This window comes from Corvus hawaiiensis, chromosome 26 (assembly GCF_020740725.1).
Source record: "Corvus hawaiiensis isolate bCorHaw1 chromosome 26, bCorHaw1.pri.cur, whole genome shotgun sequence".
NCBI lineage: Eukaryota > Metazoa > Chordata > Aves > Passeriformes > Corvidae > Corvus > Corvus hawaiiensis.
Genome location: NC_063238.1, coordinates 5,463,332 through 5,738,919, shown reverse-complemented (window position 1 = coordinate 5,738,919; position 275,588 = coordinate 5,463,332). Strand labels below are relative to the sequence as shown.

The 275,588-nt window shown below is 40.9% G+C and overlaps 9 protein-coding genes, 3 long non-coding RNA genes and 1 other non-coding gene across 21 annotated transcripts; 7 read left to right on the top strand and 6 right to left on the bottom strand.

The window, feature by feature from the left end:
* Positions 1–14,347: 14,347 nt before the first annotated feature.
* Positions 14,348–23,955, bottom strand: LOC125317136 (translation initiation factor IF-2-like). The gene is made up of 5 exons (XM_048286812.1): positions 23,940–23,955; positions 21,645–22,259; positions 20,900–20,964; positions 16,296–18,674; positions 14,348–15,684 (listed from the first exon to the last, which is right to left on the bottom strand). Exons 1-4 carry the CDS (start codon positions 23,953–23,955, stop codon positions 18,618–18,620), a joined length of 753 nt encoding a protein of 250 aa, XP_048142769.1. The 3' UTR covers positions 14,348–15,684; positions 16,296–18,617.
* SDR16C5 (short chain dehydrogenase/reductase family 16C member 5) lies at positions 21,919–32,501 on the top strand. Its single transcript, XM_048287136.1, has 7 exons — positions 21,919–22,002; positions 24,933–25,276; positions 27,777–27,908; positions 28,904–29,003; positions 29,804–29,948; positions 30,517–30,642; positions 31,246–32,501. Exons 2-7 carry the CDS (start codon positions 24,956–24,958, stop codon positions 31,337–31,339), a joined length of 918 nt encoding a protein of 305 aa, XP_048143093.1. The 5' UTR covers positions 21,919–22,002; positions 24,933–24,955; the 3' UTR covers positions 31,340–32,501.
* A 2,549-nt stretch (positions 32,502–35,050) lies between these two features.
* Positions 35,051–40,324, top strand: LOC125317362. The gene is made up of 3 exons (XR_007200033.1): positions 35,051–36,811; positions 38,296–38,485; positions 39,300–40,324. It is a non-coding gene; the product is annotated as an uncharacterized LOC125317362 (long non-coding RNA).
* Positions 40,325–53,911: 13,587 nt separating this feature from the next.
* CHCHD7 (coiled-coil-helix-coiled-coil-helix domain containing 7) lies at positions 53,912–58,959 on the bottom strand. The gene is made up of 4 exons (XM_048287137.1): positions 58,792–58,959; positions 55,980–56,057; positions 55,314–55,412; positions 53,912–54,507 (listed from the first exon to the last, which is right to left on the bottom strand). Exons 2-4 carry the CDS (start codon positions 56,031–56,033, stop codon positions 54,406–54,408), a joined length of 255 nt encoding a protein of 84 aa, XP_048143094.1. The 5' UTR covers positions 56,034–56,057; positions 58,792–58,959; the 3' UTR covers positions 53,912–54,405.
* Positions 58,960–59,134: 175 nt separating this feature from the next.
* On the top strand, positions 59,135–111,082 carry PLAG1 (PLAG1 zinc finger). Of its 2 annotated transcripts, XM_048286690.1 has the most exons (4): positions 59,135–59,341; positions 100,030–100,129; positions 103,942–104,300; positions 104,889–111,082. In XM_048286690.1, exons 3-4 carry the CDS (start codon positions 104,059–104,061, stop codon positions 106,150–106,152), a joined length of 1,506 nt encoding a protein of 501 aa, XP_048142647.1. In that variant the 5' UTR covers positions 59,135–59,341; positions 100,030–100,129; positions 103,942–104,058; the 3' UTR covers positions 106,153–111,082. The 2 variants fall into 2 exon arrangements, with proteins under 2 accessions (XP_048142647.1, XP_048142648.1); XM_048286691.1 differs by lacking the exon at positions 103,942–104,300.
* A 7,376-nt stretch (positions 111,083–118,458) lies between these two features.
* On the top strand, positions 118,459–122,409 carry MOS (MOS proto-oncogene, serine/threonine kinase). Its single transcript, XM_048286692.1, has one exon. It carries the CDS (start codon positions 119,636–119,638, stop codon positions 120,683–120,685), a length of 1,050 nt encoding a protein of 349 aa, XP_048142649.1. The 5' UTR covers positions 118,459–119,635; the 3' UTR covers positions 120,686–122,409.
* A 2,582-nt stretch (positions 122,410–124,991) lies between these two features.
* On the bottom strand, positions 124,992–130,350 carry LOC125317068. The gene is made up of 2 exons (XR_007199930.1): positions 127,649–130,350; positions 124,992–125,493 (listed from the first exon to the last, which is right to left on the bottom strand). It is a non-coding gene; the product is annotated as an uncharacterized LOC125317068 (long non-coding RNA).
* Positions 130,351–138,044: 7,694 nt separating this feature from the next.
* On the top strand, positions 138,045–141,005 carry RPS20 (ribosomal protein S20). The gene is made up of 4 exons (XM_048287035.1): positions 138,045–138,163; positions 139,468–139,567; positions 140,295–140,368; positions 140,782–141,005. Exons 1-4 carry the CDS (start codon positions 138,161–138,163, stop codon positions 140,962–140,964), a joined length of 360 nt encoding a protein of 119 aa, XP_048142992.1. The 5' UTR covers positions 138,045–138,160; the 3' UTR covers positions 140,965–141,005.
* Positions 140,153–140,216, top strand: LOC125317456. The gene has a single exon (XR_007200099.1). It is a non-coding gene; the product is annotated as a small nucleolar RNA U54 (small nucleolar RNA).
* Positions 141,006–143,765: 2,760 nt separating the features above from the next.
* Positions 143,766–167,831, top strand: LOC125317135 (kinesin-like protein KIF20A). The gene is made up of 18 exons (XM_048286811.1): positions 143,766–143,897; positions 145,096–145,170; positions 148,219–148,338; positions 149,238–149,376; positions 149,467–149,651; positions 152,903–152,999; positions 153,479–153,676; positions 153,761–153,872; positions 155,317–155,388; positions 157,374–157,520; positions 158,114–158,279; positions 159,632–159,802; positions 160,455–160,594; positions 162,063–162,228; positions 163,834–163,951; positions 164,034–164,101; positions 165,673–165,792; positions 166,987–167,831. The coding sequence occupies exons 1-18, from the start codon at positions 143,766–143,768 to the stop codon at positions 167,260–167,262; spliced, it is 2,502 nt and encodes an 833-aa protein (XP_048142768.1). The 3' UTR covers positions 167,263–167,831.
* A 1,441-nt stretch (positions 167,832–169,272) lies between these two features.
* On the bottom strand, positions 169,273–219,761 carry LYN (LYN proto-oncogene, Src family tyrosine kinase). Of its 6 annotated transcripts, XM_048286800.1 has the most exons (14): positions 219,649–219,761; positions 198,460–198,596; positions 197,164–197,212; positions 196,966–197,071; positions 196,412–196,510; positions 196,203–196,306; positions 194,559–194,708; positions 193,136–193,288; positions 186,554–186,736; positions 185,002–185,078; positions 177,489–177,642; positions 175,978–176,109; positions 171,020–171,145; positions 170,847–170,924 (listed from the first exon to the last, which is right to left on the bottom strand). In XM_048286800.1, the coding sequence occupies exons 2-13, from the start codon at positions 198,589–198,591 to the stop codon at positions 171,060–171,062; spliced, it is 1,425 nt and encodes a 474-aa protein (XP_048142757.1). In that variant the 5' UTR covers positions 198,592–198,596; positions 219,649–219,761; the 3' UTR covers positions 170,847–170,924; positions 171,020–171,059. The 6 variants fall into 6 exon arrangements, with proteins under 6 accessions (XP_048142756.1, XP_048142752.1, XP_048142755.1 ...); XM_048286799.1 differs by lacking the exon at positions 171,020–171,145 and having other exon boundaries at positions 169,273–170,924; positions 198,523–198,596; positions 219,649–219,759; XM_048286795.1 differs by lacking the exon at positions 171,020–171,145 and having other exon boundaries at positions 169,273–170,924; positions 219,649–219,758.
* A 22,363-nt stretch (positions 219,762–242,124) lies between these two features.
* Positions 242,125–246,170, bottom strand: LOC125317284. The gene is made up of 2 exons (XR_007200000.1): positions 245,889–246,170; positions 242,125–242,318 (listed from the first exon to the last, which is right to left on the bottom strand). It is a non-coding gene; the product is annotated as an uncharacterized LOC125317284 (long non-coding RNA).
* Positions 246,171–252,055: 5,885 nt separating this feature from the next.
* On the bottom strand, positions 252,056–273,959 carry TGS1 (trimethylguanosine synthase 1). Of its 3 annotated transcripts, XM_048286850.1 has the most exons (13): positions 273,802–273,959; positions 273,038–273,102; positions 271,480–271,652; positions 268,735–269,587; positions 267,868–267,985; positions 266,823–266,909; positions 265,852–266,023; positions 264,052–264,406; positions 263,018–263,191; positions 261,915–262,058; positions 260,716–260,932; positions 259,583–259,661; positions 252,056–252,354 (listed from the first exon to the last, which is right to left on the bottom strand). In XM_048286850.1, exons 1-13 carry the CDS (start codon positions 273,897–273,899, stop codon positions 252,238–252,240), a joined length of 2,652 nt encoding a protein of 883 aa, XP_048142807.1. In that variant the 5' UTR covers positions 273,900–273,959; the 3' UTR covers positions 252,056–252,237. The 3 variants fall into 3 exon arrangements, with proteins under 3 accessions (XP_048142807.1, XP_048142808.1, XP_048142809.1); XM_048286851.1 differs by lacking the exons at positions 259,583–259,661; positions 260,716–260,932; XM_048286852.1 differs by lacking the exons at positions 252,056–252,354; positions 259,583–259,661; positions 260,716–260,932 and adding an exon at positions 261,474–261,813.
* Between the last annotated feature and the right edge of the window lie 1,629 nt (positions 273,960–275,588).

The following is a 275,588-nucleotide window of genomic DNA, read 5'->3' as shown; positions in this document are numbered from 1 at the left end:
TCATTACAGTTTCTTTTCATCAGAAGAACAGCTGCAAGCTCTTAAATAATTTTAGACACTAGAAGAGCAGTTTTTATGGTACTTGAATCTACTAGCAACACTTCGATGTTTGCCACTGATTGAATCTTCTTTATGTCTAGTGAGACACCTGAGAAACCTCAGTCTCTTATTCGACTCCTTACAGACAGAAAAAATCTTCAACATGTTTGTGTTGCAACAAATAATAAGTAGGATGTCTAGTCACTGAAGTCTACAAACCTGAATTCTCCTCTTAAAAATGGGTTGGCCTCAGTGAATGATCCCTGGCCTGTACTGTCCTCAAAACCAAGACCATGGACTGCTTAGGAGAGGGCTGACTGATAAGGACAAAACCCACTAATAATGCCACAGTATAGATAAACATGGGACAGTGGTCAGGCTCTGATGCTGTTTTCTTAACTAATACAGATGACAGACACTGATGGATGAAGATGAAAACCAAGGATATGATGAATCTTCTTACAGTCCCAAGGGAGACAGGGAAGCCTGCGGTGTCTGATCACTTCCTTCTTGTGACTCATGGGCCACTTGCTGCAGAACTTTTTAAAAAACTCACAGTACAAAGGTGCTTTCTATTCTTATGGAGCACACATCCACAAATAACCTGGGATGAGGACTGTGGGGGTATCATAGATACTTCTGTTATAAATTTGTGCCATATAGACATATATCGACAGCCAAAGAATGATAGCAGAGATTCTGTGTAACCACTGTACAATCCAGAGCCATGTGAATGATGTCATTGTGTTTGGAATAATTCCTAAATCACATGAAAAATACTCATGGGCTGTACTAAGCACAGCTGAACTTTGCCAGCTTTCATTACAGGCAGGCAGAATTTTCTTTTTCACAAGACTTATCACAGAATCATAGGCACATCAACTGGAAGGAGTCTCTGGGGGTTTCTAACCCAACTTTCCACACAGCACTACAGGGTCAACCAGGGCTTTGTCTGTTTGAAAACTGGAAAGAGATTTCTCCATCTCCCTGGACTCACTCTCTAGTGCTGCACTATCAGTGTAATAAAGAAGTTTTCTCTAGTGTCCATCCGGAACATCCCAGGCCACAGTCTTGTGGTTATTGCACCTTATTATTAGATGAGCAAAATAACTTCCCACAATTTGCTGGCAATGCTCCTCCCAGTGTAGATCACTATGCAATTGGCTTTATTGTGCACCAGAACACAGTCTTGGTCCAAATTTGACTCCTGTTTGTCCTATGTAACACCCAGGTCATTTGCAACAGGACTGCTACTCAACCTTTAAGTATCCCCTTGCTGATAGAGGATCATGTCTTTGTGTCCATAAAAATGGACAGGTTGCTTTTTCCACCACATATTCAAACAATGAATGGGATCCGGCAGTGATCTTCAACAGTGTCATTAAAACCAGAACCTATTAATTTTATTTTCTTGGGAAGGTATGATCATTCATGTGCTATTTTAGGCCACATATGTATGCACACCAGAGTGCATGGCAAGGTAGAATAACATCAGACATGTTTAACAGTATTATTTCTATTCTAGTATTCCTGTAAGAATTTTAAGATGGTTAATACAAAAATACACATTATTATAATGTGTGTTATAAATCAATGAGAATTTGCTTTTGCATGGGATTCTTCTTTAAATTAAGAAAACAATACTTCAACCTCAACATTCGCCTTTTAAATGCATAACCTGTTTTGGAATGAGTTTCTGTGGTTTATGCATGAAAGTTGGCCTAATAAATACTAGTTTTATGAAAAAATATTTATGCCAATGGCATGAGGGAAAAGGATAATTCTAAGTAAGTAAAAGTTTATTTTTGCTAAGTACATTTTGAGAAGTTCATATCAGGAAAAAGCTTTTGATTCCATCAACACTTTATTTTTTTTGCAAAACTGACTGCATATCAGAGCCAACACATTACAGGTGAGATCAAAGCCTATTAGACAAAACAAAATATTATTTCATGAAAAGGCTTCATATTTGACATGCAAATGCTATATTTCAGTGCTGAAAATTATCTCTCAACTAAAACATGAATAATTTTGAGATACAATGAATCAAATACAAACACTAAAAGTAGAAGAAAATTGCCATGATTGGAGTTTTTACCTACAAATTTAAGATATTTTAGATGGTAAACCTTCCTGCATAAGTGTCTGCACTACTTTCATCCAATACTACTTGCAGTTTCAAGGTGTAGTTCCCAAGGTTCTGAAGATTTTCCATGGAATATATTAATCCAGTTCTACTTCTGTATTTTTAAACAAAGAATGAATTTACCACATAAGCTGTGTGAAGTGGGATATTCTCAAACTGTACAAATGTCTAGTCTCCTTATGAGATATCAGATAGCTGTTCCCTGACATGACAATGTATGCTTCACCTAATTCAGAAAGACAAAAGCCACTCATTGATACTATGAGTATTTTTGATTATACTGTATGAGGCTGTGACAATATTACCACACCGATAACTGGTTCCAGAAAATACCAAGTAACACATATGATGAAAGCTAGACTTGCTCTTTGCAGACCAAAGACATATTGTTTTCAGCAGGGAAGAAAACAGAAGAACTTAAATCCACAATCCATTCACTTGGAACTGGAAACTTTTCTGAAGAAAAAATAGTGCACAAAAGATCAGCAATATACTGAAGCCAGGAAAAAAATTGAATACATCCCTGCAATTCAGAAGCCAAGTTTACTGACCATAAATCTGCAGTGAAATGCCTGGAAAACCACACAGCAGACTTTCAGCCTTGACATAGCTTTTCCCTGATTCTGGTGTTTCAGCATCAGGAAGCACAGGACACTGCTCTGATACTCTGGGTGGAAAATGGAGTGTCTCCCTTATCATTTGTCCAGACAGTATGTGTTTTATTCAGGCTTCTCCCCATCAATATAGCCATGTCTGTAACATACCTGTGTTGTTCTATTTTAGTTGTGAAATAAGCTCTTGAGCTCTGTATTCTTCATTTCTATTCAGTTACAAAACAACCAGAAGCAGAAATCATAACAAGTGGGACCAATACTGTCCAGGTTTTTACTGGAAAACCAGATAGTCTCTTGCCCTGTCCTACTGGATGGAAAGCCCTGCTGCTGAATTAAGTTTTTCCTGTCTGACTGAGCTCTGCATAAAGGCTGAAAGAAGGGGATGCACTGTGCTCCCTCCAGTGCCATGACCTGCAGCAATCTCACCAGGTGGGCCTCGGCCAACCCTGTCAGGAAGGCTGGAATTTCTTATCTTCCACAAAGTTCAGTTCTATTTCTTTTCTGAATTCTATCACCCACATTGTCTTGATGTATTCAGCAATGGGCCAGCCTGAAAGTTAACCTCCTTTTCATTGCACTCAAAACCATTTTTCTCAAAACCTACATAGCATTGCCTGCTTCTGCTTCACCCTCTGACACACCAAAGCCCATCTCTGACACTCCCAGTTCCTTTAAAATCTGGCTTTATCATAAGACATTTATGACAATTAATTGCTACAGATTGTATTGATACAGGTGGTGGAAAAAGTTTTCTGCTTAGATTATGTTGCACTGTGAATTTTGCACTGAAATCAGTGGCCAAATTTCTATACATTCTTTAGTCATTCACACTTTTCCATACCAACAGAGGGAAGGGCTGTGGAAAGGAAAATGAATGAAGAAGTGCCTAAAAGATAGGTATCTTCTGCTGGCAGCATTCCATCTTCCAAAACCAGTTCACTTCTTAGACAGATTTTTACAAGTGAAGAGGCAGAAAAGATCAAACATCAAGAACCTTCAGCTTGCACAAATCTTTCAGTCTTACTGCCAGGCCACACCTATACAAAGTCCTGCTGAAGGCAGTGCTGAAAGTGTTACAGTTGTTCATACTCCCTTGACTGCACAGATATTTTTAAGGTGCAAAGACTTTCCTGGACTGATGAATTTGCTCACAAACAGTGGTATCTTAAAGCCAAAGAAAAAATACTAAATTGGAGAAACAAACTTCCTTTTAACAGAATTAGATAAGAGCAATGTCTTTTTACAAAGCCTAAGAAGCACTAGCAATGCCAATTTTACTGCCACCTTCTTCTCAAAGCAACTTTGCCTTGCATTGCTATTAACAAATCCAGATACTAAGTTCGTTGTAATGAATAGGTTAAAAGGAATAATATGAGTATTTAACGGTTAGTCATAATTTCTAATATCATACTTCAAGAGATAAAACTGCACTTTTTCTACCATATCATCATAGATATCCTCTACTATTTGGTTTGAATGGGACTAGTTTAAAGCACCAGAATTAATAGCTTTACAAGTGGTCTTCCAGTTCCTTTATGACAGCCTGCTTTGATTTTACAAAAGAGAAAGATGAAGACAGATGACAGCTAGGAGGGAAGGGAAGGGAAGGGAAGGGAAGGGAAGGGAAGGGAAGGGAAGGGAAGGGAAGGGAAGGGAAGGGAAGGGAAGGGAAGGGAAGGGAAGGGAAGGGAAGGGAAGGGAAGGGAAGGGAAGGGAAGGGAAGGGAAGGGAAGGGAAGGGAAGGGAAGGGAAGGGAAGGGAAGGGAAGGGAAGGGAAGGGAAGGGAAGGGAAGGGGAGGGAAGGGAAGGGAAGGGAAGTTTCTTTTTCTTAAACTTCTTCGAGAGACAAAGATTCAGAGCTTCCAAAATACTGATGTTATGTATTTTTTTTCTTGGGTTTTGGCTTGGTTTTGGTTTGGGTTTTTTTGTTTGTTTTTGGGGGGGGCGGGGGGGGTGTTTGTTTGGGGGTTTTTTAGGGGTGGTGTTGTTGGGGTTTTTTTCATTGGTCTTCCCCTCCTTTCCCACTCCCCCCCCTTTTTTCTGTGTTGGTTTGTTTGTTTATTTTTGTTTTTAAGAGCAAGATGGTTTTCCTGTTTTGTTTTGGACTCTTGCCAACCGACTCGCCAGTTTTTTTACCATTTGTTCTGCTAATTCAACAATACCCAGTAGGTGGCCTCAGTGTATAATCTATTTCTTTATTCTTCTTTCAGTGATTCTGCCTTGCTTCTTTCATTGCAACAATTTTATCTTAGTTGGAATCTCCTGGGTTTATCCCTTATTTTCCTCGGGGCTTAGCGAAACATTTTCTTTAGAGAATATGAATATTCTCCAGGTCCAGACAGACATACGGGCTGAAAAATACAGAAGATCCTTGGAATCTTCAGCACTGGATCTTTCAAAGAACTGTCGCTGATTCTTGTGGTTCTCCCACATCTCCACCTTCAGAACATAATTGACTTCCGGGAATCAGTCAGTACCCGACTATGAGCACGGGTGTCACCTAAATCTGTCATCCTGTGGGAATGCCCTTACAAGCCAAGGGAAGTTTTTCTGATATGAAAAGTGTGAAATGAATTCGTAACTTGATTGAAGATCTTAATGATCTTATTTATTGTATTTAAGACATATTGAAATTCATGTATCTACCCATCATCACAAAATAAGAAATACTGAGCTCCGCCAGTTAGTGGGGTCACTTCTATAATTTTACAAGATTCTGTATTCAGTGTGCCTTGTTAAACATCATGTAATACAGCCTGCAGACAAGACCAGTTGACATTTTCACTGTGACTTCCTACACTGAAAGAAGTGCCCATACATTTGTGAAAAATATTTGTCAATTAAGTATATTTGTCTACCATGGATGTCCCCAAATTTTTGGACCTGATTTTTGTAGATAATTGATGTGTAAACTCAGTCTTTGACTATTGCCAGTAAGCTAATCAGACAGACAGTCTTATAGTTTCCCTACCATAATGAGGCCTGAAACCAATTTGGCGGGGATCAAGGAAATATGAAGCCTCCAAATATTTCCGGAATTGCCTCACTATAAACTTTTTCAAAAAGGCAGATTGAAATGTCCTATAATAGATGTGCCTGTCTGCATCAAGAAGAAGAAGAAGATATTTTTATATTTGTGTTAACAAGGGCTTCCTAAGGAGAAGTTGATATCTGGTCCTATCATACCCTAACACCACCCTCAGCTAAGCCTGTGACCTTTGTTGCCCAACAATGTGCAACAATGTACTGTCTTCACTTAAGGCTTCGCCCACATGGGGAAATAAGGAAAATGTCCGGTCAAGACAAATTACCCAGATGATGTATGTAAGCAAGGCTTTATTACATTTTAAGTTAGAAGAAGGGTAGTTTTCGTTTTTTAGTAGGCTAAGATATGGTTACCTAAGTTACAATGACTGAGAGCATCCACATAGAAGTTTAGTGCAACTTAGCATATGTGCAGTAACTTATTTCATTTTAACATTCCAAAGTGTCCTAGTGTTGACAAACCTTGAGAAAACAACATTAGCCAAAATGAAAACTTGGCTTCGCATTTGTCCCCTCCATAGCCTGCTTTGCTACCATGGAGACAGACAGCTCTGTCACATCTAGTAATCTCATCTTCAAAGAAACAAAAACATTCTTGGTGAAAGAGCCTGCAAAGCTATATTATTGCTCCTAAATGTGATCTTGCACCCTTCACTGAAATCCCACTTCATCACAAAAGAAAATAGAACTGTTCTCTGCCACCCTCGTTTTCTTCTCACCTCTTTCTCTGAATGGAAATCAGAGGTCCCAATGTGTTCCATGGGCTGCACTACTAATGGGCCCTGCACAACACCCTACATGTCCCCAGCAACACCATCATAGCACCCCTGTCCACTCCCTCATATCCCTTCCCAACTCTTCCAATTCTTCTCCATCAAGGCAGGACCCTGCCACACCTTCAGTCCACCCCTGCATACATAGCTGAGGCTATTTGGTGCACAACCTTAATGTCTCCTCTCCATAGCTCAGTCTCCTCTCTATAGCTCAGTCTCCTCTCCATACATAGCTCCTGCCGGTTTGGCAGGGGACTGAGAGCACCCTGTTCAGACAGCACTGGAGGACTGGCCAAGCGTTGGCTGCCTCTGAACAGGCAATGACTCAATTCTTCCTACACTTCTCTCAGTTCAACTCTCCTCTCTCCTACAACTCTTCACAAAAAGTATGGAAATGTAACTTCTATGTCATTCTGCCAAATATTCCTGATGATATCACTGGCAGAAACACCTTGGTTAGTAGCGTGTCATTGTAGTCAGAAACCAGGCTCATGAGACGAGGGTCCTGGGGTCTCAACACATACTAAAAACCAAGTTTCACTGTGCTTCCCATACTAAAAACCAAGTTTCACTGTGCTTCCCACAAAGGAACTTGACCTCACTCCTCATTTCTTTGTCTATTAACAGAAACATGAAAGAGCCTATTAAAACTAAAGTTCAGAAAGGTGTTGGGAGTTTAAGACAATGGCTGTACATTGGCATACTGCTGTTTTTAGCACAAGAAGAATAAACAGAGTATGTCTTGCAGCTCTCAAGAATACACTGAAATAAAGAAATTAAAACTACATTCAAGTGCTGGGGGATAATTGTAGTTTGGGGGTATATTCTGAATACCAAACATAATTTAGAAGGAACTCCAACTATTTTTGAGGAGAGAAGTGACACATGGAAGTTATTTTCATGTTAGCTGGAGAGACACTGAAGGAAATGCAAATTTAACCCTCAGACTGGGAAGGGCAAAACTGCAGCACATTCCACTTTCATGAGATTTAATTAAGTCTCTTCACTACAGACAAATAAAGCTCTTACAAGCAAATCACAGATCTCAGCTCTGCTCCTTCCAGAAGCTGCTGCCAGAAAGTCTTGACCTCTTATTTCTTTTAACCATGTGGTTATACATGACTTGGGTGACTATAGCAGTCACAAGCTCTTTGTTAACATACCAGTGCTGTGCATAAACTACTGAGGAGTCAATGACCTGGGCTCATCTTCCACCCAAGGCACTGATCTATCCTGATCAACACAGGGATTTAACTGCTGCAATGCGTTCACTGGTTCAATCAGATCTTGGTATAAACTCACTAGGCTGAATATAAGAAGAGTCTCACCCTTTCCTTCTCAAAGAAAAATAATGAAGCTAATCACACCATTACAAAGAGGCGCTTCCAGGCACATGGGATACCTCAGGTAACCCAGAACTACTGAACCCCAAACTAAACTGATGTCTATGGTGTGTCCAGCAACAGAAAATGTGAGATGGAAAGCACCAGCTTTTTACATACTTGCATTGCCACCTTCAAGTCTTCAACAAGAATTAAAGAGGGTGAGCTGGGAAGGCTGCCTGGCATGAAGATGGTCTATTTGGGGGAAAGGTGAGCAGATAAGCGAAAAGGAGAAGGATGTCCCCAATATGCTGTAGGGATCTGGCAGTTAAAACAAATGTTTTTGTTTCTCTTCCTGAGCCAAACATATTTTAGCTATTTTGAAGTATGATCAGTAGCCCTCTTCTCCTATAGAGTGGCGTACAGGAAGAGGAAGGATAAGAATAGGATCACACACCAAGCATGCACCATGTTCATTGTCACTCAGACTTCTGAAGATAAGCAAAAACGAGTTAAGATACACACCAAAATCACTTAAATTCTGCTCTCTTTGAGCATCTAATTAACAATAATATATTTTGCATGTGAACATTATACTGTTCTAGAATTGAGGCTCTGATAATGATTCCACCTCATTCCTAAATCTAAGCACATGTTTATATGCAACATATTAAACCAAAGCATCCCATACAGCTGTGCACTCAAACTTTTAGTCTTGTGCCCAGAATTAACCCTGTTAAATTGTATAAACTGTTATTTTGTTCTCAGCCACACAACTCTTACACAAAATTATCCTTTCATAGGCCTACCATGGACCCCTACAACACACTCTGCCCTGTACATCAGCAGCCCTGACAAGAACACGGGAATCCACCTGGTACGTGGTATAAAACTTGACTCTGGCCGTTCTGGATTGCTTAGGGAATCTTGGGAATCTCTCTTGTCTTCTTTTGATCATATAAATGAGATGGATTGTAGAATCATAAAACAATTTGGGTTGGAAGGGGCATTTAAAAATCACCTAGTCCAACTCCCCTGCAATGAGCAGGGACATCTTCACCTAGATCAGGTTCTCAGAGCCCAGTCCTACCTGAATGTTTCCAGAGACTGGGCATCCGCCAGCTCTCTGGGCAACATGTTTCAGTGTTATACCATCCTCATTGTAAAAAATTTCTTCCTTATATCTACTCTGAATGTACCCTCCTTCAGTTTAAAATTTTTGCACTCTGTTCTATCATAACAGGCCCTGCTAAGAAGTTTGTCCCCATCTATTTTACAAGCGCTACTTAAATATTCAAAGACTGCAGTAAGTCTCCCTGGAACCTTCTCTTCTCCAGGCTGAACAACCCCAACTCTCTCAGCCTTACCTCACAGGACAGGTGTTCCCTCCTTCTAATCAACTTTGTGATCATCTCTTGGAGAAGGTCCAGAAGAGAGCTTTCATCCTCCATCCTGTACTGAAGGGTGAATGTCTAATTCATGTCTAATTAACAGCTTTCTCAAGCTGTTCCAGCTAATCCCCTAACCCCCCAACTCAGCATCATCTAAAAATGGGGACACCATCAGGCAGCTCCAAGTGATTATCACCTGTTCAATGAGGAAGAGCTAAGGTTGCATTAGCATGTACCTTGATTCCTCACTCTGATTTTCAGGGATCAGAATGTTATTGAATTGCACATTCTAAAAGAGCATGAGACGTTACAAAACAATTTTGACAATTTCACCACATTTTTCTGTGGTGAAACCCGCAGGATTATTGAGCTAATGGCCAAGCTTTTTAAATCACAAGATCATCCACTTCTTCTTCATCCTTCTGTATGCATTCCTCTCTTCTGTCATGTGACCATCATGTTCAGAAAAATTAATACAGTTTATCTCTCATGAGTCTTTGATGCAGTGTTGGCCCTGTTTTTCTCATTTAAGAGCTCATGGATGGTGTTATTGTGAGCTGTAAACTTAATCATAAGCCTAATGAGTTTGCATTTTACCTATGCAAACTACTCCGTAGAGCACGAACAATGTATATTTTCTTTTCATAAAAAAATATGATTACGATTATTTATGATTAAAAGAAATATTTGAAACTAACATGGAATACTGGAAAATAACATCCCACAAAGATGGTGTCCATTTTAGTTTTGACCTGCAACTGTGCTTTTAAGTGTTGCAAAATAGACAAAGCAAAACCTGAACAGACATAGACAAAATTGGGAAATTCATGAGGTAAAAAAATCTATATCTACTGATGATACAAAATTATCTTATCTGTATGAGGCAACACACTGACTGTTTAAAATCTAAGGCGGCCTTTTGACTTCTTCCTATAGTGCGCTCCGGTTCATATTCTATTTTTGAGCCTTCCCATCTCTGATGTCTATTCAACTCTAAATCTGACACGCCTTGAGAGATGGTCATCAACAACTGGAACTGTAGTGAGGTTAGGTAAGACTGAACACAGCGGGATGACAATCGTTCCTGCTCCATTTCACATATGTGTAATTGCCCAAATATGAAAGCCCAGGACTTCCTTATTATAGTTGTCCTATTTTTCTTGGTAATAAATCAAATTAAGGTGTCATTTTATTATGCATCAAATATCTTGGTGTGTACCTTTTACTGTGGTTGCTACACGTCCTAAACAAATAAAGGATTGCATCATTACATCTTTGCAGGAGCTGGCAGGACACACAAGAAGAAGTTCACAGGATACAGTGAGGAAGAAGTTCACAGGAGACACAAAATGAAAGTGGAAATTTTCTTCAAGGAGTTTCTACAAAGGGACACCAGAGAAAGGAAGATTAGAACATACAGAAAAAGAATGGCTCCACTGGAAGGACTGATTAATGTGGGCATTAGATCTGAAAACCAGGCACCACTGGTTTGAAGTCAGCTGTTCAGGACAGTCAACAGTTGGCTCAACTGTACAAGGAGTCACATGCCCTGCACTGCATAGGTTTTTCACTTAAGATTTCATGGTTATAGAGATTTAGCAGTAATATTAAAATTACACACAGAGGAAATTTCTCTACACTAGCATAAATATCTACTTTAAAATGAGACTCTTTCATGAATCATATTAACCTATTAAACCTGAAACCTGCGATGACCTTGGTACATTCAATAGTCCAGTAATTTCCAGAAACATCTAAGGGCCATCACCTCTTCAAACTTCCACTATGTCTGAATTATAACACTCAGGAAGTAATTTATTTTTTTTTAATTATAGGGCGATCAGGAAATAATGTTGAGTATTACAAACTTTTCTATGGAGCATATTCAATAATTCAGAGGAAAAATTAGAAAGGTGATCTAGTTTCAAAGAGGTTACAGTTCAGCTTTCCACATGCAAAGCAAGTTTGCCAAACATGAAGGAAGTTTACAGGGAAGTGCATGAAATAAACCCCAGCAGGTTTCATTTTCTATCACACCATAACACAATGATGGCACAATAAATATCTGGCAGACAAAGAAACACAGGTCTCTTTCTGTAAAAGAAACAAAACCAAACAAAGCCAGCAAACCACTGAGCGAATTGTTCTTGAGCACTTTGCCTCCTACCCAAATTTCATTCACAATTCATTACAGGCAGAAACAGTTCTATGGTAGTTAGATACAGCAAAAACAGAACTGATAAAGAGATTTTTAAGATTCAAAGAGATGAAATAAAAACAAAACTGAAGAGAATAGTTAAGGGTGGAAAGAATAAAACAGTGGTCAGCTGGCTGAGTAAGTACTGTAGCGTTTCAGGAGTGTTGAAATTAGTAATACACAAAAAGGAAGTGGTGAAAAGAGCTGAGAATCTGGCCATAAAAAGGTGTGTGTATGAGATACATCCAAATGTTAAAGGGGTGATACTTGGGAGACTGATAGGATTACACCATGTAGTAGATATGGGTTGGCTAAGGTCTTCCTCAGTGGAACTACATAGGATTCTCCCAAAGGAGGAGAGATTGTGATGTTTCTGATACCAAAAGAGTTCAGAAAAGCACACCACCACCAAAGGAAAGGCTGCGTGGAAGACAAGGCAAGCCAGTAATTGTGGACACTTGAACTTTTAGCATCATAGACGAGCAAAAAGGAGATTCCAGACCTGGTGATATGGTGAAGCAGGTGGCTGAAATACGGCCTGTAACACTGAAACCTGGCACAGCTAAAACACGAGCACAGGGTGGAAACCCGCTCGCATGCAAGCGTCCAGGTGTGCTTCCCACCCATGGAAACGTGACCACAGGGGCACACCTAAGCTCGAGGCCCAGAGAAGACGTTTCGGGACCCACGTTTTTGTATCAGGTGCCTATTGCTCTATCAGCCCTCGTTGCTCAAGTGCCACCATTGCGGAAACGGGGCCCATCGCCCTGAGGGCCGCGGCAGAGCCGTGCGCAGCGCCCGCCCGTACGATCCGGCAGGTGCCATTTTGTGGCACCACAGGCCCGAAGCGCTCCCGCCGCCCCCGCGGGGCTCCCCCGGCGCCGCCCCCCGCCCCAGGGGCCTGCGAGCGGCGGCACGGCGGGGACCCACACTCCGCCCCGGCCCCCACCGCCGCCGGGCCCCGCGGGCCGCCCCCGCCTGCACTACATTTCCCGGCAGCGCGGGGCGGGGACCGGCTGGGCCGGGCCGGTGCCTCGCCTGCTGGCTTTCCGGAGCGTCAGGAAGGGAAGGTTTGTTAGGGTTTTTTTATTGTAGGTGCGAGCCGAAAAGGGAAAGCCCCGCAGCCTAAAAAAAGCATCGCCGTTTCCTCCGTTGTCAGTGGGACCGGTAACAGCAGCGGCAGTCAGCGGTGGTGGCGGGGTGTCCAGCCGGTTCCCAGGTGGCTCTGCGGGGGAAGCGGTTCCTTCCTCTGGAGGGCTGTGTCACTTCAGAGGTCGGGTTTAAAAATCATTTATTTAATTTATGGTTTCATAATCGCTTCGCAGGCATCCTGGACACTAACAGCTGTTGGAGGATCGTGGTGCCTACGGGCTGGGACTGTTTGTGGGTGTTTGTTCCAAATGCAAAGTCAGGCTGTGTGAGGCTGTGGCTGTACACCACTGTACACCTTTCTAGGAAACACCAGGAATGTGACGTTGGCATCTGGGCCGTCTCTTTGGCCATACCTTCCTGACCAATGTTTTGTTTCCCAATGCTACGCCAGACATAAACAGGCAGTCTATGAAGCTATGTAAACACACAAAACTGTACCCACCAGTATTAGGGAGTGCAAACAAACAAATACAGACAACACGAAAATAAGAACAGAGGCTTCAAAGCTCAGGTTTGCTCTCGGTTGCTTCTAACTGAAAACTGGTGCACGAGCTGGCCTGTGCATTTTCTTTGCTCAGAAAGTTAGTAGATCATTGTTTTTCTTTGAGAACTATGGGTGACCTGTCAATTAAAAAAAAAAAAAAAAAATCTCTGTTAAACATGATGAAAAGCTTTTTCCCACCTTCCTTACTGACCTTCCCTTCCTAATACATTTTTCAATCTTGGTTTTCAGATGTCTAAAAATTTTCCAATGGAACTACATGTCCCCATATGGCAAATTTAAGCCCAGTGAAAAGATGTTTACTTCTTAAATTACTGTTGTCAGATGTTGGGCGTGATGCACAGATAAAACAATCCATGGATCACAGTTTAACATGCAACCAATATGCAGATGTACATTTTTTTCCAATTCAGTGGTACCTTCAGTAATTAATAGTTCCCCTAATTGCACACTATAAATACTATGTGCCTATTCTCTAGTGCCTACAAAGGCAGGTGAGATAAAACCCCAGGACTTTAATTATACGTGTGTGACATACTAACACGGACAAACCAAAAACGTGCACCTTACATACAAAAGGTCTTTTTCCTAAGGGAAAATTCACAGAGATTATCCAGAGATCAAAAGGCAGAAAAGCAACATTTCCATAATTACTCAGAAGCTGCTGTAATACACGAGCACATCAATTATATTTTCTCCATTTATCCATCAGGAACATTGAACACAAAACTGTTTTCTGTGGCTTAGGACATCCCTGACTGAATGTGTCCATATGCACTGGGGAAAAAGCACTTGTTTGCTTTCCCTCTTCTTACAGTGTTTGCCTAAGTACATGCTGCTGGCTACATGAGGAGTAAAATACAAGGTTAAATAGATGTTTTGACTAACACAGTATGGCTGTTCTTCTGCAATGAACAATGTCGCTGCCAGTGCTGTATAGGTGTCAGTCGTGTCAGATCAGCTGTGTACTTTAGCCTTCTGAAATTAAACACTTCTTTCTTTAAACTGCTGCTCTGAGCAATAAGTCCATTCTCCACAATCACTTTGCAAAGTGTCCAATACTTATTACATACATGCATAAAAGACTGTTGAAATGGGACTTCTAGTAGGCAATCACTTAAAACACTGGGTTTTAATACATTTTTCTTGTGTATGCATTTGTTTTATTAACAACTTGCATAAAATAATTACAATTTTCACCATGAAAATCAGTCTGATTTCCAGGACTAAGGGTGCAGAGGGAAAGGACAATTTCTTTTCTTTCATTTACATCTTGAGAATGACAGTCACTTGTTATCACCCACTTGTTTATTGTGAGAAACTGAATAATCATTCACTTCATCCACAACACTGAAGATGTTACATTCCTCTATCACACCTCTCCCCTCTCAGTTTTTCCAAGCTGTTGAAATGCCTCTTAGGCAAAAGCTATTGCACAGTGTGACAGCTTGTCACTCTTCCGCATACCTCCAAGTTGTTCTAGATCTTTTCTGAGATGGGAGTAGAAAGCAGGGGAATTAGTTCTCACTCAGCATGGAAGATGTGAATGCATGATGGATTCATTGTGGTGTGATTATTGCTTTATATTTGCTTATCCTTTCTTCCCTGAAAAACTAGTATGTCACTTTGCATGTTATTCTAATATACTTCCCAATGCTTTCCAAACTCTTTCCCTACTTCAAAGACCATTGATGTGGGTTTAAAAAGCAACCAGTTGTCAGCCTGACTGATTTTGAAACAAAATCCATTCTAAAACTAGGTAGTCTTGTGGTCTTGTTTTCTCCAAGTGTAATTTTCAGGGAGCAGGAAGGGGCTGAGGAAGATAAGGTTGGTGGAACTCTCCTTCAACCACAGGAAGTTAAATGGGCAACAGTGAAGTATTTTATAAATGGCTTTCTTTGGCTTTCAGCTATGGAATTAACATGTTACAGATTTCAAGTCTAGTGCAGAAAAATATTTCAAAAATTAGGTGAGCAATAGTGAGAAATACAGACCTTTCAGAAAATATAAGGGACTTACTTTATATTCAGATAGATGACAAGAAACACAGTGAGTACTAAGATAATATCCTGCATTCAAATGGAACAAAAATGGGGGAAAAGTTCTGTCTCTGTAATACTGAGATGATTTCATAGGATTTCTGTGGGTGAGGTTCCACACTTAGCAAGTGATGTCTTTGGGAAAAAAAAAATCACAAAATCAAAACCTCCAAAATCTATTCAAAGTCAACTGTGGAGAAAAAATTTTAATTTAGTTTCTCGGTTTCTAGTATAAAATACAGTGAAAGATAAAGGACTACAAAAGCAGTGATAGATTTTTTCCTTAGGGTTAGCTGAGAGTGAAGATCTCCTGGACAGGTTCCTTTCTTCACAAACTTCCTCGAGACTTTTTCATCATACCACTTTGTGCTGCTGTGGTATCACATGCATCGGCCCTTTGCCACCAACCAACATGATGCTCCATTTTGTCTATCAATAGCCAGCTAGAGGCATTACAATCAGAGCTGAAATGGGACAACAGTGAATTTTAAAATAAGAACCTTATATATAATACTGAAAGATACAACAGTTTATTGTAGGGAAAATGTATTAACAAATGCATTGGATGCATTTCAAACAAATGTAGGGAAACGGATGTAATAAAATCATCAAAGTGTAAATATAATAATAAATATACAACAAAATGTAGTACAACTTTTCTAAGGGTTGAGAAGTGTGAGTAAAAGAGCTGGACAGGATTTTTGCACCTGCTTTTAGATTTGAAATGTGTTTTTCCTTATACTCTAACTTTCTAACCTACAGAGTACTGCATAGGTCAATAGACTCATTAGTACTCAAGACCTCAAAGTCCTGAACACAAATCATCTCCCTAGTTTAGATCAGAATCTTACATGATGAAAACAGCAGTTTGCACTGCATGTTGTGTTATGTGTACCATGCAGCATAAGTGTGTAGCACTGAGGCACAGCCAGAACCACTGTGTGGAAATCAGGCCTGTACACTCTTAGCTTCTTTTGGGGAGTTGTTCAACTTAAATGTTACGTGGACTATTAAGTGGACCATAGAAATCCAGATTTGCAGATGAGGGAGAGTGATGTTCAAGTTTGTATCAAACCTGGCAAAGCAGAGGTGATTTAATCTCTGGTCCCTCAGAAATCAGCTGGATCACTCAGAAAGTACGTTTGAGTCTCTTTTGAAGTAACCGGAGGAACACAGCAAAGCCTTGTCCAGGCCAGTACACTCCTGTAAACCCTTCATGCTCAATGCTGATGAATTTTTATGTTCTCTGAGAAAATAGTTTCACCAAAATGTTTATGTGTGAATTTCCTCTGCAGCTGAAGACCCTAGTAACTTAGAAATTGTAGAGAAAAAAGCAAGTTAAAATCCAAAAGCAAAACCATGCTGTGATTTTGCATATAGCAGAGACTCAAGGGTTAATTTCATTGCAGCTGGCAGCTGAGTATGATATCATGGACATAAAAGTTTGCATAAAAATATCATCAATTTTTCCCTTCATAGCACTTTTCTCCAATTTGCAGGCCAGCAATGCAGAGGAATGTATCAGCTTTTATTTTCCTCACAGACATTAGCAACCTTATCTCAACTTTTGAGAAATACACAGCAAGCCAAAATCAACCATCACAAGAAATGCAAGTATATTCTGGCATTCACAAAGTTTCACTGAGGGACAGAGGGTATTTTCTGTCTTATTGAGAAGCACTTACATGAGGATAGGCAAAAGTCCTGATACTTAATAATCACATCAGCTGATACCCTAGAAAGTATGGTGCAGAGCTGGAAACTCCCATCTCCTTTAGGCCTATAAAAAACAAAGTAACAGACAGAGGAGCAAAGGACGTTTCCTTTTTTTTTTTTCTAATGGTAACTCAAGTATGGAATAAAGATGAACACTCAGACAATTAGTGGCCACACATTACAGAGTGCATTAGAATACACTAGAAATTCTGCACCTCACTCTCCTCAGGCTGTTTAACATCTAAAACAAAACAAAAAGCAACAGAATTTGAAAAGAAGGAAAAGCAGAGAAATTACTATTAGGTCTGGCACAGAATCATTATTGGTTTCCTTCTCCCTCTATCATTTCTCTTCACTTGTAGCCCCTACCTGCATGTAATGCTTCCCTGGCTTTCCATCAGGGCACAGATCTGCAAGTCCAGATGAGATATTCATGACTGCCACACTTGGGAGTCTTCCCTCCAGCACATGGAGCTTTAAATTAGTTCTTTGGTTATACCCTGCTTTTTCCATTCCATGTTCTCCTCCAATCCCTGCTTACACCTACTAGAACACACTCTCCAACCCATTGCTTTCCTATAAATTCAATTAATTAATTAAAGCCTTGCAAACAGCTACATAGCAGCAGTCTCTTTGCAGCTGATTGTAGCAGCCAACTGACTATCTGTTTTCATTGTGCATCAAAGTTACAGCTTATGCATTGGCAAATAAAATCCTAGTGCAGGATCAGAAAACACACACTGCTAAACAAAGCTGATTTATAACAGCTCTTGGACACATACTCAATATTTGAGCATATGCTGTAACATTTCTGCATCACACTAGAATGCACCCTTTTTTTTTCATTCATCTCACTATTCTGAATTAAGTGGGTTAACTCTGGAGGCAGATAGAAGCTCAGCTAACACTGCCTGATTACTGGACTGATATAACAGGCATTCCTGTATGGGTAAGGAACATAATTTCACACACACCCATGTGTATAATACTACCTGTTGCCAAGGTTAGAGGCAAGAGCAGCCAACCACAATTTCTCATCGCATGGGAGCCCCAATTAAGTTAGTCTTGTTTTGTAAGCTTTCACTCCTCTTGCCACACAATCCTCTTCACTGTGTGAACATATGACAAATTTCATCACAGAGCTGGCCCATATCAAAATATTTTCTTGCAGGTCTTTACTTATCCATTCAGATGAGGTTCACTCCACTGCCGAAAATGCTCGAGGAATGAAAAACAATCTATCAGGTCCTGGCATCGTAAACACATCTTAACAGGCAGTGAACTATGGGACCTGAGCATCCAGTGGCTAAGTCATGATGATACTTAGTGCTGGTGTATTCCTCTTCCAATGAGAATTTGTCCCTCTCTTGATTTGGTTTGCAGATGTTAATCAGTGCACCGAGCTGCTGGTTATATTTGCTGTGTAGTTCGTAAATACTTTGAACAGATGTTAATGCAGCACAAAGCACCCCCTCACCCTCACTGAACAGGGCTTGGCACTTTTCCCAGATGAAGTGAATGGGGCACCAGTGGGTAATAGTTTGCCGCTTCTACAATTCCTGTATTTTCAAATCTGCTAATAGAGGGAACTAGAATTCAGTAAACCTCTAGATGGCAAATATCACTCAAAGGAAATGCACATAGTAAATGAAAATTCAGAATGTCACTTAGTCTTCTGTGTTCAGGATGATGATCCTTCCTCTTGACTGGAATCTCCTTTGCCCCAGCTGTTTTTCTTCTGCAGGAATAAAAAAGAAGAGTCAATTTTGAAGAACTCTGGCTAAGTGGCGCTTGCCCAGTTTCCTTCAGAGTCAATGCAGGATACATCTGAGTTCTATTAACAAGGCACTAGGGTTTCTGTGAAGATCTACTCCTCTCTTAGCAGTTGCAATGTGTGACTAAGGACAAGTTTGGGTAGGCTGCAATTGCAGTGACATGCCTACAATTGTTAAAGCAGCTGACACTGCCAGTGAAAACTTACCATAGAATTATAGGATAGACTGATTTGGAAGGGACCCATCAGGATCACCAAGTCCTACTCTTGGCCCTGCTCAGGACACATCAAGAGTCACGCCATGGGCCTGAGAGCATTGTCCAAACACTTCTTGAACTTTGTCAGGCTTGGGGCTGTGACCACTTCCCTGGGGAGCCTGTTCTAGTGTTCAACCACCCTGTGGGTGAAAACCTTTTCCTGAGATCCAACCTAAAACTCTCCTGACTCAGATTCATGCTGTTTCCTTGAATCCTGATGAGAGCAAAGAGGTCAGTACCTGCCCCTCCACTTCCCCTTGTGAGGATGTTGAAGAGCACAGTGAGGTCATTTTAGGATTCTACAGTAAGCATTCAAAGAAAGTAGAAAAGATCAGGCTGTTTACAAGCATATTACACTATTCTTCTTCAACAGCTGGGGTATATGGGGGATAACTGATGCTTTAATATAAAAATATTTATTGCATTTTGAGTGTTCTGATAGAAAAAGAAATAATATGAGAGCCTTTAAGAGAATATGGCTGCAACAGCATGACAGGATATTCTTGTTTGGTTTTTTTAATCTAAAGTAAGGATGACTATCCTAATCAACATGCAATTGCATTTATCCAGCTTAGACCAACCTTTACTCTCTATTTGCTTTATTCATGCTTCTTATGACACATCTATAATCAAGATTAAATGGTGATGAAATCAGGTGAATGTAATAAAACATCTACCACAGATTCACATGAAGTATAAATAGCACTCTAGTGTGCTACTGGGTACACTGTTGCAGAAGAGGCGCCAGTATCTACCCAAGAACAGATGCCAAGTGTTTTCTTGAAGTTAAGGTACACCAAAATACAATATAGCCCTCAGTAAAAAAGGCTACAGACTAGCAGTACACTTACACAGCACAAGTACTACAGACAAGCAGAAGTGACAGCACTTACAACATTCTTCAAACATGTTCTTATGACTTGAATGACCTTGGGTTCCTTTGAAGACATCCAGCAGGATGTTACACGAAACAAACAAACAACACCAGTTCCAGTCCTACACTCCTGGAATTCTGACAGCACTCACAAATCAGTCCAAAAGTAATATGTGGCAAGAGGGAGGCATCCTCATCTGATACAAATTAGAGTAGTTCCATTTCTAGACTAGAATCAAGAGTAATGATTCCACTTGTGTCTTCTCTGACACAAGACTGTAAAAGATGCTAATCTGACAGTCTTAAAAATGGTTTCTCTACAAACTAATTTTAGTCTTTCATAATGTAGACTAGTAAAGTGAAGTTACGTGGTGAGTTTTGTTTCAACAAGTTTTATTCAGCAAGTTTCTTACATGCAGGTAATCTTCATACAAGGTGGGGAAAGGGGATGTGTCTCCCACCTTCTAGCCTCCAACTCCAATCATAAGGTCACTTTCAATGTTAAATGCTATTAATTTCCAAGTATTAGTGCAACACACATATTTAAACCTTTTTAAAATTAAATAAATGGCGTGGGTTTTTTACACTTTCTTGTTTTAAGCGAGCCACTTTAAACAATACAATCCACAAAAAGAAAGCAGCAGCCAGTGTCACTGTTTGGCTATCATTAGCCTCCTGAATGTACTACTTTAATACAATAATACTGGAAAGCTAGCATATTAACAATCATTATAATGATTTGCAAAGCAAATGCCTTCAGTCATACTTTTTCTGGTGGTACTAAGCATTCTCTCCTCATACAAACTGTCCAAAGTTGTGAATATTCAGCACCTTACAGTTTCAGAGTTCTGCTGCCTAAGGATGAGCATGTGGTTAAAAAAAACTCTAAAGCAATGCTGCCCTAAGGGGGATTTATGTATAGATAGCAGTGAATGCAGAGCATTTCACTGAATTAGCAAACCCAAGACTCTAGTCTGACTACAGCCAGAACATATTTTTTAGGCTGAAGTGTCATTCATTCCCTCAAAAGGATGCCACCCTGAAAGGGTCATGCTCACCCCAGTGAAACCCCTTCCATGCAGCATTGCTTCACACAGGCCAGATTGATGCCTGAAGTGGCCACCTAAAAAACAGAGACTAGACAAGAATACGGGAATAAAAGTAGGTATTTATTTGAAGTGCCTTCAAAGGTACACCCTGGGGAGTCCAGAGGCTACTTCCAAAATGGACCCCAAGATGGATGGCAGGTCACGAGTTCTTCACGCTTTTATAAGTTTGGTTCATTTGCATATCAGGGTTAATTCTCTAATTAAAGCTTCAGTGAATTATGTGATTTCCCAAAGCTTGTCCCCCTTTGGAGGCTTTTGGTTTATACTTTTTGGGCCTAGGACGGTCTAGGTGTCCTTGAAGAGCAGGCCTGGAGAGGCTTTGTTATGTCTGCCTAGCACAAGAGAGCAGAAATTAACAGGCTACAAGAAACTTCAGTTACACAGTAAGCAGTACAGGATTCGAAAAAATATAAAAGTTAAAACCCAAGGCATCAAGGTGACGTCTTTACATCAACCACGCCTTTAGGTACAGGTCTCAGCATGGAGTGATTACTACCCCATGCGTACAAATACTTTAAAACAAAAAAACCAAACCAAAACAAAACAAAGAAAAGCCCAAACCAAAACAAACACCAAACAGGGAAAATGCGGGGGAGTTGTCCCGAGGGCCTCCGCCCAACAAACTGCTCCGTCCTTTGAGCTTTTTACCCTACTCCGGCCTCAGCAAAGAGCCGCGGAGGCTAAGCGTCCTCACCACCACTCGGGGCCGCATCTCTCCTTCCCGGGGGCGGCCCCGCAGCTCCGTGCTGGCAGCTCTGTGCCGGGCCCGCTCCCCCCGCCCGGCTGAACCCCATCCCGGCGGCCGGCAGCCCCGGGCGGAGCGCCTGGCGTTCTGGCCCCGCGGAGCCCGTGCCGTGCCGTGCCGTGCCGTGCCGAGCCGAGCCGTGCCGAGCGGTGCCGCCCCTGGGCATCCGGTCAGCCCCGCGCGGGGGCGGGTTGACCGATAAAAGCAGGGCTGTTCCGTTCCGCTCCGCCCCGCTGTGCTTCTTGTTTTCTTCGCACCGCTCTCGCTTGCTCGTCCCAGAGCTGCTGCGCCGCGCCGGGAGGCGGAGGTAGCCCCGGTGCTGGGGCGCTGTGGGACGGGACAGGGTGTGCGGGCGCTCGGCGGGTGGATCGAGGGCCGTGGGCAGCCGGGCGCTGCGGCGCAGCGGCGCGGGTCGGGGAGGCGGCCTGAGGCGAGTGGTGAGGCGGTCACTGCAGCGGAACGCTGCTCTTGGGGGTTCTGATGATGCTGGCTGGGTTGGTAGGTGCGCTGTGCCAAGTGAGAATAAGGTTATCCAGCATCCTCCGGGGACTGAGGAAAATAGTGCTACGCCTCAGCCCTTGAACAGCCTTGGCTACAGGACTGCTGTGTTTTTGTGGGATCACAACTCTCCCGATATAGTGAGAAAAAGTAATCCTTGCCACACCCTGCTCGGGTGATTGCATGATCAGCCTTTAGTTCTTCGACTAGCAGAGGTGGTGTGCCGCTCAGCTGCCAGCCTCCGTCCTGCCCTTGTGATTCGTGAGCAGTGATATTCTTTAGGAGCCTGTCAGGCCTGCAAGAGCCTGTCGGCGGTGAGTGTTGGCACCGGTACCAACAAGCCTTTGCTGGCAAAGTTATCTGCACTTGAAATTTGTCTGATAAGAGAATGTAGAACGTCCATACTTCTCTTCTGCATAAAAGCCCTCCACACTTATGTCTGTGTGGATGTAGGCATACTAAAAAACAATACAAGGCATCAGAAGTGATCTGAGATCTTAGACGTACCAAAGATCCCCTCAGTTAATTCACTTGTAAATACATCCCTGCTCACTTTAGTTGAGAAGCCAAAATCAGCCAAGTGAGTGGCAAATTTGATTGTATGGATATGCTTGACTACAGTAGCTGGTGTAATTAGCAATGCTAATGCATTGGGTGAGAACGGAGGCCCAGTCAGATTTGGGTTAGGGGGGAGATGTGTCCGTGGAAATTAAGCATCTTATTGAAGGATGCAGAGTTGGTCTTAAAACAGGAAGTCTCCTGTGGTCTGTATGCATAAACAACTCTACTTCATGACGTGAAAGTCCTACTTTTCTGCAAGATCTAATGTGCCTGTGACCTATACAAACCTAATATATGAATGTTTTACTTAAAGAATTACTGGCACAAATTTTTAACTGGGTTTAGGTCAAGTTGTGTGTTGCCTCTGAAGGCAATTGCCTCACTTGGTTTTCCATAGGGATTAACTTTAACATCCTTATCTATGCCAGAGATACCAGTCCTCTTTCATGCAAATGGAGGATTTTATGTTAAGTGCGTTAAATTAGTGCAATCAAGTTAAATTCAGTAACTGCATTTATTTTAAAGACTTTTTGCTTCTGTTTTAGACTCAACAAAGATTGTACATGAAATTTAATAACATTTTTCCTTTATAACTCTATTTTTGCTTAAAACTGTAATAGCTCTATAGATATGAGAGCCTATTGCAGGAAGTGCCAATATTGACTCTGGGAAAATGTTCCAATGCTATTTTGATATTTGTTTCATTACTTATTGATGTTACTGCCTCTGTGCACTTTTTGTCACATTTTAATGAGAATGAAGAATAGAAAGTACTCAATAGAAAGCATTCACCCCATGACTTTGCCAGAAGGAATTTGTTTTCCTACCCACTATGTCTTTGACAAATGTTTTTCTGTTATCAGAACAGTTTTAAGATGTCCCAATGTTTCTGCCAGAAAACTTTCTGAAATAACTAGCTCTGCTCTAGCAGGGGCCTATTTCATTTCAAGACCGGCCTAGTTTCCCATGTAGAAAACCTGAGACTCATGGTAACACATGTATGTTCACATGCTAAATTTCATGAACTTTGCTCAGAGTAGCAGAGACCTAAGTGACTTATCTCCTGGCACTTGTCAAACATGATTACCTATACACATAGATAGCAAAATTAGCTAAGAGATGTAATCAGACTGGGCACGTAGTGCTAAAGGTTGAAGTGTAAGTGCCAAAGTGCTCTACCTTTACCTGAGAAAGAAGACATTATTGCTTCATAATATTGTTAGTCAAAGATTAAAACCTGTTTTGACCAAGGATTAATTTCTTGCACAACTTTTTGTAATGGAAAATAAAATAACATTCCTCCAAGGACTTCAAGGCCTGCTTGGTGTCAGCATTACTGGGATGTGTACAGACTGTGAGGTTAAACACATACCTGAGATGGTATGATTCAAGCCTATGACATTAATGCAGGGAGGTGAAGAGAAGAAACTCAACAGCTTTGCAGTGTGTTCTTAAAGTGTGTTCAGCTGCAAAAGCAGGCTCTCCTCAATAAAATAGTAGGACAGGTAGCTGAAAAGTCAGTAGTGACAGTTATTTACCTAGTATGCTTTGGAGATTTATAAGCATATTGTCTTCTGAAGCTCCTTATGCTAATGTTTTCTCAGCACAATTGGGACTGTGACTTGTTCTGCATATGATTTCATGGTGACAAGGAGTGCCTACAAAGCAAAAAAAATTGTAGTCCTAAAAGCAGAATTTTTCCTGACATATAGTACTAGTTTGTGAGCACTAAAGTTCTTTGATCAAGCCATAAGTTTTGATTTGTAGTTGTCATGCATTTCTGTTTAAGATGCTCAATGGGCACACTTTTAGTATGAGTATGTATTTATTTATTTTAGATTTGTGTCCACATTCTGTCAGAGCAGAGAATGAAACTCATGACATGAGGGATGGGGAATTTCTAAAGCAGGTAAGGGCAGGTGTTTCCTACTGCTGCTGAATGGTAAATGAATTGTGTACTGCATCCTGGAGGAAAGTAGAAGCAACCTGAAGATGAGACAGAAACAGGACAAATCTATTAGATATGCAGGTGTAAGCCTATTTTTTTTTTTTAAACAACACTCAAAAGCAAGGTAGAGAAAATAATTAGAATGAATCTGAAAATGTTTTTGCAACGTTGATGTTTGCATTTTCTCTATGGTTTACCCTATCTGGCAAATGTTTTGGGTTTTTTATCAGGTAGCTGAAGAAATAGCCTGAAGATGAACTTCTTCCTGGAAACATTAAAAGTCATTGTACTTCTTGTTTATTACTTACTGGAGTCACTGGTGTTCTTGGTTGTGCCTAAACGGAAGAAGAATGTTAGTGGTGAAATAGTATTAATAACAGGAGCAGGAAGTGGCATTGGAAGACTCTTAGCAGTAAAGTTTGCCAGCCTTGGAGCCACGCTGGTCCTCTGGGATATTAATCAAGAGGGGCTCAACTACACACTTAGACTGGCCAAAGAAAATGGAGCAGGAAGAGTACACTCTTACATCTGTGATTGTAGCAAAAGACAGGATGTCTACAGAGTAGCTGACCAGGTAAAGTATCTTATTTGTGGCTTTCACACTATTCTAAGATGAGCGCATGTGTGGGTGTAAGATGCATGATTGAGTTTTCTAGTGGATTCAAAGCAAGAGATTAAAGTTAATTCATTCTGAATGTATTGTGCTTCCTATCTATTTCAAGAATTCTGATTTTTAGAGTTGACTTGTGTATCTCTATTCCTTAAAAAATAAAAAGAGCTGGCTTTCTTTTCCAGTAGCTCATTTTAACTGGGTAGCTTCTCATTCATTTATTCAATTAAGCAGGCACTTAATCATGAAGTGCGGAAAATTGATTCATTGAAGCTAAAGCAGTATTTCAAGTTCTGGCAGCCTTGTACCAAAAGTAAGCCCTAAAGACCATACATTGTAAAAAGGATTATCTGCTTAGGCAATTTTCAAATAATTCCATTACTGTGAAGAGATTTTTGCAGACTTACTTTATCTGGATTAATAAATGTATCTTGAGGTCTTAAATATTTCTTTCTTTCATTTCTGAAGAGCTTTGTAAACATAGCATGTGGTTAGATAATTTGGGCAGACTAGCAGCATTGCCGAAAGCTGAAATCGTTAAACAGTTTCCAGTGTAACAACCTGTTATCATTCACTTAAAATTTGCTATACTTAACTGTTGAACTAAAGGGTTTCCACAGTGAGTGTTTGCCTGGGCATGATTTTTTTTTTTTTAAAGTTCAGCTGTCTTCAGGAACATCTGCTGGCTGAAATAATGTTTTGGTGCTCTTTAAGAAGCCTTCTGCCTTTTTCTACTTGTGCAAAAATGACTATCACAAGCTTTCTGATATGTGAAGCTTGTGCATGAATTGCAGCTTGTTAGAGGCTATTGGTTTTGTATTCCAGTAATGCTGATCAGCCTTGGCCCCCCTTGCGGCTCTGTTACACCAGCTGAACTGGGCATCTGCTGTCCTTGCAGAGAAGTTTCACTTCTCTCCACAGGCTTGTAGCTGTGCTTCCTGCTGAACTGGGGAGGAGTATTGTAGTGTGAAGGACACTGGAATGAAGAAGATGAAAATTAACTTTTAGTTTTGAGGGCTAGCACTCTGGGCCCATGGAGAAAAGCAGTGGCTGAGCCATCTGGCCAAATTTGAAAAAGAGAACAGGGCATAGATCTGTGTGACATGGATTCAGGATGATGCAAGCAGAACTAGGCAGGAACAAAGAAGTTGTAGTAGGGTCCAGTGCATGGTTTCTCACAACCTTCTGTCAGCAGTTCAGCAACTGTCAGATTCACTAAAAATCCTCATGCTGATCCATATAGAAGAAAATACCCTACTACCATTACTTCAGAAATGTCATGTCCTGCTGATGATGTAGAATCATCCAATCTTATCAGTTACAAAAAGACTTTAATATTAGTATGACTGCTTGGTGCCACTGTTTACTTAGTGCATCGTAGCAGACTTCGGTTCCTAGTGTTCAGCATCAGCCTTTGCAAGATAAGACAGCATGGCTCCAGGTCCTGTTTTTTCCCCTTCCAGTGATTCAGCTTTATGCAGACTTGGAGTTTTGCAAGACTATGGTGAACTAAATTTATGCTGGCAGGGCAGAATGTGTTTGAAAACTTTGCTCCCTGTAAAACAGTCTTAAAGCCAAAATGACATCACTTTGGTAGGATGAAAACCCAAAGGCTCTGCATTATTAGATTCTTTTTTCTTTCTGTACCAACAGAATGAAGAACAACCTTTTGGCTATCAAGAGCTATAGCTTAAAATGTGTTTCTAATGTCCCTGTTCCAAAAGTACCCAACTCCTAAAGCTTAGTTAACAAAAATGGACATGAAAAATGAAGTTTGAGGAAGATGAGGAAGTTAAGCTAGAATAAAGTACAGGTGATAAATTACCCTTTAATTCTTTACTGTTATACCCACTTCATTTTTCCCAGACAGCTCAGATCAGTGAACTGTACTTCAAATTATATATTAGATATTTTCATTCTCCTTTGGCGAGCTGTCACAATATCTTGCTATCAGCTGGTCCATAGTCATTCTCTCAAATGAGTTTGTTCATGAATGTTCTCAGTCTGGAGCTAAAAGGAGAACTATACTTCCTCTTACTGAATTAAGTATATAGGCATTATTTTTTAGCCAACTTAATTTCTGGGGTAGAGTGTACCAGATTCTAGTCCAGAATTGCTCTTTAGTTTTAAGATGGGTTTACTGTAGCAGAATACTTGTTGCATTAGTTAATCTTTCTGCATTAGAGACTTATCTGGAATAGTTGTCCCCAGAAACAGAGGTGCTGACAGCAGAAGCTTGTGTGGAGCTGTTGGGCTCCACATATCTGAAGAAAATCCATTTGAGAGCTCACCTTTAAAAAGGCATCAGGTGAGACTGCAAGAACCTGAGGTGTTTGGATCCATAAAAAGCACAAGTTCAACTTACTTAAATGTGTAGTATTTCTGTTTGCTAAGTTTTCATATATAATACTTGGAAAGAATGTTTTGTATTTATTGCACACTATCTTGATATTGTTTGGTTTAGGTTAAAAAAGAAGTTGGAGATGTTAGCATCCTGATCAACAACGCTGGTATTGTAATTGGGAAGAGATTTCTTGATTCTCCAGATTCACTTGTAGAAAAAACTATGGAAGTGAACACAATGGCACACTTCTGGGTAATACCTGTATTTTGCATATACATACTAAGACATCCTTTTAACATGTTTTCAGTGTTAATTTTGCCTTTTGGAGCTCAGGAAAGGATGCAAGGATATAGAGCTCTTTGGAGGTTCAGTCAAAAATGATACAAGAAATTACTTACTTTGCTCTGGAGTCTGTAAAATTTTTTAAAAAGTGTGGCAGAATGGATCCTTTGGGAAGCTCTAGTGTAGGCAGGTGGATGCACTTCACATTTAGAAATGCTCTTAAGGACTGAAGTCTACCATCTGCTAAATTCTGAGGCTAGTCATTTGTTATGATCTCATTATTAATTGACATGAAGCAGGCCCACCCTAGTAATTGCTGCCCCTAGTAACAGAGAAGTGTTCAATTCTACTTCAGTTCTTCTGTTCTGTTAGTGTTCTAGTTGTTCTGTGGTTGTGATAATTTCAGTAAAAATACCACGTGTTCTGATAATGCTCGTAATAATAAGTGGAGCTTTTGTCCAGAGTGAGTAACCTGGTGTGCTTTTTCTTCCTTCCAGCAAAGGCAGGTCACCTATATGGTGTTTCTGTCATAAAGAATTGTAAAGAAAATATTCAATCATGTTTCAGTTTATTTAGAAATAAATTTAATCACAAAGATTTAATGAATTTAATAGAAGGAAAATGTGAAATTAAAATCTTTGCCGTTTTACAAAATTTGCAGTGAACACTTAATTCTCATTTGAAAGAAACTTCATGACTAGCTGCAGTTCTGTATTTAGCTCTCATCAAGCTACCCTCTGTGTTTGGTAATACTGCTGGGGTTGGGAAATTTAAATACTTGAAGGTTAGAATTCAAACAACAAGCTCCACATACACACACACACACATCCTTTCCATAATGGAAGGGGGAAAGCTTATTTAAATTGTAGGGAGAATTTCTCTAGAACCAACAAACACCTTCAAAATATTTTGGCATGTATCTTACTTGGTAAAATTTTACATTGCAACACTGATTTACTTTGCAGACTTACAAAGCCTTCCTCCCAGCAATGATTGCTGCTAACCATGGACACTTGGTTAGCATAGCAAGCTCTGCAGGACTGTGTGGAGTCAGTCAGCTTTCAGGTAGTGTATTAAAGTTAATATTAATTAAGATAATTAGTTTGATTTTAAATTCTGCAATCAATATCCATGGGGGGAAAAAACCAAACTGATTTTGAGTTTCTGGATCTTTCCATATAGGTAAAGCAAATAGCCAGACTTTTAAAACAGCTGACCTTAAATAGAGCATTTCTTTACAAAGAGTTTTCCAGAAGCTCAGCAGTGCTATGAAACAGGTTTTTCTGCCAAGGCAGTTAGAGGATCTAGAAGCCATATGGAACTTTGGAAGCTGAGAACCTCAATGTTGTTAAAGTTTACTTGCAGGTTTCTGATAGGGAAGAGGCCACTTTAGATTTAGAGGAAGCTCAGAAGGCATTGCTGGAACATGTATACAAAGGGGGAGGAATATGAAATAAGGTGACATAGCAGTAACAGAAATCTAGCTCCAAGGGAGCGATAATAACGACAAACTGAGTTTCAAGTTGAAACCATGCTAGAGAGTCTTTAAAATGTGAGTTTGATGCATAAGAAGTGAGTGCATGGATTTAAAGATAAGGTCTGGTATGAAAAAATAATTTCATTTATGTTGTTCTGTAGAGAGTGGAAAAGTGTTAGCAGGGATGTCGTGAGAAACCCTCTGTCTGCCAGTCTAGAACAATAGTTGATTTAGGAGAGGAAAGAAAAGGAATGAATCACATCAAAAGCAAAGTTTAACCTAATCCTGAAAACCATTCCTATTCTGATGTGAAGTGGTTTAGTATTGGACAGTAAAGTTTAATTTTTAAATTTAAATATTTAACTGCAATTAATGTTCTGTTTTACAGATTACTGTGCAAGTAAATTTGCAGCAGTTGGTTTTGCAGAGTCAATTGATATGGAGATGAGAACTCTGAGAAAGACTGGTGTTAAAACCACAATTGTGTGTCCTTATGTCATAAACACAGGAATGTTTGATGGTGTTAAAGCCAAGTGAGTAAATTCTTGTGAGGTTTTTATGAAAGTTGCATTTTTAGCATGTTATAAACCCCTATTTCCTTAATGAAAATCATGAGCCAGGCTTTTTTCTGCCTGTACTATTTTTAGGGCTGCAGATGGGTGTTAACATTGCTATCCAGTGACTGGGCAACTCAAAAGGCCTAGGTACTTTACTATTCATTTAAGCTGAAATGTGAAACGTAATTGGTGTCCTTTCCTCTGGAGAAGCCAAATGCTCTATTTGTCCTCTCTGGTTTCTAAACCTCCATTCACCTCCTGAAACTGGTGGCATAGCTTTGCTCAGTATGCATGTATAATGACAAAGTTTAGGAGTCAAATAAAAGCCTGGTGTGTCTTAAGATGAGCACTCTGGTTTTGTCTTATGAGAGGTCATACAGGGAGAAAATAACAATGTCCACTCACTCTAACATAATGAAGATTCTGTTGTTCATAGGACTTGTATTTTTTTTTGTTGTTGTTGAATAACTATAAAATTGAGACTTTCTTGAATGAAATACGAATCCAAAGCAATTTGTATAGCAGTAAATATTTTCTTTTTCAGGTGGCCACGTGTACTTCCCCTTCTGGATGCAGACTATGTGGCTGAGAAGATAATCACTGCTGTTCGGCAGAACCAAGAAATGTTGTTGATCCCACGCATCCTTTATGTTTTATGCTTTTTGAAAAGGTAAGTTATGCTTCTATTCGTCTTTTCCCCTCTCTCTTTGCTGTCCAGGGATGCTTCAGCTATGTGTTTGACTAAAAGTACAAATGAGGCTTCTACTTACTGGTGTGAATTTTCATTAAGTTCTGTACATTTTTTGAAGGGTTTTTTAAAATTTTTTGTTTCTGTGGGTTCAGTCTACCCTTGAGCAACAGAACAATGACAGAAAAGTCCAACTGTGCCTTGCTGACTCCACTGGGGTGCAGTTGTACTGTGGGCTGTAGAGACTGGGCCTGCTTCTCCATAACTGCATTTCAGAGAATTACTGGTTGGAAAAGACCTCTACGATCACTGAGTCCAACTGTAAACCCATCTGGTGTCTTGCTCCAGCATTAGGGCATTTTGACTCTGTTGCAAGCCAGGTTGGAATACTGATCTAGCTAATAACTCAGGCTGCCAAATGAGTGTAAAGGATATTTTGAGAGGACCAGTGGGTCTATATTCTAAAGAGTATACTGCCTTTGCCAGTTTTAGCCAGGTAAAACTAATTTTGTGATAAAACTGCACAACTCTTCTGATGTCTGTTTGTTCCTTTTTACCTTCTTCCTCAATGTCCCTACCTTACAGTTTCTTATCAGTGAAAGCAACTGTTCTCCTTTTGGACTACTTTGGAAGCCTTGAAATCATGAATCCCTTCAAAGGTCGACCAAAGAAGGAGTGAAAAAGCACAAAATTCAGAGACCAGCAGCTCTAAAGTGAATGTTAAAGGTGGTGGTGGGAAAAGTTTGCTTCCCTAGCAGCTGTGAACTTTGGGTGTCTCATTTCTCAATAGTAACAAGATTTTTAAAATTTGCTTTTCAGCTGGCTCTTAATCAACAGCTTTCATCTGAACTATTTTTTTTAATCCAGTGACTTGTTTTCTTTTCACTTCATTATGAAAATACATTAATTGAATTTAGTTGCTTTGCTTATGACTGTTTATAATGCCTTGAATGTGATCCTGCATCACAAACTAGTAATTGGCAACTTTGGGGGGAAGAAAGGACCAAGAAACCACATGTATTTAGCAGGTAGCCAGAAAAGCCTCTAGTCGACCTGACTTCTTGCTGCCATTCAGTGAACCATGAGGATGGGCTGTACTGCTGGTGCCATTACCATTCCCTGGTAAGCTGAGGAGTTCAAGAATTTCCTCAAACGACAGATTCTAACTCTTACAAATGAAAGTTTTGTGAGATAAAAATATGTGCTGTGTTGGTGAAAAAAAAAAGTTACATTTTCTAATTTTTGGAGGTGTGATCTCTCAACTCACAGATGACAATGGATGTTGGGGCAAGAACAGGGAAGGATGTGTGAATTATGCATTTGCTGCTAATCTACTTTGTGCCTAATTTATTTTAAAAGCTAATGCCACCACTGCAACTTTGTAACAGAAGTCTCTGTATCTTTTAACTACAGTATTTTAAGAATTATTTTAAATTGTCATCTCCTAAGAAGAGTAAACTTGTATTTATAAAGCATGAAACTGCCAAACCAGGGGGGCTATTGAATGTCAACTGAGACAACAAACTACTAAAAGCAAGTTATTCTGTTGTATAATAGGGGTTTCTCTTGGGATTATTTCAGAAAGGAATGATGCTGGTAGAACTGGAGTGAATGCTATCATTACAGCCATTGTTTGAGTAACAGCATAATGTTTTGATTCTCTGAGTTGGGTGACAGGTTGCCTTGTGTCTACAGAGACTTGTTTTACTTTCCTTAGGACTGTCCATTTATTTTGAGCATATGCTGAGGAGGCATTGCCCTTATTGATAATGGATGCTTGGAAAGCTACCTTGACATTTTGTAATCCAAAACAAGAAAAAGGAAGCTCCATGTGTATGTCACTTCTGTACATGCTAAGTCCACTTCATATCACAGTACTCTGTTAGCAATTGGTACAGCAATTGAAACAGTATGGAGAAAAGGGGGACTTTTTTAATGGGGAGTCTTTTTTTCATCAAATAATGGCCTAGAAGCTACCATCATTTCTCTTGTCTGTTCAAATAGTGAGGTTTATTAGCAGAGAAAGATTCATATAGAACTACTTTACTACTGGTGAGCAAGAAACACTGAGTAAAATAAGTGTGTTAAAAATCACCGTACCTTTTGTGATGGGTTGATGAGAGCTAGAATTCAGACTGATGAAGAAGAGACTTGTTTCACTCTCAGATCTGCAGCTTTTCTTCCTCAAAATTTGTACTCATTTTACAGTGCACCTCAGGAAACAGAAGTTAACCAGTCAAAAAAAGAGACTGTCTCAATGTGCAGTCCATACATACATTGCACTGTTCACAAATTCTACCACTAATAACTATGTGGTGTATCTGTGTCTTCAGACTCCTCACCTCTTTATACTAACAGAACATACTTTTCCCTCCTGGCTGTGTGTTGGGGTTTTAGGAGTTCTCCTTTTTTTTTTTTCCTCTTCAAAGAATTTTCCCTATATATGTTGCCAGGGGGACAAATTACTGGATGCTTAAGAAAAACAAAAGACCTGGCCACAGTGGCAGGGGTCCAACTGGCTACTCTCTTTCACCTGGGGTTTTCTCAAGTAGGGTGGGGGATGCCACGAGATTTGAACTGTGAAAAAGGGGTTGGGTACAGTCCATGGGTGGCTGGTGGTGTTCTTGGCGTTCGGAGGGAGAGGAGCTGCCACTGTTGTGGAGGGAGTTGGTTGCTGCTGCAGGCTTCTGCTTTTGGCTGCCTTCCCTCTACTGTGAGTGGAGCTTGCTAGCTGGAGCGGCCGTTGCACCGGGACCCTAACACCCCACCTTACTGAAGAAGGACTTTTTCACCATCTGCTGGGGTGCCTCAGGGCAAACCCTGGGATCCCAAGCCTGCCTTCCCTGCCCTGCTGGGAGCCGGGCTGCGGCCGCCCTGCCCCCGCCGGCGCTTCGAGCCTTTGCCACTCTGTAGCCCCACACACCCTGCCTGCTGAGATCTCCGGGGGTTCTGCTGCAGCTCCAGAGTTCAATACATCTCATCTGCCACCCGGGATTTGTGCTCCTCCCTGCCGTTCCAGCCTGTTGTTCCTGAGGGTCCGGCCAGACACTGGGATCGGCTGCCCAGCGGTTTGTGAAGCCTTTGTTCCATCCCTTCCCGGGATCCCAGGCCCCCAGTGCCGCGTGTTTCCCGAGCTCGCTCCGGAGCGCCCCCTGCAGCCGCGGGGGAACCATCGCACCTGCCCTGCTCACCGGGAGCCGCCAGCGCCCCTGCCGGCTGCGAGCGGAACTGCACCCGAGGGGAAATAGCCTGACAGCCGAGAAGGCTGGCACTGGGTTTGTGATTGTTTGCTGTTACTGCCGTAGTTATTGCTGTTTGTTTGACTGGTTATACACACAAATATATATATAATAATATAGAACTGTTATTCCTGCTCCTCAGATCTTTGCCTGAAAGCCCCTTAATTTCAAAATTATAATAATTCGGAGGGAAGGGGGTTGCATTTTCCATTTCAAGGGAGGTTCCTGCCTTCCTTGGCAGAAACCTGTCTTTCAAACCAAGACACCATGAAATACTAGACATGCAGAGTTCTGGAGCAAAGGAGGAAAGTGAGCTATGAATATGAACAGTATGAGTATCAAACTCCAGCTCTAGTGAGAGCAAGTAGCTTTTCATTTTTGGTGTCCTTGTGAACACATTCTGCTGAGGAAAATTAGAAGCAGTGAGTCTGGCAGTGGGATTTGGGGATTCTCAGCAGGTTCATGTTTGTGACATGGGAGGATTTTACCTGATAATCTGTGCCACAGCAATACACCTCCAAGGGATTTTACTATGTCACAGAATCATTGGAAAGGAGAAAATTGTGTTCAGTTAAGTTTTATGTATCTAAGGTTGGAAACACTACAACCTCTCTGGGTAATCTGTTCTAGTGTTGGTTCACACTCTGTTTAAAAACAAATAAATGAAAACTATGTTTAAATTGAATGTACTTTTTTTCATGTCCTTTCAGAGGATACCACTAAGAGTCTGGGTTTATGTTTTACACCTTCCTTTTAGGTACTTATACACATTGAGCCTGAGCCTTTTCTCTAGACTAAGCAGTCCCAGCAATCTTGATCTCTCTTTGTATGACAGGTGCTCCAGTATCTTAATTATCTTTGCAGCCCTTCGCTGAACTCACTCCAGTATATTCATATCTCTTAGAGACCAAGTTCTGTACTAGATTGAGCATGCATAATATGTCATACAGAGCTTCACTAGATAATCTCTGCTGCTAGCTGTCCTAGTAGGACAGTAGTAAAACAAATACTGTTTTTATGTAAGTGTGCTGCTGCCACTTTGAATATTGTGGTCACTATTAAATTACATCATGTGCCTGGAGGATAACAGCCTATCCTGTGGTGGTTTTTAGCTCCCCCATCTCCTATGCTGGCGTGACAGATATGTGGAGTTGCATCCTGGAGGTCAAACAGCACACATCCTTCCCCTGTGTTCAGGAGGCTGCATAGAGCGAGTGTTTGGATCTTCAACTGACATAGAAATGTCTTGAGATAAAAGGTGGCTTACTTCCAGCATAACAATGATCTTGACTGATTGCTTTCCTGATACCACAAGAGTCTTTCCTTCTGCTCTCGGCAAGAAAACTCATGGAAGGATCACTGTGACATCCAAAGAAGATAGAACATTAAAAGGAAAAGCATCTCAGTTGTGACTGACAACAGCCCAGGACTTCTGGACAATATATCAGGCAGCTCCCACAAAAGAATTGTTGGTTTCATGGCCATTACTTGAAATTTTAAATGGTCTCTTCACAAAAATGACTGTCCCAAATTTGACTGGAATGGCTGCATTGGCCTAATAACCACAGTTATGGTGATTCAAAGGCAATCTGTGTTATTTTGTTGCCGATTGTGTTTCTTTTCCATGTGAGTTCATATTCCTGTGCTAGCAGAAATCTTGCTGTCCCTTAATGCTTCGAAACATGGAGAACATAGTGCCAAGAAAAATTAACTTGATCCTCTGAACAAGACTGAGGAGGAAAACAAACAAAAAATCAGCAGCTAAGATACAGACTCCAATATTACTTATTTTAAGAATTTTGGAAATCATACCCAGGAGCTATATGCCCCTGCTTGGAAACTGGTGTTCATGGTAGTCTGGTTTCATTTTAGGAAGGAGACAAGCAGGTACCTCTTCTCTGGTAACTTTCCTAGGGGCAGTTGATCTTCTAAAGACACTGGTGTGGACTGCATACTTTGCTAAGCAGCTGTTCAAAGCCATAGGCTTTGTAAAATAAGCTTTTTAACAAAATAACTTAGCTTCTCTCACTGACTTCTTCTTTGCTGTGACAATCAGGAGAAATGGGTGTGGATCCACAGTTATCAGATATTCTAGGAAAATGCAGGATTACTGTCTCTCAGGTGACACTTAAAAATGTATTATTAATGCTTCAGTAGGTGGGGGAGCACTACAAGCAGGGACTTTGGTCCACTCACTGTATGACACACTTTCTCCGTAGTCCTAGGTGTCTCCAGCTTGACAGATGTTTTCGCTGCCTGTCAAAGCCACCAAGCTCACAGCCTGAAGTTCTGCAGATAGCCTATGGCTGAGGAAAACATACCTCTGTCTAGGGAAGAGAGATGGAGCAAAATCACACCTTCTTCCTTTGTCCGTGGCAGTACTCACACTATGGAGATGAGCATCCTCAGGATGGGGACAGAGATGTTCCTGGCAAGGGTATGACAAAGGCAGAGGTTCTATGCCAAGGTGCCTTGCGGTATTGTGTCTGCTGGGTAATTACTGCTCGATTTAAACAAACCTCGACTCTTGGTATAGCTGTGTTGAGAGACTGCACCCTTATCCAAGGTCGTGGCTAACTACATCTAAGGAAATGTGGTTCTGCAGGACTTGTAGTGGAGTAGTCTCCCACAATCCCTGCCCAGGAGGGAAGAACCCTAAGACATATTGTGACACTTTTGCCTCTCCATGTCCTGGATTCCAGAGGCAGCGTCCCTGGCTTTGGCACAGAAGGAAGAATCAACAGAGTCAGAACATGAGCAGTAGCAACAACACTGTCAGCACATGCAGCCAACAGCAATAAAAGAGGTTCTTGCTGAACAAGTTTGGCCTGTTACCACCATAAACTCCATGCCTAGAAGGTGCCATGGTCTAGGCTACGGAACTTGGGTGATGGTGCAGTTCCCCTGGGAAGGTATCTGTGATGCCATGATGATTTTTTGCCTTTTCTTTTATATACCTTATATAGCTTTTTGTATTCTTAGTGTTTTTTAGCCTACATTCTTAGACTTATTTGTCAAGCTAGGAGACTAAACATCTTAGAAGCCTCGTAGTTAGGGGTCAGAATGCCCCAGACACCAAGTTCCTCTCCAGAACACATTTTGTAAACTGAGATAGGACCATCCACAGGAAGGTTCCTGCGGAAGGAGGGCTTACTCAAGCCTCTCATTGGGGAATCTTTGATAGATATGCTAATTAGTAAGACCTATAATGTTATACCCGATCTATTGTGGGTGTGCATTGCGGTGTGCATTTTGACACATTCCACTTGGACATGGTGCACCTAAGGGTCCTTAAAATAAATACTGAGGTAAAACTCCTTTCTCCCTTCTAACCGTGTTTGACTCGATTTTAAGACCAGGGAAAGGCATAATCTGCATCACCTCTATTAACGGTATTGCTGTAAAGGCAGCTTGCTCAGAGGTTAATGCAAGGTGATATATGATAGCTGAGGAATCTGTTGAGCACATGGTCTTTAATGATTGCTCCCCAGAAATGGGAATTCTTGTTGGAAGGTTAACATGGAAGGTCTTGTCTATATTAATTCTAGAAAATACACTTTGCATTATTTATTGTCCGCGTATTTCTGGCATGGTGATGATTAACCCTGAAGCACAGTCACACAATGCACCATGCACAGCCAATAAAGTTACAAAGCTGATTCGAATCGTGCTACAGTTATTGCTGAATGTCATACCTGTATTTTGGGGAGCTTCTAACAAATTAACAGAGATCTGTCAGTTCCAAGTAATCACATCTGTCAAAGGTGTTGTATCCAGAAGGAGCATATATCACTAGAATAGCCAGGTGAGGTGCATGTTTGAAGTGTTTCCTTCAGGAAGGATGTAATTTCCACTCTCTGGTATTTAGTCGGTCTTTAACAGAGGGTAGGAGTAATTGACAAGGTGCCTAGTTGAAATTTTGTGTTAAATTTTCCTAAAAAAAAGGATTACCAAGTTAATTCCACCAAAAAGAAAATAAAAATACTTGAAGCAGTCAGAGCCTGCTGTAGAAATTATCTCCACCAGCAGCAAGAGGCAGAAATCTGTTTCCAACCTTGCTTCTGAGCCAAGGACTTGGAAGACAGCTATGAAACTAGTTTATTCGACTTTTTTTTCCACATTGACAGTGAAATGTCTGACTGCCCTCTTTCATGCTTTTAGATCCAGATAATTTTATCTGCAGTGATATTTATAACAACATTTTAGGGATTATGGATTGGTCCTTTGCATTCAGAGAATTGAAAGAACAAAGTATCTTTGCTTTTAATTTGTGTGTGATTATAACTCTGCCCATCTAAAATGGGTAAGGTTTTCAGCTTCCATTCAAAGGGGAGAAAGCGCTTAAACAATCACTTCACATTCAAGAAATAATGTCCCAACATCTGCTTTTTCCTAGATTTGGAAAGAGGCTACTACATTTGTTGGAAAAGAACTACAGTATCCAAAGTGGAAAACCCCCTTAGAGAAGAAGACTGGAGGAGGGATGAAAAAAGTGAGGAACTTTAATTCATCAGTTCAAATGGGAGCCCACTAAATATGTGGAGAGTGCAAGAAAAGAGGGAAGGGTGATATTGGTGATATTGTTGGTGAGTAATTAGTTGGTACATGGTCTCCTTTTGGGAAGTATCAGAAGACTTCCTTTTGGTTCACAGGATTCTTCAAGGCTGGATCAGTTTCTACTGTTCTAGAGAATTTCCTGACCTAAAACAGGGGTAGGTTTGTATTGTCTTACAAACAAGGTATTTTGTAAAGAGGATAAGCATTTTGGAAGAGTGGAATATAGGATATATACAAACATATAAATATATATATATATACACACACTTCAATTATACATATATGAAGTATAATGTTTAGATTTTGTTTTGATTCTGCATGTACAGAGGTATAAAGATGCAGGCAGGAAGGTTTCCAAGCCTATCCCCTTTTCAAAGTCTTTTCAACTAGTTTTTGCAATTTGTGATACTGTAGCAGGTTTGAGATTTACATCTGAAGCCAGGTAGTGACTTGCCTGTGCAATGCTTTCCCTGTCAGGTTAAATAATCTCTTATAGCAAGCATTTTATGGGATAGCACTCTGACTGCTAAGAACCTAGACTAAGGAGACAGTGGCATGTTCACAGCATTTATTTTTATTCAGCCAGCCACAAGCCTAGCCTTTTTAACATTATTTTTCTGAACATGGCACAGAAACAATTGATTTTTCACATCCACAGGAAGAGCTGTTGCATTACTTCCATTGTGAAGGCCTGTCCTGTATTCTTTTGTATATATATGCTTTTTTGTTTTATTGTATTACAGCAGAAAAAGCCACAAAGACATCCCAGGAATATCTATCCATGTTCTCCACCTGAGTTATAGATTGATTTATTTGGTTTTTTGGTTTTTTTCTTTTTAATAGTGTTGTCTTAAAATCCAGAAAGCAGCAGTAGAAATCCAAGATCAAGAGAACAAGCTAAGGGGTAAGTTCAGGGTTCACACAAATTCCTTGTCTGAGGATTTTGAAGGAGATACAATAGAACAATAAATTATGCCTTTACAACCAAATATAAATTCCCATAACTATTTTGAAGCAAGTGATCTGGCCACTTTGAAATCCAGGAAATCACTCCAAGAAAATCTACAATGTCCATTCTTACATTCCTACATGTAAACCATTAGAGCTTCCGTGGTGGCTAATGAAGTTCAGGATTCATTAGGGCTTCACACCTGTGTATCCCATTAAACCTGTTTTGGGAGACATTCTGCCACAGGACTGGTCTCCAGATTTTATACACTTAAAAATATTTTTAAAGGGTATTTTCACATCAGTAGACCTATTAATCTTTTAAACTGTAACCCAGATATAATCTAAATGAAGAATGACTTGAGTTGAGGAAGGGACTTAGAAAATATGGTAGCTAAAATAGTCTTTTCCAGAGACTGAGGTCAGAGAGTGCTAAAAGGTTGTGTTTGTTCCTAAATGGGGAAGTGAGTACCCTTTTTCTTTACCCACTGTAAGCAAGCAAGAATTTTTTACTTTTTTTGGGAGGTATTGATAATATCTGCTAATTAGGGGCAGAATGGCCCTGCATCTTTCATCAAGCAAATAGTCAGGGCACTGCATCAGTAGTGACTTTGTAGCACTTCAAGATTTCTGGAAATTCCTTGGCTTTCATCCTATTGCCACTCCCTAGTTGGACTGTAAGGAGACTTGGATGGAAAATTTTAAGAACCTTTGTATTTGGCCTGCAGAGAGAAAGGACTGCTATAAATTGAATACTGTTACCTTAGATATTTTTAGAGATTAGCAAAATGGATTGATTGTAAATGGACCATAGTCTCTTAAGAAGATCCCTCTTAACAAAAGTAATTGTCTTAGAAGAAAAAGATAATACCTATAAATTTACACACATAAATTATGCTTAACTTTAGATTACAGTTAACATAATGGTAAATAGCTTCAGTGGTATGGAGACTTCCAACACTGAAGTGGCTGATGGTTTGAAAAGAAATTGAGGTAGAAAGACAAAAAAAAAGGCAAATCACGGTCAGTACAATGCTGATAATAATTGTTCATATCTAAGATTTGTGAATGCTGTCATGCAACTAAGCACACGCAGCTTAACAGTGGCTTCCCACTGAGGCTGGAATGGGATTAGAGTAGGCAGCACTTGGAAAGGTGTTTGCACCCTTGCATTTTCTGCTAACTGTTTTGGAACACTAGGCTCTGTGTGTAAGAACCTCAAATAGCACCAAGTTCAATGTCTGCTATTCCAGACAATGGAATATTTTTTAATATTACTAATGTGGAATACTCAGGGAAGAATATGTGAAGGAATGCCCCTGAGTAAATCCCCTATCTGTTTTTCAAGCAATATTCTTATCATAAAACTAATTTGAAGCATATAATTGAGAGATTATATGAGCAAACCTGGCTTATATTGGGATTCTGCCACATCCTTGGATCTTCCTCCACAAAAATGTTAGTAACATCAGACTTCTTCCAAAAATAAGAATTGATAGAAATGTTTGTTAACCTTGGTCCTGCCAGGCGATGAACGCTCTGGCGTTGCCACAATGAGAAGTTACACAGATATGTAACTTCGAATAATCCTTTTTGGCTCTCTTTTCTTCACCCTACATGACAGAGAATTTAACCATCATTGTGCAACCATTGGTTTGCAAGAGGGCTTTGGCTCAGAAGATGCTGATAAAGATGATGATAAGAACTATCTGTTGGGAAAGGGTGACATGGGTAACTAGCTAAACCATGACACTGCTGTTCTTCACATGCTGGTTCTTGCTTAGGGCCACAAGAGAGGCCTGGGGACAATCTCCTCACAATGTCTGTTGCCAGCAGGGGCAGTTGGTGCTACTGGTGAGAACAGGCAGCTGGCATGTACACCACTACTACTACATACTGTACACCATTACTACGTGTACAGCCTGGGGAAGAGTGGCTGGAAAGCTGCCCAGAGGAAAATGACCTGGAGGTGCTGGCTGACAGCACACATGAGCCAGCGTGTGCCCGGGTGGCTAAGAAGGCCAATGGCATCCTGGCCTGTAGCAGCAATAGTGTGTTCCCCTGTACTCAGCACTGTGGTGAGGCCACACCTCAAATCCTGTGTTCAGTTCTGGGCCTCAGATCAGGAGAGACATTGAGGTTCTGGAGCACTTCCAGAGAAAGGCAACAATGCTGGGGAAGGGTCTGGAGCACAAGTCTGATGAGGAGCGGCTGAGGGAGCTGAGGTTGTTTAGCCTGAAGCAAAGGAGGCTCAGTGGGACCTTACTGCTCTCTGCAATTACCTGAAAGGAGGTTGTAGAAAGGCGGAGAGTTGGCCTCTTCTCCCAGGTAACAAATGACAGGATGAGAGGACACAGCCTTAAGCTGTGCCAGGGAAGGTTCAGGCTGAACATCAGGAGGAATTTTTTCATAGAAAGGGTTGTTAAGTATTGTAATGGAGGTGTAATGCCCAGGGAGGTGGTGGAGCCACCATCCATGGCAGTGTTTACGGAAAGATTGGACACTTAGTGCCATGGTGTAATTGACATGGTGGTGTTCAGTCACGGGTTGGACTCAATGACCTCAGAGGTCTTTTCCAACCTAAAAGATTCTGTGATTCTTTGACTATTAAGGCAAAGAAGATACTAACACTGAAAAAGATAGTCAAAAAGGCACATTGATCACATCAGTTAAAAATTATTGTAGTAAACTAACATTGGTTTGTATCTCTCAAACAGTCTCTGTTTGTAAAAGACATTTAGATTTGCCACATAGTGACAATAGGTTTTCCATGTTTTTCTCCCTAGCAGCTGGTTGAACATGTGGAGATGTAGAGCCTGGCAAAGTTTTCCATGTGGCTTTTAGTTTTCCTTCCATCTTTCTCCACCACCAGCAATCCAGAAAACAGTAATTTGAAATGGCAAGACTTCAGAAGGATTTTCTAGACCTCATATATTTTTCTGGAACAATCTGAATTGGTTGGAATGTTCCTGGTTGGAACATTCCCTAACTTTTCATGTCACCAACAGGAAAACAGTGAAACATCCCGTACGAGCATTTCTCCAGTTACACTGTACATGAGCCATTCACCAAGTGGTTGTCTCAAAGAAAGCTTTTGAGCAATGCCTGCAAAAAGCCCTGTCATGAATAAGCAGTTGCACCAGGAAGTTTTTTAGCAAGCGAGATCTCAACAGGCATTTTTGAAATCCCAGTAATATCTGTGCTACCTCTAATAGCAGCAAATCAAGATGTGCAAGCACAAAAATTCTCCCAGCTGCTGAAGACTATTCTCTTGCCAGTCTGCCTTGACACTTCACTGTTGCTTGAGGAAATGCAGCCAAGCTAGCACTTTAAGCACTTCAGCAGGTGATTCACCATCAGCTGAGTCATCCCTGTCCAAAGCTAGCACATGCAAAACTCAGGGAGGGGTGGATGACTGGGGAAGGGAAGCACAACAAACCTTTCTCTACTAATTCATGCCATCTGGGAATGACAGCCTGTAGGCCTGCCGCTTTGTTTGCAAAATATTGTTTACAATTTTTATTATGAAGTCCGTAGGGAAGGAGACTTAATTTTATTTAACAGTTCATCATCGCTACACAAACCATTGTTCTGGGTTTAGCTTCAGAAAACAGGAAGCAATACTCATGATTATTTAGTCAGACTTTTTTTTTGCAGGCTTTCGTTGTTAAACAATTAAATGGGAAAATTGGAATTGAACGCACTGACATGCAACTGGAGTCTTTTGGTGTTAGAGGTCTCTCTGGTGAGCCACAGAGGATGTGAGCTGTTGCAGTCTTGATTCATCACTTTGGTTGGTGGTAACCCAGGCTTACATGGGAGGTCACTTGGCTTAAATGTCCGTAACTGAACAGAAGGGCAGCAATCACAAATGGTCATCTGTAAGAGATGCTGCTTTGTGCCTGAGGCTCATGTGTCCCAGTGCTTGCACAATCAGTTTGTTTAAGTGTATGTATGAAATTATGTAAGACCAGTCACTAACCACACAGAAGCTCTTCCCTTTAACCTACTTGGTTAGCATAGGTGAGCAGTCCAGTGAAGGATCCAGCAAGTGTGAGAACTGGTGGAAGGTTGAAGATGAGCTGTCCCTAGGCAATGGAACAGGGTGAAGGGAGCAGGTTCTCCTCATTTGACAGTGGTGAGCTGTTAGATAGCTCAGCCCTTCAATTTATCTCACCTTACAGTGTTTTGTCTACTAATCATGGGTACCATTTCAAATAAAAAAGAAAACTAGTAATAAGTAGTTGCTTTCCATGTTCTGCAATGAACAATTAAAACACCAAACTCTGTAACATAAATGTACACAGTTGATTATTCATTAACCCACAGTGCAGAAAAAACAAATTCACAGACTGTGTAATGCTTTAAAACACTTGGCTACAGTCAAAATAAGTCTCAATAATTACTTTGATCTGTAGTTTCCACAGGACAGGAGCATCTACTGCACTGCCACTATGACCATGCAGCTTGCAACAATTTCTGCCATCAAGGGTGGAGGTGAATAAAGTGGACACACTTGTCTTCTCAAAGCCAAACTTTGGGTTTACCTCACAACAAGAAAACTGGAGTAGAACTAGGCTCCACGTTCCCAAAAAAGGCTGTTTCTGTAAAGGAACATGAGTAGAGGCAAAATACTCCCATATCTTCTTTTTTTTTGTCCTAACTTCTCCAGACAGGAGAAGGGGCTTGAATTTAACATGTGGTGCAGGTTCTTGAGGAACTCGGATGAAGGTGTAAGAACATGAGGAATGTGATATGAACAATTAAAGGTCAGAATTTAAGATGTATCAAGCAGTTGGACATTTCCACACCATGAGTATAGCCTGAGACATACCTAGAGGGCCAAAAGACACAAGGAAGAAACACTGCCTAAAATCACAGATTTCCATTCTGAAAAAGCTTGTCTGAAACTCAATGTCTAGGTATGAGTCAAGAGTCACTCCACTACAACAGTCCTGTGGGAATGCCACAGGTCGACAACAAATAGGGCACAGGCTGCACTGTTCCCCATCCACATGCTCCAACAGAACATATCAGTGATCAAGGCTCCAGATTTTGTCATTTGCTGAGTTCGGAACTTTGATACTACAGGTGCATATGAACTTCTAAAAGTTATTCAAAAGAGTAACATATCTATGGCCTAAGCCTCCATTTTTAAAAAAAATCCAGATTTTAAATTGGCAATAAAATCCCTCTTCTAGAGGATTTTTTTAAAGATAAAAACATATTTATTTTATGCTAAAACAAGTCTGCAAATACTCTCAAATATTCTTTTTTCCATTCTCTCTCTACTTGCTTGAATTATCCTCACAAATGATACTTAGTTTAATAACATCCAAATATTTTAAGCAGGTTTTAAAGATAGGAAAAACTACATTTGTGGTTTTGAGAACTAAAATGCGATGGCTTCACAAGAGGGCAAACATGCACGTGATCATAGACATGCAGTAAACACTGATGTGTAAATGCCTACTTAGATGTGTGCTGGTTTCCCCTCATGGTGAGGTTTTTTTGGCTGTTTTTTAGTAGAATGAGGCCTAGAAGTGTGAATAATTAAATTATTGGTATAGGTATGAACTACCTGTCTTGATAATAGGGTTAGAGATGGCCTAATTGGAAATGCCATTAGCTGCCATTACTTGCGTATTTATTTTGGTTTTTTCAGCACAGAGGGTAGAATAGAGTCTTTGTGAAGAATTTAGAAGTTCTTTTTCTGCTTGTGGTTAATTAAATGTTAACTGTCCTCCATAGCAGAGCAAAATTCAGGGCAGATACATAAGAAGCACAGAGCTACTGCCAACCCCCTTTTTTTTTTCTCTCAAGAATTAGGGTTTTGTAGTACCTGAGAAAGAAAGGTATAGTCATATGATCTGCATAAGCATCATATTTCTTTAAGAAATTTATAGGAAGAAAACTTTGTTTATATTACCCTTATTTGTAGTACAGGAACTCTTTATTACGTAGCATTCTCCCAGTGTCAAACAGAGCTTACTAAACTGCCAGAATGACAATTTCGTATGTTATTATGAAGGCAGGTCCTTAGCATGGCTTTTCTCAGAGTAAGGCATCCAAAAGCCCTTTGTTTCACCATCCACAATACCACTTTATTACTTCTACACTTACTACATGAGCCAGCACATGCTGACTACTCTGTTTTGTTAGGCAGGGTCTTTCGTGATGCCACACAAAACAATCTGGCACGCCAATATTAGATGTCACAACTTCAGCCATTGGAATAGGGGGTTGAGATGGGAAAGGCTATGACCTTTATTTTGCTCCTTTGACTAAGTCATTTTAAGGTCATTTGGATAGATATTGTGGGAGTCAACACTATCTGTGAGCTACCTGACAAGCTACCTGTTAGGCAAAATCCAAAGCACATGGTCCCTTAATGTCTAATCCAAGATCCACCATGAAGAAAAGCATATCCCAAATGCCACACACATCTTCCAGTAGAGAAAAAGATACAGGGAGGCAACTTCCAGCAAAAGAAAAATTCCTTTTTCCTGTAATCACCTGTCTTTGGAGAAATCACACTTAATTGTAAAACATGGCCAACTTCAGTGGTTCTTGGGGATACCAAGAGATGACTTCTTGTCTAGAGATGTTGAAATCTGTATTGAATATGGACTTTTAAAAGAACTCTGCATATGTCAACACATTCACTACCCACAAAAGGGTTTATGCATGTGAATTTAGCACAGTGAATGGTTCCCCTTGTTAGAAACACCAGAAATTACTGTGAGACTGGAAGCAGAGTCCGAGGATGCCTTCTGGTGTTGCGACGATTTCCTACTTCAGTCTCTCTCTGGTGTTTATTGCTGATGAAATGAAAAGAGGCGAACTGGCTATCAAACAGCTTGGCTTTCTTTGGTCTTCATGTCAAGTGATGATTTTTTTTTTTTCCCCGAGCCTCAGGGATGGGTTGTGTAGCACAGTGTCAATCCCTTCCTTAAGGACCCAATGGAGGAGCATCTCTGCAGCAAGCACTGCTGTGTTCCCAGTGGGAAACCTTCCAACGCCACTGCGCCTTCCTCTCACAAACACTGCCTGAACCAGAGAGCTTTGTAAGCACCAAATTATACTGTACTAATAAATGTAAATTTCTTGGCAAACTACCTGATTTGGCTCCATCTAGTTTGATGATAAGAGGTTTATTAAGTCAATTTCCTTACCTAAGATTTGCTGAGTATGTTCCTGCAATGCCACATGTTGAATGCCCTTCTAAAGGCTTGTGCAAGAACATCTGTGAACCTCCTGTGTCAGACACATCTCATCAATGGTATTAATCCCTTACTGAACAGCAAATGTTATTTCTCTTGGGTTGGTGCAGAATCTAGTAATATGAAAGCTGAACTGGAAAGAAATCAGGAGGAAAAACTTGAATCATTCTCTACAAGTTAACAGCAATTCTAGACCCAAGAGAGGATATGAACAAAACCAAATTAAGGAATTAACATTTTAAATTACCAAATTGTTCTGATTTTAGAAACAGTGTCAGCTTCTTGGGGCTTTACAGAGGCAAACTGGTAGCAATAATCAGCAACAAGTGACCTCACCAGCACAATCAAAAATGACCAGCCTGCATTTCCAGACCAGTACAAAATTGGGCTGAGCTGTACCCATTTGGGTCAGAGAATGAGATTTCCCTGACTCAAGGAGCAGCTCCCTGTTTGCAAACATCCACGTTTATGGCAGCGTTTCCAGCAGGCCAATCTCCTGCAGTTGCCAAACTGGAGGAGACAGAGATACTGATGCTTTCTACCAACTCCCGGCTGGAAATTTTTCTACACCACAGAAAACCAAAGCATTTTGTGAACTCTTCTTGTCTCACAGCAACCCTAAAAGAACTAAGTGTTAAAGTATTTATTAATATAATTGGTTCTCAAGGTTTTGAACACTAAAATTTAAAGGGCAGAAACCCAAAAACTGCTTTTAATGCAGAAGTAGGTGGAGACCTACCAGTGACCCTTTTCAGAGGTCTTTTGCCCCTCATACATGTATGTTTGCAGCAGCCAATTGCAGGACAAAAAAACGTGGGTACACTGTTAAGACTATTTAAACTGTCTAGCTGAAGGTGCTAGGAGATCATGGTTCCTTCTAGGTTCTATCTGTTTCTAGCTGCCTCCCACCTGATAAAGCACAGCAGGGAGAAAACAGTCCAGGAAGTTCCTGCTGTGTGGAAGAAAACTTCTTGACACAGCAGGTGAGGGAGCCAACGAGGGAAGACAACCTAGTTTTTTGTGAACAGAAAAGGACTGTTGGAAGCCATCTGGCACATGCAATCATGAAATCAGTTTTTGATTCTCAGAGAAGGAAGCAGGTGGAGGGGTAGAAAGATGTGTCAACAGAACTGCCACACTGGACACCCACTGGACAGACTTTGGCCTGTTTAGGAGCCTGGTTGACAGGATCTCTTTGGAAGCAATCCTGAAGGGCAAATGAGTCCAGGAAGGCTAGACATTCTTCAAGAAGGGTCTAGAGCGCAAGTTTTATGAGAAGCAGCTGAAGGTACTGGGGTGGCTTAGCCTGGAGAAAAGGAGGCTCTGTGGGGGACCTCATTGCTCTCTGCAACTGCCTGAAAGGAGCTTGTAAGGAGGTGAGAGTCAGTCTCTCCTCCCGAGTAACAAACAACAGGACAAGAGGAAGTGGCCTCATCTTTTGCCAGGGGAGGTTTAGATTGGGAGCCCAAGGGAGTGGTAGAGTCACCATTCCCGGAGCTATCTGAAAGATGTGTAGATGTGGCTCTCAGGGACAGGGTTTGGTGGTGGACTTGGTAAGGCCAAGGTAACAGCTGGACTCAATCTTACAGCTCTGAGTTTAAGAATCACAACCCTTGTGTGCTTACAGCTTTGAATAGCTAAGCCCTTTTTCAAGCACAGAAAGCCTTTTCTGACTTGTAAGAGCAGCTATGACTTCAGCATTTGCTTCCGGTATTTTGCTGCTTACTCAGACACCCTACATGGTCCCTTCCAGCCCAGGGATACAAGGGTGGCTGCAGCTCCACAGAGAGGTGCTCAGACATCCAGCTGGGCTGAAAAGCAATAGTCATCCCATTTTTCCTTTGCTATTTTGCAGCTGGATACATGCCCCAGGCTAGAGGTCTGTACCTAGCACTGATGCTGGGGATCACACAGGCACCAGCTGGAGGGAGGAAGAAGGGACATGGAATGGCAGTTGCTGAAGGGAATGACTGTAAAGATGACCATTCAAGCAACACCTTGCAAAAAAAAAAAAAAAAAAATTTCCTTTTGCTCACCCACACCCTAGCAGACTCTACAGTCAATCCCCAAGGCTGATGAGAGTGAAATATTTATGCCATAAATCCCAGCAGTGCTGAGGTAGGAACACTCAGTCCATCAGCACTGTCAGCACTGAAGTGCAAGGTAGAACATGAAGCACCAGGGACTTCTGATATCAAAGTGTCTGTCATCCACAGGCTCTTGATATCTAAACAACCACAACAGCCAACAGGTGTAGAACCCTCAAGGCCTGTTTCTTTTCAATCTGAGAGTTAAAGGGGTTTTTCCAACATCTTGGACTGCGACCTTTAACTTAAGAACTACTTTAGTTTACCTGTCACATAGATGAATACCAAAACACAGCATTTCTTAGACTATCAGTAACATCCATTCAGCATTAGGAAAAATAGAGCCAAAAAGTACTCAAAACTGATACTGCAGGATATGGTGAATTCATGGTCTACCCCCTACTTAAGGATTTGACTTGTTACCTTCATTCCATCCTTTTGTAACTTACGGATTGTAGCAGGCACTGTATGACCAACATACTCCAATGCAGCAACTTCATTCAATTCCACTATTTAACAAAAAAAAAAAAAAAAAAAAAAAGGAGAAAATGCCACCCTACCTGTAATATGCAACCACACATTCACTGATCACTTCAACAGCTGCATGCAACTCCGCAGCCAAGGACTGCTCAGGGATCCACATTTCAGGACAACAAAAACTTGAGATCCGTATGTGACACAGTAACAAAATATTACCAGCAGGCTATTTCCATGAAAGCACTGCAAAATTTTTCAGTTTTTAATTGATGATAAAATATTGCAATTGTTTTTTGCCAGAACAATTGCAATCTTTTGTCATCAATTAAAAACGTTTAGATTCTTCAAAGTCAAGCTTGAGCCTCTATTTCTGTCAGTGTAAATTTCTTACATCTGTGAATTGCTTTTAGTACATTCAGTCAATATCTCACTTTTATCTTGAGCATAATCTTTTACATCATTACACATCACCTTGTTACAATTTTTTTCCATTTTGACAGACACTAACTCAATTTTGTTCTGTGCAGAATTCTATTATGTTCTGCCAAAGTCACTTGATATCAGGAAGGGTTTGCCATGTGTAGTAGTTTATCAAAGTAAAATACGTGAAGAGGTAGGTCGAGGGTAGTAGGACTTTTAAGAGCAAGCAATGATTGGAAGAATGGTTCTGAAAACCCTCAGAAAAGGATTTTGAGATAGGAGTCATCAAGGTAGAAGGATGGAGAAAAATTACTTATTCACAATCTGATAGTTTGATTACTACAGAAGGTATCATATTTGTCATAAAACAATAAAGTTTTATTTTAATGATCCACTGCATTTAGTTAATATAAATGCAGTACTTCCCTCTTTTTCTTGGTATCAAATAGGCTGCAATAAAAATTAAAACATTCTGAAGTAGTCTGCTTGTTTTACTTTTTACTGCTTTAATACCTACAGAGCTATTTCTTCCAGTCGCCTCAGATTCTTCCCAGAATACAAAAGCCTGCAACGGTGTACTGTTTTTTCACACATTAATTACTTTGTTCATGGCTATTTTGGAAGACCAACTTTAAAGATGCAGATACTTTTAACATGAGTTAAGGGCTGTATCCAAATGCATTAGAGCAGAATAACATTTTTTACTCTAAAATCATCCTATCTGCTCTGCTAAAGTTTTAGCAAAAGCCCATCTATACACGTTCTTGATCACTTGAGTGCAAAAGTTTCATTACAAGGCCATGAAACAGACCCAGAGCTGCAGCAGATGCAACTCCCTGCTTTCAAAAGCTTCAGCTAAATCCAAAAAAATTTTGAGGACTCCAGAGCTAGACAACTTGGACTCGATGATCCTTGTGTGTCCCTTCCCAATCAGCAAATTCTGCAATTCTATGAACTTACTTTTAACATCTTCAAGAGCACAGACTCATCTCAATTGTGGCAGCAAAAAACTCTGAGCCAGACAAGGCCTTGTACTGTAGGGTAAGAGAAAAAAATGAGATGGCAAAAATGTACAGATGGAGTCAGGGTATTCACCTAGACCTGGGAGAGAGCCTGTAGCTGCTGCTCAGTGCCTAGTTGTGAACAACAACAACAACAATCACACTGAAAAGATCTATCAAGGACCATATTCCAAGGCTTCTCAGGCTGCACAGAAACCTCCTGTTTCCCAGCAATGATTTATACTCTAGTCCTCCTGTTCTGTTTATAATGTAGAGACAGGACCAATCTTTCCTTTCTACTGCACGAATTCTGCTACCTCTGTGGGAGGACACCAAGAAAGCTCAAAAGAGCCAGTAGTGGGTGGAATGCTTCTGCTTTCAGTCTGTTGTACAACAGCACCATCCAGCTGTCAAACAAAAAAATTATCAACCATTAATGCCACTATCCAGATTTGGTCCTTGTACCACAAGGAAAATTAATAATTACACCTATTAAAAAAACCAGCACCCCAACCCACAGGTCCCTTCCCTGCTCCTGAATTAGTTATATTGATCCACTGTGTCATGCTTTTTGGGATTAGTATACAAGAGTATGCTTCAGGGAAACTAAGAATTCAGCCCAGTTTATTTCTGTCCAGTAAGAGTGGCAGGCTACCGCTTACCTCTGTTTCAGTGAAGTATGGAATGTAAGCTCTCAGGTATGAGGAAAAGACCATTATCTCTGGCTCACAACCAAAGATAGTTAATCACACTACAAAAATTAATGGAAAAATCGCAACTCATAAGAGCCTATGTTTTAGCTATCACACTTTACCACTCCTGAGCTTCAGTAGTGAAAGCAAGAACAGCAACCTCCAGTGAGGGATAAAAACGATAAAAACCTCATACCCAAGTAACAGATCACTCTTGAGAGATGTTATGACATGAGAAAAGAAACTCCTTGTTCTCCCAAGATTTTTCACAAACTTGTGTTACTTAACAATAAGGAATATGCAATGCAAATAAATGGCATTCCCTACAACAGATGATTGATTACCTGAATTACATCTACAAGGTCACTGCTTAAATTGCCCTCAGTCCTACACTGAACTCATTTTTTTTCCTAACATCCACAGGGAGCCTACCGTGTGTATCCACTGATGGTCAGGGAGTCTAATGTTAGACTACTGTTCTTGCATTCTCTGTGCCTTAGCCCATCCTGTGATCCCACATCCCTGCATTGATATCCGAAAGCAGTAATGCATCTCCTTTTCTGACTTTCTGAAGACCAGTACTAGCTCTTTACAAACACTTTACAAAGCAGCACAGGGTACCTATCAGTGCCTAAAGATAGGCCAGTCATCCTTTAAAAGAAAACAACACTAGTGGAAGCTTCCCAAGTAAAATTTTTTTTCCTGACAATATAAGTGCAACAGTTAACTTAGGAGAAAGATCATTTCTACATGCAAAGAAAACCTGAAAGGAAATCTCAGGATAAATGAGATGACTTTAAGGAACTTGAGCTTATGCAAAGAAGAATTGGCATAACCACATCAAGAAAGAGATGATGGTTTTTTGCACATATTTCGAATATACTGTAGATTTTAACATAAGCCCAGAACTTAAGAGCACAGCAACAGAAAAACAGCAAGCACTAGAATAGTAGCTAAAGCCACAGGAGCAAAGAACATGTCCAAAGATACAGCAGAGGTGGCAAATGACAAACCAGTGCCAAGTAGGAGAGAAGGTGCCCTTAGACAAGCAAGGCAGCAAAGCCAGAAGAGTCTGAAGAGACACAGCCCTAAAGGAAAGGACAATAGTTCCCCAAAATCTGCAGATGAACATGATCAAAGAAGCATGGCTAACGAGGAAGTATTATGGTTAAGTTTAACTAATGAAAGCAAGAAGTCCTCTCACTATGGTAGAGAGAACAGAGAACACAAGACCTTCAAAAGGAGCTGTATGAGAAAGTCGTTGCAAGACTACGTCATTAGATCCGAGACAGAACAAAGGTACTAGAAAACAACTGCAATGAGAAGAGACCAAAAGGTTAAAATCAGTCAAAAAAGAATTGGTGCCAAATGGGCAAAAAAAGGGAAAGATTGGTATGTAGGAGGGTATTAAAAGGTGGCAAGGAGATGGCAGAAAACAGCAAGCCCTTGAATCTAGAATGAAAGTATCTTCAGCTCCACACACAGAGGAAGAAAAACAAACAACAACAACAAAAAAACCCCACAAAAAACAACCAACCAAACACAACAAAAAAAGCCCCAAAAAACCCAACTACAAAATGAGGAAAATGTCAAAGTTTGCACTTTAAGTGAAGAGAAAGTAATTTGAAATAAAGAATCTTATGATCTTATGATCTTGATTGAAGAAAGTACAGTTTCCTTGCCAGGAACTGACAAGAAAACTTGTGACATGCTTGGAGGCTGCACAGCTTTGCTTGGAGAATTGCATACTCAAAAGGCATAGAGTTACACATTCATTCCAACAGAAAGGGTAGGATCAATCCATTTCATTTCTCAGATGTAGATGGAGAACAGAAAGGAGAAGCAAAAGCAGATTTTGTGGAATTAGTCAGATCAAACAACAAGGGAGAAGGTGGAAACAGCATAAAAATCACAGCAAGCATAGAAATAGGCCTACAGTGGAAAGAAACAAGACAAGCCAGACAGGAGAAACAGAAAGCCGTGAAGTCTTTCCAAAACAGTCTAAATAGAGAGACAACACTTTTACACCATCCTTCATGAGGTCAGCCAGAGTTCTGCCAAGTTGATCCCAGTAAGTACTAAAGGATTTCACATGGAACCTGAGCTCATGGCAGTAGTTTTTCTGTTTTATCACAGGATGCAAGCTTTTAAGGCAGGACACCAGAAGGTAAAAGGTAAAAACCAGTTTCCACTAGACAGCAACCTGTTTAAACTTACTAGTTGTTCAATTTAGCTAAGGAATCAACCTTATTTAAGATTAGATTACCTGTTTAAACTGAGCTTTGTAGTCTTGTATGAGTAAGCATTTCCAACCCAGGGTTTCAGCTGTCCAGAGTGTTAGATAGATGTACTATAGTTAAACCTGCCATGTCACTCAGAGGATCTGTTTACATGTCTGCAAGTCCCCCCCATCTGCCCGCCACCAAAGTATCCATTTACTATCCACAGAAATTACTATTCAGCTCAGACCCGAGGAGTTCTGTTTTATCTTCACCAGCCTCTCTAACCTTCTAACTAGCAAAGCTTGCAGATCTGATTTACTGCAAGCTTCTGCTGTCACTGATGAGTGCAGTGGCAGACCTAATGACAAGTTTGTTGGATTAAGGATTTTAGTTCATGAAGAGTCTTATTTAATCTGGGAACACAGAATACAACACGTGAAAACAGCAATAAAATCACACATGGTAAATCCATACTATTGAGCAGAACAGCTGAATGCAAAAAACATGCTGCATGTACCAGTTTCTAAACCTGCTCCAGTCTTAGAACCACACTGCAATGCTCACCAACCCCATCTTTCTGCAAGTCCCATTAATTTTATACTTAGCATTTCACAGCAAGGTAGTTTCTACTTCCAAAACTTTCTACACAAGTTGCATTGATGCCCACATCTTCCAATAAAGAGGCCAAGTTCCCAATGACAGGAAGTATGAATAAACCCAGGAAGAGTTCTATCCTAGAAGGCTCACACATTTCAAAATTTAACATCTTATTTTAATCCAAGATACGGCAACTGTAAAATCCAGTCCATAGAACGGTAACTTGCTGCTGCTAAGTCTTCACAAGTACAGTGAAAACAGTCAATCAACTCAGGTTTCTAGTCAGTAGGGCTTCCCCATTGTTTCCAAAATTTTCTTTCTTTCTTCTGCTGAAGGCATCTCTGGTTTTACACCACTTCTCTTCCTTTGCATCATAATTCCATGCTGAAAATAGAACAAAGTGACCATGAGAACAGATTTCACAGAATCTCTGCTCCTGAGCTCTGAATGATCAAGATTCTTTAGCAGAAAAATGCTTGATATATCAAGACCCAGGTACTCTAAATCTGATTAGCTGATAACTACACATACTACTTCTTAGTTCAAGATACCTGATAGTTTACCCTGCTGCTTCAGAATACAGTGCAATCAGTATTCCCATTACATTATGTCAGACTAGTGCACAATTGTCTGTAAACAGCTTTTTTTTTTTTGTAATTCGCACAAGTATTTAAAGGCTATGCTACAATCTCTTTACTATGATGGTATAAGGAAAGAAAACAGCAGAAAACACTTTAACTGCACATAGTTCCTCATGATACTTCTCTATCACCAAATAAGACTGAATTCTTCCTAAGATTTATATTAGGTTAAAGCAAACATGATCCAACCCAGTAGGAAACCAGATAGCCCTCCCTACCTTGCCTCAGAACTTCTTCTCTGCATCTGTTTAAAAGAGAACTTATTACTAGAAATATGCGACTCAAAATCAGAGGAAAACATCAGGTACTGCAAGAACACTGACTCACAATCCAAGTGAGTAAACTCAGAACAATCAAGTGAAGTACTTTGATGTGCATGTCCTTAAGTCTTCCAGCAACACATACTGAGACTACCTGGGCTGGTAAGTTACCATAAAAACAGCAGCAGTCAGCATTAACCAAGTTTGAAGGGTTCAGAAAGCAGCATGTCAGAAGTAATGTACACAAAGCAAAGAAGGGAGTAAAATTCAGAAAGTTTACTGTGCTTACCCAGAATTTTCTGCAGTTTTTGTACTTCAAAAAATAATCAGTACACATATCCTTCTTATAGTTGTTGTCATCCATACATTTTGTAGTGGCATCTGTTTCCTTTAATAGGGGAAAATATACTTCAGAGCTGAGGGAAGTTACTGTACTCAGTGTTTAAATATTTTAAAAAGTCCCAGAATATCTATGAAGATAGGAGTCAGCTCTTCAGATTAAAGAATACTATCAAAGAGAGCAAAGGAACACCTATTACAAAGGATAGTCAGTACTTCCAAACGTGATTTCATTTGGAGATAACAGAATACTTACTGTCTTTAGACAGTAAATACAGAGTCCACAGAATAATTGTTTACTGTGATGCTTGGTATAACTCACAAAAGACTTTTAAAAAATAACCAAGCTTGTCTAACCAGGATTTCAGGCTCTGGTTTTAGGGACAGAAAATTTAAGAGATTGCTATCATTTGCATTAATCCTATTTATGGGAAATTACTTGTTATTTCATGCTTATTATAATGGATGATTTTCAGCCCTTCGCATCTTCAGTGTCTTAAGAAACTTTTAATGCAAAGTGCTATCATGCAAAGTATGTTATCCACAAAACAGTCGTCTATAAAGTGCATTATTTAGCACTGAAATGTACAGACAAATATCAATTTGATCATCTTACCACTAGACATGGATTTATATCGTGATCTCTAAGCTTTTTTGCATGCCTGGACATTCTAGACAGACACTCGTACCTTGGCTAGAAAGGGAAAATAAACAGGTTAAGTATCTACTTTTAACAGTAACTCAGGATTAAGTCTGAACTTCAGGATGTAATAAAGGCCTTCTAGTAACACACAGTTTGGTTATCTTTAAAAAAGCCAAATAAAACCCAAATTTCTTTTGCAAAGTGTTATTTCAAAAGCAGTAACGGCAAGACAACACTGGCAAATGTAGCCCATCACCAAGACTGCTTACTCCCTGATGAATTCCTGCTGAGAGTGGAGCCACTGCAGCAGCTCTCATACGAGCCTGTGTATCATGGAGGAAGTGACCATGTGTAGGAGAAACAGCTCCATAGAAGCTGCTCACAGCCAACACACTGTAGAAACTTCAATTAATAGCATGTGGGAGGAATGCACAAGTAAACTTTTCCAGATTTGTTCCTATTCCTTAGCTGGATCACATCTGTATCTTCACTGAGCTTTCTCAGGTACAAGAAGTGCCCAACTATCTCCTGTGTTGTTGTATCAAATATTTAATAGAAAAAGAACTGGTTTCACCGCAAGGTGGGACCAGACCCACTTACACTGTGTATGACAGCTTGAATCACATTTTTTACCATTTAGTAGTTTGACACTGGCTCTAGGAACTGTAAGCTTGAGAGACACGGAGTTCAGTGCCAAGAATCTACACTGATCCAAGATGATGACATCAAGATGAACAGTAGACCCTCTTTTCCTTTACAGCTTCCTATACGTTGCCTCCAGCACACATATAGTGATGCAGGTATTTGTTCCAAACAAATACTAAATCTAACCAAAAATAAATTAATATTGACCAGATGGACTGCTTGAATCAATGCAATCAGACACACAGGACAGAGAGCACAAATTAAAGTACTGCTGATGAAGGACACTGAGCTTGATCTTGTTGTTTATTTTCCCAAAAAACGTTGATGCTAATTTTAACTAAGACCTGTTTCTATTCACATTAGGGAATGATAACTGCAAGTCTGCGGTAAAAAGCCCATTTTGCTTGATACTAGATTAAAAAATCAAATACTGCTCTGTGAAGCTCATAGAAAACCATGTTTTAGATAGGGTTTCTTCATTGGGTAAGCTATTCCCAGCAAACAACCCCTAGGTTTTACAAGCTGTGCATATATACTTTCCTGGTGCTTGGAGTACTCTTTGCTTTCCATATGATCATCTTCTGCAAATAGGCCTTTTAATGAATGGCATCAGGAAATGCTTTCACTTTCCTTTGAGAACTATCCAGTGCTTAAGGTAATTTCAGAAGCTAGGCAAATATTCTCTTTTTTGGTGGGTGGAAGCGCATTTTTGATCAGGCACTTCCAACTCAAATGGAAACACAAGCAGGTACATGAGCATCATCCCAGACTTCAAAAAGGAGGAGAGAGGGGAAAACTTAGAAGCAAAAGCAGCATACTACAATGCCTCACCTAAGTCACCACAACAGATACAAGACTTTTAGATGTTTGCTTGTGTCTGTGTTATAACTCCGCATTTCATTGATATTACCACCTAAGCAGACATGCCTTAAGGTGTTCAGTGGTAGTTTGACTTCAGAGTTACTCTCTGAAAGAATACTTGTGAGTCATAGGATATGCCATCACAATCAGTGTTCCTTAAACAAACTGCACTTGACACTTTCAGCTTGATTTCACTACCAGAGGCTGCAACCATGCCTGGTCTAAGGAACAATGCACACAATCCATTAAACACCTACTTAACGAACAGGCAGTTCAGGTTCTAATAAAGACGAGTAGGTTAGAGCAGGCAAATGCTTAAACGTTCTTAGTACTACCCAAAAGGTCTGATAGCTCCTGCGTCCTCTCTCCCCCTCCCTGCAGTACTTCAGGACTTGAAACATTATCAGCTGGAAGGGCAGGCAGGTCACACCGAAATGCTGCTGTGCGACTGAATGAGCAGTTGGACAGGAAGCGAGCTTCCCCCCTCCTCCCAGGTTTTGCACATGTACGGGCTTCCCTTCCTGCTTTCGGACTACAGGTCAGAGCCCAACCACAACCAAAGGCTTGTCTATTCCACAGTTCTTAATTATGCTTTAACACATTAACAGTTGTAAACTGTACCACAGAGAACTAGGGCTGTTGCTAGCACTCTTTAACCCTAGGGCTTTTTCAGTTCATAAACCATCAGGGCACTTTTCTACAGGCTCCCTCCCATTGAAAAGCGTTTGGTCTGCTTTAAATGCACACATTTGGATATAAATTCGCTAATTATGCTGCAATACAGACCAGCTTATTAAAACTTTGACCCCTGGAGCCAAGGCCGTACTAAAAATCCTACGGCTTTTATCGCTGTTACGGCGGGGGAGGCGGGAGGAGGCAGCCGGCGGGCCCGGGCGCTCAGCACCGCGGAGCTGCCGCCTTGCCCGACGCAGCTTCCCAGGGAGGGCCGGGGGCCGTCCAGGTGCGGAGGCTAGGCCAGCGCCCCCCGCCCGGCTGCTGCTTTCCCCCGGCGGCGGAGCGGCGGAGGAGCGGCGGAGCGGCCGGAGGCGCCCAGCGGCCCCTTCCCCCGCCCCGGGTCGTTCCCCGCGGCCGCCCCCGCCGCCTCCTCTCGGCACCACCTGCCGCCAGGGAGGGGTGCCCGGGCCGCGCCGCCGCCGCCGGGCCCGAGCGGGGCTGCCCCGGCCCGCGGGCGGCGAAGGTCGAGCGAGACTTCCCTTCGCCGGCCGGGAAGGGGAAGCGGCGGGCGGGCACAGCGCGGGTCGCCGCTGGCGGCACTCACCTCCGTCCCCGGCCGTGTCCGCGGGAGCCCGGGGCGGGAGGGGGGCAGCCCGGCTCCAATTCGAAAGACGTCAGCGGCTCGGGCAGCGCGCTTAAGTACGGGCGCAGCCTACCCCGCTCCCGGCCCCGCGGCTCCCCCCGGCCCCGCGCCGCCGCCGCCCACGCCCCGGAGGCGCTGAGTGGCACGGCCGGGCCGCCAATGGCGGCGGCGCCGCGCCCGCCCCGGCCGTGAGCGGCGCCTCCTTCCACCAACGGGGCGGGCGGCGCGGTCCGCAGGCGCCGGCGGCGGGGCGCGGCCGCGGCCCTGACTGACTGGGGGAGGCGTCCAACCCGCGGTGCGTGTGGGCGGCGGGCGGTGTGGGCGCGGCGTGTGCGGCAGGCTGGGCTGCACCGCAGCGCATACACTACAATGGCTGCTGGAAAGACGGGAAAGCAAACAATTTCCAGGCCCGCCGCGTCCAGCCCGAAATATGGGGAAAAAATTACAGAAAAATCGGAGAACACTGTAAAGGGTGGAAACGGGGCGCAGAGGGGATGCTGAGGCTCCCGCGGTGAGTCTGCTGCGGGTTTGGGGGGCAGGCGCCGGGGTTTAGCAGGGAAATATCAGGGTTATTTAAATTATGAAGGGGGAGGAGGAGAAGGAGGGGGGAGAGGAGAGAGGAGCAGCGAGCAGTGAGGAAAAGTTTGTGTTAACCATCCCTCCCTTCCATCCCTCTCCCCCCGTCTCCCGCAGCCCCCCGCCGCCCCGCGTCGGAACCCCCCCGAGGGGAAAAGCAGGGGAGGGGAGGCGAGGCGAGCGGTGCCCCCCCCCCCCCCACCCCCCTTCCCCTCCCTCGGAGGGAGAAAGAGATGATTTTCAGAAAAACCTCTCTCAGGAGTTTCCTCCACTCCTCTCCTCCCTCCCCGCGGCGCTCTGTTGGAGCTCTGAGGAGCGGGCGAGGCGGCGGGGCTGCCCGGGGGACGGCAGGAGGGCGCGGGGTGCCCGCCGCCGACCCCCGCGGCGGGCCGGGCCCGGGGCCGCGGGGCAGGGGCAGGGGCAGGAGCGGCGCGGCCGCCCCCTCCCCTCCTCGCCTCTCCGGAGCCTGTGCTGTGAATGCAGTGACAGCGGCGAGAGCGGCGAGAGAGGGAGCGGAAGACATTAGAGACCGCGGTGCCGAAAAATGAGGGAAAAAATTAATATAAATTCGCTCACCGCCTCAAACCGGACAAATTTCGCACAGAAATTTCCCCCGTGGACCCGGCTACCCGTGGGGTGTCCCCCGGACCTGGCGGCTGCGTCTTTGGGGGAATCCGGAGTGACTTTGGGGCACTCGACCCCCCTTTCCAGTCGTTTTTTGGACAAAAGTTTTTTTTTTCGTAATAAAGAAACGAATTTGCCTGCTCTCCCCCTCCGAGTAGCCCAGGAGCTTTTCCCTTCCCCATCGGTGTGTGTTTAGAGAAAAGTGTAAACCCAAGTAAGTGCTGAGTCGTGTTGCATTGGGGAGGGGGGTTTGCTAACTGAAAGCAGGAGAGATCCGGAGAGAGAGAGAGAGAGCAGGGACAGCTTGTTGTCAGTATCATAAACAACCAAAATGGAGGGAGAACTGAGGCATATAACAAAATAAAAATCAGAAAAAAATGCCAAAAAATACCTAAAAATCGGGGCTGCTCCCCCTTTTCTTCCTCAAGGTAACAGAATAAAACCCGTGTCTTCCCGATACCGTTTTAAGGTTTCAGGGAGCAAGGAGTTAATATTTATTATTTTTTTTTTGTTGATGAATTCTTTAGAAAGGCAAAAGCCTCTTATAACTCGCCACCGACAATGAGAAAACGTGAAAATCCCTTTCAGGACAGAGAGGTAGGGGGAGATGATGGTGCAGAAAGTGTATAACTTGGGGGTAATGCGGAGTGATCCTAGATAAGATAAATGCTGTATGTGGTGCTTTATAACTTCCTTTTTTAATGCTTTTTTTGGTGTGTGTTTGGGGGATTTGGGGAGATGGGGGCTCCTTTCTTTTCCTCTTTTTCTTTCCCCCTTTTTTTTTTTTTTTTTTTTTTTTCGGACCGGAATGTAATGCCTTTGTAGTGTCACTTTCCTGATCTAATTAGGATGTGTGAGGCAAAGAGTAAACCTTTCCGGTTTATAAAGTGCATTTTCGTTGCTTTTGAATTTCAAGTTTTCTTGGTGGCTCACTCCTCTATTTACACTGGATTCTTCAGAGTGCTGTGGGGTTGAGCTAATGCTCCATAGGGAGAGCAGAAAGGGCTCAGGGGCAGGGCACCTCATCTGCGGGTGGTTGCTGATTTCCCTGGCACGTTTAGTTCACCTGTTTGTCTCCTACAAAGAATGTATTCTGCAGTCTCCTCGTGTTATTTATACAAAATAATGATGCCTCATCTCGCCTCACATTGAAGTTAATGCGAAAGTGCTGCTGATGTTGGTTCCACGTGGGATCAGGGACATAGCAGGGCATTTTAAAGAGACAGCTTCTCTTTTCCTAGGGTTATCATCACCTCTGCAGCACCTCTGCCTCTAGCAGAGGGGTGGTTCTTTGTTTTTTTTTTTAATGGAAAGATATCAAATCGGCCCTAGTCTGATAAATTAAGGAAGGATAACAGGGGGAAACGTGCAGAATCGTTGGGATCAAAGCAATTCTTTTGTGTGTAGCAGGTCTTCATGGGAGTTTTCTTGGTGTGTTAATTAAAATGCTGTGTTTTGGAGAATGTTTTTTGGAATGTATGTTGCAGAAATGAAATAGTCTCAGGTTGTGTAGTATTAAGATCTAGTGCTGTTCTGCTAGCTGTAAATTCTCTGGGAGGAGATGAATTCTCTGTGTGTAGGGCAATTTCACAGACATTTTGTAAAAGTTGTGAAGTGTGTTATTTTTTTTTTTAATACATTCAGTTTTGTTGGGAACACCTGAGTTTGTTCAAAAGTTTGTTCTATACCTAAATCTCCTAAATCATCCCCAGAGGTTTTGAAAATAGTGAAAAATAACTGTAGGTTTTAATTGGCCAGAGTAGGGGCTCTTTACAAGTACACCTTAGCAGTGTAGTTATAACATCACTTGGAAGAATTACCTCTGGCTTTGTTTAGAGAAAGAAAAGTCATCCTAACTTCAGTCTGGTTTCATGTATATGTGTGCATGTGTGTATGCATGTATGCTTTTAGCGTGGGTTCTGGCTGATACTGGTTTTTTTCTTAATTTTTAACTTGTGAATGTTTAACTGTAATGATGCAAAATGCTCTGCTTGTCCCTATTATCTCCTATGTATTTTAATTTTATTTTTGAATATCCTGTTTTCAAAAATTAGCATCGCCTCTTAACATGGCAATTTGATATCTTTATGAGGAGTTGCAATGTTTCCTTTACACTTGCTTTGTTTTTGTAGTCCTTGTATTCAGTTCTAGATTGAAAACTGAATACAGGTATGTGGTTCTTGAGAGGGAAGATGGGGTACAGAGCTTGGAGGGAGACTATTTCAGCATGTGTTTTCTGTGAATTTGTGGAAGTTGAGTATGAGTTGTGATAGCCCTCTGTGTTGAATAGCATGTGCTTGCAAATGATCTGTACCCTTTCTGCAAGTGTGACCAAAGAAACTTGTTGCCTAGGATAGCCTTGTGGTTAAAAGATTTGGGAAGAAATCTCAAGGTTTTTCAGTGACTCTTAGGCTAGAAAAAAGGGTCATTAAGGAAAAAGATTAATCAGTTTGTATAAAGGAATGATATTGAACATTTTTCCAAAATTGACTTTTATGGTTTAGAGATCTCTTTTATAGTTAGTAAGAATTCAGACTTTAAAAGTTCCTTTCTGAATATTTCTTAAACTGATCTATTATTTTTATTGACTGAAGTAACGTTACCCTGGAATGCATAGAAATTTGGTAAATTAATAGCAGTTCACCATATGTTGGTAGTTCTAATGTACCAGGGTAGATAGACAAATAGTAGTAGATGTGCAGAACTAACTTAAATGAACTGGTTAATGGTACTGAGAACTCTTCAAATGCTGTGTCTGTGACCATCAGTATGAAGTGTTTAACATGTTACTACATTTTTACCTAATTAAGAGCTTTTTAATCATTAATATTTTATTGCTGAAATTAGGTATAGGCACTGGTAATAACAATGTGAAAGAAGCAGTGTTGTGGAGTATCTTTCTTGATTTACAGCTATGTATTACAAAGTAAATTTGGTGTATCCAACCATAGTACAAAATTCAGGACTTAGGGTGGAGAAGGAGGAAAGGGTGTTCTCTCAGAATTTGATACTCTTCTAAACTGGATTTAATTTTAAGGTATAATCCAGATGGTGATAATAATAGCAGAAAAAATGTTGTTTAGGATTATTTTTTTACAAACTTATTCTCTCGTAGAAAATAGAATTATTCTTACAGCGGTGAGGTGGTTTTTAAATAAAAATATAAGTAACTTTCAAAGCTTCCTTAGTTGTAAGAGTTAAGATGATCTTCTGTATTATTTGTTGGTCTGATTCCATACATGACACAGTTTGATTTTTTTCAAGATTTTCTAAAATTAAAACACCTGAGGAAACAAATACTATGGGCTGGTGTTGGTAAAGTTATCCTGCTTTTTCTAGGTAAACTGGAGAGGTGTAAATGTATTAAAATCCTTCTTAGAGACTTACCAATCCTATTCAATAATGTTTAAAAATTAATAACTACAGTATTCTACAGCAGTACAAGCAAATACAGGAATCTAAAGTGACACACATTCAGCTTTCCTGGAATGCTTAGCTCAAATGTGTCTCTTGGTGTGTACTTTTAATTTAGTAATTATCCTGAAAAATGAGTTTTCAGTGTAGGACTTTTGAGATTTAAATTAATAAACCCTTGAAAAGTTTGTGTAATTCCAAAAGACACTGCATACAAAGTGCAGCCACTTCTAATGGTTGTCCATCTCTGCAGCTGGTTAGTCAAAATGGTGCCCTAAAGTCTCCTCCTTTCAGGGTATTGCATATGTTTTAAAATTAATGGGTTAAAGAGGGTACTGCTCATGTTCTAAATAAACCACTGTTTGTAACTGTTCAAGGTTATTTTCTTAAAATAGATGTTTTCACTTCAGAGTGTAAACCATAAATTTTTAAAATTTTCTATCTATAACCTCTTATGTTGTTAAAACTAGTTTTTGTGAACAAATACTTTTTGGTAGGGTTCTTGAACAAATGTATATGTCTACCGAGGGGAAATATTCTGGAAAACATGAAATCTGTTCAAGTACTTAGACCATTCTCAAATCAGCACAGAGTTAAAAGGAGCTAGCAGTGACCACCACTGAAGTGACAGAGAACTTGCTTTCAGGGAGTTATTCTCCAAATATCTGTTACTAGTAAGGATTTAGCTTGCAGAGCTTTTGAAAGAAATGTGCAGTATTTATCCACTGAACTGCTAAGCATCTTTAACCAATTACCACATGTTTAGGTAGCCTTAAAAAACTATTCAAAAATAATTCAAATATTAGAACAAAGTAACATTTGTATTGATCAAATATAAGATGTTTAAATATCTGAAGCATAGGGGATTTTTTTTGCATTTATCTGAGCATTTTGATAATAGACAATTGTGTATTTTTCCTCTAATCAAAAAAACCACATGTAGAATTGAATTCAATTTGTATTGATTTTTAAATTGTGGGATCTCATAACTTGAATGTAAAACATTGATTAACTCTCAATATAATCACTTACACAGATGCTTTTTTTTTTCAAGGAATATAGTGACCATTTATCTGAAATTGCATAGCTTGCAGTTACTAATGCATTTTAAATGAACAGTTGTCCACCAAATATCAAATGCAAAAGATCCTAATTGTATGCAAGTTCAGAAAACCTAATATTAAGCAGAACTGGTCATCATTACTGCAGGTTCAGTTGTACTTTTATTTAGATTGTCTTGTTAAAGTGTTTTCTATCTATAACTGTGTCAGTGTTCACCTGTTACTGTCTCATCTTAGGACAAATAGCAAAAATTAGTAGAACTAGAGGGAGTGTTTTGGGAAGATATAGCATGCTTTTAAGAGTAGTTGTCTGCTAACAGTTTTAAAGGATGGGGCCTTCTTGTAGGATGTATTAAAATTTTTGATATTTAAATGGACCCTTCATGTCTGGTAAATGCTTACTCTAGGATCATGGTGTTAAAATTAACCACCATATATGTCAGGGGTTTGAGATGACTGTATAAGTACATACTTGACAGTGAAGAGTGGGAAAGGATATATAGTTATTCTCCTGTTGAAGGAATAAATCAGTTTCTGTTATAGCCTTCTCTGTAGCCTTCTTCTGTCCCCTTCCTGGTTCATTGTCTGTCCAGAGTATCAAGATACCCTGTCAAATACATTAAAATACATGGCCAGAGTGATGGGCTATTTTATTCATGACCAGCCCTAGTGGTTTTTTATAGACTTACAGGGAGGCACAAAGAAAATAAAATGTAGCCCAATGTGTATTTGTTTAGAGGAAAGGAAAGAGAGAAAAAAAACCCCACAGGTCTGAGCTAGTATAAAACCAAAAAGTGAGATAGAAAAAATGAATGTAGACAAGTGTGGCCATAATGCATACAACAGTAACTCAAAACTCTGAAGTAAAATAGCTCAAATCAGATTTGAGAAAGTCAAGTGGGAATCAGGAAAGTAAAACCTAAGAATTGCCATCAGATGCAATTAAGAAATAACTATGTAAAGAAACTTGGAAAAATGCAAGAAGTGTCTATTACAGTAAACTGAATTGCTATAATCTTCTTTTGCACTTAATGTGCTAAATTCCTCTCTCAAGGAGAATATCCCTAGAAATCAGATTAGAAAGTGTTTAAAGGGAATTATTTGTCAAAGTTGTTTTTTCACTAAAGTTAGGATAACTAATAATAATCTCTTCCATATTGCTGTAATAATACTTTATTTGATACAATTTAGCCATACAGTTTGCACGTAGATTTACTTATGTATTGTGCAGGTAATTTACCAGTAGCCTGACACTGTGTATCTCTAACCTTAAAAGCTTTTCTTTATGCTTGTGAGTCACATCAGATTTGGCAGTCTGCAAAGTGTGAAGTATTTCTTATGAAATAAGATGTCGATGGCTGATTTTGCCTTATGCACATTTACTGTGAATTGCCAAATAATCAAAAAGGAAGGAGGATGTCAGAAAACTTACCTTCCCTCTTCATGTATTGAGTATGTATTTGTGTCCTATGACGTATCAGATTTGTTAGTGCATGAGTTTTCTAAAAAACACTGCAAATCATCTGATTCTGAATTAATGAGATCTCACTATACTATGTGTTTGAACAGCGGAAAGATCTTGTGTATGCAAATCAGATTTTACTGTCTCAAGTGCTTGTCACTTCTAATAAAACTTTACTGTGTGGTGTATGTATTTATCATGAATGTTACATTTACATATGGAATAGGTACAAACATGCACACATTTTAAGGAGACATCTGACAATATCATGTCTTTTGAATCAACTGTGGTATAGGAATATCTTTTCAAAGAGATCTTTTTAGAGGAAAGGCAAAAAGAGAGATTCTGGCAGCTTGCTATTAAATTTCAATCAAGCCAGTATAGTTAGTAATAAAACATTTACAAGTTTGTAAATGTTAAGTTTCTTCAAACTCTTACTGTCACGTGTGGAATTTTCATCTATACTATTTTGCATTTACTGCAGCTGCCTACATGCAAGGCTTAGTAATATTGCATTTATCACATGAAAGTATAGATACCATATAAATATATAAAAGTAGAAATTGCCTGCCGCTGTTCTTATGTTTTCATAAGACAGTAGACTACAAAGGTGTAAATTTATGGTGTTAGCTACCTGCTATCAGTTTCTGGTGCTCTTCTCCTCACAAGTACTTTAAGATGTGTATTAAGCTAAAATAAAACAAACATGAAATAGTGTCAGACTTTTGTGTTCTGTTTAAAAGTTAAACACAATATTGTTCAAACTTGTTTTGTCCACTGGGAGTTAGTGTGGTCAGTACTTGGATAATTTGTTTCATCTAGGACACTATGAAACATTGAACCACCTAGCTTAGAGAAGAGCTCAGACATAAATGCCAGTTACTTAAATCTTTAAGGTTTTTTTCATCTGTGATTTGAAGTTTTCTTTTATTCTTTTGAACACTAGGATTATGCTTAGACTAAACCACTCCTAATTATGCCCCAGCACAAACATATCGCTTATGGCTATATTTTAATCATTTTCAGAAAAAGTAATAAAAATATTATTGCTTCTGTCAAAGGATGGTGTTGCTACATGCTATTTTAAATGGTGTTTAAGTACAGTTATAAGCATACCAGTACAATGAAATCAGTTCTATTCCTAAACAACAAAGTTACATTATTTTTTACTTAAAAAGTTAACCAAGATCCTAATATGTTAATTATCCTAATTATTCAGGCTGGTTTTAGTATGTGTTGAAATTGCTTTAAAAAATATATGTGAAATATTTATATCAAACTTGTTTAATTTCTCATTACTTGTAAAATGTAATGTTTTCCCAGTTATAATTTTAAAGGGTTTTTTGTCTTAGCTGCCTGAGTGTATCCTTTTCTTTTGGATACACTCTTTTCTGAACCCAGCACTTCTTTAACTTATTTAAAACTCTTTTGTTCTCTCAGAATCAATTTGTGCCCCTTTAAGTTTAGCTATTGGTAATTTTTGTACTACAAAAATTGTGCCAAGGAATACTGTGAAATTAACTTGAGCTGGTGATGATACAAGTAGAAAAACTGAGTGCAGAGTAACACAGAAAACTTAATCATAATGGTGTTTGGGTAATGGGAATAATCCCTAACTGGATGAATGTTAAACTAATCTATGAGGAAAAGGTGTCAGGTCTTGCAGCATTAGTCAAATACGTACTATCACTGTTTCTCATAAGAAATACTCAAACACACTCCTAGTATCAATTGCTGTAGAAGGCAAACAGAAATCTATATTATACTTCAGAAATATTAAACTGTGAAATAAGTTTCTTGAGGAAAAAATGGTTTTAGAGGTCCCCCCTGTAGTATATTATTTCACCCTTGAAAACTTGGCCACTTCAGAATATTTGAGAACAAGTAAGTTAAGTCCACCTTGAGAAATACATTTCAGTTTCTAGTACAGTTTTTATCTATGCATCATGTAAAACAAACTTCTTCTCTTCATTATACTTAAATATTTGTACTGAAAGGAAAGTGCATTTAAACCATTTTTAACTGCATTGATTGCTCATCCATTGGATTGGAGTAGCAAGATACTTTAGTTTGGGGAGGTTGAATATGTGTTATTATTTTCAGTTTTCCTGTAGTTTGACTAATAAAACAACTGAACATAAAAAGGATCTTTCTTCAATCCTCAAGTGAGAAGACAGGTGTGCTCAAAAAGGTGCTCTGGTGACTTAAATCACTGCCCCTCAGTCCTCTCAAAATAGTTAAATCATATGAATTTGTGATATCAGTCACATAGTCATGTTGCAACCTTGAAATTGATAATGTATTCAGTTTTCTTGAGATGAACTCCATAATTCTTCATTAGCAGATTTAATTTCCTAAAGTTTTGTCTGAATAAGTACTTGAGTATTGTGCTGCTTGTTCCATTTTTGATCAGGAACCAAGCAATAGAAAGTCTTTCAACTCTGAGCAAAGCCTCAAAGATTTAATAAATGCTCTAAATGTCCCCCATTTTTGTCATAGTTTTAGGTGTTGAACTGTGGTTGAAGGTCAAATAATCCCTTCTGCTAAGCATCTGAATTTCATCTTAAAGGAGGTAGTTTGGTATTTGGAGGTAGTTTTAGAATGAAAGTTTCATGTAGGTAGCTTAACAAATAAAGCTAAAAGGCAGGCAGAAATTAGCTGTCAGGTTGCAAGTGTAACTGTTCTGCAAAGTACTAGTTAAATCCCATTTCTTACTTTGAGATATTAGGACTCATAGTTTGAAGAAGAAAGAGCTTAACTAATTTGTTAGTTTTTCCTTCCCAAATATATATAAAATTTGCCACCACTTTGGCTAACCCTCTGGAGAGGGACTTTTTGTAAGGGTGTGTAGTGATAAGACAAGGAGTAAAACTGAGAGAAGGTAGGTTTGGATTTGACATTAGGAAGAAATTCTTTACTGTGGGGATGGTGAGGTACCAGAACAGGTTGCCCAGAGAAGCTGTGGATGCCCCATCCCTGGAAGTGTTCAAGGCCAGGTTGGATGGGGTTTTGAGCAACCTTGTCTAGTGGAAGGTGTCCCTGCCCATGGCAGGGGCATTGGAACTGCATGATCTTTAAGGTCCCTTCCAATCCAGGCCATTCTACAATTCTGTAACATATCCAAACTTGTCACCGAGGCCTTTTTAGGAAGGTTATGAGGTCTCCTGGACAAAGATAGTATTGCCTTTGTGAATTAACTTATGAATTAACTATTATTTAGCAATTTGTAATTTTGTGATGTGACTTGGTGTTTGGGGGTACATCTGAGAGAGGATGTAGGCAAAATTACTTAAACTTCACTCCCTGTCCATGGCAGAGTTCTGGCCCGAAGAGTACGTTCTGTCTTTTTGGTTTGAGTATTTTCAGACCGGTTATATGGGAGTAAAAAAATTAATCCTTTTTTTATCCTCTACTTTTTGCATTTGTCAGTTGTTTAGGAAATTTGTTTCTTGATTTTTTTTATGTTGCAGTGGCTGGCAAAGTTACTGAATGATCTGAACTACAGAATTTGTAGGTGAAAGAGGGAGATGTTTTTCCTGTCTGATCCTGACCAGATTATTTGAAAGTTTCCTTTTCTCTTCAACAGTACTTTACTATAAATGAAAACAAATTAAACTGAACAAACACTCAGTAAAAATCTATGGCCCAGGTTCCTCTTGCAAAGCTTATTAAAATCTAGCTGGATGCTAACAATTTTCACTGTGGGCCTTTGAGATACGAAGCCTCTATTTCATGCTTTCCAAACATCGCCATTTCCATTTATCAAATTCTGTGTAGGTCATTAGTAAATGTATAGTGGTAACTGTATGGTCTGTAATGCCAACATAATAAACCTGTCTCAGAGTGAGAGATCCATGTTGCTTCTTGAGGAGCGAGTGGTATTTCTCCATGACTTTTTTTTCTTAATATTGTAATGTCCATTTGAGATTGTCTCAGGTGGCACTCATTGAAAGGGATGGTCTTTCAGGTTGGTAAGAAGCAAGCTGTTCAGGGTTTTTTCTAGTAAGTAAAAACCAGTATTTTTGTAGCTTCATTCAGAAGCTGGTGGTCATTGAGGGTACATCATGGAACAGTAGAGTCATGTGCTTCTCGGCAGGGGATGCTGCTTAATGATGGAACTACAGTGTCCTGAATGTGGAGGGAGCAGACCAGCAGTGAAGGATTGGTTGCTTTCTAAAGTGTCAACAGGGAACAGCTTTACTCTGGCTTTTACAAATAAATTAAATATTTGGAATAAGATGCTTCCTTTACTTACTGGCATTTTAATTTTTTCCTGCAGTATCAGAAATGGACACTTCAGGATGATTTTACAAGCCTGTCAGCTTGAAAGGGCAATTACTGTAACCACATGTGAAGTTAAAGTGTTTGAAAAATGTTAAACTATCTTGAAAGCAAAGAAAAATAACTACTGTACTAATCTGGTGATATTTTTTTGTGAAGTAAATAATACTTAGGTGTCATGAGAGATTCATTTAGCAATAGCTTGGATCCCTCAGTAAGAATGTTGGTATATTAATATACTTATAATACATAATGTACAAAATTTAGAAGAATGTAGTTTTCGATAACAAAACCAGCATAACACAATCAAAGAAAAAAATTACATTATGTCAATATACATCCATAACCTAGATATGCATAGGTATTCAGAACCTTCCATGATGATTTCTGGAAGCTATGCAAACACAAAGCTCTTCTGCTACACTCAGATAGTGCATGATAAAGTGCTTCCTAAGGTTAGTGAGTGTTGGTTTTGTGGGTTTGCGTTCAGAATTAAAAGTGATACATAGAAAAGTGATACTGTGCTGACTTAGTAGCACAAAGTATTTTATTCCAGTGTTGAAAGTACATATTCTAAAACCTGTATGTGTTACATGGTTCTGGAGTTGACTTTCTAGAAATATGGAAATTACCTAAGAAAACAAGTGTTTTGTTTTCTTAGAACTACAGTTTCCCTCTGGTGTATTTGCCTTTAATTGAATTCTGCTCTGTGATTTTTTTTTTCTTATTTGCACAGAATTGTGCTCATGCTTTTTCCTCCAAAAAAATACAAATAGTATTGTATTCCTGCTGTGATTATTAGTCATAACATGTCTGACTCAGCAGATCAAAAGTTATGTTTACTGGAAAACAGAATTAACATTTTGTATTTTTTTTTAAGAACACTTAAAAATAGCTGTGTCAAAAGAGATTATGTTTTTAACATCCTAATCCACTAAACCATCATACATCACTCTGTAGGCAATGTTTTTATTCTAAGCAGCTACCTCTTACAAGAGCCCGTCTGAGAGGTTTCAGGATAGCACGGAAATATACCCATGAAACTGAATTCTTAAGGAGTGAAACTTCCTCAACAACATGCATAATGCCTTCATTATCAAATTGCAGAATTTTTTTTCCAAGAATTGTTTTAAATGTCAACATATTTTGGCCTGCTCTGAGGTGTTCTGGCTATTGGGGACAAATTGATGATTAAAACTGGCATATGCAAAAATTTTTTCTCAGTGGGAGGGTAGTAATTCCTAATTTTGATGGAGAATATTATGTTGTGATAACCAAATACCTGAATAGAATACTATACTGATTAGGGAAAAGATAAAGGAGTGTGAGAATTTATGCCAGATGGATTGGAGACTCTGAGATTCATCTGGATTAGTTGTTTCAATTGCTAATCTTGCCCCATGTTCCTCTGCCACTTTGTTTTCTGAAGTTGTCTTTTCAATGTTTGTAATTGTATACTGTTGCTGAGTAAAGAGTCGCACAGACGTGGGAAACAGCAGTACTGACTTGGCAGAAAACTCTGTAAAGTGCAAAAAATGCAACAGAAAAATATAGTTCTGTCTTATCTTTAGATTTCAGAAATCTTAGATGTTGATTCTAAGAACAGTACATGTATGTGTGAAAATCTGAAATTTAACCGTAGGTTGACTGGCTCTTTGTACTCCAATGACTAGAATTTATTAGGTAATAAATACCAATACAAGGAATTTGTTTGTGTTTAGTTGAATTTAGTGCAAAGTTTCCTGAAACGGCATAGAAGTAACCATTTCTATTTATTTTTAAAATGCTAATTCAGAATGATACAACAGGAGTGAAAAGTTTAGTTAGTTGTTACTATATGATACTCTATTCTGGCTAGTCATGGAATTCTATTTAATGTTATCTGACAGATTAGAATATTTAACTTGAAAATGTGCTACTGCTTGACTGGCAAGTTGGGACATTGCCTACCGTGATTTCCTACTGGCAAGAAGTCTGTTTCAAGGAAAGTTTGGCCATACTTGAAACTAACAGAGTTAGCTAAGGTTTGATACACTGCTTTCTTCTTTAGGCCCACTGGAACATCTTTTAGAATTTGTGCCAGTGTATTTTTGGACTGTAGAGTGTGCAATGTGTGCAGAATGACTGTAGAATGTAGAAGTGTGTTTCATAGAATGTAGGACTCCCCAGGTTTGGTGGCATTAGCCCTGTACCTTGAAGTGGCTCTGTGGGGTTTTTGTTACTCTGGTAGTCAGTAAACACATATGGCCAGAGCACAATACATTGTGGCTCTGATCACGTCCCTATATAACCATCTGCAAAGAACAGTGCCATAATGAGACACAGGGAGAATATGGGAAAGAAAGTATTATGTGATACAGAGGAAAATGAAACATCATCGGGCCTACACTGCGGATGCAGCAATAGTCCAAAGAACTGACTCCTCACTGTGCTTTCCTGTAAGGCACGGCACCAAACAGTATGAGATAGTACTTCCTACACAACACCTATAGATTATGTTGGTAAATAAAATATTTTCCACAAGGAGTTACATGTATTAGTAGACTGAAGAGCTGTATGGAAGCAACTATGCCAGTCTTTATGTAAATTGTTTTTAAATAGACTGTTTAATAAGGTGGTGTTCCAAACAGTCACAGTTTAAAATCCTGATAAGGAAGGAATTGTTGTAAAGTGTTTTGTTCCAAAGCCGTATACTGAATCGTCCTGGCAGACAGAGTTCTTCATCCTTCCAGGGCTGGATTTTCACTGAACAATTAGATGAAGTTACCTACATTTGAACTGATTGCTGAAGTTAGCCCAACTGGTATGAGAGCGGTAACACTGAAAACTGGTACATAAATCGTTTTATGGAGCTGGGTTGTTAACTGCATTAGTAAAAAACATGTTCTTTGAGTTACCGATTTAAATATAAAAAACCTAAAAACAAATACCTAGAGAGTTTTGTATGTAGTTAGGATAGGGTATTACTCAATTTATGTCTATGGCCAGTGCAGAAACAGAGAATGTCTCTAAATTCAGCAAGTGGTGTGTGTTGCTCTAAAGGCAGCAAGTGACTCATGTGACTGTCTTAGCAGCTGGGCAGCAAGATTAGAGTGCTACTATGTACACATTCTCTTACTGAGGGGTCCAAGCTATTGCTAAATGAAGTTGTATTACTGCCAGAAAGTGAATAACAGGCATAAGAAAATATAATAAATAAGTGTGTCATCAGGTTAGTGCAGTAGTTACTTCAGACAGTCGTTAAAGTGAAGGAAAAAAAAAACCCCAAATACAACTTTTCCAAGATTCATATTTAAAAGATATTTGTCCTTTTTTCAGACTCCAACTTCATATGAAATTGCATGTGAAATTGCATGTGAAGTCCGTTTCAATTTAGAGATTTGGAAAAGTCATCTTGAAATGGTTGTTTCTGACACTGCAAGGAAAAAAATGAGAATGTTAGTGAGTGAGGAATCTTATTCCAAAGAACTCATTTATTTGTAAAAGTACTAAAAATATGCTTGTATCATGAAGTATTTTGATTTGAACTGAAATTGGCAAAGTGTATACTTCTTGGTCACTTGCTAATTTGAAGACTTATTCATGATGTTATTCCTCATGTATTTCCTAATTGTAAGAATTTGTGAAGTTTGTTCCAAATTGTCTTTAAGTTTTCCTGGCATGCCAGTATGGATTAGTGGAATATGTATTCTTTTTATTTTTTCTATGTTTCCTTATTCTAATTTTGGTGGTTTTTTGCTCAGATACTTGCTTTTCTTAAGAGAATTGCTAAATATTTGTGAATGCTTCGTTCTTTACACATAATGTGTTTACAGTTACACATTGGATTTCAATTATAATTTATGGATTTAAACTGAAAACTGTCACCCTGTCAAACTTCTCTTCAGGATTAACTCCTTTGAGTCTTTAGGACCAAAGAACATACACTTGACTGTTGCAATCGAGTAAATTGATACAGAAATCAAGAAGATGTGAATATGAAGCTCCTTAGTGCTATTTTTAGTGTCAACTTTCAGACCATAATTCTGCTTTAAAGATGAGAATGTATTTACCAAACAGGAGCTTTTATATTTAAAAAGCCAAGACAGACAAGAAGTTGAGCCCATGATAAATTCCTTACAATAAAAGAGGACCAGAACAATGTGCGTTCCTAGTTATCACCACTGCGTCCCAGTGTCCTCAACAAGGTTAAACTGTTCGTTTGTTATTTTGCTTCAGGTTTTCCAGCTTTCTGCATTCTCTATTTTTCTGTCTAGCAATGACTTGTTTCTCATCTTGTTACTCTTTCCTATTTATTCCAAGTTTCTGCAGCTTCCCTCAACAATGGTTTTCACTTATATCTCTAAGGAAAGATGGAGAGAGCATAAAATAAAATTGTCCAGAGTAGTCAGTGCATCTGAAAACTACCTTCTGCAGGTAGACCATCATTTTAATAATACTTCAAACACCTTCATCTGACCTTTTCATTTTTGCACATTTAGGTTTCTTCATAATCAAGTCTCTTATTGTTTAGTATTTTGAAATCTTTGATTTATAGGAAAAGTTCAGTTTGGGTTTTGTTTTGATTAATTCTTTCTTTTCACTACTACTTTTTTAAACATACCATTTTTCTGTACCAGATTTCTATTCTGCTTTCATTTTTCACTCCCAGATTGCTCATCAGTTGCAAAAGAAAAATGTTTCTGCAGTGCTTTGTCTGATGGTGGTCTGTGACACAGGATCACTAGGAAGCAGGGATGTTTGTGTATTGACAAGTAGTTTCTAGATAAAGCACTAGCAGATTGTGATGAAGGATATTCATACCTGCAAAATATATCGATCCTCTGACTACTTGAATGCTTCAGTGGATTCTTGCGTGCTGTTCTTAACACATTCCTTGAGATGAACCATCTGAAATATCCATCTGCCAGCAGGGTTTCAGGTCCTGGGTCTTGCTGCCCTGTATTGTGTGCTACAGCAGCTTCTCAGGCTTGGACTTCCTGCCTCCCCCCGCACCTCTCCAGGGAAGAACTCTGCCGTTCCGCAGGTTTTGTTGAGCTGTTATCCTTTCTTCTGCAGTGTGCTTTGTTTTTTTAGAGCACCTTTGCACAGCTGGAAGAATTACATAAAATAAACAGCTGCCCTGAGAGGATTTTTGCATGAACTCGGACTTCGGCTTGTTTGTTTGTACCTTTCAGAATTACACCCAAAATTTCTTAGCCACAAGTTTGTGCTGCTCCACTGAACTAAAGAGGGAAGTATCTTCTCATGGATTCTGAGAAGAAAAGTTCTTAATCTACCTCTAACCAAAAATACAGTATTATTTTTAATAAATTTGGTATTCAAATGTCCAAGGAGAAACAGCTGAGCAAGATCAGACAAAAATATCTTGTATTTGTGTGAGATTGCCTCTTGTAAGCAGTCATGCTTTAAGAAGGGAATAGGAAAGATTCTTTCTTGATATAGTCCTCCTCCCCCTGCGCTGTCATGCCATTCCATTCTTAGGATCAGGAATTATCCTGGTGTTTGTTTCTTAGGGCTTTTAGAAAATCATGGATATTTTGAAGGAAACTGAGATGCTGTTTCTGATGCTATTTGTATCCTTCCGGTGAGAGTTTCGCAGTGTCAACTTGTGGTGGTGTGTCCCACCTGCCCAATATGCTTTTCTTTGGCAGGAAGGCCTAAAAATATGAAGAAAAAAATTATTTTGGGGAAGTTGGTAGCTCTTCTTTATTTTTTTTTAAACTCAACCTGTGCTCTCTGACAGCATTTCTTAGGGCTAGAGTTGCAGTCTCACCTCTTTCCTTGTACTGGGGGAGCCTGGCAAGTTGTCTGGAAGCTGTAAGTTGATCAGAAGTGACTCTTCAGCTCTTCAGTTTCAGATGTGATCATGGTATTTTATTCTCTTAAGAGTTTATGAGCTTCCCAGTGAGGAGAGAGAGTTTTAGTAGCTACCTTTGGAAAGAGAGAAATCTTCGTTCTGATGTCCTTGGAGAGAGCAAGCCCTCTGGGGCAAGCTGAAAAGTAAAGCATGGGAAGGTTTGGAGCCTAGATAACTGAAACACTCTTCTCCAGTAACTATAGATACTGTGGTCTTTCACAGGAGAGCAGTGGACAGGAAGAATGTTTGTTTCCAAGTACCGATGACCAGAGAAGAATGAATAGAACTAAAGGAGGCTTTAGGAGTTGTGTTGCTTTGTTAATGTCTTAAAAAAAAATAGCATCCATTTATAGGATTCAGTGTACTAGAGGCTGAAAAGGAAAACACAGCAGGCATCTGTCCTTCCCCTGACAAGCTAACACTGTTACTTGATAGAGGAGAACTGAGACATGTGGAAAGGAAAGGGAAAAAAGCAGTTAGAGTGTTTGGAGTTACATGTGTGCACACTGTTTAATTTTGTGTGTTAATTTAACGACATGGCACAACACTGGCTGACAAAGCCAAATTATGTTCCTCTTGGTCATCACCATGGGCAGTCCTATGCTATCCTGTTTTTCAGGCCCTGGATCATTGAAGGCAAATACCCAGTGCAATGCTAGTTCTCAGAGCAGTATGTATCCTGCAGATGGGAGTTCACAAGCCAGTTTTCTGGCTGAAAACTTATACATGGATCTTGACAATGGAACATATTTATACAGAGTTCTGGTATGCTCTCTAGCACGTTTGATGTTTTGCTTCAGGCTCTGGATACTTTGAGAAAACCTGCCCTACAGCCACAGTCGCTGCCCTGGGGAAATGCTGAGCTGCTTGTACATTGTTTCTGACTCTTGTGATGGAGAGACACCTCTTGCCCAACCTGCATCATGATACTTATGCTGTAAAGCACCTTGATTCCAAAGGAGGGGAGCCTGCAGTGCATGCACAGGATAAAATGCAGAGTAAGAATAAAGTAAATTACTCTTGTGGGCCTTTTTCTTTAGTTGTTTTTTTAAGAGTCAAATTTCTGCGGAATTTTTGGAAGAACCTGTTCTGAGATTACTAGGCGGAGTTTTTCAAAACCATTGTCTTCATAATCTGTTTAGAATGCAGCTTTCACTGCCTTTCACGTCAGCTTCAGGCACTAAGTATTTCTGCAAATCACTCCTTGTAGACACATGCCAAAGACTGGGAAAATTAATGACCTTCTCTGTAGCATTTAGTTTAAATGACACAGAGATCTCTAGTAGAATCTGAGTCCTCTAGGACAGGGTTCAATTATCTGACTCCAAACATTGATTTCTGAGTTACTAATGGGATTGTGGAATAAGTAATTAACATACTGGCTGAATTTGGGTAGAGTTCACAGGAATGACAGCTACACCACTATCTCTGTCTAATTTCAAGTCTCCATCTCAAAGGAAGGTGTTTAAAGGAAAAGGAAAGTAGGAAAAGTGTACCCGAATTTTTTGACCCAGACAAAACTTTTTTTTTCCTATTAACCTTTATGTTTTTGAAATGCACTGTTTTGAATGAATAAAAAGTGAAGAAACAAAACAAGGAAGCAGACACTAATTTGTAAAATTTCAGCCCAAACAATGGCAGTTTGGCAAAGTTGTAGGTTGGCTTAAATAGAGGAATTTATCATATAATGGCAAGTGTTTGGCAGTGTGGTGAAATGTGATCCTACTCATTCTGCAAATAGTCAAATATACTGGATTTGAGTTCACATTTGTAGGTACTGAGAGCAGTGTTGGTTCTTGTGTAAAATTAACAGAGGAATTGTCCTGCTTTGAAAGCAAGGGTTGCTAGAGGACTGTTACTGCAGGGCTTTGCAGCCTGATCAAGGCCTGAAATGACAGTACTTTTATTTAAGCTGATAAATGTCGATCAAATTCAATATTTGCATTTTCTTTAGTAAGAATAATTATACTTGTGTGCATATTAAGACCTGGTGTTCTGTTTCTAGCACTGGCAAAACCAAAGTGGTCATGAAGAGTTAACAGGAGTAGGGATGATACTCCCAGAGCATTCTCCTGGTCTTCATTAATCCTCTTTTCAAAGGCTACCTGAGCTAAACATGATGAGTTTGTATTTACTAACCTTTACTGGACTTTTTCATAACTTTTTCGTGTGACCTCTTGAGCTTTTGTAAATTCTAAAGTGTCTAAACATGCTGTTGCAAGGAGTCACACTGCAGAAATGTGTGAAAAGCGGGTGCATTGCCTTCTCAAACCTGTGTCCTTTCATTTAATTTCACATCTCCAGCTCTTTAATTGGAAGAGCTGCCAGTCTGTTCAGCTTTCTGTCTCTCCAGCCAGTTCAGGTGTAGCTGCATGGTGTTCATTTGCATTTCCCTTTTCTACATGTGTATTGATTCCTCCAGAGAGCTCCACTTGCTTCGTGGAGCTTGACTTCCTTTTCTAAGTTATGTTTCTTCTTCACCGGTATGTTGTATTAGTTCATGTGTCCGCCTGAGTTGTTCATTGAAGTTTATGCTTTCTTGCCTGGTGTAGATGTCAAGCTTACTGTAGTACTTCACTGGATATTGGGAAATAATTGTAAGGAAAGAAATCAAACAGGCAGCAATCTGTGGTGTGTGTGTCTCCTCAATACTGTACAAGAGCTATGTAGCATGGCAAAGATACAGGACAAAGTGATGAATGCAAAAAGTAGTGAACAATTTCCATGCAAGGAAGGCCTAAGTTGGCTTAGACTTTTCAGCTTTATAAGAGACTACAAAAGGGAGAGTACTGAAAACAGATATCATATCACAGGCAGAATGATAAAGGAAACATGAGTGGTATTGATGGGATAAAGGGTGAGCAAAATCATTAGCTAAGAGGAAAGAGACATAGCGGGAAATGGGCTCAGACCAAGCTAGAAGAAAGCTGTTGTTAATAAAATGTGAAATTAAGCTGTGGCACTCCTTGCCATGGAATGCCAGTAGAAAAGCTTGCATGGGCACAAGAGAGGGCTGCCGAAATGGTGGAAAAAGGGGGTATTAAATCTCTCTAGATGTCTAAGTCCCTCAATCACAAGTGGTGATACTTCCCCAAAATACCATGCACTTGTCTTCCTCATGATCTGCTGCTGGCTGTTACTGGAGCAAGAGTGCTGGGCTGGTGGACTTTTGCTCCGGCCTGCAAGGACCATCACTGTGTTGCAACAAGTATTCAGGGACCCTGAACCGGAACAAATCACCCAGAACTGGAACAAATCACCCTGGCTGAGCCAGATGCCTCACTGTCACAGAAACCATGTCTGTCTCTGTGAACCTATATAGAGCCACTTGCAAACTAGTGGAGTTTTTTCCATGTAAACTTAAAGCCAGTGTTTTGTTGTCTAGAAAGCCTTTTAATTTCCAGCCTAAACTTATTTTGATAAGCTATCACTTCCACTTCTTTGTTCCAGCTCTACTGACTGTCTCTTTGGTGTACTTAAGAACTTTAGTTGGTTTTTTTTTTCCTTTGGTCAGATGTTTTGTTGCGCTATCTCAAGTAAATTTTTTGCGAATACGTATTACCAGATTTATACACGGCGTTCCCAGCAAGATCTTGGTAGTTTGCTTTAGTAGCATGTTTATGTCCCTTCCTGTACTGCAAATACAGCTGCTTTTTTGAATCATATTTTCCTTCTTCTGAACCGGCTCTCTTTAGTGACTTTTACTAGCTGCTTATAGGAGGGTTACACACAAATTTTTTCCTTCTCTGCCGCTTCCAACTAACAGTTCATCACTTGCAGCAGAAACCACTAGTCTCTAAGAGCGTTACTCTGTTCTTTGTTGTTACTTTTTGTCTTGTTTCTGTCCTTAAGATTTGTTACCATTTTTCTTTTGTGTTTCAGTTTGCCCTGTACTTGTGCTACCTCCTAGTTTCGTATTTTCTGCATATTTTTGTAGTGCTCACTTAAAGGCAAAAAAAAAAAAATTCTAAATGAAAATGTTGAATCAAAAAGACTAAAGACCAGTCCTGGCAGAAGTCCATAACTAACATCCTTCCACCTTTTTCTGAAAGAAATCTGTTGTCATCTCCTCTTGATCTGCTGCTTTTCCTGCCATACTATTCTTGAACTAACTCCTCTCTTCTAAGCTCAACAAATTACTGCTCAGGTGGTAGTGCAGCAGATTCCTTATTGAGTGAGACTAGAAGTGTTGTGCTTCTTTTGTATAAAGACTATTTGTAATGTTGAAGAAAAGCTGGGTGTTTGACATGGTTCAGCTTTTAAAAATCACGTGATATTTTGTTTAACTTTCTCTTTACCTTCATGTTTTTCATCTTTCATTGAAAATGTGCTCCAAGGAGGAGGCCATGCTATCATCATTAGTTGTATGTCCAGATAACTTTTCTCCACCTTTCTCAATATTGAAATGAGGCAAAAAGTGTGTACTTGAATTTGATGCTGTTGTGAGAATGTTCAGCCTTGCTTCCTGTTGAATCAGAAGATAGTATTTCAATATGAAAGGTTATATAAGTGTGGTAGACTTTTTTTTAAATTCAACTTTCAGAAGGCCCTGTGTTGGTCTCTGTGGTTGACAGTCATCTGTGGTGCAGAGGACTGTAAACTTCTACATTATTTTCACTCTAGTAGGAGTAGTGAGTTCAAACAGTTGCCCAGTGCTCTCTCTGTTGTGACTGTAGATGTTTGGCAGACTTAGATCGCACCAAGTTTATTCAGGGAGATCTATGCACTGCCAGTAATAATATGAACTTGGTCATTTAGTACCTTTCTTCACCCCTGCTAAGGTGAGAGCATCTCACAGTGCCATGATACTCCATTAGTCTGCTCCATCACGTTGGTTCCTCTTGGATGTTGGGTCTGCAAGACAGAGCTGCTGCCAAATCCTCTTGTCCAGCGGGGTGCTGAAATTGCTGCCATTCCTGACTCTGAGTGGCTACTCAGTACAATTAGTACCAAGAGACCACAGGAAATCTGTGCATGCTCCTGGGGCTAGTGATGGGGGACTCCCAAACTGCTCATCCCTGTTCATGAGATGGCTCTTCTCTTCCTCTTCTTTTGCTGGCACAAAGCCACTCCAAAGACTTAGACTGCATGGAAATAGTTTGAATTCTTTCTGTAGGGTTAATTTGACTGTTTCAGTTCTCTAGGGTTAACTTGAATGTTTTAGGTCTCTGGTCTGGCACGGAAAAAGGAAAGGAAAGAAAAAGGAAAGGACAGGAAAGGAAAGGAAAAAGAAGCACTGAACTGTTTCAGTGTGGAGGCATGCTGAAAATAACTAAGCTCTGGGCAGACTAACAGAGTGCTGATGTGTGCTGTCTTCAACATGACAGCTGGACAGATGTGTCCATCTCCAATCCCAAAGCATTAGCCAAGATGCTATGCCAGAGCTGTTACCCCTGCCTCTGAGCTGCTCATGAATGGAAAGCTGAAAAGCTCAGCAGCTTTTATGGCGTGGTCTGGCTTCCAGCAAGGAGGTGGCTTGTGTCCAGCCAGTTTGGCATGTTGGCTGGGCATGGTTGCCTCTGCCTATGGTTGACCCAGTAAACAAGGTGCTTGCTTGGTGGAGTTACTTAATTCTGGAGATAGCTGCTTTGCTTTTGGGATTGGATCCAGAGATGAGAAGGTAACTGCTTAAGTCACTTGCCAAGGCAGCTATCAAATCCGATGAAGGATCAGGCCTTGAGGTTAACTAACAGCAATTATCTTTACCATAGCTATATATATTCTGAATGATATTTCTGGGGTTTGTTTTGTGTTGAGTTTTGTTTTGAAAAGTTGATGCCTCACGGTGCTGGTTTGTGTGTAATTCAAGGGAAATACCAGCCCTCATCTTGGCAAGTGCAGCCTTTTGGGTACAGACCTCAGAGTTTTGGTGACAACCGGGATAGCAACAAGAAATTAAAGTTCTCGTATTTTCATTTGGGAAAGGCTCCTCCAAAAGCACGCCCCTGCTTTGGTAAGGAAACAAGTGATTTCAGAAAGAAACATGTTGAAATCATCAGGCCATTGTACCTGTTTTGGTAGTGAGTCGTCTTTCTTAGCCATTCATTTGCATAACCCTATCTCTTTTTGACCGTTTTGTACCCTTTTCTTTAGCAGATGTTTCCCCCCAGCACTAGTCATGGTGGCAGCTTGTGCAAGGTGGCGGGACTGGGTGAGTTTGGGGAAAGGGGTGGAAGCTACAGGTGGTAAATAAGCGTATTGTGTATGGTTGATAATGTGTAACAAGTGTGGTTTAGTAAGATGAGCTTCCAGCTCTTCCTGCAGAAGGGGATGCACACCTTCCTTTACTCTGGCACATTTCTGTGAATTGATAGGAGGCAGGAAAGAAATGTAATTTCTACGGCCAAGTTCCTGTGTGTTACCTTTTCATGTGTTCTTACTGATAGAAGGCTTGGGTGGGTGCTGTGCTGTCAGACTGTACTACCCAGCATTAACTGGTCATGAATCCATGCTTCGTGTTCACACGTATTGCTTTTTTTCTTAGAGGCTGCTCATTTCGGCAGTTACAAACACTGATGCAATGGGCATGAGTCTCCACATCTCCCTTTTCTCCCTCTGGTACTCAGATTTTGGTGAGCAGGGCATTTGCAGTTTGAAATTTGTAATTGTAACATTATCTGTTAGAAGTAAAGAAAAAACCTGCTAAAATAAGTACATAGAACACACTAGATCTGCTTCAGATAAAGCTGACCATTATTGTGTGCAATTAGAACAAGTGTTTTAAAGGATTAGTAGATACTATAAATGATTGGTTAGTGGTAGAAAGTAAGACTGCTAGTGAAATTTTTCTTCCAGAGTCCAAATGCAAAGATCTCTTATTAAAATTTATCCATTTGTTTAGCTTTTCTTAACAGAGAGTTCATAGGTCATAGAAACAAGTGCAGTATGAAATTTCATACTCAATAGTCACCTGCTTTTAAAGAAAAATACTAATATTCCATCATTTTGGAAGACAACAGTTACTGCTTTTTGCTGCCAACATATGCCCCCGTGTATTTACATTCATCTGTATCCTAAACGGTTTTGATTTTTGTTTTGTTATTTTTACTTTTAGCAGTAGAAGCCCTTAATGGCTCCAAAGGATTTAATTGGCTTTGTTTCTAGCCACTTTTTCCTAAGAAAAGGCAATCATACCAATGATGTGAAAAATCCTCTCTCCAGCATTGTCTTGCAATTTATTAACACTGCTGCTTTGCCTCTGCTTGGCTTCGTTTCACTTTTTAGTCTCCCTTCTCCTCTTCACAGGAGTCTCTGTTTTGGGGATTTTTTTTACCAACTTGTCATCTGCCACATAAAGGGAGGAGTAAAGGGAAAAGAGATCTTTCTTCTGTTTGATTGAGAGAGCCGTGTTGGTCCTAATCCACCTATAATTTGTCTCTGTTTCCTCTTCCCTAATCTCATTTTGCTCCTATTTCCTAACCTCCTCACCTTCATGCTGATGACTCCTCCCTCCCTGATCTTTGGGTTTGGATGAAGCTGGGAGGCGTGGTTAGACGCCAGAAGCGCTCAGTTATTACACAGGGAAACTTCATCCTGTCTGTCAAGCATACTATTCGTAGCCTGGAGGGGTATAGCTGAAGGGCACTGAGTTTCCACTCCGAATTTAAGTAGATTAGATTATGTATACATATTTGTTGTGACTTGGCGGGTATCCCAGTGCCCAAGGTCTTAAAACATATACTTTGCTATACTCGAGGCAAGCTCAGCTGTGTGTTTCAAAAGATGCTCTGGGGAGATGGGAGGCTGCTGTTTGGAGTCCACAAAAGTGTTATCCTCTCTAGATCTCATACAACACAGGAATTCTGACTACTGTTCTGTCTAGTCCTGTATTTTGTCTTGATATTAGGTGCTGTCAGATGCCTCAAGGGGTGGTATAAGATACAGAGGAGAAGCTCCTCTCTTATTTAACTCTCTGCTGATTTGTATTTTGTCCTGGAAGCCCTCTTGAAACCATATTACAATTCTGGATAATCAAGTTATCTATGTAAATCTTGTCTGTCTAACTGTATGCTACCTTCTGGCAGTTAATCTCACAGGCTAACACTTTGCTGTTAAAAAAACAAGTTTTGGTGTTTATTCGTTTAAAATTTGCTATGCTGTGGCTTTATTGAGTGTCTCTGTCATAAGAACAGATGAAACCTGTTACTCTGAACAAGTTACTCCACTGCAATAGTTTTAATAGCTTTATCTTGTCATCTTGTTAAAAAAAATTAAAGAAAGAAACAACAAAGACACGAACAAAAATACAGCTCCAAAATTCAGGTGCTATGGATATGCTGGAGGGAACGGTGAAGTTAAAACAGCTGTATTTTATAAAATTCTGTTTGGTATGGCACTTTTCCTTATAAGGACCAATGACCAATTGTTTTGATTATTTAGAAGGAAAAAATTCCATGAGAACTGTTACTGAAAATGACTAACTTGGCATTTGTGATCTGTCGCTCTCTTACAGTATTTGATGCAATACTGAATTTAAGATAGCTGAAACATCCAGTTACCCACACAGTGCTTCGGCTGTTCCTATGTGACCTATTTATTTCATTTTCTTGTAAATTGCTAATGATATCTGTAAATAAATACTCCTCCTTTTTGTAATGGCATCTTCTTAATATCCTGGCCTTTGTAAATAAAGAACAGCCTGTGCATCTAACAGAAATCTCCAAGACTTGGTTTGCGATGCACAGTGACCTACAGGCTTTTGCAGCCAGGAGCTGAAGTGATTCCTTGGGGTTTGCTACCAGAGCAGGGAAGCCTTGGAAGGAGGAATGTGGCTCTGCAGCTTCTCATGGGCAGTGGAGGCTCTGAAAGAGCACAGTGGTTAGGGCTGCACTTCAGAAACTAGGGGTGGATGGGTCTTGTTGCAAGAGGAGGGAAGACTTGTCAGAGAGGGTGGCTGGATTTGGTTAAGTAGTTTTGCTTCTTTCTTTAAGGAAGGACTGGAAGCTGATAAATACGTGTAAGCTGATAGGCCTTAGATATGAGCTGCTTTTCTCAAAATTGCAGCAGGGGGTGTGAGAGAGGTGGGATTAGAGAGAGAGGATTTAGCAGATCTGAAATGTACACATCCACCTGACCAATTCCTTTGGTGTCTTAGTGGCTTACAGAAGATGCTTGAATACAGTTACTACAAATGCGTTTCTGTTATCTATTAGAGTAGTCCCTTAAAGGTAGAGGATGAGGAATAACCCATTGTGGGAATTTTTCTCTTTTCTTTTTTGCATTATGATATTCTTCCTATATGCTGAAAAAGAATTTTCGCTAACAAACAGAAACTGCATGCAAAATTCACTGCATTTTCCATTCTCTGCGTCTCTTTTCCTTTTCTAAGCATGGAAACATAGGATTCACTCAAGCAGACAATAGGTAGAATTGTCCCTTTGTGAACTTTAAAATGGATGAAGTGAGAAAGAATGTCTAGGCTGATGATTACTGAGAAATAATTAACAAATCCAATTCACTATGGCTTTGTCCACAATAGGATGTTGCCTTGAACACAGTGCAGTTCCTCTTAGAGCATCATGTGTCCATGCTGAACTGAGTTCTCAACGTTGCATCACAAAGGACTACTTACTGCAGTGAATGCTTGTTGTGGTGAGCTGGGTTCCACTCAAGGTTTCTTTGGGTTGATTGCTTATAATGCACTGGAGTTTTTATTTCTTCCCACCTGGCTCATTACCCATGTCCTGCTTTACTCCAGGATCATCTTTTGTAGAGGTAGATGCTCCATACATGTTGGCAGGTAGGCAAGAGTGCTGCTTTTTGTGGTTGAGGTTGTAAGAAAGTTGGTTATAATAATCAATTAGTTTTGAAGAGTCTGTCAAGGCTCTGGTGGCCTCCAGTTCATATATGACTGAGCCTACTTGGATATGAATCGTTACGGGATGGACAGGTACAGGTCACTACCCACATAAATGAAAGAGAGAAAGCACACCTGGACCTGGCCTCGGAATCAGCACAAAGGACCACGAAGGATATAGCAGAAGACAAAGAAACTCAACAGGATTCTTGATCAGTGCCCTCATACGTGCTCAGAGCTGTGGCTTTGCAAGTGACATTGCCACCAAATCCAGGAGTGAATTATTTTTTTTCTCTCAGATGGTGCAAAGTGCCACAACAGAGGCCTGAGGTAACTGGGTTAAAAAAAACAAACCAACAAAAACAAAGTCAGTATCCTCACCTGTGCCATAGTGTCCTCCTGGGCCTGGGCCTGCTGCAAAGCACTGTGTCTCCTCAGCTGTGAACAATACCCAAGAAACGGCTTCAGGATCCTGTGGAGGCTGGAGGAGGAAACTGATCCGGTAAGTATTGCATGCCCAATTGCACAATAACTTCACAGGAGGGTTTAAACTACTTTTTCTGGAGCATCTCTCCATCATTCAGGTAGCAGCCTTTCCCTTGCCATTTGACTTAGCCATTCTCAAACTTACATCATAAGACTCCTGTTTTATTTATTTTCTCTGAGCTCCTCATCCACACAGATGCGCTGTCACTCACTGAGCACCTCCAAACTTCTGCACTCCAGCTACTGTCCCTCCACCCTTTCATTTCTCTTTCACCCAGGGTATCAGCCTTCACTGTCAGTATCCCCTACCCCTCTCCCTGGTCCTTGCTCAGCTAGCCTTGCCTACTACTTACTAGTCCAGCTGTACTGAAGGACTTCTCAGAAACTTTACTGTATCAGCTCCCTGATACCTCCGTGTATTCTCCTCCTCCGTGTTCTCTGTGCTCTGTACCCTCTGTGTAAAAGACCCATTTAATGAGGAATAGTATCAAGTTACCTTAGCTGCCCAGATCACTTACCTTCACTGTCCAAATCTTTGCAATTCTGTCCATACCTACCTTGCCCTGTTTGGAACGCCTGGCGATCTCCAGGAGGGTGCTGACCCTGCTCGTGGTGCTGATGTCACCATGGAGCACTCTGCCTGCTCCCTGCCTTGGAGGCCCTGGGGCTGTGGGGAAGGCAAGAAGCCGCCCAGCCCAGTTACACACTGCAAGGAGCTGCCTGTCTCAGCTGAGCTGAAGCCATGGCACAGCTCCATGCTCCCTGGAGCTCCACTCCTCACGTTGGGTGCAAGGGAAGATAGTTTGAAGGCTGGAGGGAGCCATGTGTTCGGGGATGTGCACAGACACAGAGAATGGATGGTGTTGTATGGGACTGCTTCCTCCTGCTGCTGCCTGCACCCCTGCCCATGCGACATCCTTCAGCTTAGCAAGTGTTGGTTTGCCTTCCTCCCAGTCAGCAACTGTCACATCTGTGCTGCTGACTCATGTTTTGTAGTTTGTCCAGTACCTGACTCCACAAGAGCTCTTGATCACACTTTCTGATGCTTTTGCATTTTTTTTTCTTCACTCTTGTTCCCCTCAGTGAAATGTCCTCTTCTCATCAGTCTTACTTTAAAGCTTTAATGATACATTTCTTTGCTGTGCCAAGTCCCAGACATGATTCACGCTTTTCTGCCTCCTTTCTCAGCTGATTTGATCTCCTCTCATTTCCTCCTCACTAATCACAGCCTTCCCCAGCTTTGGTTATGCTGCCCCCCTGCTCCAGACCTTAGTCATGCTCAGAGTGTTTATTCATCCTAGAGCAGTCTCAAATATAAAGCTGTGCTGTCACGGAGTTTTCGTTAGTGTGCTCAATCTTCACTCAGGGTGAAGTACACAAAGAATTTTGAACTGTGTTGCTGTTCTAAATCTTCTGTGTAGTAGAATGAGCTTGTGTAGATCTAAAAGCTGCTGTAGAATTTTCTTAGCTTTGCAGTGTATTTTACAGTAATTTTCAGAAGCCATAAGAAGAGTGAAAATAGTGTGTAAGAGGGAGGTTTGGCACAAAAAGTGCAAACAAAGGAGGTGTTGGGTTGTTGATTTTGTTTTCCCCTTTAAGGAAATGCTCCTCTAATAGTCCTGGTTGAAGCTTATTGATTATTGATAATGCACCTTGCAGTGCATTATCACAGTTTGCCTATTGTCTTTATAAATGAGGCTCTTAAGTCTCCCAGGAATTTATTAGGGAGTAATATCCTTCAGCATAAGGAGAGCTAGTTTCCCATGTATGTAGTTAAATATGTAATGCATATTATTTTTTTCTTTAAAAACAAAACCAAACAAAAAACTAACAAACAACCAAAAGCAGAACCCTTTATACTCAAATTCCCTCTTCAACAGTGTCTGACCATTTCAAGTTTTGAAACAATAGCAACCAACTTACCCCATTATGTATGTCTCAGAAAAGCCTACAACAGCATATGTAGTATGTGGAAGTAATTTGGAAGGCATCTTGCAGTTTTGAAGGGCACACGGTGAAAAGAGAAACTGGGAGAAAAGAATCTAAATGTGGTCATGAGGGAAGAAACTAGTTAGCAGTATTAAAATAGACTTTGTAATGAGTAGGGTGACTAGTAACATCTTTGTTTTTTCTGATTTCTCTTAGCACATAAAAAAGCTGCAGCCCATATGAAGAGGGTAATTAGTAGCTAAAAGATAGCCATCAGATTTCAGAAGATAAATGAAAGGTGGATCTGAACCTTGAAATTGTCAGCTCAGCAAAGGCAGAGTGGTGAAAGGAGGGTTTCCTGGAGAATCCCCAGAAGATTGTGATGGATTGTGCATTTCTGGAAGGGGACAAGAAACAGGCAATACAAAGGTGCTAAACATAAACAGTTCAAACAAAACACTGGTCAAGCATTTTACCTCAAACACCCCGCAAAACATAGAAGATGTTTCATATTGAGACCACTACATCAGTTGAGCTGAAATGTTTCCTGACTAGTCAGATTCTTGTGTATATCATCTAGAGGAGCACTCTGTGCAAGATTTGCTTTGTTTTTAAGGTCATTATTTTTCAGTGAAAAAAATTCACTGTTAGCTAAATCAGTAAATAAATCCATTTGTCTAAACACCTGTCTGAAAAATTAATTGAAGACACGGCTATTGTAAAACTCATCTCCTCACAACTTTTTAAAAATAAAATTAAATTAAACATATCTTTTTGATTGCAAATTTTTTGCTAGGCTAGAGCTACTTTCCCATACCGTGAAAGGAGCTCAAGCGTCTTGTAGGAGAGCACTTTAGAGGAAGACATTCTCCGGGATTCACAAAAGCATCTCTATTTCATGTTTCCATCTGCCCTCCAGGATTTTTTCCCATAGTGTGCATGAAACATTGATGCATACCATACAGTCAAAAGACTATTTTTATTCCGTCTTTTTTGTCACCATCTTCTTTCCACCTTTCTGGAAGCCTGCCCTACTAGCAGTTTGCAGCTGTTCAAGGCAAAGTCTTGCATGTGTTTTTCTCACATCACTTAATGTAGGCTTGAAATCAGGGAAGCAGAGTCTACAGAGTTGCTTTAAAAAAAGAGGAGAACTTGTAAGTGGCCTGGTATCTTAGAGAAGGTATTATCTGTGGAGAATAGAATTTATATTTCAGGACATCAGGGTCTTTCATCGTAGATCACCCAGTGTTGGTAATGTGGTAAACTGTGTCCTGCAAGACTGAGAAAGTCTTAAGCCAATGTGTTCGGGAGGTGGAGCTGGGACAGAGTAGGGCAACATGTATGCATTTCACAACTTGCTTCTGTGAACAGGGAATACCAGGGAACCCTATGCCTGTCCCTGGACACGACATGGAGAAACCTTGTGCTACTGTCAGCCTTCCTGACTTGGTTGTCCTGCCAATAACAAGATGATTACATTGTGATTTAATGGTAAAGTTGTTCGGTGACCACAACCATGTCGCTTGTTACAACAGTTCATCAGGCTGACAGGAGCTCCCAAAATGGTTTTCTGTTGGTGCAGCTCCAGGATAGAATCTGTGTGGACTTCTAACAGATTCTGGCTTTGCTGCCTGAAAGTGATCCAGTCATTGCTGCCGGTCACTTGAATCCAAATACTGTAATCCAGGTGGCTATTCTGGATACTAACTGCCTGGCTTATCTCCCACTGCAGAGTTCAGTTGTGTAGCTCTAAATTATGCATGACTGCTTTTAGTTGTTCACTAATCTGGCATCAAATCTCTGAATTCTTATGGATTGAGATGTGCATCCCAAATCGCATTGCACGGCATCACAGTGCTCTGAGCAGAATACTCAGCATGCCACATGGGAAATGGGAACAAATGGGGAGCTATGTACTTACCTCATTCACAAGAGTGCTCTCGTGGAGACTCTGTGAAGTCACTCTAGTCAGAGTAAGCTGTTTGGGTGTGTGCTAACAGCAGTGCACAGACAAAACTGGTACATGAAGAGTCAGAAATACATTCAGTGTCTGTGCTGTGCAGCTTCAGAAAGGCTCACTGGTTACAGCTTTGAAGAGGGATTTGCTTTGGTATTACCCTAAACATTCTGCATTTTCAGTTATCCTTCCCCAAGGCTTTTGTGGTTTAGCTCATAAGGTCATTGATACCATCATCCACCATCACAGCTGTAGCAGTAGTAGCAAAAGCAATCATGGCTAAGTGTAACACATTCTATTTACTGTAGAGCTACAATAAGCTATGAAGTATTTTCTTTTCAGATAGAACAGCAGTTTCTTGGCTGTAGGTTGTATTGGAAGTTAGTGACTGCTTGGAAATTGGCCATTCTTTCTTTCTTGTTGCCTTTCTTTGAGAGCTGGGATAAGAGGCAGAGGAAACAGGGCAACCAAGATCAGCATTTTAGTTGGAATAGCTCCAATAAATAATATGAAAATCCAAGGTTACAAAAAAGCAGTGTTAAACCCTGTCACAGCTTTTGCCCCCAGGCAGTGTTGTTCAGGCAGTGTGATTCAGGGCAGGACTGGGCTTCTGCTACAGGCTTTGCACAGCTGCATGGTTGCCGCATATACTGGAGATGTGGTGTATGTACTGGGGAGACTACCCTGTCTCTCAGTCACTTTATATCTGTCCTTCATGAGTTGTCTTTTTGTTCCAAAATTGATCTTCCCAACCATCTAGTGCAGCATCATAAGGGAAACTGGCTCCTGTGAAAGGCCTTGTCCTGGTACAGTCCTTGCAGCTTCTATGAGGTATAGAGATTTTTTTCAACCACCAACTTGCCCCTGTTATTTGAGCTTGTGTTAACTAGCAGGACTAGAGCACTAGAAACCCTTTTACTTGAATGATAGCTGAAACTGTTAAAAACATCTTTAGTTATGATTTGTTAGGTGACTGTCTCAAAAAGCAAAACTTGTAACTTCCTGTACAATCTGTTTGTGATGTGCAGCCTAATTATGTTGTCTAAATGGTACATACTCAAGTATTCAGGTTCAGAAAAATCATGGTTTTGGGGGTGGGCTGGGCCAGGCAGGCCTGTACCAGGCAAATCTGAAATCTGTATTTGGTTGGTAGATGCCATAATAAAGCATAGAATTGATAGCCACCTGCATAGGAATGATAATTTGAGAAGAGTCAAAGAAGCATTTGTAAGGAAGTCCTGTCTTGGGCAACTGGAGTTCTTAGGAGGCATCAGCAAGAAGTAAAGATGTTCTGGTTCAAAAATCAAAGTGGACTTTATCAAAAAGGCTTTTAAAGGAAACTAGGAAGCCATAATGTAAGAGGGGAGGTCTTTGCACAAGTAAATGACAGTTTAAGAGGTAGGATCAAAGGAGGAGGACAATTCTCAGTTAAAGGAGGATCCCAGTTAAGTTCCACAGAGGTCTGGGAACATGTTCGTGAATGATATCAGTAAGGGGATGAGCAGCTGGGTGAGCAACTTTGCTGTGAAGAAGAGAGCCAGCTGTGGAGAACATTGGAAGGACATTAAAGTGCTGAGGACTGTGCAACAAAATGGGTGATAAAAATCAGTGTAGATAAATGATGACGATAACTGAGAAGGATAACTGGGCAGAACAATACCCATTATATATTATATATGAGTTCGAGCTGAGTATTACCATTGAGGAGTAAGATTTGGGAATTGTAATTGGCGATCCTGTGAGATCATGAACTCATTGGTCACTAAAACACAACCCAAGTATTAGAGTAAAAAAGTACAGAATAAATTTTGAGAATGTCATTAGAAGAGTGTGTTCCAGTTGCTCCCAAATGTTGTGTGTATTTCTGGAGCCTTCAGAGGTTTATTGTAACTGGAAGAAGCTTAGAGAAGGTTGGTAAGGATGATGAGCTACGTGGAGTGGCTTCCATTAAAGAATATTTCTGTAAATTGGAACTTTGGTCTGGGAAGGGAATTAATTGAGGGCAATGTTGTGGAGATCTGCAGAGGAAGGAAGATGAAGACTAACCACCGCCTTTCAAAATAAAAGCATGCACAGTTAGGAGAGAAGGCAGTTTCAGAGCCTTCAAAAAGAAGAGGTTCTCCATGAAATCAGTAGTGGAGAGACCTGTGGGATGACTTGTCAAACATATGTTGCAGATATTATAAAAAATTATATGGTTTCCAGGAGAATCATGGACTATTGCTTGGAAGGGTGATGTGCTAAAAGTTGCTATTCTAACAGAAACCACAGACAGTTCAGAAAGTCCCCAACATTAAAGGAGTTGGTGGTCAGAAGAGAATCAGAGAAATACCACACGTCTGTCACCTGTTCTTTACTTCTGGCTATTACTGAAGACAGAATACTGGCCTAGATGTACTGCTAATCTCACCTGCACACCCACACTCATTTTAAGGTATCTTGTGACAAAGGAAAACACTTCTTAAAAATACCAATTAGTTCCTGACCATTTTAGTGTATAATCTCATGCACCTTTAGGTTGTGTATTTGTGCTTACATGTGCATCTACAGGATTTGTTTTTGCATTTTATTATAAAAATGGCATGGTCCTATATGCAGATTGAATAGTAACCAAAGCTTGTTTTCACGGAAGCATCATCACTTTAAAAATGGATGCAGATTATTCTTGAGGAGGAGGGGTGGTGGTGGTGATGGTGTGATTCCAAAACACATGAAAACACTTCTGCAGGTTTTAAAAATTCTAACAGTAACTACACTAACAGTGTTATCTGTATCACAGTCTCTCCAAAGTTTTAGAAAAACATCCATGCAGTGCCATGAGATTCTTAAAAAGCCCATAAAACCACAATCATCAGATGGGTTAGCTCTAGGCAGCTGTTGTTTCCTTTAATTTAGTATATAACCAGGAATCCTTTGGAACTTTAGTAACCAAAACTGAGCTCTCAAGACTTAAAGTGGACCTAAGTAATCTGAAACATGGAAAGCCCACAAAGAGATGCTGGATGGTATTGTGATTTTTTTTTTTCTTTAAATTACAGACTATTAGGTCATGCTAAAATAAACATTAGTAAGTTCATGTTCTACTTTTCCAGAAACTTAAGGGGAAAAAAAAGGCAAGATAGAATTTTTCTTCTATATTCTGAAAAAAAAAAGTTATGTAATCCTCTTTCTAGTGTTGCATATTATAAGAATGAGTTACTGTCTAAAATTAAAAAGCTGGTTGTCCAAATTTCATGGCTGTAGTACAGCTCTCAGAATCGCAAGAGTTATGACCATGAGAAAAAACATATTGAACTTAATAGTCATATCTACCTATTTTTGTATGATGGTTACTGTCCCACAGGAATCTAGTAGGCTTTTTCCTCCAAGTGCTTGCTTTATTAATTAATAAAAGATACGTATATTGAACACATGTCTACTACTGAAATCTGTGTATTTACTGCCCACAGGAAAAGAAATGTGTTTAATAATTTTAGTGCATTTTTTTCTGTTGCTACCCAAATTTCAGACTAGTTTGAAAGGATTGGGATTTTTTCCTGCTCAAACACCTGCAGTTTCAGTAGGTTTCTCTGTTCTGTGGATGTTTAAAAAAAAAAAAAAAAAAGAAACATCAAAGGCTTAAATAAAATCTAGTATTGATGAATCTTGTATTTTTCTATCTTCTATATAATATTCTTTGCAGCATAATCATCATTCTGCACACAGTAGATATTAGTAATGTGCTGTCACTAACAGACTACAATGGTTGCCTGGTTTTAGTTTCAGTGCTTATGTTATTTCATTGTGTTCTAGATGTTAGGCTGTTTCCCTGAGGGTTGAACTCTTATGTGTTATTATCTCCAAGTCATTCTGATGTTTATACCTGAGATCACTGGAGAGATATTTGCACTGTTTTGCCCACATCATTCCATTTTCTTGCAACAGCTTTCACAGGCAGTTCTCCTGCTGCATGCTTGGATTTGGGGATTTGGTTATGTCTTTCTGCAGCCTGTGCATGCTGTCACTGCTATCCTACCATGCTCTCTCAGCCATTCCTCTACACTGTACACTAGAGCTTGAATCCTTGGACCAAGATTTCCCTGAATTCCACTGCCTACTATAAGCAGGTCTTGAAGTTCAAGATAGATAAATACAGCCTTGTATATATTTTTTAAAAACCCACACAGCAAAACTGTCTGTTCTTTTGTGATGAGTTTATGTGTGTGTGTGCTCCCTTTACATGAAGCACCACTGTACAGTAGGGCCAGGGCCTACATCTTTGAATGGTTATTTGCAGTAACTGTTGTCTGAAAATGCAGAAGTGGCTTCACCCACCTTTCAGTGCCATCTTGTCCCACTGGGGCCCTTTGTGTTGGACCCCTTTGTGTTTTCACATCTGTCTGTCAGCTTATGAGAGAAGAGGAGCTGTAAAACCCTGGCTGATTCCCAGCTGCTGTCAGGTAGGGTACTTGCCAGCTCTCCCCTCTCACTACCTGCCATACAAAAGGCCACAATGCCAGAGACAGGGCTCTGGGGGCCAAGATCTGTCCCCCTTGCCATTTTTATAAATGTGCCTTAGTTTTAGACAGTTGTGCCCAGTGTCTGTACATGTTGCTTTCTGTTCAAATCTCTTCCAGATTACACAAAAAAGCAGAGAGAAAATTAAATTTCACTTGGTGAAAGTGCAGGTGTGAGCCTCTCTTGACCTAGGCAGACTTCATGGTCAAACCCACTTTCTGGTTGTCTCACCCCAGCAATGCACATTCTTCCTCCTTTCTGTCCTCCAGCTTCAATGCCTCAGCTTGAGTTTCCAGATGTAGGAGAACCACAGAGAGACCTTTGTTGCCCCTTTCCCCCTCCAACCCCATTCAGCCAAGGACAAATGGGGGAGGATCAGCAGCTTCCTTCCAAAGCCAGGATTCTCTTTCTAAGTATGGGCAAAGGTAAGCAGGCTCTCTCAGCTGTCTCTTTTAAAGAATGACATGCTGTTCAAATAAATTTAGATCAAATGGCCTGCTAAGCACAAGCAGGGATGTAGACCCCTGCATCAGTCAGAAGACTTGATTTTAATTCAAGTTGGAGAAAGGCACCCCTAAAATCATCAATACTTCAACGTCTTTGTATGGATTTTTCTTACCTGCTTGACTGTTTCCATTGGTGGGATCAGCTTCTCCATCTGAGATCTTCCCTTACAGAAAGTTAATTCTCTGTAAGAGGGACCTCTGAAAGTCACAGGTGGGCAGCTGGATCTTCTGCTGCCTGCAGCTACTCTGCAGTGAAGCTTCTGCTGCAGAAAATCTAGCGTTTTTCTACAAAGCCGGTCAGACCTCCTGCTCTCTCTCTGAGGTCCGTACAAGTGTGCAGTAGGCACGTTGATCCTTGTTGATCCAGGAAGGGTGTCTGAGCCTTGCAGGGCTGCAGGTCTCAGCATGCTGTCCTGGAGCAATGCAGGCACTTCACCACTTAGCCCTCAGCCCCTTCCAACAGCAAGAGGATTAAATCTGCTCCCCCACAAATGGAACTGCCTAGTGAGAGGCTTGTGTGTAAGCCCACAGCACAGGGAAAGCCAGAGAAGGCTACATGGTGCTCCTTCTTTAGTTGCCTTAATGTGGGGTTAGATTCCTTCATCTTCAGGATCTCTGGTAACATTTGTGCCATTTATTTTAACAGCCCCAGCTGAAAGGGGCAGATATGGTGTGGTTTGTAGTTGGAGTCCTAGAACAGTTTGGGTTGGAAGGGACTTTAAAGATCATCTAGTACCATCCATCATGCCATGGACAGGGACACCGTCCACTAGACCAGGTTGCTCAAAGCCCCATCCAACCTGGCCTTGAACACTTCCAGGGATGGGGCATCCACAACTTCTCTGGGCAACCTGTTCCAGTGCCTGCCTCTCTGCAAATGGAGGTGCTGTCTCACAGTCCCTTTGGCTGTTCTGAGCTACATCAGCTGTCTCTAGCTGATGCTTTTACCAGCTCAGCTCCCCTAGCTATCCCAGATTGCTCCAGCAGAGCAGGTTTCGTTTGTCAGTACTTTTTAGTCAGGTGACTGCTTGTCAGTCTATTAGTCACAGAAAAGAGGAAAAATCATTACTTCTGCTACGGTAATGGTGGCTCTTCCAGGTACATTTGCAATAGAGGCACCAAAAATCATCTATTGTCCTTCACTCTGAATGAGTCTTTACTGTTGGCAAACCTGGGAGAGGTTGGACTGTTGCATCCTGAAATTAGTTTGCTCCATTACCACCCTGAGTGGCAGCTCCTTGCTTCCTTGAGCTATACTTGTTCATCCTCTTTCTTCCTCCACTAGGATGCCAGTCTGTGTTTCAGCTTTCCAAACCTCTCATCACACTTCCAACTGGATATCAACTCTTGCCCATGTGTTTCTCTCCCGTGACCCTGCTGCCTTTCATGAGCCACAGCAAACCTTGCCAGCTCAATTCACATCTGCACCTAAACCCTTGAGATGGGAGCACAGGTTAGGGAGCAGCAGGGGAGAGGGAGGTTGCCACTTGCCAAAGCAGCACGTTGATGGCAGTGACGCGTGCGTTTGGATTTGTGCCACGGTGTGAGTGAAGAGCAGAGGGGGGAGCTGCCACTGCTGCTGCCCGTGTTAGGTGGGGTGATGGTGAGCGTGGCACTGCTGGGGAGTCCTTTGCCTTGTGCAGAGTTGGGAGGGTTCACAGGCACAGCCTGGATGGACATAACTGTCTACAGAGGCCTTGGTCCTGTCCGTGTGAGTCCGTGCTCACCTGGGATCTGTGCGGAGAGCACTTCTTAAAGAATCACAGTTTCCATAGGGTAAGTAACTGCTTTTCATTTTGTTTCCTTAAAGAAATATTTTAAAACCATGATGGCTCTAATGCTATTAACTCCTTATTGAGTGCTACCATTATTATGATTCTCATATTTCTAGGACCCTTCCTTTGGTTTCAAACTGATTGATTTTGGGAATTGAAGCTAGATTTGCTGTTTTATATAAAAGGCAAAATGACAAATACTGTGTTCTCAGTACTGTGTTCTCATTCTTGCTCTTTTATTTTGAAAGAAAATAACCATGAAACTTGTTTTCCTTTACTGTGCTTGAACCCTCTTAAGTATGAAATGCAAGTTAGGAGGAGGATTATTGGTTATATTTCTGTATTGTCTTCATTATCCTTTTAGTTGAGATATCAAATGTTTTAAAATATTTTTAAGTGTAACTATTTTCTCGGATTTTTAAATAGGAACTGTGAATTAAAAAAAAAAGTGTTATTCTTTTTTAATATTAAAAAGGAATAGATTATTTTATATTTATATTTTATATTATTTATCTTCCATATGAGGGTTTTGGGGCACTTCTTTTTTCCTCCCTTTTTTATGGTTGAAATTCAAATATTATCTAACCTGAATTATCAGGGTGTTTGGAGAGTTAGCAAAATTCGTGCCTCACAAATTCTGGAAGATCTGGTAAATTGTAAGAATTCTAAGAATTCTGACAAATTAGGGAAGTAATATTTTGTTACTGCTACCCAAGTGGGCTTTGGGCACATGCATGTGACAGTGCATTTTGCAGTGTGATGCTTCTCTGCTTCATGTGGAGAATAATTTGAACGTTGTTACTCATTAAAAATTCTTCCTACCTCATCTAGGTGAAAAGCTTAATAACACTATGACTATAAGCAGTTACAAGGAGAACAGTACATCTTTGTCCAGTATTCTGCCTCAGGGATCTTCTAGCACCAAAAGCTTCTGAGAAAGGTGGTCTAGAAATCAGCATTATCATGGACAACTTTTGTATTCTGCGCATAAGGACAAGTCTTTTATCCAATGGCGTGTTTATTGTTGCAAAGCATAGGAATTATTTTATCTTTCCACTTAATCCTGTCGAATGTAGTAAATATTTTCATTATTCATACAAACGGAGCCCCTTTTGTATGTATGTTGTTGAGTTTTTTATATAATAATGACCCTGTAGAAATTGAGATCCCACTAATTGTAGGTGTAGCATTGCCCTCTCCTGTATCCACTGAATTGTGATTTTGCTGTATTGGTAAGGTAATGAATGAATAAGAGTACCTGACTGTCCTCCTCCATTCTCCTCAGCATTTTAGCTACATCTCATATTTATCTTATTTATATACTTGTTCCAGTTGCTTTGTTTTCCCCCAATTCAATAGTCTCTCCATGTCTCTAGTGGCCTGTCTCTGAGGGCATCTGCTTTTTGCTAGAGCAACTTTAGATACGTGGTGAGCATTCAGGACTATAAACATTTAAGATAAAATGTTAAATGCCACTGAGTGGACTTTATAATATTTTAGGCAGGATTTGTTGGGGTTTTTTTTCCCAAGCAGGAAATAGTCTGTAAATATGAATAGTGAAGGAGCTAAGTCCATGAGGACTTAGTCCATTATATCTGTGTGTCTGTCTTACATATTGTCTACTTACTGTGAACTATATTAGTAGAAACATCTGGGGAATGAAGCTCTTCCTTTCCTCTGTGATACTGGAAGATGTTGAGATGGGCATTGCAGGGTAACTGATTTATAAGGGTCTTGCTGGGAGAGGAGGTAAGGAGTCATCAGCATTTTCTCCCTTAAGGTGATTTGGGGACCTCAAAAAGTGGAGGTGACGGTTGTGCTCATTAGTTGAAAACAGAACTTTTGCTTTGGGTACTGGAGCTGTTTCTGCCTCCTGCCTGTATGTACAAAGCCCCACATAAATGTTCCTCAGCCATCAGAGAGCTTCAGTCAGTTGCTCTGAAGCACTTCTGACATTTATAGGTGTTCAGGGACACCTGTTTGCTCACATTCATGCTCACCAACAGACCATGCTGGGGCTGTGCAGACCTGAACTCGATATCAAAAGGAAGAATGGTTTCTGGAATGAATGGGAAGCCAGAAGGGAAAATGGTTTGTGTGTGGGGAAACGTTACATTGCTAGAGGGCTCCTGCCAAATAGCTTCAGCCTGCTGTGGGGTATGTGCACTGTGTAGGGCTTTGCCCTTACACATCTGAAAGAATTGGACAGGATAAACCTCCCCATTACAGTGAGGCACTGAACATATTTTCTCTGTATACCCGTGTCATCCAGGAGGCCTTCTAGCAAGAAAAGGAAGACCTGCTGCAAATTTACAAAAGGATGATGGCAGGGGAAAGGGAGATACAAGGGAAATTCCAAAAAAGCCCTCTCAGTTTGCTCAGGCATACCTAGACGTGCCCTCTTTTGGGATTTACCTGTAGCATGTTCATCATTAAGAGGTTTTATTATTTTTTTAAAATTAATTTTATTTTCCTTTGCAGGTCACCTTTTAAGCTGCTATTTCCTGTATAATTAAGCAGAATGAAGGCATTAGGTTCTAGTAAAGTTGGGCCTAATCCAGAATCTTCTCTTATTCAGTCCTTTTCTGAGTAAGAAACTCAAGTCTGGGCCCAGAATTTCACATGTTTTGCTCTTACTTCTAAATTATCTGTGGTCTGTGGATTTTTTTTTTAACTTTATGAAAATTCCTTTGCTTTTGTCTAATTTTATCTCTTTATGTGTCACTGTCCAGCATAGCATTAGTTGAAATTATGTAAGTATACTGCAAATTGAAGTGCGTAATTGCTACTGATAACGCAAGAATGATTCCTACAGTTTAAAATTAACAGTATATAATGTTCTGTGCATGGGTTGGATCTGTTCCTTTTAACTTCTCCTTTCCGATTCTTTCCAATCCCTGGTCTTGCCGCATCACAGCCTTTATGAATGTCCTGGTTTCGCTGGAGTCTAGTCCATTGTTCCTTTTGTTTTTCAGACCAGTAAAAATGGGAAGTACTGGATTCTGGTTTCCTCCAGGAAGAGTCAGCGGAACTGGTTAAGACCAAAATCTGAGGACTTTAGTGGGCAAACATCAGGTGTGCATTGAACAGAGGCTGCTTTAATCCTGCTTTAAGTATATGCTTCTTTAAAAATAGTATTATATATAAGCTTTTGTGTAATGTGTTATATTTGATACTGCATATAATCATTCATCCTGCAGTTGTGAAAGCACCAGTAAGAATGTGGATTTTAAGTGATAATATGTTGAGACACAAGCAGGCAATATTACTCATAAAATTCTTTCAGCTGGTCTTTGGAAAATTTAATATTTGAGGATCAGTGGTTTTTTTAAGTTTTATCTCCATTGCTCAGTCTATATATCCACACCCAAAAAAGGAAAAAAAGTGGTTATTTGCTATTCAGAGATCAATACAGACGTTCTTAATTGCCTCACCTATTGAGAAATGGTACTGAGATAATAGTGCACATGTGTTTTTTAATAAAATTGAGATTGGATCCACACTATATTTATTCTAATGATGCATTTTTAAGGACACTTAAACACAGTTCAAAGTCAGCTTAATTAGTTTGATCATAGAGGAACAAAACCCAAATTCTTCGTCCCTGTGAATGTTCTGACTGGTATAGCAGCTAGGTTACCTGAAGTTTTCGGAAGGTAACAGTAATGTTATATTGGCCTGAATATAGGATGGCCTCCAGCCTGAGGTGTGATTTTGCACTGAGAAAAGGAGTGAGGAGTTGTCAGATGTTAATTTAACAGTTAAGCTTAATAGGCTGTTTCACAACAAACGCTGCTTCTGACATCACCTCAGACTCTGCAGAGCACCCTCCTGCATGGCCTAATATCCTGCATCTCCCCAGCCTGATGCGCATTCAGTTCCTTCCCACCCACCCCAGTGTTACCAGTTCACCCCTATGCTCATGTCCTTAGACATTCCCAACACCTATGCAGCACTCCCTGAGCCTCCCTGGCCCCATAGCCCCATCCTGGTTCTGTCCACTCTCCCTCCCTGTGGCAGCTCATCCTCCTTCCCTGTCTTTCCTGCCATCCCTACTTCCATTGTCACTGTCTGGGCACAGAGTCCACTTGCTGCTGAGCTCTGGACCCAGCATGGTCAAAGCAGCCCCAGTCCTGTGCAGCAGCCTGTGGAGGCTGTTCCCTTGCCCTTTCCACTAATCCTGCCTGCCCTGTCTCAGGCTAGGTGTGGATTTTGCAGGGGGCCAGAGGGGCTGGACCCCTTGTACCCCATTGGGGCTCTAATTGCTCTGGCCACGCAGTGAGGGCTGTGACTGCTGTGCTCTTAGCTCTGTGTGGTGGGTCTCATGCAGGTGCCTGTGTGGTATGCAAGTAGCCTGTGTAAGTGTAGATCAGGTTGGATTTCTTTTCTTCCCCCTGAACTACATTTGTCAGGAGAGATTAGACTTAAACAAAATTTCATTCTACATTCAGGCCAATATTCATTGAAGACCAGTGTGTTCATTAACAGAAGAGCAAAATAAATTGTATTACCAGATTCTGATTAGAGGTTATATTGAAAAAAAAATCTTTCAATCCACAGATATGTCACAGCTTTGATGTGAATCAGACCCTCCTTTTGATTACATTGGTGGCTTAATTGAAGTCTGTGGAACTGGTCTTCATTTACTTTTATTGAAGAAAATTATTGCTCCCAGGTCTCCAAATAACTGTTCCTTATGAACTAGAATTAGTGAACTAGATTGTCGATTATGAGACAGAAAATAAAATTAAGCTGATACTTTGAAGACCTGTGCATTTTCCCACTCATGGAACTGATGTCTCCAGGCTTCATCCCACGAGTGGGAATGAGTTTGAGAGAAATCTGAAATCAGAAGAGTCCTTAAAGAAACGCCTTTTCTGTCACTGGGTATCTTTAAAAGAAGTTAGTGTTTCCTTATGAAATTTAAGGGAATAAAGGTCTTACAAAACTGCTCGTTTAAAGAAGGTAGCATAGTTTAGCCTGTCATTCTTCAGGGTTGAAAGGAAGCAGATTTCCATCTTGGTGTGCCAGTACTTCTCTCCTCTGCTAAAGACAAGGGAAAAGTTATGGGGAGGAGGGAGGAAAAGACTTAGACAAAGACATATTCTGTGTACACATTCCAAATGAAGATCTCAGTCTGAGGATTTCTTAAAATGTAGACATTAAAGAGGCACTTCCCGTTCTTCCTCTCCCTGCTTCTCCTGTCCTTCCATGCATTGAGGAAAACACAGGCTCTCCTTCCTTCTCGCTTTTTTCCAGGACCACGCTGGGGCATTTGCAAGGACCGTGTAGTTTTCCCCCCAGCACACCCGGGCAGTGCTCTCTGCTCCTCTCCGGAGCAGTTGGCTCCCTCCGTCTCTGCTGAGCCTCAGCAGGGCTGAGAGGACAGCTAAGGCCAGGCCTCGGCTCCCTCCCAGCTACCCGGCCTCCCTCACTGCCAGCAGGGAAGAGCCCGGTTTGTTTTCCGGGGAGGTGGTGCTGGGCTGGAGCAGCTGCAGCCTGGTGGTGCCTGCCCGGCTCCAGCTGCCCAGCTCCACCTGTCCCAGCAGCTGCGGCTCCCCCGGCCCTGCTGCCGGGGCCGTGGCGCTGCCCGGATGCCGAGCCCTGGCCCGGCCACTGCCCGGCCCCGGTGCCGCCCGGCCCGGCCCGGCCGCCTCTTGCGCAGCTGCGCCGGCAGAGACCGGAGGGGACAGCAGCTGCCAGCCACGACACCAGGGCTGGGGGTGGCTGATGGCACTTTCAAGGGAGAAAGGGTAAATTTTGGGGCGTTCCAACTCTCTCAAATGCTTGCATTGAGTGCTGTCCTGCTTCCTCCTTGTCCCCTCTGCTGCAGAGTTCACGCTCCACCCTTCCCACAACGGGTAGCACAGGATTTTGGTATCTGTAGTGGCAGTTGTGCTCCAAGGATGAAGCAAAGCTGTCAGCACCTCCTGACAAAGGAGGGCTGTTGAGTGCCCTGTGATGGCAGGTGCCCAGTTGCCACTATATGATACCAGATGATGAATTTAAAGTTGCTCACCCACAAGTCAGACACAAGGATCACGTCATGCACCTCCTGACAAAGCCTCCATGTTAGTTCACATTTTGCTATGCCACAGAGGCAGGACTAGGAGCCTCCATCCTGAGCTAGCCTGAGTCTGAATGCTTACAGCCCTCGTGTCTCACAGGATAGCATAAGGAGGGCGGGGTCTCCAGCACTGGGCTGATAAAACCTTGATCTATCTAATCTATCCCTAATCCATGGGACTTCTGTCATTCATAGATCAAGTCTCTGTTAGCAGAGGGTGAGTTTACAGGAGAATTTCACATGGTGTTAGGCGTCATTGGCAGTGCATGCATTTCGCTAGAGTAGCTGCGTAGACGTGCAGTAATCACAGGGAAGGAGGTACACGCGAGAGGGAACACGAGCTTTGCCCTCCATACTGTCAGCATGGGTACTGCCGCGTGTGGTGCAGGTTTTCAAACATTTTGAGGCTTACAGACTTTCACTTTGATAGTTGCGTGCGTGCATGCATGCGTGCATGTGTGCGTGGGGGTGTCCGTGCAAACACCACAGGCGCGACTGTAATTCCTTTGAAATCTGAAGCTGGCAAAAGGTGCCATCTTTGCCTGATGCCTCCCTTAATCTGACAGAAACTCTGCTGTTCTCCATCAGTGCTTGAGGGGAAGGTTGTGAGGTGTGATTTCAGGGCATATGTGGATCTGTTCATCCTGAGCAATGCGTTTTAAGAGTTTCAGCAAATAGTATAAAGAAACCTGTAGGTATTACATTAGACCAGCTGAACCTAACTTTATTTTTAAGTTTTATTCAGAAGCATCACATAGCAAGTAAACTTCAAAATCTAAGTTTAGTTACAAACTAGTTGTTTCTTATTTTTTTTTTCCAGTCCCCTTTTGCTTTCTTTTACGACCACATGAAACTTGAGAAGCCATCTAAAGCTAAATCATTTAGTGGAGTTGGGCAATTCCCAAGTGTCCAACAAGAAGGCCTGGTTTAGGCTGCGATGGCCACTGTCATTCCTGGTGATTTGTCAGAAGTAAGAGATACCCAGAAAGTCCCTTCAGGGAAACGTAAGCGTGGTGAAACCAAACCAAGAAAAAACTTTCCTTGCCAACTGTGTGACAAGGCCTTTAACAGTGTTGAGAAATTAAAGGTTCACTCATACTCTCACACAGGAGAGAGGCCCTACAAGTGCACACAACAAGACTGCACCAAGGCCTTTGTTTCTAAGTACAAATTACTAAGGTATTAAACTCTATTTATCTTTCAGATTATATTATCTATTTTATGTTGGCCGTGTTAAGCCGTGTAAAAGTATATATTTCTGTACGCCTTCAGCTGATTGCAGAGAGGACATGTTAATTAAAGTAGCCATTGGATTGTTTCTAGAATTCTAAATTACCTAAGTTTGCAAGCTAATGTCTTTGATTTTGTTTCTTAATTTGTTTTCTGCTTTTGTTTTCTGTTTGTTTGTTTTTGTTTTGTTTTGTTTTGTTTTTAATGAGCGTAGAATTTTCATTTGTATAAGGAATTGTCACAAGAGTATGGACTGAAAGTTCTTTGGCTATGGACTTTTACACGAGTACTTTCATACTTGCCCATATACCCCTGTTAAGTAGCTAAAACCCACCAAAACTAAAGTGTCAATTTAAGAGAAATGGCTCACGTTTTGCTATATTTAAATTTGTCAAACTGTCTTTGTAGTGTCATGCTTTCAGTTAAAAGGTTCTGTTGCAAAGCAGCCGTTAGTGTAGTATTTAGCTGCCATTAAAAAATGAGCACGTGTGTTTTTTGATCAAAATAATTACTTACAGAATATATCTGTGTTTAAAGGCATATGGCTACTCATTCTCCTGAGAAAACCCACAAGTGTAATTATTGTGAGAAAATGTTTCACCGAAAAGATCACCTAAAGAATCACCTACATACACACAATCCCAACAAAGAGGCCTTTAAGTGTGAAGAGTGTGGAAAGAACTACAATACCAAGCTTGGGTTCAAACGTCACCTGGCTTTGCATGCTGCAACAAGTGGTGACCTCACCTGTAAGGTATGTTTGCAGACTTTTGAAAGCACAGGAGTGCTGCTGGAGCACCTAAAAACTCATGCAGGCAAGTCATCGGGTGGAGTGAAGGAGAAAAAGCACCAGTGTGAACACTGTGATCGTCGGTTCTACACCCGAAAGGATGTCCGCAGACACATGGTAGTGCACACTGGAAGAAAGGACTTCCTCTGTCAGTACTGTGCACAGAGATTCGGGCGGAAGGATCACCTCACGCGCCACATGAAGAAAAGTCACAACCAAGAACTTTTGAAGGTCAAAACAGAGCCAATGGACCTTCTAGATCCCTTTACCTGCAACGTTTCTGTGCCTGTTAAGGATGAGCTGCTTCCAGTGATGTCTTTACCTTCCAGTGAACTGACATCAAAGCCATTTACAAACACTTTGCAATTAAATCTCTACAACACTCAGATTCAGTCCATGCAGAGTTCTGCATCTGCACACCAAATGGTTGCCACATCGTTACCATTGGGAATGCCTTGTCCAATAGATATGGAGTCTGTCCACCCTTCTCACCAGCTATCGTTGAAATATCCGCTCGGTACTACCTCATACGCAATTTCTATGCCTGAAAAGGAACAGCCATTGAAAGGGGAAATTGAAAGTTACTTAATGGAGTTGCAAAGTGGTATGCCTTCTTCATCCCAGGATTCTCAAGCATCTTCATCAAAACTAGGGCTGGATCCACAAGTAGGGCCACTAGATGATGGGTCGGGGGAAGTTTCCCTTTCCAAGGGCTCCGTTCCTATTAGTGAACCTCTAAACGCCCCATCATTGGACTTTTCTCAGCTGTTCAACTTCATACCTGTAAATGGCCCTCCCTATAATCCTTCTGTTTCAGTGGGAAACCTCGGAATGAGTTATACGCAAGAGGAGGCACATTCTTCTATGACTCAACTTCCACCACAAACCCAGGATCCACAAGATCCTAGCAATAGTATAGGTCTTGGGTCTCTGCACTCATTGTCAGCAGCTTTCACAAGCAGTCTAAGCACAACCACCACCCTACCACGATTTCATCAAGCTTTCCAATAGGATGTACAAAGCTGGCTTGTTAACTGTCTATTTGTAGAAATGCCTTAGGTGACCATTTTTAACTTAGTGCCTACTATAAGACATTATAAATTCTCTGCTTTTGTACAGTACCAATCTCATGAAGCCAGTAAGAAATTTAAATTAACTTTTTAAAAATGTTTTGAAAGTGTTTATTCTCAGCTGTGTTTACTTTGGTTTCTTGTTTTTTTTAAACAGTCTCATGGTATTGTTTTCATTTTCACTGCCAATTTACACATTTAAAATGTTCAATAGAAAGTCCTCCCAAGCAAACTGACAACATTCATCCCGTTTTTAAAACCTTTTCAACCATACCAGCTATTCCGTTTCATTGATGTCAGTGGTAGAACTGCCATTTTAACCTTTTAATATATTTTACTATTTAGAATAATCCATTTAAGGTATGTATCACAAAGATTCCTGAGATTTGGGAAAAAAATTCTCCAGTCCGTTTCCAAACAAATCCTCTTCCCAAATGGTGACACATCTGACCTGTTCTATAATGACAAATCTAAATTTTTAAAATAAATATAGAATTCAGATATTTCTGAAAACTTGTGTGTGTATATGTAGAAGTCCATATATACACATGTACATATATATAGCATTTTGACTTGTATTGAAGTCATGATAAAAGTTGTTAAGAGTTTTGCCATTTTCTGGCTTAAATTTTGGTGGCCTGTTATGGAAACAGAAGAAAAAAATTTAGTTTAATTCTCTAAAATTAGGGCTGAACAGAATTTCGACAGAGAATCTCTGCTTGCCTAAATGACAAATGTTTCAAGTTGAATTTGGAACTGTGTTGTTGTGCTTTTGTGACTCTGGTATAGGGAAACAGGCAAAATTAATGGCTGATCTTGAAATATAAAAGTGTCGTAATGTAGTAATGCAGAATATTTTGTCGCAGTTTTTGTTTTAATTCTTAACTTGCTGTTTTTTCTCTTTAGTAGCATAGAAAGAGTACTGCATAGGAACCTTCCAGCAGTGTATTCACATTTGTAGGCATCAGTCTTCCTGTTGCCACTGCCAAAGGGTGGATCAAGTCCAGCCAGAAAGTGTGTACCTTTTTTCAGTTCAAAACTAGTGTGCAGTCAGAAAGTGAATGTAAATTTGCAACTACCAGTTTGTTTTGTTTTGTTTTGTTTTTATTGGAGTGGTCTTTTCAGTTGTGTTACATGGTATGTTCTGTCCTCCTAAGCAACAAGTTAGATGTTAATCACACTTTCTACACCTGGGTACTTGGTTAGGGACTTTTTGCCCATTGCCAAGATTTAAAGACAGGACTCTTAGGAGTGAAGTAAAAGCATATTGCTTACACCACTTTTACCTAATGCAATATATTCTATTCCCCAACCCCTAATAACCAAAAGAGGAAAAAAAAAACCTAAAAAAACAACCAACCCTGTGATGCATAAAAGCAAACTAGAGTTGCTGTAATTCAACAATAACATTATTTTCCTTGTCATTTTTGTACAAGGAATTAAAAAATGGAAATCAAGTACATGAGTATCTCTCAAACCATATTGAGGATTCATAGAAGGTTTTAAGTGGTTAAACTAAATATACTTCACAGAAACAAAAGTTGCTCCCATTTAAGGAGCTCATGCTCCAGATGTTTTATCAGTAGCTCCTACTGGTTTTTTTTAATTCTAGGAGCAATATGCAGGTGTAGTTCTACTATTTTATACATATGTGTATTTAAATTTTATTACTGAAAGATAACATTTTTATAAATGTGTTTGTGTTCCAAAGGCATTAAAATAAGGATGTATTAATAAGGAAATTACCTTTTGAAATTCTGCAAACTACTCCTAGATTTTGGGTTTAGGAGCACATTATCTCAAAGTGGGCATTTAGCTCTGCTTCACGACTGCTTCCCCTGGTTTCTGTGAAACAGATTGCTCACTTGCTTACATCTTTAGTTGAATGATTTGTTCAATATTGCTTTTTTTCTCTTCACCTTCCTAAAGGAAAGAAAAATACAGGTGAACAGAGCACAAGCTGAATGCAACCAAATGTAACTCTAGTTTAAATGAGCAACCATAACGCATCTAAGAAACATTTGGGTTTATTCTCAATCCTTTTAATCAATCTGAGATGAAGATAAATGGACTTAATTCCTCCAGTGGGTTATGTCCCACATGGAGCCAAGCATCCACAACTCTCCCTGCAGCAGAGGAAAGCTGCAAGTGCTTGGCATCCTGCAGCTGGCCCAGCAGTGTGGCCGGGCAGCACTGCCCTCCCTGGGCAGCCCTTGGCACACCAATTTCCAGTCTGTAGCCACTTTTTATGAGCCCCAGCTGCCGAAAGACTTCATAGAAAGCAAAACCCACAGACGCTTTGCCAACGCCCATTTCTTAGTGCGTAGCCAGAACCCTTACTTACTTTGTTAGTGCCTTAGCTTCCTGAAAAGGGATTGACATTTCACTTGGAGTTAGATGTACATTTCACTTGAGAAATAGAGACCTCAGACAAGATATTGAACCTCATTCAGTCAGAGTTTCAGTGGGTGGCCGCACCCAGTGTGTTTGCAGCTAAACTAGGACGTAGGGTAACATGGAAGCAGACTGACCCTTTAAGCAATACCAACACCACCAGAGTGCTTTTGAGCATCACTTAGGCAGAGTCAATATTGGCCACTACTAAACCATCAGTTTTTAAACCCCGTTTTCTTGATTTCCCATGGATTCTTGGCGGGAGGGGGGAGGGCTGGCTGATCATGCACCACTCTTTGTGCAACTTCTAAACTTCTAGTAAGGTTGTTTTGTTGTTGGGGTTTTTTTTTAAATATATATATTTTTGTGTACTTGTTGCTTGTGCTTTATTTAGTAGTAAATTGTGGAATAGAGTGATTTATTGTTAATTTGGCAGTAGCGGTTTTTAAAAACCATATACTGACTGAAACATGAGCCAGAGCTGATTGCTTTATTAAGCTAATAATGAATGTTAAGAGTACATATTTTCAGGATCATTTGCCTAGTGAGCTAAACTTGTATTATAGGCCAATATTTTTTAAAATAAAGCTTGGTCAACCTCTATGTTACACATATTACAAGATATAGCACTTTCAAAAAGAAAACCTAAACCTTTTAAGAAAATTTCTTACAGGTTATGCTTTTTATTATAAAACCTTTTATTATAATTTGTTTCAAGTGCCATTAGATTACATATATGTAGGCCTTTGGTATAATGCTTTGTGTACAAAATGGTAGACGTAATTTTAAACAGGTACATTTTTACAGTGTTTTCTTATCAATTTGCTATATTGCACAGAACCAGTGTGTCTTTCTTAAGGGTTTTACAATGGTTTTTACTAGGTTTACATGTTTCAAACTACACTGTCTTCTACCGCCGTTTTGAATACCAGTCAAAAACAATTAGGAGTTTGTCCTTACCATTTGCAAACTGTGTCCTCTGGAGTTCTTGATGGTAAACTTTGTCAAAAATATTTAACATGCAGTATTTGATACAGAATTTTTTTATCATATCCTATCATCACTATGCTGCTGTCTGAAGTTAACTTAGGGCCTGATCCTGCATCTGTAAATGTTGAGGGGATCCTGCATCCTTTGTTATGTCTGTCTCATACACTGGTTTAGCAGCTTCTCCTGTATTCTTCTCAGTCTATAGATAAACCTCTGAAATATATGTACTTATCTGGTATGTAGTAAACCATTATAGGCTTAGCTGCCCGTCCTGCTTCCCCCCAGTGTACAGTTTAAACCGCAGCTTACTTAGCATCATGCTCAACTTACAAGTAATGCCACAGTAGTTCAAAATGTGTTTGGGTAGTCCCAAAGCTTTTATGCAATAAAAGTGTCTTACTTTTGTTGGAAGGCAGTGTCTTTTGATAACAGTTATCTAGCCCTGGAAGTGACACAGAACTATTGCTAATCATATGTAAACACTTTTCAGTATAAGCTTCAGTGGTACAGTTGAACCAGAGTGAATGTTTATCTCCTCAGAAACACTCCTGCAATATTGTTATATTGGATCATGCTGCTAATGTAACTTGGGATACAACTCCTCTCATGGTGCTACAAACCTCCCTGTCTCATTCAGATGTATTTTTACCCATAGAAAAAAAAGGACTATACTAGACCTATAGTTGTATGATATATTTTTATACTGTGACTTAATTTGTCATTAATGAACTTTGTGCAACACCACAATGTATTCATATGCACTTGCAAAAGTAATATTTTGGACATGCAAATTTAAACGCTGACAAGCCCAGCTCACAAAAATAGGTGACTGCTAGTTAATGTTAAATGTGGGCTTTTTATATGGTGTGGAGTGAAGAACATACTATATGTTACTAAAAGCCTTAGAAAAAAACTGGGAAGAGTATATTGGGGAATGATGACACACCCAAACCTGACTCGGATTGCTGAAATTATATTTTTAGCTAGTGAAAAAATTGTTTGGACTTGTATGCTAAAATGTTTTTAATGATAAAAGTTTTGAGTCAAAAAAAGTAGAGAAAAAAAAAATGAACACAGACAACCCTGCATTCCAGACTGAATTTGTATACGTTTCTTGCATTTAAAATTTGCTATCCTGTGATATGGGAAATTGAGTTGCTTATCATGTATATGTACTTTAAAATGTATTCACAAACTACTGTTGTATTTGTATAAAATATAGACAAAAAGATTGCATATATATTTTTGTGTATAAGCTCTGTAAAATAGCAATCACATTATGAAGCTGCAGCAGAACTTCATTTTAAACATTCACATCCAAAGAAACAGACTATTTATTATCCACATACCCTGATTATAAAATATACCTTGCTGCTATTAAACAATAGTGCTGCAGCTTCTTGTGGCCTACAGTGTTATGTTTGCTGTACAAAAATATGTGAACTCCACAAAATATATCAATAAAATTACAGAATGGTTTTAGTTAATGAATAACTTATGCCTGGCATTTCAATAGATGATCTTGATCTGCATGTTTGGGATTGCAATAAGTAATTGCAGAGTACATCCAGTTTTGCTGGGTGTAGTTTGCAAAGGTATAATTGTCTTTCTAATTTATGACTGGTAAAATGTCAGTTTTTCAGAAAATCTTAAGGCATAAATATCTGCATTTCATGATTTCACCAAGGAACAAATGGGATGATGCTACTGTGTCTGTGGCCAGACAGATCTGAACTGAAGGAAGCAATTGAGTTTGCCATCAAATTGCACTTTGAAATGCTGTGAGTCACTGGAAGGTGAGTATGGGGTATCCATAGTGGGACCATTCCTTTGGGAGACATAGGTGAGTGATTCTCCATCATTTCAGATTAATGCAAGTCTGTAACATCGATGGTTATAGTTTGCAGGACAAACTTTAAGGGCATGGCATGTGCTAGACACAGGATATGGGTTGTCTCTCTGCCGTATTTCCAGAGGAAACTCAGTTGCTTTGATCCCATAGATGTCCGTGTGCCCGTGGCACTGGTTTCTGAAGAAGCCGGACTCTAATGCTTGGGGAAGAGTTGCCGCGCAGCCAGCTGAGCAGCCTGCACACGACTGCAGAAAGTTACCTCTCTGCTCATTCCACGCAGTTGTTCCCTTGCATAGACTGTTTGCCAGGAAAGTAAAAGACTAGCATTTCACATTTCATTGCTTTTTGGAACATACTTTGTTAACATCTTTAGCACTGTCTGTGTTTCCCTGCTTTTGAGTTCCTCTCTTTTCCAAGTTTTGGCTTTTTAGGTTCCTTGCTGTAACCCAGCTGGAGAGAAATGATTGTTAGAGAGAGTTGTTGGCTTTCACCTTCTCAGCATGCAGACATCTTTGCTTTCTTGTGATCCGTACCCCTTTCCTCTGAGCTGACTTACCACTTCTGTGCCACAGGTTTCTAACTTGTTTGAGAGGGTTGGCGTTGTTATATTGAGAGTCAAAAGCTCAACAGATGCTCTACGATATGAAATACCCTGCAAAACGATTTATAACCACCCACAAACACATACCCCACACACACCCCCTCAAGAGAAAACCACCCATTCATTGTGTTGCTGTCCTAGTTGGTCTCACCCACCATTACTGATTCAATGTGTCCTCCTTCCAAGCAGATACCCTCTCAAAATTCCATCAGTCTCTGCAATAATTGGAATGTGATTGCACAGATGACATCTGCGTTTTATCCAGAGATCTCTTGGTGCATTCTCTCCAGAGTTTCCTTGTTAAATTCAGAGCCACGGCATCTTCCTTCCTCTCTCTCCTGTAACCTCCTCTTTCCAAAACTTGAATAAGAAAGTGCAGAAAATGGTTCTGTAGTATCCTCTCTACCTGGTCTCACTGTCTTCCAGGAGTGGAAGAGGAAGGCTGTTCTGGTTTTCCCCTTCACTCTGCCTTGCTCTTTACACCTTCTTTTCCTTTCCATACAAGCATGCCCTAGGATGAAAAATGTTTTTTGACAGAGAAATCCAGAACTGTAGAGCTACTGCTGGCTAAGAACTGAGCAGCTACATGCTGTTGGCTTCCCTGCTTAGCAAATCAAAACATTGTATTAAATCGGATAGAAATTAAGTTTTCCAAGGTGGCAGCTGCTGTAGTTGGCACAACAAGGATTGGCGATCACGAACCGGCAGCAAGTGGGACAGCAAGATAAACTCTGCTACAAAATTTAGTCTGTACTTAATAGTTTGAGAAGTATATTGGAAGATTAACTGGTGCTTATCAGTGTGAGCTGGGGCCTTTAGCAAATAAACAGCAACACTGTATTTCTGTTTTGAACAACACTGGAGATAATGGTGTTGAAAATGACAGACCTCAGCCCTAGTGTGAAGTTTCAAGTTCCTGCTCATGTGCTAAATCCCAGGTAATTCAGTATGAACTTTCTCTACTCCTAATAAAGGTGTAACAGGTTGCCTGGTATTTTTATTTTTCCATAATTTTATTAATTAATTTATTTATTGTAATGGTCTGCATGTCCTCAAGAAATGAACATTTTCAGAGAAATAAGTATTTGTAAAAAATACAACAATTCTGTTCTTCATTGTCATCACTCAGCCTTGTCTCTTTTGAGGATATTTGTATCAAGATCACCAGCTACAAAGCTAGTTTGCCTCAGAGGAGACTGAAGAGACATCAGCTGTCAGCTGAGCACTCTGAAAAGAGGCATATGGTAATGTCTGCTGTGGCTGAGCTGGAAATAATTTGAATTGATCCCTTGATAGTTTACCCGTGGGGCTGATTCTCACTGTTGGCTGAACTGCCATGTACAAAGAATGGTTTAGTGTCATTTTCATATAAATCAGTTCTCTGTTTGGTGTGTGTTAAGTGGTGCAGAGAACTTGAATAGTCAGAGTTTCTAAAAATCAGTATATTGCTTAAACTCTGGTGAATGTATGTGTGCACGTGTATGTATGTATGTATGCATGGGAAAGTAATCTAAACTGGAAAAGTTGATAAATTAGTTTGGGGCTTTTCTTCATTTTGGTTTCCTCCAAAATGTTTAAGTCTAAAGTGTTAGTGTTTTGCAAGTCCAAAGTGAATCATATTGTTTGTTAAGGTATTCCTTAGTTAACACAGCATGTGGTTTCCCAGGCAAGCTGGAAGAGCTTCCTCCAATTACTTGATTAATCTATGAGAGACAGCAGTTTATCTGAAGGGTGCACAGACTCCAGCAAGGAAGGTGTTTGTCAGCTGGCCTTGTGTACTCCTAGATACAATTTCAGCAGAAAAGTTCTATAGGCTGTGCCTCTGAAATTAGGCTCAACTCTGGCTTACTGGCTTTTGTGGTAGATTGTTACACACATGGTCATGGGTAAATCCTTAAAGTTCCCTCACAAGTACTTATACTGCAAATAAAAATAAAATACAGGCTTTGTATGGTTTAGGGGCATGCCATAAGTGAGCAACATCTGAGCTGTAACATAAGACTATCAAATATCAAACATTCATGACAAATAAACACAGACTAAATTCCCAAACTTTCTGAAGTCTACCCTCACCTGAAAATTGTCTCCTTTTATTTTGTCAGTGTTTGGCTCCTTATGCCAATAAAGTATTACAGGGTTGCCCCATGGTTTATATGCTGTGTTCAGCTTAGGCTAAATTCAGAAGTATTTTTACAAGAAGTTTCTGGTTACTCACTGAAAGCCTTGCAACAATGTACTTTAACTGTATGGCCCATTTTAATGTCAGGCTTAAAACCCTTTAACTTAAGGCAACCCCTGAGAATTTGCAGTGCCCCACCAGAGTACCCAGGCCATCATTTCAGAGCCACCAAATTTAGCTGATTCTCTTGCCTCTTCCCCTCTGAAACTCTCCAAAGAGGTGGTGTTTGCAGGAAGCCGCCCCATTTGCTATGGCAGGGTATTTAATATACACCACAGAGCTGGGCATGATCTGTGTTAATGGGATTGTGCAAGCTGCTGGGAGAGACTCATGCCTTTGCATCAGTCTAGGCATCAGCATTAAATCCATGTACCTGGAAAAGCAGCAGCCCCCCAGCACTAGACTTAGCACTAACATTACCCCCTGGGTTCTTTGCTGTACGTGATTAGTTTTTCTCATTAAGCATTGAAACTCTTTTCTAGTCCTTAAGCTACAGTCTTAAATTCCACCACTATATTTGGTATCTCCCCATGAGCCAGCAAAGTCAGCTTTGCTCCAGGGGCAAGACTGCAAAACCAGTTTTGGACAATTTGGCTGAAAATACTGCATAAGGTACCTGCCATATGACAGCACCCCACCTGCCGGGATAAGTATCCACCTTTGAATGGCCAGAAAATACTGCTGTGGGTGAGCCTGTATTTTACATTTCATTGTCTTTATCCCTAAGTTTGGATTCTTCTAGCTTGTCACAAGGTGCTCTTTTGAAATGGTGGTATTAATCTACAGCAGCAGGTGTCAGATTGTTTGTTATCCCTAGTCCACCTTGGTCACTGAGACCCCTGTAAGTTAGCTGTGAAACCTCACCTGCCTTCCCAGTGTCTCCAGTTAAAACCTCAGTGTGTTCAGGTAAGGAGAGCCTTTGCTTCATGCTCTTGAACACATGGAGTAACCTTACTGTGAAGGAAAAAAAGCGTCAAACAGCTGTTTGGCAATGTGTGTTTGAAACTTGATCTTATTATTTATAAACTAGGGTTTAACCTTTTAAAATGTTTATTATTATTATGTCTCAGCAGTAAAACAGCATCACAGTTCTTGCAGATGGATTTTTTTCCTTGCATTTGGGTTTACCTTTCACTGCTTTAATGAGAACTTGCTTGTATTTGTGGTTCCGAGGTGTCATTTTTCTCACCAAAACAACCAAACTCTGAAACATGAACTGGATTCTTTGCTGGCTTGTGCTTGTAGTAAAAAAAAAAAAAAAGTGCTTGATCAGTGGCCTATCTTCAGAGCAAGCCTCTGTAGGGACTGGCTTCAGACAATGCTATCACTGTGCAATTGATCATATCAGAATTCCTTTCAGGCAACTGAATATCTTTTGAGGTCTATGAGGTGTGACTGGAAGCAACGCTTGGACTATGAAATGCTGTGCATGAGGAGAGTGTAGGTTCATCATCAAATCCTAAACTGAGATCAGAGGGACTAACACTAAAAGGAGAAAAAAGAAAACTTTTGATTTCAAACGGAGAAGAAAACCTCTCAGAAGTCACTGAGCCACAGGCTAACGAACTGTCTTGCTTTGAGTAGGACTGTAATTTAAGTACTGAAGAGCTACATTTGGCTCCTTTAGCAAAGTTACAAAGTAACCTACTAGAAACACAATGCTACCTCTGTATTGTAAGGCAGTTCTTAGAAGCCTCTGGACAGCCAAGCCTTCAAGGGATTGTTACATGGCACAGCCACCAAATGTACAAAGAAATAAAGTAATGATTGAGGGGAAGTTTATAACTATACACTCCTAAACTCTCTGAAGTCAGTTCCAAATCCCCAACCCTGTCCTTCTCCTGTTTTAGACAAAACTGGCTATTAACCACCAGAATGATGCACCCTGATGAAAACAAAGCTGGTGTTTGGTATGTGTCCTGTGTTGTGCTGGGTTACATCCATACCAGCCTTTTAAGGCCCTTGGTATCGGGGCTGATTTCTCCTGTCCAATGACCAAACAAACAGCAGTAGTAACTAACAACAGTGGCAAACAAAGAGTTTCTGTATTCCTGATATGCAAGTGAAATATGAATGGGGAAGTGAGCGAGATTCTGTACTCCTTCTCATCCAGAAGCACAGATTAGGTTGGGCAGCTGGTGCAGCATTGGATGCACAGGTATGTTTTACTTGCACAACAACACACAAGCTTGGAACAAACCCATTGCTGCTTGCAGTTTATTGTAGCTGTGACATATTGCAGCCCACGGGACACAGACTGTGCTTCCCTCCTATCATTGTCCCAAGTTCCTATTGCATTCTGTGCTGATGACTTCTGGCTCCTACAGCTTCCTTTTCCCTCATGGAAAAGGCAGTGCAATGGGAACAGTGTGGTTGGAGGCTGCTGAGGGTTGTTCTGGGGAAGGGTGGCCGGGAGGCAAGGGGCAGCTTGTCCCCAGCAGCCCTGCTCTCCTCTGCAAGTGGCTCCCCAGCCTCACCAGGGACCTACCCCAGCCTGCAGTAATGCCAGAGCTAAACAGGGCTGTGAAACTTAGCAAGGATGTCCTACAGTGATTGTGGCTGCTGGGAAGTCACTGGGCCAAATCACCAATGGATTACAGGAAAATAATATTTATTAAGAGTAAAAGCCTGCTTGAATTTAAATCTGATTTAATCTTGTTCACTTCGAAAGACTCTGGACGTTCTCTTGCTTTGGTCTTCAGCAGTAAGCTTGAGGCAGAACACTTAAGTTACATTGAGGCACTTTAGATCCCAAAGAATGCTCTTCCTGTTCAGAAATTTCAGTGTATTCCCCAAGAACAATATAACAATGTCTACCATGGCAAGGCAAAAGAGAAAGGTTTCTGACAGAAAAGGGAAACAAGAAAATTACCTGAAAAGGTAACAAAAGGACAACTGACAGAAGTGGACATGGAGTTTGGAAATAATGATATGGAATGTCTGATATATCCTTTTGAATGAGACTTCAATCAAAGAAACTTGGAAGCAGCTGTAATCCTGTCTGTTTCATGAGCATAGATTTTGCTGCTGTTTATAGCATTCACAAACATCAGATGTGCTGCTGTAGTTGTCAGCTTAACAGGTCCGCTCTCAGTCTCTTCATCCACACATCTTTCTACCTATGCCTCTCCACACCCAGCTTTGCCTTTGAACTTCACTGCCGCCCTAACCTGGTGAAAATGGCTTGGAGAATTCAGAGCAGAAATGTCTTTCTGGTGCTTTTATATGCTGTATGGCACAGAAGCCCACCGAAGAATTGGAGCCCTAAAGAGCTCTTAGAAAACAGGCATAAAGATCTTTTTGCTCTCCCATGTAGCTTCTTCCGCTTTCTGCAGCTTTTAATTTCCATCACATCTCACCTGCCTAGAAGACGTTCTCTGCAAATATTGGAAATGAAGACTTCTGTGTACAAGCATAAAATTGTAGTGCTGCTCAAGAAAGGAAAGTAAATACCTGCTGTCTCCATTGCTTGTTTCACTGCGTATTTAAAACTACACTAAAGACCTTCTGGTCCTCCCCCACCCCCAGAACATCCCTGCGTAATTGATGGTGAGCCGAAGCAGGGGTAGCAATGGGATATTACTCGGCTGGCTCGTGCTGTACAACGGAGAGGTCACAGGGCGCGGCAGCACCTGGGGGTCCAGGGCCTCTTGCACTGCCAGAGTCCCTTCTGGGAGGGGCCAGGAAGGAGGAGCCTTGTGTTGCCAGGCGGTCCCATCTGCAGGAACTGTCCCACCCACGGCCACTGCGCGGTCTCCTGGCATCCCTTAGCCTTTGCGCCCTCACTTGTTAACAACTCCTCTTAGCACCTATTTATCGAGATCTTCCCCAACATGTCTGTTTCACACTGCCAGGTGAGAACCCAAACTCTCCATTCTCATTCATCTGTGGTCCAAGTTTGCTTCCCTGTGAATTGCTGTGGCAAATTTCTCTTGATAAATCTCAGTTCTGGGGAAGATCTCCATCACTGATTCACTACAGAGTGATGTCTTTGAGACCCTCTGGTCGAGCTGATCTAGAGTTCAAGGAGGGTCAGAAGATGACTTTGGGACATCAGGTTTGTGTGTTAAGGTGAACAACTGAGCGCATCTCAAGGTGGAGAACACTCCAGTTCTATTTGCTCAGGGTCTGGGTACCCTTGAAACGCCCCCCCTCAGCAGCCTGTGCTGCATTTTACTCATCCGGAGAATAAAAAAAAAAACAAAAAACAAACCAAACACAAAATAAAACAAAACAAAACACCAAAAATGAAAACACCGGGAAAACTCCGCAGGAACTGTCTGCAGAGCTGGTGCTGCCCAGAGGTAAACTCTGCAGAAAGAGGCACCATCAGTCTGAAGTCCCATGGCAGAATCTGTACTGAAAAATCTGACATCCAGAAGAAGGTTCTGAAGAGTGGGGAGGTGGGAAACAGGGACCAAGCTTTCCACGATATTTGTCAACACGTATAGAAAGGTACTGGAATATTCAAAAGCCCTTAACTGTATAGGTCCCATAAGGGTGCTGTGCTATCTGGGCAGTACAGCAGCTACCAAACACTATGGCAGTTGGCATGAGCACTGCAAATACGTGAAAGGGTCAAAACTCAAAAAAGCCCTTTGAAAAAACACTGAGACCACTAAAACAAAATTATCTTTGTTTGATTTCTTCCAGAACAGCTCTGTAAATTCAGCAATAATTTTTCTAAGAAGGATCGAGAAATAAAATACACACCTGTAGTAACTGCATGGAGTGTGATGGGAAGATGACCAAATACTTATGTGTAATTCTAGTTACTATATCCAAAAGATGATACAGAACAATCACTTGTTTTTATGCTGCTGTTAAGGTTGCGGTCCTGCGTGGGCAAAGCCAAGCACCCAAAGCAGTCCCCTGGTCCCAGTCATGTTTAAGTGGTAGCTTCCTACAAACACACTTTTTTTATATTTATGCGTGCCATAGCATCATCAAAGGTCAGTACTCACCACTTCAGCTGCTTCCACTGACAAAGTCTTTGAGCTCTTTAATGCACCTGATGCTGATCATTCCTGCCTGGAGCCATGGTGAAATGCATTCACCAGTCACTGCTTTATTTACTCCTGGGGCATTTTGCTAGAGGCATTCAGTGGGCAGAACATATTTTTTTTGAGATTAGAAATGATGTGAAATACTTACGAGTTAATAGTTTTTTAGCTTTAAATCCATTTGCCTTGACTTTCTAGAGGTTTGCTTCAGGGCTGGAGAAGAATGTTTCCAGGTGAACCTGATTTGGTTCTGACAGTTGTGACAGATGCAGTTTATTTGAGGGAGGGAGGGAGAATTGTGAAGGGAGGATAAAAGGCTTTGGAAGGCAGGTTAGAGTCTTTTCTGTCAGGGAAGCTTTCCAGTCTTCTGTCTTAGTAACTGCCTGTTGTTTTTTCCTTCATATTATGCCATCACCTATTCCTCTTAATTGTTTTCTTTCTTTTGAGTATTCCCCCTCTTCGGATTTGCGCCCCTGCAGTAGCCCTTTAGTTATCCCTGGCAAAGACAGCAAAAGCTTTTTGGGGGGAGCTCCTTCAACCAGGACTCGTTGCTTGCCTCCACGCCTGTCTTGGTGCTCCATTGACTGGGAGCAGCTCTGCCTCCTGCAGCCCTTAGGATCTGGGGGCTTTGGCTCTGTCTACAAAGCCACCTACCATGGTGCAACTGTGGCAGTGAAGCAGGTGAAGAAGAGCAGCAAAAACCGGCTGGCATCACGGCAGAGCTTCTGGGCTGAGCTGAATGTGGCCCAGCTCCAGCACGATAATGTGGTACGTGTGGTGGCTGCCAGCACGTGTGCCCCAGCCAGCGAGAACAGCCTGGGCACCATAATCATGGAGTATGTGGGTAACATCACCCTGCACCATGTAATTTATGGCACTAGGGATGCATGGAGACAGGAGGAGGATGATGAAGGAGGATGTGGAAGGAAAGCCTTGAGCATGGAAGAGACTGTGTGCTATTCTTGTGACATCATGACAGGCTTAGCCTTTCTGCACTCCCAGGACATTGTGCACTTGGACCTGAAGCCTGCAAATGTTTTCATCACTGAGCAGGGAGTGTGCAAGATTGGAGACTTTGGGTGCTCCCAGAAACTGGAGAAGGGCTTGTCCCAGAGCCCCCATGTTTGCCAGCAAGGGGGCACATACACCCACCGTGCCCCTGAGCTCCTCAAGGGGGAGAGGGTCACTGACAAAGCAGACATCTACTCGTTTGCCATCACCCTGTGGCAGATTGTCATGCGGGAGCAGCCGTACCTGGGAGAGCGGCAGCACGTGCTCTATGCCGTGGTCGCCTACAACTTGCGCCCTTCGCTGGCTGCCGAGGTGTTCCACGAGTCCCCAGCGGGCCGGACGCTCCAGAGCATCATCAGCTGCTGCTGGAAGGCGAACGTGGAGGAGCGCCTGAGTGCAGACCAGCTGCTTCCCAGCCTCAGGGCCCTCAAGCAGAGCCTCTAGGAAAACTCAGGGCTCTTTATATTTCTTTTGTCGACTTTTCTTTCCCTCCACCCTTCCTCTGAGCATAATTAATTTAGCCCCTGTGTGATCTAAAGGCTTTGTTGCTGTTTTCTATGCTTAAAAAAAAAAAACCCAAACCCAAACTGTTTTGATATAAGAAAATTAAAAGTAGTGATTTAATGAAACTAGGGTTTTACCCTGGAAGGGGATAGAGGCAAAGATCAAGATGTTGGCAGACATGACTTTTTCTGGTTGATGTGTTGTGTGCTGCCTTGCTGACTGGGAAATGTGATGTGCAGAATAGCTGTTGGTTGTACATAAGTGAAGTACAAATTAAGGTTCTGCTTTTGGATGGTTCTTTATATGTAATAGCTTTTGGTATTTTCAAAATGTCAGATATGAGTTGTTCTTTGTATCAGCTAGGGTAGTGCATTTGAGCTTTTCCTCTTCATTTACCAAGGAATGAGTATGTATCACAATCAATGAATGCAGAAAAATAAATACAGAGTGTCAGTGTTCTATTTAACCTGTTCCTAGATGTACTTAATTTCAGTAAGTATGCTGCTTCTGATATGGAAAATGCGAACTACTCACATACATACTCCTTGAAATAAAGAACCTTTTTGTCAGTCTAAGGCTACTAAGAGTAAGAAGATGCATTAACAACCTGTCCTTTTTATAAGACTTCCCTGCTACCAGGTGTGTTAATAGCAACTTGCTAGTTGGAACATTGTAAATTCTGAAATATTGTAAGAACATTTTGTGAAGAATAGAGTTTTAAAAAAGGGGGGAAAAGAATGGTAAAGGGAGGATTATTTGTGCTTCATAATGCACGGGTCAGGATTGGACAAGATACTGGAAGTACTGAAAAGGAACTTTGCTTACAGCAGTAATAATGTTCCTCTGCTGGTGCCCAAAGCATACACTATTGAACTGTCCTCTGCACTGCTTATGTCTTATCTACTGTCTTTTCTAATCTGGTTGTAGTGTGCCTGGGAAAGGAAGTGCTGTAGGCAATGCTAAAGACAAAAAGCTCTGATCCCTGATTTATCAGAACTGGTAATTGTACATCTGAGCCCTTATCTGGAGCTGCCTGCTGTAGCTGATATTGCCATTCTGCTCAAAGCCTCTGCTTCTTTTTAAGACAGGAGAAAGAGTGATGTTTCAGTCAAATTGTTTTTCTTCTTTACCCTTCCTCCCCCTTGCTTCCATTCTGGAAAAAAAAATCCCAAAGGAATTGAGCCAGTTTCCTGATTTCTGACACACATCTGTTGCTAGCCCCGTGAAATCCTGGAAATGAGCAACTATGTGAATTTGAGATGATTCTGTAGGTCTTTATGGTATTTGGGTTGGTAATTGAAATTAATGGTTTATAAAGGATATCTAAGCTTAACTATTTCTTGGTCTTCTGTCTGCCTTAAGTGGAAATATAAAAGGCTGGCTGGAATAAAAAAACTTAAAGTAAATTCTGGAAAATATTTCCTGTGTTTCTCTGTCAAAATAATTATGCTATAGAACCAGAACTTTTTGTGTGTGTGAGAGTGTGTTGCATAACTTAATAAAGAAGTTGTTTTATAGAAGTTATCATAGTAAGTCAGTTACCTTTTGAAATGATTAGCTGAGGGCATGTAAGATAAAATTATAGATAAAGCCATTGACATGCCTCACCTTAACTTCAAGCCTTAAATAAAAATGTTTGTGGTTTTCAAAAGAATAAAAAATGGAATTAATTTTCATTACTAGCTCCTAAATGCTGATGTGTTGCATTTATTTTGCCAGTCTAGGAAGCTTGTTGCTTATACTGCTAGAAACCTGTGATTTTTTGCTTAACGATACTTTAGCATCAACAAGTGCTACTTGAGTCTCTGTGAAAAATCAAACACTCTTCAAATTCTCTGTTGTACTTGACAGAAGGATACTGAATGGCCCAGATCTGCTCTTGAAGTATAATCAGCTCTGCAGATGTTTCTGTCAGTTTTATGGGGTTCTCTTTTGATAGTGTGAGAGAGAACTCTGCACAGCACTCAAGGTGTAGGCACACCATACTCTGCTGCCGTAATGATGGTCTCTATTTTTTAATCAACTTCTAAGGTTTATTTTGTTTTGTTTTTCGATTTCTAATGAGCTCTAACTTAACACTAATCAAGAAATATCTCAAGCCTAACAGTTTAGAATCCTTGGTTCTATGTGAGGATGATAATTTTGTCTGTTTGCCTCACTATACACTAATATACCTTGAGTTTCGTTCTGCCAATTTGTAGTTGGCCCTTGCAATTAAATAACTCCGCTGTCAGCAAATTTGTTTATCTTCTGGCTCCCCGTCTTGCACTTCACTTGTGGACGTGCTGGGCAGCAGAGGATCCCCTGAAACACCAGTGGGCATTTTCTCCTGCTGAGAAAATGGACAGTTTTAGCCCCTGTGCCTAGCTTTTGACTTACCCAGCCCCATGTTTTCTCTCCTAAATGTGGCTGCTCACCACCTTTCAAAAGTTTGCAGTGAAGGATTTTTCAAATACCTTTGGAAACCCTAAGGGAACATATCAATCAGTGCCTTATCTACATGCTGTCAGTGTTACTAAAGAATTCCAACACAATTGTGTTGGAAGTGCAATTCTTCCAACCAAAGCAATATTGGCTCTTTCTAAACAAATCATGTCTATGTGTCTGTTATTTCCTTTACTGTAGAATCTGCTGATGTATCTTGTACAGCTGACAATCATGTAATTAGGAAATTTATTTTTTAAAGACTTCCCTGGGATACAATCCTGGAGAGAAGAAGGGCCAAGGACACCTGGTTGATTTTCAAGGATTGCCTTCTCCAAGCTCAAGATTGATCCATCCCCATGAGCAGGAAATCAGGTAAAGGTGACAGGATGCCTCCAAGGATAAGCAAGGAGCTCCTGATTACACACAAACATAAATAATAAATATGCAGGAGTTGAGAGACCAGTGTGGGGCTTGGAGCAAGGAAGATTTACTGTTGGTAAGGAATGATCAGGTTAGGGAACATTGAAGCAAATAAGATGTACAGAATTTCGTAGGACCTGAAGGGGTGCATTCACAAATGCTGACAGAGCTTGCCAATGTCATTGCCAGATAACTTTTGGCTATCTCTGGAAGGTCATGGTGCTCAGGAGAGAATTCTGAGGTCTGAAAGAAAACAAATCTAACTCCTGTTTGCAAGATGGCCAAGAAGGAGGATCTGGAAAACTTAAAGCCAGTCAACCTCATCTAAATCCCGGGAAAATTGGTGGAACAAATAACTCTGGAAATCATTGCCAAATATGTGAAGAAAAAAGGTGATTAGGAGTAGTCATCAGGGATTTATGAAGAGGAAATCATGCTTGACCAGCTTCGTAGTCTTTTGCAGTGAGATTACTGGCTGCTGGAGGGCAGTGGTGGTTGCTGACCTTAGGGAGGTTTTTAGCACTGTTTCCCATTACATCGTCATAGAGAAACTGATGAAGTACTGGCTAAATAGTGGAAACTGAAAATTAGCTGAGCCACCGGGCTCAAAGGGTTGTGATCAGTGACATGAAGTCCAGTGGGAGACCAGTCATTAGTGTTGTACCCCAGAGATCGACACTGGGCCCAGGGCAGGCTAACATCTCCGTTAAAGGCTTGGGTGATGGGATGGAGCACCCTCTGCAAGTGTGCAGGTGATACAGAATTGGGTGGAGCAGTGGATATCTTGGGTGGTTGTGCTGGTGTTCAGAGAGAGTTACCAAGAGAAATCTGCTGCTGCCCCGCAGTGAGGGAACGGCAGGGTCGGGCCCGTGGCGGTGGATAACCCCTGCGCCAGCCCGCACTCGGGGCCAAGCGCTTGGGAAGCAGCTCTGCAGGAGGGACCTGGAGCTGCGGGCAGACACCGAGTGGAACATGAGCACGCAATGCACCCTTGCGGCAAAGGAGGCCAACAGCATCTGGGGTGCGCTGCAAAGACTGCTGCCAGCTCTGCCAGAGCGCCGCTAGCTGAGGTTATTCTCCGGTGCCCACTCAGCCCGGGTGAGACACAGCTGGGGCTCTGTGGTCGGCTCAGGACTCTGGCGGAACAAGAAAGTCATGGATGTACTGGACCAGGAGTGCGGCAAAGGGCCATTAAGTTGATCACAGGATTGGAATCTCTGCATGTGAGGAGAGGATGAGAGATGGAACTGTTCAGCCTGGAAAAAGAAGACTCAGGAGGATCTTACCAGTTTGTAGAAATACTGATGGGAGGCAGTAAATATGGAGTCAGTCTCTTCTCAGTGTTGCTCGGTGACAGGACAAGATGTAATGGACACAAACAGAAAGACAGGAAATCCCATTTAAGTGCAAGAGAAAACATTTTTATTGTGATGATGGTCAAAACTGGAGCAGGTTGTTCAGAAGGGTTAGGAAGCCTTCATCCTTGGAGATACTCAGAACCCAACTGGACATGGTACTGAACAAGCTGCTCTAGTTGACCCTGCTCTGAAGAGGGAGTTGGACTAGACAGCCTCCAGAGGTCACTTCTAACCATGGAAGTTCTGCAATTATAATAACTTTCATAGATGCTTGAATTTCAGACAACTCCTGAGTTCTACAAAAATCCTTCTAGCTTGAGCCTATTTTGTGTTTCCTTCAGGGACAACGTACATGCAAGGATCACCCTGATTCTTTGCAATGGCTTTGTTGTCTTGGGGGGGAAACAGGTTAAAATGTTTAGGTGGGGTAGTCTTGATTTTGGTTTTGGGGTTTTTTTGTTTATTTTGTTTTGTTTTTCTTTTAAAAACCTGACACCAATAGATCTTCCAGAGAGTCTTGACAGATTTCTTGTTCTTGATATTCTGAAAATGAAGAATTATGGAGTTTATGTTAGTTCCTTGAAGTTTCTTTTTCCTGTCTGTTTTTCTATGTAATCCACCAGCCTTTTATCCTTTCTGTTTTCATCATCTGGACCCAGCTTCAGGTTTTTAAAAGATTCCTTCCTGCTTCTAAAGCTGGAATGAGCTAATGAGTGCAGCTGCACATTGCTCTTAACTTTGTCATACTTGCATACCTCCGAATAAAGTGTTAGTAGAAGGCACCTGATGCCAGTAGAGCAGTTGCAGACAATTGTGTCATAGCTCTAAGGGGATTCTGTTCATCCAAATTTTTCCCTTTCTATAAACTGGTTTTGTCCTTTATCTCTCCTTCCCCACACATATGTACGCAGCACAGTTCCAGATGGTTAGCAAGATGTGGTTATAAGTTATAAACCTTAAGGGCTACTCATATCTAGTTTATTTATTCTCTTTGTTTCTGGAACTGATTGCCAGTAGCTTGATCAGCCTAAACAGAAGATCTATTGCAGTATTGCACAGATTCAGATGATGCAGCATCAGTGCCAGTCTGGGAATGGTGCTATAGGAATGTCTTTGCTGGCCAGGTATGCTCTATTCAAGGCATGGGTTATCTGATGCTAACAACATCAAGTAAGAGTGTACCTCCTCAAATAAGAGTCACCACACATCTTAACTATGGTCTGAGGAAGGAACTAAGCCTCATTTCTCCCAGCTGGTAAATGTAAAGGTCAGATCTCTCGTGTTTTACTATGAACCGAGTTCCACAGCTTGATATAATTATTTTCCTTGGAAACTCAACTATTCTGGTGTTTAGCTTTGTTTGTTTGTTTGTTTTTGATAGCAGCAACCTAAGTGCTGTTTCTGGGACCCTGGGATGCCATGTCACTGCAGCCAGTTTCTCAATGCGAGCTGCTTTTTGTTTTATGTTCTCTGTCCCTAAATAGCACAAGCTGCCTTTCAAACTTCCAGCTCTGTAGCACTGAGAGCTAGCTATTCAAAACTGGGGGGGTTAGCTCCTGCCTCACAGCAGCCTGTGGTAACCACAGCCTGCATGGAAACTTCAGCTCTTTCTCATTAATCTCCCACTACCTAACTACCAAACCTGCTTGCATTTACTAATTTTGGAAAGTACATATAAAGAAGATACTGTAAAGTGCTTGCATTCTCATGAGTAGTAATCAACAGCAGTAGCCCTGGACATATTAACCATATCAGAATGTTGTATTTTGTGCTTTCTTGGTTATATGGAGAGTATTGTCCACTAAGGGAAAGCATGAATTAAAAGTTCTAATTCTGGCCTTTTTGTCTTTTATTTGATAATGAACAGCATTCACCATCCCAACATCCCCTGACACATGTCCTCTTCTTCCTCAAATGGGCACATGTGTAAAACTTGACAGCATGCACTTAAGAGATTTTATATCATTTTAATTGAATCCCCAGGTAAGAGCCAATACTAATTAGTGCTGGAATGGTCTTAGGTAAAAATGATTTTTTTTTCATGCCTTACAATGAAAAGCAACTTCTGCATGCTATCCTGAGTTCTGTAAAGTGCAACAATTATTTTAGCAGTCAAGTGATTACAAGAAAGACAAGAAAAGATGGCTATAAGCATGGGAACTATGCAATTGTAATAAACAGCTTCTAGGAAGAATGAGAAAGAAGGAAAAGGAAAAGCATAGAAGTTTATAATTCTGTATTAATCTTCCCTTACTGTAGCTATTATTGAGGGTTTAGTGTCTTTGGATCCCAAGTAGAAATATCAAAAGACATTTCATAGTAAGTTTTAAAAGAAGTTAGCACAAGCTACAATTCTGATGCTGTGCTCTTTATCTGGCTTGTTCTGTTGTTTGCTCCTCTTTCCTTCTTTTTTTTTTTTTTTTTTTTTTTTTTTTTTGTATTATGCTTTATCTCAACCCAGAAGGAAAGTGGTAACATCACTATTTTCAAACAATATAAATACTATATAACTTGGAAGTGGGCACATCCTCAGTTCAGAAGGTATGATGGGAAGTATGAAAACATAAATCTGAAGATGTATGGGTTGCTTCTGTATTCTGTTGTAAGATATACCACAGCAAAGAAAACAAACAAAAACTGTTCTACACAATATATCACAAATATTTGTAAATTCAATGGGACTTAAATGGATGCTTACTATTTGACTTGTGTTTCCATTTTTGCAGTGTTAGCATCTGTGTTCATAAATCCATCTGCTAGAACAAAGATGAAAATTGGGATAGGAAATGAATGGTTATTTTTTAACTTAACTGTACTTGGAATATTTTACTTTTACTTTGTTCTAGCTATTTATCTGCTGCAAATACCTTCATGCAGCACTCAAAGAACCTCTTTCTATGCTTCAGTTAAGCCAGCTGCCAAATATTTGTCTGCCTGTCAAATGAAAATCCTTAAAACCAGTTAAAGAAGGCAAATGGAACAAAAAAAAGTCTACTGGCATCTATCCCAGTCTGCCAATAGCTAAGGATGCCACGGGACAATTTGATGGTAGAGGCACCACCATCCACCCCTGGACTTCTACGAGCTGAGTTCTGCTGTTGACCCAGCCTGAAGTTCAATAGCTCAAGTGTTCAGCAGAGCAGGGAGGTGATTGCATTTGCCTTTGCAGGGCACCTGGGATAATAGGGTAATTCATAACTTAATAAATATTCTACTGCACATGTGCCAGGCTACAAAGAGCAAAGTAGGCTGCAAATTGGAAATGTAAATGCGCAGTTCTTTTTAAGTCACTCCCCAAAAAGGGCAGAAGAAAAATCAGTTTTATTTTCAAGCCATGTATTTTTCTTGACCACTTGAGAATGGTGAAAGGGTTTTGATTCAGACCTGGGACAAATGAAGCTAGTCCCAGAGACAAGTACAGAAAGTTGCACCTGAACAGAGATTGTAAGAAAGCTGAATGTGATAAGGGAACAGATAGGCTGGGGAGGCTGGATTTCTTTAAATAGTAGTTAATAGTATACATTACATAATACAGTAAGTTTAGAGAGATACCATACACCTTTTCCACATTCTTGTTTTTCTCTAATCCAACAGTTCCAATAAAATTCTTTACAGATAACACAAAAGCTACATGCAAAGCTTTTGAAGGAATGTATCACTGCACTAACATGCCAATAGATGAATGTCACACTGATTTTTCTTTGTCAAGAAAGTGACAGAACTCCAGACCTCCCTTAAAGTTGTCAATCCTTGTACAGCTTTTGGGAGTGAAATGATTGCTATTAAATGTTTTCTGATTGAAAGGGGGAAAATAGATATTCTTAAAGTTTAATAAATCATTCCTGCTAACAGCTGACTTTCAGAGGAAACAAATATCATTACATTTTTTAAAACGTTTTCATGGTTGCATAGTTTGTTTAAAAAGTTGTATATTGAATTGCAAACAGCATTTGAAAAAGCATCCTGATCATGAAAATCAGTACTATCTGACCAATCATAGCAAAAGTGCCATTTGCCCAGGGAGACAAGGGAGGAGGCTGGAGGAGGCAAGAAGACAAGCCAGAGACAGGGAGAGAGGAAGCACCCCAAAATCCAAACCTATTTTGCTACAACCCTTTCAATCAGTGAAAGTCTCATGGAAAAATAAGTTTATGCTGGCAGGTGGCTTTCTCTGTTGTATGTTGGAGATACCTGCCCACTGGACTGTCACTATATGACTTAAACTAAGGTCTTGAACTAGTGCTTAAAATTAGACAAAGTCACTGATTCAGTTCAGAGTGGTCACCCATTGCCACCAGGTCAGAGTAGTTAATCATTCATTAGTTAATTAATTGGTTAGTTAAAAGAAGCATAGCCTTCCTCTCCCAGCCCCAACCCCCCAAAACCCCAACTGGTCTTGAAAATGAAAACCTGTCTAATTTTAAATGCTCTGCAAAACATTACCAGTGCCCAAACTGCCTGAGAGTGGTTTTTTTTCTTTCTTTTCTTTATGATTGCGCTATTACTAATTATGATTAGTTAGTGCTACATTTAAGTGGCACCAATGACTTAGCAATGTATGCTAGCACACAGGTAATGGTAGATTCTTCACTGGAAAAGAAATTTCCTTTATATACGTAAGATTTTAAGAGGGAAAAGCTCAATTTTCTGTATCAAAGGTGTGCTGCTGGCTTGGTCTTTTTTTTTCCTCAGGAAAAATGAGAAACAATTCCTACTATTAGCATAAGCATTTGTTCCTGCTGGAACAAAGGGATTGGCTCTACCTCACACCAGGAACATTTCACAAGAGTGTATGAGAATCAGTTATTCCTCTGAACAGGTAAGGGACTCAGAAAGGAAATGCACCTGTGGCAGTGTGGTAAGGGCTTTTGGTAGGATGAAGTGCCTGCTGGGTGCTCTCACAAACAACTTCCAATAGTCACAATTATTGAAAGAATATTTTTAAATGTGTTCTGTACATAAACAAAAACCATGAGGTCCTAGTGCTGAAAAAATGACAAGCATTAATATTGCTGGGATTTTTTTCAGGGTGCATGAGTACCATACTCAAACCCACCTTCTATGTTTACCACAATACTTAGTTTTATTTGCCTAAAAAATTGAATGCTTGACTACAACCCTTGTAAATGCTAATATTACCTTTTCCTCAGTTTTAAACCTGTAGATTATACTGCTTCCCTTGATTTGCATCTGGCAAACCTGTTGCTGGGGATTTCACTGTGCACAGAGGCTGGAATGTTGGATGTGCAATCGTGTGCACATTTTACATAGAGTTGCTCTTACGTTATTTAAGTGATTGCTGGATGCGGGTACTTTGGTGTGGGTCAGACGGTCGGGACGGACGGTGACGAGAGATCTCTATAGTCAGATCTTGGAACATGCGGTTTATTGCAAAGGGCGTGGGTATAGGGGCACTGCTTAGAGCTGCAGCTGGCAGCTCTGAGCAGGCCCAAGAGAGCAAGAGAGTAAGCGGGTAAGAGAGAGAGAGAGCGAGAGGAATGAGAGTGAAGAAGTGTGTGTGAAGAGAGAGTAAGAGTGTGTAAGAGTAAGAGAGAGAGTGAGAGTCGAGAGTGTGTAAGAGTAGAATACTGAAGTCCTGGTTACAATACAATAAATCATCTTCTGTACTGAATATTCTAATTGTCACTAACCAATCTAATACAAGATACAAATCCTATAGCATTTACATACAGCCTATAAGAGTTCTTATATTACCATAGAGTGTTACATCTTAACTCCTAAAAACTACTCTTTGGACCCCTTCTGCTGAGCTAGTAGGGTCTGCTCTGACCCTTGGACCTGTTTGCAAGCAGAGGGTATTGTTCAATCAAGAGGGGATTACCTTCAGTCGGCCATACCATTGTTTTCCAGTTGTTCAGTAACTAAGACTTGGTATTTCAAAAGCGGCTTTCATTTCGATGTCGCTTGTATTTTTCATATTCCCAAAATCTTTTGTCAGGCAATCATATTTATAAGGCTTTCCTGTTTCATCTTCCCCAACAGCTGGAGGGGAAAAAGACTTTTCTGTTTTATATCATTTCCTAGGGGAAAAATATAGCAAACTATATTTCACATTTACAACCACATTTTGTAGACTGGTGTGAAAGGCCATGCACAAGCCCCATTTTCATGAAGTAGGAACTTTTTGTAAAGTAGGAACTTCTGTCATTTATTTAGGTGAAAGCTAAGTTTAATAGACTTCCTGTAAGCTCCTAGTAAGATGTTCTCTTGAACAAAACTTCTGGGTCTTCTATGAATGATATTACAAACTCTACGGTTGTTGTTCCTGCCCTGCTGCTGCAGCCTCATAACCTCCATGCAGTAAACTGCAGCTGCCACTTTGCCACATTAACTTCATGGAGAAGTTAGTAAAGCCTTTGAAACCAAAACTTCTTCATACTTGGTGCCTCTTGGATCACTTTCATGGTATGCTGTGGATCCAACCAGCTGTTCTGAGCAATCACAGCATGATGATTTCCTCAGAGGCTACTAATTTCTAAAGCACATCTTTAACACCACAGTATCCTCCTTTAGTTCCAGGTCCTAAGTTCTATGTTGCTATTCCTATTTCTGTCAGGTTTTGAGTAACTTAGCTTGGCTAGTTCACAGAGGGTCAGGTCACAACAGGAGAAGCATTGCTGAATTGGCTTTAATCTTCCTTTACAGATGCCAGGGTCAGGAAGGGCACTACAAGTCCCACAGAAGGCTAACACCTGGATGTAATCTAGATAAAACTGCAAGTTGCAACTAATATCCGGCTCTAATAGTCCTGTAACATCAAGGTGGAAATCACCCCTTGCTTTAAGTCTCCTCATCATCTGTGGCAAGCATTTGCTGAATTTTGTGCTTGCAAACATTCACCATCTGAAAACCAATTGGATCAAGAATATCACAAAAGGACACCAATCCTGAAGAGATGAGGAAAAATTTTTCAGGAATAAAAAACCTAAACATGATGAAGTGATGCATTCCATATCAAGAGAAATTTTTCCTCTAGGCATAAGGCAGTGTGAGGCCAGAACCATTCCTTAAATTATCCCTGTTCCATGACAGAGAGGCAGCACAAGCACCGTGAAACAATTCCCTACTACTCTGTCTCGCCAAAGAATTATACTAGATTAAACTGGTCTTTGGATGAAAAAACCATGATCAGTGGGCTCTGAAACACATACGCAAACATATATGTGGACTACATATACTGGCAAACAGAACTGCTGTAAAATTAAACACTTTTTTTTCTCTCCAGGACAGACATCCAACCATGCTAATACCCTGCTGCTGGCAGCTTCCCACGAAGTCTTTGCATGAGGCAGATATGAGGAGGAAAGACAACTCCAAAGTCTTTCACAGCACAGCATTGTGAGAGTTTGTACACACCAGTACATACCACTAGCTCCTAAACACTCCCAGGACAAAGCACCCATAGAGAAGCCAGCAAGGTAAGAGCAGCTAAACAACCCGTGTCCTGGAAGCCATTTCCAATTCTGGTGTTAGAACAGCTTGCTCTGTTCAATGAGTCCCATGGATATTATTTGAGTAGGTGCAAGTTTTCAGCATGTTGTACAAACTACTGCGGTCTTCTTGAACTATTTTTACAAAGTGAAACAGATCACAACAAACAGTGCCAAGTGGTGCTGCCTCAAGTGGCCAAATCTGGATTGGAGAGATTTGTGTAGTTTAGAGTTCATTTTTTGTACTTGATTAACCTTTCTCCACATGAAGTCTTCTGAGGCGATTTCCAAAATGAAAACTGGATGCAAAAATGCCACAGTTCTGTTTGTATGCCCACTAGTTCTGCTTTCACTGGGCTAATGCTGGGGATTTTTTGTACAGGGATTACATGCTCCCACTCTTGGTAACCTGGCCTGGATAACAACAGATGATAGGGTAGGAATGTGAGTATAAATAGTCTGTGTGAACAGAATACCCAAACTGGCATGTTCTGAGAGGATTGTCGGGGTCAGCAACAGAGGATGTTTGCCCAAAACATGATAATACTAAGAGGAAATTAACAATAACAAAGCTTGCTTAAGACAAGGACCACTCAGATTAAACACTAACCAGGGAATTAGATTAACAAGAGCCTTTTGAGGAAAAAAAAAAGTTAGCTTGAAAAGCAGCATGAGAATTTGTGATTATTAGAAGAAATCTTGGGGTGGGAGAGCAGTAGGTGCTAATATTTCTAAGATCCTCCTCATCAGACATGGTAAGTAGCTGCCACCCCACTGCTGGTACAGACTGGGGGGACTGACAGGATCAGGCAGAGCAGTAGGGACCCACCTCTCAGGAGTGCAAACAGGAATTCAGAGTATACTTTTCCTGGCATGTGGATTGGCTGCACAGGCTCCCAAAACTGGGACTGGGTATTTGTAACCCACACTTCTTGTGAGAGAGTGGAAGTGCATATAGAAATCTGTGAATATGCAGGAGTAAGAAATCACTGGGTGCTTACTAGCAGTTTGTAAGCCTCTAGTATCGTGATTTCTGCTGTATTGCTGATACCGATCCACAATATACAGCTCATTGATCACCAGCAAATTACATGTTGCTAATCAATAAACCACCTCGGTTGCTATCAAGACTATGTGAGCTGCACAGTTACTCTCTGCAAAAAGTGGTTTTTTCATTATTACGAATTTGACAAAAGCATTACATCAGCAGAGAAAGGAGTGGAGAGAAAACAAACATTGTTCCAGAAAAGCAGAGAACACATAATTCATCAATTTGGAAAAGAAAAAAAAAAAAATTAAGATTGAACTAGAACAGGATGAATTCAAATATCCTCCTGAAAGCTGTCCAGATGGACAATCCCATTTCAGCCCTGAGTGTTTTAAGACATATTGTAATGTTGTATCAGATTCCATGTCATTAAAAATGCTGGAGCATATCAGCAGCTTTGTATTTTTTGTCACAGTGATCTGTGTCAGAAAAACAAGGTAAAAACAAGGCTGACAAGGGAGAAGTTTTCCTCCAACCACATCAATGACATTAGAAGCCAAGTGTATTATCTGCCAGGCATAAAGTATGTATTTAGAAAGAAAGAGCTTGTGGTGATAACTACAAAGTTCAAGTTGCCCACTTGAAAACATCTCCTAACAATCAATATTTGTAGCAACATTTGTCAACAGTAAAGGACTCCATTAAAGCACAGTTGCTCTTTTTCTGAATTACAGACTTAGTTCATGTCTTCCATGCTTGCATGAGAAATTTTTAAGATAAAGAGAGCCTAATATTTTGAGGGGTGGTTGCATTTTTATATGCTGAGCTTTATACTAGAATTGGCATGAAAATTTAGAAAAATGTAAAATGGACAGGCTAGGTGCAATATGAGAACTCCAGCTGTGCATTCTGTCCACCTGCTACCTGCAGAGAGCATTGCCAGTTAGCAGCTACCCATGTACACAAATCAGTCTTTTAAAAGGGGGTATTTTTTAGTTCCAGCTTTTTTTCTGAAGTTTCAGTAGCTGGGGCACTTGTAGAGAAAGCTAACTGCTGAGCAAAGAACTTGGATGAGAGTTCTGCAACATGATACAACCAAGAGACTTAACACAAGAGGATCAGCAGATACCTACAATTAAGACCAAGGAGATGCTGTAGTCTTTCTTAAAAGGGTTGAAAATAGCTTTCATCGGATTTCTCCTGACTGGTTTAGAGACTCAACCATCTCCCGATGAACTATGACCGTCCTGGAAGCCTCAGGTACGATCCTGCTTCACAGGTATTTTAAGATCAGAAGCTCAAACAAAACCCTTAAAAGTGTGTTCAGATCCCGGTGACCTCGGAGAAGGAAGTGATTTACAAGTAAATAGGAACATGTTAATCACCACTGAAAGCAAATGCTTGAGGTCTATAGGCTGGCACAACCAAGACAGCTTCCAAGGAGCTGCCCACATCAAATAATCAGTATGAAAAATGACAGAGCAGATTTAAGGAAGCTACTGTGAGCCCTGCCAAAACCATCCACGGGCCACCACTGTGAAATAAGCAGAATAAATCTACTCAAAGAACTGAATGGTGTTCACAACCCAAGCTACAAAGCCTGGGGAGTATGTCTGTCCTTTGATGCAGTCAAAGGTGCATGAGAAAGGTTCAACATTCACCAGAAGACAACACAAATCTTCATTTCACTAAGTTATTACAGAAGATCTGATTGACAACGGGCACACGCTCCTTCTGTCACATAGGTAGACTCATGCCAGAAGCTACTCTTCTGAAGGACAAACTAGTCAAAGGAAGAGAGAAAAAAAATCCCCAGTAATCTGTAAACACCAAAATAAAAGTCAGAAAGTGTCATGAATACACATGGAATGATATTCTGCATGATAAATCACTAAATTAGGTATTGTTTTTGCTACAGACTACCAAGGCATGTTAAAAACACATCTTGCTTCTTAATAAGTTATCTTCTTAATTATTTGACATGAGGCAAACACTCCTGGAAGCTTCATCTAAAAAGCACAGGCTGTTGGGTATTAATTTAAGTCACAGAATCACAATCTCTTAAATAAAGTTAGCGTTGTCTGTGGAGAAAAACCTAAATGAAAAGCAGTATGTAATCAAAGGAAAACCGGGCAGAATATAAAATATGAATTAGAAGTTAAGAATAACAAAAAACTCAGAAGATAAGCAAAAAGTTGTATTTAGAACAGCTATTTACTCACATGAATGGCAAGAGGGAGCATTTTTAATATATAGTGTATTTCAGAGAAAACAAAGTTTAGGCAAATTTCTGTAACACATTTGTGGAGAAAAACAACATATATCAGAAAATTCCAACAATAGCTCTGGAGCCTTAAACATAGGAACAGAAGTGAGGCGGTTTTTAAATCAGCAGCTCCAGATAGCCTGCATCCAAGAATTTTAAGAGCTGGCAAAGGAGACTTGTGTGCCGTTAATGTGGATTTTCCATAAGCTCTGAGAAATCTGGGGAACTCAGGAAAAAAAAAGAAAAATCTCAAAGAAAGCTGAGGTAGTGCCAATAACTGAGAAAATAAGAAAGGAACAAATTCAGGAACTTACAGTCAACCTCGCCTTAACCCCAGGAAAAAAAAAAACCAAACCCAAACCAACTTCTTCATATAGGAACAAGAAATAAATGAGCAAATTGTACTTAAATTAAACAGCTTAAATGTATGGAAAATGTATCTTTTCGGAATGACTTTTTTTTTCGTGAAATTACAGCATTTATTTGGTAGACAGTAGGAACAGTGTTGATATACCACATTGGCACATCAACTTTTTCAGAAGGACACGGAGAAACTGGCACAGCTGTGCACATACAGTTCATAGCAAGCAACTTAAAACTAAGGCTACAGGTCTGTGTCACCACTGAGGACTCAGTCAGACATATTTCTAATTGAATCCCACAGGAATTAGTTCTTGGCAACAAGGTACTTGGTATTTTATCTGGAAATAAAGTTTACTAAGAACATTCATAAAAGCTCTAAGTAAATAGTGTAGCAGAGCTGCTGATTGGGAACCATCTGGATTACTGGAAAACTAAGTGCTTCAGCATGATCAGTGTGAGGTCATGCATTTAAGAGTGATGAATATAAAACACTTATAGATGGAAAACTTCCTCAGGAAGTAGCTGGAATAGCTGGTAACAGAATAAACATGGGTTCCTTGTGTACAAGTTCAAAAATAGTATATATGTAATTGTTAAAAGGCTCAGAAAACAAGCCACCAAAACCAAATGATGTTTTTATTGCAGGGAGGAAGAGACCAGAGAACTGTGACTATCATCAAAACAGATTTTTTAAGTACTGATCTCCATTGGCAAAAGACATCACTGCATTTCAGGAAACAGCAACTTCTGTATCCATGTTTCTTCGAACTGCTTTATCAAAATACAGCCTCTAGTACTTTCAAAGAAGGTATTAGTAAATTAGAGATTTCAAAGAGTACAAATAATCCAAGTGCAAACAAGCCTAAACTATGGAATAGTTGGCATATAAAAGTTAACTCCATCACATGAAGTTTAAGGACCAAATGAAGACCACTAAAGCAACTAGTAGGGAAAAAAAAAATATTTTAAAGCAGAGTGTGATAGCTGAACGTAAGCGCATCCTAAAACACCAAACAAGCTTTCTTGAATAACTGTAGTAACTACTAAGCTTCCAGAGGTGCAGTAGTTATGCTAACATTATACATGTCTGTGACTCCTGGACAGAACTCCAAATTAGAATTATTAATTTTAAAAGATAGTCATAGTGACCTTACTATAGGCCATCATTTCAATACATGTTTCTCTGGTTCTTCAGTGATGTAACTTGAAACAGACATATTTTCAGCAAAACACTTGGTTTGGGACTAACAGTTACTGCTGTTCAGGCTAAATCAAAGACCATTCTCAGTAAAAAATACGCCTCCAATGCCCAACCTGAACAAATAATGGAACTCTCATGAATAAAATTCATTTAAGTTCTTAAATTTAAGCATGAATGAAACGAGCGCTTTTACTTAAAACTTCTGCTCTCGCATCTCCACTTTACAGAATCATTTGGGCTGGAACAGACCTCTGAGAGCACCGAGTCCAGCCTGTGACCGAACACCACCACGTTCAACTAGACCATGGCACATCCAGTCTCTCCTTAAACACGCCCAGGGACAGTGCCCACCACCTCCCCGGGCAGCTCACTCCAATGCCTAACCACCCTTTCTGTGAATAAACCCCTACTAATGTCCAACATACACCTCCCCTGGCACAGCTTAAGATAATGAATGAAGACTAAAAGACCCAAAGGCTCAGACGGGAACGGGCTCGCTATCACTGGAAGCGATAAAGCCAAATTCCGATCCTCCCCCAGCAGAACGTCGGAATCTCCCGGAAAAGGCACCCAGGAGCCCGAGAAGACCGCGGGAGCCAAGCGCGAAGGGAGCTGTACGCCACAGGGCGGGCCAAGCCCAGGCAAGGGGGCATGGCAGCTGCCGAGCCCCCCTCCGCTCGCCATCGGCCGGGACTACGAGGCCACCATCCCTCCAGGAAGCTGAACCTCCCCAAGCTCCCCGCCCCGGCGCTTCCGTGCTCGGCGGGCGGGTGAAAGGTCCCGCAGCGCCCGGATGGAGGCGGCGCCGCTCCGCTATATAAGCGCCGGCCGCCGCTGCGCCCACCTCTCCCGCGCCGCCGCTTCCTGGCTCACCGCTGTTCGCTGGGCCCCGCGCCGCCCGAGCCCGGGAATAAGTCGGTCAGGAAGGCTCCGCTGCCGCCATGGTGAGGCGGGGGAGCGCTGGGGACGGGGGAGGGAGCGGGGCCGCGGCCGCCGCGCTGGCCCCGCCGCGTGGCCGCCGTGCCCGCCCGGGCGGTGCAGGCCCTCGGCCCCGGGAACGCGCTGCCCTTCCCGGGGGTGCGCGGAGGGCCCCTGGCTGCCGGGGCGGCTTCCGGAGCTCACCCCGAGCCGGCGGGCAGGGAGGGCGGCCTGTGGGCCCGGCAGTGTCTTTCCCTTCGGGAAAGGCAGCACGGGAGAACCGCAGGCGGAGGGGAGGCGGCCGCAGCCCGGCATGAGCGGTGCTGATCCGGTCTCGTGTCCCTTACAGGGCGGCCCTTGTAAAGGGGATGTGATCAATTAATGCGGTAGGGAACACCTTATCGTCAGTGTGACATCCCATGTTTCATGGAATCACAGAACAGTTTAAGTTGGAAGGGACCGCAGTGGGTCATCCTAGAGCACATGGCGCAGCATTGCCTCCAGACGGCTCTTGAATATCTCCAGTGAGGGAGACGCCACACACAGCCTCTCTGGGCAATCTGCTCCACTGCTCAATCACCCGCACAGTAAAGAAGTTCTTCATGTTCAGGTGCATCAGTTTCTGCCCGTTGTCTCCTGTCTTACTTGTTGGCACCACCAAGAAGGGCCTGGTTCCGTCCTCTGAGCACCCCCCCAATTTATATTTTATAGAGGCATACATATGTATATTTCATCCCTCTTTTCTTAAAACCTTTCTTTTTCCTTATTTTTACTCCTATTTCATCAGCTCGTTTAGCGCACGTTAATGCCCCATTATTTGCAAGTGTTTAATCGCTTAAGCTCCTCAAATCAGTTTCCTGAGTGGCCGAATTTCTTTCTGGCCAGGTGCCCCTTTCTGTTCTTGTGGTGTGAGTTGTGGCTGTTTTGTTGGTCAAGTCTTAATTTGTAGTCAGGCTAAGTTTAAGATACATGAAGACTGGCGTGGTTTTTTTTTTGGTTTTTTTTTTTTTTTTTTGAGGAAAAGGAATGTTTGTGCCAGCTGTCTATAGGCATAGCAGGAAACACCCGGGTGTTGCAGCTTCCCACCGTGAGATGCAGTTAGACACTAAAATTTTGCTTTTCCTTAGAGTTAGGACTTTGCCCTTTCATTCTCTTCCCATTCTTTCTTCCGTGCCACCATGCCCTTCAGATATCTCTTCTAGTCAGTAGTTTAATACAGTCCCACAGCTAAATTGTTCTTTACACTCTAGAAATCTGGTTTTAAGAGGCTGTGGATTGTGCTGGTTGGTGTTCACTGTAGTGTCTGATATTTGTAACTTCAACATTTTAGGCATTTAAAGATACTGGCAAAGCACCTGTGGAACAAGAGGTGGCAATTCATCGCATTAGAATAACTTTGACAAGTCGCAATGTAAAATCACTGGAGAAGGGTGAGTAGTACTTTTCTGTTTACTTGGGTAGCTTGTCAAGTAATGAATAATAGGTGCCATGTTTGCATTGCAAAATACAATGTATTGAAACCAGTAAAGATGTTACTGTTTGCCTGTTTGTATGTGCCTTGGCTGGCAAAGTCAACCAAAAGTGCTTCATACACGGAAATATAAATTCAGATTTAATCTGAATTTAATCAGCTGGTGTTTTGGGGGTTTGCATTATGCTGAAAACCTATGTCATAATGACTAATGTATAAGAGTGCAGCTTCTTCCCTTTAGTTCTTGTGGGAAATTTTGAAATAGTTATGACAGTTTGAATGTATAAGAACTGAAAGGCACTGGTTTCTCGATATTTTGTCACTTGCGTTATGAAGAATTTAGTTTAACATTCTTTAAGAAATTATTTAATCTGGTTTAGGAACTAGCTTTGCCGCTGTTTAATCATATAAAAAATACTGTTTGCTGGATCTTCAGGCAGATAACAGCTTAAATAGAGTTTAAATAGAGTTGTAGTAATGGCTTTGTTTACTGTTGGAACATAATTTTGCTCATCATGCCACAACACTTCCAGTTGTACGTGGTTGGCTATGAGGATAATGCTTAAAATGAATGGCAGTGATCACTCATACGCTATTCTGAGCCAACATTTTGTTTGAAATACTTGTCTAAGAAATCAAGCAAGTAAAACAGTTGCAAACCTGAGCTACTGCATGTCTTTTTTCAGTCTGTGCTGACCTGATCAGAGGTGCTAAGGAAAAAAACCTGAAGGTGAAGGGACCTGTTCGCATGCCCACCAAGGTACTTGACGCTGTTTTCCTGTCTTAAAAGTTGGTTTTCTTTCTGCAACTGTGTGTTTAAAATATCTTTTTTTAAAGAACAGAAGGTGAGATGAAAAGAAGTACTACTAAACTGAGGGTGACCCAGTGAAGAAGATGATTTCACAAGTTGCTTTGATACCTAAAGTAACTAGGTGCAAAACATGTTGAATGTGGAAGGGGCTTTTCTGTTCAGTTTATTTTAATAATGAACTTCTTTTTTTAATGAAATTAAATATGTGGGGAAGGAATGTTAACATCAGTAGACTATAACTTAATAGATAACTTTCTAATGGCATAGGTACCATACAGTATTTAGAGGTGATCATACTTTTATATGATTGTAGATGACTCCTCTCAGTCCATCAGCTAAATAGCTCGTGTTTGACTTTTCAGACCCTGCGGATCACTACCAGGAAGACGCCTTGTGGTGAGGGTTCCAAGACCTGGGATCGCTTCCAGATGCGTATCCATAAGCGGCTCATTGACTTGCACAGCCCTTCTGAGATCGTGAAGCAGATCACTTCCATCAGCATTGAACCAGGCGTAGAAGTTGAAGTTACTATTGCCGATGCCTAAATGATGGTCATCGTTGAATAAAGTTGATTTACAAATTTTCATCACTTGTTTCTTTTCTTATGCGTGCCAAGAGACAGCTCTGGGATGACGTTTGTGAAGGACAACAGAAACCACAATCAGAGAGCTGTGTGAGGATTGTATATTTAAGGAAGAATATGTCATCTGTACATACCAGGAAAATTAAACATGGGCATCATGGTTTCATTGGAGGCTGGCAACTGTATGGTTGTGCAGCACTTTATGAAAAATACATTTTTAATAATTTAGAGGTTTAACTTTGGCAGAAATCTTAGTCTATAGACAGACAAGTACCTGCATTAAAATTGATGTTTAGGGAAAATTACCAAGCTTTCAATTCTTGGTTCTTGCTGTGCAACACTGACTTAGCTTATTTGGCTTTTTTTTTTTTCCATATGTGTCACAGTCAAAGGATCCTGGGGGTGCTAGTTATAAAACTTCATAATTTGCGGTGAACACATTGAATTTAACAAGTTTATTTTGACTTGCATGTAGAGTCACAAAACTGAGCTGTGGAAACTACCGAGTTGTCTTTTCAGGTTTAGATTTCCATAGATACCATTAATGCTAAGAGTAAGCTTCAGAAAGCAACGGAACAGCCATTTTCATTGCTGCTTTTAAATCTCTCAAGCAAAGGAACTATGGTTAATTCTTAAACAACAAAACAAAGCCCAGAGTTAAAGAAAACAATTTTGTTTAATCCATTTTAGATTGGATTGCTGCTTCTGCTTCAAGCATAGGAGGGAACTTGAATTCTAATTAAAACAAGCAGTGATGGTCCTCTGCAAGCTCTTTAGGTCCTGTTTATGTTTGCTAAGACCTGAAACTGACCAAAGCTTGAGCTTTCTTACTCAAGAGATACAAGAGGCCTTCAATTTGCTTAAATTTAAGGCCTTAAAAGGATTCTGACACTCTAGTTATTAGGCTTGAGAGCTTTGGTAGAAGGGAGGTGAGTTAATGTCAATGTTGTGTCAAGGCTACTTCCTTGAGAAACAACTGAGCAGAGGGGAAAATACCCCCCAAAACAAAACACCTGTGTCTTCCTAAAAGTCTGTTCCTAGTAATATGCCACAAATATAAGCTGCCTGACAAATACTTCTAGAGGTAGTTTTAAAATTATTTGTAATATATGGGTTGCTCTTTACCGGGATAAATGGGCAAACAAATAGCAGATGAGATCTGTTGCACTTGCTGGCCTTTGTGTACGATTAGTTACTCAAGTAGCCTTGCTTCTGATTAACGGAGTAGCCCTGTGACTGAAAGCACTTGGAGGGATCTAGGCCGGGCTGGCTGGCTTTGACACCATTTCTGCCTTTGGTTTTTCCTGTTGGTCAAAACCTGTTGCTGTGAAACAGTTTTGTATCAGCTTATAGCTGGCTGGCTGTACCTCTGGCCTACAGAGTGCCTCTTGCGCACACCTAAATGACCTAAAGTCCCATCGATGTTATTTCAGCTGTGGCACTTAAAAGACCAATTTCCTTTGACATCTTTTTACTTGTCTCCAACTTACCCTTAAACACAAATGCAGCTTTACCCTTGTGTCTGGGTCCCGTACTGTGCAGAAATACTGCTGCCTGCCTACTGTGTGAACAGGCCGGCTCACACAGGAGCGCTTTGTATGTGTTACCGGGAAGGTCGATGCTTTGCTCGTGGAAGGCGCTGGACCGCGGGCTGCCGCGGGGTTCCTCCAGCCGGGAGCGGGTCCCGTCCCGCGGCGGGGCTCATCCCGCCTTCCCCGCGGCACACGGTCCCTGCCCTGCCCACTTCTGGCTTTCGCGTGACCCGCACATTTTGCGATTTATTTTTCTACTTCGTTCACGACGACACTACGGCACTGTCGGAACGCTTACGTAACACCCACTCTAACTTTATATAACTCGTTCGGATGGAAACATTTAGGTACTCGCGTCCCTCCCGCCCATCCTCCGCAGCCCCTCCTCCGGCGCGGCTCTCTGACAGGCAGAACACCCCTCTTTCTCTGGCCGCCGAGCTGCCGCTGTCCTTTCAAACAAATTCTTTAACGCTGTGCCTTATTACGGACGATAAGCAAACCCTGCGTCTCGAGCATACGTCCCGTCCCGTCGCGGCTTGGCTGGCCCCGGCCCGGCCCGGCCCGCTCCATCCCGGTTCCCCCGCTCCCTTCCTCCCTCCCAAGCCGGCGGCTCCCCTGCCGTACGCTGTGCGGCGGCGCCCCCTGCCGGGCGGAGGGAGCTCTGCGCGTGCCCGCCCCCCCACCGGCTCCCCCGCGCTCTGCCAATCAGCGCTCACCTCCCCCCGCGCTCTGCCAATCAGCGCCCGCCTCCCTCCCGCGCTTGGCCAATCAGCGCCCGCCTCCCTCCCCAAAACGCCCCCCTTGCGCGGGCCCAGCTCGCGGGCTCTCGCGCGCGCCAAGGTAGTGGCGCTCCCGGGAAGGGGGAGCGGGACCCGGCACGGCGGCCTCGGGAACGGGTGTGGTTCTTACCCCGGGTGCCTGCAAGTGTTGAGCCTTCCGGCGAGGGGGCTGCAGGCTGCGGCCAGCGCTCCCCGGTGGATGAGAGCAGTGCCCAGCTGAGGCTGTTAGCGTGCTTTCCCTTATGTGCTTCCGAGTATAACCTGCCAGGTGTTTTTTTTTAAAGGTCGTACTCCCGTACGTCTCTGGATAACCCTGTCTTCTTCGGAAATGCTCGTTTATATAGGAGCTGGCCCTAGCTTTGTTTTGCTCTATATGTATTTTGGTCTGTTCTCTGAGAAAATGATGGGCTTTCCCCCCCCCCCCTTCCTTGCAAGTCCCTTTGCAGAGAACGATGGCTAATGAGGGCAGAAACTACGTTTCCACAGAAGTGTGTGATGTGTTGGAATCGGTCTCTTTTCTGAATGTAGAGGGTAAACCTTCACCCTTGGAGTCAACACTGCTGCCTAATACAGAGGAACAGCAGGTGTGGATTGGTTTTACAGAGTGTCTTCTGGTGATGCTGGGTGTTTTTTGGTTTTTTTTTAAAGCTTTAATTCTGACAAATGTTTCTTTACGAAAAACTGCTGTACTCCTCTGCCCCTGAGATGTGTTTGATTCTTCTGCTTATTTCTCACTGCTTATGCACAGGTCATAGGCAATACCAAATGCAGATAGGTGGTCAGTGCTATGCGATGTGATGTGCTAAGCTTTGAGAAAAAAAAAAGTAAAGGACTTCGGTAACTGCACTTTGAATGTAATGAGGCTGGACTGTTCTTTTTAATAAGCTTTAAAAAGCATCTGGATCTGTGTTGAAGGCTTGTTAGGTGCTTGGAAATAAAAATCTATTAAAAAAATCTATCTTCTGCTCTGCTGTACTTGAACAGAAGATAGCCATCTATGCTTTTTTAGAGGGGTATGTTTCCTGGGTGACTTTTCCTCGGGTGGCTTAATTTTGTCTGATTAGTGCTGGTCATGACAGGACTGTGGAGAACTCTAGTAAATCCATCTGCTGAATGAAATATTGCCAAAGTAAAGACTGAAGGTCCTTGAGAAAGGAAGGAGTGCTGGGATCCCTCTAAAATGCTCCCTGCTATTATTGCTTTACCTGGGTGGGGAGACTGTTGTATAGTGGTTAGGGGATGGAAAAGGCCACCTGAGCAACTGAGAAGGGTTGCCTGGTTGTTACTGTGAGGAAGATGAGGGTCTGATGCCTGGATAGTGGTAAGGAAGTGATCTCTTGAGGCTAAGAATGTGTCAATCAGTGTTAATTGAATATACTCCATACAAAATGGAAGTGCAGTACTGTGTAGCAGCTGTTAGAATAACACAGCTTGAATTCAGTACAGAGGGAGACCAGAAGGTGGAAGCAGTGCAATTTATGCCTCTGATAGTGTGCTCTTTTAAAATCAAAATACTGGCTTTGTCATGAAAGAATGCTAAGGGGAGGGCAGTGGGAAGGGGGGGGGGGGTACACAAAAAGACAATTACTTAAGGACAGTAGAAGGTAAAGAAGCAAATAAAAGCTTAGAGTCTGAACTTGACGTGAAAGGAAAAAGTGAGGCATTAATATAAAATAGGAAACGCTGTATCAGATATGTATGCTGATATGATTTGAGGCTGTTCTGTTTAAAAAGTGGCAATTATAACTGTGTTTTGTGTCTTTTTTTCTCTTTAATGAATAGGTATATGAGCCTTTGAAAGTCTTCTTGAGAGTGAGGCCCTTTTCTATAGCAGAGCTTGAAAGCCATGAATCCCAGGTTCGTTGTAGAATTAAGAAATAACTTTTTTTTTTCTCCCCTGAACAACACGCGGTATTGTAAGGCAGAACTTTCTTTTACATAAGCCCTGTACTGCCCCCACATGGAACTGGTGGGCACCTGGTGAGATGCGAGGTGGTTTTTTTCCCACCCCCACGATTTTTAATAATTTGTGTGGTATAGACATGCACACCTGCAGCTCTTCAAAATTCCATCGGGTACGTTATTTAGAAATTGGTGTCAACTTCGTGTAGTGCTCAAGATACAAAGGAGTTCCATGGAAGAGATTATGCAATTCTAGGGGTAATTTGAGTATCTGACCCTCGAGTTTCTTTGAACTGCTTGAATAATCTCCTACCTCATCATGCTGACTTTCTGCTAAGCCTGTCAGAAATCTTCTACAGAATCTCTACACTATCAGATTCAGAGGCTTTGGTGTTTTATATGTACAAACATGCAGAAGTGCTCCCCTTCCCCTCATTGTGATCACTGATGCAAAGAATTCCTTAGCTGTCTTTGGAAGACAAGGTCTCTATATCATATCTGTCAGCCCTTGTCTTTGCAGGCTCTCTGATTGAAGAGAAGTCAGCTTCAAGAACTCTAAGGAGGGTTTAATATTAGTTCTTATTTGCTTTTTGCAAATTGCTGTTTAAAGATGCATTCTTGCTTTTGATCTACCAGAGTTGGAACCTTTGTATCATTTTCACTTGGATAATTCTTTTCCCCTCCTCAACTTCCCTTTTTGCTTTTGCTTAGTCAGCTCTCCTTGAACAGTGTGTACTGCCACAGTGCTTCCAGTTTGGTAAATTCCACAGTCTGAGCTGGCTCCAAGTATAAATTGATTTGCAAAATCAAATTGTTTCGTGAGTTGTTTAGCATATTCCTCTTTGGAGTGTGATATATCTTAAAAGCAGGGAGGAAAAAAGCGAACATTGAAGTTTGTACTAATTCTTTTTTGTTTTCATGTAGTTCGTGCTGAAATGGTTGAACTTCCAATCTATTACCTGCATAATCTGTTTTTTCTCAGCCTACAAAAACAGAATGATTGAAAGATCTTCAACATTTTTAGTGTTTTCTACTTTCTTTACTATCACCTGAATCCAAGAAGAAAATGCTGGGTAACAAATGGAAGAAACCCACATAAAACAATCAAGTAAACCTCACTTCCTAATCATTAAATCAAACAGATCAATTTAATTTTTAGGTCTTTTTTTCCTCCCTGCCATGCATAATTTTCAGGGAGGCACCTTTGTTCCAAATATGTGGCACAAAAAAAAAAAAAAAAAAAAAAGGAAAAAGTAGAACCCAAGACCTATTTCTTATAGTTGTAGGCTGATGCTTTAAACATAGACAATCTACTGATTAACTGCTCAGTTGTTGCTTATAGAGATAATGATTTATGGAAGTAAAGCCTAAGAGCTCTGGATGAAATTCTGTATTCCTGCCAGTGATTCTCCAGACTCACCTGTGGGAAAGCAGGAAGGTGAATTTTTTGGATGTAAATTATGCGTACAGTGCCAGAAATGGTCCAGCTCCTGCCAACTTACCTGCAGGGGTAGCTGGGGGAGTCAAATGGAGTGAATTGTTACCAGCTGGCTTCCAGCTCTGCAGATCTGACTGCTTTGGGTCTCTATTCACAGGCTTCTACGAGGCTGGTGGCAGCTGATGGCACATGCTGCAGATGCTGGGTTATTGTGTTGTTCTCTAGGGTTTGGTACATCTGACCTGCATTCCTGTTCCTGGTGATGTGGGAGAAATGTTAAAGACTATATAGGTTCAGAGCCTGGCACAGTGAGCAAGTGATTGGTCTAAATTCAGAAAGCAGCTTTAGAGCTTCTCAGAGTCACAGCATAAGCTGTGTTGGAAGGGACCTGCAAGGATCATCAAAGTCCAGCTTCTGGCCCGGCACAGGACAGCCCCAAGAGTCACAACGTGTTCCTGAGAGCATTGTCCAAATGCTTCTTGAGCTCTGTCAGGCTTGCTGCTGTCACCATTTCACCCTGGGAAGCCTGTTTCAGTGCTCAGCCATCCTCTGGGTGAAGAAACTTTCCCTGATATCCAACCTAAACCTGCCCTGACACAACTTCAGGCCATTCCTTTGTGTCTTGCCACTGGTCACCAGAGAGAAGAGATCGGTGCCTGCCCCATGTTTCCTCATGAGCAAGTTGTAGGCTGCTATGAGGTCTGTATCAGTTAATTACTGGCATAGAGCTTCTATATCAGTTAATAAGCAGACTTGTTAATTGAGACTTCTAGGAAGAACAGTGTGTTCATATGAACAGTCTGTACACACCACACATGGATTATTAGTTTTAGAAATTCTGGCCGGTCTCTGAACATAAATGTCAGATTTAGTTACAATCAATCCTTTCAGATGATGCATCAAGACACTGTTAAGCTATACTGGGAGTTCAGTTTGCATCTTTGGTAGCCAGTCTGGTGTAAAATAAATTTTCCTTTGACACTGCATCCTACATATATCCAGCTAGTGAGTGTTTGGTAATTGTATTTTACCTTTACTTAATTGAGAAATAGCGATCAAATTGCTTGAAACTAATTCAGTTTCTTTCATTACTGGTAACACTGTTTATCGATCAAGGGTAACACTTCAGACTTATCTTACTTTGTTAGTTCTGCTCATAGTCTATTTCACACTGAAAATGACTGATGTGGAAAAGCAGTAATTTTCTATATAATTTTGTTTTCATAGTGATTGTGCAAGTGACAATCACAAAATACCAGGATTTAGCTAGTGTTCCCAAGGAAAAATTGCTGGAAGGACTGCTAGTAAAAGTTTTTACCTCTTAGAAAACCCCAGAGGACTGCCTTGACTTTGTCTATCCTCTGGCTTTCATGTGAAGTGAATATCTCTGTGGTGACACGCCTCGACATGATATATGTAAATTGTGGGACTTCTTGTAGCTCTGGTAAATAGGTGAAGACACTAGAGTTTTGGAGGGGGTGTTCATTTTTTGTTTTGTTCAGATAGCTTTCTTCCTGAATAATTTTGTGTGTCATGTTTTGGTTTACCTTGCCTTTTTTTTTCAGGGTTGTGTAACTATTGAAGATGCCCAGACAGTAATTCTTAATGCACCCAAAGAGTCTTCTGCAATGAAAAACAGTGAAAGAGGGATTGGTCATGCTGTGCATAGCTTCACCTTTTCTCAGGTAGGCCAAATTGTTTAAAATTTTTAGATTTTTGTTTTTCACTGTAATGAAAGCTGAATTTTGTATTATGTCATGCAATGCAATTTTTCTTTTTTTAATTACATGTGGTGGTACTTGCCTTTAAAAAAAAAAGACTGCTTGTTAATTACTGATAAGCTGTCAAGAAATCTGTATTACAATGGAGGTGCCTATTAGATGAGACAAGGAAGCTTCTTTGGCAGGTCTGTGGTTTTCTTTGATTAGATGCTACAGAAACTCCTTGTAGGCACAGACTTACTGTGGTTCTGCTGTTCCTGCAGGTGCTTTTATCTGGCAAGTGTTACAGGAAACCTTATGTTTGTAGGAATTTATGTAAGCATGTATTTAGTAACTTCCTTTTGAAAGAATAGCCCCTTAACTGCTTAAACCTTCTATACTGAAAGTAAATTTCTTAACTTTGCCTAGTACAAGAAGTTCTCTTCTTACAGTACCCAAAGATAAACAGTTACAGGGATTGAGTTATTTAGACCATTGTAATGCTGATTTTTCTCCTCAGTTGTGGGTAACTGGTGCAGAGTGAGGAGGGAGTTCTACATTACCAGCAGAGCTCTTGAAAGTATCCACTGAACAGCATGGGCTCAGTAGAATTCTGAGCAGTTTATTTTAGGAGTAGGAAAATATTCAAAAATGAGTGCAAGCCTGAGTGCCTCTCAGAATTAAGCAGGCACAGGCATCCTGTGAGAACCCAGCAGAAAACACTGATTCAGAAGGGGTTCAGGCAAGACAGGAAATTAAGCTAGTATCTCCTACCCAGCTTGCTCTGAAAAATTAGTCACTTCTAATCAGTACTTAATATTTTGCTTATTAAACTTCTTTGTGCCATATGTCGCTCCTTTTTTTCTTTCTTCCCCTTATCCAAGGTCTTTGGACCAGAAACTACTCAGAGTGAGTTTTTTGAAGGCTCAATGAAAGATATAGTAAGAGCATATGTTAATGGAGTGAATGGACTGGTGTTTACTTATGGAGTTACAAATGCAGGCAAGACATTCACTATCCAAGGTATAAAATATTTGCATGTATAAAAACTGAGTCAAAATCCAATGAGAAGCTTACATGAATGTCTACACTTAAGTTTGTAATATTTTTAAGGGACTTCAAAAGATCTTGGTATTTTACCTCGCTCACTTGATGTGATTTTTAACCACATAAGAGGAAGACATTACCTGAAGATGAACTTCAAACCATATTTGAGCAACGATGTTAAGAAACTAGAAGATGAACAAGTAAAGCAAGAAGAAGCCTTAAAAACTGCTATTCTTGCAACACTGAAAGAGGTCAGTGACCAAATGCTTCTTAAAGCTATTCTGTAAGAAAGGAAGTTTTAAAAATCTTTATTCCATTTTTGGTTATTTATAAATATGTATATATAAATCTATGGTATGCATACTTGGTGAACCTTGGGACAATAAGAAAATTGGCTGGTTTTGGAGCTCAGGGTGTAAACTAGAAGAACTTTCTGCAGCACACAGTTCAAACCAAAAACCATCACAAAGCCAAATCTCAGTTTCTAGTGAGAAGTTGTCTCCTCTTTAGAGGAGCAGTTCTGATGCTGTGGTGATAGTATCCCTTAAAAAGAGAGCTACAGGACCTGTCTAAAACCTGGTTCTTCTTGTAGGTCAGGTTCCCTGGCTGGACTTTGGTGCAGTCATTCAAAGGCTTGTAGTAGCTCAGGAGAGACGATGGCACTGTCTTAGCAAGGGTAGTGAAGAAGGCAAGGAGAGTCCCTTTTGGTGGAAGACAGTCTTAAGGCAGATTAAAAAGCTAATAAACCTCTGATTTATGTAACTCCATAAAGAAACTTTCTGATTCAGCAAGTGAAGCAAGATGCCACAAGATGAATGTCCTAAAGGGATTCCTGTCTGCTGTAGAGGATAGTCTGTGTCTAAGTCTGGTCTCTGAAGACTGTAGGTAGAGAAGTCTTTACTGTGGCAGTCTCCTGTTCTTATTATCTAGTAATTTCTGTTTCCATGGCAAGAAACGTCTCACTGGAAAATGGGCATCCATGTATTTGGGACTATTTTATACTTTTAATTCCAATTGCAGCTTGTTGTCAGATTCCTTTTGTTCAGAACATTTTTACCCTGAACTGTGATTCTGTGCTTTTAATCCCATAATGCAGTAGGCTTAGCTGGTTATCATTCAAAGCAACTTTAAATGAATTCTGGGATGTATAGAAATAATGTTTGGGTTTTCTTTTTTCTGTGGTCTTTAATAGTAACATTGTTTAAGTACTCCAGTTACCCCCCCCCCCCCCCCCCCCCCCAAAAATATCCTGTGACTCAAATTCATATGTAAAGTTCCACTCTAAATACTGTTGCTTAATTTAAACACTGCAACTCAAGACTTTGTTTAGTCTGAGTCTGGTTAACTCTTGAGGAAATATCTCAGATGAAAAGATTTGAAAGATGACATATTTGTTTTGAAAGTGTCTCTGAGCATGTGTATGTGCATGTGCAGAGGATGAGGGGGTCTGAAAGAAAAGGTGAGATGGTTAGGAGGAGAGTGGGTAAATATCTTTAAAAATTTTATGGAAGCTACAGCCTTGAAAAGAGGAACAAGCAGGAGTCCAAGGTCTGGAACAGGAGGTCAACATCTTATTTTGAAGATAACTCTATAAAAATATTTCTTTCTGTTAAATCACAGTCTGACTTACTAATAGCTTAATTACTGAATGTTGCAAAAGGTGATCTAGATGATGATGCACTGCAGTGAAAAGAAAGCAATGCTCCACCATCAGGAAGGACAGGTAAAAATGAATCAGGAAACTGCTACGTGACAGGACCTTGTTTATGTGTTACAATGCTTCCCTAGAGATAGCTCAACGATCCCCAGTTCTGAAGCTGTGCTTCCTGATAGCTTGTGAATGAATAGCATCACTGTTTGGATGCTCTCTCAAGCCGTAATCTGAGAGCAGATACAATTTGGTGGGCTTGGCTTTAGTTTACATGGATTCCTGTAGGCTCTTTTCCCAGGCTCAGTTTACATGTCCTACAGAAAGAGCTTTCATTCTCTCAGTTTAGGTGCTCTGAGTTACTGCAGTACTTCATGTTCTACTGTTTATGTTCTGTATGCAGTACTGCTGCAACAGCTCTTGCTTAGCATGGTTCATACCCTCTCTTTCCTTCCATTTCCTGGTTCTCTTCATGGGATTAAATACTGCTTTTTACTGGATTAAAAGATGCATTACTTGCATTTCTATTCCCCCCTGCTCTTGTATTTTCTCTTAGATGTCATCTGCTTTTGTTGGCAAACAATGTCAGTTCCTGTTCCCACTTGTTTTTAGGCAGTCTTCATGCTCTTTTCTGTATTTCATTTGAAGAGCAGTACAGCAACAATTAATTCACTCAGTTTTCTCACAATACCTTTACAAAAACTTATCATGTGCACAAGTAATGTGGTAATGGGTTTTCTAAATTCCACTCCATTTTTGACGTGCATAGATGAAATACCATGTGTGTCAGTCCCATACCCTGCTTAGCACTTCACAAACAATGAATAAGATCTGTGCTGTGGTTAGACTTCTAATACTCAAGAAACACAATCGTATAGACAGTGCAGCCTTTGCAAAATGCTCACTTGTTTGATTTTGTTGTAATTCTATTCTATGCTACTTATTTCTAAAATTGAAGATCTCAGTTCTTACAAAGAGAAGTGGTGCATCTCTGTTTGTAAGAATTCTGGTTTGGATATACCAAGTGGGTGATGTTGGCATCAGTAGTCAATCCCTGATCAAGTTAGTGCTGCACTTGAATAGCTGCAGCGGTAAGGTTTGCTCCTCTGGATCTACTTCCCTTCTACTGTAGGATGACCCTCTCTCACGAAAGAAACCAGGGTGAATGTCCTGATTTATAGGGGGCTATAAAATATGGAGAGAGAGGTGGTATGTAAAGATGCTGGACTCTAGTGGGAGCTGCTACTTCGTTACACTAGTTTTTCCAGAGGTAACTTAAAGGCTGTGCTTTGGTGAATCTTGGCAGGTTTAAAACAATTTTGTTGGTGTAAAGAAATTCAGCAAATGTGTGTATTTAAAGAAACTATGCTGTTGTCTATTTTTAATGGCCTTTTAGTTCAGTCTGAATTAAAGCAACATAGAGTGTCGGTTTGTCGTAACTTAAGTCCTACCACCTTGGCAGTTGCTCCTGGAGGAACCTCCTTCTCCTGTTCTTTTGGATGACTGAAGCACTGTTCTGATTTGTTCAATAGCTTATAAAGGTATCCTGGGCTGTTGCAGTCTGACAGAGTCCTGCTTCCCAGGACTGTGAAGTTAAGTCTCCTGTGTTAGCAGCATCTAGCAACCAAAACAGGTTCCTGGGAGTAGCAGAGAGCAATAATTCATGTGACAGAGCTTTTATTGATTATAGTTCAGTGTAATTCAGAAAATTTAACTTTCAGCCAGAGTAAGGTGGCCTAACAGTTAATACTACTTCAGTATTTAAGTCTTAAGTACTGGAATTGCTGTAATTTTTAACTTCTGCTTTTCTTATTGTCTGTTCATGTGGATATGATGGTCTCTTATTTTCTCAAGGAGACAGAGAGCATCTCAAATACTACAACAAATTTCTGTGATGTGAAGTTGGCTTCCTCTCACTGTACTTCAGACAATCACCCTTCTAACTCCCTCGGTAAAGTGGAAAACTTTTGTGTGGGGAATTTAGAAAAAGAAGTGGGTAACTACCAGTGGATGAAAAAAATCCCTATACTATCCTGCAAAGTAAATATATATAGGTTTTGACCAAATTCTTGTCCCTTTTCCCTGGAAAAAGGGCAACTATGTAAAAATATTTTGGTAGTTTCCCTTCTTTTGGGGGGTAGATGGAGACTTAGTTCTGCAAATATAATGTATAAACTGGTGGAAGTTTGTGATAAAGCAAGGCCATCAGCTTAGAACTTGGCCATATTCTAGTAGCAGATGACTGCTGAGAAGTATGAACATTTTTGGATAAAGCTAAAGTTATCTATGTATATCTAATTGTACAACACAAATGTATCTAAGCCTTCTTTCAGCAGGTTCTATAGGTCCTTTTAGAAGATTCTTTATACCGATTCAAAAATCTATCAATGAGTTGTTTGATCTTTGAACTCTTTCTCTGTTTTGGGTTAGCAGAGAAGAACTTTGTTCCACTTGACGTTCATAGGACTAATATGCACCAAAGAACACAAGCATCTGTGTGGATTTCCTTTTGTGAAATTTATAATGAATATGTGTATGACCTATTAAATGTATTATCTACATCAAAAACTCAAAGGCGCAGAGTTTTAAGGATTTGTGAGGATCAAGGAGGAAATTGTTACATTAAAGGTAATAATACTGTTTTATGGCCTGGGCAGTTTCATAGGATTTCTCTGATGATCAGAAATGTATGTAAAAGATCTCTTTTTGCAGATTTGAAGTGGATTAACGTTCAGAGCACTGAAGAAGGCTGCAGACTACTAAAAATAGGAAACAAGAACCGAAGCTTTGCTTGTACTAGAATGAATGAGCAATCAAGTAGAAGGTTTGTTCATCTCATTATAAGCATACTCTGTCCCTTTTGAGGGGAAGGGAGGGCACTTTAGAATATGTGTGATATGAATCACTCTTCAATAATAGTTTAATACTTCCCTTGATTATTCTGGTTTTGTTATGAGATTCTCTGAAAGAAAACTAGGAGAGATTATGACTAATAGTAGCTGGACTCAGGTTGCTATTCGGTGTCTTTGGACAACCAAAAAGATCAAATTACATTCATTTTTGATTGCCAACAGAGCTATGCATCTTGGCAAATGCTGGTGGTGCTGAGTGAGAATGGCTGTATGAGGATATTGAGGGAAAAGCTGGCTAGCTTTTCATAACTGGCAGTAATTCTTGGAAACCTGGAGCTTGTCACTAGGGGATATAGGAAGGAGCAAGTCATGTGGTATCTTGCAGTGCTGCTAGATTTTCTAGGTGCTTTTAGATTGCTGTGTTCAAACTGAGCTTACTTGGTATCTTAAGAATTAAACTCCTAGCTTCTTACCTGGCTCTGGACAGGGATCAGGGAGAATCCAGCTTTTAACTGAGTGAGAGGAAATAGAGAAGGCTGTATAATTTCTATTGAAAATGCCTCCTTTCTTGATTTTAATGACCTCTTAGTAATTTGTCCTTTAAGTGTGGAAGGGCCATGTTTTATTGTTAGCTAATATAATCATAGTGTTACTAAGCCTGCTTTTTCCTCTAAAAAGAAGGAGCTATGTTGTTCTGTGTTAGCTAAAGACATCTGCTGTTAAATTTCATGCTCCTCTTACAGAGTTTTATACCTAGAATGCCCACTGCTTTAGGCATATACTAGAGGAGTTTGTGTGCTGTGCTGCCTGATGTATCAGATAAACTGGGCACTTTCTGGTTCTGAGACTTTTCTCTTTGGTTTCAGGCAGCATGTCCACTGCCTTTGTAGCTTGTTTCTAAACCAGATTTTCAAGTGTTAAAATTCAGCCTTTCTGGAAAACAGAATTATATTAAAACTGAATAAGTAACTGTGCATATTGAAGTAGGCAAAGTTACAGGACTGTAAAACTTGAACTTATTCCCTTTTCTGCACTGTTTGTTTCTAAGTTAATTCTTCAGACTTACTGAGTCCAGATACGGCCTAAGGTTTCTGTATGAAGTAGCTACATGAGTACTCAGTAGACTTTAGTGAACTGGCTTGGTTTTTTTTCTCCTAGACAGTTTGTAGGCTTCATGTGATATTTTTCCTTTTCCTGTATGGAAAGAAATAGGAAGTCATAAAATACAGCTTCTATTGCTGTTTTTTGCTACTGAATGAGTGCATTGCAAAAGTAACTAATGTATTAAGGTAACTAGTGAATTAATTGTTGTCCTTTCTTCAGAACTGAGCTTTCTGTAGCACACAAATTTTACTTTGCTTCATGACTGCTTAATTTTCATAACTTTTTATTAAAAAGGACTTCTTTCCATTCCAGTCACAGTATATTTTCCATCAGGCTACTCAAGCTAACTGATGAGCATCAGCCGTGTGTTCTTGGAGTATCAGAGTAAGTGAATGCTTCACATGATTACCAGAATGTAAATATTTTGGAAAAATTAATAAGGTATAAGCATGTCAAACTGGTAAACTTTCTAATAATAAACAAATTCTCTGAGAGTTGAGAAGGAAATCAGAACTCCACTGAGCACATGAACTGACTGGAAGCTCAGCGGGGACAAGCACAGAAGTGTTTTCCTGTTTCTTACTGTAAGGTTTTGCTGGAGCAACTCTGTCAGTAGTGTATAAATTGAGGGAAATGTGCATTGTCTCACCTGATGGGGAGGTGGTGGCAGAGTAAGACTGTGCAGCACCAGACTATATGTCCTGGTAAGCAGAATTCACGTGTCTGGCAGATGGAGGGTGATCTCTACAGCTGGAGTGCAGCAGTTGGTGCTGAGGGCCCAAGATGCAAGCTGTGCCAGTGTATCTTTCTACTCTGGGACCAGACCAGACTTTATGGTTTGAATGTTTGTGACAACATATTTGGTGTGCTCCTAGAATGCAAATTAAAATCTATCATCCCAAAAAATGCTGGTGACATGTTCTGAAACTGGTCCAATGTACAGTCAGAGGGGATCATCAAGTGATTTGCCTAAAAACTGTTCTCCGTTAATATAAAATCCTAATGTAAGTGCACCCTGTGAGAGCGGTGTTAAGTCCTTACACTTGAGTCTCTCTTCTTTCATGGTTTAGAGGAAGCAGCCTAATCTTCTGGCCTGAAGCCATTTAGATAGCTCTTTTTGGATGGTATGTATTTTTTCTTCTGATTAAGTTAGCTTGATACAGAAAAATACAGACAACCTGTAACAGAATGTTTTAGTTCAGTCCTTGCTCCTACTGATTTCTCTCGTCTCTGCTGAGCAGAGATGGTAATAAACATACCTCACTGTGAGATAACACCTTTTAATGTCAGATGTTACAGTGATAAATAATCTTAAGAAAAGATAACTTGAGAAAATAAGTGCATCCATATTATTTTGCTGTTCCCTGTCATAGTGTATCCCCCTGGCAAAGCTTGCAGCCGCTGTCATGTGAATGACAGTTTGTATGTTGCTTAAGGAAGAAAAAAGCTTTTCATCTTGTGCTGGAAAGGATGAAGAACATAAGGCTTTCACACATTTGAAATATGTGCCTTAATAATTTGTATAGGACCTACTTCAGCTGTATGAAAGTTTATGGTCTTACAAATAATTTTATTTAAATAGATTTATGTATAAGTGAGTAATGGTTTGGTCACACAAATTATCCAACTTCCAGAGTATCCTGTATTTCAACAGCTTTCCTAATATAAATGAAAATTTATTAAATTCCTTGATTATCCAGGATGATTTCCTGATTGTAACACATTTTTCCATGAGGAATGATTCAGTGGTCTGAGTTTGGTAGCACAGAATTGCTATAGCCAAGCAAAGAACTCTAAGGTGAGCTAGGAAGGACTTCAGGCCTACTCTTAGCAGTAGTGAACAAATGGTTCTGTGTTCAAAACAGTGCACTGAAGCCCCCTGCCATCCTGCAGTTCTCTCAGCACTGGAATTGGTGGAGGTGACTGTCAAAGTGTTCCTGTACTGTAGTCTTATCATGCAGAACTGTTCCACAAATTTACCTCATCTTGTCTGGAAGTACTTACTTTAGGATTGCAACAGAGTTTGGGTTCCTGAACTGATTTCTTTGTGTAAGAATGCCCACAAAGTTTCAGATGGATGCTATAAGCAGACTACTCTGAATGTGCTGAGTATCTTAGGAGCAGCAATCCTGTTCAAGGATCTTTATATGCAATGGGGAGATAGATAGGTTAACACTGTTATCCTGAATACTCTGTGTAGTGCCTTCTGGACAAAAGCTCAGCACTGAAGTACAGCTTATTCTGTGATCTAGGTAGGCTGAAGCAACCCACTCATTTGTGCTCCAGACACACTAAGAAATAAAAAGACTTGATTTTTCATACTGTTTAGAAACAAGTTCATGTGTGTATTCTGGATAACTTTCATGCAGGTTGTCTTTCTGTGACTTGGCTGGATCAGAGAGGTGTAATAAAACACACGTCTTTGGAGACAGACTAAAAGAAGCAGGAAATATTAATAATTCTCTTCACATCCTTGGAAAATGCATTGCAGCACTGAAGCAAAATCAAAATCCAAAGTAAGTGACAAGTTATTTACAACGTGCTAAGTTTTAGGTGGAAATCCTAAGTATCCCTTTATGTTTCTGCAAGCAGTTTGCACAGAGAAAAATGGAAATCTATAGAGTCTTGGAAGTCTTCTTTATTATAGGTATCACTATAATAAGGAACTTTTTCTCCAAAACTGGTGTTTGTGGAGAGCAAAAAAAGGCAATTTGCAGGAAACTACCAAAATTTTTTTAGTGTATGTGTATGAAAAATGCACTCTGTGTACAGAGCTCCCTTTTTGTCTTCTTCCCTTCCACCTGCAAATTATACAGACAGATTCATCAGGCAGCTGATAGATGACCTGTACTTAGTTTTTGGCTTGCTCCACTCTCTGCTTTGGAACACTAGGGAACTGTGATGCAGACTCTGTAATACTTTTAAATAGTTCAGTTTGTTGGAGAGCTTATGAAGTCTTTGCTCTTTGATGTGAAATAACTTAGGCTTAAATGAGCATCATACTGGATCTCTTTCCTGAAAGACAGAAACAGAATTAAGGTAAGCTACAACACCCCACAATTTCACAATTTTTATTTTGTTTTATGATTTTTTTTTTTTTCTCCTTGAGGGTGAAGCCAAGCTATATTCCATTCAGAGAGAGTAAATTGACTCGTCTGTTTCAGCCATTTTTTTGTGGGAAAGGCAAAGCTTGTATGATTGTAAACATCAATCAGCATGCTTCTACATATGATGAAACACTGCATGTAATGAAGTTTTCAGCTATAGCCAGACAGGTGAGAGTGTATCTACTGTCTCTGCTATTGTGCTTTTTTTTTTGTTGTTGTTACCATTGATTTGTGAAATGATCAGGTAGTATGAATTTGAGTGTGATTTGGATTCTTGATTTATCATATTAATTTTCTGCATGTGGCCTCTCTCTAAAAGGCTTCTAGTAGTCTTTCCCATCTTCAAACCTATTTGCACTAACAAATTAAGACAACTGCAGGTGTCTGGCTGTTCTGTTCTACACTGTTGATGTTCTGTGTAAAACATAGTCAGGGCACTTTCAGATATGACTGATTTTATACCATATATCTGAGCAAATGCAGGATTTCAATTCAAGCTTTTGATGAATTACTTAGCCTGGGTGCAGTTAAGTATCTGTTGCACAAGATGAGTTGTTCAGTACTTCTTGGACAGTTGGTGGTAGTTAAAGGAGTATTGTCTTATTTTGTATTCTAAATGAGATCTTTTGTAACTGCATTGTTCCTACTTGGCTAAATGCGAGTAATTAACAATTAAAAAGTGTCTTGGCAAGCTCTTCCTCCAGCTCCTTCAGTACCTTTGGGTGGATCCCATCCAGCCCCATAGACCTGTGTGTGTTTAAGTGCTGTAGCAGGTCAATGACCATTTCCTCCTGGATTATGGGGGCCTCATTCTGCTCCCTGTCTCAGTCTCCCATTAAATTCAGGGTTTGGCCTTAACTTCATTCAGGTTTCCTGAAGCTGCTTCTTGCAGGGAGTGGGATGGTGGGCTGTGCTGTGTTTCATGGCAGAAATACACTAAGTTTTTAGTCTGGAACCACAAATTTGTTCTGACACATTACAAATCTGTAATAGCATGTCTAATATGATCTCAGAGAGGAAGACTTCTAATTCTCTTCAGGTGTGACTTTTGCTATAAGTGTGTACTGTGGAGACAAACTTCTCTGATAAGTTGTCCTATGACATAGTTACTAAAAATCTTTATGTAAATAGCATGGATTGCTGAATCCTGGTCATGGTATTTCAGGAAGGAGCAAATATTTTAAGGATTTTCTACTTTTGATTAACTTTGCAGAAAATTACACCAAAACCCTTATACTTTAGGGGAAGAGAAACCACCTGTCTAGACAAGGACACTAAGTTTGCTAGCAGATAATATTTCCATTTTCACTCTTTTTAGAGTACTGAAGAATGTAAGAATATTCATATAAGAATTATGTTATATTGATTTTTTTTCTGCTAAGAGACATGCAAGCTTTTGTTAATGGACATGTAATAATGAAATATTGTGTAAATACAACAATGTATTCGTGTCACTTCTTCCTGGTATTCTGATACCTGCAATATTGACAGCATTGGTAAATCTGCTCTGGATTTTCCAGGTTATCCAGACAATCCTGCCCAAAAATTTTGGCTATTTTCCGTCAAAGTTAGTTGGAGGTGATAGCAAACCTATCATGCATTTTGATGCTAACACATCTGTAGATGACTTTCCTGACAGTACTGAAACCTCTGCAGAAGAGGAAGTGGACATCACCATTCTGAGTCATGAGGTAGATACACATCTACTTAGAACTGTACCCAAGAAAGCAATTGCTATTAGTTCTAATATTGTTTTAGCATAAGAGATGTGCTGGAAGCTGCATGAAATGGGAAGTTTAAGTTTCTGTTCAGTGTCAGACTGACTAGACTTAAAGTGGCCTAGTTCAGTGTAGTTGTGGAAGGATGCCTGTGGCTTTCTAGTTAGGTCAATTGCTAAATTTGGAATTCAACTGATTGCTCAACAAGAAGACTACGGAAGCAGTATATATCTTTAAAATAACATAATTCCGTTTTTTGTGCCTTTTTTTTGGAAACAGCAGTAACAAGTTAAGATGCAACATTTTAAAAACAAAGATATACAATCTAATAGCAATAAACTGTAAAAATCAAGTAGGCTTTATGTTGTTATGCTGTACAAACTAACATTTAAATGCCAAAACAGTACTAAACTTTTTGATAGTGGAAACCATCAAGATGGATGTAGGGTGTATTTGTAGTAGAAATTCATGTTTGAAAATACTTAACTTTTGGTGCAGACCCCCAAAAAACATAGGCTTGTAAAACTACCCTCTGTGGATGGCTACCTGTATGAATATTTTGTTTGAGATGCATGTCAATGTGTGCTTCAATCTTGCTTTTTGAACTGAAATGTGTTCAATTTAGGACCTCTTGAAAGCTGCAGAGAACTTAAAGGAGAAGTTAGTTGCGGAAAGGCAAAGTAAGCTCCTTCTGGAGGTGAAGATACGTAAAGAGATGGCAGAAGCAATGTTTCGACAGCTATTGGAAACAGAGGAAGCCTGGAGGCAAGTCATATTGCAGTCAGCTTTGAGACTGAAAGGATTCCACATGTATTAATGCATACATGTGTATGTATATACATATATGGGTGTATTCAAAACACACCTACTCACGTTATTTAGAGAAGTTAGGGCTGCACAGTTTCAAAACCCCTGAAGGAAAGGGAACAAAGAATGTTAAACTTGTACAGATCAGCCTCTTCCCATTTACAATGAAAAAGTAATGCTGCTTTCTGTTGAACTTTCCTCTGTTTAATTTGTAATTACTGGAACTTGTCCTGGCTTATTGTTACTACTTAGCAGATGGGGAAGATTGTTACAGGTACCCCACTGAGACTGATGATTCTTCCCAACATACACTCTGTCACATTAATATGCATGCATGTGCTTAAGGTAGTTTGAATCATATCTCTTTTGAGCTCCTCTGCATGACTGAGGAACCACTGTTAGTTTACTGTCTTATAAATTGCTGTGGCTCCCTGCACTGATGTTAATAGTTTGGGAATTTTTTCAAGTGTGTCCAGATTCCTCAAGCTGAGTTCACTTCCTCTTAACTCTTCTTTAAATCAGTTTCCTGCTGTTTGAATCGTTAACAAAAATTAGCACCAAGTTGCCAGCTGAGCACCCTCTGGTTTAACACCTGCACTGGCTTTAAAATTGTTTGGTTGCCTTTGGCCAAACACACGAAAAAGCATTGATGCTCTTTCTCTATTGAGGTGATATTCTGCATCACTGATGGGGCATGTTTTTAAATTGTGACAGGAGTAATGTGTAATGGATTGAAATAATAAATGGAGAGGGACTTCTCACAAGAGTATGTAATGACAAGACAAGGGGGAGTGGATTCAAACTGAGAGTTGGTTTAGATTGGATGTTATAAAAAAATTCTTTACTGTGGGTGTGCTGAGGCACTGGAATGGATTGCCCAGAGAAGTTGTGGATGCCCCATCCCTGAAAGTGTTTAAAGGACATGTTGCAAAGGCCTAGTGGAAAGTGTCCCTGCCCATGGCAGGGGAGGTTAGAATTAGATGACCTCTAAGGTCCCTCCCAACCCAGACCATTTTATGATTCTATGAAAATGAATTTGGCATTTATCTTAAATGGAAAAAAAGAAAAACCAACCAAAACCCAAAGTGAAAGATGCCCCCAGGAAATATGCTCCAAACATAACATCTAAATGGGTGTGGTCATTTCTATTGCTATATGTTGGTGGATTTTCTTATAAAATATTTCTTTGACAGGTGTTAGGTATGTGTTCTTCTACAGAACTTTTTTTGGTATATGCCAAGTAGAAATTATCCTTTGGTGCAAGTCTGTAGGATCATTGAGATTAAAAACGAAAAAAGTACTTCTTTGTCTCTTCATTTCACTATTTCTGATCAGAGAAATAACTTTAACATTGACAGTTTACATGTAGCCAAATGTAATAGCTGGAATGCAAATGCATCATATATAACTAACACATTCTCTTCAGCAACCGCTTGGAAGATATGAAAGACAGTTATGAAGAAAAACTGGAGAGCAAATTTGAAATGTATAAAGAGGCCATTAAGAAACATGCATATATGTGTGCAATGGAACAAATTGAAGACCATTACGTTCCCATAGAAGAATTTCTAGCTGAACAAGAGAAAGTTGAGGTATGACTTGACTGATGCTAAAAACATGTTCTAGCCTCTTAACTGTAAATTTTGCTTTCCCTTAACAGAATCACTCTGGGATTTTGAATGTAGCAGTAAACAAGGAAAATAACTAGCAGTTCAGCCTTGCTGCTCTGTGTTCAGTGCTAACCATAAGCATACAGATGTCTTTTCTCTGGTACTACCTGTAGTGCATACCTAAACCTCATGATCTTTGAGGGCACAGTTCAGTTAAATCCAAGTCATCTTTATCTTTGTGGTGCAATGATTGGAACACACAGAGGAATGATATATACAGGAGTCTGGCTTTCTGGAGATCTTTGGGATCATAGGATGTAGAGACAAATGCTACTCTGAAAAGGTGATGGGGAATTTGTTACAGGATAGCTATTTTAATGATAACTGATCTCTGGTCTGGAGGTGGTGGGAGGATTGTGGGATAAGAAACTGATGAGAAATCAAACTTTATGCAGGAGAGAACTGAATCTTCTGAATGTACTTAAACATAGAACTGCTCACAGTTGGCATCAGTATGTTGCTCCTTTTGAAACTCAGCCAGGTTAGCTGTGAGCAACTCAGTTTTCTAACTTCTACTTCGATGTTTTAGTGCATCCAAGCAACAGATGAGACCTGTGGGTCTTGTTTTCAGAAGGTTTGTAGTGGAAGAAGAGAACAGCTGTGGTGTCCACCAGTGGAGCTTTCTCACTGCACTCTCCTGTTATGGAACTGATAAGACATCACACTCCATGGATGATAGGCAGGTTCCTTTGAAGACATGAGAGAAGTGGGTTTCTCTTGTAGATTGTGGTATATAAATGTTTCTGCTTTTACAGCTCTCCATTCGGGTGCTGACAAGCAACACCAGATTATGTAATGGGCTGTGTTTTTCCAGCTGCTTTACACTTGACTCTTTTCTCCACTTAGTCTGTTGTTGTGTTCAGTTAAATCCTACCTATATCCCATGTTAGGGTGGAGGAAAAGAGTTTTAATAGTGCTCTTATACTGGTCAAGAGGCTGCATAAGGGAAGATTCAAAGAGCAAGATGCTTTTGGTAGCAAGTCAGAAAAGAAACTAATGAAATCCCTGAGATGTAGAAGTGTTAGCTGACAAAGGAGAGCACAGTGCATGAATCTGAGTGGGCAGCTTCAAAGAACCAGAATTAGATGAATAATTTTTCTTGATGGTGCCACTTGTTTGGTTTCTCACTCTGAAATACCGTCCCAGCAATCTGACAGATACTGCAAAAGAGTTTGAGATGAAAATGTAGCTCTATCAAGTATGTTCTTCCTTATTTAGCAAGCAAACTGGCAACAGTGTTTAGCACAGACATACTAAAGTTTCCTTTCTGCCATATGGTTACTTTTAATACAGTTTGGAAATCCACAGACTGGAAGAGTTGATTCCTGTGTAAAGAAACTTCCTCCTAGAAGGTCTTGTGACCTGAGTGTTATCCCTTACTGTGCTTTCCTAACCATAACCTGTGAAATAATTTACAATTGTGTGTGTGTGTGTGGTGTAATTGAAGGATGTGCAGTAATGCATCAAATCAAGCAGAAATGCAGACAAATTCTACCGCGTGCTCTTTTTTTTTTTTTTTTTCTTCAGGCTAGAGAGAGGAAAATACTGCAATTGGAAAGGCAACTCGATGAACAGTCAGGGAGGCTGTTGGCTCTGGGAAGTCTGAACTCAGATATTCCTACTACTGAAAATAACATGGAACGAGGTGGGAATGTAACCTGGGTATTCAAAGTTCAATTTACTTCTGGGAATGTATATAAACAAGCAAAATTTTCTTTTGCCTGTAGATCTTATGGACAGGACAATGAAGAGAGCCAATGAAGGATTGCAGAAACAATGTGAAGAGAAGGAAGAGGTAGCTCTATCTTAATATTTAACAAATCTGGGAATAATGATTGTAAACTCTGTCATAGTTCAAGGCTTAAAGATCTGCATTGTAGACAAAAGCATGAAGATTCCTGCAAGTGGGAATTGAGTTTATCAAAAAAAAGCCCTTGCTCAGTTGTGGATGACTTTTGCTAGAGGCTGTTCTGGCATTATTCTAGTTTGTGAAGCCATCTGCTACTGTAACAAGTCATGGTAAATGTGGTGCAAGTTGGAAGTATGTTTAGTCTTATGTTGGAGTTTATTGTAAATATTGCTGCCATGACCTCAGTGCTTTCCTTCCTGACATGCTGCCTGCTTCTGAACAGGGGAACATTTACAGAATCTGGTAAGTTTAGATCTAAAATCAAAACAGTGCTTTAAAGCAGTCCTTCCTGGAAGTACTGAACTCCACTTTCACCCTAAACTCAAGTAAAGGTGAATGTCTGTTCTTCAAACAAGACCCTGGTGTTCTGAATAGCATATAGAGGTGGGAATTATGAGCTTCAGGCTGTGTTATGGAAAACATTAATCTTTAAATACACATTTTTATTCTATTCCTTGAGTCATCTTCTTGTAAGGCTACAGTTAGTTCCCCATGTTTAAAGAGGATGGGGAGAAGGGGGAGAGACAAGTCTTGCTTCTTTCTCTAATATCAAGTAAGAGTAGGGATTGGAGAAATAGTTCCAGCTGGTTCTAAGAAACCATGTAAATGGAAAGTGAACTAAATCCTCTTCTATTGAGGAAGAATACTCCAAAAATAACTTGCTTTACCTTAACAAGTTTAACGTTTCATGTTATGGCCCTAGCATTTGTTTTCCACTCCTGTTTTCGAGAGCCCTACATCATTTTCCTATGTCACTTTCAAATTTTGGTGGAAGTTTGGCTTTTATGCTTGTTCTGGGTATACAGTTATTGATTGTTTTGTGTGGCTAGAAAGTGTTAGAATGATGAGATTGATACCTGGCAATAACTGAGGTGAGAAGGTTTTAAACCAGCTGGTTCCAGCCTTTCTGCTGCTTTGCCTCAAAGATCAGTGCATGTACGAGTACTTCACCACTTCTTTTCTTCCCATTCAGCCATTGAACATGGGCAAAGGGTGTGAGTTTTTTTAGCAACTTTGCAGAATAAATTAATGATACCATCAATTTTTCTGCTTCAGAGTTTCTTTTGCCTCTTGGGGCTCAATCCATTAATATTCCCATCAGAAAGGTGAGGTCTTCTGTGGTAACTATGCTCCAATTCTTTATATGAATAGTGTTAATGAGACAAAAGTGTTCTTTTAATTACTCTTACTGAAATGGAGCAGGCTGTTGCAGATGTAGCTTAGTCTGTGCCACTGTTTGTTGATTGACAGGTCTGTAAATCATAGTAGCTTCAACACAACAGCCTTTGAATGCTCCAGCTGTATTTTATCAGCTGAAATGATGACCTGGGACATAGAAGGTTGAGAGAAGCAGACTTTCTTGTTTGGATCTTGCAGTTTGCACTGTTGTAGCCATCAACAAAATTAATGTAAAACATGCTGTTTTGAACTTCCACGTGTATGGTCTTTATTTTCAGCTTATAAAATCTCTGAAGTTTAAAATACAGAAACTAAATGAAACCCTGCTAGAAGCTAATGAAGGCTACAGACAAATGGCAGAAGAAAACAGTCAACTGAAGCACACAATCATGCTCAAGGTTTGTCAATGATTTAAAGCAACTTTATATGGCTTGTATCTATAGTTGTACGGGCTGCTTCTGCATCTTTTTAGATGTAAAAACGCTGTTTAAATTAGCAATTTGTTTTGATGTCAGCATTTTTTGTTTAACTTCCTGAATTATGAGCTCAGAGCCCTTGTGTTTCACTACTTGACTTTGAATCTTGTAAGACAAAACTCATTTTTCAACTTAAGTGATAGACTCTGTCAATAGGGTAACTGTGCTGACAGAGCCTGCTAATCTAAAGATGTCATGAATTATTGTCAAGCAAAGAAAAGGCTACTTAGAACTCATCATGAGGCATGTTGCTGAGGCAAGCAAGGTGTCAGTGCACAAGTGTTACTGCAACAAGGCCCAAGGATCTATGGCTTTAAAGCTATCCTGACAGTCCTGCCAGAGGTGGCCAAAGTGGATGAGAGATAATGGGCAGGTGAACTGGTTAATACAGAAATAGGCATCTTTCATTCAAAAGCAGGGACTTCCTAAAGTCTACAGCATCTGACCTCAGATATCAACATAAAAATGAATGAAATTTTGGAACTCTTGATACCTTGAATCTATGCCTCACTTGTAATCTGCAAATGAAGCAAAGCAGGTATAATAACTGCTTAGTGATATCTTTCTTGGAACATTACATTACTTTCTGCATACTTTTTAGTTTAAATCTGAGACTGAAAATTGACTTGAATTTCTTAATTGGCAGTTACCTTCCTATCCATTCTTAATAGGAAGGTGATTTTGTTAATCACAGAGATTAGAGAGCGTATTTAACACTCCGTGTTTTGCCCACTCGAAGCATTTATTCAGTCCTGGTTAGCAGACTTAGACGTAAGAGTTTTGATTTTGACCAGTTTTGCTTTCAGAAATTGCAAGGCAAGAAAGCCACCTTTATCTGGCTCCTAGAACAACATCTCTTCTTTGCATAGTGGGGCTAAGCATTTTAACATAAGTCTCTTGGTCAGACTTGGTCTCTAACTAGATTTTATGGCCCTCTAGTTTGCTGGGTTTTTAATTACTTTGATGTCATTTAGAGGAAATGGGTACTGAATAGCCATATGACACAGTAATAACAAGGGTATTAATGGATTTAGTAAAATAATGTGAACCAGAAAATTAACTGCATGAGAGAGACCATGCAGTGTTCACATACTTAACACAGCCTTATCCTCGTAGGATCAAGAAATGAGTAGTCTTCAGAACTGGGCTAAACGTGTTCTTGAGCTTGAAGAAACAGTGTCTTCCCTGCAAAAAGAGCTTGAAGAACGGAAGAAGCATTTCTTTGTAGAGGAGTCAAAACAGCAGAAACCCAGGAGAGGTTTGCTGGCCAACCTGAAATCCACAGTAGCATCCACTGCTAGTAGACCTCTTGGTAAAGGCTGGGGGAAGTATGAAGGGGCTTCACCCTATTCAAGAAAACAAGTACTGTTGCCTCATAAAGCAAAGGAATAGTATTTGATAAATCAAGGTGTGCAATTACTGGGCTTCTTTATCAGTCTTAAACTGTTGGTAGCTCTCACTCTTAGATGCCATCTTCACTGTCATGTTGACTGACAAAAAAAATGTTTAATACAAAACTTTTAAAATTGAATCCAGGTTGAATTGAGAGCTATTAAGGTTTAGGTCTAGACATGTGCTTTTAATGTTGATATAGGGATGTGATTTGAGAAATACATATATTTTAATTCTGGAGTAACTGCTATCATGTTCTTCTGTACAGATAAATGTGTGGTTCATGCAAAGTGGGATGTCCCTCATCTGCTGTTCATTATGTTTTTAAAATATTTTATTTAATTGCTGATTCCTAGAAATCAGATGGCTTGTAAAATTAATCCCAAGTAGTTAAAATAGCATGGTTCTTCAGTTAATATTCTGGTTCTGACCTGGAGACTCCCTTCTTGGGACCAAACTAAGCAAACTGCTAAAGAAGGCAATGAAATGAGATCTTATCCGGCTCCTTGCTATTTTCCAGCTAACTTGGCTTTGTAAAGAAATTTAATATAATTTGAATTTCCACTAGGAATATGCATTAAACTTTGAAAAATCTATTTAATAAAATTTTCCATTGCTAAATTCAGCTCTGACTCTTCATTTTATAAATCAACAAAACCAAGATAAGGAAAGATCATAAAATTAGAGCCCAAATAATGATAGTGATTGATATAGGATGATCTTGAGTTGAAAGAATCATATCCTGGATTATATTACTTAACTTTTATCTAGTAGCTTAAGGTTGGAAGACTGGAGCATGATAAAATTTGAAATAGTTTTCTTAGAGCCCTTTCAGTCAGTGGAGCTGAGGATTTTTTTAACCACTGTGAAAGTACAATGCCTGTAATTGCTGGAGGCTTGCTGGAGAATCTGTAAGTAAATTGGATTGATCAGTCCCTGTGATGGTGTTTCTCATAGTGGAAGGGAGACCAAGTTCAAAGGGAGAACCTCACCCTCCCTGGGGAGACAGTAGGTGGTGCAGCCTTCCCGTGTGACACGGAGCTCAGCCCTTCTCTGCTGTGACTCCTCTTGCCAGGTCGTTAGGAGTTTCGGGTTGGTCTGTGATCAGTTATCACTCTGACAACTATTTAACAAGGCTGTCGCACTTCAGCCGCTGCTTTTCTCATGTTTTGAACTGTTTCTGTTAAATAAAGGGTTATCTGGCTTTAGTAGTTCTGAAGGCCTATAATCCCTGCAAGGTACAATTTCTAAAATATTTTTCTACTCCCACATAAACTATTCCAGCTATTAAAAAATATTTTGGTGTAGTTATATGAGACACTGAGTGTTGATGCCTTGAATAAGAAAGCTGCTATGTACAAATTGCTTTAGGAAAAGCAATTCAAACAGAAGTTAAAAAAATCATCAGAACAGGCTAATACTGGAAAATTTCCATAATACCATTTCAAACTACCTAGTGCTACACCTTGGCAGCCTGTCTAGCAACTTTGGCAACTTTATGTAACATTAACTATAACCTCCTATCTATTCCCTGAGCAACTGTTCTTTCTATGATCCCTCTTACTTCCCAGAGCTCTTTGGCTGGCTACAGGAAATGGTTTGAAAGACAAAGTTACATTATCTTGAGGTTTTTGGTTTTGGTTTTTTTTTTTTTTTTTTAGTCTTAAAATAAAATGAAGCTTGTAGTGAAGTACTGGCCAGTAGTGAACTGTTAATGTTCAGCTGCTAAAGGACAGTGCAGCTATTACATTAAAGGCTTGTGAGAAGCTGTTTTCAAGGACAGCTGAGGGCTGGTTCTTTTCTTCATGCCCTCCAGGACAATAAGAAACCACAAGAAGGATGTAAGAATGGTTGGTTTGGTCCTTTTCAGTTTCGACTGGATGTAAGGAAAGCAGAATCCATTAATCTTGGTAGTGGTGATAATCAGAGATTCCCCTGTTCCACATGAAGCTACCACTGGATAGAACATCAGCTGTTTGTTCTATCTCAAATTACTACCATACAACTTGCTTCAGATTAAGTGTTTATTAAAATTAAAAATCACCATACAATAGAAACTATTTACATATTTAACTGATAGTCTGTTTAAACTGCACAGTTTGACTGAAGGAAGCCACTAGAAAAGAAAAGCCATGAATACTTCTGCTGCTGAACTTCAACTGCAGGCACACTGAAGCTTTATCAGAAAGGTTTTAAGCTTCTGCAAAGTACCATTTGCCTAAATAATTGGGCTGAAGGATGGCAAAGGTGTGTACTGGGTTTCAGTTGTAAGAACCAGTGTCACTTTGAAAAAGAAGTAATCTGTGCTGTGGTTACATTGCAACTGCATGAGCTCATCTGTTTGGGTAAGTAATTTGATAGAACAACTCAATGTAAAGAGATTAGCAAATTGCTTTCACTTTAAGAATTAGATTTGTAATACCGAGCAACAAACTACAGTATCAATGCAATGTAACTTGATATCCTATTGCATGTTTCCACAAATTGTTTTTGATAGTGCTAGAGCTAGTTTTAGCTTTAAAACAGATTTGAGGTTAGTTGATTAAAGCAGCAAAAATATAAGGAATATTCTTGAATAACCACAGAGGATTAAAAATGAAGACTAAAATATTTTCACTGGTAACAGTTTCAGCAACTGCAATGAAAGTATTAACTTCCTTCAAAATCCTGTGCTTTTCCATGGACTTCAGATGATGACTTTGGCCTTGTGGGAAGCTGAAGGTTGAACACAGTGAGGTGTGCTGCTACGTCTGCAGCCATGTGTGTTCATCTTGCACTTCTGCATGTCTGATGGTTTCGCAATGCTTTGAAAATGATTTTAAATTTAGGGTTTTACAGCAGTAAACCAGAACTTTTTTCAGTGTAAAGAATTACATACATAACTCTTCCTCAAAGGAAACCTTGACACTGTTTTGAAAGTCTTACAAGAGCTGACAGTATGCCTGATACTAATGTGAAACAACAAGGATATAAAAATAATTTTTGCTGTATGCTGTATTTAAAAAATGATTTAAGAACGTCACCATGTCTTAAATCTATTAGTTCTCCTTTGTGACTTTTTCTTTTGAAAACAGCTGTTCAGGCATCCTCTCAACTGTTTTATCAAGGTCTCCTTGTAACATATTGCATGACTAAGATCCTAAGGCGGCCTTGTCAAGCTGTACCAGGGCATGATTGCTTTCTTTCCTTTTCCTTCCCCACCCCAAAAAGCCTGTTTGCTTTGGGGTGTTTCTACAGATGCAAAACACAAAGCCTTTAAGGAGAACTTGAAGCTTTAGAGGAATTATTTTAACCAAATAAAAACATTATTATTTCTCTGCAGCATTATTCTTTCCTTCAGCATTTCAGCTTCCACACTCAGTTAAGACATCTGAATTCATGAAGTAACTGGTTTGAGCAGTCTGTCCTAAAGATAGTCTGTACCAATGCTCAAGGGCAGTAGAAAAAGTGTTCTTTGTTCTATGGCTGTTGTTGATACTGCCCTTCTGTTGCTGTGTAGAAGTCATCAAGCACACTCTGTAGATAATCAAATGTTGGCCTCTCTTCTGCTTTGTCTTTCCAGCATGTTTTCATGATATCATAAAGCTCAGCCGGGCAGGTTTCCATGCGTGGCATTCGGTACCCACGCTGAAGAGCAACCATCACATCTGAATTGCTCATACCTTCAACAAAAAAAAAAAAGATTTGATGAAATTATCTCCATTCCTAGAGAAGTTATTTTTTCTTGGTTTTTTTACTTCACTCTAAAGATACTCACCCACTACTACATGACCCTTGCTACTTGTTAAAGGTAGCTCCTAGCATGAGTTCAAGAAACAAGGTTGAGGTGTGGACCAGCAATGAGGGGCTTGCTCTGAAAATCCTGGTGGGAACATTTCCATTTCTGCAGTTGAGCATCACAACCTCTTTAGTTCCAAGTCTAAAAAGACTCTGGGAAAAATCACAATTCTTGTCTCCAGCAACCATCTCTGTTCTGTTCTTCTGACCAACCCTGCCCCCATTTATTCTGCTTCCTGTGGTGTTTGGATTCCCAGCAAAAGCCTGCCCTGGCACCAGCCTTTGCCTCTAGCTGCAGAAGTTCTGCTCTGCTTGCTGGAGCCCCATCCACCCTGAGATGGAGAGCAGCATCCCTGTTTGATCACATTGCCAGTCACCCCACCCAAAAATTTCAGGTTTTCTTCTACATCAGCTTTTGTGTAAGTGCTGCTGATTGCAAAATACTGGACAGTCACTCATGAAATCATTAATTGTAATAGGCAATTTCCCCTCTTGTCCTATTCCTGTTATGCAAAACCATCTTGCCAGCTGTGCTGAGCTTTCCTTTTTTTCCCTGCTATGGTTTTCTTTCAGAGGATAAGACCTGTAAGTACCAGCAGTGCATCTTGCATGTCACATGCCAGCTCGTGTCACATGAGAGAGTCTTGCTCTGGACTCCATCCTCTTCCCCCCTTTTTTATTTCCTGTCACCCCTCCCCTCTTTATCAAACCCTTGAGAAACTGGTTCACAGAATAATTTCAACACCTACTCTCAGAAGGTCAGCTACACTAGGGCCAGCTTTTGCTATTTCAGGCTCATCATTTCCTACCCAGAAACCTGCCTTTGGGCTTGTCCCTTCCCCTGCAAATCTAATCAACCTGGTTGCATTACCTTCTCTGGACACAGACTCTTTTCTGTACTCAGTGGCTGCTGTTTGTTCTGATGGCTGGGCATGCAGGAAGCACCTGTGCTTCAGTCCAGAGCCTTGCATTCCCCAGAGAAGGCCTTCCCTTTCGAAAGGGTATCCCAGGCCCCACAGCCACTGGCCGCTCCTCAGGCTAAATGCTCCACGTGGTGCAGTTCTGCCCAAGATTACAGCTCCTCATGGCTTTCTCAGGCCATGCAGCCTCTGGTCAGGTCCATGCAGGACAGTCTCCTGCACACACCAGCCCCCCAGAGGTGGAGGGAGAGCAGCTCTGCTTGGCTGAGAGCAGGCAGGATGGGTCCTGCTCTGAGCAAGGTCAGCAGTGGAGATGCAGATGTGGTGCTCCCCTGAGCCCTTGGTGACTGTGCAGCTGTCGCTGCAGACTGTGCAGACCTCTGTATGTAGTATCTGACTGCTATGGCTGTGATTTAAGCCACTTGGCAGGTAAGGACACATTTGAATTACAACCAAATGACAACTTTATCCAGTATAACTACTTGGATTATTCAAGATGACCATAGTTCATATAGTTGACTTCAGCTCAAGCCTGTTGGCTTTAAGCTTTTCCAAAAATACCCTCAGCCATGTAATCTGAGTCTGGATCAAAGTGCTTACTTTGGGCACATCTTTTGTATTTTCAGTTCCTCTTTGGAAGGAGAAGGGAAGTTTTCCTGAACTAATACTGCGTGTGTGCAGAAAAGAAGTATTTTGAAGTAATGGAAGAGCATGTTGTCACAGAGTAAGGAATTACTGCTATATAGAGACAAATTAAATTCAGGAAGAAAGTCAATAAAGCATTTTATAGAGAACAGTGATCTGACTGCTTGAGCTTAAAGAAATGGATTGTATATAATATATGCAGTAAAACAGTTATTCCTACCATACAAAATATTAGTTAACTGTGCTGCTACATGAAGACTGCTGCTACTGGGCTTTTGTACAGAATGGGGATGATTTTTTGGGTTTAAGTACTTCATAGGATGGTGCTTAGATCTGTGCTCTGCAGGAAAAATTGTTACATTCTGAATGCTAAGGACAAAGCCTGTGTTTCAGCTACCCTGCAGGAAAACTATCTGTTTAATAACCATTTGAGTTCAGAAGCAAAAAATAAAAATACCCTTATCAGTATCCCATAGTAAATAAATCATGTACATACTTCCATGTGTTTGGGGTTTTATTTAAAACAAAAAGGGTTACCCACAATCCAAGCAGTATTCTCAAAATAGCTCCTTGTCTAACTTTACCTTTTAAAAATTATTTCCATTTTTTCTATTTGTAGCTAAAGAATTACCTGTCTTACCATATCTACATCCTAATCAGTAAAAGAAATATATCCCACATACATATTTATTAAAACCCTCTTGAATGCTAAGTTTTGGTACATGTCTGTTAATTTATGCTGCGGTACCCATTAGGTTTCACAAAGATATGTTTCTTTATGTTAGGGCCTGGGTAATGATGTGAAAATGGTGGTATGGAGGAAGAATCCCGCTGTACAGAAAGGGTCACACCTTGTGAAGAACAGCAGACATAACTGGAATGCAAGTATGGATAATGCTAAGTAATCACCCAGAAATTAGGTTTTAACAACCAATTCAACTTATGTGCCCAGAGGATCAGATACTTGTTTCATTTTTCAGAGGTAGTTCCTGAAACTGTAGTTCCACTAATGGCTTTGAGTTTCTCAGGAAGAGAAACAGCTGTTGGAATTTAAGAACAAAGATCACAAAAGCTCCAAGTTTCTTGGCTGGAACTGCTTCCTACCAAGTTGCCTACAGGTATTAGCTACTTGCCAGTTTCAACTCAAACTGGTTTATATGCAGCTATATGCTGAATACTCTGGTTGCTAGAGCTGGTTAATAATTGAAAATAATATTTTGAAGCATTCCCATTAGAACTGAAAAGCCAATTTACTGTTTCTCTCCAGTGGCTACTGGTTACAACCTATCACCAGGTTACTATTGCCATGCTGGGGTAATTTGCCCAAATCTGTCACATCTCTTCATGTAAAGCAGATTGGTCACGCATGTATTTTGCTGTGATTCTGATTCTCAGAATCCACATTCAGTCTAACAGGCTATTTCAATTTATATTTTATTTAAAATAGATACATATCTCCCTTCCATTTTAATGCAAGCAATACCTGCAAACTATTAAAATCTTCCAATATGCAGTCAAGAGCCTTCTGTTTGTAACTGCTGGTCGACGAATGAATCCACAGTGCACGGAGTATTTATGGTGCTCATAAAAATGCTCCCACATTTAAAAAAACATATTGCCCAGACTCCCACCAGAAGAGAGATTTTCCCACAGCAGTGCAGCAGTACCACGTCCGCTGTACAGATTGACTTTGTTCTTAAAATAAAACCATGATACGGTTTATGAAGGTAAAGAGAGAGCAGACTTAGCTGCAGAATTAAGTAGAGGACTGAGTTTTGTATTTTCGTAGTGCTGGTTTCCAGGTGAGCTCGTTGGTTTGCTCAGAGAGGGACAATTTTCTAAGCAGAAATTCTTCAGAAATGATCTTGTGAGCCCAGCTCAGTGCAGGCAACTGTCTGTACACACAGGCAAGTGCTAACAGGGAAAAAAGGTATCTTGACTGTGGGAAGAGCCATGCATTACCTGGCTGCACACAGCTCCCATCTGATCCTTCCTTGGGACATGAGCTGTGTTTGAAAAGGACTTTGAGAGGACCTGCTGTGCTGTCAAGTATTTCATAGCCCTCATCTACAAACTGAGCCAGAGCACCTAGCTGTGCAAGCAGCCCTATCACCTCTTGAAGTTTAACGGGGCTAGTCTTGAGCTTAAGTGTTTTCCTGGCCTAGAACTGTGCCATGAGAATGTCTGTTTGGCTCTGCCTCTTGCATGGGAAGTCACTATGTTCTTCCATAACAGTGGAACAGTTGGCTGCCATCACCTCTTTACCACTGCCTGAGTCGCACAGGTTTTCCTGTTTCCCTGTGCCCAGAGGTGTTCAGCCTACTGTCATTTCAGGGACCCAGGTCTGCCTCTTGACCATCTCTGGAAGTTCAGGATGCAGAATTCCAGCTGCTCAGGAAGTGGTGAAAATGTTTTCACTATTTAAACAGTAAGAGCTGCTGCTCTGGAAGCACTGGGAAAGCTTTGCTTGCATGAAGTATCTGGTCTCCCTTTCCTGTCAAGATCCCAAGGCTCTTCTCAGAAGTTACTCTGCCTATGAGATGTGCAGCACAGGTGAACATGGCTGTACTTTCCTCATTTGCCCACAGGAGAAGGGAATTTATGACAATTTCCCATAACCTCAGTAAGCTTAAATGAATGCAGTCTGTTGTCCAGAATTAATCATCTATGCCTGAGATGTAACAATTTTATGTGCATAAAAAACCCCTTCATACAAGGTGTCTCTGTGTGCTGGAAACATTAATATATATTTTGTTTAACAATGTAAAATGAAACATGAAGCACATGACCATCTCACAGCTACCCAATGCAGCTACATTGATGTACCCACCTCTGTGGCCTTGTACCTGACTGTATGGAGCAACAAATAGTAAATATTCCTAGTGGTACCTCAACACTGTGTTAGGATCTGCTTTCATATTTGTTTAGACTAGCTAGCACTGACAAATTATTACAGCCTATTTGCTTGTGAAAACATACTTTCTTAGTATCTTCACATATTATGTTATTAAAACTCCCAGCAGCTTAAACAGCACTGTCAAAACTTGCAGCATTACATCCTTGCCATGAAACTGTGCTTCTGTCCACAAAGCAGGGATGTCATAAATGCAGGGTCTGCATATCCTGTAGCTGTGGCACCTTTAGAATATATCAAAATGATCCATGGTGCCATTAGTCTGTTTGCTAAAATTAACCCTGGAGAGGCATGTGCCTTACACATACAGTGACCAAGTTTTCAAAGCAGTAAAATTACCTGTAAGACATTTTTCCAATCATTGGTGTCAACACTGTCAGATGCTAGCTCTTTCCCTGAATATTTTCTTTGCTTTTTAGCCCCAAAGCATAAATAGAGAGTAAAAACACAGGCCCATACCTGGATAAGGAATCTTCCCATATGTGACAATTTCATACAGGAGAATCCCAAATGACCACACATCAGATTTAATAGTGAAAGATCCATAGTTAATTGCCTCTGGTGCTGTCCATTTAATAGGGAATTTTGCACCTAAAAAAGAAAGTAGTCTCAAACAGTCACTTTAATCCATTTCACATTCAGCCGTAAGATGCAGAAGCAGTAGCAAAACATACCTTAAAAACTGATATCTTAAATTACTATCTTTCATATCTAACTGATTCCAGAAATTGCCATATAAAAGCAAACTCCTTTCAGTTAAACAAAAACATTCAGGCAGCCTTTGCTGGGAATACTACATTAATTCTTTTGACAATGAGGAGTAATTCAAGCAGAGTGTCTCTAAGCCCATTTTAGCCCGCTCTAACTTTCTGGCACAAAATAGCAGGTGAGCTAGGAAACTTTTCTGATAGCAGAAAACACATCAAAGAAACTTGACATAAAAAATTTATAACCTGAAAAGTTATTTTAATCAATATACAATGTCCAGAGCTAGCTAAACCCCAGAGATACAGGTCTGTATTTCTGAAAACTGCTTAATCAGACCCTTCCCTCTGATCTATGGAATTACTATAACTCAGTGACTGCTGAATAGCTCATCTTCCTTTAATCTCAACTGTACTGCGTTGTTCTCTTTCTTCTTCATAATTTAGTTCTTCCCCTCTTGCCCTACATTGCCACAGTTTCCATCCAGACTCTGTGAAAACCTGAGGTGGTGTCTTTAAAAGGAGAAGGGGAAAACCAGCCAACAAACCACTCTGGAAAGTTACCCTTATGCATGGAAGCATAAATAAAAACTTTTCACTACAGCCAACAGTGCCCTTCTTGAAAGGATCCTTGACAACTTCAGCAAAACACTCATGGCAAACCCCAGACATTCACCTTTCATAGCATGTTTTCCCTCTTGCCAGTCCTGACCCCGTTACCTCCCATCAGTGTGCTGAGCAGGGACATGACCCAGCCTTCCAATGCCTACATTGCTGCTGAACATGCAAATTACTGCTGCAGCTCCTAAAACACCTTCCAAAGGTAGCCAGTTCTGCTAAAGCTTTTCTTGTTACCAGCAACTACACCTGCTAGGATTTCTTCCTTTCCCTAAGTGAAAGGAGGTCCATATGGCACTTAAGGATGTTAAGAGAATATAAGATCACAGTTTCTTGGCCTTTAATTCTGTGAGATGGAAGCTGTGACTGTGCAATTACTTTGTTCAATGTAGAAAATTGTGTGCAGTTAAGTACTCTCGGTTTGTCTTTGTCTTTCAAATTTATTTAAAATAAACTCATCAAAAAGCCTGGGCAGCCCAGAAAGGTTATTGGTTTCCTTTATTTGTTTTAGAAGTTGTTGGCATTGGAATGCTGTCCCTAGGAAGCTGTTAGGGCACTTTCTGTCCTTGGTGACCATATTTTCTGTTAGACACAGCCTCACTGCCTCCCAGAGGCTGAAGCTTTAAAGACAAAGCTAAAGATACTCACCTTCCCTTGCTGTGTATTCATTGTCTTCGATGACTCTCGCTAGTCCAAAATCAGCAATTTTGCACATCAGTAAGTCCGAAACCAGAACATTCGCTGCTCTCAAATCTCGATGGATATAATTTTTTCTTTCTATGTACGCCATCCCTTCTGCAATCTGTAACCAAAAGAACAGCTACTTTGATATGTCAATACCATACAGCTCCATTAGCAGGTCTGACCCCTCTTTCTTCAAAGGTATCAGCAAAGCCACGTTTATTCATTATTGGTGTCTTTGGAGCATTTTTTAGATGGAAGCTAGGAAAGGGAGGATTGCCATGGAAAACCTATGTGCAGATCCAGTCCTGCAAAACTCTGCTTACAGTAGCAGCTCTGAAAGAATTATTTGGGTGAATAACAGCTGGCAGGATTAGATATGTATGAAAGACATTTCCTGAAACAGAATCTTGAATAAAATGTTCTTAAGATTTCTATTAAAATATCCTCTTTCCTAAATTATTAACCAGTTTATTTTCTAAATACTAAGAAAATAGAAGGAATTAATCACTTAGGATATAGGTGTTCTGATGAAGCAGGTACTGATAAAGTGCAGAGAAAGTTAAAAAAACCCAACAGTTTCCTATTTACCCAGAATAGGCCTGGACAATCAGGAAACAATTACTAAGATAGGGGAAACAACTTTATTCTCCTCTACAACAACATGTACCTGTTCATACATGCGGAGTGTTTGGCAACAGCCAGCACTCAGATAGTATCATAAGTAAATATAATCTGCATTTCAGCAGTCCAAATTGATTTCCAAACCAAATTAAAGAGGATTAATATCCTCAAAATATGCACAGGGGATGATTTTTTTTCCACACTGCCTTTTTTTTTTCCTGAAGAAAAACATTTTTGTTTTCAGGAAAAAAAAAAAAAATTGAAAGAGTAGTTTCTAAACTCATAGTAATAAAACTGAAGTGTAGACTGTACTCTGTCCAAAATTTAAGAGGAGCTAAGAAAAAAGAAAAAGAAACCCCATGCTTGGGAGCCATCAGTTTTTATCTTCCTTGCCAGCGTGTTGACGGCATATTCCCAGCCAAGGGCCATGGTTCCACCTGTGCCACAGGTACCTCTCTGGGATGTCTGCAGGTGGGTGACAGACCCCTCTTGGCCACATGATTTGGGGAACAGCCAAGCCCTCAGATTTGCCAGTGGAGGAGCAGTGAGGGCGCTTCACCAGTGCCAGTCCCTGGCACCTTCATCACAGGCTCCTTCCTCTCCACCTCAGGAGCAACAAGTGCACAGATCCCTTCCCAGCACCAGAAGTGCTCCTTTCAGCTGTGCAGTAAAGCAGGCAGGGGCAGCTGGCCAAATTTGAAAAGAACATTAACATCACTTCTGCTTATTCGTTTTTTAAAAGTCCCCAAGGGGTACTGCCAGGGCACACACTGCCACCACTTACAACACAAAACTACACAGTCTTTGTTCCTCTTTTTCAGTTTAAGCAATGGAAAAATAGAGCCACTTGCCCTCCCACTTCCTTCCACTGCAAACTTCTTCTTACAGTCAGATATATTCTTTAGAGAAGTGTGATATTGCCCTTGTACAATGCAGGGGGGTTCTCACACTAAACCAGGAAGAAACCCTGATGAAGAGAATGAGCAACACCTGCATTTCACATTTTCTAGAAATAAATAAAGCATTTAATAATGAAAGAAGTAACTACTAGTGAATAATTGCCACAGAGAGTTTTTTAGGGACTTACTGACACAACAGAAGAGCAGTATTTATTTTAGAGTCTGCTCTGCCTCTCTCTCCTCCCCATGCCATTACTTGGGTTTGGAGAGGAAACAGAGATGAAAGGGAAGGTTTTGCTGTAAGTTTGATGCTGAGTTTGGACTGGTCAGCATGGCAGAGACACCCAAAATGCAGACAGGTCTGGTAATACCACCAGAAATACATCAAACAGCACAAGCACCTTCTTCCCTGCATAGATTTAACATTTGGGTAAACTGCTGGATAGGGAATGAAGAATCACTTCACAAAAGAAACATTTGTGATAGTAATATTTATTTTCCAAGTCCAACCAAGAAAAGCCATTGAAAGACCTTACTTTCTCTTATTTGTGCTAGATTCACTGAAAAACGCAGAAGATTCCAAAGTAGGAAAAAATTAACAGCAAGGAATTTTGAATGGGAAAAGGAGGGGAAACACAGTGACTAAACAACTGAATTCACACATCTGGTCACACTAAACCTTTGCTTATAGGAGAAGAAGAAAGAAAAAAATTGAGATTTTTTGATTGAGGGAATGGGTGCCAGAGCCCACGTGATAACTTCTAATGATTATTGTTGGGTTTTCATTGCCAAATGAAATGTTAATGCTAGAGAAATTCATATGAACAAAAGAAAATTAAAGCCTTTTTCCCCTCTTTTAATGATCATTGGTACCTGTCAAGACTGTTCAGCTACATGCAACTTCTATTCAGGAGCAGGATGGGAAAGCTAATTTGGGCTTCAGGAACAGGTTTTGTGGCCTTTAAAAGAGAATTCTGCCTACACTGCACAAGCATTACTGCCAAGAAGGAGCAGTTCCCCATCACCTTTAATGAACCACTGACACACTTTCAGAAATACCCAAATTAAATCTTTTTAAAAATAACCCAAACAAATCTCTACATACTAGGAATTATGCACCCAGGGTAGGAATGAAAGGAAAGTGCTCCAGGAGAAATCCATCACTCCACAAGCCAACCTCTGTAAAGCTTCAGCTAAAAGTCACGGTGGGTGTGGGACAGTGGCCTCAGAGCTACTCCCAGCTGCCCATGTGGGCTGCTCGGGCCCACAGCTTGGTGGGATGCTCTTGCCAAACAGGTGAAGCAACCCAAAAATCAGACTGGAATGAGTGCAAAACACTTAGGGTAGACACAAGCATCCTGTTGGTGCATTTTAAGCAGAGGAAATAATGGAGCATACCCTGAGTTCCGCGCTGCCTTAAATCTGGTAATTCTCTCACTTCCTAGGGAGAAGCCTCACTACATACCGTCGGCAGCTTTGAAAGGTTTGAAGTGGAGGTGCTATTGATCTGGACAGGGCTGTTTTGGTCTGGGATCAACCTTTCAATAACTGTACCTTTCAATAATGTCCAGATGCATAATAAAATAAAATTTACTTTTTGATCACAGAATTTTCAAAAAGACACTTCATCTTCACGTGACTCTATGAAGAGGGTGTAGACCCTTTGTATCTGGCCACTGGAAACTGTTGCAAAAGACACATATCTTCAAATGATACATCAGTGTAATAACAATTTTCAGTTCACAGCAGTGCTTATCCTAAAGGTGAAGTCAGGAAAGGTTGCAAAATCATATTCCTCTTGCCCCAGTCAAGCAGCTATGTAGTCAAAGCAGACTCACAGGGAAAAAAATTATTATAAAAGTAATGTATATAATTATGCACTGGAACGTTAGAGTGTATCATTAAAAATTCAGAAGCCTGAAAAGGAATATGCAGTGGAAATGTCACAATGCCAAATGAGATTTTAAATTAATTGTAATCTAGGTATGACTTTCTACTATGACTTTAAAAAAGAGGGTAGAGAGGGATTAAAATACTGCATCAAAAATTTCTATTAATTTTATTCTAAGTTTACTATTATTTCAATGGCACTGTAGCCTTAGAAGTCAGAAAGAAGTTTCCAGTCAAGCTGTAGATCACAGAAGAATTAATGAAAGTACCAGCACTGCATGGGGAAGAAGAAAGACTGTTTTTAGGACAAAGCTTTGACCCTTTCGAAAGTTATGAGTTTGTTTAGTAAAAAGAGGTATCATTTTCCTAACCACAGCCACTACGCATGTGTGTCCTACATGGAAGAGAACGGATTTGCATAAGAAGCAGGAAGAGTTTGCACACACAAAAGGTTCATTGAATTCGTGTCACGCACTTCCAGCAGATCTCATCAAACAGGAACAATTATGAATTCAAGAAATGTGAAGCAAAGAAATGGAGGCTCTTCTGGCAAATTGTCTCTGGGGCACAACAGAAACCAACTCGAAAAAACCTGAGTTTTCCAGTTGCTTTAGTGCTGAAGGAGGCAGGCTGGTGCTGACTTCTACAGGAGGTGCCACAGCTCTGCTCTGTACCAAAGCAGATAGTATGTGCTTGAAGATATGTTTGCAAAACTCAGCTTCCCTTAAATCATTCTCATTTCAGAGACTTCTAGCATTCATCTCTAATGGATAAAACTGTCTTTGCCAGGGCATATCTAACACTAGATTCCCCCAGCTCCTACTCACATGCACTGGTTGAAACACAAGAGATTCTTCAGCTCTGTCAGAGGGCAGGTTGCTTTCGAAACTGAGCTGGACCACCTTCCTAGCACTACCTTCTTGCCATCTTCTCCACAAACTTAATTTTATAAATCATGACCATTACTACAGAAAGAGACCCATCAAAACCCAGAATTCACAGCTCTAAGTTAAAGTAGGCACCAGATGTAAGCCTAACCCAGTAGCAGCTATCTCTGCCAAAAATGGCCATCAGCAGGTGTGTTCACCTAACTAGACAGCAAAGTCAGTATAGCAGAGCAGGAATGTATTTGATCACTTGCTTGAAAAACCCTTACTTTTTAAAAGTTGTTTATTTCACCTAGAGGAGCAGTCCTCATTTTGCAAAGTCAGAATGTTTCACCTCTAGCAAACACATATTTTTTGCAAGACTCTTCAAGGCAAAGGCGTAATGAGCTCAGTGAGTGGGGCACTAACCAAGAGCCTGGCAATGCAAACAACAACCCACAGTGCTCTTCACTTGGAAAATCAGCTTCAGCTGGGGGTTTCCTATACAAGTACCTGAACCATATTCTTTAGCCAGCTAATAGTCACAGAGACCACATCCTCCTCTCCCTTTCTCCCATTCCCAGTCCCTCCTGTGTCATGTAACATCACAGACGTGTGAAGGCAAAAATAGGTGAATGCTCAGCTACCATTTCTTGGATTTTCAGTACTCCTGAGAAGCTGGGATAGCCTGGCAAACTGCCCTGCCAGAATGGTGTAATCAGAGGGTAATGAAGAGCTCAAGCATGTGTCCACCAGAAAAAAAAAAAAAAAAAAGCCTGATCTTTTTTAAGAACTTCACCACAAGCTTCCCTCCATGTTATTTTTAACCTCTTCTGAAACATCTCTCCAAATTTCTTTTGCCTTAGCTCTGCAAAGAGGTTAACATCACTTCTGTAAGAATAAATTAGTGTTCCATTTATACAAACCAGAGTCACACCAAAAATATTACACACATTTTGTGTTCTCCTTTATACACAGCCTACATTCTGGAAAAGTGTGATCCACAGGTTACCTCAGCAAAGATCTGAAAAGATTTTTGTCCATCTTTTGCCCTGAAGACCCATCAATTAACATTCAGACTGTCAGAGAAGACTGGTGGAACATCTGTGTTGGTTAGAGGAAAATCTCTGGTCTGGAACCACACACATGCAGCCTGCAAGTCTATTCCACACAGCCCTGTTATCACACAGTGGAATTAAGGGCTCTTTACAAATGTGCTTAAAAACCCTACAAATTCTTTCCGTAAGAAAAATCCTGGTATCCCTGTTCCAAAGTTTTGTTTGGGTCTCAGCCAGAAATCCTCAGAGAGGCATTCCTGAACATCCCTTTTGCAAGCCAGACTCAGGAATTTCTGTCGATGGTCTACATCTTATGACAAAAGGGACTTCTCCTATCACCTGTGAAGCACAAGGTCCTGGCCTCTGGGGCCAAGTGCAGGAACTGGCTCTGAGAGGTTGCTGTCAGATCAGGGTGACAAATGATGTCCCTTTGAAGTGACCTGACCTTCAAAGCTTTGTGAATGACAATCTCTGGCCCCTGTTATCTTGAAGTGATTTACCCAAGTTGTACACAGAGTTGCTCTCTAGTTCATTAACCTTCTTAAGCCTTAAATTTCTAAAAACACAGTATTAATTTAAAATGAACACAACATCCTTAACTCCAATAACAAGGTCTTCTGTGAAACCACGTGTGCTTTTCTCTCCACATCTCAGGTCTCCTTTCATATCACTGCTCACAGATATTCTTTTCTCTCTTTAATTTTACACACCATTTTCAAAGCTACCTTTTATTTTCTTTTCTGTCCACTATTACTCATCTCTTCAGACTGTGACCTGAGATCCAGCAAGTTTTCCACATCTACAAAGCTTTTATTCCACTAAAAATAAATTCTCAAGGACAAATTACCCAAAGAGTTTGGAAAATTTAGAGAGCCTATAGCCACACTAAACCAACAATTACAGCAAAAATAGCTCTTTCATGGAGTCTACATGAAATAAAAATCTATATTTGATACACTGAACATCTGTATAAGGATATGTGATATATAATATACTATAGAATAGAATAGTTCCAGTTGGAAAGGACCTCCAGTGATCATCTAGTCATCTGCTTGACCACTTCAGGCCACTTTAACCAAAAGGTACAGCATGTATTAAGGGCATTGACCAAATGACTCTTAAAATATGATAGGTTTGGGGCATTGATCCCCCCTCTAGGAAGGCTGTTCCAGTGTTTGACAATTCTCTTGCTAAAGAAGTACTCCTAACATCTAATCTTATAATTATTTGTATAGCAATAATTACATAAAACATTTACATAATACTGTGAATTTTTGGTATAAATCTCTAATGCTTTATTATATCTTTTACTATTTTCCCATCTTTCCTCATGAGTTATAACAAGTCAACATAATAGGGTACAAGAATCTGCAAACTCTTGTGCATAAAAAATCTACCTCAAAACGTTGGTTTGAAATAACCTACCAGAAATGCCATAATTACCTACTACTAACATGAAATACAACCTGCAAAAGCAGAATTATTACTCTACTTTTGTTACATGCCTCTCTGGACACCTAATTCTGATAACTGCCCAAGACAGAACACCGGGCTCTGTGACCTTTGATTCAGGCTTTGACACACAAATTGCTCTGGAGTCTCTCTCTTCAGGTTTCATTTAAGACAGAGATAACTTGTATAGTTTGAAACAAACATCCTGGTTCATAAATCATGTACTAGTACCTGAAACACCATTTCATAACAGTTTACCAAAGAACTTGAAATCAAGAAGAGTACACTGAAGCTAAGAGGAGTTTGACCAGTTAACCTAAGAAGTAAAAAATATGACACATTTATTAACACTGAGGGAATCTGCTAAGTGAAAACTCACAAACTTGTCCTTACACTTTCAACTTGTAGCTGCTTAAATTGAAAGCAGCCTTTTCACAAAAGAAGGCAGCTGGGTGCTGCTGCCATCTAAGCAGGTCACCAGCAGTATCTATGAGTTAAGCCTAACCACATATTCCCTTTGAAACCTCTTTTATCCATTTCCTCCTTTCAAATAACCATATTTAATAAAAATTGATTTGTAAATTACATTTTTTTAATGCAAAAATTCCTTAGGGTAAAATGGCCCAGTACAAGTTTCAGACTCTGAGAGGAATAACCCCCATTAATTCTGAGCATATTTCTTAAACTTTACCTGAGCAGAGAAGTCGATTAGCTTTGGAAGCAACAATTTACTTCCTTCCTCACTCTTCAGAAAATCCAGCAAACTTCCTGTTAAGATAGAGGAAGATTAAGCCAGTGCAGCTTATTACAAAAATAAAGGTCACATTATTTCCCCAGTTTTCTGGATCACAAAACCGATGCAGTGAAGTGTTTTGATGTATTTTCAAGTTGACTACAGTAAGACAGTCTCTTTGCATGATTTAACAACAGGAACACCCAAATCAGAATGTCAGACATTCAAGTTTTGCCATTTTCCAGGCTGTAGAAAACTCCCATCAGACCATCCCTCAGTTCAATGGTGTTGAGTTTGATAAGTAACCTACTCTATGGACCATCAGGAAAGCTGTCAGGAGAATCACCTACATCAATCCTTTCCAAGTGCCTCAACTTTTGTTCATGAAGTTACCAGCAAAATTGCTTGAAAACAGAACAAAACAAGAAAAACTACCACCCAAGATAATCTGAGAAGGAAACTTTGCAGATTTTGTGTAGTAATGCTCTATAAAGTCCTTTTCTAGTAGTGCAGCCATCCTTGCAGGACCGTTCCTCATTCATTTTATTACACACGCCTTTATCAATTCAAGGACCGCAATAAGGCAATTCCTGAGGTTTGTTTAAACTGCCTTGCTATGATACCAGAAACACAAGTTAGGTAGGGAGTCCAAAGGAACCAGAGTTATTCTGGGGGTTATCCTCTAATTCAGAAACAATTGAAAATGCTGCATTTAAGAAAATGTAAAAATGGTTTATCTCACAAATGCAGCAATGGATCATAAAATTAAAGCCTCAGCCCATCTTAAGGATAAGTGCTCCTTCCCTTAATATCTGAATATTCAAAAATATCATTCCTTTCTTTAAAAAGAAAGGGAACTAGTTTAGGAGAACCAGAAGAGTTCACTAAAATACTGCTTGCAGATTGTTGTGGTTTAACCCCAGCCATCAACCAGGCCCCACGCAGCTGCACACCCACTCCCCACCAGTGGGATCAGGGAGGGAATAGGAACGGTAAGAGGCAGAAAACTCATGGGCTGAGATAAAGACAGATTACTAGGAGAAGGAAAAGCAAAAGCTGTGCACACCAGCAAAGCAAAACAAGGAATTAATTCACTGCTTCCCATGGGCAGGCAGGTGTGCAGCCATCTCCAGTAGAGCAGGGCCCCATCATGTGTGATGGTTATTTGGGAAAACAAACACTGTCACTCCAAATGTGCCTCCTTCCTCCTTCTTCCCCCCACTTTACATACTGAACATGATGCCATCTGGTCTGGAATATCCCTTTGGTCAGCTGGGGTCACCTGTCCTGGCTCTGTCTCCTCCCACCCTCCCATGCACCCCCAGCCTCCTCACCAGCGTGGCAGCACGAAAAGCAGAGAAGGCCTTGGCTGCGTGTGAGCCCTGCTCAGCAACAACAAAAACATCTCTGTATTATCATCACTGTGTTCAGCACAAACCCAAAACACACTGGGAAGAAAATTAACTCTACCTCAGCCCAAATCAGCACGCAGATCCAATGTTTTTCTCACCTTTTGCCATGAATTCTGTTATAATATAAATAGGCTCTTCTTTGGTCACTACAGCATAAAGCCTAACAAGCTTATCATGCTGAAGTGTTTTCATGAGGTTGGCTTCCTCCAGGAAGGCTTGCACAGACATTGTTCCAGGCTTCAGAGTCTTCACAGCCACTTTTGTACTGTTATGATAGTAACCTACAAGGAGGGAACATGGTCAGTGCACTTGAAATCACTCTGCACCCCACAGTGTCCCGACTAGCAGGAATTTGTAAAGCAGGTGAGGTTGGATTCCAGGAATAGCTAAGAGCCTGAAAGCAAGTGCCAGATGTAGCACAAATATTTATGCTAGAATTCCATTTTATTTTGCAACTTATACAGCACTGCAGAGAAAAATGATCCATTCCCTATTTTTAGAAATCAGTTATCTAAAAAAAAAATAAAGCAAGCAAATGATCTTACTTCATACCAAGTTTCCTTTCACAAGTAGCCCATAAAATACTTGGTCATGTTTCAATGAATGTCCACTCAAACTGCCTCAGAACAATAGAGCCCAAGGACCGACTGCGAGATTCTGAAGTATCTTAAATCCCATGATTACACTTATTTTATGCATGCCAGTCTCATGCTTATAATCCTTCCTGTAACCCTTAGTGCTGAAATGGAGCATTACGGGAAGGTGCAGACAAATGGTTCTCGTGACCAACAGGGACACGCTGCCAGGACTGCAATCCTGCAGTCTTCAGCACAAGATTTAAAATGTGGTAACTTCTTATCACACAGCCCATGCCAAGACTAGAGGAGACTGTGGCTGTTGTTCATTTCTCTGTTTATCAAACCTTCTAATGCAACATTCTAACTATATAAAGAGAAACTATCAGTAAAGAGAAAAGCAGTGAATGATTTTCAGATTTAATGTTTCCCAAACATTAAATAAATGTTAAAATAGCATTTAAAAATAGAGTAGCAAGCACTGATCCTGAAGTTTATCTTGTGAAGTCATTTAGTTTGAAAAATAAAGAAATTAAAGAGAGAGAAAGAGGGATATAAATGCAACTTTTATCCCCCACCATACCCATTGCAACACTGTAGAAATATTTCTCAGAAGAGGTAAAACTTTCATGACTCAATGAAATAGCCTCATTTCCTTATTCCGCAACAATCAGAATCATCACCATGATGGACACACCTCTAAACTGGAATACACCATTTCCTTATGCTATTTATCATCCAGCAAAAGAAATCAGTGGCAAAGCAAGGACCTAGTTTTCATATCTTAAGTGATCGCTCTAACCACTGCATCTTTTTTGAGAAAAGCCACTATGCCAATCACAAAATATTCACCTGCATGATTATTAAATCTATTTTTCCAAACATGGGCAGATCAAAACATAACAAATAAATTTCTTTAAATTACCTAATAGTAAGAAATTACAGCTACAGGTCAAATTTTCTGTTAAAGCTCACGTATACAATTTATATCTGTCAGAACAACAGATATTAAATATACTTCTCTCTGTTTAAGAAGTAGAAAGATTATTTGTATAATTTCTAATATTCTATCCATACCCTAAAACAGAGCATGAGCTTCAGTCTCAATTTGTTGAATTCTCTAGTGAACGTACTAATTAATACAACATTTCTGTGAAGCACTTATGACCAAAACACTTAACATTAACTATGTAACAGTATTTTACATTCCCTAAAGATATCCATCCAACTCGGCACTTTCTTACAGAAAGTTTGCTTTACTACAACACCTCTGTGACACTGAGGTTTTCTGCTGTAAAAAAAGTCTACCCTGACCCTCTGGTGGTAACACACAAAACAAATAGCTGGTGAGAGCAGTAGAGGTAACTGATCTTGATTTCTCTCCGGTTCATTTATTTCATCAGGTATTGGGAGAGATGGGACAGCAAAACAAGGTGGCCAGTAACTCTATGAGCATGCTCTATTTCTAACAGCTCCAGAAGAAAATACACTTCCAAAGCACATATTACTTATATTCTAATTCAGAGATTATTGAATAAGAGAATCCTTTACACCTGAGATGCAAGCAAGATGTGACTCATTAATAAAATACACCATAATGGCTGCATTTGCCTTGTTAACTTTCCTCTTAGCCCTGCTTGAGAATTCTCTTTATGTGGATTATTAATACCACAGAGCATCATGATTCACATCATATCAGTTCACACCAGGAATAAAAATGCATAAAACATAGACCCTGCTCTTGCAGTGCTGCTCTGGTTCATCACATCACTAAAGTAGCTGCCCAGATGCACTGAACTCCATGGTCTAAAAACCTTTCATACCATGGCAGGAAGTGAGTCTCTTTGCAGTTTTAGCTACTGTTACAAATCAAATGTGAAGCAAGCAATAGTATGAAAGTCTGAGGAGTGTGTGATGATGTCTCACACAATGAGATATGTTCTTCTCTACGTGTTAGAATGGAATTCTCAAAAAAATTTAGCGTTTCAAGTATTTATTTTGGAGTTGATTACTATTATTTTGACAGAGTAGTATCTTGCACAGCAAGGTTGTCCCCAGATACTTTCATGGGCTTAAACAGGCCAAGATGTGATACAAACTTACAATAGAAAATTGAGGTTGAGCCTACTATTTCTGAACAGGACTGAAGAGGGACAACTTTGTGAACAAGCCTGTAGTATGCAGCTTTCTCCTTCCTCTACTTTTGCAGTAGTTCTCTGCAGGGTACACTGGGAACAACTTGTTTGAGCTGTGGAGGTATGACACTTCTAGAAGACAGATAATGGCTGGAGCAGTTACTATTGGAAGAGGTAGTGGGGAAGAGACTGAGGAACAGCAGCTTCTCTGCATCCATTTGCATGTCAGCACTTCACTCCTTCACCTGATGCCATGAAGATTTTTTGCCTGTTCTTTTATACCCCTGTTATACCTTTTTTATAACTTTTGTATTTCTAGTGCTTTTTCTTTACATATTTGGACTTGTTTGTCAAGCTAAGAGACTAAACATTTTAGAAGCTTTGTATCTAGGGATCAGTGTGCCTCAGACCTCAAGGTCCTCTCCAGAACACATTCTATAAATTAAGACAGAACTATCCAGGGGAAGGCTCCTTGGGGAGGGGACTCATTTGAGACTCTCATTGGGGAATCTTGGATAGATATGCTAATTAGTAAAACCTATAATGTTATACCAGATCTTTTAGGGGAGGCATTCATTTGATGCATATGACCTGGACGTGTGCAGCTAAAGATCCTTAAAATAAATACCAAGATAAAATCCCTTTCCCCCTTCTAACTGTGTATGACTCTTGATTTTAAGACCAGGAAAAGGCATCACACCAACTGCAGCGATCCCTCAGCTGCAGAACAGAATAATGCAGCAGTGGCTCCGTTTCTCACTCATCTCCACACAGCCCATTAAATGTGAAGGCAGAAAGCCCAGGCTGCAGCATTCTAACCACTTCCATGGTGCAGTGCATGAAGTGTGAACACAATTCTACCATGCTGTTTCTGTCCATCAGGTCAGCACAACTGATGACCAAATTCACACGTAAACATTAACTCAGTAGCCTCAACCCAGAAAATCTCTATAAAATGTGTAAAATGGCACTTGTATTGATAGACAAAACTGGAAAACCGATACCAACTTTTCCCTGTGTAATAGCAATGCTTCAGAGATGGAGGAGTTTCACTTGACCATTCCATAATACAGATTCTCTGCACAGGTTATCCAGGAACACAGCCAAGTGCTTGGGGCACATGGAGGCCTGCTTTTTGTTCCTAGGTTTTTCTTAATCCTTCCATAATATAAGTTAATTTCCTCCAAAATGTTCAAGAGGAAGATGTCCACATGGAAGCCCAGAAAGTAGTTCTGGAAATACTAAAAAGAAAATACTATAAAAGACATACTTGCATATCTTCACGTTGCAGTATCAGCATTATCTCTATATTCCCGTATCTCTCAAAATCGCAGAAGGGACCTGTGGAAGGCGTCTGTGTCCATCACCCCCAGAGGCACCAAGAGCTGGTTGTCCAGGATTGTGTCCAGTTGGCTTTGGGTTCTCTCCAAGAATGGAGACACCACAACATCTCTGGGCTTGGGCACTCACATAGTGAGTGTTCGGAAGGAACCTCCTGTGCTTCAGTTTGTGCCTGCTGCCCCTGGCCCTGCTACTGGGCACCACTGAGAAGAGGCTGGCTCCATCCACTTTGCATACCTTCTTCAGCTATTTACATACACTCATAAGATCCCCCTGGGCCTTTTCCAGGCTGAACAGTCCCAGTTCTCACAGCCTTCCCTCAAAAGAGAGGTGCTCCAGTCCCCTCATCATCTTTGTGACTCTTTGCTGGACTTTGTCCAGTAGCTGTACATCCTTCTTTACTCAAAAGCACAATTCCTCTGAGTGGGACACTATTTTCCCTCTGAAATTCTGAGTATCCTTTATCAAGAAGAAATTTATTTAGTAATTAAACAATGGACCAATATTTCTCTCTAATTCACACTGTGCCTGAAAAATAATTTTGTTCTCTGTGACGAGGCAGTGTAACAACCAGCTCTTGAATTAGGAGAGCATAGCAACCAGGTTATTTCTCAGTACCTCTACATAACTCCCCAAGTCCCTGGGTGATCATTACAATACACAGTGTTTGCTGACACCCTGCACCACACAGCTGACCTAATATGCTTTTCCAGCTTGAACTTCCCTGGTTTTAAGATTAACCATGCTCCTGATTTGAGAGGATCTGTGCCATGCAAATCATCTTCTTTCACTTCAGAAAGAAAGCAAAGAAGAGGAAATGCAGCGATCGCTTTCACAGTACATTAGTTTTTCTCACAGTGCAGCAATTCAGACATAGGGTTCAGGCCCAATTTAGATGTTAAAATAATGACACAAACAAGAGGAAGCATCTTGAAGCAGAACACCTTTTTAAAGTTTTATTCTTTTCTGTGTGTATGTGCTGAAGCATTCACTTCTCAAAATTATCTGCATTTTCAAGCAGGTGATTATCTCCTACCACAAAGTCTTCCACCGTGTTTCAGTGTAAGTTAAACATTTGTTGCCCTGCTTCATTAGACAGAAATAACTGCACAATGGTTGACAATTGTCCTGACTAGTATCTAATTGTCATTCATGTATATCATAGCTAGAGGGTTTCTTAAGCCTTTTCTCGTGAAGGCAGATAAAAGGCTGAACTTGGCTATATTATATGATATTAAAGAGATGTGTTGCTTGCACTTTTTATGTGATTTATTTTTATGTGAAGATTGCACCTATGACTGAATTACAGCTTTCTGATTGACACTGTAGTTGTGTGTGTGTAATTTGCCAGTCAAACAGCACCAGTCTGTTCTTTGCTTTTCTAAATGAGAGCATGTCTTCAAAGCAATGACTTTCCTGTCAGACTGACACATCCCATGGATTATCAGAGACCCTTTCATAGCTTTGTGTCTTCTAGCAACCCTTGGGATACACTTTCAAGATGCTCAGAAATGCTCTGCTTATAGAATTTTAGGCCTTAAAATTGATAATAATCATCATCACCATAATCTGATCATTTATTATAACTGTAACAAATTTATTTCTATTTAAACATAGAGTCCCAAAAAGGGATTCAGGGAAAGGTTAAGAGAATGATTTGGCCCGAAGAAAACATCTTAATGAAGATTTTGGGGGGAAGATATAGCTTACCTCAAATAAGATGGTAACTGGCAAAAGCGTGTAAGCAATGAATAGTGCACAGAGCATGCAATAAGGAAGCCAAAAGAATACTCTGATGTCAGAACAGACAGCATTTCACAAGCAAGATGATGAAATCATTTTCACAGAATGTGACACTGGGCATAGCCCCTTGCCAATAGGAAGTCACTAAGGCTGAGGAAATACTGCTTGTAAGCCAACAAAGCAGGTTATTCAGGTTACAATAATTAATGCTATCATTTTTCTGCTGGGTATATATTAATGTTTACAACTTGTAAGTCTTATGACAGTTTTATTATTCGGGTCTTGCCTGATGATTCAAGGTATGGGCTGTTCAATCTCTAGTCTTCTTAATACATAAATCACCTACTCTCTGAGCAGCACACTGGCAGACAATACTCTTGGGTTAAGTCTGTTCCCTTTGTTCACCCAGTATGGCAGTACCATGCACTGCATTGCAGGAGGCATCTTCTTCACAAATGGACAATGAAATCTCTATGTACAATTCACTAAAAGACATTGTTTCTTTTTATTTCATGTTCTTTAACACTTTCTGATTTGAAACAAAGTTCTGAGAGGCTCATCCATTTTGAGATTCAGGAGCAACATCTTACTATAACCTTCTATTTCCACCTCAAAACATAACAAAAACTCTATTGTCTTGGACCTTCTAAATTACAGGGCTTACTCACAATTTTTTCCTTTAAAAGACACCAAGAGGATTTGTTCCACTTCCTTGTCAGGTATCTACCTCCTTTTACAAGCGCCCTCTCCTCACAAGAAGGTGTATTCTGGGCCTGATTTTGCTTTCTTACAACTATATAGGACCAGGTTCATGTCCACTATTTTTTTTGAATGACTCTGAAACTTCCTTCAGAGTTAAATGCTCATTTCAAAAGAATAAACTCACCCATCCAGACTTCTCCAAACTGACCAGCTCCAAGTTTCTTCACTAATTTAATTGATTCCCGTGGAATTTCCCATGCATCTTTATCCCATGGTTTTTGAGGTTTGGGACTAATACAAGCTTTTTCCAACTTTCTGCATAAGCCATCTGATTGCCCTGGTGTTCAAAGAAAAAAAAAATACAAAATACATTACACTTCTGTGCCTCGCAACTCGAGATAAACATGGCTTAATTGCAGGTGTGCACTAACCAGCCCACAATAATGTTCAAAATAATGAGATGCTATGATGAAAATGTAGCCTTTTTGGTGCTTTCACAAAACTTTAAGTGCCTCTGATCTGAAATCTGGCATACAGAGACAAATTTAATAAAGAACTACCACACACATCTGGTTACTGTCAGATTATTAAGGGGTTTTAGTACAATTTGCACCAAATAAGTACAATATCAGATCTTATTACTGACACTATGTTGATTAAGATGCACATTGGAGTCAGGTTTGGGACCTGTGCTCAGAATTTGCCATTAAATTTTCTTGCAACATGATTTCAGACAGATGTGCATGCAAGCATAAGTAGGTCAACATTATTTTTTCTCCATACACTGACCAGCTATAGCTTTTATATAAATGTTGAATAATTCTCAGGTTTTCCAGCTGTGCTGAACACCTAGCACACACAGCTAACTATTCAGAAAAATTTCATGGCCACGTCCTCAGAATGGCTTTGAAAAATCACTATGTGATTTTATGTCCTACCTTTTTTTGTCTTGTCTTTTTTCCCAGTTACAAGATAAAAAACCTGTATTTTGGAGCTATCCAGCAGGAGGTTATGCAGAATGAGAAGTCAGTTTTGCAGCTAAAACACAGGTAGGCTTGCCCCTTCCTCTTCTCCCCATTTGTTTTTTTAAATAAATATGTGCATTCTATGTGGGTGCAATTTTATTTCCTTGAAGTATATGGAATATTTCTTCCTTTAAAAATAAATAATTAAACCAATACATATTCAGGAAAAATAAAACCAGTTTCGTACTCAATACCAGGTACAAGATGACATTCAGAAGTCTATATGTATTTCTGCTAATTATGAATAAAAAATTACTCTTAAATAAAATATTATTTACAAGGCAGGCAATTCTTATTATAGCTTCACATCACCCTAAGTTTGATGAATTGTTTTATAAAGCCAGTCTTCATTTCACAATGGTATGCCACAGAGCAACCATCATTAGGTCTGGTTGTGATAACAACAATACTTGGGTTCCAATCAGTTTTACTTTATATTTGATAACATGCATGCCCAAGTTATTTAGGAAAAAAAAAAAGAAAAAAGAAAAACTTTGAAAGAAAAGAAGAAAGCATTTATTTTCCTTCACAGGAAATAATGACTGCATTCTATTAAGAAATTCACTAACTGATCTAACTTACTTTGATAATGTTTGATCATATCATTGATGTTAGGAAAAGTTATTCTTGGAGAGATGTAAAATCCTCCATTGTCTAGACTCCTGATTTTGTAGTGCTTAATGACATCGCCATGGTCCGGATCATAGTCTCGTATGGAGAGAGAATAGCTGCCTGTGGATAAAGAAGGAATGATCATTAACACATAGCAAAAATCTACATTGTCCACACACGCACAATTGAGCCTAAGAAAATTGCCATGCTGTCTGCTTTTCTTTTTACTCCATTATTTCCTCAAAAAGCATTTTGCAATGAACAGGAGGAAGTTAGCCAATAGCCAGCCCTGAACCAGTCACCAAAATGCTTACAGTCACACTTTCTTTTTCAATCTTATTCAACAAATTCACACATTTCATATTCCAGGCAGCTCCATATTCAGTGCCCAGTTTTGCGGAAAGTCCCCCAGCTTGAGTAGAAGTGGCTGGGAGAGCAAGTCCAAGGCTGTGACCTTACTCAAACAGAAGCTGAAATTTGGAGATCAGCATTTTGAAAAAGGAACATGCTGGTTGTCATGGGCCAGCTAGCAAAAGGAGAGTTTGGAGATGGCTTGAGGCATGCAGGAGGGACAGCAGACCTGTTGATCTGCTAGATCTGTTGGTCCCTAGGCAGTCCTACGGAGTCTAACATCATCTGGGATTTCAATTGGGGCAGGAGAGCATCTACCCTTAGCTACAGCACTCTTTGTTTCTTCTACTTGTGCAATTCTTGTCCATTTTCAAAGGACAAGAAACCATCTTACCCCCTTATCTCTCCTCACACACATAGCCAGTGATACTGGGGGGCTCTTTGCCTTGCTCTCAGGACACCATGTAGAATTTAGGAGTTTTCCTTTGAGAACTTCATTTAGGAGTCTTCAGCTGAGAGCACAATGATATTGGGCCCATTACAGAGTGATACCTAGTCAAGCACTAGGGCCAAAAGCTACCCTGTGGAGTGGAGAGACATGATCTGCTGAAAGGCTTCACGTGTCTTCCCCTGGAAGATGCAGTGTTACAGCATCCAGCTGGAATATCCATCCAGACTACCGTCAGAGTCCAGAGGCTGGGGCAGGACTTCCCATGCTCTCCTGAAAGTCCCAGCTGAAGAGCCTGGAGACTCCACCAAACTTTTCAGCCCGAAGTGCTCTGTTTAGAGCACAAAATTTTACTAAAAAGCTTTCTGAAAAGACTCCCACTACACTGTAGAAATGAAAACCCTCATTATGCACTAACTACAATTTTAAACTTGTAGCAATGGATACAGACCCAATAATGGAAGACTATAGAATGCAGCAGCTACTATTACAGTAACATGTCTTTCAGTAAAGGAGTCACAAACATTAAGAAGAGAAAAGATGCCACTTCATTCATCGCTGTTGTCAGTGTAATCACACATATACACTTTTTTTCCACCCTTATTGCAACTTTGGGTGTTAGCCTGCAACTCTCTTCTCTCTTTTTCTGATAATTTTCTCATTCTTCTCACTCCTACAGAAGTGCAGAAAATTCACACAATAGGATGCACTGCGACTACTCCACACCCAGTGCCACCTGATGCCAATTTTTGTGTACATTGACTGCATCGTTTTATCTCTATATCAAACCCAAAGTAACCCACCCCAAACCCTACCTTTTAATGTTTCACTTTCTCTGATAAGGAAAGCTCCAGGACCATTTCCAGGAGCCAGGAGTTGTCTTTCAGCATCTTTTCGGGTTATGTCTTTGAAGAACCATCTGAAAAGTATTTCAAAGAGTTAGAACCACCTCTTTCCCCACCCACAAAGGATACACCACCGGGGTGAAGAAGCTTGCCAGTATTTGGGGACTAGGAGAACTTACTCTTCTGTTTCCAGGGTGTTTACTTTTGCTACATAGTTGCTGGGAATGAAACCTTCTTTTCTTGTTGTGAGAGATTTTGCTCTCCACCATTCCCCGGATCTGAAAAACAGAAACAGTAGTATCCACAGGAAAGAAAAATTATAAATCATTATTTAGGTTCTAGTCTGCTGAGAGATTTGCCCAGGCTGGAGAGAGATGCACAACCTTTCCTCTGAAGTCAAGCCCCTGAGAAGCCATTGTGTCCACTGGATCAATGTTTGGTCACTGTTACTGAGGGCAGCTGCCAACCCAGAATCATAGACTCAAGAAGAGTTTGGGTTAGAAGGGACCTTAAAGATCATTTCTGTCATGGGCAGGGATGCCTTCCACTGCAGCAGGTTGCTCAAAGTCCCATCCAACCTGGAACAACTCCATAAAGACTTTGTATTATCACATGTAAGGGAGCTCACTTATCATTCATACACCCATGATATGAGTAGGAGATCAAAGCTCTGTAGAGGGAATCAGATGAGGCCAAAGAAAATCTGCAATACAACCAACATTGTCATACTTACTCCTCAATAACTTTCAGTTTTTCTCCTTTTTTGAAGGACAAGTCCTCTTCATGAATGCCTTCATAGGGATACAAAGCTACAACAATGACTCCATGCTCCTCTGCGTCTACAAAAGTAGAAAGACAAAGGCAAGTTCACATCACTTTGCAGGCTGACATGGGCACTGCATGCAGGTGCGAGATTTCTACAGAAACATACCTTGACTGACAAACCTCTGTCCTGGTAAGAGCTGTGCTTCTGCATTTGCCTACAATAAGATATATCTTTAGTTAAGCAGTTTTAGATCTTTGTGATGATCTTAAATTACAATTACATACTATACAGCTGCCTTGGTATCATCCCATATGTCTTAAATTAAAAGGAAATGCTTGGATTTTTCCCCACCATTCTTCAAAATGTATATTATATATATATATATACATATATTATTTATAAGACAATATAAAAATAAAGTAAGTCCCCTCTAGATTTTAAATTGCGTAGCTCAGACCTTGTCAAGGTACGGCACAAGCTGTGGGGAGGAAATTCACAGCTTTGAGACTTCTGCTGAAGAGGCTTTAGGTAAGGCACTTAAGCAGGAGACTTATTATCATGTAGCTGTCATGCTAAAGAACTACAAGCATGGTTATTCCACTAAGACTGTGCAAGAAAAAAAAAAGAGTAATTAAAAAAAAGGTAGTTTGTGATGTGTGTTCATTGGCTGAGAGCACACTGAGTTCACTGTGTCAGCTGGTGAGAGAGGAGAGAAGGGAGCCATTCACACCCGCAGAGAGCAGGTCCCTGAACAAGGGCAGTCAGGAGACATGGTTTCCTCAGCACAGCAGAGAAGATGGGGGAAAAAAAAGGTACCAGTCACGCTGCAAATTAGCAAACCCTCTTGGTACCCAGCAGGATTCCCAGTCCCAGCACCCTTCCTTTCCGGTGCCAGACAGCACACATGGAACACATTAGCCTGTTCCCCCTGCAGCACCGTGCTGCTCCCTTCACCATTGCACCCTCCCCTCCCATCCTTACCTACACACCTCATGCAAGGCTGAGTAGTGGCCTTCAATGAGCAAAGTTGACTAGAGCTGGTAAAGAATGACCCATGATTACTTCAGCCTTTGAACGGAATAACCAACACCTGGATCCCACAGCTATTAAAAACCCAACACTGATGCTTTTAAAAACAGATCTAAACTAATTCAGGTTTTCTAATGTCATCTAGCATTCTTCTACAGACATAATTATATCTCCTCAAGCGCTGCCAAGTTACTTTTTTTAATGCAGAAAACATTTTTTTATGACAAACATAAAGTAGCAAACCACCATGTTTTAGTTTTTATTCCTCTAGGTACTAATTCATTGAGGGTGTACTGCACAACACTAAAAGCCCAGTTGTGGATTAATGATCATTTGAATTTCTCCATGCATATGCTTTGGATTGAAATTTAAGTTATGCCAGTCATGCTTTGTTCTTGCTACAGGAATTCTCTCCTGAGACTATCTACTTACTGGCCTTTGCTGTTTATTGGACGTTGGATCCCTCACATAAATAGTTCGTTCAGTTTTACGTACTGGTTGATTCTTCAAATCTAGCCCATCTCCATGCAGATTCTCTTTCCTTTTTGATTTTATACATCCCATATTTCCTGTTGAAATAAAAAAGGTATTAAACAAAATCATTGTGCTGTAAACCAAGCCCTTTCCTATGAAATCATCTGGGCTACATAGTAAAAATGTGCTTCCTTTTCATACAAATAGCTCATGGGAAAAACCACTGAAGGTTAGGACCACACACCTACAGCTCTTTTCTGTTGCAAAGCAAAGAAACAACCTCGTCTCAACCCACAGATGAAATAAATAGTTATTTACCATTTCTACATCTTCAGATTTTATATTTTCTCCCCAGTCTACCCTTCCCTGCCTAAACCCCTTAGATCTTTCTGATACTTCTCTGAGCTTTGGAATAGATATAACACAAATGCAATTATTGTAGTGATAGCTTTTATCTGTATATTTTGAAGAAAAGACAGTTTTGGAAGACATTGGAAAAAATTCCTGTCCAAATTACGAGAACTGGAGCTGGAACTAGCAATGCCTGTATCTCCCCACTTCATTTTGCAGATGCCAGTCTAGCAGGGAGCTCTGATTCAAATATCATCCTCACATGAGGCTGATGACTTGTGCAGTCCCAGCTCCATGGCAGACACGCTGCTACTGTGACCTTCAGTAATGCATCTCCTTGTTCACACACGCATGTTACAGCAGCCTAAAATATGTGTGTGCCAGCGATGGCAAATCACCACACAAGTATTTCTTCTTCAGTATAATTTAGAAGGCTAGTCCTTCTCTAAGGATGTGCATCCATGCTAAATCAGATGAGATACAGCTGTTAGCATCGACATGACTGGAACCTGGCTGCTAACCCCATGATACAATTACACAGTACTCCAGAAAATATATATGCAACATTATCTCTACATTCCTCCCTCTGAGGAGAGTAATTATACTTACTCTTCAAAGAATCCACTATGAACGCTTTTCAACCCTCTCCTTCCTTCCTCTCTCCCTCCTTTCAGGTCAGTGCTCTAATGCTAGGTTCACAGTCACATTTTCCCTTGCAGGCACACAGTCTCACTCCCCCCTGCCCTAATTAATCTTTAAAGCCAGTTCTTTGAACAACAATGTAAAACCTAAAATAAGAGCTCAGCGCAAACATGGGCTCAAGTAAACAAACACAGCTGGAGAAGCTAAAGCAGATTGTAACATTCTCATCCCACTTTTACCTTCATTTCTAGGATAGAAAAGGTCATCATAGTGAACAGGTAAAGTAGTAGTAGAAGTGTTCACTGGCAGACACAACTGTTTCAATGGCACAGTGAATTTGTACCTCCCTGCAGGTACAAATATTAACCAGACTGGTCTGGGTTCATATTAAGACTCACACTTTTGCAACAATACCTATGATAAACACAGTCCTAACTGATTACAAAAATAAACCAAGGCAACAAGCAGTCCCACATAGCAAGTCTCAATTTCCATCATCATCTTCATTTAATGTCCTATTCTGTCACTTCCTGCCACTGAGGAAGCACTACATAATGACTCATGCACTGTCCTACCCACAGGCTGTTTTCTTCTAAATATTCGTCTCCTATCATTTCTGCAAATTATCTGTCACCTACTGCCAACAAGTCCTGGATGCCCCTAAGTTTTCAGCAGTGATGGAGTGAACTGTGATACTGGTTTAAAGCAGCATTAGAACCCATTGCTTCCCTTCTCGTCTTCTCTTGGAATAAAAGGAACCCTGCAGAAAGTCAATAGGCACTGACCAGGCAGAGAATAGAGTTTCCTCTTCCTGAGCATCAACATTTCAGTGTTTCCATACTTACTTGAAAGCACTGGAGCACATCTTCATGCAGGAGCTTCCCTTAGAAGCAAATATCTTTAATGCTGAATTTTAATGCTTTAATTTTTTTAATGCTTAGCTCCATGTGGGTTACATACTAGTTGTTTTGCAATACTGAGAAGGATTTTTAAATTTATTTATTTATAAATGGGTATATAGATGACTCTTGTTCTGTCATTAATGGTTCATAGGAAATTTCTGTACACCCACAGGCAGACTGGTGTTTGCAAACTCACCCTAGACATCAGGAAGCCCAGTGTTTAATTACCTGCTGTATCTGCAAGATCAGGTATTTATCCACTTAAGTGCTAACCTTTTTGCTCTTGAATAGTTCTGCTTCTACAGAACAAACAGCCGAAGTGGAGGGCATGAAGTAATTTAATCTTAGTTGTCAGCCAAAAATCCCTTTCCCTAGTCCTGTAAGAAAGCTGAGCACATCTTTAGAGACTGCAGCATGCTCAGTGCCAGTGTAAACTCAGAGAAAAGCATTTTTACTCAGATTTTTTCCTGCAGCTGAAAGCACATGAACAGCTGTAAGTTAAACCTGCTGTGAGGCTGTGCTGATAAGGTCAAGGTTGGCATTTGTTCATGACAGTAACAACAACGGATCAGTAATGCCTATGTAGAGGTGCTTTGAAATCACACGGAAGTTTACTTGATGTCATGGGAAATCACACAAGCACAGTTTGTGAGATAACCCTTGTGATGACTTCAAACAAAGAGAAGGTCCTGAGCCTCGTCATGAAGAACTGTTTTTTCTGGGTTCTTTTCCTCATAGAGATGGAAGTCCAGTCCCCATAGGACTTAGCTAGCTCTACACGAGCAAAAAGCCCCAACAGTTGGTGCTGAAGCCCATAGCTGGTTCAAGGGGGTTATTGCCCCTTTTACTCCAGCATAAACCCAAGGATTGAACGTTGAGTAGGAGCCAGTCCACAACAAGAGTTTACCTAAAGGTAAGCCCCACACTGTATCCTCCCAAAGCAGTCCCATTCTTGCACTCCAATTCTGCTCCACGACACGGATTACAGCTTAGCATGTGGGCAACTACTTCAGGAGTGGGATCCTGACCTAACTAAAATGCCAGTGCAGGGAGGGGGAAGTTCATTCATGCATAAATTAAATATTTCACTTGGTGCAAAACGTTTATTTGCCTAGTGCTCTGTTGCTGTGTCACAAGGAAGTGTTTTGTGCAGATAAAAAGAGAAAGAGAATACAGTAAGCAAAGAGCAATACAGAGAGCACAGCATCACTACAAACCAAACTCCATTATTCTTTATCAGAGACTAAAATAATTGATACATCCAAGAAAATGCTGCCAGTCCCTACTCCGATGTTTCCCATTCCAGCAGCTCTGCAACAGACAATACTTCATATTCATGCTTTTCATTTATTGTCCTGTCCACACCTCTAGACATGAATGATAAACGCTGAAATAAAAGAAATTCTATCTAACATGGCTGCTAATCTTTATAAATCGATATCTAAAAAAGTAACAGCTTCTCCTTTAACAAAGAGCATACTGTAGTTCATGGCTAAAAGGTAAACACAAGTTTAGGTTAACAGCTGCAGCATGGTGACAAAAATCTAACTTCAGGTACCCTTCAAAAAGCCCCAGGGGCATTCATAAGGGCTATCACACAGAGCCTCTGCAGCAGGTTTTTCAAAGACACTGATTTTGATGTCTACATTTGCCTTGAATTTTCCTGAATCCCCTATTTCATCTTGCTATTACAGCACTTGGGTCTTAATTTCAGAATGGTTTGGGGGGAGTGGAAGTCATAAAGTAATGCAGCATTCTTCCAGGGTTAATAGCTGCTGTCTGTCCCCAAAGCAGAATTGCTTTACATGAATTTTTCTACACTTCCAGCAGAGTAATGTGTCTAAAGTCACAATATTTCCTACTGAAAGCAGTCAAATTTCGGGTGACCACCACCTTTCCATCCACCATCAGCAGCATTTGAGGTTTCATTTCCTCCCAGTGCTTACCCTTTGTATCATCTACAAAGGTGATCTCATTTTTCATTTTGTTTGTGTTCATAACCATTCTCTTCCTTGTGATTTTGTTACATATGACATATATGGTGCACATTAGAAATTATTTCCTAAAAAACCCACCTGACATGTCTGGTCTTTTCTTGATCAAAGTCATGTCTTCATGAAAATGATTCTCAAATCTTCACAGATTATACTTTGGCTTTTCCAACAATAAAGTAACTTTTAAAATAATTAGAACTACAACACTGAGCATATGAGCTCTACTTTATCAATAAATATGTATTTTATCCAATAAATATCTGTTGTTCAAAAGGTCAGTAATCATTTATCTAAACATGAATGCTCTATATGGCTTAGGGGTTTAACAGATATATACATAAGTATTTTAACAGGTACATAAGTAAAATAAATTTGTATTCAATTGAGTATGAAGAGTAAACTCTTAAGCCACAAATTTCTTATGCATAAGAATAAGAAAAAAAAAATCAGACCCCCAACTTACTCTGAGTCTTGAATATTGCTTCATATTTAAACTTCCGAACCAAAGAACAGGAAGCATCTGTTTACATCTATATATAAAAACTCAACTGGTTTCACACCTGGAGCTTTAAAGCAGTTTAGAGAGCAGAGGAGTAAATAGTTTTATTTTTAATACCTCTTTTAAAAATTGTGAATAATACATTTGCCCTCGTCTGTTTTACATATTTCATTCTGGCCTCCAATGCCAGTTGGTTTGTTGCTACTTCACAACTTATAGTCAGAGGTAACACAGTGAGGCCTTCATCAGATCTCCTGAACTCCTGTGCATTTCCCTCAAGGTCACAGCACAAGTGTCTCGAAACTCAGAGTAATCAACTTAGATTAAAACTGCTGGGTAGGAAGGATCATAAGCCTGCTCTGCTCAAGGACACAAACGCCTGCTTTCTCAGAACCTCATCCTTCAATCAACTGTTCAAATTTATAATTCTATGGAAAAAAAATGGGAAAAATCTTGAAGGTAAGGACTGCATTTACTTTAACCTTCAGTGCTTACTTCCACTTCATGTTGATCTGCTTCCACATCACCTGTGCTACCCAAGTGTTGCAAGGATCTCCTTTATCTCTGCTATTGGGACTATGAGGAGGACTACTTCTGGGAAACCTGGATTCATTTTTGACCCATCATCACATGGCAAAGCAACTGCCAAGAAATACAGAGCAGGAGTTTAACTAGAGGTAGTAAAGCTCAGCAATGGCATATTAGTACTGCTCTACACATATTTGTGCCAGTGAAGACTTGCCACTAGACCAGAGTGAGAATAAGAGTGACAAAAATAAATTACTTGTCCTTAGGAGCAATGCAAAAGCATCAACTGTAGAGCAACTGAAGAGAAGTGGTTTCCTGTTCCTTGCCAGTCTCAAAAATGATGAGATTTGAGCTTGTTCAGCCTTATTCCTATACCTGCAATTCATCATATATATCTATAGCTATATATGAATTTAATAATATATAATATTATCTATAGATACACATTTCAATTTTACTGTAAGTCCTGACTGTCTGACAACTTTCATCAAATTAGACTCATGCAAATACAGAAATCTGGGGTCAGCTTTCATTTTGAGCCTGTTTCACTTCCTACATCTTGTTTTTGCACTGGCAACTAACGAGGGGAACTTAAGCAGTTTCTTCATCCCTCGCCTTTCTGCCAAAATGGTTGTGTATGTCTCAGTCAATCGTTGCCTCGTGTATTTTAATATCTTTTAAAATTTAGCTTATTTCAGTAGGTCTGGATCACCTCATCTCTGTTTCTCCCAAATGGAATTTATCCCTTACCTGATACTCATACACATGGGTGTACACACACAGGGGCACAAATCACCATGTGCTCCCTGCAATGCATATGAAAACCAGCATGGATAACCTGAATCTACTCAGTGTTTGGCTATGACAGACTTGCTCTGTGTAGACCCTCACTGCTCCTGAGACGTGAGAAGCCATAGCCCAGCTGCCAGCATTTAAAAGGAAATGGAAAAATAATGGGGGAGATTCTTTTAACTGCTTTAATCTTCTTTGTGGAAAAGGTGAGACAAAGCTAAAATAATATTTTGACATACATCTCTATATAAACAGGTGAAAAACAGAAACAAATTAATCCCCAGTGTAACCAACATTACTGTGGTGGAAAAGTATGCACCAAGCACGTTATTGTAAAATTTCCTCGAACCTGGTCTCGTTTACTTCAATCCTTCAAATTTGTCAAGGGTGCATGTCTGTCATAGCAAGACAACATAGCTATCTAGTTTATCAACCACGATTAGAGCAAAGGACTACAAATTACTACAAATTACTGGGAAAGGCAGACCTGTTCTAGGCAGCACAATCACATTGCACAAGCTCAGAAGAGACTTTGCCATGTGCCATTTTTAGAGAGATTAATGGGTGATGGTGGGGAAGAACAAGATATTATTGCTGAAAGGTTTCAGAACCTCATTCTGCTTGGCTTAGAAGCTGTCTCGTAAGTCCCAGTCTTAAAAATGTTTTGGAGACATCCTCTTGGGAGATTAGGAAGAAGTCAGATCTTCTTCAGCCTCTTTTCCAGAATTTAAAGACAAAACCCTCTCAGTTTTTTCCACTTCCACTGGTTATCCTAGCAGTCCTTCTCCACATCTGTTTCACTTTGAACTCATTCCTCTTAAGTACAGGAGGCTGGAGCTGCCCAGGTGTTTCAAGATGATTTTCAGCAATGCCTTGAAGCAAATAGTACGAAGCAAATAGAAATATACTATTTCTTCCATCTACAGAAACACATCGCTCAGTAAATCCCAGAAATTAATTTATGATTTTTACACTTTGATCACATTGGCCTTTTATAATCATCTGGCCATCCAATAAGACATCCAGGTTTGTCTCATTTTTCGTAATGAGAAACTATTCTCACAGCAGACTTTCCTATCTCCAGTGGTGTTCTCTTTCACCCTGATATTAAATTTCTCCCCATTATTTTCCCAGACTATTCGTCATGCACAATATTCTCAGCCACCTGTGTGTTTCTAATGCCTCTTAATGTCACAAGGGGCCTCATATTTTTTCATTGCAAATGAAAGTATTTTTAAAAAGTCTCAATGTAACACCAGGCAACAGAAAGTGGTCCTGCCAAGAGAGTGGTAGTGGTTCCTGTCTGCTGCACTTCCCCCTGTTCTGCTTCTTTCACAATTCCTTCCTTAGCAATTGAGACCAAGACGAATTCTACTTTGTCCATGCTATCTCAGATTATTTTTATGCTTTCCTACATCAGTTACAGGAAGTATCACTGTACCACCTTCATGCTCCCAAATACCTGCATTCCTACTATACTCATAAATCCACCACATTTTGACTTCCTCTGCAATGCTCAGTTTTGAGCCCTGCGCCAGCATTTCTGCCTCTCCTTTTCAGAGCCCTGATTCCCAACATAAATGCATAAATATCTCAGTCCAACTAAACCAATCTGGGTTGGCAGACACCTTTCCTGAATCCTTTACCAAGCTGACTACTGTTCTCATTGAAATTCTCACCACCCATTCCTCCACCCTTTGGTGTCCTGTTTTTCTTCCCCACATTTGCCTTCGTATTGAAATGAGGAGTTAGGACTCTGCAATATTCATAACTCAAGTCCACTTCCTTAAAACAAAAATTCAAGTACAACAGGGCCAAAAAGTGTGCTGCCATACAACTATATTGGAAGTGGACTGTGTATTAGAATCAACAGAATGGTTTGCATTGGAAGGGACCTTCGAGATCACCTCATTCCAAGCCCCCTGCTGCGAGCAAGGACACCTTCCACTAGACCAGGTTACTCAGAGCCCCATCCAACCCAGCCTTGAACATTCCCAAGGATGGAGCAGGCACAGCTTCTCTGGGCAACCTGTGTCAGGGCCTCACCGCCCTCTCAGTACGGACTTTCTTCCTAATATCTAATCTAAACCTGCCCTCTGTCAGTTTAAAGCCATTTCCCCATGTCCTATCACTCCATGCCCTTATAAAAATAAGCTCTGTTGTAGGCCCCCTGAAGGTACTGCAAGGCTGCTCCCTGGAGCCTTCTCTTCTCCAGGCTGAACAACACCACCTCTCTCAGCCTGTCTTCACAGGACAGGAGAGGTCATACAGCAAAAATCCCCCAGCAGTTGACATAAGAACCAAAAACTTTTGGTGAGATAAAATATCTGGAGTTGCCGCGCTGACGCTGCATTGATGTGTTTCTGGAAAAGGCAGACCCATACTGAGCACCACAGTCATATCATATAACAAAACCCCTTTTTGTTCCTATACTCCCCCATTTAAATTTTTTTTTTTTTACTGACTAGACGAGGCTTTTTAGCGATGCATTAACCAACATGAACTAACACACTGCTATACTAAATGGCAAATAAGTGACTTCAGTTATCTCATCTCAAACTTCCAATAGGAAGGAGTGCTTTGGTAAAACTAATTATATCAAAGTAAACATTTTTCTATATTCAAATGACACTTTCCAACCTTTGCCTGTCTTTCCTTTAAGTGTCCAGAGAGAGGGTAACTTTATTCAGTGCTTAGCTAAAATACACAGTCTTTGCTGGAGCTCATAAATGACAGCATAACATATACAATAAATATCATCATAGTTGATGACATGAAAGGTAGCTCTAAGAGGGGTGGGAAGCTTTGGCCAAGAAAAAAAAAATCTTCTATCTTTCTGTAAATTCACTACAGTTTTGTCTAGATTAGTTAAAAGCTTGGTTTCATGCAGGAATTTTGGCAGTGGTTTAAAAAAGACACAATAAATAAAAATCAGCAAGAAACACTGAAAATAATGACACTGTAGTAGTATGATGATATTATAATGCTTTCAGAAGGATGAAAATAAAATTCTGAAACAAAGCATCACAATGAAATGAAGCCATTTTTGTACAAACTACTGAACCTTCTTTATTCAACTGAAGAAAACAATTACCAAAACACAAGAAAGTTAACCCACAAAAGATTGTAATTTTGCTAACAGCGCATAATAGACTTTATATATTATAAAAATGCTCCAGATTCATGTAGTCAGTATTTTTGGCACTAATTTTAAACCAAGTCTTACATTAATATAACATCTGTTTTCTGACCTTATAATACTTGCTTCATTTTATTACAATCATTTGCCTCAACTGCATCCTCCAGAATTTTGAATCAATATCAACAATGAATTAATTCACTTTGCCAGCCCTCAGGCAACCACATCTTCCATTTCCTCAACTTTTTTCCACTGTACTATATCTTCTGAAGATAGGGGAAAAGGTCAAATAACATCTTAATTTGACATAACAGAATAAATACTTCTATCAAATTCTTCAAAAGGATCATATGACATGGAACAGAAAAGCTGTGCCAACATGTTAACCAACCTAAAGCAAAGGTTCCCAAAATACTTAAAGACTTAAAAGTGTAATGCAAACTATAAGTAAAAATTTCATTTTCTTGACTGGTAAAAACACTCAGTAATGACAAACAGCAGCTTCATACAACCAAATCTCCATTTCCAAATGAAAATTTGGCCAAACCACTACACTGAAAAGGATCAACATTCTTCCTAACTGTTAGGAAGTGTCCCAGTCCAGCTAGCAAAACCCCAAGGACTACATCTACTTTCCAAGCTGAGTGTATCTATGACTCACATACCATTATTTTCAGCTTTAAATTGATGACTTTGGCCAATAATGGCAGTGTGCTAAATCTTCAGTAGTCTGTATTTGCCCTGCACTTTATGTATGCCTATGTCTGCCACTAGGATAAGGATCCTGCTCCACTCCTTTTTTAGTGATTAGAGCAGTAACTGTGGCATAGGAAAATGAGAAACTACCCATAAAAACAAGAAGGTGTTGGAGAGAGGTCCAGGAGCAGGCCAAAGGTCTTCATCCTCATAACAACTGACATGATGGAAGGACAGGACAAGCTTCACACAGCTTCTTTGGAGAACATAGATCTGAGAACCATCCTTCCTCTCTCCCAACAGTACTTACCCAGCTATTCACCCTCCCCTTCTCCTTCACAAACACTTTGTCTCCCAAAACAAGGTGCAGTTGAGAGGTGTGCAACCAGAGCTTCTATGTCAGTCCAGAAGGGCTGGTTCATGCCCACAGTGGCTTTACTCAGGTGTTGATTTCAATATACTGATCAATGTATTGGAAAGCAAAGGCACAGCCACACAAATCATCTGAGTATTACTGAGTAGTGCCCCATGCCTGCATTTACAACATGACACATGAAAGAGAAATGAGAGCTTCTCCCTGTTTTCACTGAGCCTCAGAAGACAACAGGGGACAAAGTGAACAATTTGCTAACTTGTAATGAGTTTGGGAAATCATCACCAGGCTGCACCCCAATGAGCTCTTCAGCCAAAATGTGTTACCCTGTCTGCCCTCCCCAGAAGGTGCAAAGGAAGGTAGATTTGCAGGTAGCAGCTGATACTTGAAACTTGTGTCTCCTTCAAGTGAGGTAGCCTAATGCTCAACCTTCACATGCCCGGGCAAATGTATTGATGGGACTCCTGTTGAAGCAAATTATAAATAGCTACTATGACTAAGGGGACAGGATAGTTATTTATGAATGTGGCCTTCAACTAGTTAAATATGTTGTTGGCAATAAAGACTATTTTGCAGATGTGCTCTCTTGCTTTGAAGTGTGCTGGTAATACAAACTCATTGTTTTATTTACAAATAGAATGCAAAGATCATGAACATCATGAAATTATCACAACATAAAATCATAGAATTGTTAAAGTTGGAAAAGACCTCTAAGATGATCAAGTCCAAACTATGTCACCAACTGCCACATTTAGAGAGGTATTTTGAATACTTCCAGGGATGGAAATTCTGCCACTGCCCTGGGCAGCCTGTTCTAACACCTGACCACACTTACAGTGAAGAAATTATTCCCAATATCCAATCTAAATCTCCCCTGGCACAACTTGAAGAAATTTCCTCGTGTCCTGTCACTTGTTGCTTGGAGGAAGAGATCAACCCCTACCTGGACACAACCTTTTTTCAGGACATTGCAGAGTGATAAGGTCTCCTCTGAGACTCCTTTTCTCCAGACTAAACAGCCCCAGCTCCCTCAGCAACTCCTCACAGGACTTGTGCTCCAGACCCTTCCCCAGCTCCATTGGCCTTCTCTGGACTTGTTCCAGCACCTCAAAGTCCTTACTGTAATGAGGGGCCTAAAACTGAACACAGGATTTGAGATGTGGCCTCACCAGTGCCGAGTACAGGGGAACAATCTCTACCCTGGTCCTGCTGGCCACATTGTTGCTGATACAGGCCAGGATGCCATTGGCCTTCTTGGCCACCTGGGCACAGGCTGGCTTATGTTCAGCTGGCTGCTGACCAGCACCAACAGGTCCTCTTCTGCCAAGCCACTTTCCAGCCTCTCTGCCCCCAGCCTGTAGTGCCGTGTGCAGTTGTTGGGACCCAAGAGTAGCACCCAGTATTTGGTCTTATTGAACCTCATACAATTGACCTCAAGCCATCAATCCAGACTGTCCAAATCCCTCAACATGCCAATAAAAAAATGATGGATGACAGCAAATTCACAGCCAGCAAGCCCTGATGAAGGTTTTGAGGGTGGTCTCATAGAAAGTATGCTACTTCTCCCTTTAGTTTATCTTCTGCTTTCAGTGTGTTTAATAAAAGAGAGAAATGGGGAACAGAACATTAGTGCATATTAGCTTTTGTTCTTTCAAATTCAGGTAACTATATCCCCAGGGAATAAATCAATTTTTACAAACCTTACCTGGTTTTATGCATTCTACAATCTGCTTTCAACATGGATTAAGACAGTTATGGCTAAATCAGGGCAGAATGACTTCTGTGTCAATGGATCCTAACTGTAATAGCCTTGCCATTGTGTAACTCATACTACTTTGCCCCATGCTGCATTTGCCATTCTGCTTCATTGGTCAGAGGGCTTCTTTATCTGCTGTCATGTTTGAATGCCGATATGTACTCATGACTAAACTTGCAACTAAAACATTGCATTCATATTATAATAGCATCACATTATGTCTTGAGCACGTCCAAAGCACTGAATTTCACAGAAGAGAAAGATTTTTTTTCACTATCTTCAAACACCAGCATACATTTAAATTGTAAAAATAAGTTACTTCTCCAGCAGATTGTATTGTGTTTCATCAGCTGCACAGCACTAGATATACACAGAACTCTCCTGAAACATAGGACATCATAATATGTATGTATGTATGTACATATTATCCAAGTATGTAATATGGATTCAAGAATGAATTCTACGCTCAGATAAAAATTTGGGGTTAAATCATTCATGCTGACATGAGCTAACACTCAGAGTCCAGTTCTTCCTGAAAGTTTGCAAACATTGGACAAGTTTGCTCAAGTTGCAAGAGGAAATTGCAAGAGTTCTCAAAAAAAAAAAAACAAACCAGTGTCAAATCTAGTGCCACTAAATTACACTGGCAGAAATGAAATTTTTTTGCTGTTTAATCTTTCCAGGGATACTAGACCAGCATTCAGCACTAACTGTTTAAGTATCCACAGGAGGAACCACCTTGTCTTGTTCTCACTGTTGTTAAGGAGCAGAATCTCCCTTAACTTCAAGGGTGTAAGAACATCTTCCAGGTTCTGGCACTTCACAGAAGACTATTTATAACTCATTTATTTTACTTAATTTAAACTCTGTGGTAATTATGTTCCTTCAAGGGCATGAATCTAAACTAGGAATGTACCAGCTGGTTTCTCACCCAGCTTAGAACAGTTTCAAGCAACTGTTGCAATTTGGCACAGGTGGAGTGGCACTAAAGGATATCATCTGAACTGACACTTTGCTGCAAAAATGATAAATAGAATTAAAACAGTTCCATGACTAGCAATTTTTGGAGGTTTTTAGATTAAGTTCTTGAGATCAGAGGTTTTTTTTAATAGATAAAAGTAGACTTCTTTTAAGTCTACCAAACATGTCCTGAGGGGCTGCAAAATGTCACAAATTCAGGTCTGAATACCTGTCATGTGAAGAGGGAAGCCCGCTCTAACGAAACTCTTGTGAAACTACATGCTCAAGCTGGGGTGGCAGTAAGAGTGTAAAAGGAAATACCTCACTGAAGGAAACATGTCACTGAATGAACATGAATAAGAATTCACATCCAGGTTTCTGAGCATGTTTTTCACGTTTGTTGCACACACAGGCAAGTGTGTGTGCAAGTTAACCAAAATTAAAAATATTTTACATGCTTTCCATTTTCATAGAGGAGTGAGAGTGAGAATCTGGAAGCTCTCTTCTAAGGAAAGCTTGTGAAAACCTGGTGTGAGAGTTCACTTGACTGTTCCTGCTTCAAAGGTTCTAAGGGAGAACCTCCGATTTTAAACACAGGTATGTCTTTGCAGATGATCTTTCTCAAGGGCAAGAATGAAATGAACACTTTCCCACATTACCAGGACACAGTTATGCAAGTATATTAACTTGAATAGAGTTCTTTTATATTTGAGAGAAAATATTCCATATGAAACAGAAGATCTGACTAGGGGACTGATTTAAAGATTCATGTTGCATTTCTTCAATATGCTAATTTATTTCATTTCCAAAAACTGATTAATAATTTGACTTCTGCTACTATTTTAACTTTGCCTTGATATTTCTTGTTTTCTCACTCTAAAAACAACCAACATTTTTGTATTCACAATATATCACTAATGGATCGTGCAGCACTTAGTATTTTCTGTCGTTTCTAGTCCTGCTAAATGGTCAATCAATAGCAGAAGAAGACCTAGCAGTTACAACCATAGCAAGTTTCCCTGAACCAGGCTCTGATCCTGTAAGTGACAGCACACAGTTTGCAGGAGCTCAAAGATTTCAGGAGACCCACACCAGGACTTTGTGCAGAAAGTGCAGGACACAGACCTTACAAAGTAGGCCAGCACTCACAATAATTCTAGCAGAGGTATACTCACGGTAAACTGAAGGTCCATGACAATAATTATTTTCACATTCATACTGCAGACTGCAAGAATTTCACAGCACTATTATTACAACCATACTGGCTGCTCATTAAAGTTTATAACCTTTGTAACTCCACATTACTCAAGTATGCAGCTCACAGGCAGGACATGTGATTATGCTATGCTTTGAAAAACTGCCTTAGACTGTGCACAAGCCCCAATGTTTAAATGTAACTTCAGCACTTACAGCCCATGCTGATAACTTTCAAAGCAAGAACTAAACTAAAACAGTGTTTGCAATGGTTATCCAAGTTTGTTTCAGTTTATCAAGTTTGTTCCAGACAACAAAAACCATATGAGAAATAGTGTCGGAGAGGAGGTCAAAATCCCTAAGAAATCAGAATTGGGGTTGATACTGAGAAACAAATTAAGCAGGAAGACTGCAGAAGCAAAGACACAAAAAGAGAAAAAACAGTCAAATAAGAATGTAAAGGATAATAACTAATTGGGTAGAGACCATTATAGTCCCTAGGAAAGCATATATTTTCAATCAGTATGAAAAGATACAGAACATGTAATAAACCTACATACTCTGTGCTCAAAGGAGAAATTACTTTCCTGGGTCATGCCATACAAACCACCTGCTTTCATTGCAGGAGGAGGGAAAAGGACCTTTCACTCATCCAAACCTAGTCCAATATATATGATTTGAATAAACTACTCAAATGCATTTTTGACACTTGTAGCCTTGCTTAAATGCTCCATTAAGAGCAGAAGTACCTTACCTGAAGCACCTTTCTCCCACTTGTTCACTCTACCAGCCAAAACCCTTTTCTGCTGGTGCCAGCTCCATAGAACCAGGTTCTTCTAAACTTGCACTGCCTCCTCAAAGCTAAATTTCTTATGTTTCACTTTCTGTGGGGTCCGTGTACGGGGCACACCAACACCAATGCGCACAGAACAGCAATCCTGGAGCAAGAGCTGTTGTCTCAGCACCACTTCCCCACAATACCAAGCCTTGGCTTCTTCTGCACAGGCCAGCACACATGCCGATAAATCCATGCTCTGCTTCCCTGAATCAGAGATATTTACAAGGAGGGTCAATGCTGGCTCAAAAACCTTTTACATGTGCACAGCACACAAAAACCTGCATGCAACAGAAATGAAACTTGACCAGAGAAGGTCAAAGCAGCATCACAAAAGGGCAGACAAAGGGGCAGGGGACAATCCACACTGACCATTTTCAAGACAGAAACCCGTTTTAAGTCAGTTTGAGGTCATGATTTTAAACCAGATGCGTCAAACAGCAATTAGCTGTCTCTAAAGATCAATTACACCTACCCATAAAATATACTCTACACAGAAGAATCTTGCTGACCACCTGCAGAACTACAAAGTTGCTCTTAAACAAGGCCCAACCTTAAAATACTTTGAAGACCATGTCAGGACTGCCAGGTTGGTAGTCCACTGGACTTCATATCTCTTCAAGAGTCTGGGGGTACATATTTCTGGATGAGTATTCACTGATAAGATAGCACAAGTAGTTTACAAATGATAATTGGATTATGAAAGGTGCTGAGGCTTACTCTTACAGAAAGGGAAAACAAAATTTGCTGCAGATGTCCAAACCAAGAGATGAAATAAACAGTTTATACCACTGACAGTCCTGAAGACGAAGCTGGAGAGAAGGAAACAGCAGAATGATGTTGGCAAAAAAAATAAAAGAATGATGGGAGAAGAGAAAAAGGAAACTGTGGCAGGGAGTACTCCTGCAGTAGGATAAAGACTGAAACATGGATTTTTCCAGGAAACTGGGGAGAAAAAGCCCCAAACAAATAGCACATTATTACTAATGAAGACATTTGAGGCAATGTGGGTCAATGATCTTTTTGGAAACAGTGGTAAGCATTATGGCAGAGAAAGGGGAACTGCTCCCAAGGAAATTTAGCAGGAGATTTTGAGAAGAGGCAAGCTCTCCTAGTCAGGCATAGTGGGACCACTGCTGTGTACTGCCTGCCTAGCAGAAACCATCAATCAGGCCATCCACATCCCAAGAGAAATGAGCTTAGAATTCACCTCAGTATGACTTGGTGCATCTCCACTGGTGCCAGGACAGCCACTGCAATCTCTCTCGAAGACAACGCAAACACAGCTGGACAGAAAAAGGAGGACAAAGTGCCACACCAGCAATATAGCAGAAGAGTTGCTTAAAAGGCAGGTTTTCCAACACCCCTCAAGGGCTGCAACGCTTCCTCCAGCCTTTGCACAGTTTAGCACATCTTTTGCAATGGTAAGTCTGGAGTTACAAAAATGTACTTTGAATCCCATTTGCACATTCTGCTACATCACAACAGTACATTCAAACGACTCTTGCAATGTATTTTGAACAAGTTGAACACAGAACATCCCATATAGGATTTCCTCTTTCTCCTGCCCATCCCCTTCCTGTTTGTTTACTAAAAACTTTCACTTCCTCAGTGACATTAACACCAGCTCTGGGGATCTCTTAACCCTGGTTCTCCAGTTCTTGTCCACTCACACCTGAATCACAGCTCCCCAGGGCATTTAGTACTCACTGAAGGGTTTTAAAAGTCCATCAAAACACGTGGTAAGGTTGGGGCTGCCCTGGAGAAAACCATTTCTGTCCACTGGATCTAATGAATATAAACCTCATGATTCTGGCAAGGGATACTAGAGCAGGCAATTTCAATATATGCAACAGATATGCTAGTATTCAGATCTTTCCCTACTCAGTTGATACTACCAGGAAATATTCCCTTTGTCTGAATACAGTAGAACTTAGTCAAAGGTCAGACCTACTGATTTATAAATGTGTTACCACAACACAGGAATTCACTCAAACATATTCTTTAACTTTTGGTATTAATTTTGTTCTAAGCCCCTAGTACAGTCATACATGGAATAGGAAAACCTGCTTAGCAGTCAAATATGCTTCTGTACTAATTCCTGGGATACTATATTGCTTCAGTTTGAACCTAAGATAAAACTTCAATAAAATTTCGTAAAAAAAAAAATTAAACAGGTTTGTATACACCTATCTGTACAAACTAATGAAGGAAACATGAAAAAAAGCAATAGAATGTGGATACCACATCAGAAAGATTATGCTTTTTTTGATGAACTTCCTGAAACAGCTTTTGTTAAATCAACAAAGGAAAATTTAAAAGCACATTCCAGAGGGAATCAATTGCCTTAAAAATTTTATCATTTCTATACTTAGAGCAGCCCTCTAAAATAGAGAAAACTGCAAGAAGTGCCATTCCAGAAGAGTAGCTGCATCCCGTACTTCAATGCCTTTGGTGAACTATCACGTGCTCCAGTTTAAGATTGCACTATTTCCTATCACAGCTGGCCTTTGCAAATTAAAATAAGAAGTTCTACAGTATATCAGCCACAGGAAGAAGTAGCCTCCTGCCACATGCAGCAGAGGCCATAGAGGAAGAAGGACACTTTGTTCAGACTGTTTATCATTTGAGTCCTTTGAACTGAAGACGTAAGACAAGCGTGCTGCGCAAACACAGGAACCAATTGTAGATACTTGAGATGCCAGCAGTTTGAAAAAGATAGGCAATGCTGACCTAAGGGAGAGCAAATGCTGGTCTGAATGGTACTAGTCCACTCTTTTAACACCCCAGAAAAGTGAGATTTACCCATTACCCCCTCCACCTTTCCCTAGTGTCCTCCTTCTTTTCTCCCCAGCAAAGTGTTGCTGTCAAAATACCATGTCTCTTCTGATGTTTGCCTGACAGAAGTAACTGATCTATTTACCTCTATGACTAGTTCTTTAGGGCACAAAACAAATACAAGTATCTCATAAATATTTGGAGGAAATTATTCCAGCACAAGATCAGTTCTGCCTTCACGTTTTGTTCCATGAACCCATATTTTTCAGGAAAGATGCTGAACTCAAATGTGAATAATTCAGTCTCGGAAATGACTGCATTTAGTGACAATGTCAACAGGAAATGTATCTGAATCAGGCAAAAATAAATATGAAAACACAGACCTTTCCATCATCCCTGAAGGACAATGAAGTTCAAACTAGGAACAGTCACACTAAGGACAGTTACATTGCATTTGTCTTTTATTAGTACAGGCTGACTTCTTTGAGAAGGCACCATTACTGTTTACAGGGTGGCAGACTCCTTCACCCTGTATGCATCACTAAAGATTGTTTTCATACAAATGCAGTTTTATTTTTTTACCTATAGTTTCCTGTTGTATGGCTTAGTAAGTCTGGAGTTCTTTCCTACTATACCATCTCTAGCACTCCTACACTCTCATTAAAGAGGGACAGAAATAAATGGGAGAAACAGGAAGCAGGAATACGATCAACAGGAGAAAAAATCCTAATTCTCAGCTGGGCAACTGGTTTTTCTATAGAACAAAGCCTTTTTGCTTAGAGATGGAAATCCTACAGAGGCAAAATTATAATAAACACTGCTTAATAGTCACATGGTTTGGTGTAATTATTTACACACTGGGCTCCATAGCTTCAAAAGGAAGTATCACTCCCTGCACATAAAGCTCACACAACCCTCAGGATCCCCGGCCCACAGATTCTCCTCCCATCCCTTGCATTAGCACATGACAGCTCATATCCTTCTGGGATCTCTGTGGCAGCAGACATCCACCTCTGTGTACAGCCATGCTACTAGAGCAGTGTGCTAGGAATCCTAGATTATACCTAATGCCCACCCCATTAATTATTTAGTTACGTTAGTTAGGTAGTTAGTTATTCCCCATGTGCTTGTCTCCTGTGTTCACTCAGTTCTGCAAAAGTCTCCCTGAACCCCAAGAGTAAAAACGACTTTACAACTCCCTGGACAGAAGAAAAAAAGCTTCTCAGTTACTCAGAAGATGCACATATGGAAAGGAGGAAAGATCTCATCCCTTTCCCAGATCACCAAACTCTTTGACAAAAATAAAAATTGTCTCATGATCGACATGTGTTCATCCCAAAACCTCAAAGATTCCCATGATGATCCACAATAAAATGCAAAGTAGAGGTAGGCAAACATCTCCTTTTTGTGACAGAAATGGAATCACATCTGAGATTAAATATGACAGTTCTGTAACTTTCCCAAATAACTACAGAGAGGTCAGTGTTGCTCCCTGATGTGCCCTCAAGGACCAGACGTAGCATCTCTGGTTTGGTGAGATGCCCCACTGAAGAACAGGTACTAAGCTGAGCCAGGAGGACCTTGGACTTGTTTTCATTGCCTGTTACAGGAATTGTTTCCTGCAACACTTGCTGTTCTGTGATGCCATTTAGCTTACAGGAGTCAAAACGGCCATAGGAAGAGAGGTCATTTCAATTACATGGATAAATTGGGGGGAAAAGTATTATGAAATAGTTACTTTTACATTCGTAAATGCTATCTGTTCATAAATACCTGCAATGAATAGTTTCACATTTATGGAAACTCTCTTGAAAGGGTAACATTAAACCCCATAGTATTAAACAACTTAAAAGGCAACAGGGTTTGACTTTGTATTGTCAAGTTTCACAATTGATTGCTTTGTCAGAAAGAGTCATTGCACAACTCCACTGGTTAAGGGGTTTAAAAAGGAAGGTCTAAACCTTACCATGTCTTCTGTATATTTCTATAAGGAAAAAACCCTTATTTACTCAAAAATAGGGAAAAGCAGAATAACTTGAAGTCAGCGAGCTACAGTACAAAGATGATCATCCAATGTCATCACGGTTAAAAAGAATAATATATGCCAACAGCACACAATTAAAATAAATTTTTATGTTATTAAAGAAATAATTCTTTCCTAACTAGTCTGTAACTCACAAAGTTGAAACAGAGAAAGAAAAAAAGCTTTAAATCTCAGAAGAGATCCATAGAATGAGACATCTTTTGATCTCAGAGTTCATTAATTTCAATCCTCGTCCAAGATTCCATAACACCCTATTAACAGTATCTAACTGATTTCTAGCCTGTTACTACTTTTTCAGAGAAAACGATTTGATTTTTTTCTCATCCATACTTTCAGTGTTGTTGATAGTAAGTATTAAAGAGATAACACCTATTCTGCCCTCAGTGTTGGGTTGGAAACAATCCACACAAAATTTGACTCTCCTTTTGGTAAAACTGAGCTACATTTTCCCAATGTAGCTTTGCATTTTCTCAACACCTATCTTCCGCTTTTTGTTTTAACTCTACAGTGATACTGTTTTGAGTGCAGATTTATCTACGTGGCACTTGTACTTTACAGATACTTTCAACTAACATTACTATTTCTAAATTGCAAAAGTCTTACAGGTATTTGATGGGATCAAGCTTAAAAATTTTAATTTTCATTTGTATTACGATGTCCCAAAATACATTAAGATTGGTAAGAGTGTTTCTCTTTCTTCAAAGGTGAGAACGAAAGGCAGGAGATGGGATACTGATTAGGGGTTTCAGATGAAACCAGCTTTGTGCTCCCTATGTATATCCGCAGGAATATGATCTGGCTAAACAAGTTTTAAGTGTTAATCCCTTTGGTCTTTAGGGCCAATAGAGGGGAGCAAGGCAACAAGATGAGTTTTTGCCAACCCATTCACCGCAAACACTTGAAAGATGCAGTTTCAATAGAAAGCTCTTAAATGCTTTACTGAAGGTACAGCATCAGCTCCTAAACTAAAATTGTAAGGAGAAAACCCTTCACGACCGTTCCTTAGGCATACAGTACCTACAGACTACAATAGTAATCTGCAATAAAAACTGTGCTCCAAACATCACAATACCATTTTCTCATCTTTCTTTTAATTCCAAGCACATTTGAACGTACAGTTAAGAGGAAGAGGCACCAGAAATTACGCTCCTAGGAAAAAAACAGTGTAAGAAGGGATACCCAGGGACCACATCACCTCACCTCAGTCAAGGCTATCATTTCGGCTCGAAACGCCGACTGCAGACTTTAGCCAGCTAATTTCACACGCTCCCCGGCACGAAACAGCCAGAAGGCACCCGAGCCCTCCGGATCACAGCCAGACGACAGGCAAAGGGGTATGAGATTAATCATGCTTTTGAGAATGATTATTTTATCCCAAACGCGGTTATTTCCCTTAAGACCCCATCCAGTCCTACCGGGCAGGTCGGGCGGCAGCGGCACCTCCTCGCGGGGGCAGAAGCGAGGGGGAGCCTCCCGGAAAGCGCCGGGTCCCGCCGCACCGCGCCGCGCCGCGCCGCATCGCACCGCACCGCAACGCACCGCACCGCACCGCACCGCGCCGGGGCGCAGAGGCAGCGCGGCCGGGCACCCCCGCGGCGCCCCGCGGGACAAGCGGGCTAAGCCGGGACCACCGCCCCCCGCCGCTCTCGGGAGAAGGCACTTACTTTCCCGGGTGCGCAAGTTGAGCGGCAGCGAGCGGACTGCAGGGTGCGCGCCGGGGCGCGGAGCGGGCCGTCCCGGGCGCCGAGCGCGGGGCCGGAGCGCTGCTCTCGCTGCGCGGGCGGGGCGCGGCCCGCGGTTGGTTCGCAGCCCGGGGACTTCCTGCTGCCGGGGAACATTTGCATGTGGTGGACAGCGGGGCGAGCGAGAGAGCGGGGGGCGGCCCCGGCCCGGCGGCTGCCGGCGGCTCGGCGGGAGCAGCTCCTCCGGCTGGAGAAGGGAGCGCCGCGCCGAGGGAGGCTGTGCCGGGGACGAGGTGGGGCAGGGGACGCGGCGGGGTGTCGAGTGCCCCTGTGCCCCAGAGCGAACATCATGAGGGGAGCGAGCCTCCTCTAAAAGTTACAGCTAAATAAAAGCCTGTTAGTCTGAGAGGCAAAAAAGGTTGTCTTCTGCCATCAAAAGCCAAAAAACCGTCTTGAACTCCAAAAATCCACTGTAAGCAGCTTCTAGGGTCCATTGGCGGCTTGGTTGAGAGAAACAAAGAACAAGTAAGCTTATCTTTCAACGTTTCTTTTCTTTGAAGAATGATTTACTAGCCTGGTGAAAAGTGAAATAAAAATCTCACAGGTCAGCAAAACAGGAAATATGAATGCATGGACATAACAGCCAGAGGATGCAGCTGAAAAGCTCTGCAAGAGCTAGAGTCAAGGTGTCATTTGTGTACCGCCAGACCACGTGGGCAGGTTCAGGTCATGGAGATTTCTAAGGCAGAATTTTAAATGAAAATCATTTAAGCTTTCCATATAAACGTGTTTAGATAATGGATCAAGTTTGAGAAGCAGCCAAAGTGTTGCAAGACACTCAAAGGCACCTCTGTACACTTTCCCAAAGTCCGCCAGTAGAGCCTAACTCTGGGTTGGAGTGGACTCGGGAGCTGGTGAGGACTTCTAGCAAGACACCCAAATGACTGAAAATAGCTCAGTGCAGCTCACACACTGTCGGGTTTATGAGGAGAACCTGATGAATGTCAATAGGACTTACAGATCTTTGGTGCTGGTGTAAAGGCCTGCCACTCATGGTGATGTGCAGCTGGCACAATCCCTTTACTCTGGTGCGTGCTGCAGTCCCATCTCAATGCCCTGGCTCCAGCACACAGGCCGCTATCTTGATCCTCCAGAAGACAGTCCACAGGAGCAGTGAGACCATAATCGGTCACATTTCTTCATCAGTCCCAGATGTCCCTGGGCATCTGTAGAGCTCTGAAAAGTAGCGGGCAATGGTTTCTAGTCTTCTTTGAATTGTGTTATCAATGATTAAAATAATGTCATGTAAATACTCAGTATTAGACCAGCCTCTAAAAGTATTGTACAGTGAGATAGTAAGGAATTCCTGAAGTTCTATTAATAAAAAGTTGGTAAATGTTTTCTCCCTCTCCCCAACTTAGGGAAAGGTATTTCATAATAACAATACCAATAATAAAAAACAACAGTAAAACAAACAAACCACACAACCACCTTTTTCCCAATGAAAACTTTATACAAAAAGGAAAGATCTGACTAAATATACATTGTCTTGGGTTTGGGGATTTTTATTTGGTAAGAAATTTGTATTCCAAAAGTTTATGTAAAATGAGCTATTTCTGTTTGGAAGTGCACTGTTAGTACCTCACATTTCAGTTTTCCTCTATAGGGCAAGCACCTTGATCTTGTACCTTTCTTGGAGAAGTTGTGCACAGATCCCACATCTGTCTTGTTCTCCCTCCTTTCCTCTGTATTTCTTCATTTCATTGTCAAGTATTCCACTGAATTTAAAATTCACCTTCTGCTAACAAAGCATTATTGAAAATGAAATTTAGTTTCATAAATGCGTAATAGATTCCAGCAATCTAGTAGAATATAATCTTATCTATAATGTGAATAATCTGGAAAAATAAAAGAGGTACTGAATTACCCTTAATAGACTGCTGTGCAATAGTAAACTGAGGAGGCATAGAACAAACTCAGCAGTTCTGCCCTAAAAGAACTAATATGAAGAAGGGTTAGAGTAGAATAAATACACTGTGCTTTATAAAAAATAAAAACAAAGACAGGTTGTTGGTATCATTTGAAATGTCAAGGTTTTATGCATCCTTGTTCCCACTGTTAAGAGGAATATGTACAAAAGCTACTTTAGAAAGCGTAAGCAGGAAAGGAACTCTCTCATTACATATTCATCAAAAGGGAAAAAAAAGCTGATTCTAGCCTCGCTACATCTGTGGATCAGCTGTTCATCACGTTTTAAATGTCTTTGTGTATAGATCAAGAGAGTTGGAGGGCGGTGTAAAATGGGGCAAGAATGAAACTTGAAGCCTGTCACTGAAGGGGAAGTCCTTGCAGGAAGGACTGTAAGTCACATTAGCCAGCCAGTGTTCATGCCCAGCAATCGATTTCCCGCTTTGGGAAGATTTGACTCCCAGACAATATCTCTACTGCTGAATTAAGCATGGCTGCAGGGCAGTGCTCCAGTATGGAGGCCAGCTGGCAATGCAGGAGTCCACATCCGTGCTCTTGGCATCCAGAACATGGGGACTGCACTAAACTGGCCCATGTGTCCTGGTTTCTGCTGGGATAGAGCTCATTTTCTTCTTATTACCTGGTGCAGTGGAGTGTTTTGGATTTAGTATGAGAATAATATTGGTAACACACCATAGTTCAGTTGTTTAGGCTTACCCTAAGTCAAAGCCTTTTCAGTTTCCATGATCTGACAGTGACCAAGTGCACAAGAAGCCAGGAGACAGCTGACCCAAACTGGCCAAAGGGATGTTCCATACCATAGACTGTCATACCCAGTATTTATATATATTCTATATTGTTACATACTGGGGGAAGTTGGCCAGGAGGGGGCTGATCATGCCTCGGGGGTGGGCTGGGCACTGATTAGTGGGTGGTAAGCAACTCTACTGGACAACACTTGTTTTTTCTTGGGTTTTATTCGTCTCTCTCTCTCTCCCCATTACTATTATTATTATTATTATTATTATTATTACTGCTACTACTACTATTCTTTTTAGCTTTGTTTCAATTATTAAATTGTTCTTATCTCAGTCGCTGAGTTTTTAATTTTTTCCAGTTGTCCTCCCGATCCCATTGGGAAGGGGGCAGTGAGGAAGCAGCTGCCTGGTACTTAGTTGCCAGCTAGTGTTAAACCACACCACCGTGATAACTTTCAGATCAGCTCTGGAATATTTTTGAGAGTGGTAAGGGGCCTGGGCCAGGGATGGGTTGAGAAATTTATCAGTAGACTCAGAGGAATGTCCAGTGATATTTCCTTGGGCACTGTTAATTACTGACCTAATGAGCCTTGGAGGGTCCACACCAATCCCTCTGCATACCTGTGTAAATAGCTGCTGATCCCTGTTTGGATTGTGTCTGGGGGCATGAAGAGGAGCAATTTGTAGGGAACAGTGACTCTGGGCAGTAAAACAAACTTGTTATGGACAATAAAAACAGGCAACAAACTTCACTCTACATTGTATATATTCCTTAATCTCATTGTTGCTGAGCTCTTTCTACAGTATGTAACAGAAGACTAAAAAATAGTCAGTAGAGCATAAGTGGCATAACCAGGGAAATAATTTGAGGCAGATCCCAAGGAATACCTGGGTTCATTCAATTAAAGAAAAAGCAGGGAAAAGATCACTTTGTTCTAAAATAGGTTTACAAGGATTTAAATTCTTTATAGAACAGGAAAAGATAGAGCACAGACACATATAAAACAAAAACATTGAGACATCTGGCTGTTTTGTATGAGCCAGAATTTTGGAAACACAGTAGATGCAGTAAAACATCTTTTCTTTAGAAATTCCAGTACTTACACAATCACTACTTGCATTGTTTTTCTCATAATTTTATCTCAAGACATTATCATTAAGTAAATTGCATATTGTCAACATGCTTTATGATAATGTAGCAATTTTTAAACAAGTAGTGAAGAGTGGATTGTAAAAAAATGAGATACAAGTCACGCAGTCATTCTTCACCCAATGTTGCTGGAGAAAATAAAAACAGCATATTTTTTAGCATTCATTTTTTCATAATTTCCTTTTTTATTGTAACCTACTATTTTAAAGAAAGTCATGTTGACCTATGCAAGCAGAATATTTATAAATTTTATTCTAAATGTGCTCTTCATGTGCTAAAAATGGGTTGCTTTTGTCCGTTCAAAGAAAAATCATATAGAAAATAAATTTTACTTTCAAGTATGAGACAACAAGTTAATGCACCTTATATGTGGATATTCATCAGTTCCTGTTCTCATTTTTGGAGCCTGGGAAAATTAAATTTTGTGACACTAAAGAGAAATTAAAACAAACAAAATATTTGTTTTTAAAGGTAATTCCATTATGATTATTTGCAATGTATCACAAAATAGTTTACATTCTTGACTAAATTTGTGATTAAAATTTTTGAAAATATTTAAAAATACTTTGGGGAAACCTTGTATATTGACTCAACATGCATTTGACCTGTTGTTCATACTAACAATACACATAACTGGCTAAAGCTGTGAAAGCTGGCATCTTTCCTCTAGACAGTGATCTACCTAAAGCACAGCCACTTACATTTTATTACACTGATGTTTTCTGGCCATAAATCCTCAATTCAGCATTTTTTATTTCATCTTGTTACTTCCAGTTTCTGTGAACAACTCATAATAATACAGCACGTAGAAAAAATGCTCGCCTGGAGATCCTCTAATTCTGAAAGTTAGTAAAAGCTCCTTCTTCTGCATCTTTGCTGATTTTAAATATTTTGTTCATTACCATTTTTCATACATTACCTGCCATTACCTATTTTCATACATAGAAATCTTTCCCATTTTCTTTCCACTTGTTTTATGGCTGTGAGCAGAAAAATTGCTATTTAGTGAATCAAAGCATGTCCAGCACTGGAAGCCAATTTGAGAACCATCTGCAATGAACTAGGTTGTGTGGTTGGTGGGACAGCATCTTGGGTATCCTGATGGAGATTGAAAATGGCCTATATGCGCCCTACGGGATATCCCAATTGCCTTGCTGTAGAAATGACAGCTCAAGTAAAGGGTTGCTGTGGTTCTCATGAATATCACCTTACAGAGCCAAGAAAAGCAGCTGGACTGATGGGTCCTTCACAGTTCATTTGGGTAGGCAATGAGAAGGTTGAGCTGACAAGTGATTCCAGGAATCTTCCCCTTTTAAAAATTTGTGGCCATTTGCAGATATCCTTATTGGTCTGAAGAGACTGCCCACACTGATAAAGAATGTGTTAATTTATGCTTAATTTAGTGCACAGTTCTGTGATCACTAATATTGAATTAGCTGAAGGAACAGATTTGAGCTAATTCAGGAGCTCAATTTCAAATTAGCAAGGTAACACAGTGGTGATATTTTTGTTTGCTTGTTTCCTGCCTTGTAGTTGGGGCATTGAACTTCCTATTGCCAGCCTGGATAGGCATTCAGCCTGCGTCTTGCAGGTCCTGCACCACAGAGATTGTCAGTTCACAAGCAACATGGTGTTTCTGGAGGCAGTTTCCACAGTGGGCTGTTGTTGAAGAGTAGCTTTCTTTTTCCAGGACCAGCTACTTGCTACAGAAAATTTCCCTGTGGAAAGGCCCTGGACCATTGTCAGCATTGCTGCCGTGCAAGGGCCATGCAGTGCTCAGTTTGCTCTTGAACAGCTGCAGTAGCAGTAGGCAGGCAGTCCCACTGCTGGTCACAGCCACACAGCTCTATGAAGCACCCATGGACCACATACAGCTTCCATTTTCCGCTGGGACAGCACAGAGCATCAGGTTACATGTGGACGTTGAGTTAATGCAGTCACAGCTGGTAGCACTGAGTAGAAAATTGGTACCAATTGAAGTTACCAAACCCCTCCCCTTGTTGCACAGGGTTTGTGGGAGGTAGCTCTTATCTGGGACAGAAAGAGCTGCTGGAGCAACTCTGAGCATCAAGAAGAAGGTTGCCTTGGTTACACGAAACCTAGAAACACCTGAATATTTTCTGGTGTATTACCCGGTGATTGGGAAGGTGACAGCGACCTATGCAAGTTAGGAGGTGACACCGGCAACCCATAAAGTTCTCAGCCTGCATTCTCTGTGGACATGGAAAATGTGTTGGAACACTATGCTACCTGTTATGGCAACCTCATAGGGACGATCCCTTTATTCCCTTGTCTCCTGACCTGGCACAATTTTCCACCATCAGGAATGCTGAGAGGAGCTAGGGTGGATCATATTACAGATGCATTACTGTTGTCAGCTGAGGCTGACTGGTCTGGCAAGACATAGGGCACTCACGTCTTTCACATCTATTGTGTGTCTGATGCTGTGCAGCCATGCCACGTACAAGCCTGCTGCTGAGCCCATTTGGAGGAATGGAGTTGCCGAATCGCCCTCCTCTTGAATCAGCCTGGTTACCTGTTCTTGCAAGTTAGCTGTTGCTAGGACCTCTGGCTTTACCACCTCAGGGTGGGGTTTCCAAATGGCCATGCAGCATGTCTGAAAGGCTGCTGGGGGGCTACTGAACTGCCCTTCCAAACCAGGCTCCCGTCTGCAGGCTGTGTCCTTCACAAAATCTCGGAGAGCCAACACAGCAGATGGTGACTGGGCAGGAGAGTAACAAGTGGAACTACAGCCAGTCCCTCCACCAGCTGCAGCTTGATCATTTCCTGTGAAATTTGTGGAGGTCACATTGTCAGGGGCAACCTGACTAATTGTTTTCTGTTGAGTGGTTGACAGCTGTTTGCTGTAACATGAAATCACGCATATGTCAGACATGAGCAGTAAATCATCTTTTCTCTGACTTTCCTGTTCCCAGTTCTTGTTTCTCCATGAAGCTCTTTGTATCCTGTTCTTGGAGACAGGCCTTAGTGGCTTTGGAATCCCAGCTGTGCCATCCCATCCGTTGCAGCTCTACAGCTCTTCACCTCAGACTTTGGAATATTTGAAATTTCAACGCTGGACATCTCTGATGCCATTCAGCTCTTTTGTGAGAGCCCCCAAAGAATGGAAGCAAAAGTAGAAAGTAATTGAAAAGCAAAGGCAAAAAGAAAATCATATCCTGAACAAAACTGAACACAGGCTCTATTTCCACACACATGTGGAGTGTGGAAGATGGGCAATACCAGAATTCTTGTCTTCAATCGGGTTGTAGCAAGTAGTTCATACAGTATCTCCTACTGGCAGTGCCTGCTCTGGTAGGAGTTGTTCCTTACAGCTGCTGAGCCTTGGGTAAGTTATCTGGTGTGGAAGCGTTTAGGATAAGATAAGAAGCAGTCAGGAAGGCTAAGTCTGAGGTAGCAGGAAATTCTGATGGAGTAGGAATTGCTGATGTTCTTTATGGTTGCTATCAACCTATTCTGTGTCTGTGCTAGTACATGTGAGCTTTGTCACCTGGATCTACTCTTTGGATGTCCTAGGATACTCTCTTTAGTATCACAACCACCTCTATTGCATCCACATATTTGCTGGCACAGGACTGTTGAGCTTACTGGCAACCATGCACACCCTGTTCTTGCTGTTCTGCTTTTGGCCACAGGCATCTGAATTGGCTTAGTAGGTGAATACAAGCAATCCTTGTTCTTTCCTTATCTAAACAAGCCATGAAACTTAACAAAGGTAATGTGAAAGTCTAGACCAGCAGCTTCTGCCCTGACTGGATCAGCTCAGCTGTTGGAAGCTTCCATGTGGTGCAGCCTAAGGGGTGGTTTCTGAGGAGCACCAGCTGTATTTAAGGCTTGCGTAGGTTTATGGCTTGACTTTAGTTAGCTTGGCTGTATTAGCAGACTGTGAGAACGCTGAGGCAAATGCAAGGGTTAAAGAAAAGATTTGGTGGAAAGATGGAGGAAGGAATTTAGGGTAAGATCTGTGACAAAGAAATCTGACTGACGAGTGGACGTTAGAGATGACCAACAAAAGTAAGATTGCAAGCTTGCAGCTGACATCCATGGTTATCCTTGAACAGGGCAGAGACAACAGGGCATTTGGACACACTCTTGCAATGGTGCTAGCTGTGAAAGAGCCACTGAATTTATACTACAGCCATCTTAATTTAAAGCTGTCTTAAAGTACATGGATACAAATTTAAATTGTGGAAATATTATATTGGATGTATCAGGGCAGTGTTTTGTGTTAGACAGCTACTGCAATGTTGGTCCAGTAGCATTTAAAGTGGGGTTTACTCTTGTATTGGACCACAGCCTTGGAGGCAAGGGTAGCACTATAAATGCAACTCAAATGGCAAAAGCAACTTAAGACTGAGCTCTGGAGGGATAAGGCTATTGGTGTAGATGGCGTGCCTATTAAGAGATGTCAGATAATTTAAATTAATTTTCATCCATGTGAAGTAAATTGACAAACACAAGGACAACATTTTTTTCTGTGGTCCATGCTGTAACATTAAATTTTATTATACAACTTCCATTAAGAAGTTGAACTGTTCACACTACTAACACGAGGTCATTAGTGCAACCTGAAATTAGGTTCCAACTGCTGTTGCAGTGTTTGGGCAGCCCTCTTGCCCAAAAAGGGCTAAATTTAAGATTCCTGATACTCAGATGTAAGTCAAGCTTGCCCACAAAAAGAAACACAGACATGCCCTGTGTAGTCTCCAAACCAACAGAGAAGCATACATTGCATTAGGCACATAAATTGCTTAATGATAATTATGGCTAATTTCCTATTTGTGTGTCTGCAATAGAATTTCTTCAGGTGCAGCTGTGAGTGGTCTTGTGAAATGTGCAGGCCCAGAGATAAATTGAATGAACCCAATCTTTACTGTTCTTAACTAAAATATGATATGTAGTAGATTCTAATCTAATTTCAATATCTACATAAATTATCACAGAGTTTTCTGGTTTTACATTTGTGCTAAATAAAGCTGGTGAAAGCAAACAGGAAAACTACATTATTTTGGGCTTGAAAAATAAAGAAGATAATATGTTTTTTCCAAGCCTTTCACCTCCCAGGAAGGCCACTAAATAGGGAACTACAAAGAGAATGGAAGGTATTAGAACCATTCAGAGGATGTGTAGCTACTAAGGACTTTCAGTACCTTGGATATTGTCACCAAAAGAACTCAGTTGGATTCATAGAATCACAGAATGGTTTGAGTTGAAAAAGACCCTAAAGATCATCTAGTTTCAGCCCCCTGGCATGGGCAGGGATACTTTTCACTGGAACAGGTTGCTCAGAGCTCCATCCAGCCTGGGGCGAGACTTTTGGGGATGGGGCTCCCACAACTTCTCTGGGCAACCTGTTCCAGTGTCTCACCACCCCCACAGAAAAGAATTTCTTCCTAATGTCTAAGCTAAATGTGCTCTCTTTCAGTTTGGTCATTCCCCCTTGTCCTTGTTACTAGATGCTGTTGCAAAAAGATCCTCCATCTCCTCTCCATCTTTCTTGCAGGCGTCCTTGAGGTACTGAAAGGTCCCAATTAGGTCACCCCCAAGCCTTTTCTTTTCTGGGCTAAACAAACTCAATTCTCTTAGCCTTTCCTCATAGGAGAGGGGCTCCATCCCTCTAATCATCTTGTTGGCCCTCCTCTGGACTTGCTCCAGCAGGTCCATGTCCTTCCTGTGCTGGGAGCCCAGAGCTGGATGCAGCACTCCAGGTGGGGTCTCACCAGAGCAGAGCAGAGGGGCAAAATCCCCTCCCTCACCCTGCTGCCCACGCTGCTTTGGATGCAGCCCAGGACACATTTGGCTTTCTGGGCTGTGAGTGCCCATGGCTGGGTCATGTCCAGCTCTCACTCACCAGCAACACCAAGTCCTTCTCACAGAACTGCTCTTGATCTGTTCATCCCCCAGCCCTTGCTGATACCGGGGGTTGCCCTGGCCCAGGTGCAGCACCAGCACTTGGTCCTATTAAATCTCATTAAATTGAGATTCCCATGAGCTAATTCTTGAGATTGTCCAGGTCCCTCCGGATGGCATCCTGTCCTTCAGGTGCAGCAACTGCACCATTCAGCTCCGTATCATCTGCAAATTTGCTGCGGGTGCACTCAATCCCTTTCTCTATGTCGTTAATGAAGATATGAAATAACACTGGTCCCAGTACAGACCTCACTGTCCATTGGCACTCTGAGCCATTGACCACCACTCTCTGGATGCAACCGTCCCTTCAATTTCTTACCCAGCTAATCAAATCCACCTTTCTCCAAATTAGAGGGAAGGATGTTGTGGGGGACCATGTCAAAGATTTTACAGTAGTCCAGATAAATGATATCTGTAACCCTTCTCTTGTCCACTGATGTAGTCACTCCATCATAGAAGGTCCCAATGTTGGTCAGGAAGGACTTGCCCTTGGTGAAATTGCATCCCTTTCAGGCTCTTAAATGGGTTCAAATGGGACACAGCTGACCATATCTGACACTGCATCTTCTCCTACTTCTCTGATTTCTGATTTTGTCTTCAAATGGCATTTAGACTTACTAAGAGTATCTAAAATGATAAAGATTTTATCCCTTTCTGTCAATTTTTTTAATGGTCATTATTGATAACATTATTAGTTCAGTATAGGTCACAGTTTTGGAAAACTACTGTCATCTATTTAGAGGATTAATCAGATTGATTAGTCAGAAAGATTTTTTAAAATGGAAAAAACACCCACAGCAGAGGTAGGTGATTCATAATTTGCAGGTATTGCTGAAAATGTAAAATATCTCCTTGACCGGGTAATATACTGAATGTTAACTAAAAAGGCAAATGTGCACCCATTTCAAAACATGGTGGCTTTTGTCCCATTCCTTGGTGACATTACTCAAATGTTGCTCTGCTTTGCCATCATCTCTGCACGAATGTAGTGCATTCTCGGGCACTGACATTACTCAGCCTCCAAAGAACCTGCCTGCCCTGATGTGTCACATCAATGTCTGCCAGCTACAGTAACGGGGTCACTGAGCAGCAGCTAGCTGATCCATCAAGCTCATGATCAGAGGAAAGGTTCACAGCAGTCCCAAAGCAGTAGAAGACCTTTCTATTAGTGACAGCTACAGCCCTGACAACCATTTTGAGCAAAAATGGTCACGTGACTCTTTTGAGAGTGTCTTCCAGACGATGAGGATTCTTTAAACCAAGTGGGAATTGTGGCTGCATAGCAAGTTCATGGACATGCCTTCTGTGGTAAAGAAAATAAAGGAATCAGAACCTGGGAATCACTATCTGCCACTCTTGCATCTCTGCTGTTGTTGTTTGTCTTAGGCAGGAGTGTTTGTAAGAGAACAAGTCTAGTGCAAAAACCAGTATCACTCACTTTTCTGGGTAACTATCTTATGTGAATAACCTCCCACTTCATATTCTCCATAATTTACACACACTACTGCAAAATTAATTAGACTTTTAGTAAGAATTAGACTTTTTGAGAGAAAACCGCATCAACGCTAGTCTTTAAAATGAATCAGTGGAACAACAGCTCTCTTGGATAAAAGATTTTTGGAACAAATTTGTGAGGTGCTCTAGTAATCTAGTAAAAGAGCTACTACAGAGCATAGCTGAAACTCTGTGGCCACTTTTCTCATGCTATTTTTTTGCCTTCCTACCTTCTATTTTCTTTTGCATGCAGTATCCTAATTGCTCTGGGTATACCTTTTTGAAGGTTTCCCTCCTTGTTCCCTTTATTCTCCTACTTTTTCTACTCCCATATTATCTTTCAACTCTTCCTCATCAGGGATCACTTTGCAGACCTGGAGCTGGTTCAGCAGAGGGCCACAAAGATGGTTAGAGAACTGGATCACATGATGCATGAGGAAAAGCTGACATCTGTGTTCATCATAGAGAAGAAATGGCTTGCTGAAGGTCTAATTATAGTCTTCAGCTACTTGAAGATGTGTTATAGAGAAGAAGGTGCCAGATTTTTGGATGTGCAGAATGAAATTATAAGATGCAATGGCCAAAGTTACAGCTGTAAAAATTCCAGATGGATCTAAGGAAAAGTATTTTCTTCATGAGAGTAATTAAACCAACAAGTGCTCAGAGAGCCTGTAGGATCTCCATCCATGGAGTTACTCAGAACTCCTAGACAGGGCCCTCAGCAACCCAATCCAAATTTGATGCTAGCCCTTATTTGAGAGGGAAATTGAACATTAAATCTCTTTGGTCTGCTAATCTCCATTTTCTTAAGGCTTTCTTCTCAAATAAGCTTCTCTTCAATCCACCCCAGTCAAGCCTTTTGCCCTACCTGATCAGCCATCAGCAACTCTGGCCCCAAAGTGAGGCCATGCTTTTAATTGATGTGCACACCTTCCACTCTGCAGTTTTTCATCACGCTCTCCCATGCCTGGTTGTCTTTGCCCTGGAAGAAGTTGCTCTGCTGATCTGCAGATAGTGGCTGGAAGAAATCTATTGAACAAGAAAGCTGCTGAAACAATCACACCTGACTTGGCACACATGAGGTTGAGCCCACCCATCCAAATTGTACCCTGGTGCTGCATCCAACGTGTGCATAGGACAGCACTTCCACTGTGTGCAGCTATTTCCCTGCTTGGTATTTAAAAGGCATATTTAGAAACACAGGTCTTAACATCCAATTTAGTGTAATGACAAGAATAGCAAAATCCTGATAAAAAAACCCAAAAACAACAGAGATATTAAGACATTTGTCCCAAGTATGAGGCACAGTGTATGAAAAAAAGACATAATTATAATAATTGCAATAATACAATTATAATTGTATAATTATAATAAATATTGTAATTGCATATAAACAAACATCCAAGTAGCAAATATCTGAGAACTACATGGTGACTGCAGTCAGTAATATATTGTTTCTTGAAAGGCAAGTTATGAATAGGAGTTTTGGCAAGAGTTTGGTTTTGACTACCAACAGCAGTATTAACTTGTTATTATGACATGCAGAGCAAAGTTAAGGCTGGTCACTAATTGTAAACACACAAAGAAACCTTGCACACCAGTGTTTCCTGAAAGAATTGGCCCAGAATACAAACTGCTTAGAATGAGAAGATTGGACTCAATGATCTCAGAGATCTTTTCCAACCTAATTAACTCTGTGATAAAAGTATTTAATTTTCGCACTTAGAAATGTCATTGAAATGACAGATCCCTCAGGTACAGCAGATAAAGGCTTCAAGGACTAAGCAGCCCATTAACTTTTGATCTCGCGGCTTCCCCCTTATCTGCACAGTGGAGCCTACAAATGAAGATAGACAGTAACCAGCATGGGCTACTTTTTTAAAAAGAGAAACAGTGAAAATCTCTGTGAAGGAGTCCCATGGGTTCCTGCTGCTCAAAGAAACTGCCAGGTTGAATGAGATAGACGGAGGAAAGAGGAACTCGTAGTGTAGAGAACTTCTCCACTGAACAGCCACACTTTCCTGGCACGTGCCAGGAGGGAGCTGACAAAGAGATCCCAAAACTTTTTGGACCTTCAAATGGGGAGTGTGTGAATGTGAGGAGGCCCGGGGGGAACAACAGCCCCCAGCTAATGGGGGTGAGCTTCAGCCAGGATCCCAGGACCACTTTCCTGGGTGTCACACTTATGAGGCTCTTGGGAGGAAAGGGTTAAACCCGGAAGATTAACGAGGAGGCAGTAGTTTTGCTCCAAGTGACCTTGAAGCTGGGAACACTAAAAATGTTGATGTGGGAAAACACTATTTCTTATGCCTGCTGTTGTTCATCCTCCGCCTGTTTTGAGAAGGAGAATTCCTGTATAGAGCTGACACTCTGTCAGGGCCATGATTTGTCGTAGTGAGGCAGGCAGCGAGCCCCCCTGCCCTGCTGCCAGCTAGGATGAACTAAGCCAAACAGAGCCTGTGTCCCTGTGTCTCTGTGGCCTGGCCTTGTTAGCGAGGTAACAAAATGAATCCACTCTTTGCATTTCATCTGTGGTTTGAGGGCTGCCCAAGTTACCTGTATGTGTGCATTCACAGAGAGGGGGTGTGTCTGCCACACTGGACTGTGGCAGGATGTGAAGGCAAAGAGAGGCAGATGTTTGTTAGGCACAAAGATGTCTGTTGGACAGTCTGATGGTTCTTGTTCAGCCGACTGGGTGAGTGAAGGCAAGGCTAGGTCTCACTCAGCTCCAAGGTGGTCAGGAAGCACCTGGCTGGGAGCACCACACTGTGCACCTGCCTCTGAGGGCAGCTGTCTGCAGCACTCTGAGGCTGAGTTCATCAGGCAGGACTAAACTCCTGTGCACAGCAGTCATGCAGCATTTGCCAGAGCATCAGGCAGCCCCAGGCACAGGCCGGGGCTTCTGGGAGGCCACACCATGTCACCTCCCCGGACACCACTGCTCTGCAGCTGCAGACTCCATCACCCCGACTTCCAGCCCCAGGAGACTGCAGCGAAGCCAAGTCATGAAAGGGCAGCTTCCTTTGTTCCTTTATCATTCTCTTGCATTGCCAGCAAACAAAACCGTGAACCTTCAGGGTGGTTTGTGCCATACTAAGGGAAAGGGACAGTGCGACCTCCATGTATGCCATCCCCCAGTTCTCTGACAGAGAAGCATTTTGGCCAGATGAAGCAGGCTGAAGAGACAGTGGGTGGAGAATTACCCACTCCTCATACAAAAATAAGTATGTCACCTTTGAACACACTGCTGCACATGCTTTGTGAGTGTTATGTTTTTTGAGATTATCCAGTAGCGGGTTATATTGAAGCAGGCTTTGCAAAAATAAAGACACAAAATGATAAATGTAAATGTAAAAACCTAACTTTCCCAGATCCACTGTTTATTTCCCATGATGATTTAAACAAACATTTTTTAACTAACTACTCAGAAAAGACTATTTTTGTGAACTGGTTCAACTGTGTCAGTCATCAAAGATAAAGGAAACAAGTACAGCTTTAAACTGGTGTATTAGGTGTGCTCTGAAGTACAAAGAGCTGTAAAGGATTACAGTGATTACACCAGACTAGGTGATAAGAATGTAATAGAAAAGTGATACCGCAATCACCAACAACAAACACGGAAAGCAGGTTAGTGGGTAAACTATATATAGAGTTCTCAGCTATTACAGAAATACAAATACCATCTGGGACAAAGGAACCCTTTTTTCTTGTGGTATTTTTCATAGCATATTTTACTAAGGCAGCTAAATCAAAGGTTTTAGAAGACAACAGTGTGAGAAAAATTAGAAGAGGAAGATATGGTTCAGGTAATATTTGAAGAAAAGCCAGGAAAACCCAAATTATTCAGGAAGGCTATTGTAAATAAAAGAGAGAGAAAGAAAAGGCTCTGTACTACAAGTATTGAACAGCCTCAACAGAAGCAGCAGAGCCTGAAGCTGGATGGAAGAAGAGCTCAGGGGTTAGGAGGGCCAGGAAGAAATGGATAGTAACCTTCAACATTTGGTTAAGGCTAGAAAACAGTGTTAAGAGTGGTTCCTGGAATTTATAGGCTAAAACTTTCTCACCCACACCAATATTAGTTACTGTAGTTGGACTTTGAGGTTTGAAGCTGGGGCTTTTTGAGGATAAGTAAACATATAGAAATGTTCACCTAGAGACAGTCCCTGCCCTACAGACTTCCAATCTAGACTTAAGGCATGAACCTGATGTGGAAAGCAGATAGGGATTGGAAGGTGTTTTGTTGACAAAAAGTGTTGTGAAATAGATGGCACTGGAAGAGGAAAAGAATCAGTGATTGAAAAATGGGAAAAAAAGTTTGCCAATACAAAGAACAAAATGCCTGCTGCCAGCATACCTGTGACCAGATCAGGAAAACACTCAAAGAATGAGGGAGTGGGAGAAGTCCAGATGAGAGGTGTGTAAAAGAACTATGGGGAATGTCTCACCCTGAAGAAAATGCTGATGTAAAAACCAAGGAGCCTTATCTTTATCGTTCTGCCTGCTGAAGCTCTGTGTATATGGGAGAGAAGGGAAGAACAGTGCCACAATTAAACATACATGATAGCAGTTAGACATGGATATTTCGTCATTTCACTGTCAGGCAATGAAGTTATGAGACTTATTTATTGACAGATTTGGTTCCTGGTAATTATTAGTGGGGTTAATTGAAACCATGGCCACAACAGAAGACCACCATTCTAGGTACTGTATAAACACGGTAAAGTGTTTCCTGACATGATGTAAAGAGAATATATAATAAAAGACAATAAAAATTAAATTAAACCCTTTTTAATACATGACCATTCCAGTTTCATTAGCTTCTAAGTGTCATAGTAGGGACAAGTTTGGAAAAGGGATTTTGAGGAGGGAGATAAATTTTAGGAATTCCAGTTACTTCTTTTGTGAAGTTATGCCTCCAAAATTCTGCCAAGAATTATTACTGAAAGTTGTGCTTTATTGATTTGTTCTCTCTCAACTAATTCCCTTTCACCTGAACTGTCAACATAAAGCTGTCTGTTTAATTTTTGGTGATTATATATGTATACTCACACATATGCAAACTGTCTCCCAGGCTAACTCCAAGATTTCCGACTAGATGTTTATCTTCCTTGGATCAGATTTTTTTTCCAAGGCCTTGGGGTAAGATCAGATTGGCTTTTTATAGATCTAAGGTTCAAAACTCTGTTTGTACTTGCATATAGAAGATAGAGAAGTATTTTACTTTGCCAGTTTTTCAGCTTTTCCTTCTGTCTCTTTAAATATGCCAACTCTATGACCAGAATTATGGTGTTCTGATTTATTGCTTTCTTTTGTTGGGAGTAGCATTTGTTTGACTTCATTTACTTCACTCTTACTGGTATTCTGGCCATCTGTATGCCTTTATTGGCATCCAAAAGAAATAAGAGAAATCTCTTAGAAATTCTTCTGCTGGGCATACAAGAGCTAAAAATCAGCTGCGGATGATTAGTCTTGAGTGTGGGTGAGAGAAAGGACTGGCAGCACAGAAATGCCCCTTCCAGGTCTTTTCCAGAAGAGCTCCAGTGAAGAAAGTCCTCCACAAGGTAAAAGGCTCAGGAAAATAATATCAGCTTGTCTAAACTCACTCAGGAGGCTTTGCCTTTGAATTACCTGCTGCTGGCCAGAAGCAGGCCATAACCCATCTGTATATCCCAGCGCCAGTGTAGGTATTAACTCCAGAGGTGACCGACTTCCCTCTCTTGGTGTGGCAGAGAATCCAAGCAAAAAGGAGCACCTAGGCAGGACTGTACTGCCACTTTCTTTCCTACTTCACTATTTGTGTTGTAGGGGTATAAAGGGAGAAGTTAAAGAAGCTGCCCAACGGTCACAGGATGTCCTGTTGCATTTATCTGGCGATGCAGGCGAATGACTCACCCAAAATATTTGCTGATCGGAAACTACTATGTGTTGGGGAAGATGAAACAGGAAAGCCTTGGAAATATGATTGCCTGACAAAAGATTTTGGGAATATGAAAACTACAGGCAACATCGAAATGAAAGCCACTTTTGAAATACCAGGTCTTAGTTACTGAACAACTAGAAAACAATGGCATGGCCGACTGAAGTAATCCCCTCTTGATGGAACAATACCCTCTGCTTGCAAACAGGTCCAAGGGTCAGAGCAGACCCTACTAGCTCAGCAGAAGGGGTCCAAAGAGTAGTTTTTAGAAGTTAAGATGTAACACTCTATGGTAATATAAGAACTCTTATAGGCTGTATGTAAATGCTATAGGATTTGTATCTTGTATTAGATTGGTTAGTGACAATTAGAATATTCAGTGCAGAAGATGATTTATTGTATTGTAACCAGGACTTCAGACATTCTCATTCTCATTTCTCATTCTCATTCTCTCTTCTATTCATTCCTCTCTTCCACTTCTACTCTTGCTCCTACTCTCTCTCTCTCTCTCTCTCACCCGTTCACTCTCTTGCTCTCTTGGGCCTGCTCAGAGCTGAGTCTACCAGCTCTGAGCAGTGCCCCAATACCCACGCCCTTTACAATAAACCGACTGTGTCCCAAGACCTGCCTATAGAGATCTCTCGTCTCCATCCGTCACCGTCTACGTCCGGCCGTCCCGACAGGACCCCAGAACCCCCCTAACCTACAACTATGTTTTTCTTTCTTTTTCGTGGTTCTTCTTGAAAATATCAAGCATTCAAACTCTAAAACATGGTTAAAGCTATGGTTAAGTGGCATCTTAAAGCTATATGAATCTAAGGAAACTGTGTCTTTGAAGCTTATCATAGTCCAGAGAAAGTCACATGATGACAAGAATCTGCTTGCCCATCTCTGAAAGCTGTGCTACAAGAAAGCAAATGGTATCATCCCAATCCTTGGCAAAAGTCCTGCCCAGAGCATATCCTTTGACAAGGGTTATAGACTGAACCGGATTCTTTTTTCTTTTTTGTAATTTTAAAATGCCCCTGCGTGGTTATCATGCCAGCCCCAGCTCAGAGCAGCATTAACAGCCTTAAGCTGTTCTCAGTTGGTGTTTTATGGAAGCCAGTGCAAGGTTGCTCACCTGTGAGTGTCCAGGCTGTAATTGCTGGCACATGGCCTGTGCACAGCTGTGGGGACAAACGGTGTCTGCTTCCTCCCTTTGTCACATCTCCTCTGGCCCAACCTGGCAGCAGGGGAGGCTGAATCTCTGTCCCTGCTCCAAGGGACATATAAAGTAAACAGAGGTTGCTTATAAAGCCTGGCTGAGTACCACCCTGTACTAAGAAACAATCTGTCCAAAACAGACCAGGAAAGGAAATAGAATTATCTTCATTTCATACAGAAAAAGTGGAGGAACTGTTAGGGCGACTTCCCCAAAGTCACATGAGAAGTCTGCAGGAATGGAAACTATTTTCAAAGAGTATGTGTGTAATAGCACAGGCATACAACATTTTCAGAGAAGAAGAGCACAGGAGGCCTTCATTAAAGCTACAGAGAGAACAAGCCATGAGTAAGTTGTGAGAATATCCAGTGCACATTGCTGTAGGCTGATTGTCAGCACACGCTTTTGGACCAGTAAAGGAGAGAAAAAAAGTCATAAAGGTGGCTGACTGATGGTGAATGCAAAGACTGTTACAGGATATTTCATGAAGAAAAATTTTTTGTGTGGTCATGTCTAAGAGGCAGCTAAGAAACATTGGGAATGATAACCCATGAAGAGTGAATAAAGAAAAGTGAATAAAGGGTCAGAATAACCATCAGGTGATTTTATTTACCTTCGGCATTTAAGACTTCATATTCACTCAGCAATCACAAAGTGAAACACTTACACGTGATTTTTTTTCATTGTGTTAATGAAGTCAAGGTTATCATGTGGTTCCTTGATTACCATCAGCTGGGGAATTAAGAGAACATCAGATCCCATGACATCCACAAGGCTGTGAGGACTTGCTCTAAGCACACAGAACTATCTCTTCATACTATGTTTATTTTTGGTACTGAGCACTCAGTTATTTCTGGGTAAATTTTCTACCTCTCTCTTTGCTTAAAAGAAGGAATTTCTCAGTGCTATGCAAGAGAGATACAGATGGGAAATGACTGTTCCTGTCCCAGAGACAGGCAGAAGAAGAACAATTTAAGTATCTTGCTGGTTTGGCCAGGCACTGAGCACTGTTCTGACTTTCATCTCTGTTTTGGACCCCAGTACCATTTACATAGAAGTTATTGTTTTATAAAAATCCACTGTGTTATGCAAAGCAAGGCATAACTAAAAGCAGTCTAAGAATATCGTAAAGACTCACAAAGTCCATGTCTTAAAAAGTCCTTTTATGGGCCTTTTCCAAAATAATAGCTCCCTCAGGCTCAAATGTCTCATACCCAAGTAAAGATTTTGTTTAATTCATAATGAAGTTGATTTGTCTGCTAGATTGTTTCCCATGGATCAGTCTGTTCACAAACACAAAACATACTGGCATCCAGCTGGGTGTTACTGCTGCCAATTTCAAGACAATAAATGGTTCAGTACTGAGCAAAATTCAAAACTTTTATTCCACAGAGCAATAAAAGCAGTAGACATTGCCTACTGGCACACTGCCAGAATAAATATTACCTACTATACAAGTTTCCATTCAGATCTTTCATCAGGTCAAAGCACAATCACAGACACTATCAAGCTTTATTCTGCATTAAAAGAGTTTTCATGAATGATTGAAAAACTTTTAAACTGCATTTTCAAACATACTACTCATTGAATCTTAATGACCTAAAATCTCCCTGAACAACAGTGTGTAATGGGTTGGTGCTGTTCTGAAGATGGGGGGTTTATTTTGGGATGCAGCCTTCAAGGAAGACTTAAACAGTTTCTTTGGCATTTTTCGCACCCCAAGACATGTGTCCTCAGCAAGTAATAAACTGAGGGGAAGTGTCTGAACTCATCACATCTACAGTCTTCCTGGAGAAGCCAAGTCAGGAGCAGTGTTTTGAGCTCACTTTTATGATTTGGTTGTTGTTTGCTTTATTGATACACTCAATTACCTCAGAAAGGAGGACGTATTGATTGTATGCAGTAAGTGGACCATTGATAGGTTAGGTTGGGGAGCTGTCTCATAGTGTTGACCGAAACACTTGCTACGAATAGACCTGCTAGATATCAAAGAAATGTTCTAGAAAAATGAGAATTTGTATATTTTTTCCCTTTAAATAAACCCACTATGTTCTCACCTTGGCATGTTTAAACCAAGAGTTCTTTTGACTCTTTCTGTATCTTAAGTAAAGCATCACACCACTTCACAGCAGTTGGACCCCAGCTGGAGCGATGTGTCCTGTGTGCCAGCACACCCAGGCAGCCACCAACAGGCCTGCTTCTTCCTGAGCTCCCACATGGCCATTTCATCTCTCCCCTCACTGTCAGTTCCATGGACGAGGCATTTGCTATGTGAGCAGTTTAAGCTATTGCACAGATAGAAAACCTCTATCAGTGATGAGAAAAAGAGAGGCTTTGTAATGGGCCTGGAAGATGAAGGCACTTGGTTGACGGCAAACTTAACGTGTGAAGTGAGCTTCATAAAGGATATCCGCCAGCAGCTCCTTTACATTCATACTGCAAGAAAATGAGCTGAGATGCTTCATCTGGCAATAGGAGAGCAGCAAACTTCTGGGTGAGAAGGTAAGCAGGGAAGTGAATGACATGCAAGTATAGTCCAGTGAGGAGCAAAGCAGTTTACCTGATTAAATAGAGCTGGTTATGCCACAGTTTCTGGGCCCTACTTAACTTACAATCATTAAAAAGGCAGATTTCAATTTTCTCTGAGAAAATTATATTCTCCAGACAGGAGGTGGACCATAAAATGCATACACAGTCTCCTAAACAAGGCTTTAAAAAATTCAATCACTTCTATTAGATAACCTAGTCTTTTTTCCGCACTTTAATGCAAATCCTTGTGGACCATCTTACAAGGTTTCATATGGCCTGGATTTTTTTTTTCTTTCTTTGGTTAGGTCTTCCTTTGAAATGCCCCTTTAGAGCTCTCTTCTGTGAAGTACCACAACATTTTCAGGAAAATATTTTTTCTGGTGTAATAACCTACATTATCGCATGCAGTAGTGCCACACTACTGAATCATCCCCTCTCTTTGCTCTGATTGACTTGCTCTGCTACTTTGCTTCTTTTAAGGCCAGACTCAGATGTATTTTTTAAGGCAGTTTTTAAAAGCAAGATGTTTCTCAGCTCTACCCACTGCTCACCAGCTTTGTTTTCAGCTAGATGGGCATGCACAGCATTTTTAGGCTGTTCCAGACTGTAGCCTGGCAATGGTCAGCAGTGTCCCCTCCCAGGGCTGGGAAATGCGTGCACAATTGGGAGGAAACACAAGAGCAGCCCAGGAGAGGATAATATGGAAGCTGTTCACTCGGAAATCTTCAAATAAATGTGTTCTACAGCAGTATGCCGTGGGATGGGTATTGCTTAGGGATTGCACTTTTATTTCAGACAAAAATATTCATTCTTTTGTGGGATACATCATTTGGTGGGAGAGAAACTCTAAAGAAATAACAGGAATGAGCAGTGGAAAAGCCAGAGGTAGGAAAGATGGTCTTTGGGATATCAAGGGTTAAAAATTTAAGGTTGTAGTTTATTTATGGAAAAGAGCGAAGAGCTTTGTGTATATGGTAACCAGTCCCAGCTCTTGGAGCCATTGAGGTGGCAGAATCAAACTCAGAACTCTAATTAGTGTAACTGAAGAATGAGTATACTTATTATCTGATATAAAGCAATTTTAGAAACTCCCACAGTTTAAAAATAATAGTAATAACAGTAATTGAAAACATGAACTGACAAGTCACTAACAACCCATTATATCACAGCAGTGTAGAAGTGCCATGTACCTTTACAAAGCACCTTTCTGTCAATCTCTGACACGTATACACCCCGCAACCTGGTCTCAAGAGCTGTTGCACAGAAGATGTTAAAATATGTCACAGACCAACACCCAAACTGAGGTGTTTCTACTAGGTCTTTTTGTTTCTGGTGTAAGGTGGAACTCAGAAAAACTTAGCGGACTGGTTTGTCTAAACAGGTTTGTTCCTTGGTGTAAATCAAGTATTCTGAGCTATCTGTTTTTGCTTGGATCAAGACAGATGTTTCAGGCTTCTCTTATTTGGGCTTGTATGAGATAAGAATAAAACTAAAGGACATGTGAAGCTAAAGGACTGGCCCATTTTATTACACAGAGGAGTGATTTGGTGTGTTGCACAGAGGCTCGTTCCTTAAGCTAGAAGTCTCAGGTGAGGACCCTCTCCCCAGGGAGCTGCAGCTGTGTCCTGAGCTGAGGCAGGCCAGGCAGGGGAGGAGGACACAGGCACGAGTCCCACGTTGTTCTCTATTTCCTCAGCCTGCCTTGAGAGGGGAAAAAAAGACAAAAGATTTTTCAAAGAAGCAAGAAACTTAGTTAAATACAGACTGGAGGCTGTAGAGAAAAACAAAACAAAACCAAAAAAGAAAGAAAGAAAGAAAAATCTTTCTTTTCTTCCAGCCATTCTTGTCTTCATTTCATGGAATTCCATTTTTGGGAGTAGTAGCATGATGCAACTGAGAAAACAGCTACATAAAAATTCCCCCTCCCTATTCCACATTGGCATTCAGCAGCTCTAAGATGCCTTACCCTGTGGCTGCCCAGGGAGAGTGGCTAGCAAAGGAGGCTGGGGAAAGAAAAGGGAACATTTTTGCATTCCTTGTGCTTTCTCATTTTGGAATTTTATTCTGTCTAGTGCATAGACAGGCTTATAGAAAGAGAAGTGCTGCAGATTATAATCCAGACTTTAATTAGCCCCAGAACTAATGATCTGTCAGTCAGTTTGTCTTCCTACATCCCTTCTGTGTGCTCTGCACCAAGACCAGCTCAGCCACATCCAGGCTTGCCATTTCCTCCAGATTTGTGCAACCTTAGAAGCCGAGATCGATCCGGATTGTCGTCCTGATTTTTCAGTTTCTCAGAGGAGTCTGGAGAGTTGGGGTCTGACTTTGTCAGTGTTCCCTGAGCCCTGCCCAGGGCCATGATTTGCACATTTCTGTCTGTGGACAGCCCCAGTGTGCTCACTGGCACGCATGATGTGGTTACACCGTGCTCTCTCCTTGTGCCTTTCTGGATCTCTGCCATCTGGCAGACCCCACTCACACTTGCAGTGCTCTCTGAAGAGGGTGACGGATTTGCCTGCCACCAGGCACACAAACACACACATTGTGCAGGGCTGGCTGTGTGCCCCGCTCCTCCCAGCTGAGTGCAGCCCACCCACTCTGTACGTCTCAACCTGGATGCATAGCCAGCTTAGTTTGCAATAACCATTAATTCCTATTTCAAAACAGTCTTGCCCTACTTGCTACTACTTCATTAATTTCTAAGAGTTGCATCATTTCTTTTCTGAGTTACACCCAGTAGCTTCACTTCTACCTCACAGCTCCAGAGCTGTGTTGTCCCAGGCATCCATGGGCATAAGGATGGCCAGTATCTGCAGGCATTTGGGGCATCACAAGATAGAGACAAATGGGAAACAGGGGGAGGCAGGGTGTGAGATAACCTATCTAGATAACTGTGGTGTTTACATAGCAGCATCTGGTATTTTAGGAAAACCCATGGTAGATCTATAATTAACAGAATAATATTTATTAGCAAATTAATCTCTGAGCCAACATCCGTAAGGGTGGATGGCATATCTGCAGCTCTCACATGAAGTGACACATAGGTTTAGTCCATGGAAAATGCCATGGAAAGGAAAGAAAGTAATTATAATTTTGGAGGCCTCCAGGATTTGGGTGTTCCCTGTCCTGGGCTATGCCAGCATTATTCCAGCTCCCAGTTGCCTTTTGCTGCTTCAAACTAGCCCTCACAGCTTGCTGCACAATGCCCTGCATCCACATGGATCTTGCCTGCAGCTGGTGGTCCGTGCTTGCACAGTCCCATCTGGGCCTGCTGTTCCCTAGAGAATAAGATGGTGGTAGCTTGCCAGCCAGCCTGACATCAGCCACCTCAAACTGAAACAAATTTTAAGTGAAAGAAAAGTGAAAATATATTGATATGCAAAATAGAACTGTTCAGCTGCTGCCTGGAGAGACAGACAGACAGACACAGAAAGAGGACAGATAGCTAGCAGTGATTTTCTTTTTTTTTTTTTTTAGATGCAGTTGGCCCTTCAGTTCTCCCAGCTAGAGAGTGTTGGGATGCTGAGCTGGGTGGGGTCCAGTCACCCATAAGGCACTGAATTAAGGCACCTGTTATCTCTAGTATCTCCAGGCTGGTAGTTTAATTTGGATCACAAGCACATTTTTAAAATAATTTTGTGATGCCCCCCTTACTGTGGCTCCCATTGCAGCACCGTCCCTGGAGTGCGCGATCCGGACTCCTGCCAGGGGAAACTTGGTCAGGTCACTCCAACCATCAACGCTCATGCGACCCACAGGAGCGAGTTAGAGCTGGTCTGTGATAAAACCACAGAGATGTGTGGCTGCATGGGTCTCTGCACTGGCTGTTTTCCGCTGCAGCTCTCTTCCCAGGCTGCTGCATGACTTGCTTATATGCACCTAGCTGTAGTAACTTCTCCGGCATGTCTGGACACTGATTTTGGGATTGGAATCTGGGCTGGCCTCGTGGGAAGGCAATACAACAGAAAGAAGACTGGGAATCTCTCTGTGGCTACAAGGAAGGGATTTGAGGGTCACACCATCCATGGTACCAAGTAAGCATTCAGCTAGAATAACCAGGTATCAGCAAGAAGTCATGACTTCAAAACTTCTTACACATTTCTTACTTACTGTGCTATTGCTTACTTGCAGCTCTTTGTGTTAACCCCCCATGCCCTTGGCAAGTCCATTTTATAGTGTGAGCAGTAAACGGCAGCATTGCTATTTTCTCCTGTGGTCAGAACACAAAGTTCCCACATCTCAGAAGGTAAGTGCTGTCACCTAAGGCCCAGACACATTTTGACTTGTTTTTAATGAAGATCTAACCAGGAAAGGACAGTGCAGATCCTAGCCTGCCCGGATGGGGGCTAGCCACTGGCTCCACTGCCTCCTTCCCCTGGCTTTCTTTAGAGACCCATGGGGAGCTTGAAGTGTTTCCGATGCTGTAAAGGGGGTACCTGGTACCGCCCTGCAGCCTGTTCTGGTCACACTGGCGAGTTATTCTTTACACTCAGCATAGGACAGCTGGCTCCCAGGCCTACCAGTTGAAGCATCTGTGGTATTTTTCCTTTAAAACACAGTTTGCCTGGTGTGCTACAGGGATTAAGAGTCCTGCTGTGGCCAGCATGGAGCAGCTTGTGCTGCTCCGTAATAAGCTGTGGAAATTGATAGTGCTGGTGGGGATCCTAGTATTCCCACTCAGCATGAGGTCTTAAAAACATGACATGATAGCTGTCACCAAGGTCATCTGATTCCTTTTCTTGAGTAAATAAAAAATAAAGACCCCTTCACAGCCCAAAAGGCAATACAAAACTTGCTACAGACGAAGAGAGGAAAGGAAGGGGCAGTGTTTGCTTAGCACAACCTGGACTCCAGCAGGAATTTGATCTTTCATTAATCCTGCTTTATCTAAGTTATTACAAATTGCCATGGATTTTTTCCATTCCTCTTTGCTGACAATGGTCTTGCAGCAGTGCAGTGCAGCAGGATCTTTAGCACTAGCAAAAACTGTGCAGTAATCGAGGTCTGCTCCCAGGCAAGCCCTCAAGCACCTGCAATAGCCTGGGCACAACAATCTGCTGCTTCTTTCTCTCTTAAAACTCATGAACTTTTTGCAGGACCAGATAAATTGTGATCTGTAAATTCTGTCTCTTTATTTCTCACCCAAACAGGTGACTGCCAAAATGGGACCCACTGCCCCTTGGAATTTCTCCTCCTGGAAGTTTTCCCAGGTCCCTAATCCCTGCCACTTATCATGTCTGTCAAAATGCTCCTAGCTAGCCAGATACTCACGTTCACTTCCCTCATGGTCAAACAGCTGCTCTTTGCTGTTTCCTTCTCTGGGTCAAGTTGAGATCATGAATCTTCTAGGGGTTTTTGCATCTTCTGTGCTGGCATAGCTCTTTTTTTCTTTCTTTCTTTTTTCTTGGTTATCTGGACTGTTGATTTTGCCAGTTTATCTGGATTGGATTCTTCTTGGCAGACCTTGATTCTGCAGCCTCTGCATCCAGTGTCGAACTGCTTTTCTACTTGCACAGCAACTAAATGATTTCTTCACTTTGAATTTTTAGAAAAAGTGACAATCATTTTGGATTAGGTCATTCTTCTCATTAACAGAGAAAATAAACATGCAAGAAGTCAGACTGTTTCCAACTTCAACTTATTTATACTAAACGCTTTGATCTTTAAACAAAGCTGATAAATCAGAGCAGCAGCAGGGACAAGCAGCATGGTCAATCCAAAATGCTGAAACGTCATGTCAGCTGCTATCTCTATGCCTCAGGCCAAAACATGAGGTGAGCCTGCCTACAAAGCAACTTTAAATTGGTTACATTTTGGACATTCTTATCTGATTTCTGAACTATTGTAACACATCCAGGTCTTGTTTTTATGTCAGCTGTTTTATTGAGATTTTTTGGTTTGGTTTTTTTTTAAACTGCAAGGTCTACAGATTTATTTTTAGGTGAAGGTTGGGGGCATTTTTTCAAGCACATGCTCTTTACAAGCTGCGGAAAAAAATCAAAAGACTGCCAGTAAAGTCACAAAACTTGGCAGTAAGAAGCAAAAGTGGACACAAGCAATGTGTCTTGTAGAAGCCACAACCCAGGCACTATGGCATTCAGCTCTGCAGCCTGAACACGGTCCTGTGGGCCCTTTGCTCTGTCCTGCTCCCAGTACTTGGCTCATTCTTGAGCCATCAGGAGCCCCTGCATGTTGGTATCCCACTTTGCATTACACAACCACATGGGTTGTTCTCAAACCTGACTCTACTAGTACCTCTTCCTGGCAGGGTGAATGAATACCCTGGTGGGTAATTTCTGTGTAAAGTCTAGAACTTCCACAAGGCTCATTTTTCTTGTGAGAACTGGTCTTTTCAATGTCAAAACCCACCACTAAACACTTCCTGGACTGTGGTTTCTCCTGCAGGAGGAGCCCAGAGTTCCCCACGCAGCTGCTTCCCGGGGAACTCCAGCTTCTGTTTTGGGGACCACTTTCCAGAAGTACAGATGTGAGCCTGACTACAGATAGCATTGCATCTGCTGTGAACACCCAAATGTTCTGACATCTGAGGGGACCCCCTGGACAAGCTTGGCTGCAATCTGCATCCACGGAAAGCATTCCCGCACCAGCACAGACGTCTGGCACAGGCAGTCCCCCACAGGTGACTCTCTGGGGTGATGGGCTCTGCCAGTTTGGAGCTCTCCTAAACAAAGCTGTCTGTGTTTAGCCTTCCCAGGCAGACTTTCAGATTAAGTTCACGCATACCGGGAAAGCAGAGCGTACAATTTGCTCCCCTGTTTGACATAATCATAGGCTGTCCCGGTGCCTGGAACAATTTAATGAATACCTTAGGACGGGTTTTGCTGTCAGATCACAATACTGCCTTTCACAAAAGCTTGTGCCTCTGTTACCATCACTGTATCTGACACTGACAATGTGAAAGACCCCCCCAGAGGGCTAGGTAGTAGTGCACTGATGTGATAAACGTATTTGTTCAATCTGCATCCATCTGTGATAACTATGCAGAGGCATATCCTCTCTGATGTCCATTCTTTGGCCATATTTCTAGGATAAAATGCTGAGGAAAGGCATTTCATTAGTTCCCAAACACTGAAGGCACACTGTGAGTGCCTGTGCTCACATTTACCCAGCGCTGAAGATCTTGTGCTGCCGTTGCACTCCTCTAATAAACCACAGGGGTTTCACAAGAAGGTTAAAGCACAACCTTGAGAAAAAGGAAGAGAATGAGTAAAGGCACACAGAGAGACAGGAAGAATTGCGCTGTCATCAACCCAGACTGCCTCCAATAGCATTATTTTTTCCTCAGCACTCTGAGAACCCAGAAACCCAGAGCAGTGTTTCGGGTTTTCAGTAAAGCCTGTGCTGCTGGGGAAACACCTTGAAACTTGTTCTGGTTTTGGAACTTTGCAAGGTGGCAGGCTAAGACCTCAGAGATGTGCGGAAAGCAAGAGCTCAGAAAATACATTTGCACAAGATTTGAAGAAGGGTCCACAAGGGGCTGGCAGCAGAACCACACTCCCTTATGCCCTGTTGTGACACATGATAAAAAGACACTGATCCTTGGGTCTCGATAAGGAGAAATCCAGGGCTGACCCTTAGGCTGCAGGGATGTTGCAGGGAGCATTTTGCAGAACTGCGTGCCCAGCTTGACTGGGAATTCCCCTTGGCGAGGAAACCCTTGATCAGAGCCCAGTGCTGCCAGGGCTCCCAGGTGGGCTGCTGCTCTCCTCACCTCCACCCTGGGCAAGAGCTCTGCTCACAGCATCAACAAGCACTGCCAAAACCTCAGGCATTGCTAAGAGACACCACAGGACCACACTGAGCAGAGGCAGAAAACAAACCCTGGGAGGGGGACAAGCTCTGCTTGCAGACAGCCTTCCCTCCTGCCTCCTCCCTGCATAGTTGCAGCTCAGACCGTCAGAGCCTGGGCGAATCTCCAGCCACACTAGGTTCAGCCACTTCAGCTGGCTTTAGCCAGTCCTATTGCTTCCTTTCAGCTAGCCATGGCTTCTGCAGCCTCCTGCAGCCTCACAAGTAACAAGGACTTCTTTGGCATTTTTAATGTTTTTTCAGGGGTTGTTTGGGGGATTTAATTTAACTGAATCAACACAGCATCACTCTTACATGTGCTTCGCTGGAGCATGCATATTCCTAATACTCCGTCCAGATGGAGCAGGCTGAACCACTCATTGTCTTCACTGTCTGACAGGCGAAACAGGACAGGGTCTGAACTGATTTCAAGCCTGGTTTTAGAGCATTTAGTCCTCTGCCACTGCAACACACACTTACAAAGTATCTCTTCTGCCTTCCTAAAGAAATCTGAAACTTCTTCACCACTGAAAAGCAACTTTTTGTAAGTATTCGGGACCTCACCAAGATACTCAAGTGCCAGGACTAAGATACCTGTGCTGGAAACACTAGCAACAGTAAATCACTGTACACTAAGTGACAGGATTACCCTCCTTTCTTGGTATTTGAGGTGGGAAGGTTTGTGTACAAGGGGAGAACAGTTAAAGCAAACAGTGACTACGAGGCATAGGAAAGCTGAGAGAGCAAACCAAGTGAAAATAACCCAGTTTTCTACGGATTTGTTCAATGAGTTACTGCAAGTAATTTTTTCCTTCTGCTATTTACAGGGTTTCCCTCTGCTAAATGTTACCATGGTCACTGCGATGTAACATTAATTTGCTTATATAACCTCTGAGTTGCACATATAGATGCAGATGTTATTTCAGAAACACTACACTTGGGGAAGATTTTCTAAAACCTGTACATGAAAATTTCATGGAACAGTTAATTTTTTCTCTTGACACTAATGGGGCCTAGTTCAGAGAAGGGCACAGTGATATCCTACCATGAAAAGATAGTTGCTCAGCCCTGCTGATGCTCTGCTCTGCTCCCCCCAAACCTGCAACCAAGCTTCAGCCTAGCAATGCACCTAACTTCATCTTCCATCACTTCTCTTCATGTCATACACCAGAAAAAGAAACTAATGGTCTTAATTTAATGTTGGATTTAATTAAGATAAACCTAAAGAGATTAGGGGCTCAAGAGCATACTGGAAAGTAGAACTCAGTATGTATTTACTGCATTTAGTCCAAATATTATTTAACTTCGAAAACAAAAATCTGCATTTTCCCTGTAGCTTATTTTGTGTCCTTAAATGGGTAAAATATCAAACTTCTATGAGTATTTACAGTAGCAATGTAACTTCTTTGTTGCCCAATGTATCATTTACAAAATACTACTTAAATTGCAAAAGGGTATTAAAACATTGGTCATGAGCTGCCCAGAAATTTAAGTGTCTCAGCCCATGTTAATTTTTTTCTCCAATATAAAGCAAAATTGCATTTTATAGCAAGTCATGACTGAAGCTCTCTTCCATGAAGTGTTGGTTGAAATTGTTAACAAAAAACTGAAAGTACTCACAGATGTACTTTAGGCTTAACAGACTGGTAGATTCAAAGCCCTGGGGAACTTCACCAGTTCTGTGCAAATGGGAAGTGAGGGCAAACATTTATCACAACCTGGCAGAGTGTATTCTGACTTCAAGTTGTATTAAAAAAAAAAAAAAAAAACAAAACAACCAAAAAACCCCCTTTTGTCCTTGGTTTGAGAGAGGAACAGCTATGAACAAAGATATTCTTCTGCTTTTGATACTCCATGTGCTTGCAAAGTTCAGCAGAAACCTTTGAGAAATTGTTCCTTTTTACCATTAAGTTCATTATACTGGAAGTAAACATTCAAATGGGTGAATGTTGTACCTTTTATATTTTAGCTTCCACATTTTGTATACTGGGCACTGAACAAAATCTAACTGCTTTCCAGAAGGTAAAAGTAAATTCACAGGCATTTCACCCTCAGAGTGAGGGTCAAACTACTCCTTTTATGGGAGTAGCATCAGCAAGATCTCAAAATGTTTCTAAAGCAGCTCCTTGGCTTTAGTGAGAAAAGGGGACCAAGTAGTAAGACAAGGGTATTTCTACAAGCAGCAATAAGCCAAATATAGTAAAATTTTAGTGTACAGAGCACTGTGACATACACAATGTAAATTAATCTGTTACTCATTCAGCCTCATGTCTTTCTTGGATTTTTGTTTGTAGCTTGTAGTGAAAATCTAACAGTGTTATTACATTCACATGCCACTGCCACAGTAGGTTTAGAGCTCCTGTAACATTAGCACTCTTGCCAAACTCCCCTACAACCTAAAAGGAAACTTCTAAGAAATATTATTTCCTTAATAATTCCCTTTAAATACTGATGCAGAGCCAGCATGAGACTTCTTCCTTGCTGTAGCACTGTGGCAAAATGCAGTGATCCAAATTAGACAAAGTATCTTCATGAAATACCTTAACTGAAGCATGGATATAACAGTAACAGTTTAGCATTTGCTGGGTCTGTAGTGACTGCATTGCAAACTTGCACTGAGTCATAACCATCCATACACACACAAACACTTTGGTCTCTTTAACTGTTTTGAAGAGTTGGATTTCATTCCTTAATGGGGAAAATAGATCCTCTTATTTGGTTATTCTACAGTTATTCTAGTTTTCTTGGACAGCACTAAAGTGTGGTTTAGTGCTTAGTTTCTGCTGCCTTCAGCTGCACTCAAAGCAGAGGAGAAGCAGCATTAATTTATCTTAGAAATTTTTACTCCTACACTCTTACCTCAGAAACAAGCTCAACAATGAGCTTGGGGACTTAATGTAAAAGTATTTCAGTGAGAGCACCATAGCCATGGCCTAGACACTTCTCACCTGTCTCCACTTCTGCTTGAAGAACTGCACAAAGGCCACTCTTCCCCTCCAAACTACAAGTGGGAGCAGAGAGCCCTCATCAGGAAAAGCTGGGTTCCTTCTGCACTTCCTGAAGCCTGTGTGAAGCCTGTGTGAGGATCCAAAAGGCCTAGAAAAGAGGGGGGACAGATACAAACCTCCAGGCAGAAGGTTTCTTCAAAATATCTTTGCAACAAAGAGCAATGGCAAGAAGATAAAAAATAAAACAAAATGACAACACCCAGAGGGTAGAGTCCCACCTCCAGATACAAACACACCCAGCTCTCTCTGAGCTGCAGCAAGCCAGAGCACTCACTGGGATTAACGTCTGAACCTTCATCCTGCAAAGAAAACCTGAAAAGGTTTCTCAGCATGGAGCGAGAAAGGTGAACTGGGGTTAACCCCTTGTGGTGCACCTGACCCTCTAGTTCCACCTGTGTTCAGATGCTTTTGCTTCTCAAGCATAGACAGCAGCTCCTGACCCCAGTGGCTTTCAGGCTATTCTTCTTCACCCTCTGGATGCTCAAAACCAGAGCAAGCACAGAAGTAGCACATGTGAAAGTTACAAAGAAATCCTGAACCCCGCTCCCACGGGTTGGGCTTGAACCTTGCAAGACTGCATTTTATAAAGATCTTTCTTCACAAATTCACAGCTTTTCCACATTTAAAGTTTTGTCAAAATTATTATAAAACATTTATTGACAGTAGCAATAAACAGAACAAATTTCTGTGAACAAAAATTAAAGCAGAAAATGGCTTTAAGTGATTTTTGACCAGCCAGCTGTACAAAAGCTTAAGCAAAGCAGCAGTCAGGGAGGTTGGGGTTGGAAGAATCCACACGGAGTTCAGGAGATGTCATGCCTTATTAGATCACCAAAATAAGCTGTTATTGTCTTCAGTTTGTTATTGAGAAAATTTTGTTCTATTTCAACTTTCCCTCCTGGTCCTGCTAAGGAAGCCACCTGAAAAACAAAGAACAAAAAGTAAACCAATCAATGCACTGGAAAAGAGGCAAAACCCCAAACCTTTTAATTCGCACAAACAATCATCCAAAAAAAAAAAAAAAAAAAAAAAAAATCTATCTCTGCTCTGTTAATACTGGTGGAAAATGTTCCTTGGCAGCTAATGACTCTGGATCCTCTTTTTATGTCTCCTTTTAATCACAGAGCGGTCTGTGGTTTGTGACTGAAAAACTCTCCTCACCCAAATCACGAAAATAAGAGGATTTCAGAAGCAAAGAGAAATACTCAGAACTTGACATGCTGTGCTGAGACAAGAGATGCTAAACTCCGGTTTCCAGGGTACTTGGCATTTGAGGCACCCACATGTGGCAAAAAGCAAGCTGTAAACTGTGCTTGAAAGATGTCACATCCCAAATTTTGGGGGAAGAGTAAAATCAATTTTAGTAATTAGAAGCATAAAGGTTGCACTGAAGAGTGGCAGCATGGAGGGGAACAACGCAAACAAAACCAACCCCCAAGCAGGCAGAGAAACTCAAAAAAATGGTCACAGTTTGTTGTAGTTGCTATTGCAGCCAAAGAAAAAGTTGCTGTATGCACTGGAGTCGCAGGCAGTGCTGAGGGCAAGGCTGGGGCACTGGTGCCTCTCCAGGCTGGGGGAGCCTGTCAGGCAGCGCTGGTCCCAGCTTTGTGTTTACAATCACTGGGGTGAGTGAGAATTTCACCATTCATGCTCTGTTGACTGAGCCCGGTGCACACCTTTAATGCTCAATGATTACAGACAGACAACATTTCACAGCAGACTTTGCATTTTGGACTGGAGCATGTAATACTCTCCCCTCTTCTGTTCCTACTCAGCATGCCCTCTGAGGGTAACAGCTCACAGGCCATCAATTCCTCATCAAGAGAGACCGCAAAGTCAGAAGGACGAACAGATGAACACCAAAACTGAACATTGTCTGCTTTTTTCCCCTTCCACTGTGGACCCTGAGGACCTGTCCTGTGGGGGGGGTCCATGCTCCACAGCCAGTTCTGCTCTGTGCTGCCATTCCCCCAGGCTGCTGCAGGAAAGTTATTTCTATATCTCCCCATGCAGGGAAACTTCCTAAGCACCCGTAAAGCTATCAAGGTCTACAAGCCTGCAGTAGATTTTAACTGATCTTTAAACAGATGATATTAGCAGCTGAAACTTTAAGTTCAGACTCTGTTATTAACACTTCTAAAGCCCCTTGAGACTCGACTCTGTCGTGCAGAGTCAAGGTTTAAAAATAAACATGCTGAACTTCCTCTATTTTAATGTGAGCAAAAAACCAGCCTACTATCAAGACAAAATAACAGATTAATTTAAATTACACTTTGAACCTTTACTGACTTGCCCAGAAAACTGTCACACTTATCTAAATCAAACATTTACTTTTTTGCTTTGGTTTTATTTTCTCCCTTTTCTTTTTTTTTTTTTTTTTGTTTCTGCAGACAAAAACAAAAGCATGAGCAGTTTTTTCATCCTTCAACTTCTGGTGATAGGAAAAAACGCTCCACATTCTTGTCAGAGAGGAACCTGCCACTTAAGTAAAAAACCAGAGGCTGGCTGACTTATAAATAGCACAAGAATCTGAAATTGGCAAGTGATCAGGAATGTTAATTTTACAACTTCTGTTCTTACTTGAAATCCGAAAAGCATTGTGGGGTGATCCTTAGTTTTTCTAGGAAGATGTTAACTTTTAATTTTTTACAAACAGAAGCTGGGATGTCCCTTCCAAAAAAGCATGAAGAGGCTTTGCACTTTATAGCTGATGTCACTTAAACATTCTAAAATATTAATTGGATTAGTCAATTTAATATAAGAATATTAAAATTACTGTCTTGGGGTTATGTTATTCTGGGCACAGTTTGTGTCACTAGCATATCTAAGTATGACTAATGCATTGATATTAAACACTAGTGTTTACTAAATATTTCTCTTAGAAGACCAAGTAAAACAAGATACCCCTACACTGATGGGTGGTGTCTACCAAAGGACAGCTGAGAATGTACATATGCTGTGTCTGGTCTCCAAGTGTTAAACACAGGATAACTATGACTAATTTCAAAAAACGACTAAAAGTATTTGATAAACCCAAAGGTGACAAAAATTGAAATAAACACATGGGAATAAGCTCTGCTGTGACAGATCTGGTACTATATGCTCTTTAACCCATCCACTATTCAGAGGAGAGAAATGCAAATTCTCTGTGACAATGCTTAATTGTAAATTGCTGGAGGTTGCAAATTTAATTATGTAGGAGTTGCCAAGTTTTCCTCGGCAGGGCTCAGTCAGCCCTGATGGTGTAGTGAGGGAAGGCTGCCACACACCAAGCTTCAGAAGGGTGCCAGCCTGGCAGAGGGACACCCTCTAAAATAACAGCAGATTGAGGAACGAGGCTTTGAGAAAAACAAAGGTGCTCAGCTATTTTCAGAGACACTGACAAACATCTGTTTTTGCAGTGCACTACAACGGTGAATACAGAAAGGCTTCTTAATTTCTTTTAAAAACTTGACTAGTCCAAACTTCCTTTATTTTGCATTTTCCCGTGTACATACAGTGATTCCCTGCTGGCAACTCTCCTTATCCTGGTTTATTCTTTAGCCCAAACCCACACTACTTGGGTGGACAGGTATTGCCTCCTTTGCTGTGCTGCTGTCCCTAGGCAGAGGTAAAGGCTGCAGCTTGTGTTAACACCTCCCTGTATCCTTCTCACCTGGATGCTTCATCCTTCAGTTCAGTGACTACTGCTAAAAAGAGCCCACAGCTACAGACACAGCCAGAACACATCAAAAAAGTAGCCAACAGGTTTGGAAAGGAGATATCATAAAAGATGAATATATGAAAAGAGAAACAAACAGAAGATTACTTCAGCAGCACAAGTTGCTTGAGTTGCAAACTTCCTTTATATTCTTCAGGTGTATTTTTGAACCTGAAGGTTTTCCTGCTGGTCTTCCAGAGGCTTTTTGATTTTTTTAATCATACTGAAATTTCTTAAGTAAAGTAACTTCCTATCTGTTCCAGCCACCAACTAACATAACTGTGGACAAAAATTTTATCATTTTTTCTCCCCTCCTATAAAGTTTTCTGAGGTATGAGAAACGCAAGCTTTTTAACTTGATAGGCAGTCACACAAGGACACTGTGAATGAATTGATTTTATAGAATATTAATAAAATTAAGAATTCCCTCCCCCTTCACCCAGCCTAAAAGCTAAGGGGAACAAAACCCAACCTACTTGAAAAAGAAGGCAGTGATATTCTTTACACTGAACATAATAAAATAAAATGCTCTCAGGCAGCATATTTAAAAATGGACAGGTATGCAGTTGAATTGTGCCACCGTCACAGTGGTGCTGCCACCCTTTGACAGGCCAGACTTTTTTTTTTTTTTTTTTAACTTTGAGTGGGCAAACTACAATTCTGTATTCAAGCAGTATGGGCTTTAGGAAGACTGAAGTTCAGAAGTATCGCTCTGGCTTGGTGTATGCTGTGGGTAACTTCTGGCTCTCTCTCTTTTATCAAGGACAGAGTGAGCTTAAAGTGGGCTGCCTAAAAACTGTTGTTATTAACACAATAGCCACAGCTGAAGTGTATGGAATTACATTCACTTAGAAATTATCAGCCTGCAAAACACATCAACCCACAGTCCTTCACCTGCCAACTCCCCTAATACTCAAGCCTCTTAAAAATACTATCAAATTAACCTCTGTTCATTTCCTGGCTGCTCAGTCCCTGCTTTGCTCATTGTTCTATTTACTCCTAAATAAAGACGACTCTGCTTGGCAGGCCCCATTTGGCTAGGTCTCCAGTTTAAAATCATAGCTAAAAGAGAATTCAAATAAATGAAGGTGTTTTTACCCATCTTTACACTCCCCTCATTGAGCAGTCATTTTTAACAACTGGACTTTCATAAACAGAAACACAGCAAGTGTTTTTCCATCCAGGCAACAGAATTGCAGACAGAACAAGGACTCAATGTCTAACTCCAGATTTCCTCAAAATGATTGATGGAGATGAGGTGGGAACAAAGACAAGAAAAAAGAAAAGTACCAGCATAATGTGTATTTTTTGTAGGACTATCAAGGTCCAGAACACTTCGCTTAATTCTAGGCTCACAAGAAACAAAAAGCCATTCCTGTATTCTGGCAGCATTTGAAATATAAGCCAGGTCTGAGACATCAACATTCAGGACAGCAAAAGCTCCAACAACAGTACAATTTCACAAAATGAGGCATAGCTACCACAAACACCAGTATGCCTGTCTTCAAAGAATGGTGAAGATTTAAATAATCACTAAGGCACAATCCAGTACCTGAGCTGCTAACCATGCACAGGGCAAGGTAAGTAATAAACTCCCAATTCCTCATTACTCCGTCTCCCAAACCTGGCTAGGCTAGGTAAAGATGCTGATGTGGTTATCTGTCTCACAATAGACTAGGTCACCAACATTTTAGGCTGACCAGTTTGTTGTGGGGAGCCATCATGCATCTTGACAACATTCTGACCACCAGTGAGAGACCACCAGTAAATGAGTACAACTTCTACAAAGAGATGAAAAGAATAGATTCCACTATTAGCAAGAAGGTTCTACAGCAACAAATCGCAGGTTCCTCCTTCTTTGCTGCAAATACGAAGGTACAGAAGTATTATGTGGTACAGAAAAGAGTCTGTGAAAGAGATTGGACTACCTGGGATGACTCCTTGTCCCAGAGGTTGAGTACACACTTCCCACACCCCTCCCCCCAATGAGGCAGAGCACAGCTTGCTAAACACTTCATAAATTACCTTTATGAAATGCATAACAGGCAGTAATAAACATACATTTTTTTAAATGTACGTGCACACACATCTATATTATTATTAATTTTTGCTAATTAGAAAGAATATTGTGAAAGAATTCAACTTAAAAACAGACCTGCACACATTACAAATTTTCTAACAAATACATGTTTGTAAACAAGGAGATTCGATGCAATTCAGGGAAATGCTTTTACATTTCTTGTAAATGAACCAACCATATTGCACTGGTTCGCTGCTCCCTCTTGAGGCAGAAGTACAAAAGTTCACTTCTCCTCGACCTAAACGCCGTTCTTTTAAGGGAATTCCAAGAATCCCATTTCTCTCTACAAGACCAACTCTACACAGAAGTGGCCGTGCCTGCAGAAGTAATAAGCCCTGGTTTTGGGATAAAATCATGTGGAACCAGCCAGGATATCTTGTCCCCCGAAAAGACAATGAACAGAGTCCTCTGACACAGCTAGGTCAAGGTAAGCTACCACCTGCTTTCACTCCAGCAGCAGAATCCCTATATCCCTATTCTATGTTAGCTATCTAACAGTGACCTAATAGCTATCTTCCATTAAAAGTAGGTATTTTCCACTAACTTTGAACCACCTTAACTAACAGTTAAATGTATTTTTATTGCAAGGTTGTTTCTAACTGCTGGACTTCTGGGGTACTTTTTGTTTGTTTTGCTGGAGATTCACAGCCCTGGAAGTGTAGTGGCACTAAATCCAGAAACTTCATTCTTAGATACAGCCAGAGATTTTGGTAGCCAAACCCATAACCAGTCTCCTGTGGACCAGAGTAACCACCAAGGTCAGGTTTGGAATAGTCATGTTTTCCACACCTTTGTCAACACAGGATGAAGACATTTCCCTAAACAGTGCGCTAGATTCACATCCACTTTCCCCCTCTCAGATCATCAATCTTTAGGGTTTTTTTTCTTATACTGACAGATTTTCTAAAGAAAAGCATACAGAGCTGATTTCTCCTCCTGAGCCCATAGCCTAGAACACTGAACAGACCTGAACCCAGGACTTCAGCCACCTACTTTTAACAACAAAGCCATGGTTTTGAGCAACAGTTGTTACTCTGCAGCCATCTCTGTAAAGCCAAACCCATGGATGTTACATCAACATCATTCAGAGCCAACTGCACCAAGATGTAGAGGTGGCAGGACACCTGGCCCAATCACATAGATAAGCTGAGCTCTTCTGCAGGAACAGCTGCAGGCCTGTGGGGAGTACTCTTGGATGCTTTTGTGGAAACACAAGCGAAATGCAGATGTGTTTGGCCGTTTATAAATCCAGTAAAAGGTGCTCATGAGTAGAGCAGGAAACTGCTAAGGTCACTCTTCATCACGGAAATTAAACATTTGATAAAAGGCAGTGGTAAGAAGTTGAAATTAGAGAAACTCTACCTAAAATTAAAGTCCCTGTTCAAAGATTCATAAGCCACTTTGACATTTCACCAGCCTGAAATGCAAAAAGGGATTGAATCATCACCTGCCAAACCAACAATCCTGTGCACAGCATGGACTTAGAATGTGCTAATACTCAGGCCATGTGAATTTCAGCCTATTTCTCAAGCCAGCTGTTTGCCACCAACAATTCCTCAAGCCACCATATGGCTTGACACCCTGCCTGCTCTAAGTCAGACAGAGCTTTTGGAAAAGCAGGAAAAAGTCCTGGGAAGCCCTGTGGCATCTTGCAGGTGAGAAGAACTGCTCCCTTTTTTGCAAAAAAGCTACAAGACATGATTAACATAGAAAATACACAGAGGAAACTAAACCAGACACTCAGGGGAATTGTTAGTCATATAACTGCTTAAAAAAAAAACCTTCTACCAAAAATCCCTAATACAGAAAACCCCACACCAGTGCCACAAATTCTGTGTTTATCTTGAATCACTACAATGGAAGCAACCCATATGGAACCACACACCTGTGTGGACACCATCAGTACCACCCCTGGTGGTGTGACATTTATGCCTGATCTACTCATCAGTGAGAGCAGCACCTGCAGGCTACAATTTCCTGCAACTCCTTCATATACTGAAAGCCATGAAGGTCTGGGACTCACCAACTTATCAGACAGTGAGAGCTGGTTGAAATATGTTGGGTTTTGATATTTTTATAATGATGTATCTGTCTGGCAATTGGCTTTGAAACTTCTGCAAGAAACTCCAATTTGTTGCTTGAAGAAGAAACAGTGTCAAAACCATGGAAATAATCTACTCCCATTTCTAAATATACCGAAAGTACTGCAAACACAGAAATCACTTAACAGAAGGGTCAAATTCAAAAACCCCAAATACCCCACATTCAGCTCAACAGACTTAAAAGTCTTATGTATGTGCTCATAATATTTATGTTTTAAGTCAGCTGAGGATTTTGTTCACTACCAAGACCTCATCCAGTAACACACCTGGTTAATATCAGCATTCCGAGGCAGAAAATACACAATATTGTTGGTGATCTTCTTGGAGAGCCTGAAAATTTCAAAGGTACAAGCCAGTAAAGGAAAAAACAAGAATGGGGAAGGAAAAGTTTCTTAATATTCATTCATTTTGAAAGTATGTCTCAATTTCAGCTATTATGCAGTTAAATTATAGTTAGTCTTCTGAGTGTGTAGGATTCTCTTCTGAAATGCAGACATTATTATTGTCTAAATGCAGAAACTCTATCTCACCATTAGTGCCCTAGAAAGTAGAAAAAAGCCCCCAACACTCACTTTTTATGAAAATTTAACCGAACTACAGAGAAGTGTTTGAGAAATTTGAATGTAGTTTGTGGCTAATACATTTGGTTTACATTTTTTTTTTTAATCCATTTTGTGGAATCTCTCACACATGCATACAAAGATTTTCTTACTCTTACAGATATGGCTACATTTTAGGAAAAAAGGGGAACAAATTAGATTATTCTTGGACAAAAGAAACCCCACACTTCACATATGATGAAACTATTATGTTAATACCTTCACAGATGAATGAGTGCTCAATATCACTGTTAATAAACTAGTATGGAATTCTACATATTAATTAAAATAGTTACTATTTTCCTTGCACTCTTCTGTGATTTCTCAAGTCATTGGCAGGTGCTATGGCTGAGACAGCTTTAGTAAGATATTTTAAATAAGATATTCCCTTTATAAATCAGTTAAAAAGTGGAATTAATGACAAGGTCATAGCTCACACAACCAGTTATTGTCTCTCTCTATATATACACCACATGCCTATTTGATTACTTTGGGGTATTTTAATAAAATAATATAAAGGAATTAAAACTGCTAAATCAATGCTTTAACTTGAGAAGCTACTCAATTCTCTAATGGACTTTTTGCTTTCAGGAATGACTTATCACTGGGGTTTCTGGTAATAAAAAAAAAAAATATTTAAATTTAGGTGGGAAGAGGACTAAACAAATGGGTTGCACCTGGAACTCCAGCTGCCACCCATATCATCCACAGTCAGCCAACTGGGCACGCAAACCCCACGGGAAGAGAGGGAGGAGAGGAAAGAGATAACCCCTCCACAAGGCATGACTTGGAAAGGATATCCGTCTGGGCAAATCATGGTGTGGATGTCGAAGATTTCGGCAGTGGCGTAGTCGGGCCCGCCCCAGGGCGGGCTGAGGAACACCGCGTCCGCGCGCAGGCCGGCCGCCAGCGCCATGAAGTCCCCGCAGAGGAAGTCGATGTGCTCGGCCACGCCGTACACCTCCGCGTTGTGCCGCGCCAGCCGCAGCTTCTCGGGGTCAATGTCGACGGCGATCACTGCCCACGAGAGATGGCGAACACGGGGATTAACGGGAACCGGGAACGCCACCTGACCGCCGGCAGCTCACCGCAGTCAGACACCGACTGCTGTGACAAGCCTGCAGCTCGGCTCAAGGAGTGGACACGGCACTGTCTGCCTAAGAGAGAAGTCCTTCTTGCGGCAGGTTTGGCAGGAGCCTGACAACTTTAATGAAACTCATTCCTTGCCTTCATTAAAGAGAAACATTTATCTGTGGCTGGCCACATAGTTCTGAAAATTGAGTTTAAAAAACTCCAACACAGCCCAAGAGAGACAGATGATACAAGAATAGTACATAATAAGAGAAATTAAAATTTAGCCAGGAAATACAAAAAGCCAAGTGAGATTTATAGATTGGATCATAGCTTACCAAATTTAATGCAGTAGAAAAACTACTGTTTTTCTTGCTCAAACATTACTCAGAAGAGTTAGATCAACTGGTGTGAGTATCTAGCAGGAAATGTTTTTACAGAAAGTACTCTCAACATTTATCTACACTTTCATTAGCTGGCATTAGACTAACATGAAGTCCTCATTACTTTTCTGTACTTTGTTCTGCTGAATCTGCAGGCAATTCCATTCAAGTGTTTTAAGTACTATTCACATGTAACCTGGTTTTGAGTACACAGACTTCAAGTAACAACTGGAAAGCAGCAGCTTTGACAGAAGCCCACTTTTACCAGTGATCTCCAGAGCATCTGACAGACTAGACATTATGCCACACAAAATAGTCTTGACTACAACACAAATCCAACTGTGACTTAAAATAGAAAAAGCAGTTCTATTGATCCTTTTTCAAAACAGAGAGGTCATATTGTGAGTCTGATGAAGCAAAACAGCTGCTGTTGCTACAGAAGCACTGAAAAAGAAAACAAAGCAACAAACAGAGCACATACCCAAATGTTTTTAGGAAAAAGACAGAAGAAACAAACGAATGCACTGTATACAACACCTACTTACCTCTTTTTGAGGTCAGTGCAAACTGAATAGCGTTCCCTCCAACCCCACAGAACGCATCCACTATGATGTCGCAGTTGAATGACTGACTAACGCGGACAGCAATGTGCTCAGCTATTTTCTCAGGAGTAACAGAAAACCAACCCTCTGCAAAGGAAGAGGAAGAAATGTATTTTCACCTCTTATTTCAAGGTCATCTCATTTAAAAACAAACAACCAAGCCCCACATAAAACTGAAGGTTTAGCATTAATCCCAAGAATTTTGGCTTAGTGCATTCGACCAGGAAACACTGGCTTTGAAGATGATAAACTCTGCTCAGTCCAGAGATTTGCTAAGTAAACAAATTCTCACTGAAGCAAACTGATATGCCTCGATCTCAGTATATGCTTTGTTGAACTGACTGCTGAGGATTCTAGTTTATCAAGGGGAAGTCCACAGGCACAGCTATGGAAAAATTTTTACATCATGATTATGCTGTGTAGCAAATAAAACCAGAAATGTATTCTCTCTTATCCAACATTTTATTTTCTTCACCGCAATGTCTGGTCTGCCAATTAATCTGCAAGTTTATGAAGCAAAGCATGAGAAATGGAAGGCTTAAAAACCCAAAAAACAAAAAATACCTAGTAATCCTAATTCCTCTTTTACCTATAAATTTATGATTTGAAGTGGTTTCCAAGTAAATATGGAAAAAAGTCGCTTTGCAAGTGACTGCTGCAAGTCAGATAAAAACAGAATGAAACTAGATCCATCAGCATACTTGGAAGTTTCACAAAATTATTTTATAAAATATAGAAATAGAAAAATATCACTGAGTTTCTGAAAACGTCCTGACAAAGTATGATTTGGGTCCAGGCAAGATCATCAGCAAACGTAAGGATGCTGATGTCTAATGCGGACAGGAGTGTCCCACACTAAAAGCCGTTGTGAAGTCCAAGACTTCCATTCACCTGCCTGCTGAGGGGTGGATGGAATTGATCCATGGGTGCAAACACACATTCAGTAGTGTTCCTCCTTTAAGAAAATTTGTAATAAATTGCAAGAAGGGCCACAGGTTTGGATACATCCTGTACTACCAAGGCAGCACACTTGGTACTGAACACACCTCTGTCTAGTTTAATTCCTTCATCAAACCGAGAGAAGAGCCGGTAGCGCTGTGCCCAGTACTTGGCCAGCTCTGGATCAGCAGCAATCTCAGGAGGTATAGTTCTCAGTGCATTTTTATTCCTTCTTCTTCTTTTCTTCTCCTTGTTCTTCACAGTAATTTTTTCATCTACAGCTGGAAGACACTGCAAAAGTTAACAGTCACTGTTCTTGTAGGCTACGAATGTAATTGGTAGGTGAGTGTTAAGATTTAAAAACACTGCTATAAATGTTCTTCATTGCTGTTTGCCAGATGATGAAGATTAGTGGCTTTAAATTAAAAAAGAGCATCCTGTATTTCAATGGATTAGTCACGGTCCTAAAAATCATAACAGTTCACCCATTATTTAAGAGCCTTAATCTTCAACTGAAGACAATGAACTCTACATAAGGAGCAAACAAGTGGATCAGACACCAATCTAATGCTCTTATATCAGTTATGAATAAAAACCAATCTAGACAAGAGTTTTACAGTAGGAATCTAACGTAACTGAACTACTGTAGGAAGGACTAAATTATATATAAAAACCTGTATAATCCTGCTTTCCTTTGTTTAATGTTAAATACAGAAGTTCATAATACTGATTGTTTTTAAGCTAGAAAATAACTTTAACAACACATGCTCCCCAGAGCTCAGCAATGTGCATTTGAACCCAAAACCTGCTGGTCTGTGCAGCTACCTAAGGTTAATCACCATCATTCTTGCAGAGGAAAAAAAGGTGTGAAGGGAAAACCTCAGACCATGTCGAGGATAAACAATGGCTGTTCATCTATAAAGAAATACTGTCAACATTAAAGACAAGACCTGGGATTCTGGCATTCCAGGAATAAGCTAATTCCACTAGCACAGCTCTCAATCGCTTTCGTTACTCCTTAGACCTAATGAGTCTGTTTGAATTAACAAAATAAATGAGTAGTGCATGACACAGTAACTTGGGAAGGCAGTATTAAGTCCACTGCCAATTCCTTTTATCAGTTTGTAGGAAACTGATTTACCTTGGCTGACATCCTCCGTGTCTGGCTGGAGATAATCAGGAATATCCAGAGGGACAAGCTGCCGCCCACCGCTGTGCTCTGGCCTCCCTGCCCCCTGCTCATCAGGGCCACTCGCTGCAGTGTCCTGCACCTCCCCCTCAAGGTTACTCCCTCCAGGTTCTGTGCAGGCCACACTGGAAGAGGGTGGCTCTTGGATTTCAGTGTCCAGCGTCACACTCTGTGTGGCAGCAACGCCTTCCTGACCCTCTGAGTCGCTGCTGCTCGCAGACAATGCCTCTGCTTTACCCTGAGGGGTGGCTGGCTGGGACGTGTCTTCCTCCTCAGGTTTACTAACCTGCTTCAGGAACATTTCCACCTGCAATTGTCAAATACCACAGATGATCAGATGGTGATCTGTTACTCAGAGCACAGTTTTAAAAGCCTTACAGTTCAAAAGCACCTGCCACTGCAGGCTCTCTCTACCATGTGTATTTTGAAAACAGTAAAATATCCAGACTCAAAACATTCAAGAAGTCCCTTTTTAAAGCTCCCTTTTTAAAATGTTTGGAAACAAGTTGTCTTTGGGAACTGGATGCCAGCTACCTCCAAAAGAGAAACAAAAACCCAACCAACCAACCAAAAAATCAACGGATAAATAGAATAAATAATTCTTGTATAATACCTAAATAGTCACACTTGCCACAGCCCAGGTGACCAAGTCTACTACTTCACAACTATCTTTATCTGCATTCAGGTATGTACTCTGCCTCTCAGAGTTTTTTAGCATAAACAGGTGAAATTACCTTCACACATTAGTTGCCTTCCCTTCAAGATGTACCAGATGGTGCACGTGGTAAAGGGTTCTGCTGCACAGCAGAGAGCTCGACATAAGCTCCTAACCAACACACAGATGCCACTCCAAACTCCTCAAAGGCACATGTAGATGCTCCCTTTTACATTATGGTTGCTCTGAATGGCTCTAGACCTGGACCAGTTCCTTACCTGAAAGTCTGAGGAAATGTATAACTTCTTTTTTCTTCACAAAGTTAAAGTTGCCCTTGAACTATACTGGCCCCAGGTAGAAGACAAAAATTTATCAAAAATTATAGCAGTGGGACCAGAGTCCAATGTAACGTGTATGGTCACTATCAGAAAACAGTGCTTTACACCTGGGTTTTGGGGAATGCCAAGCATCCCAGAAGAAGGTGAAGTAACATTAAATCTGTCCCCTCAGATTTTCAAAAAGACTCAAGTGAAGTCTCCAACAAATGTTTCTACTTCTTACTAATTTCTGAATTTAAAAAAAAAGGATAAAGTTACAGGTGAAAATAAATGCAGGTAGAGGTATACGCAAACCCCTTTAAAAATTACCAAAAACATGGAGTTACATGAAATACACTAATCTACACAATGATTTTCTGTTACTGCTGAAATGCCAGTATTAACAACTGGCCTCAAGTGCAATTTAAAATCAGACACACTTTTAGTTACAGTAGAAACCTACACACATCTCTAGAACTATGTGCAGCCAGATGTTAGGAATGACTTTCGCATAACTTGGCCATTTAAGCTCACATTTCTCTTGACAGGGCCCACCAGTGCCTTTCCACAGCCATCCTAACTTAAGTACTCTTCACATAAGTGGGAGGCAGGGAGGAGGGGGAGAAAACAAGGAGGAAAAAAAAAAGAGGAGCAGTGGACTGACATTTGAAAATGCCATCTACTTTGGGCAATTAATTTTTTTTTCAACTTCATAATACAACATCAGCTAAGGGAGCAGATAAATCTATGAATTATAACAGTGTTAATGACTAAACTTACCTTCTTCAAAGTTTTGCTTTTTTTGCATATCATTTCAGATTCCTCTGTAAAGAAGACGTGTGTGTTTTTGCTCTTCCTTGGTTTACGCATATCCAAGAATTTGGACTTGAGTTTTGCTTTTTTCTCCAAGTACTGCACACTTTGGTGGGTGAAATCTGGAATTCCACCATATCTGAAAATAAATAGATAGAAAGATAGATAAGGACTTAGTCAGTTAATTTCCAGTCTAGAAGCTTTAACATAAATGTTGATGTCTACAAAAAATGATTTAGGCTTAAGTGTTTTTTTATTGCTCCACTTAAAATATGTCACTGGATGTAGCTGCAAAACAATGTACCTTCACGAAAATTTTATTTGAAAATGTTTAACATAATTAGTTTTAGATTTTTTTTTTTCTTATAGTTGTATAACTTTAGATGAAAACAATTTCCCAGGCCAGCCTGAAGAATAGGAAATGAAAAAAATATCTTGATTAGCAGAATAGAAGATCATTTTGGTGGCTGTTGAGAACCCCCAAAACAGCTACTTTTACGTTCTAGCAAATGCAACAAAAAACCTAGCCAACTAAAAAAAAATTCACTGAACAACACCCTGGCAACACTTTACTAGTATGGCAACATTTTACTTAAAACTCATGATCTCAGCTCACAGAACTACAAACTGAGAGGACCACTGATTGTCAGAGCCTTTAAGCTCTAATTTAAGTAGCTGACCAGCAACTTCACATTTATACAACTGCAAGTACCTTATGTGTTACACTTCTGCATCAAAGCAATTTTCTTTAATTATTCTCTGTAACTCTGCATCTCTCTCTAGTTCAAGGATGACAGTTTTAGTGAGAGCAGAGACTAACTCTGGGAATCAGCTTCAAAAGTTTAACAAAAAGGAAATGGAGATGAATGGTCTATTTCCATAATAACAAGAGAGCTGACTTGCTATGAAAAACCCCACAGTTCCTCGTAAGTAATTACTTTTGTCCTGTGCCACACTTGAAACCCAACACAGAGCAGGTTTCCTCAGGATCTTCCATGGGGTTCTCATCCACATCCAGCTCATGGCTAGGAAAAAACAGATGACAAAGTCACTTACTGTGAAAAAACCAATCATTTTACAGCTATACCACTAAAAATCTTGCATATTGAAAACATCTGAATGTGGGCTTCAAGTAAGTTCCTCCACAAACTGCTGAAACCAAACCAAGCAGATAGCACCACTCTATTCATGTGCATGAATTTTTGGGTTGGTTTGGTTTTTTACACAATTCTACTGAGCAATGCCCTTCTACTGTGGTTATAATATTCCAGTTATTCTGAATGACCTCTTAAAATATTTAACATCAAGCCCTACATGATGAAGACAGTGTTTGCTCACCCCATTTCCAAATTACCTTCATCATCTCTCATGTTATCTATATTATTATCTATTACTGATGCTGTGACAACAGCAAAATACTAGAATAAAACCAAAGCTGTATGATTAGGAGGTAACAATTCCACCCACTCCTTCACATTTGAGTTTGCAAATTTATTGGAGAGGAAGAAACATCTCACTATCTTTGAGACTATATATTTTTAGAGAAGAAAGAAAAAGACAGTGACAAGGCAGATATTGGCTATTTTATGACTGCCATAGCTCTGAGAATTTTACTGGCAGCGTTCAATTCAGTTGAACAATGCAAATTATTTACTGTCATTCTGGGATTGTCTATACTAATTAGACCTAAATAAGCAAGCTGCCCTATGCAATTTAACAATCTTGTATACTTCAGTGGCACAAGAATAGTATCATCACCTTGTACAGTCATCAAGGCCATACATTGTTTTCATAAAGCAATGGAAGAGAGGAAATATCCACTGCTTGTTATGAGGCAAAGCAATAAGCAGTGATGGAAGACTATGTGGTTTTGTACTGACATTTTAACTCACATCCTCAATCAAAGGTATAGTTAGTATAAATCAGAAGGCTCCTGGACCTGGACTTCATGAGAAAAAAGCTCATGTAAATTTCATGACTTGCCTTCTCTTGACTTTGACATGTCTGTATTCAGGAGGCTCTTCATCCTCATCTTCATCTTGGTCATGAAGCAGCAACTGCTCTTTTTCATTTGAATTAGAGCTGCATGGCTCCTGCACACCTAAAAAAAGATACATCATATTTTCCTTCTGCATAAATCAATTCTTTATCTTCCTGTCCCTACAGTACCCCTGCAGCTACAGCTAGTTACTGTGCCAAACACACATCTTTACCTGTCTTTGTTTGAGAGACAACATACTAATAAAGCTTCCAGTATTACGCTGTAGTGTTAACAATCTTATGCAGGACCAACTTCAAATTATCTCATCTCTCCAAGAAAAATAAAATGCCTACAAGAGTTTCCTCCTTGTGCATAAAATTTTGTTTCCATCTCATTAGCTATGCAAAGATATTCCCACAGATTTAATAAGCGAAGATTTAAACACTCCTCTCACTTCTTTTTGGAAAGGAGATTTTCTTTTCACCTCTCCCATTCCAGCTCTACTGCAGAATCAAGATGGGACCACATCTGCTTCTTCCTCTCTTAGAAAGTCACTAGCAGCAGACTCAAGAGTCTCAGCTGCAATATCAAGACTAAGATAAATAATTAAATATGTACTAACAGTGATCTCTCACCAATTTCTTTAGTACATTTGAAGATTTATGAAGTACATGTTCTGTTAATATCACTTCTGGCTGAAGAACACGTTCATTATACAGGTTAGAGATGAGAAATCATCCAAAGAAGCAGAGGGAAGAAAAAGCAATCAAGTATGCAATCATTCCACAAAATACCTAATCAACTTTTTAAAATAACACAGACATGCGCTTGAGAATTCTGATAACCAACTTTATCTGATTTTGAATTACCTGACTGGTTAACACTTTTATTTTCACAAGATGCTCTCCTTTTCCTGCTTCCTCCATCACAGGGCTCCTTCTGGCTTCCACTGTCAGACGAACTCTGTTCCTCAGGACCACTGTGGGCTACAGTTAGAGCAGCACTGCTCTGTTCCACTTCCTCCAAATTCAGATTTAAATTACAAATCCCAGAGATTATTTCACTGTGGGGCTCAGCACTTGAAGGGAGTCTTTCCTCACTTCTGGTGTTGGAGGGAGACAGCTTCAAGCTCAGCACTTCACTGTGCTCAGGTCCTGGGCTAACCAAGTCCATTTCTCTCAAAGGACCAGTCTCCTGTGTAACCCCATTAACTTCCACCTTGTCACCATGTGAGCTCTCAGTAGTCCATCCTTGACTTGTCCAGTACTGAAACTGTTCCCAATAATACCAGTACAGTTCACTATAATGCTGGTCCCATTCTTCCTTAGTATCTGGACTATTCCAAGGCTCAGAGGCTGTGATGCCCTCAGACAATGAGACCTCTTGGTGCTTTTTCAACCAACTTTGCCATAGAAGGCCCTCTCCGTACTCGCTCCAATACTTCTCCCATTTTTCCTTAAGTTCACTGGGTAAAGTCTCACTTGCAAGGCTTTCTGAACTTTCACAATTCCCTTCAACTAAAGCTTGAGGTTTGCTGCTCATCTCACACTGCTCTGTAGCTAGGGCCAGCTCACCAGAAACGGACTGGATACAACCACCACAAGTTTTGTCCTGGCATTCCTGCCCCATTTTATCCTCATGTTTTTGCTGCAACTCTTTTTTCTTCTTCTTTTTCTTTTTCATAATCTTCATGTTATTTTTCTTTCTGTAATTTTCTGTTGCCTAAAAGATAATGGAAAAACACAGTTAGAAGTCCACAATGTATATACAGTCTTGTCCTCTCTCGATCACATTTCTGTTTCCATTGGAACCCTCCCTCTCACTGCAATCCTGCTGTTAGCTTTCTCCCCAAAAAAGCTGTAGTTTCTGGGTCTGATAGGGCCCTGCTACATAACCTCGACTGACACTTCTGAGGAAGTTGTGAGAAAGAGCAGTAAGAAAGTCTATAGAAACACATACAAAAAAGCAGAATGGTAGACAGAAGTGGGGCTGCTGAGAGGGAAGTCATTAGTAGCTCAAAGCTTCAAAAGGAAAGACAAGAAACACTATAAAATCCTAAAGGGTCAGGAATTGAAGGGTCACAGGGTTGAGCTCAACAGCAAAGCAGTATCTTGGTAACATCAAGGATCTGTTTTATGAGGCTGTGGAGGCTGACCCTTACTTTCACCCGGTATCTGCCTGACCAGCAAACACGGTTCAGTGTCTTATTGGGATAGTGAACATAATGCTCAACCTCATAGAATGTTAAATCCTTGCTATCTTTGGGTGCTGTACACAAAAAAAAAGCATCATTTATACTCAAAGCCCCTGCAAATCCTGCAGCTGTATCTCTGTATGTCTTGAAGACACTGACCCAAAAGAGTGGAGCAATATCCTTTCCATCCCATACTAATCTCCAAGGTGGCTAACAAATACAAGGAAACAACAACCTTCTGCCCAAATCCTGCAATGATTGTATTGCACAAATGAAAGGCAGCCCTTTCATTTGTGTAATACAATCGTTTCACTCATTACAACAAACTTGGCTACTACAGTTGTCTGGTGGAACAGAAGACAGAAACCTGTTCCTGAAAGGAAGACTAAGGTAACTTGTTGGTTTCACCAGTTACAACCTGCTTGCTTCAGAGGGGCTTCCTGTGATGGCAAAATTCACATGGGCAAGATACTGTAAATGTACAGATATTACTCCAAATGGCCCATCAGCTGCAATCGTTACTTTTGTTACACTGACAAAAGCATAAGGTGGACTATGAAGAAGTTAGAACAGAAGAACTGGCATTGATCTTTCATCCATATCCTTCATAATGTCATGTTAGTACACACAGTCCAAAGCACAATGCTTAGCAGTAATCTAATAAGAAAATGTATTATTTTCCCATTCAACTTATTTGCATAGTACTAGATAGCAACAAAAATTGCACACAGACTTTGGGCTTGAAGTTGGATATCTGTATGGTCTATTTACAAGTTATCAATTAAAATCACATACAAGTTTCTCCTATTTATTTACAAATTAATCAGGTCAGAACCATGCAGTGCTCTGCACAAAAGTACTGTCTCACTGTCGGGGAGGTCTGTACACCATGAAGTGGATGCTGTGAATATTGCACTGTCTTTTTATTTGTGAAAACTGCAGGCCTCTTCTAAAGCCCAGATCCTCCCTACTATGGAAAGCAGAGCACCAAAGCTTCACTCCTGCCTTTTGGAACAGCCTGGCTTTATCAGCTGCAAGGGGGATTTGAAAAACTAGCTTTTTACATTAGTTTTTACAAAGCTAAATGCTTAAAACACACAGTGTGAAAATGCACGCTCAGACTGGAGTGTACTAGTTGTCCTGATGTGCAGCATCAGCTTTACCACGGCTCTTTTAAATCAGGTCTCTCTAGTCACGAGAGCAGTATAGCTGTGGAAGCATAAAGCACAGCCTTGACCCTGTTTAGTTCACCTGGACAGACCAAGGTGCTGTGTGCTGTTACCAGGATGCAATGCAGGCAGCTTCAAGGCAGCTCAGATATATTTCCATGAACTGCCATCTCAGAATAACTGAGAGGAAGCACATCCCTAGGACTGGAAACACTACACAAACAGAACAAATAAAGCAAGTAAAAATTTACCACGAAGTCCCTGTGGGCTGACTGCCCACCAAACTGAAGAGGCAATCCCATGCTCTTCATAAGCTCAGCTTCTGAGTCTAGTTCAACTTCTTCCACGCCCAGGGCATGATTAGTATCCACCTTTAATCTCCCATTGGGATAACGGTTCTCCTCCTCAGATGCTTGTTCTTCCCCTGTTAATAAGTTATATTACATGAATATAATCTGGTTCTGACACCTCAATGCCACAGCATGGCATACAAAAAATAGCAGAACTGCTTCTTATGCTTCCTTTCTCATTTAAAAATCTTCCTCATGAACACCTCAGTTTCTGCATAACTATCAGTAGGAATCAAAATGTAACTCTGACAGCCAAAACACTGGACTGGGTCTGTCTGGAAAGGAGTTAACATTCTCCATAGCAGCCTCTATGGCGTTGCGTTTGGGATCTGTGGCTGAAACAGTGTGGATAGCACTCTGATGTTTTGGCTGCTGCTGAGCAGTACTTGCACAGCCTCATAACCTTCTCTCTGCCTGACTCTGCCCCCCCCAGCAAGCTTGCACTTCTATCAAATTGCTAAGCAACAACATCTGTGTATAAAATTACAAATATTATTGAGAAAGTAGGAGCTGTATATGGATGGAAATTATGAAATCAGAAGCTCTTGATTCAGTTGATAATACTGAAACATTCAAGGTTTTTGGCTTGGTTGTTCAGGATATATTCACTGCCAAATTATCACATAACACACTTTCCATTTTTAACTAATTATTCTCACCACAAATCACTCATATATGCACAAAAACATGGTTTACAATCTCCTTCTTTCACTCCTCTCACTTTGCCTCCATCTAATCTGTGCTATTATCAGCTTCTGTTTCTGTTCAGAATTCCTTCCAAATCAAGCTATTATGCTGTTGGATCTACCAACACAGCAATGATAAAAAGAAATACCAAAAGGATTATGTTCAGGTAGGCAAACTTGAGGAATTCTGGAGGATGAAGTAAGGGAGTGGTGTTGAATTTGTTAAGAGTATATACCATGATAATTCCTAGATTACAAGCATGCCATGTGAGAGACTCTGGTCCTTGTCATATGATTCACTGTATATATGAGAAACATAATTGTCCCCATCAGTGCTATTGCTTCTTCTCTACTTCTGGCTCAGCAGATTACGTAGCAACAGCTAATGTCCTAGGCTGGGGTAGACACAGAAGGAGACAAACATCTAGGATCCACAGACCCTCCATTATGCAATTAATTTTGGGCTAAGTTGAAATCATGATTTAAGACCAGGTCAGGGATCTGTGATATAATCTGCTCCATGCACTAGGTGAATGTTATGTGAGGTGGTAAAGTCTACCTGGACAGGAATGAGCACTGTACCTAGTTTGACACAAACTTTTGCATCAAGATTATGATAACCTGAAAGCTATGCAAGTGTTATTATTCACATCCATCCCCATAACAAAAGTACTGAAAAACAACACAGAAACAGGAACAACTTAAATAACCACACATAACTCACTTTAAGAATGACAGCACATCACATTGCATAGTACACTGTATTACCTTACCTGTACTGTCATTGCCATCTTTGACATAAAATCCTTTTAATCCCAGTTTATATAATTTTCGATCTCTGTAAAAATAAAGACAGACACCGATGCAGAAAGTCACCATAGAAACATTTTTTTTTTTTACAGTAAAACCAATCATTCAGTGGAAAAAACCTCCCCAGGGATGCAATAAGATCCCCACCACTGGACGTTTCAAGATGAGACTGGATGGGGTACTTAAACTCTTTTAGGCTCCGTTCCCATGAAAGGCTGGACCAAGTGACCTTTCCAGGTCCCTTCCCACACGGGCTGCCCTGTGACTCCAGACAGGCGAAGCAAATAAAAAGAAACAACATCTGGAGAAGGCAACACTTTAATTAAAGCCTGACGGGAAAGGCCATAGGAGCGACGTTCAGAAAATGCTGCAGCTACGCGGAACACCCCCGAGCTAAATTTTCTGGTCCTCCTCTCGTTGTGAAACCGGCTGTTCCCCCGCGGATGGGAGCGGGAAGGGGGCGGGAGGGCGCGCTGAGCTCCGGCTCCGGCAGGGCGCTGGCTCCGGCCAGCGGGATCGGCGTCTGGGGGCTCCTCTCACCCTTTTCTGCTCCCCCCCACCAGTGACAAACACGGCCTATCGGGGTCCTTTTGTGCACACTCCTGCAAAACCGCTCTCCCCTTGCAGCCCCTCGGCCGCAGCAGCGCGGCCCTTCCCGCACGTCCCAGCGGGACGCTGCCCCGGCCGCGGGCACAGGGACACGCGGGGCGCGCCCGGCGCTACTCACTCGACGAAGGCGCGGGAGCAGAGGCAGAGGATGCCGCCGGCCGGCCCCGCCCGCAGCAGCAGCTCGGCCACCAGCCTCGGGCCCAGGTCCTGCACCATCCCTGCGGGAAGCTCCCCACGCCGGGCCCGAGCCCCTGGCCGCCTTCCGCCGGAACTGCCGCCCGCGCCCGCCCCGCTGCGGCCGGGAGGGCCCCGAGGGGATTCGGCTGCCTGCGCTTTCAGTGGTGCCCCACGAAGAGTATTTGCGTGTTGAGGGGTTCAGAGTAGGTAAAAAGGAGGGGGGAAAGGGCATCGCAAGTAAAATCCGCAACAAAAGGTGCAGCAGCCAAAATCTCGTAAAACAGGGAGTGGGAAACAGAAGTGGAAACCCTGAGCAAGGCATTTTTGGAGTAGTGACTGGAACAGAATCGTAGAATCACAGAACGGTTTGGGTTGGAGGGGACCTTAAAATCACCTTGTACCAATCCCACTGCCATGGGTAGGGACACCTTCCACTAAAGCAGTTTGCTCAAAGCCCCATCTGGCTTGGCCTGGAACACTTCCAGGGATGGCGCATCCACAACTTCTCTGGGAACCCCCAGCGCCTCACCACTCTCACAGTTAAGATTTAACATGAGGGCTTAAAGCGGTGAGAGAATGGAGACAGGATGGGCAGAGGGAGTCAGAATGGAAACAAAGCCTGGTGAGAAAAAGGGCCTGGGAGGAGGCAGGGTGAGGCAGGAAGGTTGGAATGAGGCCCTGGAGGCAGAGCTTGGGTGGGGAGGGAGGAAACCATTGGGAAGCAGCCATGTGTGATAGGGTACAATGATACAGATAACCATGTTTTGCTCACAGATTTCTTTACTGTGGGGTCCTGCTTCAGGCAATAGATCAAGATGTAACCTGGGAAAACACCACTGTGGAGCGAGAGAGAGACCTGATGACTTGCGAGAGTTTAGAATAGGAGGTTGGTTGGAGACAAGAGAAGGTGCAGTGACAAGCAGACCACAGGATCCTGTCCTGTAGAATCAGATTCTATTCCTTTCTCTACTGCAGCAAATTTATATGATGGTGCACTAGGTTTGAGGGATTTCCTCCATGAAACACTGAGTGATGGACTGTTCAGCTCTGCTTAGATTACTCAGAGTTTATCTATAAAATGCATGAAATTCATGCCTCTAAAGAACATTACAAAGCCTGCCTTGACATCTCTGGTACAGGGTTTCTCAGATAAAAATTACGGATTTTGGGATCTCTCCTTACCTGCTAATGGACAGTGGAAGAGTATGAGAAAGGAATGTGTCATTCATATCTGCCCTACTTTTAAGCCCTGTCCTGGTTTCGACAGGGTTAATTTTTTGCAGTAGCACTAAAATGAGGAATACCATTACTAAACCACAACAGGCCCTCTGGAATGTGTTTGTTTTTGGCAAGCTGGGATACTGGGCTTTATGTTACCTGCATTCAATGATGATGAGCTGTGCGGTTTTCTGCTGTGCTGTCTCGTTCTGTTTGCATCAGTGTATTTTAGGTAACAAGGCTGTACAGCCTCGTGAGGGTGCAAGATGTCCTCAAGATTTATAAGACATTTCGTAGAGAAAATGTGGAAAGAGGAGTTTGGAGGCAAAAGGATGTTCAGGTGACAGTAGCATAACTACAACAACAAATTCCATCCACTTACAAAACAAAACAAAGGATTAATTGTATCCTGATACATCTGATATACACGTCTGATATAAACAGAAAAATATTAAATGCTGACAATAGTCAGGGCTTGAATATGTCTATCTTTACAGTAATTTAATACTT

Excerpts from the sequence above, each read along its gene's own strand:
- LOC125317136 (XM_048286812.1), bottom strand. Across the intron at positions 20,965-21,644 it reads AGATGCGGCCCCGAGTGGTG|GTGGCCACTTCAGGCATCAA; the intron begins GTGAGGACGCTT and ends TCTGTTTTTTAG. Across the intron at positions 18,675-20,899 it reads ATGGAAGGGGTTTCACTGGG|AAGAAAAACAGCTGGGGCAA; the intron begins GTGAGCATGACC and ends TTATTCCTGCAG.
- SDR16C5 (XM_048287136.1), top strand. The coding sequence starts at position 24,956 with ATGAACTTCTTCCTGGAAACATTAAAAGTCATTGTACTTCTTGTTTAT. Across the intron at positions 27,909-28,903 it reads ACACAATGGCACACTTCTGG|ACTTACAAAGCCTTCCTCCC; the intron begins GTAATACCTGTA and ends TTTACTTTGCAG. Across the intron at positions 29,949-30,516 it reads TTTGATGGTGTTAAAGCCAA|GTGGCCACGTGTACTTCCCC; the intron begins GTGAGTAAATTC and ends TTTCTTTTTCAG.
- CHCHD7 (XM_048287137.1), bottom strand. The coding sequence starts at position 56,033 with ATGTCCAGGCATGCAAAAAAGCTTAGAGATCACGATATAAATCCATGT. Across the intron at positions 55,413-55,979 it reads ATATAAATCCATGTCTAGTG|GAAACAGATGCCACTACAAA; the intron begins GTAAGATGATCA and ends CCCCTATTAAAG. Across the intron at positions 54,508-55,313 it reads AAAACTGCAGAAAATTCTGG|CATGGAATTATGATGCAAAG; the intron begins GTAAGCACAGTA and ends TTCTATTTTCAG.
- PLAG1 (XM_048286690.1), top strand. The coding sequence starts at position 104,059 with ATGGCCACTGTCATTCCTGGTGATTTGTCAGAAGTAAGAGATACCCAG. Across the intron at positions 104,301-104,888 it reads TCTAAGTACAAATTACTAAG|GCATATGGCTACTCATTCTC; the intron begins GTATTAAACTCT and ends CTGTGTTTAAAG.
- MOS (XM_048286692.1), top strand. The coding sequence starts at position 119,636 with ATGCCATCACCTATTCCTCTTAATTGTTTTCTTTCTTTTGAGTATTCC.
- RPS20 (XM_048287035.1), top strand. Across the intron at positions 139,568-140,294 it reads TGTAAAATCACTGGAGAAGG|TCTGTGCTGACCTGATCAGA; the intron begins GTGAGTAGTACT and ends GTCTTTTTTCAG. Across the intron at positions 140,369-140,781 it reads CTGTTCGCATGCCCACCAAG|ACCCTGCGGATCACTACCAG; the intron begins GTACTTGACGCT and ends TTGACTTTTCAG.
- LOC125317135 (XM_048286811.1), top strand. The coding sequence starts at position 143,766 with ATGGCTAATGAGGGCAGAAACTACGTTTCCACAGAAGTGTGTGATGTG. Across the intron at positions 145,171-148,218 it reads TTGAAAGCCATGAATCCCAG|GGTTGTGTAACTATTGAAGA; the intron begins GTTCGTTGTAGA and ends TTTTTTTTTCAG. Across the intron at positions 153,873-155,316 it reads AATGAGCAATCAAGTAGAAG|TCACAGTATATTTTCCATCA; the intron begins GTTTGTTCATCT and ends TTTCCATTCCAG.
- LYN (XM_048286795.1), bottom strand. The coding sequence starts at position 198,591 with ATGGGATGTATAAAATCAAAAAGGAAAGAGAATCTGCATGGAGATGGG. Across the intron at positions 197,213-198,459 it reads CCAATAAACAGCAAAGGCCA|GCAAATGCAGAAGCACAGCT; the intron begins GTAAGTAGATAG and ends ATCTTATTGTAG. Across the intron at positions 176,110-177,488 it reads TGAATACACAGCAAGGGAAG|GTGCAAAATTCCCTATTAAA; the intron begins GTGAGTATCTTT and ends TTTCTTTTTTAG.
- TGS1 (XM_048286850.1), bottom strand. The coding sequence starts at position 273,899 with ATGGTGCAGGACCTGGGCCCGAGGCTGGTGGCCGAGCTGCTGCTGCGG. Across the intron at positions 266,910-267,867 it reads CATGTCAAAGTCAAGAGAAG|CCATGAGCTGGATGTGGATG; the intron begins GCAAGTCATGAA and ends GTTTTTTCCTAG. Across the intron at positions 262,059-263,017 it reads AGGAATTAAACTAGACAGAG|AGGGTTGGTTTTCTGTTACT; the intron begins GTGTGTTCAGTA and ends CTTCCTTTGCAG.